The sequence below is a fragment of the Diabrotica undecimpunctata genome, chromosome 1 (genome assembly GCF_040954645.1).
Source record: "Diabrotica undecimpunctata isolate CICGRU chromosome 1, icDiaUnde3, whole genome shotgun sequence".
NCBI classification, from domain to species: domain Eukaryota; kingdom Metazoa; phylum Arthropoda; class Insecta; order Coleoptera; family Chrysomelidae; genus Diabrotica; species Diabrotica undecimpunctata.
Genome location: NC_092803.1, coordinates 34,637,328 through 34,847,869, shown reverse-complemented (window position 1 = coordinate 34,847,869; position 210,542 = coordinate 34,637,328). Strand labels below are relative to the sequence as shown.

The 210,542-nt window shown below is 33.1% G+C and overlaps 3 protein-coding genes across 9 annotated transcripts; 1 reads left to right on the top strand and 2 right to left on the bottom strand.

Moving 5' to 3' along the window:
• Positions 1 to 19,650: 19,650 nt before the first annotated feature.
• Positions 19,651 to 30,110, bottom strand: Idh3a (isocitrate dehydrogenase [NAD] subunit alpha, mitochondrial). 2 transcript variants are annotated; one of them, XM_072540475.1, is made up of 6 exons: positions 29,989 to 30,110; positions 29,507 to 29,674; positions 22,757 to 22,935; positions 22,465 to 22,680; positions 21,800 to 22,049; positions 19,651 to 20,224 (listed from the first exon to the last, which is right to left on the bottom strand). In XM_072540475.1, exons 1-6 carry the CDS (start codon positions 30,010 to 30,012, stop codon positions 19,997 to 19,999), a joined length of 1,065 nt encoding a protein of 354 aa, XP_072396576.1. In that variant the 5' UTR covers positions 30,013 to 30,110; the 3' UTR covers positions 19,651 to 19,996. The 2 variants fall into 2 exon arrangements, with proteins under 2 accessions (XP_072396576.1, XP_072396567.1); XM_072540466.1 differs by lacking the exon at positions 29,989 to 30,110 and adding an exon at positions 29,760 to 29,971.
• Positions 30,111 to 31,067: 957 nt separating this feature from the next.
• Positions 31,068 to 83,768, top strand: ClpX (Caseinolytic protease chaperone subunit). Of its 5 annotated transcripts, none has more exons than XM_072540437.1 (10): positions 31,068 to 31,485; positions 59,049 to 59,277; positions 66,088 to 66,262; positions 71,467 to 71,587; positions 76,000 to 76,155; positions 76,349 to 76,585; positions 78,896 to 79,080; positions 79,202 to 79,369; positions 79,428 to 79,649; positions 81,878 to 83,768. In XM_072540437.1, the coding sequence occupies exons 1-10, from the start codon at positions 31,410 to 31,412 to the stop codon at positions 82,040 to 82,042; spliced, it is 1,734 nt and encodes a 577-aa protein (XP_072396538.1). In that variant the 5' UTR covers positions 31,068 to 31,409; the 3' UTR covers positions 82,043 to 83,768. The 5 variants fall into 5 exon arrangements, with proteins under 5 accessions (XP_072396538.1, XP_072396529.1, XP_072396547.1 ...); XM_072540428.1 differs by having other exon boundaries at positions 75,994 to 76,155; XM_072540446.1 differs by having other exon boundaries at positions 31,069 to 31,485; positions 76,015 to 76,155.
• Positions 83,769 to 95,953: 12,185 nt separating this feature from the next.
• Positions 95,954 to 193,656, bottom strand: LOC140447634 (tumor necrosis factor alpha-induced protein 8-like protein). 2 transcript variants are annotated; one of them, XM_072540397.1, is made up of 4 exons: positions 193,439 to 193,656; positions 141,343 to 141,461; positions 132,558 to 132,712; positions 95,954 to 106,086 (listed from the first exon to the last, which is right to left on the bottom strand). In XM_072540397.1, the coding sequence occupies exons 2-4, from the start codon at positions 141,413 to 141,415 to the stop codon at positions 105,673 to 105,675; spliced, it is 642 nt and encodes a 213-aa protein (XP_072396498.1). In that variant the 5' UTR covers positions 141,416 to 141,461; positions 193,439 to 193,656; the 3' UTR covers positions 95,954 to 105,672. The 2 variants fall into 2 exon arrangements, with proteins under 2 accessions (XP_072396498.1, XP_072396505.1); XM_072540404.1 differs by lacking the exon at positions 193,439 to 193,656 and adding an exon at positions 136,213 to 136,269.
• Between the last annotated feature and the right edge of the window lie 16,886 nt (positions 193,657 to 210,542).

The window sequence follows — 210,542 nt, the reverse complement described above, 5'->3', positions numbered from 1 at the left end:
ATTAATAACCAGCCACTGAATTATGTTTCTTTAATTCGGGATTTGGGTGTAATTTTTGATGAGAAGCTTACTTTCTGTGACCACATAAATTCTATTTCAATAAAGGCATCTAAACATCTTGTTTCGTTACTAGGAATTGCAAGTATTTTTTTATTGATTCAATAAGATTAGTGTATTGTTGCTCAGTTCGAACTATTTTGGAATACTGTTCAGTTATTTGGTCACCCTATTTTCAGAACAATATTGATACCATAGAAAGAGTCCAGCATAAATTTTTGATATATTGTGCTCACGTGAGGAACGTAGACATTAGGAGAGAAATGGAAATTGACCTAGACATAATAGATACTATCGAAGCTTAAAGACTAAACTCGTATGGACACCTGCAGAGAATGCCTGAAAATAGATGGCTAAAAAAGATAGAAAAATGGACTCCGCCCACCAGAAGAAAACGAAGTAGACCAAAACTAATTTCCAGCGTTTTTTTATCTTAACTTTGTCTGCCGATATGAAACGCAGAAAATTGAATCTCTCCTCGTAAATATGTCATAGGACATACGGACCACTTATTATACACACTAATTTTAATAATGCTTAGAAGTTCTCTAGCGATATTTGTAACACATTTTTATTCGATTTGCGTTATTCGCGAGATTTTGTCATTCTTTGGAATATAACTTTTCATAGGCTTACAATTATTTCATATTATTTACTTCTATATACTTCTCTATTATAGAGTCCACTTTACGACTCCATATTTTGATTCTGATTCTGAATAAATACACGAAACAGCGACAGGAGCCCCGCGAAAGGCCGAAATGCAATCCCACCTCTAGCAACTTTCGAGGGTTGGCAAATGCGATAATAATAAAGGGGGAGGGGCGTCGATACACGTGGGGGGTGGAGAGTTTCACAGGTGAACTGCCGAGAAGATATTATGGGTTTACGACATGAGGGTGTCAAAGATTACAATGAGCACTATGAGTAGAAATGATATTGTATGGGGGTAGCAAATTATATCTATCGGCTTTTATGGTTCTTGCACATCAATGGTGTGAAGTGAGTATAATCAGACAAGTAATGACTGGGTAAAATAAAGCCATTGCACTTCAGGTGGCTTTTGCGGTTGAACTCATATAATATGTTATATTAATTGGGATTTTAAAAAGATCGGATTTAAATGAAGTAGATGAGTCATTTGCAAATATGACATCGAACATCGAATTTGGTATAGTTTCTTGTTTGTTTAATTCTAATTTTATTATACATTTTAAACAACAAGAAATATAAATTGTTAGGTGTTTCAGATTTATTTGATGACATAAAAGAGACTTAAACATGAAATGTTAATTAAAGTTACTATGATATATTTAACATACATTAAAAACAACTAATTTCATAGATATTAGATACATAAACAAGCATGGAACAATGAACAAAGTTCAAGATAAAACCTCATTGACATATACAGGGTGTTTCATTAATTATTGGAAATATTTTAACTGTATATTCCTGGTCTCAAAATATTAAGCTTTAGCCCAAATCACTTAAATGACTCCTTACTGAGTTACAGGGTGTTTTATTAAAAAATTTAAAAACTATTTGTACCCAGTACTTAAAAAAAAGTATTTGATATACTTAGCAGAACGTGTAGGTACTGTATATCCTACTAAATTATGTTAAATAAACTTTTTTGGCTACTACCAGAGGCGTACGACAGGCGAAAGTGAATGGTTGACCCTTCCCAAATTCTACAACACTGGTGGAATTGCTATTTTAGCGCAATTTTTCTATTCTCTAATACTTTCTTTGTAAAAAAACTCGTTATTTGTAACGATAAAGTCAGTATTTTTCAAGATATTTGAAGTTAAAAATGAAGCGTTAACAATTATTTTGATTAATGTATGTCTGTTTTTGGGTCATAGGATTGCATTTATTACGCAAATGAAATTTTAATCTCTATTAACAAAAAAACATAATGTCATTTATTTAAATTTTTTAAAACGAACAGATGCATTCAAAATTTAAAAACAAATTGTGGCTCTACAAAGAACCATTTTGTTATAATCTAAATAAAAGAACAATTGTAGTAACAAGAAAAGATTACAAAACATATTTTAACTAAACCTTTTATAACAAATGTTCAATTTGAAGCTCATTTACCACAATAAGCTATTTAGTTGAAGAGCTCAGGTCTAAAAGGATTAGGGCCGAAAAAGGAAGTTTTAAGAAATTAGGTTTTTAAGTTTTAAAACTAGATATAATAATAATTAACAGAAAGGGCACTTCATTTTGGTTACTAATTCATGCAGTAACCATGCTTGAGACTTTACAGAGCAATTTTTTTTTTTTCAAATACTGAATATCGTCGTCGAATATCGAAATAAACATTTCTCCACATCATTTAGATAAATGTTTTTTCTTTCATGATATTTAAGTGCTTACGACATAAATATTGAAAATAAGTTTTGTAGTTGGCTCTGGCTTGAATTAATCGTTTCGATCTAGTAGGATACTGCCATTGCTGTTATTTGTTGTTACTGTTACTATATATTCTGATTGTTGTAAAAATTAAAAAGCTGATTACGTGAAAATGCCACGTCATAACAATTTTACCAATCTTGAAATGCGAGATATACTGTGTTTATGTACAAAAAATTATTCCTATCTTGCCGCTGTACGAAGATATCGAGAAATGTATCCAGACAGATTTCAACCCAATCGTCAAACTTTCAGTAATATTGTTAGTCGATTAGGAGATACTGGGCAGTTTAACCCTAAAAGTGATGTGGGATATGGGTCAACCTAAAATTTTAACAGCAGATCAGTAGGATGATTTTTAGTGCGAATGGCTAATAATCCTGAACTATTCAGTCGGCGTGTATCAGCAATGACTGGAGTAAGCCACTGTTCAGTTTTTCGAGTACTGAAAAAAAAATACGACCTAACCACTTTACAGCCGTACAAAATGTAGTATCTAGAGAATAACCTTTACATTGTTACAGGTTGGTAGAATTGAAAATTCAAGTGAACAGGAAAGTTCACAGGCAGGACCTAAAAATGATTGATTGTTTGTGTGCAAGACGACCAATCGAATAATATACTAAAGATGCAGCAGGCCCATCACAAGAAAAAAACATAAAGCCAGTTTACCAACCAATCGAGAGGGAACTGAGTAGGGAACATGATGAAACAACCCTTCTAAATCTCAAAAGAGCAGCAAAAGATCTCTTATGCGTAAAATACATCCTGTTGTTAAAGATATGAAATTAATATGAAAACTGAATCACCTTGGTCACTATCTCAGGGAGATTATTTGGCCCAGGAACATGAAACCAACATCGAACTTTTTACGTAAGCGAATTTACAAAACTAAGATGCGATAACGGTCCAAAATCCTAGCCAAAATGTAGATCGCCAAACCATTGATATAAAAAATGTAGCATTGCAGATTTTATTAATGACCAAATTTTTTATTTATTTATTTTCATTATAACTTAAAAATATTAGCAATAAATAATTAATAATTCATATTTACCTTTATTTGATTCCCTAGAGCCTTAGAGATAGCCCACATACTTCTGGGATCATATTAGAGATAGCTGGCATTATTATTCTAAAACATTTTTGTAAAAGCCTGAAGCTGCATCCACAGACCAAATATGGGATTGTTAGTTCTAATTTTACTCGAGCAGGTATAGAATCACGCATCATAATATTTGATTTTTGTATAGTAGGACAAACTACTATTTCAAAGAGAGTTTCATATATCTGTGGCAACATTTTCATGCACACTCTGTATTCTTCGGGATCATCGGTTTTCCATTCTCTTAAAATAAGAGTTGATTGACCCAGTGAATATCTCCTGGCTAGCCATGTTTTATTCACCATCTTCTTTAACAGTTGATTCTTCCTCTATTATTTCTAGGATTTCCTGTTCCACTAAAACTAACCTTTATTAAATTTGCTCTCAAAGCTATATGTCTATCCATTTTAACAACAATCTGTACTTGAACAGACAACGTGTAAACCCTCGGAATTTTACTTATTGCAATGTCTTCAATTTTTTTCATTGGATTGGTTTGTTGGAATGTCTTCATAATTGGCCTTGTGTAAATGACCCATAAGATTGCACTGTGCTTCATTAAGAAGGCTCACAGAAAAGACAGAGCATTTAATTTAATTTTAGAATTTACGTTAATAATGATCCAATTTTCACAAAGCAGCCTAAATGTCTCGTATACAGATATATTCCTAAAGAACTCAAATCACATAAAAACAAAACAAGAAATAACCGATTAAGTTATCAGTTCACCCTAACGCATTTTCGTAATATGAAAAATGCATCTCGACAGCATCATCTAATTTTTCATCACATAATACACCACATTATTCCTTCGGGACGATTGGTAAAGAAATTTAAATGGATCGTTGTCCCAGCGGGATTTAGCTTGCCCCGCGATGGATCGCCAACTCGGTCATCTAGGGGTGAAATGCTAGTTAATTTTTATTACCATATGTGATTATTTCAATTATTCTCTCGATTTATAATACACCGATGTTCAAAATTTATATGATTAGTAAATAATTTCTTTATATCGTTATAAAACATATTAAATGGAGATAGTTAACAATACGATTAACATTTTCCAACAGTCTTAACACGTTAAACGCCACAATACATGGGGAAAAAGTTGAGTGAGCCAAAATATTAAACACTTACCTCATTAGTTTATGCGTTTTAAAATTTTCAGAGAGAGCAAAATCCTTCATTAAAAAAAAATCAGCAACACAGGAGTTGCATTAAATGGTTTAGGGAAACGCTAAAGTGCTTTAACTATTCGGTGATCTATACCTTACCAAAGTAATTACTAATGGGGCATCATTTTTCATTAAATGGACGGCGATCCACTTACACGCAGACATAAACATTGGTAGAAAATAAATCTCAGTTGCACTAGAAACTTATATCATGGTTGTGGTTTTTTCTCTTTACAACTGGTTAAATAACCAACCCTTTTGAACTCTTTTCGGCATAAATTTTATTTAGACGCTGGACTATCATGATTTCAGTTTCATCATTGTTAAATATTGTAACGGAATAGCCCATATCCGATGCGTGGTACCTACGTGTCACAGTTCTTAGAAGTATGGATCTAGAATATTCTAATAATAGGGATAGAGGTGGACTACTCCAGAATATTATAGTACATAATAACTTGTATATATTAGCAGGCCTTTTATGAGTTAAAGTTTAGTTGATAAGATATAATCGTGCTGTAAACTTATAAATAAATATATTTATATAAATTAGAACCGCTCGTTTTATTTAAACACGGTACAATATTTTCGCTGGGGTGAACTTATATCTTTCCATTAATGTAAATAAAAATATGCTTAAATCTTCTCTGTTAACCTAGATATTACTCGACTTACGCTATTAGATCGTTTTGCGTAAGGTAATTGGATGATTGCGTCCTAAAAAGCCTTTGAATCAATCTTGATTCGCCAATTCGTTAATTTTAGTAAAAAGATTTTTAGTGGAAACTATAAAATAATAATAAGTTGCCAATTTTGTGGCGATCTGAACAAATTTTCGTCCTTTTCTCCGGAAACTTAACCGGTACTCCAGATGCACTGATTTCGCAGTGATTTGTTGATTAAAAATGTTTACGGTTTAAATGACGCAATTCGACAATATTGGGACTTTTGACCCCAAAGGCGCATCTTGTATTTATGCCCTAAAAGAACTATGTATCAAGTTTCAAGGCTTTAGCTTTAAGTCTTCTTTATCCAAAGTCATCTGCAACGTTGGTGACTTTTAACCTATTGCATCCATATCCGCACCCCAACTGATTCATCATATAGTGAAATTTGTACTATGACTACTACATTCCTGATTCTAGGCACAGGGACAAACACGTAGAAGAAGAATATTTGTATTTTATTTGTCTTGTATAACTTTTTCATAATTTTGATATTTGGCTATTTTATTACGTCATTATGTTATTTTTAATTTAAGTATTTTCACCTATAATACAAGGATTAGTATCTTACCTTAACACGTTCACGACGGCATTAAATTTGTCAGTAACATTTATTGACGTTACCAGATCCCTGTATCTGGTAACACAATCTACTGTTCGGACGATACCAGACCTATGGGTCTGGTAAACATATCTATAAATAAATGGTTTCTGTGACTTTGTATCTAATCTACAGATTGATGACAACGTAACAATCAAAGGAAAGGATAAATTCAAATACCTGGGGTTCATAATCACGAAAAAGGCAACAACAGAGGAAGAAATTACACAAAGATTAGGACAAACAAGAACAGCAATCCGACAACTTAACTCAGTATGGTGGGATAGACACCTAAATATGAAGACAAAAACGCAGATTTATAAAACATTAGTGCGAAGTATTATGACATATGGGGCCGAAAATTGGATCATAAACAAGAAAAACAGCAGTAAGACAATAGCAACAGAGATGGAATGCCTGCGAAGATGCTGCAGAGTAACAAGAATGGATAGGAGAAGTAATGACGAAATAAAGCAAAGAACATCAATAGAAACAGACATACTAACATATATAGAACAAAAAAGCCTAAAGTGGTATGGACATGTAAGAAGAGCTAGCGACAGCAGATGGATAAAAAGAATATCCGAATGGAGCCCCATAGGAAGGAGGAAAAGAGGACGACCCCGAAAATCCTGGAGGAACGAAGTAAACGACGCCATGAGTAAGAGAGGACTAAACGATGGAGAATGGAACAACAGAGAGAGATGGAAACGGTTGAGCGAGGGAAGGCAGTGAATACTGTAGAATCCCTAAATATATATGTTTTTTATATATTGCCACATACTCAAACGACCACGCCATGGTACCATACTTTCGTCTATGACTACATTCCGTCCTGGAGTCATGATTTTCATAAATCTGTCATTAAGTAAGTCTAAAACATGTCTGATTTTGTATAATTTATCGTTGCTTTCTAGTATACCGTCGTTATTTTGAAAATGTAGATACCCTAGAATTAACAAAAATCTGTCCCTAGTCATAACTGAGGAGATAAACTTATTGTTATAAAGGTCATTTTTGGACCAATATAATCGAATATTAGGGACCTTCACGAATCCCATGCAGATCACGATACTAAAGAATTTTTAAATTTCTTCTTTATTAGTCGGAACCCACTTACTGTTAGATTTTTGTTTGATACTATGTACACTAATTTCTTGTTCTGCATATCTATTGGTTTCTTGAACAATTAATTCCAAAATTTCATCTGTGACAAATAGACAAAAAATATCCAACGGGCTTATATTTTCACATTGAATATTTATTTTAGAATCTGTACATACATCTTCCTCAGCATCACCTAAAAATAAAGATAATGAGAATCATATTATAAGATTCATTTTTCTTCTTACCAATTTCTTTTTCCGATTCATAATTATCAGTTTCTATATCACTGGATACTTCTTCGTTCAAATATATGGATTTGTCCTCATCAGAATTGTCGCTATCTTCACTAGGAATATATTCAGGATCTTCATCAGACAAGTTTTCAAATGGATCACTATCAGATTCACTTTCAGTTTGTATCCAAGCATTTTGGTGCTTGTTTAGCACCATTTTAACCATTTTTTCGCCTCTAGACGACATTTTTATGAATTTTAATAAAAAAACAACAGACTTGTACAATGTTTACTATAACACTAATAACCAGATACGGAGTTCTGGTAAATCCCATAGCGTAAAAAATTTCTTTGTGGGACGTTACCAGGTGCTGGCATCTGGTAACTTAAAACAGAACTAAATTATAAAGCACATCATGACGATTCCGTAGGTACCTATATCATAATATTTAGTTCATAATTAGCCATTTTATCGCTGTCGGCGCTAGCGCAAGATCTCCAAATTTCAGTGCCGGTTGAACGTAAAGTTTATACCAGACCCATGTATCTGGTAGCGGCGTGAACGTGTTAATTTTTTACCGCTTGATCTATAACTCTATTGAAGTGAGTTTCTATCACCTTCAATTTGAATACCATATAAATTCTATTGTCATTATCCAGCAAAGTACATTTTATACGTACTATTGCCAACTGGTTCTAATCTTTACGGCTGAAAAGTTAAACGCAATAAATAATGCCTCCCTCTCACGTTTTAAGTCGTAAATAGATTTTAATAATCTTGCAACTTCTGAAAATAAAACCGCCCTTGTAAAGTCTCTTGGAGGCTTCTCATTTAATTAAATTCATTTAGAACACCTGTCACTAGAATCTAACTAATCCTTTTTAATGTTCCAGATAACTGAAGTTATCTTTTGTGTAAGTATTAGAAGAGGAAATGCATATTGTCGATTATAATTTCCAAAAACTTTTAAAATAACTTAAACTGGACAGTAAAGTTTTAAATTGAGATCATAAATAGTCCAGTCGTCAACAAGCTGAATTTTGCCAATAATATAAATTTTGGGACTCCGAAAAAAATGTTTTACCACTTTAACCCCCGGGCTTCCCTTAAAACTCCTCTCGTGGTGGGATAAAAACACAAAAAAATTCGATTTACCAAGAATCTGTATGTCGTAGAAAAAATATTTTAAATAAAAAATGTAGCTAAGATAATTTTGAACAAAAATATTTATTAGCACTTTTCGCGTAGAATAAACGGTTCTTTCAGAAACAACACTTGAAGCGACCGGTGATTTTGAATGTCAGTTGCGAGCGAAATCAATGTTAAATAAAATTTGTATCAACTCGACGGTAAAAAATCGACATCTTTTGATCAAAGTGTCCTATCGACAAAACTCAAAATGCGTTTTAAAGGAGAAGAGTGCAGCTTTAGTATGCAATTTTGTATTTTGCCACAAATGAAGTCAGTTTCTATAAAGTTGTTCAATAAATAAACTTTGCGCGATTTTTGCCATTTTTTGCGATTCTCATGAGATCAATAAAATGTATTACTTTTGTTGACCGGTCGTAGATTTTTTGAGACCAGTCTTCAAAACCTGAAACTTCGATTTTTATTTTTAGCAACAAATATGAAATATGACTAAAAACACTTCGCAAATCTATTTTTTCCGTTTTTCCCCCTCTACATGATGGGCTTTAAGGGAAAGCACAGTGGTAAAAGTGGGTAACCTTTTTGCATCTTTCTTAGCGTCCTAAAATTGACATTTTCGGCAAAAGTCAACTTGTTCGTATGATCTTAAGAGGTTGAGTGGCATTTTCGTCTCTGACGACTTTAGTAAAAGTTGACGGTACACAAAGGCTTCTAGGTATATTTAATAGAGTGGTATTCTTCTTTTATTTTTGTTTTTATTGCACATTTTCAGGCTGATTCTTTTTGCTAGAAAAAATTTCTTTAAGTTCCATCTTCTATCGAACGGTGGAAATCATCATGGCTATGCGAACTCTGTTGACTGCCGCTCTAAATAGTTCTACACTACTGCATTCAAACCACTCCCTTAAGTTCTTAAGCCAGGATATTCTTCGTCTTCCCACATTTCGCTTTTCTCGGATTTTGCCTTGCATAATAAGTTGTAATAATGCGTATTTTTGCCCTCTCATCACATGTCCTAAGTACTCAAGTTTTCGTCTTTTGATAGTGAATATTATTTCTGCCTCATTTCCTATCCTTCTAGTTACTTCCACGTTTGACAGCTACGCAAATGAATTTCACTAATTAATTAATTCACCTCTACTTGTGTTACTCGTCCTTTTTTGACAATACTTTCTCTTTAGTAGCTTTTCGTTCGTCTTTCTCTTTCATCTGTCTCTTTCTCTTTGTGCTATTTTCTTTACAATTATGTTTGAATTCATTCTGAAAATTGTTTGTATGCAATATTTGATCTCGTTCTTTTTCGAGTTTGAACTGGAAACATTTTATATTCGGACAATCATAAAAAATGTAACGTTATAAACGACACATGTTTGTTATTATTTTTTTTTTTTTTAATAATTATTTTATTTATTTTTTTGATATTATTCATTTAACTTTTTTATTTCTCTCTTCCCCATTTTTCTCTTTTATTTCACTATTTTTTTTATTTATTTAAATAAATATACCCGTATCAACCACTAAGGGTTATTAGCGGGGAGACATACACAAACAGTAAGATACATATTATTAGATAAATGAAAAACATATTTTTTTTACAATCTGGTATATAGTTTAGTCATTTTAAGATAACTTAATAAAGACTGTAAGTTTGACGTTAGTACACTTTTTAAATTTTCACTAAGGGCACACGTGATTCTTTCGTTCTGGTACACTGGACACTCGACAATTATAATATGTTTCACTGACAACTGAGTGTTGCACTTGGTACAAATCGGAGCAGCCTCCTGGTTGAAGATATGCTTGCGGGTAAGGAAAGTATGTCCTATTCGGAGTCGGTTGATGATGAATTGGTCTTTTCTATTACTTGATAAGATGAGTTTGGTTCCTACTTAACTTAGACATTACTTGAGTTTGTTGGCAGTGTGATCCCAAGTAGTTTACCACGCTCTGTACATGTGGGCTTTGGTATTTACTTTGTGATCAGTCCAAGGCATTTGATTTATGATAGCAATACTTTGGTCAGTTGTTGCATTGCTTGCCAGAGAGTCAACTTCCTCATTACCACTTATTCCCATATGGGAAGGTACCCAGATGAAAGAAATATCTTGTTAAGTCTGTAGATAAGATAACTCTTCTTTGATCTTGAGAAGTATGGCGTGAGTTGTATATAGCTGTTTTATTCCAAGTAATGCGCTCATTGAATCGGTGATGATTCATTGATAGAACCACATTTTTTCATAGCCTGGTGAATTGTCGTAAGTTCTCCGGTATATATACAATTTGTTGGGATTCGCATGGTAGACTTGACGTTTTCGTAGATGTAGGCTGCAGCATGTCCTTCATCACATTTGGAAGCATCAGTGAAGATTTGATGGGTTGTTGGTTTTTTGGATATTACCTTTTTATAAGCTTGCTGTATAAGGAAAGGATGTGTGGAATGTTTCGGGAGTTCTTTTAGAGACGTATCTATTTTTGGAGGTTTAATTATCCAAGGACGAAAATTTACATGAATAGGCATAGTAAGACTGAACTGTTCTAAATTAAGACCAATACGTTTTATTCGCTCAGGAAATGGTAGTTTTTTTGTTGCAATGATTCTGTAAAGATCGAACGATATATTTGTTCTGCAAAGTATTGTTGTGTAGGTTACGTTGCTGTTGTTTGCTGAAATTCTGGCAACGTAATTTAGTGATAGGAGTTGCCTTCGTTGGCTTAAGGGCAGTTCAGTAGCCACAGCTTGTAAGCTTCTTTAGAGTAAGTAATGTTGTTGTATCTGCCCCCAAGAGGTATTTGACAGCATTTTTAGTAGATTAAATCTGGATTGGCGAGAACATTGCAGATTGGTTATGTGGCTTTCCCAGTTTAAGTTACGTTCAAAAGAAAGTCCTAAGAAATTTATTTCTTCTGCGTGTTTCAGGACAACTCCATTTAGTGTTAATTGAACATTAGGATATTTTTTTCTTTTGCTAAAAATTAAATAACGTCTCTTTTCACTAGAGAATATAAAATCCGTATTTTGCGACCAGCTTTTAATTGTGTGTAAGGTAGTTTGCAGTATATGTGTTCCCAGAGTTACATTGTTTGTTTTTAGATAAATGACTAAGTCATCTGCATATAGGCTAGCAAATACAGGTAGTTTTATTTGATTTATAATACTATTTATTGCAATTAGAAAGAGAGTAGGACTTTGAGTAGATCCTTGTGGAGTGCCGTTTTGAAGTACTCGTCTGGAAGATGTAAATCCATTGGTTCTAACTCGAAAAGTTCGTGTTTCTAGAAAATTTTTAATAAAGGACAACATATGCCCTTGAACATCCCATTCTTAAAGTGTTTTTAGTATAAGATGTCTCCCTGTTGTATCAAACACTTTTCTTATGTCAAAAAATACGGCAAAGTTTTTGGTTGTGCAGAAAGGATTCATGTATACTTGATTCAATTGTTATTAGATTGTCTGTTGTGGATCTACCCGTACGAAATTCACTTTGTCTGGTACTTATTAGGTTATTGTTTTCAAGGTGCCATTTAAGAAGATAATTAAGGATTTTTTCTAAAAGTTTGCAGGTACAACACGTAAGTGATATTGGACGATAGGAATTTGGATCGTCTTTTGGTTTATTATATTTAACGATTGGAATTAAAGTTGCTTGCGACCATAGATCAGAAAAGTCATGGCGAATAAAAATATTGTTAAAAATATCAACTAATATTAGTTTTGCATTCAGAGGAAGATTTCGTAAGAAAAGAGGGTGGATATCATTTCACTATTTTTATTCTAAAAATAGTTGGCGCTAACTCTTCTATCAAATAAATATCCTATTTAATGTTTAGTTTTCAATGTTAATCTTTTACTTTATTTTACTACATTCTATTTCCCGTAATCAGACCCCATATCTACTTCATTCTATTCTATGCTATAGACACATATAAAATGTCTATACACTACTTCAAGCGACAAAATATATTTGTCAGTTGGCAACTCCATTCTGGCATGTCAGTTTAACTACAGAATGGAAGGGTAATGTGTTTTTATAATACCTTTCATTTACTTAAAGACATGTTTCTTGTCTAAGTAAAAATCCTCGTATCCACTCCCTCCCAGCTTAGTTATCTTCTAACCAAGGATTTGGAATTTTCTTATTATTTTCGTTAGCAAATTCGAATGCTAATTTTTGCTAATCTACCAGAAGATGTTCTTTATCGTCTGTGAAAATTCGCTTATGTGCAATTTTACTTTTACAATTAAAAGTTTTCTCTTGTGAAGTTTGATGAAAATTATAAATATTATTTTCTTTTGCTGCTTCAATATGGAAAGTTGCCGTACAAGAACATCTTCTACAGCGGCTTTAAGGTTTTCTAGATTAACTGCAGGACGTTTGATTTTCATCTTGCTTTGAGGCATTTTCTAGAAACAAAAAAATATTTTATTTTTAGAGCAGTATTTTGTCTAACAATGAGAGCAGATACCTTGGACCAGTCCAAGGTACATTTCTTTCATTGGACCAAGGTCAAGGTACATTAAAAGCAGATACCATTTCCCAAGTTCATATTGTCTTTTAGGTTATGTTTAAAAATTCGGTCAGGACTGCATTTAAAAAAAGAATATACAACATACTTACCTACACAGGAACTGTTACCCAAATTAACAGAAAATCCAATACCACTTAAAAATTTAAAATCAAAATTTTTACTTTCACACCGAATGAAAAAATATCAAGACCTACAGTCAAAGAATATAGACGCGTATTCGTCTGTAAAAATTATTCCATTTATATATTCTTTGCTACAGTGAAACAGAATGATCTTATTCCAACAACAGGATGTGGCGACATCTCTTGAAACCACTACGAAATTGAAATAATGCGAGATCACACAGATTTCTACAAATATGCAAAATGTCAATTGGTTCAAGATACAACACTTTCCCATACTTTATCTTTATAAATTAAATTCTTAAATTCGATATTTTAGAATACATTGTATAAAAGGTTGATGGTAAATAGAACGTCTTGCCTGTTGAGCGTGTTGGCAAGTGCAGTCAAAAGCTATGGTGTAGATGTGGAATTCTTCTTCTTCTAATTCCATGACCATCCATGGATCGTTGGATATCAGCACTAATATATTATCGTCGGCATATCTAATATCGTTCACGATTACACCATTTACAATAATACCTTATGTTGTCTCCATTAAGGATTCTTTAAATATTTCCTCTGAATACAGTTCTTTTTAACTTTTATTCTTGCCACTTGATGCCAGTATAGATTTCTAATTATTAATTAATCTTTATCCTTCAATCCAGCTGTTTTCAATATTTCTCGCATTTTGTTATGCTGTATCAATATTTCGGTTATGAACATGGCTTCTCTCGTACCCAAGCCACTCCTAAATCTGAATTAAGTATTGCTAATTATCTCCTCTAATATCGTGTATAAGTATTCTGTTATCTATTACTCGCAGGAAGATCTTCAAAATGTGAATCATCAGACTTATTGTCCGATAATACTCACTGCACGTCTTTGGTATTGTGACAAATATCGACTTTAGCCAATCAGTTGATAATATCTCAGTTTCATAATTTTTGTTAAAGAGACCAAGCAATGTTTTAATTCCATTTTCTCCTAAAAGCTTTAGTATTTCAGCACTCACTTCATCGGGGCCAAGTACTTTTCCATTTTTTGCCATTTGTATTGCCCGTGTAACCTCACTTTCTATAATAGATGAACCTGTTATGGTGAACCAGGTAATCACAACCTCGTTTGTGATAACCTGGTTTACCAAAATAAACGTGGGGTTGACATTTAGGCAGGAGAGGTTATTTGAGATGCAAAATTACCCCATTAGAACCTCTAAAGTCACTTTTTTTCAGTTGTTTTACTTATTATTAATGGTTTTGTTACGTTTTGTTTTATATCATTTACGTGTATCTTCTTCTTCTTCAGCCTGTATTCGTCCACTGCTGGACATAGGCCTCTTTCATTTACTTCCATTGATTTATACTCTTGGCAATTCTCATCCACTGCTTGTCTGCGACTTGTTTGATATCATCTGCCCACCTCTTCTGTGGTCTGCTTACTCCTCGCCTGTTCCCTCTTGGTCTCCAGTTTGTTAATCTCTGTGTCCATTTCTCGGGATTATCTCGGGCAATATGTCCGACCCATTGCCACGTGAGCCTTGCTATACATTCTGCGACATTAGTAATCTTTGTTCTATCACGAACTAATCCCTAGCATGGCCCTCTCCATCGCTCTTTGGGTTGTACTGAGCTGCTCTAAGGTTTTCTTTGTAAAGGCCATGGTCTCCAGTCCATATGTAGTTACAGGCAAGATACATTTGTCATAAACTCTACGTTTTAGACACATTGGTATATCTTTATTCTTCAGGATAAAGCTTAACTTGCCGAAAGCTATACTTACGTGTATATTTACATAATTTTGGGAAAAACCAGCTTTATTCGAACAAACCAATCCTCAAAGCATTCTCTTTGCCCGTCTATTTCATATTTTATTTTGACTTTTTCCTTTCTTATTTGTAGATTTTTGTAGTATATCTTCTCTTAATAGCTTCTTTGCAATCGATATCAAACCACCCCGATTTATTTTTAACTTATTTCCTTTTGACAACTCATTTCTGCATTCGTTGACATATTTCTGATATTTTTTTTATTTGTTGGGAAATTTTGTTTTTCCAATTATTATATGTATTTTCTCTCTTTTCCATTTCTTTCAGCTCTGTTTTCGGTAATTTTAAGTTTAGGTACTTTTCATTTGGCTAGTCAGGTGCCTCTGTGGATGATTAATAGTGATAGTTTCCAGATTAATCAATATTTGTACATTATCGTTACTATTTTTATGTTTACTGTAATTACATATTATTGGTCTGTATGTTTCCTCTCCTTCTATCTCTATCTTTACACTAAAGTCAGCGACTATAAACTGTATATCCTGTTTTGACAATCGTTTTTTAAATACTTTTCTACTTTTTTAGGAAACACTACTTTTTCTTTATCTTCACTAAGTGCGTGCACGTAAAATACTTACTTCTCCCCCGCTGTTAAGATATTCGTCTACTTCAATGTATGAACCCCATATTTACTTACATATTTTAACAGTTGTTTTAGCACTCCATTGTACGCACTTCTTACATTCCATGATCCTACCTTTAAGTTTTCTTTGTTTATAACCTTAAGATCAGGTTTTCTCGTTTCAACTTACATGGTTCTAGCATTTATTTGTTGTTGTTCCACTCCCATACTCCCATAATTTTCCTGAATCCCATTTTGACCTCTTTTCCTTTTTGTGTCTCCTCTTTTGCTATTCTTCTTAAATTCTTTTATATTCTTGCTCTTGTTTGATTAAATCATTATTCATTAAATGTTTTCATTTGGTAATCTTTTAATTTGTTTATTTTACATAATCAATTGTTAAATTTGTATTTGTAAATGTTTATTGAAGATTTCCCATTTTTTCGCTTAATAATTAATATAGTTTGTATCGATTATTAGACAGTGTAACTACTATGACGTTCTCTTCCTTATTTCTTTGAGGCACAGAAGTCTGTTAATATTCTAGACCCTAGTTGCACACAAAATAATTTTTTGTGTTTAAGTTGGAATTGGTAATCAACAGAAATAAAAAATTTCATTTAAAAAACCTGTCACTTTGACATATAGAGGGTGGTACAACAGTTGTACCACTGTGCAGCACCAGTATTTTCTTTGAGTATTAGAAATAATGAACATTTTATTATGAACCTTACAAATTGTACAAGTCCATTAAGTACGGATTTGCTGAGCTTTAGTATTACATCGGGCACATCTTCTTCTTATTGACCGTATTGGCTGGTGGTCTGAAGATGTAAATCTTATTTCTTCAGGCAACCTTCTTTGTCGTTTATTTATTCGTACCCCACTACTTTCTTCCGAATTAGCTGCAGTTAATTCCACATATTTCTCCGCCAATAATACATCTATTACTCTTCTTCGAAAGTCTTTTAGAGATATTTTTTGTAGATCGCGTATCTTATGTAATATGAAGGCGTTTACAACACAACATTCTAGAAAATGGAAAAAAATTCTCATCCACCATTTTTGCTTTTCCTATCCAACTCGTATGAAGACTTTATTTGGTCAAACCTGTCTACAAAATTCATGTTAAGATTATAATCAACCAAAGCCGTAGGACATGGAACAGACATTCTCGATCCATCTTTTTGCCTTCTTTGTACAGAAGTTATCTGGGTGGGATCGTGAAAATTAGAAAGAATATGAACAGACCTCCTATTTTTCCATTTAATAAAAGTTATTCCATCGCTACTTGCAAGATAATCGTACTCACCCTACTTTAGTTGCTTATCTTCACGTAATTTTGGCAAATGCTTTCTGTTTGACATAATTGTTCCACATGAATAAAATCCGAGATCTTTTAGTTTTATTTGTATATGAATTAAAGAAATTATCAAGAATAAAACATGGTTTTTTTACTTCAAGTTCTCTGTCAACCTTAGAAATACTTTTTCGCCTAAAGAGTGTTCTACATAGTTGTCTGTTTTGCGTGTATAAACATCAAAATTTATGCATGTATAAACATCATGTTAAGATTATAATCAACCAAAGCCGTAGGACATGGAACAGACATTTTCGATCTATCTTTTTACCTTCTTTGTACAGAAGTTGTCTGGGTAGGATCGTGAAAATTAGAAAGAATATGAACAGACCTCCTATTTTTCCATTTAATAAAAGTTATTCCATCGCTACTTGCAAGATAATCGTACTCACCCTGCTTTAGTTGCTTATCTTCACGTAATTTTGGCAAATGTTTTCTGTTTCACATAACTGTTCCACATTAATAAAATCCGAGATCTTTTAGTTTTATTTGTAAGTCATAGGAATTAAAGAAATTATCAAAGAATAAAACATGTTTTTTTTGCTTCAAGTTCTCTGTCAACCTTAGAACTACTTTTTCGCCTAAAGAGTGTTCCACATAGTCGTCTGTTTTGCCTGTATAAACATCAAAATTATATAAATAGCGATTTTTATCAGCGAGTCTCAAAATCTTGTAGCCCCTTTTTATTGGTTTCTTGGGCATATACTGTTTCAATACACTTCCACCTTTGTACTTTATCATAGACTCATCAGAAAGTTATTCTTCACTTCATTGAGGAAAGGCCGGACTTTATAAGCTTATCATCTTCATTCTCTCCTTTTTTGGCATTAGGTTGTGTCATTTAAATGAATATGACCAACCAAATCTATTTACAGGCATGAATTTACAGATATAGTCATCATGAAGATCTTTATTTACACTCCAATAATCCCTACAACTTGACAGTGGTTTTAAACCCATTAGCAGATTTAGACTACTAAATACTTTTATTTCCTTCACGGTTGTTGGAGTATATTTCTTTTGATTTTTTTGAAATTCCTTCTCCGCATACAGGTTGGTTTGAAAAGTAATTTTATCTAAAATATCATCAGATATAAACAGATTGCAAAAACTGTAAGGGGTAAGCAAGATGTCTTCTTTTTGTAACAATTTCTGACATAATTCTTGTTCGTCAGTAGAATATTTTACTGGTAGTAATTTTTTAATATTCTGTGTAGACCATGAAATTATCTTTTTTTAATTAGGAACTTTCGCAAAATTCGTCGGCAAAGGAACATCCTCATCACTCAACACATCTTCTTCACTATACACATCGTCATTATTTAGTACAAACTCATCACTCGGTGGTTCAAACGTCTTGTCTTCACCTGAATCATCATAAATTTCTGATTGTTGATCACTAAGAATTTCCTCAACCTCCCGTTACAATTCTTATTCTGTCATCCCTACTAACCTGAAAGGTAACGGCTCCCTCCTATTATTACTGTGCGCCATTTATTCTTACAAAAGAAAAACGTTAGCTGCACGTTGGTTCATGTTTTTATTGCCGTATATATTCAAAAATATAAAGTTTGTATAAAAAATAGTATTGTTTTATGTTCCAGTGATTAAATAAATACACTAATAATCTAAAATAATAAAATAAACAATACACAATACTTACTTTTTAATAAAAAATCACGATGTAAAAATTTGTTTTACAGACACGTGCACTAGAAGTTGTTAGAATTGCAACCATATATATTATTTATCTATGATTGCAACTGATATCTAAAGACAAATTTATGGAAAATATTTCTGGCACGTGTTTTAAACATGTTTATTAGGCGGTTCAGTATAGTGGTACATTTTAGCCGTCGCTGTGCCGAACGATAAATCTATTTTGTTAGGTGGTACGTTTTATGGACCGTTGTGCAACATGGGGCTAATTTTTAGTGGTACAAAAAATTTACCAGTGTACTTCAGAGTTATGTGAGTTTTCCATATTCTAGTTTTTCCTGGATTCTATCGTTTTCTACTGTATGTGTAACATCGAAGATTGCAAATCTTTGAAGGTAGACCGATATAGAGACTACATCGTACAATTTTCATTCTTATAAAAGCGGCTCGACTTTGTTCTAGTCAGAATCTTAGCTTTTGTGTGCAGTCCAATTTTTCAATAAGTCTGCAGCTCTAATATTTGTACTTCTGAACGCGTTCTATGGAATTTCCGTTACATTCCAGAAAACCTAGCAGGTTCTTGTTTACTATTGCACACTTGATCTTCATGACTGAACTCTAGTTTTTTTCTAATATATGAAGTAACGTGAAGATGTGGTCTATTGTAGACATATTTGAACATACTTTTGTGCCCACCTAGCAGTTCTTTCACGTATGCATTTAGACGAATATACGGGTATAAGCCGTCGGAGAATATCTTGCAGATGTCATTCGTAGTTAAAAAATTCTAAAAAAATCGTCTTATGCTGTTGATTAAAATCCAAATTGCATATTACTGGGTGTATAGAGCAGGTAAACAGATTCCTTAACTTTTAAAGACGGAAACTGGTATGCTCTATTATCCTCCGTATTTCAAGCTTCTCGACATCTTTTTTTACTTGTTGTTTACGTGTTGGCATGTAGATTGTTTTAAGGAATACCTTAATTATTTACTGCTTTTCCTAATGATCGGGAGGTTAAAGAAACTATTCAATGAACAGGTAAATCTTTAATTTAGCAACGAAACGTTTTAAATAAATATTATATAAATATGTTTACAACGGACGCAAAAATAAATAAAAATACATCCTATTGAATATAAAAAATATCCAGGGGGTAACTAAGTTTCACAGTAATAAAGAAATACTAGGTAGGGCCTAAACGTAATGAGAAACTTTATTTTGATGATGAATACTGAGCATGTTACAAAAAAGACACCCTCGCTCGCTAGCCTACTACAAAAAAATGTTTTGCTTATTATGTACAAATATTATTAAAATCAACACACTAACGTCTATCTTCTTTAACGAGGGTTACTGCGACGTTTTTCCTTTAGGAACTTATGCTATTTTCTCGCAAATGCTGTTTGTGAACTCTGAACATTTGGCTTTGCCTCCCAAATCGCCTGTTAGGTATTTGGCTTCCTTGATGGTCTCGAAGCAGGCGTTTTCGATCTTGGACGCATGGCTGTTAAGGCCCATATACCTCAGCATCATGACGGCTGAAAGGAGCAGGGCGGTGGGGTTGGCTTTGTCTTGGCCAGCAATGTCTGGAGCTGTTCCATGTACCTAAAGAAAGCAACAAAAAATTACAAAAAAAAGTAACTACAATATCTGCATAAATTATTAGAATAACCCTATGAATTTCAGTTTTTTTTAAATTTCAAGCTCCTTAAAAATATCTTCACAATGATACAGGGCTGCTGAATGGGTTAGATAAAAATTAGTGAATAATAATGCTTATGCTACATAATTAAGTTAAAAATGGTGAGACTTTTTGATTGAATTGTCAAAATTTTACAGATGGTAATAAAACGTGCTAAAAGTGTGCAGTAACTCGACTTTTTCCAACTTTTTTTTTTAACTTAAATTAGTGGTGTTTTCTAGTCAATTTGCAGTAATGAGTGCTGATATTATTCTATAGTAATGTTAGTTTTTAGTCAGAACTACGAATGAAGAAGTACTGAGAGCAATGAACACATGCCCTCATCTGGCCAATACTATCAAAATTAGAAAGACGTCATATCTAGACACATAATGCGCCATAGGGAATTTGAGCAGCTCCAGGTAATATTAGAAGGCAAGATTGAAGGTAAAAGGGGCATAGGACGAAAGAAAAAATCTTGGCTACGAAACATCAGAGATTGGACCCACACAAGAGGAAATGAATTAATTCATCAAGCCCAGAACAGAGAGAAATTTGCCATATTGATCGCCAACCTCAACAGAGAAGGCACTTAGGAGAAGGAAGAATGTTAGTTTTGAATATTTCTCATCATTAAACAAGACGATTAATTTCAGATTGGAATTTTTTCAGATGGGTAAATATAAAGATCTTTCTATTGAGCAAATCTATTCTCTTACTGCGCTATTAGAAAATACCGAATACATTCAAAGAGAAGTAACAAGAAAATGTGTACCTCAATCGTCAGTTTGAAGATTGAAACAAAAACTTAAAGAGAAACGTCCTGTTACGTCAGTTCCATGCGACAGGACCAGTTTATAAATAGTCTTGCAGATAAGATTGGTTCTACCAACGAACGAATTGTTTGGTACTGGTAGCACGGTCTTTATGCAGGATGGAGCACCGTGCCATACAACTAAAAGCATTAAGTTTTTTCATGGGACAATAAATTCCTCTATTACCATGGCCCGGCAACTCACCAGACATAAACCCCATCGAAAATGTCTGGGAGTGCCTAAAAAGGAAATTGGTCGAGCAAGTAATAGCAAACAAGGTTCAGTTGATAGAAAGAATAATTTTTATTGGAACCATAATGATTATTTAAAAGAAATAGCAGCAGGATGCATAAATAACATGTCTCGAAGAGTAGCTGCATTTCTTAAAGCCAATGGTGGATTGAGAAAATATTGGTATTGTAGTAATTTTTGTCCAATAAATATACAAAAAGGTTAATACTATCATTTATGAAATCCTCTTATATATTGCTAATATAATTATCATTATAATTGATTATGAATCAAAGAAAACCAAAATTTGCTAAGGGAGTCTAATAATATGAGCAGCGACTGTACTTAATGAATATACACCTATGTTTGTGGATAGTTATGTGTATGGTACACGTATATAAATGACACTTGACATATGATTACATTATTTTTACAAAACAATCTAAATCTTACCGACTCAAATAGAGCACCGTTAAGGCCGATGTTACCAGAAGGAGTAAGACCTAATCCTCCAACAAGACCTGCACACATATCAGACAAGATATCACCATATAGATTAGGCATTACCAATACATCATATTGAGTGGGATCTTGCACCATATTCAAACATACTGTGTCCAAATATTTCTCTTCAAACTTGACTTCGGGATGTTTTTTCGCCATTTCTCTACAGCATCTTAAGAAAAGACCGTCAGACATACGCCTAAAAAATAAAAAAAAGTAATATGATAAATACATAGTTCAAATTTGGAACATAAATAATGTCTACATAACTTTAGACATTGATGTGTCCGAAGGTTATGCCCGTAATATAGAAAAGATAAAGAAGTAACATTAATTTCCACTGTTTATTAAATCTTGAGGCTTCTTTAATGAGCCACGTTAATACAATAACAATAGATATTGTAAATAAAAAAGGTTACGCTCTTCTTTCTTACTTTTATCAAAAATGAAGTACTCTCGATAAATCGCAGTTTGTTAGTTCTGGAACTTTGATACAGAATACTAATAATATGAGTGAAGCACTTATATCACATCTACTGGGCATGTCAGAAGATTTTTTGATAATAAACAAGCATTTGAAAAGTTAAGTGTGCTAATATACTCGTGAGACTTACATAATATTAGCTTTGTGTACTGCAGTAACTTTCTTTCTATTATTCTCTTTGGCATATTGGAAAGCGAATTCAGCTACCCTCCTGGAGGCGTCCTCTGTTATCAATTTGATACTCTGTACGACCCCGTCAACAATTTCGTGTTCAATACCAGAATATTCACCTTCAGTGTTTTCACGAATGGTCACAACATCTACATGGTCATACAAAGTTTTATATCTAAAATATAAATATTTCGTTATTACAAATCAATGTATAATAATTTAATATTTTTCTGTGGTTAAAATATCCGTACCCCTCTAAACTCCTGCAGGGCCTAACGTTGGCATAAAGATTGAATTCTTTTCTGAGAGCAAGATTTAAAGATCTGTGTCCTTTTCCTACGGGGGTCATGAGAGGACCTTTCAGACCGATTTTATTTTTGTTGACTGAGTCAATAGCAGCTTGAGGAATACCAAACTTTCCATCGGGGCCCTACAACAATAAAAACACTTAATAATCACTAATAATTTGGGAAAAATATTAATTATATTTCGATTGAAAATTATTTATAGCACAGTTTTAATGACACGACTGATAATCTCCAAAGTAATATGGTAAACCAGTGACGAAGAATTTCAAAATTATTTGAAATTTTCTTTTCTCAAATATTACAGTAATGCAGTAATGTTGAATAATTTTAATAAACCAATAATGTGGGTATACATACAGAGAAAAAAGGAAGGAAAGTGAGTGTAAAATATTTTATATACACTGCTCTTAATACACAAAAAATACCCATATGTAGAAAGGCCTTCATAGGCCTCCTTGGTATTTCCAAACACCGAGCTTTAGGTGTAATGAAGAAATTTCATAAATTAGGAACAATGCCTACCGATCGAAGGGGCAGTGACAGAGCGTACCATTTAAAAAATACTAACAGAATAAAAATTAAAGAATTTATAATCACTTAATGTAACGAACCACATTATTGCAGGTCATCCTCAAGAGTAAGAGTGTACTTAGATCCAGAACTTAATATTAAAAAACTGTGTCGTAAGAGTTGAAAGTAAGAGATTGTATTTTTCGTAATATATTTAACACAAAATATAATATTGGGTTTGGTTCACCTGATACAGATGTCTGCTTCATCTGTCTTTGTTTGAGAGAAACTATAAAATGATGCGAGAATGAACAAGAAAAAGTTAACAAAATTACTGAGTTTCGGCTAAATAAATTAAGAGCTAAAAGTTTGTTTGATATACCTAATAAAAAATGAAAGTCCTTATGTTTACACTTCTAGTCTTGACTGTCAGAAAAATATGCCCTTACCAATAATACCCAATCAAGCGGAATATTTTTCGAGAGAACTCTACGTATATAATTTTGCAATAGTATAAGGTTCTTCAAAAACAAAACTTACTAAGATAATGTGTTTACATACACATGGACCGAACTGATCGACCAAAAGGTCCATGCGAAATTGCTACAGCAATATATCATATGCTAAAACACACAAATTTCCCCTCTGAAATAGATACAGTGCATCTAATATATGAGGGGGACAAAATAAAAATTCGACACTTGTATTTATGTGTCAAACCTGGCTTGCTAATGATGCTCCTATTAATATTAATAAAATTCAACTTGTGTATTCAATTACATGCCATAGCTTTTTAGCTGCTGATCGAGTTTTTGGCAATATTGAAAAAAATGGTAGGAAGAAAAACGACAATACTTTAACCCCAAGAATATTTTGATATATTTGGTGAATGTACATCTGTAATTAAACATCCAGAATTTAAAGTATTGAGAAGAATTGGAAAACTGAAAAAATGGACAGATTGAAAGGGTTCCCAAGTTGGCATTTTCAAATCAGCAAATCGTCTAGAATTATATTACGAGAGAAGAGTTTACAAGGATACAGAATTCTTGTTCAAGGAGAGATGTTCTACAAATCTGATACTAGAACTTCGTTGTCAATAACCAGGAAAGGTAAAGCATTGACTGGTATAAATCATACAATTTTACCACCAAGTGCAAAGGTCAAAGAAACAAAACTTAAAGATGTAAATGAGCTATTAAACAAACATTTCGGTACAAACTGGAAGCAAATGTGGGAGCCTCAATTTTAGGCGAAAGCTTTAAACAAGAAATAGCAGCATATGCAGAATTTTAATAATCCAATCTGTAAACATATTGAGTGTATTCCTAATCTTCGTGTATAATATACTTAATATAACATACAATCTTTCTTTATTTAGTTATTTAGAAGACTGGCAGAATAGACAGGCTTGGAGAACGGGAACCCAAAGGCGGATTACGCTATGAACGGGACATTTTATATATATATATATATATATATATATATATATATATATATATATATATTATTTTTGTTGTTTTTGTGGGATTTATTGCATCATCTGGCCGCCAACCCTCCCAACCCTAACACCAGCTAGATAAACACCTCACTTGGAAGTCAAACAGGGAAGAATCGTGGATTTAAGTTGGACTATTTTTTGGGTATCATTTCCACCAAGGATTAGTCTTTAGTTCATCAGAGTAGGAGTTCTCCTATGTTGTACACCTCCAGGCTTAACCGAAACTGGCAGGGAAAACTCCATTTTTTTTTATGAATTACTTGTTATGGATTTGATAATTTTAATTTATTCAGTGGATACATCTTTTGAATTATATTTACTATTTTATATTATGTAATCTCCTCAAGGTTTCAAATTCGATATTTATTTTTAATCATTACAAGTAACTTTATGTAATAATAATTAGCAGTCATTTTGATTATTAATAATAAATTTATATATCAGGGGATGGTGTAATACCCCTATTATCTCTGGTCTGTCAGTTAACTGTATACACAACTAACCGTAGATAGTATTATACTGTTTTGTCTTCAAATATTAATATACTAGGAATTTACCCCATCAGGGTAAATCTCCATTTTACTTGCTGATATTTCTTGGATCGAACATAGACGTTACAAAAATACTCTTTCTAGTAGGTTAGTAGACTATCTATTCATTGTATTTTCACTCTTTTCATTGGCATAATCATTACAATTTAAAGTTAGGGTATTTATTATTGGGGGGCTAATTTTACTTTGTACCCGTAAATATTAATAAAGTTAAGTAGGGATTCAATTGGGTTGTACATACTAGATGTTTTATTAGTTACTCTTTTTGCTTTCAGCAATTGAACAACCCTAGAAGTATAATATACTTTGGGAAGTATCTGTTGATACTTTCCTGGCGCCCACACATTTATTATAGCAACTTCCTGACTTCATTATTCATATTCTGTTCAATTTAAACATTTTTATCTACTTTGCACATATATTCTCATTTAACTGTCTCTGAATGGCATGCAAATTGGCTGAATCCTCCCTTGAATGTGTATTGGTCATTCTCTGACATAGCTTTCTAGCCATCCTTCAATTTTGTTACATTTCTATAATCCTATTGTTTTATATTTACATATTTTTATTACATTGCTCCATTACATAACGTTCATAGTTCTACTTTTTGTTATCTTGGTGCCTCAAAGTACATTTCAGAGTTTGCTATATTGGTACACCAATGGTCCATTCCAATTCAATATCACATTGCTTTTTATAGTCAAATATGAGATTTTCCATATCAAATTCAATCGAGTCTTCAGCTTAATATTCCTCAAATTTTTTATTCCCAATAATAAATTAATATTAAAATTATCCAAAACAGAAACAAATTTCTAGACATAACTAAATACAATTTATGTCAGCAAAGATTGTTTTTATAAATCATATCTTTATTCTACATCTATTAAATATTAAAGTTGATATGTGCATTAATGAACCACTATACATCCATCATATGAATGTATGCAAGAATAAAATATTTTAAGATGCATAGAAATTATTATTGTTTTCATTTAATAGCAGTTGCGTAGACATAAACATTGAAAATTAACCTTTTAATATGAAAATATAAACATGTGGAATTGATAAGATTTTTTTAATTTCTAACATCAGAGGCCAATTTCAAGGTTTTTTTTTGTCAACAAATGTACATGATCATTTAATGTTTTCCTAGTAATTGCGATATTATTGGATATTAGTAAGAATGCTTTTGAAGGTTATTATTTTTATTTTCTCTATTTTTGTGGTATGATCCTATTAGCAGATTGCAAAACTGAGAGAATACAGAAAACAACTTGAAACAGTGTAAAAAATTTTCATTTGTTGGAAAAAAACAATATTAAAATCTGCTTCACCCACATGCTCCCCCTCTTCACTCACAAGCCAGATCATATATATCTTTGCTTATGTATCTTTTTAATCCCCTTTTTGTTCTTATTCCTCTTTTGTCATATAGTGTTTTTCTCAGTCCATCTTTGGACATCCCCTCCTCCTTCCTAAACTTCATGTGACACCAAAGTGACCATTTTTAGCTAAAACTAATAATTATGTTGCGAAAAGTACCAGAAACTCAGTAAAATAACTTTGTTATTGTTTAATTACATTTGCGGTAATAATAAACAAAACAAGAGATTTCTAACTCTTGTTTTATTTATTATTGCAGTATATACTGTAATAACAAACTTTTACTGCTAATCTTACAATTTTTTACATCTTCCTCACTTGGTCCCATCCTTACATACAAATCGCATTCTTAAGAAAAATTAAAAATAAAATTATGAGGTAAATATCTTCTTCTTTCGGTACCATTTTAAGTCCCCACAACGTTGGCAATTACATTGGTGAATTGTTTGTGGTCTTCGCTAATCGAAATAGTCGTTCTGCACTGTGTATTCCTGTCCAACCACGAATATTCTTGAGTCATGGCTTCTGCTTCCTTCCAGATCCTCTGCGCCCTTTATGTTACCTTTCATGATAAGCTGAAGGATTCTGTACCGGTCTCCTCTAAGAACATGGCCTAGGTATTAAATCATTCTTTTTTCAATATGTTGGAAAGTCCAAAGTATTTGGAGCACTCTTTTATGCAATCACAACTCAAAGACGTCTAGGCAATTGATCGTATCAGCCTTTGACCAAATATAGCATTTGATCATTCTTTGACCTAATTTTAGCTGTAGTCACAGAAGAATGATTTCATTTTTGGAAACGCTGTGCGAGCTGCTTAATTCTGCACTTGATCCCTTTACTTAGGTCTAATTGGTCATCTGTAATGTAGCATACCAGATATTTAAAGTGAGTAACTCTCTATATTTTGTTTACCTACCTGTAATGATGGGGGAGAACTGTCGTCTGTAATGTAGAGAAACATTGTCATGAGGTTGTCCACTGAATATCATAAATTTTGTGTTAGAAATATTCATTTCTAACTTCTCTCCTCTGACTTCCTCTCGTGTTTACTCAATGTAACAACTCTTGAAGGCTCTGGAGACTATCACATAAGATAACAATGTCGTCTGCGTATCTAATAAGATTATTAATAACAGCAAGGCAAAGCCTGTTTGAAAATTATATCTGAGTTGATATTAACTAACAGCAGGAGTAGAATTCATCCCTGTCTAACACCTCTTTAAATGTAACAATCGTTGGTTAATCTCCCATCGATTCATACAACAGCTTCCAATATAAGTTTTCTATGATAAGTAAATATCTACCATCAATGCCTTTGGTTCGTAATAGTTCAAAAGCGTTCCTGGCTTTATCCCATTGAAACCCTTTTCGTAATTGATGAAAGCGACATAAATATAAAATTTAAAAGGGAGATTCCCAGTGGTTGGCAACTTACAATGAAGTCAAAACTTCCTTTGTAAAATGGTATAAAATTTTTATTAAAGTTTTAAAATTATCCAAAATAGATTTATAAGTTTTTAAAACATTTTCGATCCTGTCTAATGTACATTAGCTATGCTCTTTGATCATGTGTGCTCTCAGGTATCTGAATGATGATACTTGTTCAACAATGCTATTGGGAAAAAAGCTTATGTTGGCACTGTTGAGAAAAACATAAGTTTAGTTTTGATAGTGTTCATGTATAAGTAGGACATAACACTCACCACATTTGACAATTATATCTGTAATTTGGTGGAGTTCACTGTATTGTTGGTATGTCTTAAATTATTAATTGTATTGCTGTTGATTTTGATTACAGCATTAGTATCATTCAGAGCTTTTGTGAAGATGTTTTCAGAATACAAATTAAAGAGGAGTGAGGATAATTAATATACATTATAAGTTACAATCTTGTAGGAACAAAAAACTTATTTTTTATTACTTAAAACAACAACTTCCTCTTACCTTTTGTTATAAACCATAACCTTATTTCTGATCCATTGTATATGTATATGTATAAGGTGTTCCAATAGGGACTTCCAAACTTTGAGAGTTGGTAGTGGCCATATTGTTAAAGCTACATCTGTCAAAGTCGAGGTCATTTATTCAGTCTGTTTTGACTAATTACTATGGATAGATATAGCTTACAACACATGCAAATGATAAAATGTTCAACATTGCACATCTACAATTCCAGACATTTTTGTAACTTAAATTTTTAGAAAAAAGAAAGGAGAGTAATTTTCATTTACAGGTGAGAAAATATATAGGGATACAAGCACTAATAAAGAGATTGCATAGATGTCATTATATTATGAAAATTGTGAAAAAGTGAAATTAAACAGAGGAGTGTAGGCCTGGTAGCTCAAATAACTAGCATGTTTACAAAAATGTACAGTTTCTCTATTTATGAGAGAAGTGGCAATATCGAAGTGTCAATCACCAGTAATGACTAAAAATCTATCAGTTTCTTTACTTAACCTTTTGAAATGATGTTAATATTTTCTTGGAGTTGAAAAATGTTCATATTATCTTTATTTTGAATTCATTTAATTTATTTTAATATAATTTGATAGTATAAGTAGTTTTTTAACTCATATAACTACTCTGCTTTATTTATCTATCTATTTATTTATTAAACAATGTTGTACTTTAAAGTGTCCTATGTACTGCTTGGATTCTCGGAAGACTAGCTGTAGGTACTGAATAATGTCTATGAATATTAAAAATATAATTAACATTTTTAACTGAGAAATTACTTACCCTAACTGGTGTCACATCTACACTTTCCCATTCAATAGGCACACTGGCAGCTTGGAAGATTTTCTGCACAGCAGCTGAAATTTCAGGACCAATCCCATCTCCAGGTATAAGTGTACATTTTTTAACTTCACTACTAAATAATCTGCTACCCAAAGCTTGTGATGTAGTCTAAAATAAAAACAAGTTTAAGTGTACAGAGGCATTAGGGCTTCTTGAAATGTTTTTCTACCAATTTGGTTATATAATCACTTACTAAATCAATTTCATTTGGCTGCCGATTTGACGGAGTTCTATTAAAATAGTTTATTAGTTTTGTCCATATCGAGGTTTCGGTTTTAATGTTAGATAAATTTGTAAAAAGTCTCATGGTGAAGGGGTACCAAAAAATCACATGCAGATAGATTTTTTTAATAAGGCAAACTTAATTTACTGCTATTATTACCAAAAAACAAAAACGTTCATTTATATTATTAAATACTCACAATTTTCCTCAAAATATTTGCCATTTTAATTTATTTTAAATATTATTAGAATTATAGGCCCGTCCCGTGTCCCCCTTGACAAGTGAAGAAACGCGAAGTTAGTAACGCTAGTCTAAAGTCAAGAAAAATGTCTTCTTTTTTTTAACCTATCATTTGAGATTTACAGCTCCCTATATAAAGCTTTATAAATAAAATATTAATTATTTATATTACTTCTATTATACTATTTTAAATAGCAATGAAATAATTTTTGGCAAATTATTTTATCACTCACAGTTCAAGAACCCTTTTATTCAAAGTTCCTAAAATAAAAAGACATCCCTTCCACCCTTCCAGTCTTTAGAAATGATTTTGTCCAAAATTTAAGGTGTTATCGAAATCAAAGAATATAGATAAGCGTCTATATTCTTTGGAGTTATTCATTAGTATGAATACTTTTATAAAATATAGTATTTATAAAAGTAATTTTATATTATTAAATATTCTTAAAATTCTTTATGGTGCAATATTTTAATACCCGATCTGCAAGATTTGCAGGCATTTCCTGCAAGTTAATAATAGGTTTAAATTCTTTAAATAAATATGAAAAAATATACGAAATTCGATATAATTCACAATACTAATTTTTAGCAAACCAAATATTAAATTTAATTTTATGTCAATAATTAATTCACTCAGTATTGCTAATAATACATAGTTACATATTTTTTATATTTATTAGGAATTTGAGACCTAAGTTAGTTCTTTATGTTTTTAATTATTTTAATCTATATGATAGATATGATAGTACAAGTATATAAATATTATATTTTTTACTTAAAGTTTGACTTAAAGACAAGCAATTATGCAAATCTATTTTAATATTTATCAGTTTTTCAAATAAAGTATGAAGAGACGAGCTGCTAAAAATACATTTCTATAAAAGCTTAAAAATATTCTGTTTGCAAATTTCTGTTTTTTACTGATGTCTAATGTAAATAATTCATATTTGTAAACCAGACTTGAATATTTTTGGCAATTGCGCAAATAAAAACAAACCAATAAAATATCCAACAAGGTTGCCAAGGTTATACGTCAGCAGCAGATAGTCTGTGGTGCTGTCGGAGGAAAGTGGTTTCGTTCGGGTTGTTATGGCTGTTTGACTTGTTTGACAGTCATCAGAATTTCAGTGACTTTTTCCAGTTTAAATTTTAAATCATTTCATTTACGTTTTCAATTAAAACTCTACAGTCGTTAGTGCTTAAGGATACTTTGAAATTTTTGTAAAATTTGTCTTTTATCTACAAATTACGTCCTGTCATTCAAGTTGACTTAGTGGTATTTTTATAAATGCTAATCCAAAATATTTTGATGATTTCATGTAACTGGTAGAGTTAACTAAAAAGAAGTGAACCAAAAGAAAATATTTGAAAAGTTTAGAAATGGGCAGTGTTAGACGCAGCCTTGTCACAGCTGGAAGATATGCTGTAGCTGCTAGGATTTCAAAATTACAACATGGTGAGTTATCTCTTAACTTTATTTCAATTTATCACATCACAAATGTAAACATATTGCTTTATATAAGTGTTTTCAGATAAACTTATTATAATAATATATGTTTGAATCTATTGTTTTGTATTCATTCTTCAATTTTTTGCTTCTTAAATAGATTTTCAGGAATAATCAATTAAGGAGACATTTCTATCTATTTTCCATAGGAGTGAGTTTGTTATAATATTTTTCTCTTAATTGCTATTCATGGTAACCTCTTTTTATCTGTACTTATTTCATTGTTTTCTCTTTACTCAACTTTGACTGCACCACCTGCATACATTTAGTTACATCCATTGTTCTCTTATGCCTTTTTTTCCTACTTACCTTTACCATAATTTTGATATCAGTGTCTCTATTCTATATTGTTTCTTGGCTGTAACTTAACATTTTAAGAGTTTTGTTTATTGAGGGTCATGTTTCTTTTCCAGTAAATATCCATTGTCTTATCAACATTTAAAAATTTTACTGCTCAAGTGTTTTTTTTCGATGCCATTCTTTTTACCATATTAACATTGAGGATTGATATCAAACCATGATTTTTATGGGATATTTTATGAACGTGATATTTTAATATATATAAAGAACACCAGTTTAAAAATATCCAGTTATTTGACAAGCATAATTAATTAATATTGTGTTTATTTTCCAAAGCTATCTTTCACCATTATAAATGTACTGATTACTTACTGAAGACATAAAAAACAATTATTATTCTTATGATATTTCAATATATATGTATTGCTATTTAAAGAAGATGGCATATTACTCACTAGAAAGCATAAATAATTATCTGTCTTTTCTATCAGTTTTTTTAATGGCATAGACATTCAGCCTGTTACAATAGATTCTCCAATCAGACAAATGCACAACCCTATCCCTAATAGAAAACTAGCGGATAATTAATATAAGAAAATATGATCAGGAAACATATGGGGTCACTTGCTTCTTGTCTAGGGGGCCATCATATATCCCACTGTGCTGGAGTGGAAATGATACATAAGTTCCATCTACTTTTAATAGCAGAAAATAGAGAGCATTGTGTATCTACATTCAACAGGTTGACTGCCAGCCTCCCTTTTTGTAAATTACCAGTCACTTGATTACCATATATGGTACTCAGTCCAGAAGATAAATTCAAATATTGAAGGCCAAATTTGGTACTCAGTACTTATACCTTACTAAAATAAATGCCTTGCACCTCAGCAGTTGCTCAGCTTGTAAGTATATTTTATAGAATATATATATATATATATATATATATATATATATATATATATATATATATATATATATATATATATATATATATAAGTAGAATAGTTTGAATACACACAGGGAATCTCCTTTTGTGCTGTTTTTCTTCCATACCTGGTAGTAATGTCCTTATAACATTGATTGCAGAGGTTTCTTTTTGGACATTTGATTAAATTGTTTACCTTAATAGCTGGCATTACACAATCATGTTTAGTAAGCATATCTTTAATAATAGCCTCTCTAAATTATGTTATTTTTATGTTTTTATTTGTTACTTTGAAATAAAGTGAAAAGACCTTGAAAATTAATTATAAGAATTGATTTGATCCAATACATCTATGAAGGGTTTTCCTAGATTATACACTGCTATAACCTGTGGTTTAATTTGGTCTCCTCTTCTTTGTGTCACATAAATATTAGAATTGAGAGTATTTTATTGAGTGTGCCAGAGGTGGTGCTCATGGCCCCCGAGGGAAACGGCATAGGTACTCAGGTTAAAAATGGTGTGAAATACTTAAAAAGATCTTAATTAACCCTCAAAAGGTTCTCACAAAAGTCAGTCGTGCCCTCATGGGTCAACATGCTTTAGAAGAGCTGCAGCATAAAAGGCAAGTTAACATTGTACCACATTTGGTACTCATAGCAGTCAACCTGTTAAACATGATTACAATATTGATTCAGACCAACTGAAAGATCCAGGGGTCACATAAATAGGACAAATACTCAAGTAGGATCTTCAGTGAGTTATTGATGGTTACAACCATATATCGTGTCTGCTATAGTTGCAGATAAAATATCAGAAACAAACAATTCCAGACCATCACCTATAAAACTGGAAAACAATATACCATTATAAACCACAACCTGCAAAGGTCTAGATTCCCTGATAGGACAGTTATACCTAACTTAAAATAGTTTAATATTCATATTTCTTTGTGATGTCATTTGAATTTATGTAGCTATTCCATTCTATTGTTTTATTACATCAAATCACAGTGCTCATGAAATATATATGGCTCAGTGGAAGGTTAAGTTAAAAAATAATTACTGGTTTATCACTTGAATGATTTTTGATTTATTTAAACAAAAGATTTTTTTACATTACTTAACTTTATATTTATCTTATTTCAAATTTTATATAAGTATCATATTTTTATAAATTATAAATGTTTAAAACTGTAACATGAAATAATAAGTGTTAGAGAATCAATGCAGTTAATTTTCTTCTATATAAAAAAGTAATACATTTACTTAATAAATCATTTAAGCAAAAATATATCAAAATGGGGCTATATATTGTGAATTTTTCTTATACTGAGAGGAAAAGCACTCAAACTTCTTTTCAAATTGAAATAAATAGCACCAATGTGATTCATACTGTTCATCAACAGTCTTTTCATAAATCAAATTAAAATTTACATTCTTTTGCCATCAAACATATGGTTATTCTGTCATCATGCTATCTATCAGTTGAAATTGATGGCTAACCTGAACATGGTTATTTTGCTGAAGACATCCGGGAAACTACTGCACCACTGGGCCACACTTCTCTATTCCAAACCTTTCTGAAATTATTTGGGTTAACAGTGACCTTCATTGAGGAATAAATGTCTGGTTGTTTCGACTCGACAAGCTCACAGGTCACTTCTGGAAACTTGTCCTAAGGCTGTTTCTTAAGTCTTCGGGTTTAGTGTTAGGAGCCAATCTTGTAACATACAGAGATGTTAATTCAGGAATCGTCTGAATGTTGATAGATTCAAACCCACATCCAACCACAAATCTCCTACGACGATTAGAGTTGGGGCTCACAGACACCCATTCCCGGCCACGTTGCCTGTATATGTGTATGTCGTATAAGTCAAAACATGGCATTCGTGAGCTTCAAATACAAGGATAAAAACTGTACTGATTCGTCAGAAACATATTAATTTTAAATTAAATTAAGGGAGTTACTAAAGAAAAAAAATTACGCCTTCCAAAACGTTTATAATGCAGACGAAACTGGGCTCAATTGGAAAGTTTTACCACGAAAAACTCTTGCATCACGTTGTGAATTAGCAGCACCTGGACCTAAAATAAGCAGATCTTATCACTGCCTTAGCTTGGGCTAATGTGACTGGCAGCCACTGATTGCCCATGCTTGTCATTGGTAAATGCAAGAAAACACATTGTTTTAAACACATTAATATGTCTGCCATGCATATCGTTTACACTTCGCAAAAGAGTGCTTGGATGGATATTAAATGTCCATGGAATGGTTTATAGAAACTTTATACCCTCTGTTAAAGTTATCAATTAAAAAATGGCAAAAGAGAGAAAACATTATTTCTTTTTGATAACCCCCCAACTCATCGATGTTGGAGTGAAAAAAAACCTGTTCTTAAAAAATTACGTGACCTAGCCGTAGCCGTTCGTAAACGGGTAGACTTGCTTCGGCAAACGAGAATTAAAGATTTTTTAATCGTTAGTAATTAAAGCCTTGAAAAATCTTAAATTTTGGCCCACGTTAATGGGCAGATGGGCAGACGACATAAAAAATTTGCAGACTCATAGTAAATACTAAGAAATAGAGAAGAAGGGAAGACGTTAGGAAAGGCTTATCCGATATTTGGTGAATCAAGTTGACATAAATAGATATAGTCCATCTAATTTACAAACCGTTTCACGTCATTATCTACGTTAGAGATCGAAGTTGACATAGTTGCCAAAGTATAAAAAATTCCTGAATCCATTTTAAATCAAATAGATCACATAATTATTGCAAAAGTGTACAACAATGGTAGACAACAAAATAAATTAATATTTAATGTAAATAAATAGAAACAAAACAAGAGTTAAAAAATAATCTTGTTAAAAACAATTTAAGCCGCTTGTTTAAAAAACAACATAGTTTAATTAATAGTAAATAATAAAAACAAAACTAAAGTGTCAACACCGCAACTGTCAAATAAGTGTTACCAATTTATGCCAAAATTTCACCTTCGTTCGATTACAGTTACAGTGTGTTTTGAACAAATGTTCTTCATAAAAACGCTTTATAATGCATTTTTACAAATTAAATGAAACATATTATTCTGCATTTCTTTAAGTTAACGTTAATAGAAATCTTTAAATATTAGTTCTACGCGTATATAATAAAATATGTCTAGTGGCTGTAATGCCAGTGTACTCGGCAAAGTGATTCTAAAAAAGAACACACCTACCGCCTAAATATTTCGTGTTGGTATCATGTGACGTCACGGGCTATGACGCCGATGACGTGCAACGGTTTGTAAATTAGATGGACTGTAAGTCATTTATATTTTCTTACCACATCAACATTCTTTCATAAATCCAAATTTGGTTTCATGGAAATCAATTTTAAATTACAAATCTCTACATTTTTCAATTCAATATCAAATTATACTTTATGATTTAGATCACACTTCTTCTTTATCCTATTTTTAAGTTGTTTAATTTTACACTAAATATTGTGTGTCAAAGACCATGTATAAATCAACATCGCACATAATTTGCACTACATTTCATATATTCTAGACCTGTGCAATTTAAAAATGTATCAATGTTTATTTAGTTATCAAATCAATTGCAGACATATCATTTGGTATGCATGATTTCTGAAGATAAAGTTAACAGGCTGGTGGAATTTTTATGGTATTTTTGTAACTTTTCTCTTTTTGGGAAATTAGCCACAAGTTTCCAAATATTTATTTAACATTTAAGTAATTGATCTTTTAATGGACTTGGTGATAACAATAAAATTTTAGTTCGCAAATAACACTATTAATCTATATATTTTCACTCATCAAATAACTGATATATTTCCATTTTTTGGTAAGACTTTTAGTAATTAGACAATGAAAACATTTTATAAATATATAAACCTGTAATTTGAGATAATATCTGACAGCAGCAGGTATATATTTTATATAGAAACTATTTACTTAAGAAAAGTCAAGATGGAGACAAGGTCGGTTTTAGAATGACGTTAATAGCAGATCTCGTGTAGCAATCGTGCAACAAATCTTTATACGAAACAAATATGTTAATATGTATCATATATCTACAAACAGCTAAAAATGAGAAACGGGATGCATACTTAGAAATCTTACAGAAAAACCCTCAAGCTAAAGACATTTACAATCAAAAGAGAAGTTATACTAGACATTTATTTTATTTATTGTATGGCATACAAGAAGAACACATAATTAAAAATCAATATAAAACGTTACAGGGACTATTACAAATGAACATCTAATGTATTATTAATATAATGTAAAACATTTTCGGTCGCATTGAGGAACTCATCGAAAACTCCAGGGAATCGCCTTCGGGGACATTCTTCAACAATGTGACGGACGGTCTGTCATTGCGCACCACAGTTACACTTAGGAGTAAGGGCTTTTCCACATCTATATAAGCTGTCAGTACATCTAGCGATGTTTGTTCTTATTCTGTTTAGCGTTGTCTATATATTGCGAGTCATTTCAAAACCTCGCGGTTTCTGATCGATACAGACTATTTGGCGTGTTTCCTGTGGTGAGTCGTTCTCCCATTGTCTTCTCCAAGCGTTGGTGAGGTTGAAATGTTCCTGATGTAAGGAGTTGGCTCTTAACAATGGAGGATATCTGGAGCGCAGTCTGTTTAGTTCAATATCAAGCTTATCATGGTCGATGGGTAGCTGATGGTTAGCCTCGATTTTTCGATATTCTCCGAGAAGAGAATGACTTCTTCGCAATTTCGGCTGTGGAATGTGACTCAGAATCCAAAGCCAATAGTTCAGTGTGGGTCCAATTGTACCTGAGATCATTCGCATTGTCTGGTTTCATTGGGTGTTGATAATCTTCGCGTTTTCAGTTTTGCTGCCGTTCTTTGTAGGTGTTACTATTTAAATGGGAATAAGCCACAATTAAAGGTTAAAGTACGTTTATTGACGTTTCAATTTCCACTTCGGAAATCGTTCTCAAAAAACAAACATTAGTAAATTAAACAAATTTTGTTTTTTGTTACTTAGTGAAAAATTCTTCTAATAATTTAATTTTATCTGACTCATCTATATTGACAATTCAGACAATTTTAAAGTAGACGACTTTAAAATAATATTGCCAATATTGTTGAGTTGCGTTCCTGGGACGACTTTACTTATAAGATAGTTCATTCGATTACATGAAATCAACTGTAACTTGAGAATATCCGCCAGAAAAGATCATAGCATGTAATTCGTCTTTAAAAAGACAAACACATGCCATGATGACAGTAAAATTCTCCCGTTAGTGATTTCATAAAATGGAATTCACTCATAATCCCCAAAAGAGATTATTCTAAAATATTCAAATATTTGTCCGTGTTTACAATCCCATCGATAAAATGTAACTTTCCCATACCTTTAGACGACGTGCTGTTCCAGATCATGACAGATGCAGGAAATTTGACTTTTCTCTTCAGACAGTCGGGATGAAAAGCTTCATTTTTCCTGCGAATGACGCGCCTCCTACTGTCTCCAACGCACACTTCAAATCTGGACTCATCACTCCATTGTATTGAATCCCATTGCGACTGGGTCCAATTTTCATGCTCTTTTGAGCATCTTAGTCTATGTTTCTTTTGTTGTAATGTTAAAAGTGGCTTTTCCTTAGCCTAAAATAAAATGAAATTTATTAAAAACAATTCGTACTAACTTTTTCAACTATAAAACTTACTTTGTAAGTACCAAATCCTAATTTTTGGGCCTCTCGGTGACATGTTGATCTAGAAACGTGTCTTCCAATAACGTTACTCCATAAAAAGCCTAACTCCATATAATTCGCTCGTCGATTTTTCACTATAATGCGTCTTAATGCACTTTGACCTGCTTCGGTTATTTTAATTTTTGGTACATTTTTAGGTTTTGTGACGACCGAACCTGTAGTTTTTTATCTTCTGACTATATTCCTTACACTAGAGCGTGACAATTGCGATTTTCAACATATTCGCGATTTCCGAATTGGATTTTCCAGAATTAAAAAATCTAATAAGGATTGAACAAATTTTCTCATCGATAACTTTACCTCGACCCATTGTATAATCCACAAACGGCAAAAAGCTTTACAATACTACAAAATACATTTGACATTAACTGACAGTATTATTGTTATGTCATTTTCCATAGCTACCTCTGGATTTAACGTAATTATGAAAAAATCAACGTATGTTGACATAAGTGAATGCATAGCCAGTTTAGTGAAATTTTTTTTATTGTTGAAAATAAATAAAAAACCATAAGGGTAATGTTTTTAATAAATATTAATAAAATACCATATTAATTAATATGGGAACTTATAAAAATCATGCAGAGTATAATTTATTTATGGTAATCGACTTAAGTGCAAATTCCATAGGTGGGCCAAGTGATACGGGAAGGGGCTCGTAAATACAAATACGAAATATATAATAAATTTCCTAAATAAAAATCTATTTCATGTATGTTTGTATGTGAAAGTACTGCATATAAACTCTTATAAAACAATATTAATAAATTAATGTTGAAAGAATAAACAACCACAAATGTTTCAAAAATGACTTAAACATACTATATAAAAAATTCTCTTAAAACAAATGCAACCTTCGCACCGATATACACGCGAGAGTCAGACCAATTGGTTTTCCAGCTTAATTGACATAACTTAAGGTCAAATTTAAATCATTGTTAATAACCTCTGGTTTGTTAACATCCTTGACCACGTTCATATATACCTTTTGGCAATGATTTTAATATATTTCAACTCGTTTAATTTTTAATAAAAAATAAATAAAACAATGTAATGGATTCTTCAGTTTAATAAGGAGCTTGACAACATTGAGAAATTGGACAATGTGTGGCATTTTTAATATTTCCTCTGGGAAAAATATCGCATAAATTGAAAATTTTATTACCAGTTTTATGTTTTCACTTACGTGTATTTTTTCTCAGGTGGTATTAAAAAAAAGTGTGAATGTATTTTATGATACACTCGAATTCATACAGTGCTAACCAAAAGTCCCCTCCTCCCTCGTATCTTTTCAACGGTTATAGTTACAATAGTGAAATTTGGAGGAATGAAATAAACGGACATAGGCTTCTCAACTAGTCATAGGTGACGTACTAGTCACTGTGACCGATAATTTTAAATGGGACCTTATGGCAAATGATATTTCGTTTGAAGGCTATTGAAAATATCTAATTAATTTCAATTAATTAATAATTAATATTATATTTAATTATAATTAATGAATATACTAATTAATATAATAATTTTGTTTTGGTTTAACCAGATTTTGATGAATAAATTAAATAAATACTAAAATTGTAGTTTCGCGGTTAATAATTAATAAAGCTTTAAGAATCAGTTCTTATATTAAGTTTTCAAAATGTGTTCCATCTACTTCCCGATAGTAATCCATCCTATTGGTAAACTCTTGTCGCACTCGTTCAAATGTGTCGAAGGAAATTGCCCTACATTCTTTAACAATTCTTTGTTTTACATTGTCAATACTGTCGGGTGCTGTAGCATATTCCTCTATTCCTATATCAAGTACTCCCACAGAAAAAATCTAATGGTGTGAGCTCCAGTGACCGAGCTGGCCATTCTATCGAACCTCGTCGTCCAATCCATCTACCACGATATTCCTCATTTAGGTAACGTTTTACTGCACCAGAATAGTGTGCACAAGCACCATCTTGTTGAAACGTTACGTCCAAGATGCTGAATTCATCTGGATTATCTTACAGAATTTCAAAAATTAACGGTTTAACCGCGTTTTGTAGCATCTCCAGATACAGTTTACCGGTTAAGTTAACATTGAGAAAAACAGGTCCAATTATGTGGTTTCCCAAAATACCTGCCCAAGCATTTACTTTTTCTGGAAATTGAGTTTTTCACGAAAGTAATTTGATTAGACATATTTTCACAGAATTCTGGACTTCGGTCGGGGTCATCATCCTAAAGTTGCTGTACAATTTTTAATTTGTGGATGAAATTTGTTTTAACCACTCGGTGTTCTGGTTTTTGACTGATTCCATTTCTGCAGTTATGTCAATTTTTTTGTAATCACTAATTGTTGGTCGACCAGATCGTTAGGCATATTGAACACTACCTGTTCCTTCAAACTTCCGAAGAAGCTCCCTCAAATAAGTCGTCGATATAGGGCGATCGGGGTACCTATCATTAAAAAGACATTCCTCTACGTGGAAATTGTTTTTACATTCACCGATTATTAAGACAGCTGCTACTTTGTCGGCTATAGTACGTATCATTCTGCCTATGTAAACATTTAAACGTCTCGCTTAACAATCATCAAAAGAAAAGAAAAATGCATTTCCGAAGTGCATAAAAAATTAAAAATTTGCAACTAAGAAGATATCGACAGCAATGAGTTTAATTTTATTATTCGGGGGTTTTCACCCCTGAACACTGAAGGTTTTCAGATCACTGAACACTAATGTTATGACGGCGATGATCATCGAGCTACCTGGTATCCAGGGTGAACCTTGTCTTCTGAAGTTTTATGTAGTTTTTATTAGCAATCAATCAAAACTCATTACTCGGTGGTTTTCGAGGTCGGTGGATACGAATATTATGACAGTGATGATTCTCCTGCTGCCTGGAACCCACTGTGGACCTCGTCTCCTGGAGTTTTATGTTGTTTTTATTCAAAATCAGTCAAAATCATTACTCGGCGTTTTTTTGGGTTGCTGTACACGTCTATGATCTCCAAGGTATCTGGTGCCCACCGTGGACCACGTCTCCTGAAGTTGTTTGTTAATTTGTTATTAAATTTTTTCTGTAAGTGTTGTATCAAAAAGAATTAAGATATAATTTCTTGAATATCAATAAAAATAATTTTACTAAGTAAAAAAGATGATTAAGCACAAATTTTTACGTGCCAAATTGCAAACCAAGCAATTCTTTCTACATCCACATTTTCATATAAAAGCAGAAAAAAACGCACTTTAACTATGCAATTTGGAGGATATCTGTGTACAAATACGTGTTAGAGATTAAGTATAAGAGCACATGTTAAAGTAAAAGGCGGGAGCTGCTACAGGGGAGATTATAATATGTATCACCTAGCACTTCATTAGTGCTACCAACTGTTTAAAAGCGCCAAATTTAAGAAATAAGGTTTTGGATAATTTTTAGAAGTTTTATATAAAGTTGCATGAGGTATTCTGAGGTGATTTATCCAAAAAATATTCGTGTTCAGCGACCTCGGAAACCCCCCTGTGTAATTACTGTCGACTGATTTAGAATAAAATTAAAATGAAGCTCCAGGAGAAAGATCACTCTGGATACCAGATACCATGGAGACCATCGCCGTCGTAATATTGATGTACAACATCCCCAAAAACCCCCCGAGTAATGACTTTTGACTTAAATGAAAATAACAAAACTTCAGGAGACGAGGACCACAAAAAAACTGTTGAATGCAAGAATGCAGGAAAAGTTACAGCCCTTTGAAGTTAGAAAATGAAAATCAATTTTTTCCAATATATCGAAAACTAATAATCGAGATTTTATATTGAAAAAATATCTTTAAAAAAAATAACAGTGAAATTTCTACACCCCTTAAAAATTTTATGGGGGTTTTGTTCCCTTAAAACCCCCAAATATTTGCATACGTTCCAATTAAATTATTCTTGTGATACCATTAGTTAAACACAATATTTTTAAAACTTTTTTGCCTCTTAGTACTTTTTTATCGAGATGCGGCTTATTTTTTAATGTGTTTCAAAATTTCTGAGTACCTAACAACATGTAAAATATAAATAAATTTTCATATTATTAGCAGTTCTCTATAATCTTACATAACCATTTACAAATATGTGGTGGATTTTACAAATGTTCAAAATGACCTGCATTTTCTTGAATAAACATTCGACATCGTTTTAAAAAGGTAAATCGAATATTTTGGAAAATCATGAGCTTCTGACGAAATCGATTTGCAGCTTCTATGATTCTATTCGTTAGTTGTTGTTTATTCATAATTGGTACGGAATATACGTACTTCTTCTTCTTCAGTGCCTTATCCGGTCCGGATGTTGGCGATCATCAAGGCTATCATGGTTTTGTTGACTGCTCTGCGAAACAGCTCCGCTGAGGTCATCCCAAACCATTGTCGGAGATTTTTCAACCACGAGATACGACGGCGTCCCGGTCCTCTTCTGCCAAATACTTTACCCTGCATAACAAGTTGAAGAATTTGATATTTACGTACCCTTTTATAAAATCCCAGAAGCAAAAATCAATTGGGTTAAGATCTACACCTCTGGGCGGCCAAGAAATAGGCGCATCAGGGCCCCTTTCAATCCAACGTTCAGGATACTGATCTAATAGATATTCTCTTATTTCATTATGGTAATGCGCTGGAGCGTCATCCTGTAAAAACCACATATTTTTCCTCTGGTAACAAGTTTTGTAGAAAGTGTAAATAATTTTCACCGTTTAAATTGTTTGGAAGAAATACTGGCTCTATTAGGTTATTATCCACAATCCTTGCCCAAACATTGACTAAAATTTCTTTGGTGATGAGATACTTTTTTTGTTTCAAGAGTTTTCTTCGGCCCAGATGTGCCTGTTATGATGGTTCCTAATGCCATTTCTGTTAAAGGTAGCTTCATCGATAAACAAAACATGATTAATAAAATAGACATTTTGTGTGTTTTCCGTTAAAAACCAATCGCAAAACCCCACTCTTTTAGGATAATCTTCATCCAGTAATTCCTGAACGGGTGTTAATTAATAAGGATGAAACTTCTGTTCCTTGAAACTTCTCCAAATTATCATGTGAGGCACGTCTAATTGAGCCGCTACTACTCTTGTACTGCTTCCAGGAATTTCTTCAATTGCTTCCAAAATCTTTTCATTGTTTGTATGTACTTTTGGTCGACCATTATTACCAACAATTGCGGTCGCAATGTGCCTGTCTCTCGTAAACGACGATCAATCAAAAGAAATAATCGTTTGCCTGGTGTATTTCGATTAGGATATTTTTCTGCGTAATGCCTTGCAGCTGCTGCACTATTCACTTGATATTCCCCTGTAATTACCAAATTTCCAACAATTATCTAAAACCCCAATTTAGCCTGCTCAAACTTACCCAGAATTAAATGCATATCTGCCATTTCTGAATACGTGTACACCATTGTAATAGAAAATTTAGTTTTGCTTAATAATCTTAAATGCACAATAATTGGAATATTTGTTACTGACAATATGTATTGTTGATGCTACTATTTAATACATAGTAACCAGATCAACAAGTATTATACAGTCGACTAGAGAATTTTTAAAACAAAATAAAAAAGTAGCCTCATTTTTATAAAAACTGGCTTATCGAAAAAGTACTAAGAGGCAAAAAAGTTTTAAAAACATTGTGTTTAACTAATGGTAAGTACCACAATACCACATAATAATTTAATTCGAACATATACAAACATTTGGTGGGGTTTAAGGGAACAAAACCCCTATAAAATTTTTATGGGCTTTACAGATTTCACTGTTATTTTTTTTTTAAAGATATTCCTGCCATCTCTAACAGTTTTCGATATATTGGAAAAAATCGATTTTCATTTTGTAACTTCAAAGGGCTGTAACTTTGTTTATGTGCACATTTGTACTAAGGTAAGTTAGGTTCAATCGAACTATTTTTGGTCCCGTAATGCGTGATTTAATTTGTGACCTACCTTTTCGTTACACCCTGTATAGACATCATGATTTTTGTATATCGGTCACCAACTCTATTGTTGCTTAAGGCATTAAGGATTGCCCAAATTTCTATCGACTCAAATGCCTTCTCGTCAAATCTACCAAAGCTATCCAGAGTGTTATATTGTATTTGTTTGATTTTTCAGTTAATGTTCTTATTGCCTACTTGTATATGATCTACGGTGCTATAACGTTTTTTAAATGCTGCCTGTTCGCGAGGCTAATAACTTAGTCTGCTGGTAATTTAGTAATTAGTTTAAATTTTTTATATTTAGTTTTTTAATTAAAATGTAATACTGTGTATTATTTACATAGTCTGTAGAAAGTTTTGGAATTGCAGTACTCGTCTGCTGGCTCTTGCTGTCAACTTTTTCATTCGTAGAAAAATCTATGTTATGCATTTATTGCATAAATTACTATTTTTTTCCAAGATGCCTTAGCCTGTCACATCCTTGCCTTGCTGTGGACCGCATGCCGTGAATTGCCCATGCCTGCTCTACAAGTACATGATAGTTCTGATTGATTAACTTTATTATCTTGAATTGTATATGTCATCATCTGTATTGCCCAGTTTTGTTTATTTTTGGAAAAGCTTCTTATGTATTTCTATTTCTATGCCAAAAACTGTTTATTGTATTCCGAGAATCTAGAATTGTCAACGAAGTAACAAAACTATTGTTATCTGGAAGAAACAAAAAAGATATATTTACCTCTTCATTTGGATGTTACTTTCTCTTTTCGATTTAAAGTTAAATATCTACAATGATTTTGTTTTCTTGTATTAAATAAATAATTGATGATTTGCATTACAAGGATAGGTAGGTACCTGATTCCTTGAAGGAAACTATTGTTTGTGTCCGGAGTAGTTATTCTTTTTAAATGCAGGTAGTAACTTTTCAAATCTTTTCATTGGCAGTTAGAGATAGTTTATGCTCGTAATATTTCAGTCGATAAGCAGACTTGACAGTAAAGTGAAATTTGTGTTTTCTTCTTGGATTATTCGAAGTGTCCTCCTGGATTACGAGTAAAAAATAGCGATTGAAAAATATGGCTTTCAAAGCTAAAGGTATGTTTTAAAAATTATCATATTTTTATTCTTAATATGCAATTCTTTTGGAGATCGTGTAGATATCCATAATACCAATGAATATAGACGCACATGCGTTTGTATTCGTTGATAATACCAAATAATACTATCAACGAATATAGACATACATGCGTCTACATTCGTTGATACTATATTTAGGCTAGTAAATAAACGTGAAATACAGCGATATCCTGTAATTTAGGTAATACTTACCCTCCACTTCACTTTTGGTTGGAAACATTGTATAATTGTAAATTAAAGCTGGTAATTGATTCAAATCATCTTTTAATGAAGTAAATGAGTATCAATTAACAGTAAACAATATATATTTAAAATTTTATCACAGTTTAACACCTAAATCTCACTCCCTAGATTAGTTATAATTAAAACAATGTCATTGAATACCTTGTCTCCACTGATTTGCATGGAAATTTGGATTTATGTTAGAGTTAACCTTTACTTTAAAATTGGTCTTGTGCTGTTGGTTGCGTTTTATTTTTTAGAGGTGAAAACGACCCCTATTAGAAAAAAATCATATAATTGTAAATTCAAGCAATTTGGAATTATTAAACAGTAACATTAAATTTAGATTTATTTACTGTTTTAATTTTTTAGCACATAATTTCTACCCATATAAAAACCACCCCTTGCGAAAAATTCAAATAGTTGTAGTATTTTTTTTTTTCATTGGACCTATAAATACAATAGTTTAATTTTTTTTATTCAAAATGTAAGTTTATTTTATTTCAACTTCAATCCTTATTAGTTTCTAAGGATGGGTAAAAGTATGTCTGTACGTTAATAGCACATTATGTGTATCTTACATTACAATGCTCCAGTATAAACGCGTTCTGATTTCTCCTACAATATGTGATTGGTTTTTTTACTCAGACCCAGAGTATTTTTTTAAATATTTTAAAACTATTTTGGGTTTTTACCCTTTTATTTGATTGCTACTTGGAGCAAAATTGACAAAAAAATATGCAATGGAAAATCTGGCTTTTTTTAATAATACAAGACATTAATAGATACTGACATAAGAAAGAAACAGTACAATAAAGAACTTAGTCTTTGGTATGAAACTGTAAAAAACAATTTCGTTTCCGTGTACTACATAAAAATATCTTAAGGTGGGTACACATATGCTCCGAATAACCGAATATCGTCTCGAACCCCGTCGCGTACAGCGACGCGATCAACATAAGTTCGCGACGTTGTTACAGGGAACAGTACAGATGTTTAAACATCATATAATATTATTAACATCATGTACAATCTTTGGTAACACATTACATTTTAAAGGGTTTTTACCCAAATATTTTGGTGGCTCAGGCATGGTAACCTGTAAGTATAACCATTTTATTGTTTCTTTAACCTTAGTCAAAATTTTAAACCACGTTTGCTGTAATTAAATGGTTTATATTTATTTTAGGTATTTTAACCTGATGATGGAACAGTTGTTCCGAAAACGTTCGTGCTTTTAATGTTGCCCTTTTAAGGGTTTTTATAAAATAAAATATACCCACATACAAAGACTAACCTCTTTTTGTTATACGTGGTATACAGCCAGCTGCAGGAATTATTTTCCTTGTGGATTTCATTAGGTAGTTGTCGTAGACGTTTGCCTATGATGTCCCAAATATGTTCTATTGGGTTGAGGTCAGGACTTCTCGCAGGCCAATCCATGGCAGGAATTCCAACCTCCCGACGATACTGCGGCACAATTCTTGCTGTGTGTGGCCTGGCATTATCTTGCATAAACATGAAATTATCCCCAATAAATGGTGCAAATGGCACGACGCGCTCTTCTAAAATGTCTGTTATATACCTCTGCGATATAAGCCGTCCGCGATCTATTCTTATTAATTCCGTACGGGCCTCTAAATTAATCCCACCCCACACCATTACCGAGCCGTCGCCATACTGTACAGTCCCTACGGTGTTACACTGTGCGTAGCGTTTCCCAGGGCTTCTATACACTCGGTTTCTCCTGTCATCAGAAAAAAGACAGTACCTGGATTTATCGGTGAACAATATTCTTCCCCAATCGTCATTATTCCAATCAACATGTTCACGAGCAAAATGCAATCTTTGCCTTCTATGGTCTCTGGTCAATAATGGGCCAATTTGTGCCCTTCCAGGGTGTAGGTTGTTTTCGACAAGTCTTCTAATCGCATTTTGGCTGATTCTAAAGTTACTGATCCAAAAATTCATTTGTTACGATAAGTACTGGTAACAAACCTTTGTCTCAGTGTACGAAGTGTCAAAAACCGGTCTTGATTAGAAGTTGTAACCCTTCTACGGAGTTGACCGGGTCTTCTCGAGTTACTTCCAATAACAGAAAAACGTGGTAACACTCTTGAAATGGTTGACTGGGTGACGTCAAAACGTTCAGCGAGTTTTACTTGAGTGTATCCTTCTTCGCGAGTAGTACCAATATTAAAACAGTCACTTTCTGACAAATTTCGATTTTCTTGCTTCTGGTGGTTCATTTCAAAGAAAAAACACTTATTAAACTTGAAAAACCTCTTTAAACGTTCAGCACAACATAATCCATCCCAACTAAATTCGAAATAAAATGAAACACAATTAGCATTTTTTTAATTTTTTTGCAAAAAATGGTAAAAACATCAGCGTTTTTTACCGTTCTTTCGATAAATTTTACAATATACCGGGGGTAACAAAAATATATTAGCACAAAAATCGAAACATTAAAATTATTTGATTTACCAGTGTTTTTAAAATTATGCGTTAATTTTGGAGCGCAGTGGATATTATATTTTCCATCTTGCAACTCAAAATATTGTTATTGTATGAATCGTGCAGCCAGTTTAACAAAGTATTCAGCAAACTCACACTGCTTTCTTATAATATATTCCTAGGTCGTTCAACTGAAGCTATTAGTTCAATAATGAATATTTAAATTTGTTTATTATGGTTTTTAGATTCGACATTGATTATTTTAAAATCTTTTACTAATCAAGAACGTGTTAGATGCTGATGGAATTTTAATTGTTTATAATCATATGCGTATGTGTACTAGTTTTTTCCATTGTTAAGTTCCATTCGTCTTCAATCGATGTAGGTACCTGTATTATGTACTCAGTTAAATTGTTATTTATATTTTTACGTTGACACTTTTAGTCTTTTTGGTCTCTTTAGTATTTTTTAGTCTCTTTTGTATTTGCGATATAATAATGTTTTATTTGAATTTTTGAGATCTTCCTTTTATGTGTGTTGTTCATATGCATTCTGAACTTTTGTAAACATTCATTCTTGGAAAAGTGTGTTTTTTTACTTCAAGAGATTGGTTACATCGATACTTTCCAAAACAATATACACTTACCGCCCCGAAAAACGGAGCACGAAAAAAATTGTTTTAAGTAATATCTAATAAAACTTAAATGCTTATCCAAAAAAATGCATAAAAAATCAGAAATAAAGTATGTAGACTATTCTTTTCACTTTTAAAAGTGCAAAGGTAGCTGTTGGTATTTTATTGTTATTCTTTTGTTCTTGTTGATGTGAGTAAACTATCAGTCAAGTATCAAACACAATTTGAAGTTAAATTGCGTTGATTTAATCTCAAGAATTATGGCTGTAAATCCCGAAACAGCGGCTGCTATTTTTGCGTTGCTTTAAGACGGAAGAAGTGAGCGATATGTTGCTCAAAAGTGTCAAATATCCAAGAGTACTGTGCACCGTATTTTTACACGTTTCTTGGCAACCGAAGCTTATACTAGACGACCTGGAACCGGTATCCAACGAAGAACTGGTGCCCGTGATGATCGCTTCATCCTCTTACAAAATCTAAGAGATCGTCATGCCACGGTTGTGGCATGACAAATCCGAAATCAACTTCGTATATTCAGACGTACGTCCGAAATACTAACGTACGTGAACGAACAATTAGATGAAGGCTTGGAGAAGCAAATTTAAGCAGTCGCAGGCCTACAACTTCTCAGGCGCCATCGAGTTTGCCACAAACCACATGCTCATTTTACTGTAAATAATTATTGGAGGCACGTTTTATTTACCGATGAGTCCAGGTTTACCTTGGGACCTCCAGATGGCCGTGAGAGAGTATGACGAAGACCACATGAGCGTTTTTCAGAATGTATCTTCAGTCCTAGGATAGGCTATTAAGGGGGCTTAATTATGATGTGGGCTGGAATTTCTCTTGAGGCACGTAGAGAATTGTACATCGTTCCGAGAGGCTCCATAACAGCTGTCATGTACATTGATGACAAATGACTTTGTTCTGATGCATGATAATGCCAAGCCTCACAGTACGAGAAACACTCAACAGTTTTTAATTGAAGTAAACATTCCTGTAATGGATTAGCCAGCATTGAGTCCAAAGGGGTTAAAAGAACCCCTTTGAATTGAGCGTCATTTTGTTACAACATTTACTTAAGTTTTTTTCTTCATTTTTGAATTGTTATATACTGAAACAATTCTTTGTTCAAAAGTTCAATTTTTATTAGAAATTACTTAAAACAGTTTGTTTCGTTTGTTTACGTTATTATAGTGATGAAAGTTTAAAGAAAAATAAAATTCTAAGTTTTTGTTTTAAAAATACAAGTGCTCCGTTTTTCCTGCCGGTAATTGTATTTTGCTCCAAAATTGTTCAGCGTAATCAAAGAAAACCAATGTTTTATAGTATATCAGTTGGCATTTTTATGTTCTGCATTATTTATTAATACAGAACATCATTTTATAATTTTATCGTTAATCTCTATTTGATGAAAAAAGTGAATTTTATCGTCTTATGTTCGTCGGTGTTGTTCTTGACCGGTTTCTGATTTGGAATTACCGCTTACTCGGAAAGTCCCTGACGTAATTAATACGAAAACAACTTTGATCTTATTTATCAATATAATCTTATTTTAGGACGGTACACTGGTACCCAGTCAATATTTGAAAAATTCATCGATTTCACATAAAAATATTATACACAGGTTTTTGAAGGTTCTAAAAGGTATATGAGGGATAGCTGATGACAAATCTTTGAAGACGTACAGCTTTGTTATGCTTTGTTTTTTAAACAATTATAAAAAGTGAAAATTTTTTTTTTGTCTATAAAACGTTTCTTATGCATTTTGGAGAAAAATTGTTCAAATAATAGTTATAGATCTTAAAAATTTCTTTAATTTGCCAGTTTCAGAAGTAAAATGCATAAACAATTGACCGAGATAATTGCAAAAAACCCTTAACCTATTTTTGCAGTAATTTATAAATGTTAATGTTAACTTTGTTGTTTGAATAATGACATGTAATATAACTACTTGAAATTATGGCAATTAATAACTGTATTGTTATTGAACTGTACTAAATCTCAGCTAGGTGGGCCAAATAGTTTGTAAGGTATTCAATTTGTTTATCTCTGAGAGCCAATATTTAAACAAGTTTACTGTACTTGTCCAAACAGTGATTCTAGAAATAGTTAGCAGATCGCAATCGATTCTTTGAGACTTCAATTTTGAGATACATTTAAAAAAAATTTACATTTTATCAAAATTATTATTAAAATAAAAAGTGGTACAGTAAGCGTTACTGTAGGCTAGCGTGGAGCTTCATCTTCTTCTTTCAGTGCCTATTCGTTCCGAATATTGGCAATCATTCTGGCTATAATTATTTTATTGACTGATGCTTTAAATAGATTCGTTGTTGTTGTGGAGAACCATTTCCTCAGGTTCTTCAACCATGATATTCTCCTTCTCCCAATTCCTCGCTTTCCGAATACTTTACCCTGTAGGATTACCTTCAGTAATCTGTATTTAGTGCTGTTTCTCATTATATGTCCGAGATATTCCAACTTTCTCCTTTTAATGGTATACATCACCTCTCTTTCATTGCCCACTCTTCGTAATACGGTCTCGTTGGTTATCTTGTCTGTCCATGATATCCTTAGAATTCGCCTGTACAGCCACATCTCGAAGGCTTCAAGTTTTTTCTTCATTGCTTCAGTTAGTGTCCAGGATTCAACTCCGTAATACAACATTGAGAAGATATAACATCGTAGGAGCCTTACTTTTATCTCCAGATTAAGATTGTGGCTTTTAAAGAGTTTGGCCATGTTATTGAATGCACTCCTAGCCTTCTCTATTCTACATTTTATTTCCTGTGAGTGATCCCATTGTTCATTTACTGTTGTTCCAAGATAGTTATACTGTTTTACTCGGTCCACTGGTGTATTATTGATAAGTAGTTGAGCGTCTCTAACTTTATTTTTGCTGATGATCATAAAGCATCCATAATGATGGAGCTTCATACTACATATGTTTTCCGCATTTTTAAAATTTAAATAATATTTTTAAAATTAAATAGAGTAATTTTATTATTTATTTACTTTTTATATTTTAAACAAATTCAATAAATTATTATGTTTGCTTCTAACGCCACCTGTTAACGCATTAACAAAGCATAGAAGAATACGTTGTTTACTTATGACAAACCTGTGAAATTCAGACCAAATATTAATAATAAAATATAAATAAATATCATTTGACAGTGAATTTAATTAATATATACACTACACATGTTAAAAAATAATAATTGTATTTATATTTTTATTAAATTATTTTAAAATGAGAATTATTATAAACAGATGATTCAATGTTGTTATTAATCGGATGACATCTATGACTCTTATTAAATTTTGACAATCGTTGAGAATCTAATCTTTTAGTGAAAGATATTCTCATTTAATGTCTACCTTTTCTTAATAATCTTTCATGCAGTTTTTAATTTATACCTGCTTAGAGTAAATATATGATAACTAGAAACGAACTGATCGAGAGTGGTGAATTGATGTCAAGAACCGCTATTATATGACCCTACTCGTGACGATGCCTTCTCGTGGCGCTAGTTCTGTGACGCTCGCCTCAACATTTTACTGTAGAGAAAAAAAATATTACAACGTCTGTATAGAAATTTCGCTTCAACTTTTTACCTTATAAACATTTAATAATTACCTACTATGTTTTTGATAATAACTTTTATGTCTGTAATAACTAATATTTTTTATGTCACACGCTTGTAAAAAGGTTTACTGAAAGGATGGTGAAAAACACAATCTTTACAAAATAAAAACCTTTTATGGCCAATAAGTACGAAGGTTGCATTTTTTTCTTAAGAGCGTAGGCGCAAAATTTCGGGTCAATGCTTTTTAAATACAATCATTTTTTTCGAATCCTGAGAAAACTAACAAATATTTTTGAAAAATTTAAACACAGAATGAAAGATTACATTATTACCGAGGGCCGAAAGTCCCTTAGAATAAACAAAAAGTTTTTTTGAATGAGATATTTGAAATTAAAAATCACACTAAATTTTCTCTTTTTTTTTTCACCCCTGCAACTTATTAAAATAAACAGTATAGAAGTTTTCAGGGACTTTCGGCCCTCAGTAATAATGTAGTCTTTCATTCTGCGTTTAAATTTTTCAAAAATACTTATTAGTTTTTTCAGGATTCGAAAAAAATGAATACATTTAAAAAACATTGGCCCGAAATTTTGCGCCTACGCTCTTAAATCACATTTCCGATTAATTTATAGATGGCATATATAGATGAAAAGATTCCTTCTTGTTCTTCAAGTGCCTGTCCGTTGCGAACGTTGGCTATTAACATGGCAATTCTGATCTTGTTTGCGGCGCTTCTGAATAGTTCGACCGATGTGAGCCCGAACCACTTCCTCAGATTTTTGAGCCACGAGTGTCTTCTCCTGCCTGGCCCTCGCTTACTGTCTATTTTTCCTTGGACAATCAATTGCAGTAGACGGTACTTATCGTGTCTCGATATGTGGCCTAGATATTCAAGCTTTCTTTGTTTAATTGTATTCACGATTAAACGATCACGATTAATTAAAAGATTCCTAGCGACTCGAAAACCGGGATTATGTGCCCAATCTATAAAAAGAGGATAATTATCGCGACATAACCCTATTGTGCACAGGTTACAAAGTTTTTACTTAGATCATTACAACAAACGACTCTAACAACTAACTGAAAAAATTGTTGGGGAATATTCAAACGGTTTCCAAGGAAGATCTACAACTGATCAGCTATTCATAGTGAAACAAATTCTAAGCAAATCGTTAGAATATGACATTTAATAGACAAAAGTTACATCATATATATATATATATATATATATATATATATATATATATATATATATATATATATATACTGCGTACCAAGGTATAACACCTTGGTACGCAGTATAATGACCTATGGAGCAGAGAATTGGGTAATAAATAAACGAAACAGGTCCAAAATCACAGCAACTGAAAAGGAGTTCATGAGAAGAAACTGCAGAGTGACAAAAATGGATCGCATCAGAAATGAGGAGATTAAACGAAGAATGGCAATAGAACAAGACATACTCAGCTACATCGAAGAAAAACGTTTAATTTGGTATGGACATGTGAGAAGAACAGATCATACAAGGTGAATAGCAAAGATTTCGGATTGGAGCCAAATAGGAAGGAGGAAAAGAGGTAGACCCCGAAGATCATGGAGGGATGAAGTGGACGAAGCCATGGAAAGACGAGACCTTAGAGATGGAGAATGGCAGAACAGAAAGGACTGGAGACGTTGGCTGAAAGAAGGAAGGCTGCGACAGCTGTAAAAATCCTTATATAGATAGATAGTTACATCAAATATTGCATAACTTAACATCCCCCCAAAAATAAATCTGACTAATAAAAGCAGCAACTCCGCCTGTGGTGATCGAGTAGCTCTGGAGTCACCACTGCCGGTCCTAAGTCCGGGTAAAGGTGGAAGGTTGAGCAGTGGGCTGACAACCCACTCCCGGAAAAAACATACTGTTACGAAACCTGAACAATTGCCTCAAAATACAGGACGGAACTATCGGAAACAACTCAAGCTATGAAACATGGACTATATATTTGGAAACTGGAATGTGAGAACACTAAATAAACCAGGAGCTCAAACCGCACTTCTGCAAGAACTAAAAAGATATCAACTCATGATTACTGCTCTTCAGGAGACAAGAAGGCGGAGAAAAGGTGTCAGGGACATTGTGGTGGATAATGATTTCAAGTCAAAAATCATAGACTTCCAGGCAGTCAGTGAAAGGATATGCAAGTTAAGAATTTGCACCTACTTCAACCTAACAATGATAAACATTCACTGCCCAACAGAAAAACAAGAACAACATTTGGGCGACAAAGCGCCCAAAAATTACATCAAGATTATAATGGGTGATATGAATGCTAAAATAGGCAAGGAGCCGCAGTTCTATGGCACAATAGGAAAACACCCACTGGACAATGAAACAAGCGAGAATGGGGAGTTTTTGATAAATTTTGACAAATTTTGACACCAGTAAAAACATGGTTATCTGCTTCCCACATAAAAACATACACAAAATGACATGGATTTCACCAGATGGAACCACAACCAATCAAATCGACCACGTGCTGATAGACAAAAAGGCAACCAGTAGTACCTCAGATGTGAGAACACGGCGAGGAGCATGCTGTAAATCAGACCATCTTTTATTCCAAACCAAATTTAGATGCAGAGTTAACAAAGAACGAAACGAAATCTGCACTCCATAGAGGACAAATGGAATAATATCAAAACAACAGTACTGACAGTGGCAGCGTCCACAATGGGAAACAAGAAAAAGGCAAGAAGAGGAGCATGGTTCAATGACGAGTGCAGACAAGCAATAGAGGAAAGAAATGAAGCACACAAAATGTATATAACAAGAAGAACACGGGAAAGACGAACGTCATTTGAAGTCGCAAGACGGATTGAGCAGACAAGATATGTAGAAATAAAAAAAGAGCCTATGAAAATGGACAAATAGAAAAAATGGAAGAAAATTTACGAATACCTAAAAAAGATAAAAAGTGGGTATAAACCTCAAACAAGTCTATGAAAGTGGCCAAATAATCAGTGACCAACAGAAAGTCACAGAAATCCGGATGTATTATTTTCAGACCCTACTTGGCATACAACTAGACATGGTTAGAATCTCAAACCATAGAGGAAGTTCTCGAAGTTATTAAATCCCAGAAAAACAATAAAGCCCCGGGAGTTGACGAAATACCAGCAGAATTGAATAAGGTAGGTGGCGACCATCTAGCAAGTCACATCCACGCGCTCATCAAAGACATATGGAAAGAAGAGAAAATACCCGACGACTGGAAGAAAAGTATAGTATGCCCGATCTATAAAAAAGGAGACAAACTTCAGACAACAACCGTGGAATTTCTCCACTATGTACAGCATATACAGTCTTCACGTATATTTTAAACCAGCGGCTCCAACCACTAGCAGAAAATATTATTGGAGAGTATCAGACGGGCTCCCGACGGGGAAGATCGACACTGGTTCAAATATTTACAGTCAAACAGATCTTAAAAAAAAAATGACTTTTAATGTACACAAAAAGATTAAAGAAATGACAGGAAGGAGAAGAACAACACAGACAGGACAGATCAAAGATACAGATGGTTTACTCAGATTTACAACAAAAAATGAATCGATGGACAGAATACATATCACAACTTTTTGATGACAAAGATAGATAAGAAATCTCAAACGAATATACAGATGATACAGGGCCTGATATAATCAGAGAAGAAATAGATTATGCAATCAAACAAGCGAAAAGTGGTAAGGCCCCCGGTCCTGATGAAATTCCCGTAGAACTGCTCAAACTTATGGACGATGAATCTATTAAAATACTCCTAGATCTATTTAACACAATATAGAACTGGAATAATACCTAGGGAATGGCTCCGTTCGACCTTTATACTACTGCCAAAAAAGGCAAATACAAGGGAATGCTGCGAATATCGTACGATAGCTTTGATGAGTCATGCTCTAAAACTGTTCCTGAAAATAATCCATAATAGGATCTATAGGAAATTAGACGTAGACATCAGTAACACAGATGGGATTCAGAAAAGGGCTGGGTACAAGGGAGGCTCTGTTTGCAATGAACGTTCTCTCACAGAGATGCTTAGACATGAACCAAGAAATTTACACCTGCTTTATTGATTTCGAAAAGGCCTTTGACAAAGTACAACATGAACCACTAAGACAAATTCTAATAAAGAAAAATATAGACAGCCGAGATATTCGAATTATATGCAACCTATATTGGAATCAAACAGCAAATGTGAAGGTTGAGGGTAGGCTAACAGAAGAAATTCAAATCCGTCGAGGAGTCCGGCAGGGATGCATCTTGTCGCCACTTTTATTTAATCTGTATAGTGAAGCTATTTGTGAACAAGCACTCGAGGAAGAAGATCTTGGTCTGATAATAAATGGTGAGACGATCAACAATATAAGGTATGCTGACGATACGGTTCTCCTAACGGGAACGCTAGTAGAACTACAACATCTCGTTCAAAGTCTCAATATATACTGTAACAGTTACGTCTTGAAAATTAATTTGAAAAAAACTAAATTTATGGTAATCACGAAATCAAAGAACATCAGAGCTAATCTTGTAATAGACAATACAACGATTGAGCGTGTGTCCTGTTATAAATATCTAGGTGCTTGGATCACAGACGATACTGATCAAACAAAAGAGATTAGATGTAGAATAGAAATCGCTAGATCAGTCTTTAATAGAATGCGCAAACTCTTTTGCAATCGTGATATCAATATAAAGTTACGAATACGAATGCTGCGGTGTTATGTCTTTTCTACCCTGTTGTATGGAGTAGAGGCTTGGACACTAAAACAGTTGACCACAAAAAACATCGAAGCTTTCGAGATGTGGTGCTATAGGCGCATTCTCAGAATATCATGGATGGACCGCGTCACTAACACGCAAGTACTCCAAACTTTAGACAAAAGATGCGAAATTCTAAATGAGATAAAAACTAGAAAGATGGAATACTTGGGGCACATTGTGAGAGGTGAAAAGTACGAACTTTTAAGAAATATCATGCAGGGCAAAATTAAGGGCAAAAGAAGTGTGGGAAGAAGAAAAATATCGTGGCTTCGTAATCTACGTGAATGGTTCGGGTGTAGTTCGATTGAACTTTTTAGGCGCGCTGCTAACAAAGTCGCAGTGGCCATGATGATTTCCAATCTCCGCTAGGAGTGGCACGAGAAGAAGAAGAAGAAGATCTTGAGTAAATCATTGATGTTCACAATGTGTTTGTAGACTTCAAACAGGCACACGACTCAGTCAAAAGAAACAAACTCTACAATATATTGGATGAATTGGCAATACCACACAAGTTAATTATACTCATTAAAGCCACAATGGATGAAACTCAGGCATGTGTATGAATACAAAATCACGGGACAGACTTTTTCAAAATTTCGCAGGGACTAAAGCAGGGAGATGGACTGGCCCCAACTTTGTTTAACCTGGCACTGGAGTATGCGGTTATGCAAATGCAAACTGGACGAGGAAACCTACTAACCAACCGAACGGTTCAACTGGCCGCTTATGCCGATGACATTAATATTATGAGTATAACGTCAACAGGAGCACTAGCATATAATATATACTATTGATAGTTCTTAAATCATTTCCGCATCCTAAAATACGGAAACCAAAACCTTGCCAGCGGGTTTTTTATTAAAATAAAATAAAGAAGTAATAAAAAATAATATGATATTTACATAACATAAGTCTTGCCAACATTAAGCCCAAGGTGAGTGGTAGACCATGACCTTGTCTGCGTATCTTGAATTGTAACAAGGAATATTTCAAATTCATGTTTTTAAGTTTTTGTTACAGGGTGTTCGATAAGATAGTGGCAGACCAAACTTATATTTTTTTAAACGAAACGCCCTGCCCTGTATTCTATTTTATATACGAAATCTTGTTCACTTCCCAATCACAACAATATAAAATTTTGATATTTTATATAGAGTAGAGTATTTACAAGGTTATAACCAATTTTCTATGAAAATCGTAACATGTTCGTCCATGTATAATTAAAAAGAAGCATAATAATAATGGTCTATTGCTGCCATATTTTTTATTGATTGTCAAAATTTTTAAAAATGATCGATATTGCTAATTTATTTATATCGAATACAGGGTGAGTCAAAACGCAAGTACACTATTTTCTCAGTAATTTTAAATAGAACACCCTGTATTTTATGTCACTATCGAAAAGTCTCATTACCATACTTAAATTTTTATTTAATATTTAATTATATAATTTAAATGTGTAAATTTATTATTTTTTGAGATATTTTCATTTTCCGAAGGAAATTCTTAATTAGGTGTCTAAATTTTTACAAATTTTAAGTAAGCCACGACAAGCCAATTTTCTAAAACTGACAGTTCGCCATAATTGTGTATAAATTTACAAAATAGTTAAGATTAATTTTACTGTTTACTGTAAATTAGTATATATTTACTTAATTTTGATGATTATTAACTTTTTGTAATAGTACAAATTACATTTTCGGTTTCATTATAAATTGTTGTATGTTTGTAGGAGTACTGTCTACGATCTACACCCCTGGTGTGCCACACAGTAAAGGAATATCCACTAGTATTATAGTTTTAAAAACCGCTGGTTCCGGAGACCCACCATCTGGCTACAACCCACCATCTCCTCCGTCCAAAGATGGCAGCGGCGGTAGCGGCAAAAATAAAAACACTTTGTCGTGTCCTAAATGCGGAGATCCATGCACTCATGTAGAGACTTTTGTCAGTTCTACGAGGTATGTCATTTTTATTCATGTTTATTAATCAGCGGCGGCTCGCCAGGTGAAGTAGGTAAAGTTGGTGAAGTGAGGTTCACCAAAAAAATATAATTAAATTGAGACAAATAAATAAAAAATAAAAGCAACATTAATATATCTAAATTCTGAAATCAATTATTTATTCTCTTTTAATTAATCTAAAAATTAAAAAAGGCAGCTAACTTTATTATCGGTGCGGTAGGTACTTGACGGTCAAGTCCTGACCTGTGTCACTTGCTGTGTAGTGCGTATGATTCAGGAATAGGACGGTGAAGATTATTTTAGAAATGCGAAATTCATCTGCATTAGCGTTCACGGTTGCCATGGCAACGTGACGTCAGCTTGTCCATAGTGATAGTTGAGAAAAATAGCAAGTGCAGTGCCGTTGAAAAATATCTTATTCGTCTTCACGCACTGGCCACTAGTTGCGTGGATACCTATTTAGTATTTGCAGCGACAATATTTTGAAATTTAGTCTATTATATAGATATTTTTTATATAGTATAGTGTATAGTATAGTATTTATAAGTTTAGTTTAGTCACAGTATTAAGTTTATTTGTTTAGTGCACTTTATTAATACATTTCTCTGTGGTTTGTTTCGGATTTCGGATATAAAGTGTTCTCGTGGATTTCGTTTGGACAAAAATAATTTTAGACAGACATGAATCCCATTAATGACTTAGTGTGTAATATATTAGAGACTCCGTTTAGCAGGCGAGGTGTTTTAATCGCCAAAAAACCCCCAATGAAATGTCAAGGTTCAGAACTAAAATACCCCAAGCAAGTAGAACATATCGTATCTAGTATAAGTGCCCTAAAAAACTGTTTTCAAGTTATTAGGGCCCTAAACTCTATTTTTTTAACGAATTTTTAATGAGATTTGGACGCGACTTAGGTACCAAAACTCCTTTTGGCTCCGGCAAGGTTTCCTCATCTTCACCACTTTTTTAGGCCACGAGCCGCCGCTGTTATTAATATAGATATACATATTTATAAAACATACACAATTCTATTTCATGATAGTTAATAGATTCTACTGATACTATATGTACAAAGTGTAATTATCTCGATTCATCCGTAAAATATTATCAGGTAAATCGGTAATATTGTCGTACAGGTCTAAAAAAAACCGTTTAATGTTATTTCAACTGGTTAAGGATATAACAACAACCGCCTTGTCGAAAAACAAACGTAATTAAAGCAGACCTTGGCATTTCTTCTTTTGGATGGTTAGTTAGTCCCGCACAAGAAATTCAAAATATAACCTGTCAAGTGGCTGTTGACAATTTTCGACTTACTTTTTCTTTTTGGTTTAAGTCCTTTTTCATAACCTGTCAACTTGTTGACAATTTTCGACTTTCTTAAAAACACAAAGTTAAAGAAAATAAGATAGTGTAAAAATGTTTAAGCCCTTTTTGTTACTCTTGTAAAATATATAGAATAGTTATTTGTCAGTAATGTAATAATATTTATAAACAAGGTCATTCAAAGTCAAACCTCATTTGACTGAATATGGTACATTTTAAGTATTTTTAAAAGTTCTGAAGCATAATGGAAATCCTGCCAAATGAAATAAGATAAGAAACCGACTTCTTCAGAATTGAGAATTTCAGTGATGTCATTGATGTTTATGAAGCACTAACTTGGACAATGAATTTACTTAAGTTACTTTTAATATAGCTTAGATCAACTCTTAAATCCAAGAGCTTAAAGACTTCCTTTTCAAGTACATGGGAATATCTGATTTAGACTTCCCCCATGTTAGTCCTATTCTCTCGGGATTAACTCTGTTGTTTGGTTCTTCTTCTTAGAGTGCCGTCTCCCTACTGAGGGTGGCAATCATAATGGCTATTTTTATTTTTGAACTTGCTGCTCTAAACAAATCAATAGATCTGCATTGATACCAATCACGTAGATTCTTTAAACGATGAGTTCTGCCTTCGGCCAACAGAACTTCTTCCTTGAATCTTTCCCTGTATTATGAGTCTCAAAATTTCATATTTTGGTCCCCTCATCACGTAGGTATTTCAGTTTTATGGTTTGTATAGTGGTGATTAGTTCTGTTTCTCTACCAACCCTGTCCAGTACTTCTTTATTTGTAATTCTATCAGTCCATGATATTTTTAATACTCTACGGTATAACCAGAGTTCGAAAGCCTCGATTCCTTTTAAATTGTATTTTGTCAAGTCTCAACTCCATATAATAATATTGAAAATATATAACAGCGAATGGTACGTAGTCTGATCTCCAAATTTAGATTTTTGTACGTTAGGAGTGGCTTCATTCGTATAAATGCTGATCTGACAATCTCTATTCGTCTGTTTATTTCTGCAGTATGATCATTGGTTTCATTGATCAAAGTTCCCAAGTACTCATATTTTTCTACTTGTTCTATCAAGGTACCATTGATTGTCAATAGGTGATGTATATTTTCTGGTCTTTTTGTAATTAGCATGTACTTCGTTTTTTTAGCGTTTGTAGTAATTCCCATCTCAGTACTATTCATACTTAAGCTTTCGATAAGATGTTGTAGATCTTCTATACTCGTTGCTATGATCATAGTGTCTGCATATCGTAAGTTGTTAATTAATTTTCCGTTAACAGTAACTCCTGCTTTGATATTATTGAGCGTATTTTGGAAAATTTCTTCAGGATATAAGTTAAACAAAAGTGGCGATAAAACACATCTCTGTCCAACTCCTGTACAGATCTTCATTTCTTCTGAGTGTTGCCCATCAATTTGCACTATGGCAGTTTGGTTCCAATATAATTTTTGCACTATATTTATGATTTTACTGTCAATGCGGTTGTTCATAAGTATTGATATTAGTTTTTCAAGTCTTACTTTATCGAAAGCTTTTTCGTAGTCAACAAAGCACAAGTGTAGATCAACGTTTACATCCCGACATCGGTAAATCAATATGTTGATGGCAAATAGTCCTTCTCGAGTACCCATTCCATTTCGGAACCCGAACTGCGTCTCGCTAATATCCTCCTCTAGCCTTTCGTATATTCTCTTATGTATTACTTTCAGCAGTACTTTTAAAGTATGACTCATGAGGCTTAGTGTTCGATAATCAGAGCACTCTTTTGCTGCTTGTTTTTTAGGGATGGTTATAAATGCTGACTTCAGTTGTTTGGTTGCCTCTTCCTTATTTAATCACGTGACCCAGATAATTCTAGGTTTACTTTGCGTGCCACACGTTGAGATGATTTTAGCCAGTACAAGGTTGGTCATGTATTGTGTTTTAGACTTTAGGCATAATAACTCTGAAGGTCGGCATTGGCAGGCTTGATATACCCGGTCTGTAATAAGGACAATGTCGTCTGCAAACCTCAAGTTATTCAGAAACTCCCCATTTTTGTTTACTCCAATATTTTCCCAATTATTGTTTTTCATAGCACTCTGCAACAAAGTGGCGAATAGTGTAGAAGAGATGGTGTCTCCTTGTCTAATATCCTTCTCCAAGGCTGTGTTTGTGTCGGCATAACTACTAGTACTGTTACATCTATCTATCTATCTCTCTATAGCATAAAAACTATTCATGTGTTGAATATAGGCCTCTCCCATTTGTCTCTGTCTTCTGTTTGTCTTTTCCACATTGGACCTGCGCTTTGCTCAATGTCATCTTTCCATCTCATTTGCGGTCGACCTCTTGACCTTTTTGCAGTATATGGTCTCCAGCGGCCAATTTCTTTATTCCATCTTCCATCCTGATATCTTTCGTTATGCCCAGCCCATTTCCATTTTAATTTCAATGCATGTTCGACAGCGTCTGTTGTTTCGGTTTTGCATCTTATCCACTCGTTCCTCTTTTTATCTCTCAACGATATTCCCATCACTTGTCTTTCCATAGCTCTATGAGTTTTCTTTATTCTATCTAAGTTGCTCTTGGTACACGTCCGCGCCTGGGCACCATATGTCAGAACAGGTAGGACGCATGCATTAAATACCTTCGTTCTTAATTTTAAAGGTATTTTTTGGTTTTGGATAGTATATGAGAGTTTTCCGAATGCAGCCCACCCCATTTTTATTCTTCTGGTTATTTCTTTAGTCTGGTTACTTTTGTCTGCTCTGTACTGTTACATAATTAAACATAAATAATTATGTAACACTTCCTTATTATTATGGCGCTAACTCTGAGCATAGTCACTGACATAGTCATATGACATACACCACAGAGTATAAAAACTGTTTATCGTGGCTTAAGTACTTGTGGTTATCAGTTAGTGAACAATTAATGAACAAACGAAGAGAATCCAAAGGAAAAAATGACAAGGACGGAGAATACAAAAGACTAAATAGATTAATTCGAAAAAAAAAAAATAACCGAAGCAAAAGAGAAATGGCTGGAAACAAAATGCGTGGAAATAGAAGAACTACAACAAAGGCACAATTTTTTTAATTTACATAAAAAGGTAAAAGAGTTTACATCGACTACCAAGAGAACGACTTTTCACACCATGCTGAACACGGATGGCAAACTGCTAGAATCAACGGAAGACAAAACTATATTAAAATTCTTTTTCACGACATACGAGAAGAACCAAGATTGGAAAATAACAACGAAGGGCCAACAATTCTGAAATCATAAATGCAATCAATCATCTTAAAACAAATAAAAGCCCAGGTCCAGACGGAATATACCCAGAAACGTTAAAATTAATCAGCGAAGAAAATATCGAAATATTTGTCCTTTTATTCAATCGCATTTATGATACAGGTAAAATACCCCAAGATTGGCTGGAGTCAATATTCATCCCACTACCAAAAAAGCCAAAGCCACAACACTGCAATGAGTTCCGTCTGATAAGCCTTATGAGTCATGCAGTAAAAGTCCTACTAAAAATCGTACATAATCGTATCTATAGAAAGTGCGAAACAATCATCGGAGACGATCAGTTTGGATTCAGAGCAGGCATGGGAACGAGAGAAGCCCTGTTCAGTTTACTAGTTCTCGCCCAAAGATGCTACGACCAACAGAAAGATATATTTATATGCTTTATAGACTTCGAAAAAGCATTTGATAGAGTAAGACACGACCTACTATTAGAACGTTTGCAAGAAGTCGGTTTAGATGGAAAAGACATCAAATTCTTAAAAAACTTGTACTGGAACCAAAACGCCAGAGTTAGGATCGAAGGTTCCACATTCGCAGAAGTAGAAATTAGGAGGGGAGTTAGACAAGGATGTGTTCTGTCGCCTCTGCTGTTTAATCTTTACTCCGAGTTTCTATTTAAAGAAGCATTGGAGGATTCCAAGGATGGAGTCAAGGTGAATGGCGTAAATATCAACAGTATCAGATACGCCGATGATACAGTGTTAATTGCGGATTCCGACGTAGGTCTACAATGACTCATCGACAAGACCAACTCGACCTGTGAGCAATTTGGTATGAAAATAAACATTAAAAAAACCAAAGTGATGTCAATCCGAAAAAACCAAAACGTACCTCAACCTTGCACAATAAATGGGCACATTTTAGAACAGGTCAATAGATTTAAGTACCTGGGATGTTGGATCGATAGCAGCCTAAATCCTGATCTAGAAATAAGATCGAGAATAGAACAGGCCAGAAAATCTTTCGAAAAAATAAAAAAACTGCTTTGTGATTCTCGAATAAAACTCGAAATTCGACTACGTTTATCAAAATGCTACGTCTGGTCGACTCTTCTATATGCAGTTGAAACGTGGACCCTAAAAACATCAACCGTAAATAAATTGGAGGCCTTTGAAATGTGGATCTACCGGAGAATGCTCAAAATTTCATGGACATCGTATACCTCAAACGAAGAAGTGCTGCATAGAATAGGCAAGGAAAGAGAACTTTTTAACACAGTAAAAGTTAGAAAAACATCATACCTAGGCCACATACTGAGAAATAATAAGTACCAATATGCCCAACTTATAGTGAAACGAAAAATCGAGGGAAAGAGAGGCCTAGGAAGGAAAAGACTATCGTGGCTCAGAAACATCCGACAATGGACAGGGCTAAATTTTGAACAGCTAATAAGAACAGCTGAAGATAGAGAAGATTTTAAAATTGTAGTAGCCAACCTCCATTGAGGAGAGGGCACTTTAAGAAGAAGAAGGTTATCAGTAAAACGATAAATAAAATTATTGAAACACTAGACATAATCTACTGCGCATGTCACAAAATGAAAGGAAAGTGAATATACTTGGATGTATACTGTAAGGTAAAAGGCCATAGGAAAATACAAAAGAAGAAGACTCGACATGCAATGAATAGACGAATAGACATGTTAAAGAGAGATAAAGAATAAATTTAAACATAAGCTATTCTTTATTTTAAAATAATTAGTGAAATGACTATTTTTGCGTAATATTTTAAATTTAGCCTTACTCTATATTACTTCGAAAATAAACCAAGACTTATTTTGGTAGTATACGTACAAAACATTGAGTATTTGTTAACCTCAAAATTTTTTCCTATTACTGGCAACATGGTGTACCAGATTTGGACACCAAAATTTACAAATATATTATTAGGCATTATAGCCAGTAGGCAAATGTCAAAATCTTTTTCAACAATAGCAACACCATGTAAGCAATAATTTCTACTTTACTTTTTTCAAAACTTTAAAATTAGTTATAAAAATATTTTAGTAATTAACTTTGGGTACTGTCGTATAAAAAATGAAACCCCAACTTACATTTCAAATTATATATAGTATATAAGCACAATATTTTGTTTTTAATTTCGGGGTTTCCCCTTCGTGTCAGTACTATATTTTTGAATGTTATAATTGGAAATTCTTATTGCAGGTTCGTTAAATGCGAGAAATGCCATCATTTCTTCGTCGTTTTAAGCGAAGTAGATAGCAAAAAGAAGGAAGGGGTCGACGCCAAAAGTGGTCAGTACAAGAAACCTCCGCCTCATCCAAAGAAGATATACGATTACTTAAACAAGCACGTTGTAGGGCAAGAACATGCTAAAAAGGTATATAGTTTTTGTAGAAAAGATGTGTTCTTTATGTTGTTTGGATTAAAAGTTCGTAACGTAAGAAATTCGCCAGTGTCGTCTTGAAGTTACGTTTAGTCTTCTTTTCCTTTTTAAATTTAGGGGCCCTAAAGATCCTTTATAGTTTATTGATAAAAATGAACAATCTTCACCAAGAGATGAGACACTATTTAGCATATTACCACTTATCTGCGAATTCTAATTCCAATTTAGGTTTAATGTTAGGACGTTTGAATAATTTCGGAATGCAATGTGGCTCGAATGAAAACCACTATATCACTTCCATTGAAAAGATCACTCGAAGTCGGATTACCAATGCACTGATCTACAGAGTAGACATAAAAATCTGTTTCTTACTGCTTATTTAGTGGTTTTCTTCGCTCTGTGTTGTTGTTTTTTTTTTAATGTATTATTACTGAATTATGGCTAAAATTTAGTGGACATGGTTAGCCCCTAATAAGTTTAAGGCATTATCTTTTCTTACTAACCCAATTTAGAAAAATATATAAGTAGGTATAAAAAATATTACAGGTATCTGATTGTTTTAAGTCATAGGGGGAACGTATTTAATGAAAAATACGCATTGAGGTACTGTCAGATCGGCCCTATTTTTAATAACAAAGTCCAAAAATGTGTTTTTTTTATAATATGTAGTATTTTTGATTATATTACGAGCAATCTTTGTATTAAAAAACTATTGTGTTATGAAGAAACGGTTAATTTGAATTTTCACGAGATCAAATTTATTAATAATTTGCCGAAATAGTTGTAGAAACCCATTGTTTTGCACTATTTAATAAATCTTAATAAGTTTTGTAATAATGACCATAAGTAACATGTAGGGTGTGCAAAACATCCCACACCGACCCCTGAGGTGGGGCGGGCGGTAACTTTAATCTAACTAAATCTTAAATTGCAACCTCCATTTTTTATTGGAAATTTTGATGCAATAAATAAATTTTTTTATTCGAGAGATTTTTATTTGAATTGAATACTTCTTGTCTCTCTTCCCGAAATTCTGTTTAACGTGACTCGAAAAATCGAGACGGGTGTAGTAACCTTGCGGTATACCGTAATATACATAATATACATACATATACTTATTATAATTTATATAATACAGTTCATATAATAACAACTCGAGAACGACTGGATCGATTTGACTAATTTTTATTTTAAAATATTTGTATGAAATAAAAAAAAATTTAACAAAATTAAATAAAATTCAGTAAAATTCAATAAAATTAAATACAATTAAATAAAATAAATAAAAAATTAAATAAATTTAAACGCAATTAACTAAAAATAAATAAAATTAAATACAATTATAAAAAATTTTAAAACAAAAATATAAAAATTATAAAATTATATAAAATTAATGAAAATTAAATAAAATTATATAAAAAATTAAATAGAATTGAATAAAATTAAATAAAATTAAAAAAAAAATTAAATAAAATAAACAAAAGTCTATAAACTTAAAAAAACAATAAAAAATTTAAAAAAATATAAAAAGTTCCAAAAAAGGGATCCAAATCTGCAATAAAAAATCTGGGGTTTCGCATTTAAGATTTTAAGGTTGTTCCTTCCTCCCACCTACAGAGGGTGGGGCTGGAAGGTCTTGTTTGGTGTCATTTAATAAATTTTTGGAAAATATTGAACACGTTTTTTTATGTTTTCGGCCGGAGGTAAATTTCGCGAAATATTCAAGTGTCTCTCTTCTTTTCGCACACTCTGTATAATACCTTAATAATAAGGCCATTTTGTGACTATATGAGTGTTATGAGTGTATGTCAAATAAATAGGTTTTTTTAGTAAAGGAGTTATTGTTAAATGTTTATAACCAATATAAATCTACAAAGAATACAAAAACCAACTGCTTTTCCAAAACTGATGTTTTTTGCTAATAAACAAATATACTTATATTTACTTAAATATACTATAATTTTGTAATTTTTTATAGTACATCTTCCTAATAAGGTGGGCCAAAAAAACACACATTTAACAAAAAAAACCTTCTACGAACCTTCATCATATGTAAATATTAAGGGTTGAAATTTTCGCAGATTAATGAACACCTACCTATATTTTATTAAGGAGTATGCAATTTATGTATTTGAAGTAAGTATTAGGTTTTTAAAATGAAGGTTCTCGCGCTGACTCTGTCAAGGGAGTGGTGCTGTGGGAAGAAGCTTGGAGTCAATCAGATTTTTAGATTGGGGCTTCAAATTGGAGCGCCCGAAAATTTTGCAATATCTCGGGTTCTAAAAATCGTAGAACCTTCATTCTTTTTTTTTTAACCAGGGTAAATTGATGAAGTATTACCAACTGGATAATTTTCATTCCTCTAAAAAATCATAAATTACCGAAAAATTTACAATTTCTATTTTTTTTAATTTTTGGGCAATATAAATACTCAATTATTTTAATAAATTCGTATCTCTACATTAAATTCGTCGTACGTAAGCAATGTATTTAAATTCGTCGTAAGCAATGTATTTATATAAATTTTCGCAAAATTATGAAGCATTCAATTGTTTATCCATAGTATTTATCATTATACGAATACTTTACAGTCGTTTTAATGAATTTTTTTTATTTATCTTTCAAGATACATTTATAAACTTAATACCTATTTATTAAAAAAAATTGTTTATTACATACATCCTTTTGTAGAATATTTGCAAGTGATTATATTTCATCGACGTCGGTAATTGAGCCTTACTGTTAGTTTCGGCCTAGGAAGGAAAAGACTATCGTGGCTCAGAAACATCCGACAATGGACAGGGCTAAATTTTGAACAGCTAATAAGAACAGGTGAAGATAGAGAAGAGTTTAAAATTGTAGTAGCCAACCTCCATTGAGGAGAGGGCACTTTAAGAAGAAGAAGAAGTTAGTTTCGGTCTCCTCATCACTATTAATAATTTCTAAGAGCACATCTACTTCTACTTCATGAAAGGAAATGAAAATTTTCCAGTTTTTAATATTTCGTTTACCCAGTTACCCCAGTTTAAAAGAAGAATTAAGGTTGTACGGTTAGAACGGGAGATACTGCAAATTAATCAGGCGCCCCAATTTCAATCTCAAAATCTGGCGAATTCTAAGCTTCTTCTCCCAGCGTATATAAGCGACAATTAAAGTTTAAAATAAGTTTATTGACGTTTCAATTTCCACTTCGGAAATCGTTCTTAAAACACAAACATTAATGAATAATTTTTTGTTCATTAATGTTTGTATTTTGAGAAGGATTCCGAAGTGGAAATTGAAACGTCAATAAACTTATTTTAAACTTTAATTCTGGCTTATTCCCATTAAAATAGAACTTACTTTAAGATGCCATAAGAAAATAGCTATAGTAAAGCTGGGCATTCACATTCCGACTTGTGGTCCCACTTAGTAGGACTACTAGTTGGATATTCGTCTCCTCCGACTTGCTATCCAACTATCGGTCCAACTTCAGTTCTATTTTTTTTCACGACGGTGTACATCGCTTAAAAAAAATGTATCGAGTAAACACTACGCAAAATATATTTAGGAGGAGGAAAATGGTAGCATTGTGCTTGTTATCCTTATCATTTGAAAAAAAAGAAGAAAAAAACTTCACTTTTTCGCTGTTGCTGGAAAAAATTGGTCTACTCATTTCCAAAAAACATACCGTCATGCGTGAATGTGTCAATACTGAACAACGCCTTGTAGCAACTTTACCCTTTCTGGCCACTGGAAGGTCATTTGAGGATCTGAAGTTCAGCTGTAAAATATTTTCATAACTATTGGGAAAGGTGATACCAGAAACTTGCAGGGCTATAATAATTTTTCGTGCAATTGAAACTTATTTTCTATTATTTATTTGCGAACTAGGGATCTTTGCTCAGCGATGTCGGACAGACAGCACCAATTGAGATTTTGTTCGGAGCTGATGTTGTAAGCAAATTGTATACAGGGAGGAAATATCAGTTACAAAGTGATCTTGTTGTAAATTTACTATTTTAATTGGGAATAAGCCACAATATGAGTTAGAAATTAAATGTATTTGACGTTTGGACTTCCACTTCGGAAATCGTTATCAAAATATTACGAAGTTGAAGTCGAAACGTCAAATAAATTTAATTTCTAAACTAATTCCAATTAAAGTAGTAAATTTGCATAAGATGCCACAAGAAAATAACTTCAGAACAATATAAAGAAACAGTTATTTCTAATTTCAGTACAACTATTATGATTTAATTTTCGTTGTTTGTTGATAATTCTTCTGTAGCCAATCCGAAGTGTTCTAAATTGTACCTGTGTGTGAGTGTCCGAAATAGATCTACGAAAGGACAATGATTTGCCGAACAAAACATAGATGATGATGAAGAATCGTGTATTTTAATAGGGGTAATATTCGTGCAATTGTAAATTTATTTTCTATTAAATATTTGCGAACTAGGGATCTCTGCGTAAAGTAATTCATAGAAATCTCATACGTAACAGGTGCCGAAGGTTAACTGACAGGAAATTTTCCATCCGACCTGTGATCCGACTTCCAACTCCACCATTCACGCTCAAACTTCGTCGGAAGTCGGACCATCAAGTCGTCCCTCCAGATGTTCCGACTCGTACCACTAGTTGTCCAACTAATCCAACCAGCTCACTTATGGTCCGATTCCAGATCCAACTGCGGCAGTTGGTCCACTAGTCGAACTAAAAATCGGAACGTGAATGGCCTGTTTAATATTAAATCTAGGTATTCGTTGATAATCTTAAAAAAATTCAACTCTTAATATTTATAAACATAAGAGATATGATTAAAAAAATAACTTGGCTTTTATTGGTCGTTAAAAACATTTTTTCCAAAAAGATTTTATTTTTTTTTCACGTTTCTTTGTAGTTTTAATATACAATAATCCATTGCTGATTTACGAACAGATATAAATTTTCCCGTGAAATCGATCATTCCTTCATTTCTAGACTGGATTATTACGAGATACACTTCACTTTACGAATGCTAATATATGTTTAAAACTCTTCAGAGCATTATACTGGTTCATGAAGTTTTCAAAACAATCTTGTATAATATGTAAACAACTTATAGATTCCCATTCTGTTTTTTCACTGACGCCTAATATATTTTCAAAATATTTATTTTTGTGTTTGTGTTTAACTGTATTACGAATAAACCATTATAGAATTTTTTAATATTTCAGATATTATCCGTAGCAGTGTACAACCACTATAAAAGAATATACAATAATAGTCCTACACAATCAAATATCAGGCAAGACATGGCTGTAATGGAGCAAGGACCCCACAGCGTTACGCATAGAGGTTTGTCCAAATATATTAAAAATAGTATATTTGTATTTGTTAGTGATTTTAGTTTACACCCTGGGAACGCGAAGAACTGAACATATAAAGTTTAACCTGATATTTAATGGAATAGTGAAAAAGATATTTTATATCGGCAACACCGATATATTTTCTCGTTAGGCGAGATGGGGACGGGATGCCACACAATACATCGGTTGAGCGGAGCCAGTTTTTTTTCCAGTTGAATTTTGTCGTTCGGTCCAAAAAATAAGTTATATCCTCGATTATCTGTGAAGCAGGGAGTATTTGTCGTCAAAACTACTATTCTGGTTATTTTAACCCTTATCCGGAAAAGGTGTGTCCATCGGACACACTTATAGATACGTTACTGTATATTTAAAAAATCGCAGTATATTATTACCTCAAAAATTAGGACTTTGTTGGCTTTAAAGTAAACTTATTGGAAACAACAACTAAATATCTTAAGCTAATCAAAATAAAATATAAAAAAAAATAAAATTATTTTTACTGACGTAATCGGACAGTGCGTGTCCGTCGGACACAATTTGCTATTCGATGCGGTTACGCCACTGGTTATCAATATTTATTGACGGTCGGTCAAGTGAAGTACTAAACAAGCTAGGACTAGTTTGACTAATAGTAATTCATAAGTAAGTATAAAATAAAACGTAGATTGAGACTAGTATACTTCATGATAAAATTTCAGCTCTTGAACAACACATCAGAAACAGTCAACCAGAAATGTGTGTTGCTAAAGATAAAACTGAGCAGTGATTACAACCTTTTTCGACTGGACGAACACGAGTTCATAATTTAGTAAAAGAACCACTACACAAAGTTTAACTTCCACATGGAACACGCATTGAAGACGCACTAGACACATTTCGCCACACTTATATTTGACTGAAAATTTTGTGGATGACATTGTCCCTTACACCAATCTAGAGGCTCATCCTGTATTGCAAAATAAACCATGTAAGTCCTACGATAGAATTGAAATGTATGCTTTCTTTGGTCTCCTGTTTACCGCCGGGCATCTGAAATCAAACTGTGCAAGTTATGAAGCTTTGTGGAATTCAATTTGTGGACCACAGATTTTTCGAGCCACTATGGGTATAAATCGGTTCAAAGAGCTTTTGCATTTTATTCGTTTTGAAGGCAAAACGACAAGATCCAAAAGACGTAAAAAAGATAAACTACCTGCTATACGGGATATATGGGATCAAGTACTAGGAAATTTGAAAAATCATTATTTGCGAGGACGAAATATAACAATCGACGAGCAGTTGATTCCTTATTGTGGAAGATGTCTATTTAAACAATATATTCCTTCAAAACCCGACAAGTATGGAATGAAAATATGGTGGGCATGTGACTCAGAAACTTTTTATCCTCTAAATGCGATTCCATCTCTCGGCAAAGAAGCTAATCATGTGGCTACTGGTTTGGGACGTAAAACCAACAGAAACGTAACATGTGAGAACTATTTTACGGACTTAGATATTGCTTATAATATGTTATCTAATAGTTTAACAATTGCTAGCACAGTTAGAAAACATAAAAAGTTTATTCCTTCTGCTTTTCAACCATGTAAGAACAAGGAGCCATTGTCTTGTACATTTGGTTTTAGAAAATAGGCAACATTGGTATCATACGTGCTTAAGCCTATGAAAACTGTCATAGTGTTGTCAACAATGCATTACTCAAATAAGATTAGAGAGATGAACCATAACCCAGAGATTATAATTCTCGACTATAATAAAACAAAAGATGGAGTTGACTTACTCGACCAGATAGTGGATCAATATATGTGCAAACGTAAAACAAAGCGTTGAATTTTCGCATATTTTATGAATATGTTAGCTGTTTAGCATCTTATGTTATTTGGATCAACCCGCATCCAAACTGGAACATAAAAAGACACGAAAAAAAATGTCTATTCATAATTGAAACAGCAGAATAACTTATAAAGCCCTATATTATCCGCAAATCTAACGTAGGACTGTCAAAATCAACTAGATTCCTTATGGCGAACTTTGCAGGAGAAGCAACTGCCACAAGTGCCACACCTCAGTCAAGACAGAAAAGAAGATATTACTTATGTCCATTACAAAAAATCAAGAACAGAAAAAAAAAACTTGTAATAGTTGCAGCAAGAACGTTTGCAATGACTACAGCAGTGTAAAACATGAGTGTATTAGTTGCCTAAGAAAGTAATAAAATGTCATATCATTGTAGATACTTTAGAATTATAGATTAAGATTTGCGTTGTTTTTTATGTTTTATAGACCGAGCACTCACTAATTATTACTGTATTAGATAAAAATAAAAATTCAAATGAATTGTCAAATATTTTAATAATTGTAACATGAAATACCATAATATTGTTACCCTGTGTCCGACGGACACACTCTGTCCTACTACGTCAGAAAAAATAAGTGTCCGGATGAGGGTTAATATCCCGGATATTGTAATTTATGTCTATTTTGAAATGCATCAATCATTCGACATCAAAATTTAGAGCCACCTTCATAAAAGAGCTCATCCTTGGAATTGAAACTTAAGAATATACTATATTATAAGAAAATATAAGAAATATTTGGTAAATTAAATCGATCTAATATATTATGTCTTACGTCACACTAAACTTTCTCCCTTCTAATGTTCAGAGTATTGCAAAAGTTATCAAACCTATTAAAACAACGGGTGGAATGGCTATAGTATGCATCCTTGCGAAGTGTATCTTTTTATGTTCATTTCTTCGACTTCTAACCTGTATATAATATATCAAGGCTTTAGTAACTGAATTGCCATAAAAAAGGTTAAATTATTGGGGAAAGTGATCATTGGGAACTAATTAATAACGAAAAACTGAAGTGAAGTAATAATATCATTATTAAAGTTAGTTTTTAGACATCTTTCTTTCTCCTTTGAAGTTAGTTTTAAGAGAAGACAAATCTTCGTTTTATACTGGGTTGAGAATTTTATAAATGTACCATAAAAAGATTAGAGTAGAGTATTTTTTAAGGATGTATGATAACCAACTGATATATGATCAATGATAAATGTGAGTCAAATACTGATAGATCGCAGTTTGGCTTTCAGAAAGCACTTGGAAATAGAGAAACAGTTTACTCTGTCCAGGTGCTTATGCAGCGGTATAGATATATTAATAATCATTTGTATTTGTACTTTGACAACCAGGATATTTGGATTGGCAAACCTCTACTGGGTTTAAACAGCAGGAGTAAAAAGAGTCAGTGAACTTACTAAAAGTCTGGTGATCAAGAGAGGTGTCGGAAACAAGTGTATCTTATACCCACTTCTCTTTCGTATAAAAAGGCAATAAGTGCATGAAAATAAACGGTGAGTTAAAAAACAACATAAGATGTACCGATGACACGGTGATCCTTGCCAGTAACATATATAAATTACAACAGGTAGTAGATAAGGTTAATGCAATCAATAAGGAGTAACGACTACGGCCTGAGCGGAACTTCAAGAAGACAAAATAATTGCTGATAAAGGTAATCAGGAAATAAGGCAGCACCCTATCGATTATGTGATTTAAGGCACTGAAAAAATATAACTCTCAGAGACCACTAATACGCAAAATATCCTTGAAGATCAACGATATACTTATTGTAGTGCATAAGAAGATGTATTACACATATCTGGTGTTGTATTCCTTCAAGGTGGCTTCAGGAATCATTCTAATCTACATGTGGAATAGTGTCTTGGAAATATGTCCCGTAAAATACGGCATGAACTTGGTAACTACTCAAAATATGCCTGCAGTAACACTCAAATTTATGCTCAAGTTCTATAACATAAGTGCATTTCGATATCCTCAACGAGGTGATCTATATAAAACCAATTGTCGTTCCAAAACCGTTCCACTTCGAACCAAATACCAGAAAGACTGTCAAGATGACGTACCGGAAGACAACCCTTGCCTGATTCAAAGGCTACTACCCATATATCACTAATAGGGGAGAACTTGGAGCAACAATCTGTTTTCTACAAAAACCTTACTGACTTTTGCATATTATGGGAGAGTGGAAGAATCTTATTAACAGAAATAATATTTTAATATTTTATTTAGATGGTTGAATTTTTAAAACGTAAAAAGTGGATGAGATAGTGTGAGAGACACATAAAAAAATTAGTCCGGGAGAAAAAGAGAGGGAAAGTGTGCAAGAGAATGGGAGTAAAGTTTTCCGTAAATACTTATATAATAAATGATGATTTTTGTATACTCTAGAGAGCAAGTTCGGAGGTTTTATTTAATAATTATTTGACTGCTTACCCCAAAAATTTACCGTAAATATTAAATCAGTCCCTTTTGCTTGATCCTTTGTTTGTCAAAAAGTAAAATATTGCAGATCAACCCCACATAACAGGTTTAGGTAATGCTTCACTAGGTCTGAACTTGGGAGGTACCTTTGAATCAACTCCACCGGCAGGAGCAAAAGCGGGACAGGGCTCGGATATTCTGGAAAGGACGACACATGAACTGAAGTTAGAGAAAAGCAATATACTCTTGTTGGGACCAACAGGATCAGGTAAGTCCAAATTATTACTTATACCGTATTTTATATTGTCTTTGAATGTCTTCTTCGGATTTTTTGTTTTAAATTATATAACATCCGGTAACCCTGACTTATCTACAGTGCATCTTTATCTCCTATCGATCTTAAGTCGACAATCGACAATGTTGTCGCCGTTCTTAGAGCTGACTAATATGTGTTTCTCTAGGTAAAACACTTCTTGCTCAAACCATAGCTCAGTGCCTAGATGTGCCTTTTGCCATATGTGATTGTACTACCTTAACACAAGCCGGATACGTAGGCGAAGACATCGAAAGCGTCATTGGGAAGTTGCTGCAAGATGCCGGATACAGCGTGGAAAGGGCACAAGTCGGCATTGTGTTCCTCGACGAAGTTGATAAGATTGGAGCAGTACCTGGCATTCACCAACTTAGGGATGTAGGAGGTAAGATTAACTTGCATATATTACCTACTAAACTAAAAGTACTACTATTATTAGAAGGTTGGTTTGATAGTAAAAACGACAATTTACGCTTTCAAAGAAGTTTTATTTTTAATCATAATCTCTAATATCATTACGTTTGATTTACCGAGTCCCCAATAACTTCCTAATTGAACAAAAGCTCTGACTAGATGGGGAGCTCTTGAGTTTTCAAAATAGAAAGAAATTAGAGGTCTAGCACTTATCAGTGTAGGTATTTTAATTTCCCCTTGCCAATACACTTTTGTAAGTACGTGCAGGGTTATGATCTTCTTCATGTGCTATGTCTTTTCAGAACGTTGGTTACCATCATAGCTATCTTAATTTTATCACTTATTCACTGCTACCCTAAATAGCATGCTTGTATCAATACCATACCAAGTTCTTCAAACATGAAATCTGTCTTCGTCCTGGACTGCGTTTGCCTGCTATTTTCCCTTGCATAATATTGTGAAGCAACTTCAGACCTGCTTCCTTACAACTCTCAACGAAACTATCAAGTAATGTTTGCAGATTTTCTTGTGTAGGAGCTAGGAATACTGTGTCGTCCGCATATCGCAAATTATTGATAACTTTACCGTTCACAATTATTCCTTCTAGTTTATTAGAAAGTGCTCTTCTGAAAATTCTTTCGGAGTAAAGGTTGAAAAGCAGGAACGACAAGAGGCATCCCTGCCGTACTCATCTTTTAATATTAAGAGCCTGTGATTCCAAATCGTATACTAAAACTGATGTTTCATTCCAATACAAATTTCTAATCATGCGAACGTCTCTGCCATTCAAGCCAATGTTTCTTAGAACTTCGATCAACACGATCAAATGCCTTTTGTAAGTCAATAAAATAACAGTATATGTCTACAGATATATTAAGAGCAAGTACATTCATTCCAAACAATGCCTCTCTCGTTCCAAACTTGTTACGGAAACCAAAGTGTGTGCCACTTAGGTACTTAGGTCGCATTTATTATAGATACGGCCATGTATTACCTTTAGAAAAATTTTCAATTAATGGTTTAACAAACTGATGATTCCATAATCCGCACAGGTTTTTGCTGTTGTCTTCTTAGGTAGAGCTATGAAAAATTAATTCCAATCATTAGGTAGGTGTTCCCGGGTATAAATGGTATTGAAAAACGAAGTTATAGCCTCTAAAACATTGCTATCATTTATAAGCTTGTATATTTCACTTGGAATTTCATCAGGACATGCGCTTTGCCATTATTTGATGATTGTATGGCTTGTATTACCTCGTTCGTAATGTAATTTTCCCATTCTTTAAGTTTGCCCTCTACTTCAAATATTACTTTACTATGTTCGTCATATAGTAGTGCATTTAAGATACCAGCCGCTTCTTTAACTTTTTTTATACATGTTAAACGTGACATATCTGTTTTCGACTTCTTCAATTTCATGACACTGTTTGGCTAGATGTTGATTATTTGCCTCTCGTATTTTATGTCGAGTTTCTTTTTGAATACTTTTATAAACTTTTTCGCTGTTCGACATTGTTCCATTAAATCCAGTCTGTTTTCTGTCATCCTTTCTGTCATTCTTTTTTAGTTTTAAGCTGCCTTTTAAATTCTTTTCAAAGATTTCCTTTACTGTTATGATGTTTAAGCCCCCATCGACATTCTCACCGATATTTTCCCAAACAAAATTTTCGTTCAGTTTTCTTTGAACCGTTTCCTTAACTTTCTCGTCTTTTAGTTGGGTTATATCAATACTTAGATCGTGATGGAAAAAGTTTTTTTTCTCTTTTATCTCTAATACTTGCACCCAGTTAGTTTAGAAGTTGATAGTAGTATTCTTCAGTTATAGTTTTACTTATTCAATACAGTACCTACTATTTAGTTGCACCCATGCTTTAATGACTTGTATATTGCTTCATACCAATTTTAGGTATGTTCTTGTATCATTATATCAATTTCATCAAAATTATAAGTTCCTGTTAATTACGCAATCATGTTGCTACAATACACTGCGGTCAGTTAAACACCAGATTTTAACGTATCATCTGATTGTACTCCGTTGCAACTACACATATACATATGTTAAGTCCTCCATGAATAAACTAAAAATAAATTTGGTGTATACATTTAATAACAACGATGAAAGAATCTCTGTCTCACTTGTCTTAAAATACTTTATCAAACTTTATCAAATACAAATTAGCGATTATTCAAGTATCTTCTCCATCGCTGATCCCCTTGTCTTGAATTCCATAAGCTCTATAAGATTGGATTGTATTCATTAAGTTACTAAAATTGATTTTAGGTGAAGGAGTTCAACAAGGTATGCTTAAAATGCTCGAAGGTACCATAGTTAATGTCCCCGAACGCAATTCACCCAGGAAATTAAGAGGAGAAACTATTCAAGTTGACACAACCAATATATTATTTGTAGCCAGTGGTGCCTACAACGGTTTGGAAAGAGTAATCCAAAGGAGAAATAATGAGAATGTAAGTAAATTTTTTTGCCCCAAAATTTTCACAAAATTATTAAAACCCGATATTTGTTTCAATATGCTTGAACCACACATGAATTTTAAAACACAATTGACATATATAACTCCTTTTTTAGTACTTAGGATTTGGAGCACCAATTTCTTCCAGTAAAGGTAGGAGAGCTGTAGCTCAAGAAGCGACAATGCATCAGTCTTCCCAGTCAGCTGCAGAAGAAAATAGCGAAAAAGATGTAGCCTTAAGACAAGTACAAGCAAGAGATCTCATGGATTTTGGAATGATACCTGTAAGTCGTTGATCATCGCTCAGTTATATTTTTAGTTCATATATTGTATTTCTTTCAGGAATTTGTAGGAAGATTTCCCGTCTTAGTTCCTTTCCACTCCTTAGACCAGACTATGTTGGTAAGGATATTGACTGAGCCAAAGAATGCTCTGCTTCTACAGTACAAACGATTGCTATCGATGGACAGTTGTGACTTGATATTTACACCAGAAGCTTTGAACGCAATTGCCCATTTGGCAATGGAAAGAAAAACGGGAGCTAGAGGATTGAGGGCAATAATGGTAAGTTTCTTGAACAAGGTGTTCTAAATTAGTGTTGTGTATCACACGACTGTGATATTAGGGCTGTTTTAAAGAATTTTCTGTTCAGTTTCTTAGGAATATTTGTGTCATATAACAAATTATTTGCTTCAAAATAATTTCATTATTCAGATTTATCATCTTTTCGTAGACTGCATTGCAAATTATAAGAAATGGGATTCCCTAATGTTATAACTTTTTAAAGGTTTAATTGTAACAAAAACAGAGAGATAATGGACGAATCCATCTAACCATCGGATAATACGCGAAATCGTAATCCATAATTCGAAGAAATTGAACGGCGACGATGATGATGATGATGTGAATTTACCTCGTCGGTGTAGACATTCCTATATGTTTTGACAAATTGTTATTTACACGACTCTTTTGTAAACACCAGTTTGAATATTCCATACATAGCGGAAAATTCTGGGTTCTCCTGCCTAAACACTAATAAATTTGTTGGGACAAGGTATACTGATTGAAATTAATTTATGCTTCAACAAAGCCACATATTATTCTTCCAATCTATTTATTCCACGTGTTCCCAGTATCCATAATGTTGTCCATTTAGCAAACCGAATATACCTAAGTATTAATAAATCGGTATCATAAGTACAGAGAAGAGGAAAACAGTGAGAAGTGTTTGTTAATAAATTTTTCATCCCAATGAAGGCTGATCTTGCACTCTGCTTCGATTTTCTATTTCTATTTAAATTTCTATTTCCATTTAAATTTTCTGATTATCCAACAACCAAAAGATCTAAAAATATCAACGTGTGTTTCAGGTATTTTGGATTTCAACCAACATTGATTTTTCAGATGTGGATAATTTTTAGTTTGACTAATAAAGTTTTCCCATGATTGCTGATGAGTTTGCCTTGAAATCCTTTTTGCTTAATTTGGAGCTTTTCTCTATATTTCTTTGTGTTTTGCAAGTACTTGTGATATGCTTGTTTCTTTTTAAATAATACATTTTTCACTTTTTGATTCTATTGTCGTTATCCTAATGCCTCATAAACTGCTTTTTCAATGCATGCTATGTTACGATGTACCTAATGTATTATGTTCTTAAGTAAGTTTATAATCGTTTGTTCTTTTAATGATTAAAATTTTGGGTTTTTCCATCTCTTAGAATTTACAACGCACTCTAACTATGAGTAACTATACCTACAATGATAAACATATTATAAATAATATAAAACAAAGTATACAGTAGTAAGAATATGTTACACCCTTATTAACATTAAATAGGAGAATATAGCCAAGGATAATTTATATAAAAAATGGACTAAACAATACAAATATTTCTGTTTGAGAAAATGCACAAGATACACATTGCTAGAACCCGGCGGCATTCGAAAAAACGACTGGTTTTTAAATTACAACTATCCAAGAAGTTCCATATCAACTATATCCCGGATGAAGTTTGGTCATGCTTGCTGTCTGGCCCATTTATACAAAATTAATATAATTGACAACAATCTTTGTGATATTTGCAAACAAAAGGCAGATATCGAGCACAGTTTTTTATTAAAACTTGCCCAAGTACTTTCGCTCCCATAAAAACGTTAAATAAATACATTTACACAACACTAGACAAAGGACAAACAGTTTAAAAATTTTTTTTTAAATTTAAGAAGCTACATAGTGGCTGACAGTAGGGGAGAATGATATTTTTAAATTGTAGGAAGTATACACATTAGTCAGTCATCCTTAGGAAAAATCTAGGAAGTTTAAAGTTTTGAAACTAAATGATAACCGTGTTTTAAGATTTCATTTTATTTTTCATATTTCAGTCTAAAATGTAGTTAACATAACTAGATTAGGCTTGTAACCCTAAATGTCTTTCCCCTTGTTTATATAACTACCTTACGGTGGTTTACCCAGTATTTTTTTAATGTTCAGAACGACCCATGCACGAGAAAAGTGTGACCATTGTCCTAATTCCAAAATGCATACTATGATCAATCTTCCAAAAAAAATACCTTGAAAAAGATGTTTGTTCTAATCATAACAAATTGGTCTGAGATAACCTTACTCATATCCTTACTCAGAATTGACCAGTCTGAGATAACCTTACACTAAAAATTAAAAACAACCAAGCTAGACTTAATACTTACTTGGTTTTTGGCTACATGGACTAATCCTAATCCCAAAACAAACAAAAAATAATATAAAACAAGCCCATATAAATTTCTTTCTTTTAGGAATCTCTTCTTTTGGAACCGATGTTCGAAATACCTGGTTCTAACATCTCAGAAGTCCACATCACAGAAGACTATGTGAAAGGAAAGGGCAAACCATCCTATATTAAAAATCAAGTACAAACCGAAGAAGGCGAGTTCAATACGTCTATCAGAGTAAAACAATGAGATTGACTTTACTGTAATTAACTGATTGGGTAATTGTCGCACTAGAGATGGTCTACGAAAGTTCGTTATTTATAGTATATTGTTTTATTTGTATATTCAATGGTTTTGACCGTATCTTTAGTTGAATTATTAAAAAATGTATAGATTAACAGTCGAGGAAAGTACTTTTTGGCGACATCGGCAACTATATTTTCCTCTGTATCTTTCGTAGATTAGCTAGTAATGTTTGTTTTTAAGATTAGAAGAATTGTTATTCAATAAAAACTAGATTATATTTTTAAAAGCAAAGTGAGTCCAAAAGATTTAAATGTCTAAATATGTATATTTTAAATTTGCATAGTTTAGTCAATTTAGATTCTATTTAAAACCGATTTAAAATCGGTTGAAAGTTTTATCTTTCGAGAATTATAATATTTGAATTACCTTTCTTTCCAAAATAGAAGAGTTTACAATAAAAATTTTAAATTACTGCTAATTTTTGAATTACCTTTTTTTCCAAAATCAAAGAATTCACAACTAATATTGAGCAATATTCCAGGATGTCTTTTAATATCTCGTTTGATACAGTTGGATCTATGCCACGAAATTGTATTTATTGTGTGGAACGCATATATCGTTTTGATACTTTGTTCAATCACACTCTTGTTTTCTTTGTCTTTATACCTTTATATAAGAACATAAGTTTCTTTATTGTTAGGAAAGACTTTTATTAAAAGGCGCCATATACAAAGTTGGTTTTATTTAACCAAAATTAAATTATACATCTTCAGACTAACCTATTAGATTTTGTTACCAAATTATAACGGTGAAACCAATTCCGTGATTGAAACACCGCCTGATCTTTCCGAAGGCCTATTCATTTTTCGAAGGATTGTGAAATAGTGGTAGAGAGAGTGGGAGGTGGGTCGTACCTCCTCGTAGGTTTGTTCGCGTTTGTAGTTCGAAATCAGGGTATGTTTACCTGTAATTGTTTAGGAGCGCTATTTCTTTGCAGGAAATACATTCTAATGGTAGCCAGTTTGCAGCTAATCTGCGCTTTAAAGCGGGTTGATATATGTCAATGGCAGTGTTCTGTGTTACTTGCAACAATAACCTAACAATATTTTTCAGTGACACTGAAAAATATTGATTTTGAAAAATCTTTCACACTTTTCATCCTTTCTACACATCTGAACTTATCTTTCGGACGCGGTATGAACGAATTTCATGACCTTGGCATTTATATATTGTGCAGAGTTTACTTTTTCAGATCTGATTTGATGATTTCAGTTCCAAGTTCTTTATTGATGTCCAGTGTCATTCGTTGTAGAATTTTGAAAATTACTTTCAGTTATCACATTTCACCAAAAAATAACAAGACTTTCCCATAATGTTAAATTATGTGTGTAAATTAAAAATTATTTCTTATTTATTTTCTATATTTATCCTTTCTAAATTGTAAACAAACTGCGATAGACATAGACATTTAATAACTATGTCAAAGGTCTTGTTTTCTTCAACACTATTGACAATAAAGCAGAGCTGTATTGTTTATACAATAGAACTATTGATTATGGAAAATCCATTGATTCACTTTGCAGTACAGACTATCATTGAAATTTGTGATTTTATAGATTAGTTCCTGTTTTGACGATTTGATGTAAAATAAAATATATGCCGGTTCGATGTAAATAGACAAACCTTATATATTTATTGATGAAAAATGTTAATAAAAAATTGAAACTTTGTGGGGACTTTTGATTTTTATTTTTAGAAGATATTACCCCGATAAATTACTACAAGAGTCTCCAGTACAAATATAACGAAATCGTGCGAACGCCGATCGTCTATTGCCTCAGTATTCGTCCGAACTCTATGATGTAATGATGGCTATACGGAACGATTTTTCTAATTCTGATGAAGAATTGTCTTTACAGGTACCTAGCAACTGGAGCGTCATTCAAAGCTTTTTGCTATTCTTTCCGAATGTCACAGTTGGCAGAATTATTCACGAAACTTGTGCAGTCATATGGGAATCATTAAGCAATGTACATATCGCATTCCCTTCTGACAAAGTATTTGTTGAAATCTCAAAAGAATTTTGGAGGAAATGGAAATTTCCAAATTTTGTGGTATGCATTGATGGATTCGTATCAGAGGCCCGTCAAATTCTGGTACAATGTTTTGTAATTGAATTGCTTATTATATAAAGGGAATAAGTCCACATCAGTACGAATTTAAAGTGATATATACATTTTGTTAAACCAAAGTCGACGGATCAATAATTCTAAGGGAAATTTGTATCTCACCATACGCGAAATATCACACGATAAAATTATTGTCGAGCGTAGAAAGGAAACTAGTCCGGGACTGGTTACCTTTATACAATAATTCTTCTGGCACCACCATCGTTTCTGTCAGTTGGTATAAAGAGTCGTTTATTTTATTATTTCGGTTAGCTCTAACACGTGTGTGCATTAGTAGTGATTCCTTCTTTAACCGTAAAAAAGATGTACGAAATGTTTTGCTCTGAAAATAAAGATTTGACGAAACTTGTTAAATATGAGTTCTACTTGAAACATTTCAATGCAACGAGTAGCAGCTGCAGAATTACTTGTGCATAAGAGGAGGGAAGCTAAGTTTTACAAAAAAAGTTAAATATGCAAAAGAGATGTGTAATAAAACGATAATGTACCAGCCATCGTTTTTGATTTTATGCAAAGTTTGGCATTACCATTTATGACAGTGAATGGTATGTTTTATCTACGAAAAATATGGCAATATGTTTTTGGGATACATGACATAAAAACGAATGTTGCAAAATTTTATACGTACCATGAGGCACTGCCAAACGCGGAGCGAATGAGGTAGCTAGCTTCCTGCAGGATTATATAAAACAAATCCCAGAAACTATCACTGAATTACACGTGTTTAGTGATACTTGTTTGGGCCAAAATAGAAATCATACTCTAGTTCGATTTTTCTTAAATCTTCTCATGAATGAAAGATTTAAAATAATTTATCAATATTTCCCGGTTCGTGGGCATTCATTTCTACCGTGTAGAGATTTTGGACTTATAAAAAGGGTTCTCAGTCGCCATCACCGGTTTTATACTCTAATGCAGTACGTGACAATAGTAGCAAACGCAAAATCACCGAGTACATTTTACTGTTAAAGTGGTAGACGCGCATGAAATTGTAGACTTTAAAATGTGGTGGCTAGCCTATTTAAAAAAAGTACAAAGTAACTCGTCATGGGTACAAATAAAATTAAAGAAAATTTTGCCATATCAAAACATACACTTATTCAAGTTAGAACCCCGGAGTTATAACAGCATTAGAGTTCATAGATGGATTTGTTTCATCCATGGACGTATAAACACAGAATAAATATATTAATATAACTAATAAATTATTATTTTGGTTTTATAGCACCTGTAGAGTATAAAATACGGAGTAATATTTTCAGCGATACTCGAATAAGAAATTTTAATAAAAAAACGTGACAACAATTGAAGGTGCTGAGAATGTGACCTATTCAAATAATTTTGGCTTCAAAATTTTATGTAAATAACTGAGTCCATCTGTGTTTATACGTCCATGGTTTCATCCAAATTTAATTTGTCAAAAAAAAAATGATGCAGCTACTTCGTGTCCAAATAAAAGGCTTACGAAGGAAAAGTGCCAATCAAGGCCAAAAAACTGGGTGATCTTATGAAAGTCTTTAGTTTTTTTAAGTACTTTAGGTCTTGTTTGTAAAAATAAACGTATTTTTATAAATAAATTAATAATTAATAAATAATTACCTGTAGAGCAGCACATCATTTCGTCTTTTATTCATTGATTTTATAAAGGAAACAAGTCCCAGCCCTTAAACATGTCCTTTTGGCCTTAATAATTTTCAAAGCCAAATTTGCTGTATCACACGTTGTGTCACTTTAATATTTTCCTTCTACATTTCATGAGTAGAACAAAATAAGATCATCAAGTTTCTAAACAAGATAGTTTTTTTCGTTTTTCTCAAAACTAAGTATTGTGGACTTATACCCTTTATACAATAAGCGATCCAATTATAAACAATTCTTTTCTATAGTTCTGTAAGGAGTACTTGGTCCTAACTACGAATTCATTTGCATCGATGTTGGAGCCTATGGGAAACAAAGTGACGGTGGGATACTTGATATTTTCAATTTAAACAAACACCTTTAGCGTGGTGCCGTCAGTGTGCACCATAAAAAGCAATTACCCGACAGCGCATACATGCACCTCACGTGTTAATAGGTGACTGAGGTTATATACTTAAACCATTTCATATGTATCCTCAAAGAACTGCTGGGCCAGAAGAACACACTTTCAACAAACGTTTGTCTCTTGCGAGGCAAACTGTGGAATGTGCATTTGGTATCATGAGCAATAAATGGCGCCTACTACTTAAGGCAATAGAGGTAACTACAGAGCGAACAGATGTATTTGCTTGTTACATAATATAATTATTGATAGGGAAGGGCTTGCACCATTTCAGTCCCAAGTAAGTGATAATGTTTCGGGAAGTAATAGGAACAACAGATTCTGTAGGTCACAATAGACGCACTTTGAGAGCGTGTGAAGTAAGAGACACTTTTAAAACTTATTTTGCAAACAACAGTGCACATTAGAAATGGGCGGTCAAAATTATAACCTCTCAAACTCAAACAATAGGTTGATGTCTAACAATAATAATTAAATTATACATGATGTAATCATACCTACATAATAATATGCAATGACGTTTTGTCGATAAATTGTAATAAATGATAGGAAATAAACTCGAATATTCATCTACCTGGAAATTTCATATCAGTAGAAACCTTCCATAACTGTTTTTGTACATTTTGCATGTAGTACTTCGATTCACGTTGATCCCACAGAAATTAACCGTTCACAGTCCATTGTGTTAATCTCGCGTGATTCAAGTTTCGCACTATTTGGCAATTAGATCCCAAGAGGCTGGCATCGGACGAAAACGTGCGAACGGTACAGGCACAGTGGCTCCTCTTCGAGCCACGTGTTTGCATTTTTCTATCGAATTCGGACGAATTAATTTCGTAGCTTTCCGGATCCAGTGAAATCGGGAAATTGTTTAAACAAAATTATAAATAATAAATTATTATGTTTATATTGTAAATGTTCATCAATTGGTGCTTTGTGCCTACCAATTTGAAAGTTGACTTACTTGATCTTGATCTTGTAGGCAAATGACCATATTTTAAATGCAATTCTGAGGTTGATGTACCCTCGAATTGATATCAAATTCCCATTTTGGATTTTCTCCCGGTATTAAATTTTTTCATGATTACAGTTGTGTTATCCTTGTTTGCTGGTAAGGTTATTATGGGCTCATCTTCTTTTATAGCTTTAATTTACTCTTGGGACCCTAACTTCGATTTTGTGCTCATCATTTAATTGGCCTTATAGACCAGAACCGCTGAATAAAGTTTGATGAACATCAGCTGTAAAGAAGAATTAATACAATTCACAATGGGAAAAGAAAACGACTCACTATCATCTCTGAATGTGTTAATCATAAAGGAGGATCCTGGATATACATTTTTTTTAATATTCCGCAAATGCCTTTGCCTTCTCCCGATTATTTCTAACCTGGAATCCAGAGTTGTTTCTTATCGGTGGTATTTGTTGCGGATGTTGCTTGATTTTTCATGTTTCACAACATAAAAAATAATCTGTTGCTTCTGTAGATTTTCCAAGTATGTTTTTATAGTTTGGTTTTTGTAAAAGTTTTTTAGTTCTGATGTGGCTTTATTATAGTTTCTTTTATTTGATGTAGTTCTGCAATTCTGTCATTTTTGTCTCCTTTTTTCTGCGATTTTTTCTCTAACTGCAATTGGGTTTTCATCTTTATATGTATTGTTATTCATATATGGAATTGGATACCAAGCAGCAGTTTGGATTTTGAATATAATGTTTTCTAGTGCATTTCTATCATATTGTGATTTGAGAGAAACATTTAGTTCGATTTTTTCGTCTAGTTTTTCTCTAAAAGCAACCCAATTTTTATTTTTGTTGCATAGATGCGGATCTTTTGGTTTTTGTACTACCTCAGCAAAGTAGGTTAACAGAATAGGAGAATGATCGGATGGAAGATCAAAGTTGGATTCTATTTTTAGTTGTTTAGTATTAATACCCTTGGTGATTAAAGATGTCAATGGAATCTGGAAGTTTTTGAGGATTTGAAGGCCATTATGTAGGTTCGCCTTTTGCTATCGAGTTAAGGCTATTGTCAGTGATAGTGAGCATCAGTTTTCTGCTTTTTGTGTTTGTCAACCGGGATCCCCATAGTGCATTCTTGGCGTTAAAGTGTTCGCCACTTATGAATTTATTTCCAAACGTTTGGATATAGCTTTTATATTCATTTTTTTATTGTTAAATTTAGGTGGACAATACACTGCGGAAATTATCAGTGTGCCTGCCTATATTACTTTCCAGTGCTAATGATGTGGCTTGTATATGTTTCTTCTTATAACCTTTCAGTTCATGTTTTATAGAATTTCATATTATAATTATTGCTGTTCCCCGTGGGCTGTATTATCTGGGTAGTTAGTGTGATAGATATTATATTTTGGTATTTTTAATTAATTTTTACTACATTCCATTCTACTATCTTCAACAGCTGTCGTCATTTCGATATTTTAGCTACAAGTGTGATCAGGTTTATCATTGTCCAAATAAGATCTCTCATCATTACTTTGAACTCGGCGAGATCAGAGTGCTGGGTACTGACCGATTGATTTGGCTGATTTATATTATTAGCAGCATGTGTTTGCTTAGATGTGGCTTGTGCGTAAGTGAACCTTGGATTTGTAGTTTGTTGTGCTTCTCTGTTTACGTTTGTTGGAGTTTTGTTTCTTAATCTGCGGTATGTGTTTTGTTGCAATTCCTTATGAAGTTTGTAGCCTGTGGTTTGCTAGATGGTTTCCCGAACAATTTAGTCATTTTACAATGTTATCTTTTACGTTTCTTGTCTTGTCTATTTCTTCATATGTCATCTTCAATGGTCTGTGCCCACCGTTGCCTTTTTAACCGTTCTAAATATTTCCTCCTCTAGCATATACGTAAAGAAGATACTAGTAATACATATGTATATGTTTAGTAAAGGTAACAAAATTTTATGAAGAGAGATTCCAAGATTCCTGTTTCCTCCTATTTCGCCAAATGATTGTTCAATAAATTTCAAGACTAGTTTTCACTGTTTTATATTAATATTTTTATCTTCGCTTATGTTCACCATTTTCCAATGTTATTTCATTGATTTAACAATACGTTGAGAAGTATGTCAAAAAATAATACTCAAAAAGTAGTTCTTGAACTTTTAATAACATATTTGTAAACAATGATACATGAAAACACCAAAATATATCTAAACACATTCCGAGATCTACAAACATACAAATAATGTCATGGTTTAAAATAATAAATAAATATTGGACATTTATATTTATATGTCGATTAAAATTATTCATACACCATTTCAAACTTCATAATATCAATTAACTTTTAGGAAAAGAACTAGAATGAAAGAGAAATAGTTATTTTTAAGAATACGCCCCCTATCATTATTTTAAGTAAACACAAACATAGGCTATTTCTACAGTAGTTCATTTTAAACTTATCAGGATTGCTATTACTCCCTATAACAATATAAAACAAGATGAGATTTTTTATATACCGTTCCAAACAAGTAGGTATATTACAGAGAAAAAAGATGTTTATTGTCCATATAATATCCCAGATATATTCACAAAAAGAGTAAATAAACTTATACAAAAATCCGTTAGCATCGGGTTAGATCCTGTAGAAATAACATATATTTAGATATGATAGGTTTAGAATCAAGATTGCCACAAAACGTGACGTCATCATTCATGAGACGTATAACAACAGCCAAACGTTGTGGTTATTGCCAAAAAGGCCAACAAATGTTAAAACTAACGACATTTTAAATTGCCCACGCTAGCGTTTGACGACTAAATATAAAACAAACTTATCAATACATTTTTGGTTCAAGTGCCTTGCAAATATAGTAATAAAATATTGCTACAATTAATAAAAAGGATGATTTTTAGTCAGTTTCTATGAATTTATTAGAATCTATCTGAAAGCATAAGGGGGCACAAACAGATCACATGCAAATAATTTATTAATAGATAATGGCTTGCCTTTTGCCAATGTTTTTGATCTCAACGACAACCATAATACATGCCATTCGATGCATTAACTATTTTTCTTTAGATACTCTACGACTCGTCCAGTTATTAAATTCTAATTTATAAGATTCTGTTATTTATCCTTTCCCCATCAGGTTTCAGCACCCATAGTTATAGTTTTCACAAATATGAGATAATCACTACATTTTTCACACTTCTGGTCCCCTTTATGATATACCATTTCCCATATTTATAGAGAAACTTTTAATATATATATATATATATATATATATATATATATATATATATATATATATATTATAAGGTATAAAAGTTATGCGAAACTATTGAAAATAATTAGAAAGACTATAGCAGTGGAGCAAAAAATTTTGAACGATAGTAGTTTATGTAGATGTATGAATTAAGAGTTAAATCAGAGAGAGTGAAATGAAAGGAGACGAATTCGGTGTTACGTTTCAGAAAAATCAATGAAGATAAAAAATAAATTATGTAAGACTACCCGATAGGAAGTAAATGTTGAGCACTTTTAAACAAATAATCTAGAATTTCTGTTTCAGAACTGAGTTCACCTTGATAGATGTAGTAAAAAAGTATAGCTACAGCTAAAAATTAGACGGTAGTCCTACATAATTCAGTTTTGAATCGTGATATTGTGAATGGATATTTTTTTAGAAAGAACTTGGAGTATATGTGCTTTAAGAAGTAAAGGTTATTATATTATTTGTTATAGTCTTTATAAAAATATTTCATCTGTTATTCGCTTTGGGGAAACTAATAATTTTTATAATTCCTTGTATTTTGCAGTTAACGTTGCTATTGCAAGTAGCATCTTTAGCTCGAGATCGACTATTTTGTTATGACTTACAGTCAATGATAATTTATTGAACTTGAAGCAGCCATACTTCTACAGGATTCTATAAAAAATGTTTATAATAACTCACTAAACATCATCCCCTGTGATATATTATTTAAATAAATATTGTTTTAAGTACCCCTAAATTATGTTATATCACTTTTTTGAACAAAAGCTGTAATACAATTAAAATAAATATAAATATGATTATAGACTAGGAATAAAGTGTAAATATTTACAGTTGTAAACAATATATTAGGAATTTTACAAAACCGTTCTAAAAGGTTCATTTTAATTATTTTTATATAAAGACTTTAGTTTATAGGCAAATACAAAACAGATCCAATAAAAGTTATTATCTATCAATTGTTTAAAAAATATATACTATGTTGATATTACTAAAAGTTATCTTTTATATTTAGTTATTCTTAAATAATTCGACAGATAATAATCATTTATATCTCTTAAATTCCATCGCTTATTTCCACCAATCGATCAAGAGAGCTGCAGGCCGAAATGATAGCAAGTGAGATACAAAAAACTTCGAATTATGTAATTTATTTCATTATTATAGTCAGACTATTCTACTTATTAGCTATTTTCGACAAAAGCAAGATATCTTAATAAAAGAAAGTGTTAAAGAATGAAAGTAGAGCACAAATAGATGGCAGCACCTCATAAAAATTTATAGTAAGTCCAAAATAAAATCCACTGATATTCATATAGTTCGAATGAGTTATTTTGGTCATTAATAGTGGCTGTGAATGGTTTTTATTTTGTATTTACTTTACAAAGCTTCAACATCGATATAAACTTTGGCAAATATATCAACAGTCATTGCCCGATCTATCATACAAATGCGCCATTTTAACATTAAAAATAAAGTGCTCGTCTTAAGTCTCCCCTTGCTATTTTCTATACCTAAAAGCTAAATTAATGAGTTTTTGGGTAACGACATTAAAGCACCCATTCATAGTTTTCATGAAGTTAATAATTAAAAATCGCTTTTTGTAAAATTGCTTGAAATAGGATAATTTGGCAAGTTATACATGATTTGAAAATGCAACTAATACTTCACTCAGTAGGGGAAGAGGGGGCACAGTGTTACACGGGGTACAATGTTAAATTCTCCGCCATCTTCTTAAAGTTGAACTTAAAACCGTACCGTCGTCGTCGTAGTTACTTTCCGTTATTTGTTAACAGTAGGTGTGTTTGTAGACCGTCACTGTACATTTGAGTGAAAATATAAGTGTTTTTCTGTTTTTGTACCACCAAAGTAAGTAAATGATACGTATTAAAAACTGTTTTAACTCTTAGTAAATAAATATTACACATTGTATTGATATATATTACTATAAATGCGTCTTGTAGCTACACACTCGTAGGACTAACATAACCCCAAAAATTCGTGACTCGGCAAAAATATTATTTGAATGTAAAAACGTCGTTCGGGGCACAGAGTTACAACTTATGAAGGGGTACAGTGTTACACTACTTAGGCGTGGGGAACAGTGTGATATTTCATTTTTTGCTAGAAAAACAATGAAAATATGCATGATGTACAATACTAATTTTGTACTAAATTGCATATGGTAGTAGTAAGATGTTTTATTTACTTTTGTATTTTTATTTCAGAATCAAAATGGTTCGTAACAGATAATCCATCAGAAAAATAGCCTCATTTACCCATGATACAATGAAAACGGCCGTTCATAATGTAGTTAATAACGGATGGTCAGTAAGGGCAGCAGCCATTCAAGCTAATATAATTCATATGACTCTAAAAAGATATGTTGATAAATACAAAGCTTTGTCTGAAGAAGAGCGAGTAAATTTCAGATTTACGCCAAACTATGAAATAAATCAAGTTTTCTCGAAAGAGCTAGAAGATCAACTAAGAGATTATTTGATTATAGCTTGTAAAATGCACCATGGCTTAACCAGAAAGAATGTAATGCAGTTTGCATATGAATTGGCTGTGAAAAATAATCTTAAGTTTTCAAATTTATGGAACGAAAATAAACAGGCTGGAGTAGACTGGTTGTACGGTTATATGAAACGATACTCCCAGCTATCCATAAGAAAACCTGAGGCGACTAGTCTGAGTCGTGCAACCAGTTTCAACAAAACAAATATTAACGAATTTTTTGACAATTTGGTAAGTGCTTTTAAAAAATTTCGCAATGGTCCAAGTCCAGAAAATATCTACAATTTGGATGAGACAGCACTTACCACTGTTCACAATCCTCCAAATGTAGTAGGTCCGAAAGGCTTAAAACAAATTGGACAAGTAACTTCAGGTGAAAGAGGGGTATTGGTGACGGTATGCTGTTTTATTAATGCAATAGGTAATTCTGTACCGCCCTTCCTTGTATTTCCCAGAGTTCATTTTAAGGACAGAATGTTGAAGGGAGCACCTCCTGGATCTGCAGGAGCAGCAGTAAAAACAGGTTGGGTCAACGGAGAAGTCTTCATCGACATATTGAGACATCTCCATCATTTTACAAAATCATCTTCAGAATCTCCCATACTACTAATTTTGGATAACCATGAGTCGCACATTACAATTGCTTCATTGGAATTTTGTAAGTCTAACGGAATTATACTTTTAACTTTACCCCCACACACAAGCGGAAAACTTCAACCTTTAGATAAAGCATTATATAAGTCATTAAAAACTCACTTTAATAAAGCCTGCAATGATTGGATGATAACTAATCCTGGCAAAACAATAACTATCTATGAAATAGCTGAACTCTTGGGCAAAGCATATCCACTTGCGTTTATTCCAAACAACATTATTAGTGGATTTAAGTCAACTGGAATTTGGCCATTGAATCGGCAGATCTTCTCTGAAGACGATTTTCTAGCATCTGCAGTAACTGACCGACCGTTTCCCGTAGAGCAGATGACAAATGAAACAGCTACGTTACCAATAAAACAAGTCGTTACTGAAACGCCTGATATGGCACCACAGCTAGTCAATAATGAAACTGCTGAGATAAAAACACATCAAATACCTGAGATAATGCCTGTGGCAACTGCATCATTTCAGCTGCCTTCATGTTCGGCAATATCCTCAGAAGTTCCGTCAACTTCATCATGGTTGTCATCGCTAGTCTCTCCAGAACAAGTTCGCCCTTTTCCTCGAGCAGAAGATAGAAAAGAAGGAAGAGGAAAGAACCGAAAACGTAAAAGTCAAATATTAACAAATACACCTATTAAAGACGCACTAATTGCTGATCTAAACGTAAGGCATGAGAAGAACGCAACTAGAAAACGCGGTGAAATAAACACGTCAAAAAAATGTGGTAAAACAAAAATGTCTGTCTTACATAAAAGGATTCAGAAACAGACATCAGCGTCAGAAGACGAAGAGTCGCCTAATAAAGATGAAAATGACAGAAAGCGAAAAGAAGTTGTAAAAAGAAACGTTTTTCAATCAAATACACGTAAACTTCAAGATATGGAAGATTCTTCTGACTCAGAGAAATCGGAAGAATCTTTCTCTTGTGCTGATAGTGAATCAAGTATGGGATCGTTTATAAGTCATGACGAAGAGATATCCCAAATGGATTACGACGATAATAAAGAAATAAACGTTGGCGATTATGTTCTCATTAAAGAAGGTATCTCAAAAGGCATAGAAATATTGTCTATAGGACATATTATTGGCAAAACTGAAACTACAGTGAAAGTTACCTATATCCGTCGTTTATTTCCCAAGTTCACATTTATTTCCTCCAATGAAAACTACGTATTTAATGTCTCCCAAGTTGTTTTAAAATTACCAACTCCCAAACCTTCAGGCCAGACAGCACGCAGAAGTGAAATGCTGGTGTTTCCCGTAGATTTTCAAAATTATTATAATGTATTAAAATAAATTTTATATTATTTGTATGTAGAGTTACGACAAATAAATGGTATTTAATATAAAATTCTCATTAATCACTTCAGTATTCCTTGTGTAACAGTGTACCCCATAGTATATAACACTGTTCCCCACTAGTGGGGCACAATGTTACAATTGTATTTTCTCTACAAAATCGTTTTTACCGACTAGTCATGTAAGTTTTTCCTATAGTTGATTATATAATAGTATGCGTCAAATCCAAACGAGTTCTAAATTATTAAAAATTTTATTTTTAATGAAATCCTGTCAAAATGACATCAAATAAAAACATTTATGTAACACTGTGCCCCCTCTTCCCCTATGTTACAAGATTTTTGTGTAGTTGTAATTTGTGTGGAAAACGTTTAGACTGTGAAATATTGAAAAAATAAATTGAGCTGTTCAAGAGTTTTCCATATTATCTGAATACTACTGAATTATTTGGAGTAGTTCATCCTTTTTTCCACGCTGTCGCCATTAAACATTGAATAGTCGCCATATTGAAATTATGTATTACCAACTGTATGATCATAATTAAAATTTTCTTTCAAAATGGCGCCTGGGCACCATTTTTAATGGTTACGTTATTGAAACATAAAAACTATGAACAGACGTTTTAGTTCAGATACTCAAAAACTTATTAACAATTTTCAGAAAAAATAGTTGGTTGAAGACTTTAGACCCGTACTGTATAAGTTCAATCGTATAAGACATAATATCTCTTAATATCTAATTTCAAAAACGTTTCGGTAAGTATCCTTCTTTAGCAAAAATAAACGCTTTTAAAAATAACACTAATAAGACAAAACAGCAAAACTAAAAATCGAAAGTCTAGCAATGAGCGGATCAAATCGATCCGATTCAGTGAGTTGAATCTTGAGAAAACGGTTGATGTAAACGACCACCAAATTTATTTCATAAAATCCTTTGATCTCCGGGTTTATAGGCCGTGATCTGGAATTATTTCTATCTGACGTTTCTTTTCTAGCTATAGCTTCTTGTATTTATTATGGTTCTGTATACCTTTACATTGTACTGTGTTGTCATAGCAATACATTTCTGCGCAGGCATCCACCGTTTACTGTCTTGTCAGGTAAGGTAAGGTAGACAGTCAGGATTCAATTGTTCGATTTTTAGCAGAATTGCGAAGCATCTCATAACTATGTATTCACGCCCATTGAAAAAAGTTACGCAGTCCCGACGGCTACTAGAGATTGTCACCTGAGATGAGGCTACTTCGGAGCTGTTTGCCAAATGGCGGCTGTTCTCGTGAGTAACTGCACTGCCTATTAATCACAATAATTGATTAAAGTATTGGGTTAGGTTAAATTCCGCAATCGATCTTGAATCTTCAGTTCAGTAAGCCGGAGAATTGAAATTAGTTTTCGTGGTGATCAGGATCTGTGTCCCAAACTTATGAGTTTCTAAATTAAACTTAAACTTCTTAATAAATAATAAGAAGAATGAATAGTAGACAATAATTCATCAGGAGATAGAAAAGAAACTACGAAGACAAATAGCTTTCCTATTATTACCTTATCAAAATTTATTTTATTTTTTTATTACTTATACGTATTAATTAAAAAGCAATTTTGTAAAATAAAATATTAAAATGGCGAGTCTTAGTACATTCTTTATCAAAATTAATAATAGTAGTGTAAGTCATTAATGTGCTTTTTCTTCAATCAACAAGCCTAGTCCTTTTAAACAATGAATCAATAAATAAAAGGCAATTTTTAATAAATATACTTTTTAATGTGATCTGCCAAATAGTTTGAATGGAGCACCATTGTGGAAGATGTTCTTAAATATATCGATGCGGAACCAATGTATTCCGAGATAAAAAAAAGTTTGTGGAAATAGCTACATACATTGCATGGTGTCCTTCTCAGAAAGTTTAAGATATGCTTCGTGTTTTTCAGAAAGACTATGTCTGAATTAGTTTTAGTTCACAATTTTTAGTTTTTGTCTATGCCACCAATGAATCCGATCTATAAAATGAAGGATTATATATATATATATATATATATATATATATATATATATATATATATATATATATATATATATATATATATATTCAAAAATAACACTTTACTGACTTTACTACTTAATATTATATAATTATTTAAAATAACAAGTTCTAGATCAAATAATCCAGTCGTAAGTCCTGAAGGATATGTAAATTTAAGATCTGTATAGATTAAATTTGAGAAAAAATTAAACGTGAGGAAAGAAATATGGCACACATAAGTGGTACTGAAACAACCTTAGATACAAAAAAATAAAGATAAAGGTAAAGACAATCTTTCTTAAAGAGTATTTTTGTTGTTCTATATATTTTTCATATATAGATATTTTTTAGTGGTTCTCAGTGCAAAAATACTCTGTATCTAAATTTTCATGCAACAAGAATATCATTAGAGATATGTAATATCTGTTATATGTACAAATGTTCACAACACTGATTCTTGTTTCAACATTAAACTAACAAAAAAGTATATTATTGGGTTCAATATAATATTATATTAATATCGCTTTGTGAAATTATTTTGATATTTTTCGACTATATATAGTGAACACAGCTAAATAGTTGATGCAAGGTTATAGTTTTGATGACATAAGTATTAATTAAGTCATCAAAATCATAATAATATGGTTTTAAAGAGTGTAAAAAATTTAAATGTTCTAATAGTACAAGATCCCTTTGCAGGATCACTATAGTCGGTTCGCTATATTTACGCGGGTTTCGGATTAACAAAATTATGCTAATGACTCATTGATTACCAGTTGCAGTAAACGACTTCCTAGAAAATTAGGTAAAAACTGCATTAATGGTCATATTTTAAAATACATTAAAATAACATTAGGGTAGGTATAAATTTGTTACAATATTGCAGTTGAATTGATTCTTTGCCAGTGTTGACATTGTATGTTTGGTGGAAATATTTAAAAATGCCTAGACGTGTGTTAGATGTAGATAGTCTAATTTGTAGTGTACATAAATATTTTACGGATGAAAAAGAAAATGGCGGTCCTTTAAAATCGGTAATGTCTGTTCAATAACGCGTATGTGATGCTCTAGGAATTAGTGAAACCAAACTAAGAGGAGTATTACAAAATCGCAATAATGAACGGCCGAAAGAAGATCATCGAAAAACTCGCCTATCATTGAAAACGAAAGATATTCCAGATGGAAAAAAATTTGAAATTCGTGATACCATTTATCGAATGCGAGCCAACAAGGAACATGTGACCTTAAATACAATTCTCTCGGAATTAAAAGATAGAAAATTTGACGAAATTGGCAGAACAAGTCTGTGGCAAGTGATACATAATTTGGGTTTCAAATTTCAAAAGGAGGATAACAGAAAAGCCCTTTGTGAAAGAAGTTCTGTTGCGCATAAAAGAATTAACTTTCTAAGAAAATATTCTAAATTAAAAGAAGAAACGGCAAATTTTATATATTTAGACCAAACATGGATATTTTCTAGGGGTGCAACCAAGAGAATATGGCAAGATGATAACGTAGAGTCTATCAAACATACTGATGGAGAAGGGAAGCGACAAATAATAATACATGCAGGAGGGAAATCGGGTTTTATAGAAGGTGCTAATTTAATATTTTCATCTAAATCAAAATCAAGTGACTATCACGATAATATGAACACAGAAATGTTTGTAAAATGGTTACATGAAAAACTTCTCCCAGGTTTAAGTGAGCCCAGCGTAATTATTTTAGACAATGCACCTTACCATTCTGAAGTATTAAACAAAAGTCCAACGAATTCTTGGACTGTTAATAAAATTAAAGAATGGTTGACAAAGGAACATAAACCATTTACACAACATATTTTAAAATCAGAATTATTACGCTCGGCAAATATCCACGCAAAACCAAAAACCTTTGTTGTGGATCAGATTATTGAAAGTTACGGTCATCAAGTTTTACGTCTGCCACCGTATCATTGCCAGTTTAATCCCATCGAATATATATGGGGAATAGCAAAACAATATTATGACAACCATATTGGGCCTAACGGTTATAGCGACGACGCAGTTCGGGAAACTTGGCGAAAGGCACTTTCAATTGTAACTCCAGAAGTGTGATGCATTTGTATATTCAAGTGCGAGAAACTAATAGAAGATTGGTGGACTCGTGAAAATAAAATACACGAAATAAGTCCAATCATAATAACAATTAATGGTGATGACAGTGATGATGATGACGATTATGATATTTTTGATGATAATGACTGATTTTCATTTTTGTTGGCAAGTTAAATTTTTTTATTTTTCATTAGAAATTCTCTCCATGGAACAAATATACATAGACCATATTTTCTGTGTGAAGTGTAATATAAAATTATTATTAGGTTTATATTAGCCACATTAGACTCCATTAATGAAGTAATTCTCCTTATTATACTGTCAATTATATAAAAGATTTTCCATTATTATTTAATTAAAATAAGTTATGGATTATTTTTCATTTCATTTGACCAGTTGATATTTCCCCAAAGAGCAGGTAATTAAAACTGAGTACTTATAATAAAATTTTTAATCCGAAACCCGCGTAAATATAGCGAACCGACTTTACATTCATAACTTAGTCCATCAAACACACATTTTTACATACATTTAAAATTAGGACAATACATTTGATAATAGGCTGCCAGTCAAAAAAGGGCTGCAAATATTTTTAATTCAATTAATAGTAATTAATTTTTGACAAATATTTTATTTCGTTCATGCTGCGCATGACGTATATGCATGTTTTTTTGCTTTATGATGGTTTATTATGCAATGCATATGCTTTAAAAACTCACACAAACTGACACTTCAAACCAGTAACGTTGCGCGCTAGCTGTATTTTATTGTATCTTTGATAACTCGCGTTTTTAACAGCTGACAATCCTAATTTTCGACCATTTTTTTTCAGGCAAACTTATATCATCCTATTAAGAAAAAATTATCTCGATAAAAAACATGCATATACGTGGTGTTTTATTTAAAAAATAAATGAACGAAATCAATTTTTTGTCAAAAATTACTTGCTATTATTTAAATTTAAAATATTTGCGGCCACTTTTTACTGGCAATCTATCATGAATGTATTCTCCTAATTTTAAATGTATGTACAAATGTGCGTTTGATTAACTACGTTATGAAAGTAGTGACCATGCAGTGGGATCTTAGGGTTTAACGAATTGACAGTTAAGACATAGTTGCCAATTAAAAAGTATATAAAGGGTGATTCATTTAGAGGTACTTTTTTCAACAAGAAAAAACAATGAAAAAAATAAATTTTATTTGAAAATATTTATTATCATACAAAAGAACCATTCTTTACAATTACTTCTTAAAGATAATTTCTTTTAAATGTTGGTCATGACTACGATTAAGTTGGTTTATTCTGAAGTTCAAATTTTCGATGACTCGTTCCAGCATTTCGATTGTTACTTCACCAATGACTAGAGTAATATTGACATCCAATGCCTCAATCGTATCTGGTTTATTCATGTAGACTTTGGACTTTAGGTAGCCCCAAAACAAAGAGTCTAGAGGTGAGATGTCACAGGATCTAGGCGGCCAATTCACTGGTCCAAAGCATAAAATAATTTGTTCACCGAATCGTTCTCGCAGTAAAGCCATACTTCCACGGGCTGTATGGCAAGTGGCGCCATCTTGTTGGAACCAAATGCCGGCGAGACCACGAGCTTCAATTTGAGGTACCAAATAGTCCGTTATTATGGCACGATAACGGTCTCCATTCACAGTAACATTCTGGCCGGCCTCTGTTTTAAAGAAATATGGACCAACGATTCCACCAGCCCATAAACCACACCAAACAATTGTTTTTTCAGGGTGTAATGGCAACTATTGAACTTCTTTGGGTTGTTCGTCACCACAAAATCGGGCATTTTGTTTATTAACGTACTCATTAAGCCAAAAATGGGCCTCATCTGAAAACAAAATTTTTCTCGAAAACAGTGGATCTTCTGAAAGCTTATCAAGAGCCCATCGACTGAAACGATGACGACTCGGAAGGTCGTTCGGCTTCAGCTCTTGCACTAATTGAAATTTGTATGATTTTAAACCAAGATCCTTACGTAAAATATTCCAAATGGTTGCCATATGACAAGCCAAGAGGTTGAGAACGGCGACAAATCGATTCCTCATTATTTTCGATTACACTATCCGTTATCGCCGCTATATTTTCTTCAGTACGTGCTGAATGTGGTCTATTTGGTCGCGTGTTATCCAATAATGAAAACTAGGTTTCAAACTTACTAATTGTAAAGCGAATTGTACGTTCGGTAGGCCGATTATGTGGACCATAAATTGCTCTAAGCGCACGAAAAACATTCCTCACAGAACTCCCATTTTCAAAATACAACTTAATAATTTCTAGACGCTGTGTCGGGCTAAGTCTTTCCATCATGAAATGTCAAACAATACTGAACAAAAGCGAAATGTCAGTTTGACAGTATTCATGCACGATCTCCAATCAAATCCCCACCAAAAAAAGTACCTCTAAATGAGTCACCCTTTATAAATATACCATTAAACTTAGCATAGAGTTCAATGAAATATAATGACGTTAGAGAATGATTTGTCATTTTGTTGATTCCAAAAAAATCAAATCCATGATTAAGATGAACATTAATCTTCAGTTGTCAAAATAACTAGAGTGTAAATAGAGCCCCGTTTCAACTAATTACAAGCAAGTAGCAGGGCAATATGTTTTAATTTAATTTTCCCTTTAGTAGAAATAATAATTTACAATATGATGGAAATACAGAAAAGATGATGAAGACTCATGTTTAATCTGCGTTCACTATACTATAATTATCCACAACCAACACCAGATTAACAGAGTCGTGTGGTATTAAAGCTGTTGTGTTCTAACCTACTTTATTTATTGTGTAACACCGATAATTCTGGCTTACGTGTAATCACTTTTTGAAGATCTTGTTACAAGATTTTTTGTACTTTTAGCACCATGTGTAAAATTAAAATCTTTTGTGGCAATTTAAACAATGAGTGCCAATTAAATCCGCATAAAAAATATAGAAACAATAACAGTCTATATTTAATACATATCTAAAATTTTTTGAAAGAAGCATTGAAAAACCATTTTTATACTTAAACCGTCTATTAATAGGTTACCTGCTTTACCGCAATTTTATCCAATATATTAATTTGATTCAAAGCGAGTTTTTCTGTTATTTTCTGTCTATATGTAAGAATAGACATCGAGAATAGGGCCAATCTTTGACTATCATTTAGACAGCCTTCCTTTGGTTAATTTTACAATTTCTATCTACAGTTGCTGCTGTTGTTTTTGAAGCTGACAATCTTGGATCTTCAATAAGTGTCTGGTTTGGATAATTATCCCGTTATAAACAAAATCTATACTATGTAATAGTCGCCGAAAAATATAAATAACAGTGTGCTTTTAACTTCTACTTTGATAAAGCAACGTCTAAAGAAACATTCGTAGATGTTACCAAACTTGAACAATAACTGTTCGATTTACATTAAAAAAGCGGTATTATCTTTATCTAAATCCGGAAAAATGTTCAAATTTGGCAACATGTACACTTCGAGTTCAAGAGTAAATCATTATAGCGGAATATACGGTTCTTTCAACAAGTTTTCTTTTATCTTTTAGAAGTATAGATATTTATGTTTTATATATGATTTTACATTTATTTTAAACATTGTACTGCATATAAAATATTTATACTAATAAACACCAAAAATTTGGATTTAGATTGTAAGACTCGTGTGTGTAAACCATTAGTGTGATATGTACAAAAGCTGTGGTTTTCTGATAACGTTTAAAAAATACAGATTATACACTCTTGGGAACAACTTTATCACTTATAAGTGGTAAAATCTCATACAATATAAGTTATATATTGTATTATATAATACAATATATATTGTATTATTGTTATATAAGTAAAGTGACATTATGAATAAGTACCCTGAGGTTAGAAGTTTTGCAAAGCTGTAACTTATAAAAAGCAACTCCACGGAAATAAAAAGCATTATACGAAAAAGTAACGTAACCTTTCCATAATATAAGATGAAGAAAATTCGGACAGGCGCTTATTGCTTTTTTCTCAGATTGCCAAGGCACTAAAATCGTAATCGTTCCGAGCATTCTTAAATCCAAGATCCAACCTACAAAAAACTATACGTGGAGTTTAAACAAGTAGAGGGCATTAAAAAAATCGAGGAATTGTAAATCAAAGAAGTAATAAAATATTTTTACAGAGTATATTAAGCAGATTTTTCTTCCGAGCTCCTAATGCAATGGACTTATTCAACAAGATAAATTTTTTGTTATTGCATCCTGAAAGAAATCTCATTGATCTTAGTACATAAATGTACCTATTCTTTAACTGGAAAGTGATGAAAGTTTATCGTTTTAGCAAATTTTTCTACCAAACTTGGAACGCATAAATTAGGAATAACAACGGATTTTAAAATCTGCAAAAATATACAGGGTGTCCCATTCAAATTAAATAAGTTGAGGGTATATCCCGTGACACCGGAAGTAACGTAGTAACAAAAAATATGGCACTAGAGGTCATTGTACGTGTAAGCAAAGTTTCATGAATATTATTGTATTCGTTTCAAAGATATGTACTTGGTTTCTTCTTGATTCCATACTTTATCCCAACTCTGTATGTTTATCTGTATACGAGCATGTGTAAACAAGTATACGGGGTCTACAAGTAACGTTATATATACATCACATAACTAACATAACTATTTTCCAGAGGCCAATGTTATATATGAATCCGGCAGCGGAATAAGAGACACTGTGGAAAAGACTAGGGGTCGATAGTGAGGTTAGGTGAAGGCCGTGGGTCTACGGATCCATCCATAATGTATGTTTGTAACCACTGTATCTTTTAATAAATAGTTTTGTACAATAGTCGGTGCCTCATTAAATACATAACAGCCAAGAAAAGAAATTATTAACACCCTAAAGAACAGAAAATTGGTTTACTTCGTTGGCTTATTACATTATGCGTAATAATTAATACAGACTTCTACAGTTAATTCTTCAAGGCAAGATTGAGGGCAAGAGAGTCCCTGAACGCAGACCTATATCCTGGCTGGCCAATCTTAGGAAGTGGACTGGTCTAACGTGAACTGATATATTTCGAGCTGCTGTAATTAGAATAAGATGGGTCAATGTGGTCGCCAACATCACTAGAAGATAGGCACCTTTAGAAGAAGATAGTTAACGTTAATTACTAACTACTTGTATATAGATTTCCGCTTTCTATAATTGATTCTCTTTTTTTAATATGCCATTTAAGCGTAGGTAACTCTGTGCTGTCTATGATTAAATATACACAGATATAGGGGACCTACAGTTTAATCTCGAATCCAAAGACTAAGTGACATGACTATGACAGTTGAAGTTTGATGTATGACGTATGACGGCTGACATGACGTTTGAAAGTTTTGACGACACAAATGAAAATAAGATAATCAAGACCAAGTTATTAAAGGGCTACCCCCAAAAGATCAAAGAATGACGCTTTTATCCACGGTCTTCAAAATTTTCTCAGACAAAACTGGAACAACCTGTGCTGTACCGCCAGATGAGACAGAGGGCATCTGTCATATCGTCTTCTTTTCATATGTCTCGTCAAAACATAGAGTACAAAGAACTGTACTGATATGTCAAGATCTTTGAAGCGACGAAATAAGCAATAACTTCTAATTTTTATAGAGGGGATTTTTGTAACGGATATGCTCACCTCTGAGCTACCTAGACCTACCTACCTTTACCTTTGGCTGAGAAAATATATTAAAATGTAGACATAAAATGAGTTGGTACCACATTGGGATAAACATAGTCAAAAGTAAATCAGATAAACAAACCTGACTCATCTACGTCAAAGGAGCAAAAGAAGGCCCGGAAAATTACGGTGAGGTGTAATAGCTATACACGAAAAATGTGAAAAAGGAAAACAAAGTGTAAAATTATAAAATTGTACAAGAAAAAGAAATATAGGACTAGGAAGAACAACCCAGTACAACGAAAAATTGAAAAATACAATAAACACATTAATAATGTGTCATAATCCTCAAATATTAACAGCGTTTATCATGATAATGATTTGTACGAACTCATAATAGTCAGCTTAAAATTTTTTTTCTATTTTGATATGTAATATTTCAAACATTATTATTTGTACTTATTTTCTAAAATGTAAAGTGCGTATTTTATACATCCTTTATTTTATGTCCCAGATGTTCCAAGAGGTTAATACTTACGAAAAATAATTTATCTAGATCACAACATTTAACACTAACGTTGGTTTTATTTATAAACGAATTTTCATCTAATCTCAGCTAAATCCATTAAAATGCTGTAACATTCAGATCAACTAGTTATTAGAATTATTCTTTTATTATTTAAAAACCCTTGTTAGGTTTATCTATTTTTGTAACTATTTTGATCCCAGATAAAGGCTAGCCATAGCAAAACTATAAAGTGTACAACTAATGAAAGAACACGTATTTATTTAGTATAAATATCATATATTCCGCGATGATTGATCACCTTTTACGAGAAAAGAAATAATATACAATACGGGCTTAACGTAAAAATAAATCACAATGATAAAATCACAAAATAGAGAGACTAAAGATCGCCATTGTCTATGGCTTGATTTAAATCGGCAACCACCCTTCCGAGAGCCTCCCTGTACTCGGAGTTGCTCTTGAACACCGAATCCAGAAACTGATCGTTCCCGAAGAAGGAAAAAACGCTGTCTATTCGAGATAGAGATTTGTCTGTGAGATGTTTAGAGACGATGGTTTCAAGGCACTTTTGGCTTTCAGTAAAAGCTTGGACGATATAGTTTCTGTCGTAGCTGAAATCGACTTCGTAGAATGAGATTATAGCCATGCCGGCCAATCGGAACTTGGTCTTGAATTTTTCGGCCAGTTTTAGTTCTTCTTCGGTGAACATGTTGTTGCGGTGTAATACTCCAAGTTTTATGACGATCTTGATGATGTTCTTTATGAGTTTTTCGGCTTCTTTTTTGTTGTCTGACTGAAACACAAAAAAAAATAAACTTTTAAAATACAAAATAAAAGCATACGATATCACGTTCAGGGAAGTATGAAACGAAACAAATACAACTGCTGCTTTTATGTTACAAACAATAAACGTTAAAACATAATTAGTTTACAGTCCATCTACCTAAGGAGTCAGTAATGTAACTAGCAATGACGTGGCGGACAAATTTTTTATGGTTGAAATAATCTGAACCTAGAGAATTTCCTTTGAGACACTGTGAAAAACGTCAATTTGGCAATACTATTATGAACAACATTATATTTTAACGTGTGATTGGAAGACAACAAGGTAGAAAACATAAAGAAAACGTAGATGGATAAAAACATCATATTTTGCAGTTGAACACTGAGATAGATAGATTCAATGAGGTGGCTTTTGGCCTATTCCACTGCGACCTTTTCAGATCTATTGCAGCCCTCTAATCCTAAATTACATTTTCTAGCCTGGCCCATATTAAAAGGTCTAATAGCTTCGAAACTGAACCTTCCATGTAACTCTTTGCCGGTGGTTTTTCTTTGCCTAGTGTAAAGAATAACACATTTGCAAGCTGCCGCACGACACAAAATGTGCTGTGCTCTTTCTTGCTCTAGTTGACAGAATTTACAAAGATCATCATATGCCAATCCCATCAGATAAAACTGCCTATTCAGCTTACAGTGCCCTGTTAACAGACCTACTATGGTTTTGACTGTTTTCCTGTCTTTGTTATCAGTGCTGTAAATTTGGACGAATGTTCTATTATAAACTGTTTCGCCTGTCTTTGTCCTGGTGAATTCCTCCACTATTCCAGAGATTTGTGTGCTACCCACTTTCTTATAACCGTTCTTGTTACTGCGTTAGAAAGGCCGCAGAAGGGTTCTGGGCCAATGAATGGCATTAATGAGCCTTGTTTGGCCATTTCACGTGCTTTTTCATTTCCTTCATTACCCTATTACCCTGGTACCCAGACAATTGAGCCACCAGTGTACCAAGTAGCTTCCGCTTGTATAGTTACACCTTCTTTCCAGTCTTCTCTGCCTGGTATATTAATTTTGGATTTATTGTCACAGTTATATCTCTTAGCTGTTGCATCGATGGGTTGTCCCATTACGATATCTGCTTTTAGCTCATCGATTAGCTTTCTATAGTGTCAGCACTATGCGACTGGCTTATGTATTGCTGACTATGTATTCATATGTGCATCACAAATCTGGCTTCGCCCTATATAAAGCTATGAAATGCTGGAAGAATCAGCAGGACTTCCAACGCAGCTTTAAGAGCATGCAAGCCTTTGTGTATTACGCCCAGATACAACCTGGGTGAATTTGTCCCTGACGACGATTGCAATATCGTCAGCGTATCCTACACAGTAAAGGCCTTTTGTGGACAGATTATTGAGAAGATCATCAACCAAGGTTGTCCAAAGTAGAGGTGACAGAACTCCTTTTTGGGCACAGCCTTCACCTGTTCTTGCTTTGATGGTTCCTTTACCCAGAGTGGATGGAGACTTGTATGGTTGAAATTTATTTATAGCCGATATAATGCTTAGTTTTGTGATTACTGTGACGGACACTGCAAGGTAGAGAATATTATTGCAAATCTACAAATTTCCAGTGTCCAACTATGAAAATTTTGGTTCAGATTTATATCATCTTCAACAGTTACATTTTATATCAGGAAAAACTTAACATACCATTTCAAGCGAAACCTGAAGATTTAGATTTTGTTAAGAATCAAAAATATACATAAAATATGTAAAAATATAATTATTTTGAAAAATTGCCAGTTAAACGAATATCGAAATTGCATTATTTCGTATTCATTTCTGGCAAAGTTATTAACGCAAAACTTTATAAACAAATTGGGCCATTATTTAATGGCCCAATTTGTTTAACTAGCCTAAAGTTAACTTAACTTTAGGTGGTTGTAATTTTGATAATGGTATTTCAACTTACATTCCAGGCGGCTATATATATAATATATATATATATATATATATATATATATATATATATATATATATATATAGCCTGGAATCGTTTTCGGAGGAGATTATTGGTGAATACCAATGTGGCTTCAGACCAAAGAGGTCAACTATAGACCAAATACATATGTTAAGAGGTATACATGAAAAATGTGTTGAATATAACATACCTATTTACAACTTGTATATCGATTTCAAACAGGCGTTTGATGGAGTAGATCGACAAAAGATGTGAAAGCAACTATCTATGTTAGGGATACCCAATAAGTTGGTTAAACTTATACGAATGACTCTGGAGGGTTCCAAAGCTATGGTGAGAATAGATGGAGATATGACGCAGGCCTTTGATATTGAAAATGGAGTTAGACAAGGGGATGCCTTATCAACAACACTTTTTAATCTAACTTTAGAAGCTGTTGTTAGAAAACTGGATATAAACGGCTGTATTAATACAAGATCTATGCAAATATGCGCATATGCGGATGATGTTGCCATAATAAGCCGCAACAAAAGGGTATTAAGCGAAAAAGTTATAGAACTGAAACGAGAAGCTGCTACATTTGGTCTATATATAAATGAAAGCAAAACAAAATATATGGAGTGCACAAAATCGAATGAACATGAGAATCTGAAGGTAGACAACCATACCTACAAATATGCCTCCACTTTTCCCTACCTAGGCTCAATAATAAATGACAACAACAACATCAGTCAAGAAATACAAGCACGGATTCTTAGCGGTAATAAGTGCTTTTATGCATACAAAGACTTAATGAAAAGTAAGTTACTGAATCGTGAGTCTAAGCTGAGAATCTACAAAACAGTAATTAGACCAGTGGTCACATATGGATGTGAAACGTGGACCCTCTCAACCACTGATGAAAATCAACTGAGAATATTTGAGCGCAAAATACTAAGGAAGATATTTGGACCAACCCAATGCAGCGATAGTTCGTGGAGAATTAAAATGAACCACGAGCTGGATGAACTAATGCAGATCGCAGATATTGTCAGATTTGTAAAGTCACAAAGACTAAACTGGCTTGGTCACCTAGAAAGAATGCCAGATAATCGAGCTGTAAAAGTAGTCCAGAGATGGAAGCCCCAAGGAAACAGAACAAGAGGAAGGCCCCGTAAAAGATGGATAGACGACGTAGAGAGGGATCTTAAAACCATGAACATCAGGCAGTGGCGAAGGAAAGTATCCGACAGGGCAGAATGGAAGAACATTGTTAAGCAGGCCAAGACTCACAAAGGGTTGTAGCGCCATTAGAAGAAGAAGAAGAAGATTTCAACTTACATACAGTCCATCTAATTTACAAACCGTTGCACGTCATCATCATTGACATAGTTGCCAAAGTATAAAAAAATCCTGAATCCATTTTAAATCAAATAGGTCACATAATTATTGCAAAAGTGGATTATACAACAAAATAAATTAATATTTAATGTAAATAAATAGAAACAAAACAACACTTAAAAAAATCTTGTTAAAAACAATTTGAGCCGCTTGTTTAAAAAACAACATAGTTTAATTAATAGTAAATAATAAAAACAAAACTAAAGTGTCAACACCGCAACTGTCAAATAAGTGTTACCAATTTATGCCAAAATATCACCTTCGTTCGATTATAGTTACAGTGTGTTCCGAACAAATGTTCTTCATAAAAACGCTTTATAATGCATTTATACAAATTAAATGAAACATTTTATTGGGTATTTTTTTAAGTTAACATTAATAGAAATCTTTAAATATTATTTCCACGCGTATATAATAAAATATGTCTAGTGGCTGTAATGCCAGTGTACTCGGCAAAGTGATTCTAAAAAAGAACACACCTACCGCCTAAATATTTCGTGTTGGTATCATGTGATGTCACGGACTATGACGCCGATGACGTGCAACGGTTTGTAAATTAGATGGACTGTATCTTGAAAATAGAGATAAAAACGAACAGAATGAGATTTTATAAGGTATTCTAAGATGACGGAAACCGCGTTTTTCATTAGCAAATAAACAACTTTCTAATAAACATTGAAATAACTTTTAAATAAATAAATATTTTTTAAACAAAAATGTATGTGTACCTTAAGGGTGTTAAAAGACATATTTTTATGTAACTTTTGTAATTATTTGTGCCTTTTTTATGTTTATTGCCCCTAAAAGTTTTTGCAGTTTTTCGCAATTATTTGAATAAATTATCAACCAAATTTAATTTAGAAGGTTAATGCCTGATAAAATGCCTGATATAATGCGTGATAACTGCCAATAAACTGATTAATAGAAGCTTATCACGTCTTTTTGCACTTCCCTTGTCTACTATTGTGTTGAAGTCTCATAGGCTAAAAGTGGTTTCATTCTTTTTGGTTTGAGATAGCAATTGTTTTATTTCCCCGTAGAAATATTTAATATCTGATTCTGTTTTAACAGCTGTTCGAGCATACACTTGAAATAACACTCAGATTCTTCTGTGCTGGTAGTTGTAGTGATACGAAGTTGCTTCTTCTATTCTTTTAAGAGTCCATGTTTCAGTTGGGTACATAGGAATGGAAAAAATAAGGGGAATTGACCAACCTGAGCATAGTATTCTTTGTTATTGTTCGGTCTTTCCATATTTTAATTAATCATTTCGTGGGCCTGTTTGAGAGTAGAACGACATTAGGGAATATATCCAAAACAACGCGATGTATTTAAACACGATATTGTAAATGAATGTTGCTATGTTACCCTTATAATTGAAAATCTGAGAGTACGGAACTGTGAAGAACTACGGCCAAGATATAAAATATTGATGTAAAATTATTGAACAGACCAAAACACAGAGAGAGTTGTAGCAATAAATGAAGAAAAGATGTGTTCAATATGATAATTTTTTGTAAGTAGACCCCATCGGTTTTCTGTTTAATAACGTTCGTCATAATTTTTATTGAACTTTGCCGTAAATTTTGCATTCTCTTTTTAAAATAAAAGTTTTATCGATACGATTTTGTTTCATACAAATGGCCGTAACTTTAAAACAGTATTAAACTTTCAAACATCCCTGAATACAAAAAATTCCATTATATATACCCTAAAAATAACTAAATTATAGAAAAATCTTAACTATACCGAATCAATGAATCACAGATTGGATACTTATAATTTTCTAGTCAACCTTGAAAACAACAAAACCACTTTTTCTTTTAGAAGTCTCAACCAATATTAAAACATATGTCAATGCCCATAAAATGCGTGATTCTTTATCGTCTAGAAAAAAAAAATATTTAAAAAAATATTACATTCCTAATCATCATAAACGTAAGTTTTTATTATTAATTTTTAAATGTTTGAAATTTTAGATCATTAAATATTTTATATATTGGTGTACAAATTGTGTTTAGTTTCTAATTAATAAAAATAGTTGCCTTATAATAATAAACATTTTAACAGTTATTTCAACATAGTTAAAGACGTTTTTAATAGGCAATAAATTCAATTTTATTGTAGATTTTTTGACTTTAATGTCATTGTCTTACTGAAACCTCTTATTCAGTAAATTATAAAAAATCCTTTATGCAAATAGTCTTCTAAAATATTGGAATCAAGATAAATGATTGGATATCAAGAATATGGTTGTGATCTCAATGAAGGGAAATTCCAACCCTCACCTCCACTGGTAGGCGAGGCAATGAAGCAGTAAACAGCCCAAAACCTACCAAATTTTTCTAGTAGGATGTATCTCAACCAAACTTTTTGCATTCGAAACGTATGAGTGTCAGAAAATTTTGTGAATAAAAATGATGATGTGGAACTAAAAATTGCAAAATTGAAGAAGGAAAATTGGGAAATAATAGACGGAAATGAGTTTAATCTTCCCACTCGGGAGTTTTTGGGTCACTGAACACGAATATCATGACGGCGATGGTTTCCGAGGTACCTGGTGCATCTGGTCTCCGTCTCCTGAGTTTTGTGGTAATTCGATATAAAATCAGTGCAAATTCGTTATTCAGGAGTTTTTGGGATCGCCGATCAAGAATATCATGAGGGTGATGGTCTCCGATACCATTTGCGTCCAGGAAGGACCTCGTCTCCAGGAGTTTTGTCGAAATTCGTTACAAAATCAGTGCCAACTCGTTACTCGATGATTTTTGGAGTCTGTAAACACTAATATCATGTCGGCCATTATCTGCGCGGAACCTGGTGCCCAGGACGGCCTCTACTCCTGGAGTTTTTTTTTTATATTCAATACAAAATCAGTGCAAACATATTACTCATGGCTTTTTGGGGTCGCTAAACACTAATATCATGTCGCCGATTATCAGTGGCGGCGCAAGATCATAATTTTATGTAAGCGAGATATATTTTGCGAGACCCTCTCTACTCGCGCATAAAGACAGATTTTTTAAAATAAAAACAGGTGTCATTTCATGATTAACTTTTATTCATGCAAATCTAGTCAAACTTATAACTAACCTAAAAATATTTAGATTATTAAAAAAAGATATTAAGACCTACCAACGTTAAAAAAGAATTTAATTTAAATATTCCAGGAAATTTTTTACACTGCTGAATTGTTTAATTACGTGCTCGTAATCTAGCTTGGAGGAGAAAAGAGGAATGGATGAATGACGAGATACTCAATATGATGGAACAACGGAGACAATTTAAAAACAAGGATAACAATAAATACAGAGAGATAAACCACGAGATTAGAAAGACGATAAAGCAGGCAAAAGAAAAATACTTTGAAGAACAATGCAAAGAGATCGAAGACCTTCAAAATAAATACGATCTGTTTAACCTACACAAGAAAGTCAAAGAACTGGCAGGACTAAGAAAACAAAATCCCACTTGTGCAATTCTGGATAGACACGGTACTGCTATAACACATACGGACGAGAAAATACAAAGATGGGCAGAATATATCGATGAATTGTTCGATGATGAAAGAGGAGATCTGGAGCACATAGAACTTACGTCAGAAGAAATAGGTCCATATATTACAAAAGAAGAAATATTGCACGCATTAAAAACAATGAAGAGCGGGAAAAGCCCTGGACCTGATATGCTTCCTATAGAAATCCTAAAAATTCTAGATGAGAAGCACATTGATGTTTTAGTGACACTCTTGAACCAAATTTATAGTTCAGGCGTATTACCCAAAGAGTGGTTAACATCTATTTTTATTTATTTGTCTCCCTAAAAAGAAAAACGCAAGAGAATGCAGCGATTACCGCACTATTAGCTTAATGTCTCATACGCTAAAGTTACTACTTAAAGTCATCCATAACCGAATATATCCCAAACTGGACATAGACGTTAATAATACACAATTTGGTTTTCGCAAAGACCTAAGAACACGTGAAGCTCTTTTTTCACTTAATATACTAATACAAAGATGCCTGGACGTCAATCAAGATATATACGCATGTTTTATTGACTATAATAAAGCATTCGATAAAGTACGACATAAACATTTAATGAATGTCCTGAAATCAAAGAAGATTGACTACAACGACCTCAGGATCATATCAAATTTATACTATAAACAGCGAGCAAAAGTACGTGTTAACGAACAGCTGTCAGAAGAAATTGAAATTAGATGTGGAGTAAGACAGGGATGCGTATTGTCGCCAATTCTTTTCAATGCCTACTCCGAAGAGGTCCTGAAAAAAGCTCTTGAGGGTGAAACAGCTGGAATAAAGGTAAATGGAGTTCCCATTAACAACATTAGATATGCGGACGACACTGTGATATTAGCCGAAAACATTGAAGATCTTCAGAGACTGGTGACCAGAATAGCAGAGTATGGAAAAGAGTATGGTCTAACAATGAATGTCAAGAAGACGTAATTTATGAGAATATCGAAAACTCAAAGAAATAACGGGAATCTTCTAATAAACGAAACCAACGTCGAACAAGTGGACAAATATGCATACCTGGGAACAATGATTAACTCCACAAATGATTACAATCAGGAGATAAAAATAAGAATAGAAAAGGCTAGAGCAAATTTCAACAAAATGAGAAGAGTTCTATGTACCAGGGATTTAAAACTGGAACTAAGAGTTAGGTTGGCGAGGTGCTATGTTTTTTCGACTTTATTTTATGGAATGGAATCTTGGACCTTGAATGCGACATCAATGAAAAAACTGGAATCATTTGAGCTGTGGGTGTACAGAAGAATTCTGAAAATATCATGGACAGAACACGTCACAAACAAAGAGGTTCTGGGAAGGATGAACAAAGAAATGGAAATTTTAAATTCAATAAAAACAAGAAAATTAGAATATCTCGGACATCTTACACGTTGAGAGAAATACACCTTGCTCCAACTGATTATGCAGGGAAAGATCCAAGGAAAGAGAAGCATAGGGAGGCGTAGAATGTCATGGCTGCGAAACCTGAGAGAGTGGTACGGATGTACATCAAATGAACTTTTCAGAGCAGCCGTCTCAAAAGTCCGAATAGCTATGATGATTGCCGACCTCCGCCGCGGAGATGGCACTTGAAGAAGAAGAACAATCTAGCTTGAATGGTATATCAGTCTCGATAGACAAAATTGCGACCGCAGAAAGTCTTTTCTGTGACATCGTACTTCTTAAATGTTTCTTAATGAGTTCTTTCGGCGGAGGCTGTACTAATTGGTATTTTTAATAATATTCTAATGACGATGTAAATGTTTGTGTATATTTCTTTTAAGTTATTATAATATGTAATGTATTGAAGCTATTTTTCAACTTCAGTTTACCGATATTCTTTGATTCAGTCACAAAATGTATGCAAATGTTTAAGGGCAATGCTCAAATGGACTTGTAGAGATTGTCGTATTTTGTTTATCACATTAAGACGCGATAACAATTTATACCATACATGTATAAATTGTTATACAAATTTTAAACTAAGCATTTCGTTTAATACTGAATCACAATCAATGAGAGTGTCTGATTAATCCGTTTGATTTTTTAAACTTACTATGCATCCCTCATCAAATTGAAATGGTATGAACTTAACTGCCTCGATTCTGCTTGCCCATTATGTGTCCGACAAAGGCTTCATGACAAGTTTTAATTTATCTTTGACAAATTTCCAGCGTTTGCTGAAACCTGAAAACTGTTTTTCTTCTGCTAACTACTATAGTAGTTAGCAAAACTACTGTAGTAGTACTGTAGTAGTTCAGTGACTAGTGAGTGTAGTAGTGTCTGGGGGCTCGGGAGACTGAGACCTCGGAAGCCCTGAAGAAGACATCAGAGAGGATGTCGAAAGCTCGGCAAAATGGATATCGACGCGGTTCAACCCGGAAGACTGGTGAGTTTATTATTAATTTTTATAATAGTATTAATCTTAGCTCTAGGTTTTATTGTACTAACAGCGGAAATCTTTCCGAACACACATATATATATATATATATATATATATATATATATATATATATATATATATATATATATATATATATATATATTTATTAGTTTTGAGTTTCTTGAACCGTACTATATTTAATATAAAATTAGTATTTCTTGGGTTTATGTTAAATAAAATATTATATTACATGTGGAACTAGATTTTATTTTCCATAGCAATTAACGTTTCAGCAGGAAACCCTTGCCTTTTTCAAGATTAATTATATTAATTATAATTATGTTGATTTTCTGGGATTTTCCGAGATTTTAGGGGGGTGAAAATTATGTCATCATTATTAATACTGTGACAGACTATTCCAGCCAAATTTTTCTAAAAAAAAAGTACGTTTTTACGGTGAATTTCAAATGGACTCAATTTCCGAGGTTTCCCATATTTCACGGCCAGTGAAAACTATGTAGATATTCATATTTCGACGAGCTACCCCAGATTAAAAAAAAGTGGGTTCTAGCTGCAATGGAAGACTAGATAATGTAAATTTTTCCTACGTGTTTCAGTTTGGAGCTGAAACAGTTATCCCCTCCACTTTCCTATGTCGATCTTTCGAAATTGGATGAATTATAATAAGTTTCAATATAAAGTTTCGATTTTCATTCAAAATTTGTGTAAATTTTACTTCTTTATGTTTATAAACAATGGAGATATGATTTTTTAAAAATAGTCCCTAATTTCGTTCTTATTGGTCATAGCAGGTTTTTTTTTATGTAAGTTTTTTTTACCAGCTATCCAATGGTTGTACGTACAAGTCTGTAGCTTGAAAAATATAGAAGTTATTACAATTGTTTATAAGTAAAAAAACTACTGCTTTTTCAAGAATTTATTTGTAAATAATTTCGATGAAAACGCAATATGCATTTAACTTCTGACCTAGTTTAAGTCTTAAAGAATCCTTTGAAATTTGTTAAATGTGTCTAGCATCATTAATAGAGCAAGTTCAATAGTTTTTAAAATTTACAAACTAGTGCAAAAAGCTGCTTTTTTGCAAATATCTCCGTAAATTATTTATCAATTTTAATTTAAAAAACCCGAAAATAAAGATATTTTTGATATAAAAAAATGATATAAATATTGTTTTCCATCTATGATCCATTTATGATCAATTTTAACACCCTCAAAATCATTGATTAATGACCCCTATTAATGAATGATTTTCTATTAATGACCGATTTCATTATAGGCAATACAACATACATTGCTTGCATAAATTAATGAAACGCTCTGTGATTGGCAGTGACTTGTGGTGTAGGCAACCAAACATATACCTATTTATATTCCCACTAAAAAATTAATTTCAAATGAAGTAGCCGCTGTTAGTACTATCTGTCATTGTATGTCATTATTTACTTTATTGTTTAAAAGGAAAAATCAAAGGATGGATATTGACGGAGAGTTTAATTTAACTCCACCAGAATTTAACTTCTTCTACAGAGGTCCAAGAAGACTTAAATATAAATTTGTTAAAATGCTATACAGCAGATAATCATCTATCAATATCTTCCTTTAATTTCAGTAATTGTACCATTTCGAATATTAATGTTTACTATAATAAAAGTAAAACTAAGGAAACTTTGAATAAAGTCAATGTAAGCTGAAAAAATTGTTGTTTATCGTTAAGTAAATAAATATTTAAACTAAGATATCTTCATTTCTGAAAAGTACGGTCGACGGAAAAGTTTTGTAACGAACTCGTGAATTAAAATGGCGATTAACAATCTCGAACATTAACGCGCTGGCTTCGCTCACGCGTTAAAATATCTCAATTGTTAATCGCCCTTATTAATACACTTGTTGGTTAAATAACTATTATGTAAAATATAAGAGAAAAAACTTATAGACAAAAAATCAAATTGTGACCATAAATTATTGTTAAAAAAAAACGCAAGGCAAAAATACGAGTACTTTTTCATCTATTCGTCATCTAGTAACCCCCACCTATGTCTATGACTGGGCTATATATGATATATGATAATATAATATGACTATAAAGGTTCTGAAACTGTTTTCCCGTGTAATGTCTTAGTTAAATATTATGTTTATTATATGGGACGAAGCCACAGTTGATTATAATAAAAATTTCAGTTTTTAACTAATGTTTGACGTTTCGATTTCCACTCCGGAAATCGTTCTGAAAAGATTATTAATAGTTGTTATAAAAGTTATAAAAAACCACATTTCACTTTTTTGAAATAACATTTTCAGAACGATTTCCGGAGTGGAAATCGAAACGTCAAACATTAGTTAAAAAGTGAAATTTTTATTATAATCAACTGTGGCTTCGTCCCATATAAACATAATATTTATGATTCATGACTGTTTTATTGTTAAATCGTTATCTTTTAGATGTAAATAACTACGATATTTTTACTTACCATACTACATTGTATCTGGTGATAGTATTTTACTGTTATTGGATGTTCTATTTTCAGCAATTTTAATCATTTGTAATTTAAACTATTTACAATAGCAAAGAACATTTAAAACGCATGAAAAAAACTAAGTACATAAAATCATTCACCAAAGAACAAAAATCATTTTGACGGAGAGTAGTGACGAAAAATAGAAAATTTGGGACATACTAATTAAGAACGTTAGTTTTTTATTAGATCTTTAAGATGTCAAATGTGGCCAACATCAAGCGACAGAAAGAAAAACAAAATGAAATATACAAAAAAAAGGTTTTGTATAATATTATTTTTTGTTTTTCTTTTTTGGCGCTTTATGTCGACCATATTTGACTCCTCTAAACTGTTCTTGTCTATCATAAAATAAGAGAAGAGAGAAAGAGTCACTAACAACATTTGAAAGAAAGATAACCAAAGTTATTAAATGGAGATTGATAAATAAAAAAGAAAAGTAGTTTGCCCAGTTGCTCAACACACTTAGAAAAAAAAACATAATTAAAGCAGATTTTAACACTAAAAACATCATTTGGTATAAGACTAACCAAAACAAAAGGTAGAGAACACGTAAAACACAAATATTGGCCAACTGACAAAAATAGAACACCAGATTTAATTGACTTTTTTATTTCAAGAAAAATTGCAATAAATTTTATGAACATAGAAGACGCTGATGGTTTCAATTATGATCGCTTTCTAATACTACTAACAATTAATTGGCAAATTATTATATTCCAGTCGTCAGAAATTTGACCCCTAAAAATCATACGAATAAGATAAATTTTGCCGAGAACATCAATTTTGGAACCTCACAAAAAATGCACAAAAGTTTACCACTTTTACCCCCGGGCTTCCTCCTAAATTCCCCCTCGCAGGGGGGTAAAAACGCAAAAAAATCGATAAACCAAGAATCTGTACACCATAGAAAAAATGTTTCACACAAAAAATGTAGCTGAGATAATTTTATAGAAAAATGTATAAGCATTCTTTTTGTAGAATGCACCGTTCTTTTAGAAACAACGCATTTTAAGAATCTGTACGGCGTAAAAACATCAAAATCAACAAAAATCAAAATGCGTTTTAAATGTGAAGAGTGCAGATTTCGTATGAAATTTTTGTATTTTGTCGCAAATGAAGTCAGTTTCTATAAAGCTATTCAATATATAAAATTTGCGCAAATTTTGCCATTTTTTACGATTCTCGAAAGATCAATAAAATGTATAACATTCATTGACCGGTCGTAGTGAAATTTCCATTGTTGAAGACCAGTTTTCAAAACCTATACCATAAAAATACGATTTTGATTTTTGACAACAAATATTAGGCAACATTTGAAATATGACTAAACATGAAGAAATTAAACTTTTACATTTCAAACGATCGCTCGTCGCGGGAAATGTCTCCAAGAAGACTGTTTTGGATGTAGTTTATAGCCAGGGCCGCCGCTAAGGTATTGGCCGCCCATGTGCAACTTAATATTTGCCGCCCCCCTTCCAACACTTTAGACATACATACTATTATTTAAAGAAATGCGCAGAAGATGCATAATATAACAATAATAATTTGTAAATAGATAAATACTGAATTGAACATTTAGACTAATCTCCATGATCCAACGTCCATATATTATCCTAATGTATATCCTAATATCCCATCCTAATATCCTAATTTAAACGTCCATTTAATTAAAATAAACCGTGAATAGAAACATAAACACATAAAAAACTAAAAACGCACTTTTCGGGCTTTCGTCTCGGAAAACTTTTTGACAATATCTTTAATGTCCAATGTCGCACACACTTCATGTTCTATAGATAACATTGCTAAAGCAGAAAGTCTATCTTGCTTCATTGACAATCGCAAATAGTTTTTAATAATCTTAAGTTTTGAAAACGACCCCTCACCCGTAGCTACAGTAACAGTTAGAGTCAGGAATATACGTACAATTATAATTAAGTTGGGAAATGTTGATACAAGATTATTTTCGTAAATATATTCAAGAATATCACTAGGACTTTTTTCTGCAAAAAAAATGGTTGAATAGCTTTAATTTCTTCATATAAATCGGTTGCACTAATCTCAGTCTCTGAGCTGTTTATGTCTGTAAGGGCTTGATCCACTTTCTTACAATTGGTTTTAAGTTCATCATCGTTTTTAACTTTGGTTATGCCATATATTACACTAAAAATGTCTGTGTGTTGTTGAAGTAATTGAAACCGTTCTTCAATTGCTGTTATGACAGCATCCAAAATCTTAAAATAAAAATTTATTTTAAATGACAATTCCTGAGATACTATAGGTTCATCAGCTCCTTCATACTCAAAATGTACTTTTCTTCTTCTAATTCGTTTGGTAGAGGAGCTAGGGAAATCTTCTTCTATGTTAGCTTTTGTAAATAGCTTTTTTTTCCTCAGTTTTTGCCTCTTTTATTTTTCTATGTTGAAAGCCTGAAAGTCGTTTTCTTTTTCTTTCGGACATTTTGAAATTATCACTTAAGAACGAAGCCGGGCTAATTTAACAAAATAAATCCAAAAACACTTCAAATAAGTTATCCAAATAATGTTTCTCCAAATAATATGTAGCCGTAACGCGTATACGAATAAAATTGCCCTGATCTCGACGTTACTTCGTACAGTGCCTACTGTGCAAAAGAATCAGGTACACTACTATATTTTACAAACAAAATCGTTTATCAAAAGCGTGTTTAAATTCATCGAATTCTGAACTAAGACTGAACATAAGACATAATAACCCATCTATAAACATAACCATATTAACAATATTATAACAGAAACTTTTCAACCACTTGCCTAAATTCTTGTAAAGTATCTACGTGTGAAATTCCAAATAACTGAAGTCCGAAAGTCGTCAGCCGCTTTGAATTAAAAAGTATTCCCGAAACTGCTTTATGACTGTACCTGCAAAAGGGCGTCAGTTCATACAATAAATAATATTTTCTGACATTTTTTAGCTTAGGATGAAAAAAAGGAGGACTTATACATGAAACGCATTAGAGTATTATCACGTACTAAATAATTATTATTGTTTGGAATATTAGAGTTCACAGAATTATCTGAATCATTACTATTTAATTATTTGAATTTATTTTCGTTTTAAAAAAGTATTATTATCAGTAGACTGCTTTTGGCCGCCCCTATTGTTGGCCGCCCGTGTGCGATGCACACTTGGCACACATGGTAGCGGCGGCTCTGTTTATAGCAAAAGTTTTGAAAAACGTACTAACGTAAGTAAAAAAGTGCAGTTTGAAAGATTTTAAATCGTTTGTAATGTGAAAGTTTAAATTCAGCGTTTTTTAAGCATATTTCATATGCCTCACATTTGTTATCACATTTAAAACTAAAATTTCATGCTATAGGTTTTGAAGATTAGCTTCTAGTTATAGAAACTCCATAGTGACCAGTCAATGAAAGGGGTACATTGTATTGATCTCATGAGAATCGTAAAAAATGGCAAAAATCTCGTTTATTTATTCAACAGCTCTATAAATACTGAATTCATTTGCGGCAAAATACAAAAATTGCATACGAAAGCTGCACTCTTTACCTTTAAAACGCATATTGATTTTTGTCGATAGGACACTACCGTCGAGCTGATACAAATTTTAATTGACTTGGCGCGTGTAACTGATATTCAAAATCTCCGATCGTTTCAATCGTTGTTTCTGAGAAAACGGTCCATTCTACGCAAAAAAATGTGTTTTTACTCATACGTTTTTGTTCAAAATGATCTCAGCTACATTGTTAAATTAAAACATTTTTTTTCTACGGCGTACAGATTCTTGGTAAATCAATTTTTTTGCGTTTTCCCCCTCTGCAAGTGGGGTTTTAGGGAGAAGCCCGGGGGTAAAAGTAGTAAACTTTTTCTCACCTTTTTTGGGGTCCCAAAATTAATATTCCCTGCAAAATTCAGCTTGTTCGTATGATTTTTAGAGGTTCAGTCGCATTTTCGTCTCTGATGACTGGAGTATTACGGAATATTAATAGTTAATAATAACGGAACGGTTTGGAATAGTTTTAAACAGGAGTTAAGTGACACAACTTGACGAAGAAGTAGAGGAATTAATTGTAAACATACAAAAAGCAGCATGGAACAATGCCAAGCAAGTTACAAGCAAAATCATAGGTCAAAACTATCCAAAGAAATTTGAGAAGCAGTGCAAAGAAAAAGGAAAGGCAGAAAAACATGGCAAAAAGCTAGAAATACAGAAAATAAAAACGTATTAAACAACCTCAGTCAAAGAAGACAAATAGAAAAAATTAAAGATGAATCAATAAAACAACACCTAATCGACCTGACTATAAGTTATGGAAATGTACAAAAAGAATAAATAGACTAATAGATCCCGTCAAGTCGAAAAGAAAAATGGACAAAAACATCGCGTGGGAAAAAGTGGGAGTGCCGACAGAAGTGAGTACTTTTTAAAGCACGTTATTACTATATGTAGGTTAGGTTAGGTTATTAAAACACAAATCCTTTCGCTTCATACTCATAGCATATATGTATTCCAAAATAACGATATGGAAAATAATGATCAAGCTGAAAACGACGATAATGAGGATACAGAACGTGAAATGAACAGTACTAATAAATCAAGGACTAATAAAGGCTACCTACCATCTCCAACAAAGTATCCAAATGAGTCAAAAATAATATCGATCTCAAAAAGGACATTTAACTAAATAAGAGAAAAATACTTTAATAATTACCCTAATCATGATCTCTAAACCAGCAAAAGTGATAAATTATGCCGAATGATACAGACCAATATCATTACTAAATTAATATCATTACCAAACTAATTGAGCACATAGTGTTAATCAGAATACAATCTATACGTGGAAAAAAGAAATTATTCTACCTCACCAATTAGGATTCCATAATAAACATTCAACAATAGATCAAGTACACCGTATTTCAAATATTATTGAGAGATCTAAGGAAAATAAAATATGCTCAGCTATTTTCTTAGATATAGCAAAATCATTTGATAAAATATAACTCCAAGATTTATGACTTAAACTCAAAAGATACCTACCCACATACCACGTCCAGCTGATACGCTCATACTTGAACGACAGAGAGTCAGAGAGTCAAACAAGAACGCAAATATTTAGACATCTATGTTACATAAAACGCTAAATTAGCCACATTTTCAGACGATACTGCAATACAAACGGTTGGAGAGCAATTCGAAGAGATGGCCAGATATATTGATTGAACGGGCAATTAAACCAGATACTGAGATTTCGGAGCCGTAATATGTTTATCGTTTATTTAGAATCTCTTCCTGCAAAATAACTTACGGAAGTTGAAATTTTATCCTGTCCGAACTTGCTTATTCCCATTTTTTTGTACATGCGGTTTTTATTTATTTATTTATTCGTGTCAGAAGTATCATATGTTTTAAAGTAGACATATATACATCTATATAAACAACAATAGCACATAAATAACAGGTAAAAGGTGTATAAAATATAAAATCGGGGAAAGACAAAAATAAAAATAGGATTCCTACAGACTTATTAGCAAAAAATTGACAATGTCAATGTAATTTGGTATAGCGCAAACCAGGTTCTCCATTGAACGTATGGTTGGGCATAAAAGACAAACCAGAAGATGTTCTGTATTTTGCTCTTCTATATAGACGCATAGAGACGACTCACAGGGGAAGCTCCATTTTATTCGGTTAGCTCTGGATCTTGTCACCCCAGCTCTAAGTCTACTGAGAAGTGAATACTGTCGCTCATCCTACTTTGTGTGTAGGTGGGACGTTCTCGGAAGGCATTATCTATTCATTACTGTTGTCACTTCGATCTCTCAAAAAGCTCAGTCTAGTATATAGGGCTGGCTCAGTCAGATCTTCGGTGGTATGCAGAAAAATTTTCCTGGATTTAAGGCGTTGGCGGACGGGTTGTAGATGAAACGCACACCCATAGAGAGGATATGAGTGTGAATTAGATGCTTTATGTTTTCCCTTCCGAGCTGCTAGTTTACGTCTAATGTTGGGTAATCATGATACTATAACTAACAAGATAAGTCAACGCGCATGTTCCTGCATCTCTCGCACACCTGTGACGTAAGCGCGAGACAACTTTAATGATGCCAAGTTAAATGCTCTATCTGTTGCTATCCTGTGTGCTTCAAAACGTAGTGAATGATATTTTTATTTATTTATTGATGTAGTAAAGACTTTGTATATTATATTGTTATATAAATTTTGTGGTGAAAACATTCAGTTTACTGTGTTAATATCACCTAATTTATTTATCGTACGCAATTTCCTCTCGACTACCTATAGCTACTTTATAAAGAAGACTAATTATTTGGTTGCCATAATGTATTGTGCAGTGGTAGGTTGTTTAAACAATTATAATAAAAAAAGTAAAACTTTTTCGAAGTGTCGTTTTTTGTGTTTCCTAGAGATAAACAAATGCGTAAAGTATGGGTCTTCAAGTGTTTTCAGCGAGACAAATTTAATGTGAAAACCGTGAGAATATGATCAAAACATTTGACAGAAGCTGACTATTGTTTAAAAGAAAAACTATTGAGATTGCCTGGCAAACAATGGAATATTACTACTAATAGTATAATTAATTATGAAATTGTCACTGAAGCTTTCCTCGCTAAACCTTGTTAGTGGTAATACAGAAATTAACTCTGAAGATTTAATTGACAGTCATCAAGATTTTATTAATTCGAATATAAAAGACTTGGAATGGGATAGATTGGAAAATTTAGCTGGTTTCGTTGCATTTAAGTTACAAAAAAAAGAAATACTTGGATATATTCCGGACGATAACGATAAATCGTTTACTTGGGTAAACCACGTTTCTGAGGGTGGTTTACTCAAACCAACACTGGAATTTGTAACTAAATGTAGTGAACTGGAACATATTTTTCGTAGTTATAATGGCAACACATTAAAAATAACAAAAAATTATTAAAAAACTTAATAGAATGCAAAATATGTGAATGTTAGCGAAGATGTAAAATTACTTTTTTAGATGTAAAATGTATTTTAAAATACGAATTCTAAATAAAAATATTAAAGATAATTACAATATCCGCAAGAGAAAAATCACAAAGATTGTAAAATAAATGTCTAAATGATATTCATAAAGTTTCAAGTATGACCCGCTTTTCCTTTAGAGTTCAAATTCTTTACATTTTACCGGCCTTTTATATTTATGTTTTGTAGCAATATTTATTTTGTTTGTAATCTTCTTCCTCTCGTGCCACTCCTAGCGGAGATTGGAAATCATCATGGCCACTGCGACTTTGTTAGCAGCGCGCCTAAAAAGTTCAATCGAACTACACCCGAACCATTCACGTAGATTGTTTGTAATACACACAATCAAATCGTAGATTCATATATTTCTTTAATTAATTTTACAAATTACTTATTAATTTTCAAACCACGGTTTCACAGAAAGTAACTAGCTATGACTTCTTAGTGCAAGATATGGCATCGAGGTATACTTACCGTTAACAATTTAAGTTTTGAAGTTGTTCATTACAGTAATGGAACAACGTTGCCATATGATGCATCGTTAAAATAAGATACACACAAGTCTCCTGGCTTTGTCTCGCTATGACGTCATGCACAAAGTCGATTAAAATTAGGACGGCAAGTGAGCATATCTTGTTTGTTATAGCATAGTATAAAAAAGAAGTTTGTGGTTAAACTGTGGTTATAGTATCATGTTGGGTAATACTATGCGGCCAAACAGTACACATTATAGATGGGTCGGTCTCAGCAGCCTCAGCGTTGTTTTTCTTCAGAATTATAGTAAAAGTGAAAGTCATCCAGCCATCTGTTATTCTCCTGTTTCAGCACATGCTTATTGTCTTTGTTTAGCAATTTTGATATTTCAAAAGGGATTCCGTCCAGACCCGAAGGTCCTCTGATTTTTTGAGTAAATATATCACCCCTACATTTTTTATCTTTAAAAGAACTGCTCTACACATTCTTTTAGTTTTTGAAGTTTTGTCTTAGGTTCTGTAAAAAGATCTTTCTTCTTGTAGAAAATATAATTTAAACACTTTTTGATTGTACTTAAAAATATTTACATAAAAATATTCACAGAATATGAACAGAATACTATTTTCATTACATGTTTCTGTTTTGATGTGATCATGCAATCAAGGGAAAAACGAAATCTGGACAATCTGTATTTACATTACCGAGCTATTTGAAAATTACTTACGAACTCTTACACAAACATCAACAGTATTAATTAGTTACTAAATACACTGTATTCAATAACATACGATGAAATGTTTCAGGCTAATTGAAAATTTTAATACACATTTCCCAAAACATGCATCTACTAGTTAACTCCGGCTTAGATTTTAATTGGAAGTTAAAATGCACTGTACCGGGATATGGTGCAGGATCAAAATAGCACACGGGAGAAAATTGGATATGCGATTACCAGAAAAGTTATTTAGTGAGAGGTAAAAATAAAAAATAGGACAGGTAGACAAGGACGAAACAACTAAATGATAATTACTAGTAAAGGTACTTGTTGTTTAGTTCGTCTCGATGAAAAAAAAAAAAATAGAGACCCGGACATTATGCTTACGAATTTAGTTTTATACCAAAAACATATACAAAAAAACAATATACTAGAAGATGAGGTCAGATAGCCAAGCAGTTCAGGCAGCAAAATGATCTAGTGTAAGGGCGTTCTTGAAAACGCACCCGGTCATCCGTCTAAAGGAAAATTAACAACAGAGGATGAATGTTGTCTATAGAAAAAGCGTTAAAAGAACTCAACATGAAAGATTTGGTTTTTGCTCCTTGTCAATCTTTGAGTGCGTTGCGTCTATCAACTATTACATCGTCATATAATATCAATCCTATGGCTATACAGCCTACTATGTTAAAAGTTCCCGTAATGCATTGAGGTTGTCTACTGGAATCAAAACTGGCTTCAAAAAAAGGTGGTAGGTACAGTAGCTGTCACTGTAGACCAGCGCGAAGCTTTATACTATGTTTTCTATATTTTTAAAATTTAAATAATATTTTTAAAATTTATTAAAGTAATTTTATTATTTATTTATTATTTATATTTTAAACAAATTATATTATATTAAAATAATTCAACAAATTATTATGTTTACTAGTAGCGCCACCTGCTAACGTATCAAGAAAGCATACGTTGTTTACTTCTGACAGACCCGTCAAAGTCAGACTAAATATTAAATTATTAATAAAATATAAATTTGATAGTTGATCAATAATTTGATAGCTAATTTAACTATTATATAAAATAAATAAGATGTTTAAAAATAAAATGTGATTATAGTTTGAAAGGAATTTATTAACAACTAACGTTAAAAAATATATGATGACTAGAATCGAATTGATGGAGAGTAGTAAATCGATGTAAAGACCGGTATTTTGTGACGCTGCTTGTGACGCCATCTCGTGGTGCTTCTTCCGTGACGCTCGCCTCAGAATTTTACTATACAGAAAAAATAATACAACGCCGGTATAGAAGCTTATTAAAGCGATAGAGATTTTGTTTCAGAAAATTGTAAACATGATGACGGCCAACGTCTGAATATGGACACGGCTCCTAAATAAGGAGATAGAAGCTTCGTTCCAATAAGATATTATTAGGAGCCATAAGAAAGTATGTTGTGATGTTACATAACCATATTTGAGTTGTTTTTATAACAATAAACTATTAATTATGCTTATCCACAGGTATTCAGTGCTTTAGCACACAAATATCAAAACTAAAAATTAAAATGCAGCTGATTTATAAAATGCGATTATCTCAAAAACTATTGAGTTTTGAAGTTATTAAGAGGTATACCTTTTTTTTATAATAATGTGTATTTAATATTTTTTTACAAAAATAGCGCTAATTTGAAGAGCAAAAAAGTTAAACGCAAATTTATGCCACATATGTAGCATATGTGTGTGGCGCTCTATATCAGCTACATCAAAGTATGCATCAAATTATAATTTCTCAACCTCAAGAGCATCCATTTGTAAATTTTTATACATAAATGTTCATAAAGTTATAACGAAAAATAAAATTTAAAATTTCCACTTTAACACCCTCTATCTTTCTTAATATCAACATTTTATTGAGCAAGTTGGCTTAAATCGTAATATTTAAAAGTGTAGAATCTACTAATAGTGAAAGGAAAGATCGAGGGAAACAGAGGATTAGGAAAGAAAAGACTATCGTGACGAAACATCCGACAAAGGATAGGGCTAAATTTTGAACAGCTAATAAGAACATCTGAAGACAGAGAAGAGTATACATTTGTAGTAGCCAACCTTCATTGAAGAGATGGCATTACAAAAAGAAGTAGTTCCATAAAGTTAGGTCATAGAAGTCAAAATACACTGGGGTGCAAAATTAACCGGACGCACAGATTTTTTCTAAAACATGCGTTTAAAAAAGTTTGAGATGTAGTTTGAGTATTTAATTTTGGTTTTTAAATAAACATTTTTTATGGAAAATGATATTTAGTAGAGTGTATTACCTCCTTCTTCTTCTTCATGTGCCTTGTCCGTTCCGAACGTTGGCAATCAACATGGCTATTCTGACTTTGTTTACGGCAGATCTGAATAGTTCAGCAGATGACAATCCGAACCATTGCCGCAAGTTTTGGAGCCACGAGTGTCTTCTCCTCCCTGGACCCCTTCCGCTGTCTATTTTCCCTTGAACGATCAGCTGTAGTGCTCTATATTTATTATGTCTCATAACGTGACCCAAGTATTCCAACTTTCTTTTCTTTATACTTATTCCTACCTCTCTCTCTTTACCCATCCGGCGCAGTACCTCTTCGTTGGTCACGTGCTCAGTCCAGGATATACGTAATATACGTCGGTAAGCCCACATTTTGAAGGCCTCTACTTTTTTCATCAATGTTGCGGTCATTGTCCACGCCTCCATTCCATATAACAAAACCGGGAATACATAACATTTCAGAAGTCGAATTTTGAGAGGTAGGTTAGGCTTTTAGAGGTGAAAATTTGCTTCATGCTAGTGAACGATGCTCTTGCCTTTTCTACTCTTATACGTATTTCCTTCGCTTGATCCCAATTTGAGTTAACTGTTCAATTCTTTCATTGTCTAATATCAGTTGCTGGGTTTTGCTTACTAACATCCATTTGGTTTTTGTGATATTTAGTCTGAGTCCGTATTGTGCACTTGTTTTTTGTATCTTACTCATTAGGCAACTCAGTTCCTCCATGCTACTTGCTAGAATCACAGTGTCATCAGCATACCTCATGTTATTAATTATTTCTCCATTTATCTTTTTGCCTTCTGTGCTTTCCTCCAGCGCTGTCTTAAATACTTCTTCTGAGTATATATTAAAGAGAATAGGAGACAAGATACAGCCCTGTCGTACCCCTTTCTTGATCTCAATTTTATTGGTCAATGTAGATCCTACTTTCACTTTAGCTGTTTGACCCCAATAGAGACTCGCTATTGTTCGAATGTCTCTGTAGTCGACTCCGATCTTATGGAGAACTTCAATTATCTTTTCGTGCTTTACGTTATCGAATGCTTTTGCGTAGTCTATAAAGCATATGTACACGTCTTTGTTCATATCTCTGCAGCGCTGGATGAGTACCTGTAGGCTAAAAAGTGCTTCTCTTGTCCCAAGAGAATTCCGAAACCCAAACTGCGAATCTCCAATGTTATCCTCACGTATTACCTCCACGAGCCCTAATTACAGCTCTCATTCGATCAGGCATACTTCGGATTCGGGCAGCAAAGTCTGCCTGAGGGATTTGCTTCCATTCGTCACGAACTGCTTGCTCCAAATCATTCATGGTTTCAAACTCACCATGGTTACGTCGAATACGTTGTCCCAGAATATCCCATGCATGCTCTATTGGATTCAAGTCTGCACTCTTTAGGGGCCATGGTAATAAATGAATCCCAACTTCATCCAAGTAATACCGTGTTATTCTTGCGATGTGTGGACGAGCATTATCTTGCATCAGATGAAAGTTTTCTCCAACAAATGCGACAAATGATGTTCCATGATCTTCCAAACATTAATGAATATACCGTTGAGCGTTCAAATTGCCTCCTTGAATTGTAACAAGTTATGTATGAGCCTCTAGGAAAATGCTTGCCCACACCATTATACCACCTCCACCAAATTGAACTCTCGGAGTAAAACAACATTGATGATAACGTTCACCAACTCTTCTCCATATCCTAGGCCGCCCATCTGATGAGTATCTGTTAAATCTTGATTAATCCGTAAAAAGCACAGCACTCCAATCGTCAAAACCCCAATTAAAATGTTCGCGAGCGAAGTGTAAACGTTGCCTCCGATGATCTGCTGTTACTAGAGGTCCCATGACAGGTATTCTGGACCTTAATCCATATTCATTTAAGCGTCTTCGAATGGTATAAACGGAAACTGTGTTTCTATGGACATCATTTAATCGTTCAACAAGTACTGGTGCTGATAATGTACGATCGCGTAACGCTTGTAACCTAAGAAAGCGATCTTCAACTTGACTTGCGGTTATTCGTCTACCTTGACCTGGCCTCCTGGTGTATTGCCCTGTTTCCCGAAATCTTTGTATTGCATCAAACACTGTACTTCGAGAAATTCCTAAAGAATTTGCGATGTAACGAATGCTCCGCTCATCAACCTATAAAGCAACAGTTTGGGCTACTTCTTCTGGTGTCATAATTTTTTTAATGCAAGTTTTAAACAGGAGACAATACAAAAACCTACAGCAGAACTTATAATCAGTTACAGTACCACAATAAACTTAAATTAATACTAAGCCACTATTTCACATTAATAGCAAAACGTATGTGTAAAAATGTTGCTGTTCGCACAAAACATCTAAACAGGTTCAAACAACAAAAAACGTTATCGCTAATAAGGCATAAAATACAATTCAAACAAATTAAATAAGTTTCGATCTAAACACCAACAAAAAACAAAAAAATCTGAGTGTCCGGTTAATTTTGCACCCCAGTGTATTTAACGTAGTCAACAAAACATGTATGAATCTGTTTGTTTATGAAGTATTAGTATCACTGAGAATTCATTGAGAAAATAGCAAAGAAAGATTGGCATACTGTGTACTTCGCTATTGGCAATTTTGCCAAGTGGAAGCCAATTTACTTATAGTTCCTTCTCAAAAAAAAAACTACATAATACTGATATGCCAGAAATAAATGGTTTAAGAAAAATATTAAGATTAATTTTTTTATTTAGAAACAATATTCCGATCCTCAGAGAGTTGACCCATAAAAATCATACGAACAAGCTGAATTTTGCAGAGAATATTAATTTTGGGACTCCAAAAAAGATGCAAAAAAGTTTACCACTTTTACCCCCCGGCTTCCTCCTAAATTCCCCCTCGCAGGGGGGTAAAAACGCAAAAAAATCGATAAACCAAGAATCTGTACACCATAGAAAAAATGTTTCACACAAAAAATGTAGCTGAGATAATTTTATACAAAAATGTTTATAAGCATTCTTTTTGTAGAATGCACCGTTCTTTTAGAAACAACGCTTGAAGCGACCGTCGATTTTGCGTGTCAGTTACGCGCGCAAAATCAATGTTCAATAAAACTTGTATTAGCTCGATGGTGAAAATTCGATATCTTTTGATCCAAACGTTCTATCAACAAAAATCAAGATCCGTTTTAAAGACAAAGAGTGAATCTTTCAGCATATGGAGTTTTTGTTTTTTCCAGAGAATAAAATCAGTTTTTATAAAGGTGTTAGATAAATTAAGGTGGCGCGATTTTTGCCATTTTTTTCGATTTTCGTGAGATCAATAAAATTGATCACCAGTTGCAGTACAATTTCTATTTTTAGAAATCAATCTTTAATGATATGAAATTTTATTTTAAATATGAATAAAAAACGCAGAATTTAATGTTTTAAAAAGTTTTAAATGATTTAGATCGTTTGTTGTGTGAAAGTTTAAATCCAGCGTTTTTTAAGCATATATCAAATGCCTCGCATTTGTTACCAAAATGATCAATGAAAGGGATACATTGTATTGACCTCGTAAAAATCGCGCAACGTTTACTTATTTAACACCTGTATACAATCTGAGTTTATTTGCGACAAAATACAAAAACTGCATATGAAAGCTTTACTTTTTATCTTTAAAACGCATCTTGATTTTTGTCGATGGGTCACTTGAATCAAAAGATATCGAATTTTTACCGTCGAGCTGATACAAATTTTATTGAACATTGATTTCGCGCACCTAACTGACATGCAATATCGACGGTCACTTCAAGCGTTGTTTCTAAGAGAACGGTTCATTCTACACAAAAAAAGCTTATAAACATTTTTGTTTAAAATTATCTCAGCTACATTTTTTATGTGAAACAATTTTTTCTACGGTGTACAAATTCTTGGTAAATCGATTTTATTGCGTTTTCCCCACTGCGGGGGTAGGTTTAGGGGGAAGCCCACGGGTAAAAAAGGTAAACTTTTTTGCCTCTTTTTTGGGGTCCCAAAATTAATATTCTCGAAAAAAATTCAGCTTGTTCGTATGATTTTTAGAGGTTTAGTGGCATTTTCGTCTCTGGCGACTGGAGTAAAAACAAAAGGAGTATAGAAAAATAGAGAATAAATAATTTATACAATTGTAAGCCCTTAAACATATATAATAAAAATTACTTACGTATTGTTTGGCCAGTCGGTATAAATTATCCAAAAGTGAAGCTGTCGTATCGTCTATGAAGGCTTTGGCTATGTTTTTCCCCGCCATTCGAGAAAGTATCTTCTTTTGGGCCCTCAACCCTATGTCTCTGGCCTTAAAAGCACTTTCAGTCATAACTACAATAAAAAATTTACGTTTTGTCTCTGTGTTAGTTGTTAAGTGATGGTTAGTGAGCCCGATGAATCAGTTAATGACAAATCTAAACGATTTCTAGATCTGTAGTCATTACTTATTTTCGTTAAGTGATACCAATACAAGTTTGTTTACGTTTGTTAAGATAAGATAAAATATAATATTTAAATTGATTGTATGTAAATGTACAATAAGGTAAGGATAACGCATATCTCAAGTATTTATCTAATAATAATAGAACTATTGTAGTAATTTTATCAAAAATAGTTTAGTAAAATTTATTTATTTGACATATATCTAGTTTGTTCAGACCTAAATACGTTTGTAATGCCCATTTTTTTTTTAAATTTCAAAATAGATCATGATTATTAGACTATATATTATTATTATTATTATATGGCAAATAAGGAAAATGCTTATATTGCATATTTGGCATATTTTATGCAAATATTTGAGAATTTTGCATATTTATTCAAAAAATTGCATAAACGTCAATTTATTTCGAATTGCGGATTTTAAATAATATTTATCTAACCGCAGTATATCATATCTAATGATATGAAATAGTAACTGGAATCCAATGTTCCTGACGAACAACTAGAATAAACAACCCAACAAGTAAACCAAGGCGATAGACTAATAGTGATGGGCGATATGAACGCTAAAGTTGGAGAAGACAATATTAACTAGGTAAAAAAGAGAAACAGAAAATAATGTATGTCAGATGAAACTTGGAATCTTATCGAGGAAAGAAAACAACAAAAGAAAGCAAGAACTGTAGAAGAAATAGCGAACCGACAACAAGAATATGGAACAATAAATAAAGCAGTTAAAAGAAATGCAAGAAGGGACAAAAGAAGGTGGGCTGAAGAACTAGCAAAACAAGCTGAAATAGCTGCACAACACAACAGAACTAGAGAGCTACACCAAATTACTAGACGACTAACAAAAAATGGGCCCAACTGTTCAAACATTGTAAGATCCAAGACAGGCGAATTACTTACTACAACAAATGACCAAGTAGAGAGATGGAAAGAGAATTTTCAGGAGATGCTAGGCATGCCCAGGGAAAACGCAGATGAAATTGTCAAAAACCCGCAGAATGTAGACTTGCGTATATCTTGCGAGGACCCTTCCAAAACGGAGATAATAACAGCTATCGAATCTCTGAGAAATAACAAGTCTCCGGGAATCGATAACATTGCTGCCGAAATACTTAAAACTGATCCACATCTAACTGCTGAACATTTGCTCCCCATAATCCGAGAGGTGTGGGAAACAAACCGCATCCCAGAGGGCTGGAAAAGGGGTAACATTATTAAGCTTCCAAAAACGGACAACCTCACATTGTGCAAAAATTGTAGAGGAATAACCTTGCTTACCGCAATAAATAAGATCTTCACGACCATTATACTTAAAAGATTAACAAACAAGATTGAATTTCGAGCTGGTCAAGCAGGCAACAAAAAAAGGTAGAACATCAAATTTAATAAAGTCCAGAAAGTGGGGTGGGATTGGTCACACACTCAGAACAAATAATTTCAGTATTGCAAAGATTTTCCTAGAGTGGAATCCCCAAGAAAAAGAGGTCGCTTAGTACAAACCTGGAGAAGATCCATCATGGACGAGATAAGAGGTCAAGGAAAGTCTTGGAATGAGGTGAAGGCCTTGGCGCAAAATAGAAAACCCTATGGCGCGTTTTCACTGAAACTCTATGCTCCACCTAGGAGTTTAAGAACCGTATATATATATATATATATATATATATATATATATATATATATATATGGAAGCAGTTAGTTGGCTATTAAAAGTCAACCAAGTTGACAGGACAGCTTTAGATTCTCAATATTGGTTACAGTTTAATGAGTTGTTTTGGCCTGGACAATATTTCGAGAAATCTGAGTCGAAATAAATGTGTTCAGGCAATTACTTTAGCTCATGTAGGGTTAAGTTATCATTAAACAGGTCTGAGGTTAAGACGATGTCATACTACGATATCACGAGTCATTCAACGTTTTCGAGAAACAAACGACCATACGAGACGTGCTTGGGACCATACTTGTTTCGTGCTGTAAGAGAACGTTTTGTCACAATGAGGCAGGGATTACCTGTAACAAATATTGTTTGATTATGTTACGAATACAAGTGAAGATATTCATAATATTCAAATTAGTAGAAACACTATACAAAGGTGTCTCGCTGAACAAGATCTGCATGTAAGGATGATAACAGTCAGAGCACCAACTTTAAACGTAAAGCATCGTAGAAATAGATTACACTTTGCCAGAGAGCACCTTGACTAGAATGTTGATGACTGTGAGCACCTGTTGTTCACAGTGCAACATACGACCTATTACTTTTTTCAATGAAGGATCTGTAATGATTTAAAGAGGAATATCTCTTACAGTGCGAACGGACCTTGTTGCTTTACGAAGAGCTTCCTTAACAAGTGAAAGGTATATTACAGACATTTTGTCAAACCATGTAGTTCTGTTTACTCCTTACATGGGAAATATTTTTTTTATTGCATAACTCTCGACCACACGTGTGGTCCATGATTATTTGGACGAGGCTGGAACACAATCATGAACTGGCCACCCTGCAGCCCTGATCTAAATCCCATAGAGAATGTGTGGTATTGATGTAATTGATCGATATTTCAGAAGTCAACAACCAGCACATGTCTCTCTTGACGGCATAGGAGTTATGGTGAAAGAAGTAATACTAAAAACTTGTTACATTTAAAGTTCTGTATAATCTTTGATAATAGAAATATCGACATAATTTGTTTATGGAAATTTTGAGAAAGGATGACACTATTTCAAAATATTAATAAGATGTATTCTTTCTAATAAATTCCACAGGGTGTTGCAAAATACGATAAAAAAACACAACTCTATTTTTACACCCCGTTATAAGAGTAAAACGTTGATATTTTTAGAAAACATTGACACCGTGATTTATTAGAAATAGATCTATAATGTGGGAAAAAATCATCAAAAGCCAATCATCCGTTTACATTTAAGTTAATTTTGGACAGTAGTGTATATATCCATCTTTCCAGTCCTATTTTCAATTATTTTTTAACCAATCGTCAGTCTAGATTTTTTATTAAAAGTGAAACAGCTAGAATATATTGCAATTTTTGACAACTAATAAAAAATAAGAAAAAAGAGTAGGTATGTATTCAGATTTTATTTAAATTTTGATATTTCGTTGATTAAGCGTGTTACCGTAAAATATACGTTTCTGATGTTATATATACTTGTTTTCCCCAAGTGCAGATAATTATAGCATCGTAATACTAAATACTTTCTGCATGTTTATCCGGAGAAACAACCTCGTAAAATCCTAATTGTATATTCCAACTGCCTTTAACGTTATGTATCACTCAACGAAAATAAAACTAAACACTTCGCGTACAAACGAAATAAAAGAAATCCCGACAGTTTCCGGTGAAAAAAGGAAAACAAACACTTACTTGTATCCAACATCTAGAACAGTGGCTCAATGACAAAATCAGCGAAAATAAACATTCCTATAAAAATAAAAAGAAAAGTAAAACATAAATAAATCATAAAACTCAAAATTGATGGTTAAAAAATAAAAATAAAACCATGTTGGTAGTAAAAATAAAAATAAATCAGGTTAAAAGCTTGATGAGAAATACATTTTAGCCGTCCTAGCAGTAAAACCACGATAGTGCCGATAAGTGCTCTGGAAAATGACTTTTAGGCCAGTTTTCTATTAAGTAGATGTATGGCGGAAGGTATTTTATCGTGAGTTTCCCCTGTCTGGAACGGAAAAGACGATAAGGCAAAATTCGATTTCACCCCGGTATTGCCTAAGGTGAAAAAGCCCCTAGAGCGTTTAGGTTCTAAATTTACACCTCCTACGTAACGATTAGATCAAACGATATAAGGTAAGTGGAGTTTAACATTACACTTTGTGGGTGGAATGTAAAGTTTACTGAGATTCTCAAGTTAATTCGTACTCGAGTTTCATGCTATATAGGTTAACAAGTTAGATTTGTTGTATTAAGTATTTTCAGCAATAATTTTCCTGTCTGATTCTTCCATGTGTTGTCTGGCAAATTCGTTTTTACTTTAATTTGTTACATTCTTATATAACTATCATATATATCATAACTCATGTCTCCATTACTATAATATTTTAATTTTTTATTAATCTGACTGTAAAAACTTGTTTTTCTTATTAAACTTGGGTGTTTTTTTAGATGTATAGAACTTTAAAATGGAATAAAATAAAGATGACTTTTTTTTAAATTGGCATGAAATTGACTTTATTCAAAAGATACTCTTTTGGCATTATAATTGAAATATGATTTCTGCCATATGACCGGCATGGCTAGGTCTGACGTAGTCTAATCTATAGGTCAAATTTTCGATATCGGCAATAACGCGGCGAATGATTGTCTCCAAGTGGTCAAACGTTTCAGGCTTATCGGTGTAGACTAGCGACTAGCGACTTAATACATCCCCACAGAAAATAGTCTGGCGGTGTTAAATCGCACGATCTTGGAGGCCAATTCACGGGTCCGAAACGTGAAACTTTGCAGCAGGGTTGGCAGGTTTAAACCAACTGGTTTTTTTCTTAAAAAAAAAAGGTGGTTTAAACCACGGTTTTTTATTGATTTTTTTTCTCTATGTTGTTGATATTATGATAATAATGAAAAATACAGCTCAACAAACTACAAATACAAATTTGATGGTAAAATTTTTAAATTAATATATTTTAAATTATTCTAATAACTAAAACAACTGTAATTTTACACTAGTAATATGTATTTAAATTTTTCTTCATTTTGTTGTTTCAACAAAAATATAATCATTCAAGACCGGTCCTGCTGGAGATCCCTTTTGAATATCTCTATTGTATTTTATTATTATTCAACAAGGTGATTCCCCCATAGCATCGTTCACTGTACTGTGAGTGATGGTGCGGCGATCAGGTGGCTCAGGGGATTCCCAAGTTGATCTTGTGTGATTCCAGCATACGGGGCTTCTTCTTTCTCGTCTCTGCATCCTGTGTTTCAACGGAGCGGAACGATAGTGCAGGCAGTGAAGACAGAGATGCAATGATGTCCAGACCAAGTACTTCTTCTAATCCCCAATCATCTCAACTAGTAGCTTAAAATCGAAAAAGACGCAAAACTGAAAGTTCTGTGGAATCCTTTCTTATCAAAACAAGTACAAACCAAAAGGGGGCTATAGACAGGAAAATAGCAGGTTATAAATTTACTACAAATTCGGCGTTTAAACATGTTGATCATCGACAGTTTATTCGTCTCATAGAAGAACTTCGACCTGGTTACAAGCCACCTAGTCGAAGAGATATAAGCGGACACTTGCTTGACAATATTTATGATAAGGAAATGCAAAAATTTCGCGATTTTATACAAAATTAAGTTGTTTGCTTAGGTTTTGATGGTTAGTTGAATATCCCTAATGATCCCATAGTATGTGTTAGAGTTACAACAAAGTCTGGTGAAGTTTATTTATGGGAAACTTTTTATACGTCAGGCCTGATTAATTTGATTCAATTTCATATGATAGCATTAAGAAGTGTGAGGGCGAATTGAAATGCAAAGTTCGCTCAATAGTTATAGATATGTATGAAATACAATGTGCGATTGTCTGGAATCTTATATTAAAGCTTGGCCAACATTGCTTAAAATTTGTGAAGAACCATAGACAAAGATATGCAGGCTAAAGTAGGGAATGTAGGAATTAAAAGAAGTCTGTCCATTTCTGTAGCACTTGATACAGTACAAAATAATAAATGTACAATCAGTGACTCTGTACGTGTATGGAAGGAGCTTGAAAACAAGTTCAGAAATATTGGCAATGAGGAGTGTATAAGAAAATTCGAAAGTCGGTATGAAATGGAAATGACAGAAGCACATTTTTTATCGTATCTGCTTGACCCAAGGGAAAAATCTCCTAACTTAGATTTAACACAGGAAGAGACATCAAAAGTACTAGACTTCGCAAAAGAAAAGTATCCCGAAATTGACGTTTTACCAATAATTATGAAGTTTCAGGCAAAAAGTGTACCTTTTCAGAAACATTTTTTTGAAAACAATGTCACTTCAAAAGTGACACCGATTAAGTGATGGAAAAACCACAAAAATATTGACACTAACACCATTAATGTTATTGAACAACTTCACACAGCCCATGCGTCTTCATCTGGTGCTCAAAAGAATTTTTTCTTCCTTTGGGCTAGTGCAGTCGAAACTTTGAAACAGGTTGGGTTCAGAAAATCCTCCAAATTGGTTTTTTTATTTAAAGTGTTTAATACATCTGCTTAAAATGAAGATAAATTATATTTTTGTGTTTTCAATCTTAATTATTTTGAATATTTTTACGTTTGATGTTTTTATTGTAAATAAAAATAAAAGTTGTCTTGATCATTGTTTCCATTGTTTACTATTATTTTATAAATATTTCATTCATTTAGTCAAGAATTTAGACTTATATTACTTTGTATCAAATAAACCTGGTTTAAACCAAATAAACCTGATTTAAACCAAAAAACCTGTTTTTTTGTTATTTTTTAAACCTTGGTTTCCTTGAAGAGGCCCAGGCCTAAACAAGGTTCAAACGTTCTTGTCATGTCAACCTTGGTTTTTGCCAACCCTGCTATGCGGTTACCAAACGTTTCTTTCAATAAATCAATTGTAGCATGATATGTGTGACATGTTGAGCCGTCTTATTGAAACCCAAGCTCCTACACATCATGGTTGTTCAATTGAGGGAAAAAAAAGTCAGTAATCATGGCTCTATAGCGGTCATCACTGACTAACATTCTGGCCAGCGTCGTTTTTGAAAAAGTACGGGCCAATGATTCTCAGCCCACAAAACACATCAAACAGTCAGCTTTTCTAGATGTAAGGTTTTCTCAAAATACACTTGAGGATTATCTTCACACCAAATACGGCAGTTTTGTTTGTTGACATAGCCATTCAACCAAAACTGAGCTTCATCGCTAAACAAAAGTCGCTTATGAAAATCTCATTTTGGACCCACTCACAGAATCTACGCCTTGTTAGGTGAACGTGTAGCTTCAACTCTTGCACGAGTTGGATTTTGTAATCACGCAAACCAAGATCTTTTCGCAAAATCTTCCATAAAGTGGATGGCCACACATGATAACTGCTGGGCATGATGGCGGATAGACTTATTCGGGTCGTCCTCCTTGCTACGCTCTACATCAGCAACAATTTCTTCTGTACGCACTGTACGACGTGGTGCGAAAACGTCCAGGGTTAATCGAATTAATTGCTCTGATGGACGATTATGTTGACCATAAAATGGACGTACTGCGCGATACGTATTTCGAACAGAATAATGATTTTCAAAAATAAATTTGCACAATTTGGAAGCGTTGTTCAGGCGTCAGTCTATTCATGCTGAAATGCCAAACCAAACTTGATAAAAATGATAAAAAAACAGAAGATGCAAGGTGAAGAAAGAAAATTAAATTTTATAAGATAATGGCAGCACCGGTTTAACATATGGTAATCAAACTTGGACGGTGCAAAAACACGAAAGTAGTCAGCCGAAATGAAATTTTTAACTTGACTAACATCTTAGTTAGACTCCCAGCATTATTAATACCTTTAGTCATTCTTTTTATGTTAAAAACGTTACAATAGTTACAATTTCTTCCTTGATAGATGCTTCTTCATTATCGTTTTGTTTTACGCTACTTCATCTGGTAGTTATATTTGTTGGCTTTGATTTTGATGTTCCAAGTTTAATATATTTTCGAAATGTTTGGCTGACCTTTCTAATTTTTAATCAATTCCGCATAATTCATTCCAAAGTCTTAAATACACAAGGAGAAAAGCCATATCATCACCCAATGGGGTACTATGACGTAGAAATATCAATCGATAAAATAAGAGAAAGAATCGAAAGGACCGTAGTCAAAAGTATTATTAAGTATAGCTCAAAGGTATAAATATGCTAGACGATACTAAAATATACTATTGGAGGGCAGCAGCAGGAAGGTAAAGAAGGTACAATTTACAAACATCACAGTACGAGAAATTATGAAAATAAAGCATGCTATAAATAGATGCTATAATGCTTATATGGTTTGGTCATGTACAAAAAATGGAAAATAAAAGAATGCCCAAAAAAGTTATTGAGTTAAAGCCAGGGGGAAGTAGGGACAAGTACGAAGACAAAGAAATAAAAGACAAAAGCCTGATTGGAATGGCGATCGGCAGTCGCAAGATGTCGTTGTGTCCAATTTATCTGGTGAGTTGGTGGAATAAAATCCGTTAGTGGTATGTAAAAGTAATAAACGCCAAAGGCTGAATTTGCTAATTTAAAACAGTCTACAAATAGATACGCCTCTGTTTAAGTTTTTTGTTCTATATTGAAAGGAAACTCACAATAAAACATTCTGTACATTAACGTTTTTTTTGAAGATGTTGATTCGCGTTGACCGGCGTCACTAGTCGAGATCAGAGACACTGCCGATGACTGTCGTTAAAACGGTCTTTAACTTAATAACCAGAGTTCAAAGATAACACGCCACGAAACTACTCTCAGCGATAGCCATATATAATACTTACATAGACAATTACTACATTCTGTTGCGACGTATTGATAAATTATCCAACTTTCCAGCTCCAGCATGGTGGTCATTTTTAGGCAAGAATATCGGCAGTGAGGTAATTTAGTTTTAGACCATCTGAAACAAAAAAAAACGTTTATTAATGCAAAAAAATACTTTTTATGACAAATATCATAATCTTTAAAATTAAAGATTATCATAAAATCATAAAACTTTAATTGTCAGAAGCCAAGATTTTGTTTTAATAAATGCCTTCATTTACTTTCTGATATTATAGTTGACCTATTCTACATCGAGTTTTGGTTTGTAATATATACATTCTGAAGGAAAGTTTGCTGGAACCTATGAGATTCTGTCTTTCCTTGCTACTGTAATATAACATGTAAATATTTCTTCTAAATGGAATATTAGCCGCATTCTTACGTTTCTTACTGCAAGTGATTTATTGGCTATTTCGCGACACACTGTATGGTTCGGCGGCTCTAAATTTAGTTCTTAAACTTAATCTTTTTATTTTATTTTATTATTTTTTCGTTCACCTTTATATGTAGTTAGTTTTAATTTGGTTTACAGTCAAACAATATATTCTAGCTGATCCTATTGTAAATATTGCAATAGGATTAGCTAAAATATTAATTTTACTATATTTTATAGAGACAGAGGTCCTCGTCGAGGGGGACGAGTATGCATCTATTTAGCAAATTACTAATACTTTTTCCATCAGTGACAAAACAATTGACGTACCAAGTATAGAAATTATTCACTTACTTATTATTTTATTATCAATAATTTTTTTATATTTAATATAGTTTGCATATACCTGACCTCCGGATACAGTACTTACTCAGGACGATATACTTATTGGCAAACTCCATTGTTATTGGAGACTTTTTAATTTTCCAGAGATTAGCTGGCCCATTATTTAAAAAACTGATACTATCAATTCCCAACAGTTGTTTAAAAACTTTATTAGGAACTAAAATTTAATACAACTGATAACTGAAACTACAAGGTTTAGAGCCAACAATAATCCTTCAATTTTAGACTTATTTTCCCAAATAATCAATTAATTTCTACACTTAACTGTCCTTTGCTGTGGGTCTTTCTCACCACTCGCTTATTACTGTTCACATTCAATTTAGTTTAACACCGCTTTGCAAAAATAATTTCGTAACGTATGCCAGACTGATTTCTTCAGTTCTCTCCCATATACACTGGCAATTTAATTTTTTTAATCACTCAGATCCATCGTCAATGTGGGACTTTTTTTCTCATACAGTTATTACAACAATTTCTGATCATACAACCGAATGGCAACTATACAGAAATCGACTAAAACCTTGGATTAACCTCTCAGCTACCCGCTTAGTTCGACATAAGCGAAAGCTTTGGCGAACATATAAACTCACTGGTTCCCTTGATGATTTTCTCGCTCACCGTAATTTTTCTAGCCGAGTCCAACAATCGTTGCTAAGGTTAAGAACAGAATTTGAAGAATCTATCATTGCAAGTGATAATAATAAAAAGTTTATCGGTACTTTCGCAGATCTTTATCTTTTAGAAAAGTCTCCATACCATTACTTCAAAAAGCTGACGAGTCTGTATTTTACCATTCCTTTAACAAAGTATCCACGTTTCCCTAAAACTCTTGACAATATTTCCTTCACCACCGGATGCAATTAAACATCATTTGTGGAAACTAAGCAATAATTCATCACCTGGATTAGACGGACCATATCCATTACAATTAATGTTTCTTTTAATTTAAGGTTCTCTCCCATCGTCCTGGAAATTGGCTTCGGTTAGTCCTATATTCAAGAAGGGAAATAAACTTGATTGCAATAATTATCGTGCAATTAGCCTGGTTCTTATTGTCAGCAAGGTCATGGAATCAATTATTTCGGAAGCCATCTCTGAGTTTCTCCTTCAAGAAAATGTCATCCCTCACCAACAGCATGGTTTTATCAACGGTCGTTCAACGATCACAAACTTTCTTCATTGTGTAAACGATTGGTCATCATCTTTAATTAATTGAAATCTTGTTGATGTAGTCTACTTAGACTTCTCCAAAGCTTTCGACCGCGTTCCCAAGCATCGATTACTAGTTAAATTGGATCACTATGGTATCCGTGGAAAGCTAAACATTTAGATTCAAAATTTTGTATCCGACTGTATTGTTTTTTGATGACTGGAAACAAGTCTTGCTTTCGGAGAAACTGCGAGTCAGTGTGAATCCATCATATGAAGGTAAAAGTTTGGAGAAGAGAAGGTTTGTTGATTTTAAGATCTCTACAAGAGTTTTGTAGATTATAAGATGATCGCCTAATCGATTCCTTCAATCTGATGATTAATTTTTTACGGATCGCACAAACGTGTCATATATCATTTTTTTCACTTAATTTCATTCTTCTGTTTCAAAATATTATATAGAGTGTTCAAAAATGTCCTCCGTTGTTAATTTAACAGTATTCTAAACGATGGTAGAATGCGTCTATTATATTTTTCCATATTTCTCTAGGAGTTAATATGGATTCAGCGATAATTCTTAGCCTTGAGTCTGCAAAACTTGTTGGTTTAGTTTTATAAATTCTCCTTTTAAAGTCATCATCATTAACATCTTTGGCTCGACAATCCTTTGTAGGTCCTGGCCTGCTCTAAGATTTGTCGACACTTTGCTTCTTCTTTCTATAGGTGTTCCTGTCGTTAGATTTTTAGCAATCATATTGTCAATCATTCGTATTATGTGTCCGACCCATCTAAGTCGCTGAATTTTAATGAACGTGACGACATATGGTTCATTAAAGAGTTGGTATAATTCGAAATTATATCTTTTGCGCCACTGCCCTTGATCGTTTACAGCTCCAAATATTTTGCAAAGCATCTTACGCTGGAATATTCCTAAAAGCCTTTCATCTTTCTTCGTTCGAATCTATGTTTCCGCCCTATGTGTAAGAACCGGCCTCAGCAGTGTTTTGTATAAAATAATTTTAGTTTTTCTTTAGATATTTCTTGAGTGGAATTGTTTTTGGAGTCCATAGTATGCCCTATTTGTAAGATTTATTCATCTTTTAAATCTTTCGCTTGTTTTGTCAGTAGTAGTCACTAGCAAACCAAGGTATGTGAAGCTGTAGCCACGTTCAAAGATATGACTTTTCTGTTCTCTTTTCCTTTTCAAGTATCTTGATAGAAATAATCTTCAGGATTCAAATTGGGTAAACGAGGAGGCCATCCAATACTACCTAATCTACCAATCCACCGTCCGAGAAATGTCTGATTTAAATAACGCTAAATATTTACACCAAAATTAGCTAGAGCTAAGCTCGAGCTAAAACCATATCTCTATAAAAAAAACAGCCCAATTAACTGAGTACATACTATACCCGATCATAGATTTAGCTTTGTAGTATTTGAGTAAGGTTTTCACGTATCCAGTGTGGATTTAGCTCACTTCAATACCCTAAATTTTGGCGATTTTATGCCCACACAGTGTAAATATTGCTTCGTCGAAAAAACATATCTTGTTAACGAAGTTCTCGTCAATTACAATTTTATTCATCATTGCCTCACTAAACTGTAATTTAAGGTCGTAGTCATCTTCATTTAATTCTTGCAACAACTGAATTTTGTAGGGCTTAAATGAATTCCACGTGAAATGTAATATACGCAAGACTAAAGAATGACCTGACATGGAATGAATGAATCAGGCATATAGAAGACTCCAAGGACGAAGCACGAGACAAACAGAGGAAGAGTATAGGCAGCTCAGAGAACTAGAGAACTATAAGGCACAAGCAGAAACGCGAAAGTTCTACAAGAGGATTAACTAGAACAGGAAAGAATTCAAACCTAGATTATCAATCGTTAGAAATAGAACAGGGGAGATCCTTGGTGATCAGGACCAGATACTAGAAAGATGGGCAGAAACTTCGACGAAAGGCTAAATATAAGAGGTGAGACAGGGCTCCACGAATTTGAAATCCAACTTGAGGTCCTTGACGAAGAAAGAGAGAAAGATAACATCCCAACAGGGGTAGAAGTCATCCAAGCTATACAAAAATTGAAAGAAAACAAAGTTCCTGGGGCAGATGGCATTCCTTCAGAACTTTTAAAGCATGACAAAAAACCTGACATACTGTATATGTAGATTGGTAGAACTGATCTGGAAGCAAATAAAGTTGCCGGAAGACTAGAATGTAGGTATAATTGTACCTATCCATAAGAAAGGAGATCAAACAGTATGTGACAACTACAGAGGAATAACTCTCCTAAACGTACCATACAAAATATTGGCATATATTCTTTACGACCGACTATCGGGATATTGTGAAGACATAATAAGTAAATATCAGTGTGGGTTTCGTAAAGAAAGATCAACGACCGATCAAATATTCTTTCTAAGGCAAGCTCTTGAAAAAACATATGGGTATGACATTGATACTCATCACCTTTTTGTCGATTTTAGATGGGCCTATGAAAGTGTTGAAATAGACGCACTGTACAAGGCCATGATAGAATTCAACATACCAGTACACTTGATAAAATTGGTGAAAGCGACCCTCTCAACAGTCGAGTGTAAAGTTAGAATGCAGCACGGAGTTTCCAGAACGTTCCAGTCTCAGATAGGACTTAGACCAGGAGACAGCCTATCATGCCTTCTATTCAATATTGCACTAGAGAAAGCGATAAGAGAATCTGGAATAACGACCAGAGGAACTACTATTAATTGCAGCGTACAATTATGCGATGACATCGACATTATTGCAAGAAGAAATGCGGACGTGGTCGAATCATTCAAGGCGCTTGAAGCAGCAACAAAAAAGAATGGGACTAGAGGTTAACACTAGTAGGACAAAGAATATGAAAGTATCAAATTATATACAAGCAGCATAATCCGAAGATCTAACGATCGGAACATATACTTTCGAAGGAGTAAGAGAGTTTATATACCTAGGCTCACAAATTAATCAGAATAATGCAGTAAGTGCAGAAATTAAGGCTGTTTTATCGGTGCATCAAAACCTAGGGACAGTGTTTTCTCTGTTATTTAATGACAAAATGTCTCGAAATTTGGACACGTTATTCGAAATTATGTTGCCTTTAAACTGATGGTTTTACTTTTTTTATTTTTTTGAAACTTCTGTTGAAAAATTGGAATATACTGTTTAACGTTCTATTATAACCAAACTTTTTACGCCCATCACTCAAAAGAGTTTTTTTTTCTGTAATCGCTGATTTTTGTTTCACCTTTCTGTGTCCAGTAATAATCGAGAAAAGCGTGTTCCAACTTTAAAGAAAATTGCTAAAAAATACTGAAATCTAATAGTGAAACGTGTTACTCATCATTGGGCTTAGTTTCATCGTTATCGCCTTCATGGCGTCAAATCTCATGAACGTACGGTCAGTTAGTTCGTGTTAAAACTAATTTGAATGGAGAATAATGTATTTGTTGTCATTAAACTACCCGTCGGCCGGCGGCACTGAGTAAAGATGGTCTCGCGTAAGCAGTGTAGAAAAGTAAGTGATACGCTCATTTCAAATCACAGTTGGCTTGAACTGCTAAAACAGCCTTAACAGACGGAAATATCTGGCAAATAGAGCCTATTATAAATTAAAAAAAAATTTACAACAACCCTAGTTACAAAAAGAACGAAACTAGTGATATACAGAACTCTTATCAAGCCCATCCTCACCTACGCGTCGGAAACATGGACGATGACAAAGAGCGATGAAGAACGTTTAAGATGCTTTGAACGTAAAATCCTCCGCCATATCTATGGAGGAGCACAAGAGGGCGGATTATGGCGTAGACGCTATAATTTCGAACTTTACCGCCTGTACGACAAAGCTGATATTATTACGTCCATCAAAATAAACCGGCTGCGGTGGTTAGGTTACAGAGAGAGAATGAATGAGATGGAGCCGCCAAAACATATTTATAACCAAAGAATAGATGGAGTGAGTAGGAGAGGCAGACCCCGAGCACGATTTAAGGATTAGGTTGAGGAAGACTTGAGAATGTTGGGAGTACGAAACTGGAAAGCCAAGGCGAAGAATAGGAGAGAATGGAGACTTATCCTTGAGCAGGCCAAGACTCACCATGGGTTGTGGACCCAATGATGATGATGATGAAAGAATGGCCTACATCATGTAATTGTACAGCTCTGAGTGAGGTTGTTTGTGGATCTTCAATGAATCTCTGCATTAAATTTAAAGTTTTATTGTAAGTTATAACACTTTTTGGTCTACTTGTTCGAATGCCATCTTGTACTCAAGTTCTTTCAAAGCGCTTTAAAATTTTTTGTACCGTCGCGTCGCATATGGATAGGAAAATGGTTTGGAAAAGTATCATTGACCAAGTTAGCTACTACACTAAAAGATCTTTTTCTATCTTCGTAGACCATTATCATTAAAACAGTAACTCTCCCTTTTTCGCTAAAAACTGTCTTTATTGTAGAGGTTTAAAAAACACATAAAACAACTGAGCTTTAGTTATTAATATAATTTGTTTTACAAAACTTTTCAATAAACGTCAAGCTATTATTAGTTCTTTCAATTAATGTCAAAATCACAGCATTCTACATTATTACTGAATTATTGCAAAACTACTTGGCACTGAGAAGTTTTATTTATCTAAGATCTTCCTGACTAGATAAAATACTACGTGTTACATATCGTCGGTGCAATGCGACACCCACGAATGTGCAAAATTTTCATTTTTCACCTAAGTACACCACTAATAATGTCCCATTCATTCCTACACTCCGCCGCAACCACGAATGTAATTGAAGACTAGGAGATGGCGGGAATGAAATGCGCACTTTCACGAAAGTCAGTCTGTATTGATCATTTGCAATGCGCGCATCGCGTATGTACCACTTCGTGCTTGTGGCAGAGTAGTGATGAAGTTAAACTACGACGTGCGTATCGCGAAAGTGACACTTACGTGTTTGTGGCGGTGTGAATTTTGGATTTAGTTTACATTCGTTGTATTGTTTCTACTAGACATTTCTCAGTTTTGTGTGTAAAAATAAACGCCCACACGGCTAAAATATTTGAAAACTTGAGACAGTCACGTCTGGATTCAGCAAAAGAAAATGAACATAAGGTAGGTAGATGTTAACATGCCCTTATGGAAATAACATTTTGGTGATTGGCTGGTAGAAATAAGAATTTCGGAGGCAAGATTGCAGAATAACGTATCATTAAAAAAAAATTGCAGTTAACGCAAAAGCTAAATTTTTTCGAGGGCAATCGCATAAAAAAAATAGTTTTTACAAGTTCCGCTTGCAAAAGAAATGTAATACGGAAAAAAATAATTTCTTATTTTTTTTGCAAAATTTTCCAAAAAAATATAGGAGGTACTGCACTTTAGCCGTCCATTTGGAAACTAGTTTTACTGTAAAGTTTGCTCTTTTTTTAGTATTTGAAAGGCCAGATTGATTTGACTAATGTAGGTTTTTTTTCTACTAGATACCAAAGAAAATTAATGAAGAATGCAATACTAAACAAAAAAATGGACCCGGAACATCAGACGTTTCTGCTTCTATACCAAATAATGAAAAAATACTGTGTCCATCGATTTCAGAGAACCAACTAGAAGGTACTGCCATTTTATCATACATTTTTACATTACTGATAAGTACAACAAAGAATTTGTTTTAGCGCAATCTTTAGTAGAGACTATTGGTAGCTCCAGTAGGGAACCGACCTTCGATTGCGAACTGGCTTCAAACAAGAGAAGCCTTTCTGACTCTTCATCAGATAACTATAATCCCGAAGAGGACTCAACTTCTAGCAGTTCTTCCTGCTCTTCTTGTTCGAGCTCTAGCGATTCAACATCAGAATCAGAGGATCAAAATGAAATAACGGACAATAAATTTAGTAAGTTATTTAGAAAGGTGTGACGCTAACTTACAATTATTCTAAACCTATTTTTCTTTCTTTTAAGGTGGGGGCCCTAAGAGGAAGAAGAAAAACATAAACGCTTGGAAGAAAAACATAAGGAAACAAAAAAGATTAAAAGGAGAGTCTTATGTTTGTTCTAGAAGTAAAGAGAGACCAGCACGTCCCATGTTGCCATCCCCGTGTTCTAGTAAAGCAAACCACAAATGTGATACTTTAATCAACGAGGAACACCGACGCAAAATTTATAATGAATTCCGCCAAATGATTTCGGTGGATGATCAACGAGTTTTCTTAAATAGTCATATTGATAAACAAAAGAAAAAGAGAATCACTAGAAACATTGAAAATTCAAGAAGAACGTATACCATGAATTACTCGTTTACTGTCAATGGGGAAAAAAGGCAAGTATGCCGGGCCTTTTTTATGGCTACACTGAATGTAACAGATGCATTTATGCGCGGAGCTGTCGCAAAGCTTTCTTCTAGCGGCATAGTTGAAAAAGAAAATCGCGGAAAACATGTCCCACATAATAAATTGAAAGATGATGATGAACTGCTGATTCGTGAGCACATTCTATCATTTCCAGTGGTGGAGTCGCATTACTGTAGGACCTCTAGTACCAAAAGGTATTTGGATTCTGCACTAAACGTCTCTATTATGCACAAATTGTATAAATTAAAGTGCTCAGAATTAAATGTCCATCCAGTTTCTTTCGAAAAATATCGACGAGTGTTAAGAACTTGGGGGTTCCATAAACCCAAAAAAGACCACTGTAAAAAGTGCTTAAAATATACGAATTTGACAGAGGAGGAAAAAATAACACACCTACAGGCTCATCACGAACACATGCTAAGGAAGCAATTAGCTCGTGAGGCTAGAGACGAAGACAAAGAAATTTCAAAGAATAATCCAGAGGTACTATCGTTTAACTTTGACCTCGAAGCAGTGCTTACGACTCCAAGGGGTCCAACAGGACAAATATTTTACCTACGAAAATTGGCTATTTACAACCTGACTCTCTACAACTTAGGGAATCAGGACGGAATCTGTTACCTTTGGGACGAAACCCAAGGAAAAAGGGGGTCAAACGAGATATCCTCGTGTATTTACAATTACATTATCAATCAATCAACCATTACTGAGGTTCGAATGATGTCGGACGGGTGTGACGGGCAACAAAGAAATTCACATTTTGCTGCTATGTGCTTGAAACTTCTTACGGATCATACTAATTTAAAAACGATTGATCACAAGTTTTTTGAAACAGGGCATACCGAGATGGAGTGTGATTCACTCCACTCGAAAATCGAACAAAAATCAAAATATGTCCCTGTTTATTCACCAGAAGGTTGGGCTCAGATAATAAGAAATGCTCGAAAACATCCACGTTCCATTTGAAGTCAGATTCATAATGTTTGATGACGTCTTTGATTTCAAGTCCTTTGGAATACAGAACTATAAATTGAACCAAATTCCTTGGCAACAAGTTTGCTGGTTACGATACATTAAAACCGATGCCATGGTGACAATGTCCTATAAAAAAAATTTTGGAGATGAATTTCAACAAGTAAACTGCATGAAAAATCGTGGTCGACCCAACAACGTTGACTTGAAGAAAGTTTATGATAAGTAGTTGCCAATTGCGATTGCTAAATATAAAGATCTGCAGAAAATGTGTAATGATTTAACAATTCCAAAGAACTATCATAACTTTTATAATGCTATAAATGCCGATAAAAATATAAAGGACAATTTACCGGAGCCAAATGAAAGCGATGATTCAGACGAGAATTAAATTATTCTAAAAAAATATGAAGTCTTTTACTAAGTATGTTATTACTTCTATCTTTTTTATTGTTATTATTTTTCATTATTAGAAGGTACTTTTTGTTCCACTTTTACCATAATAAAGGTTGATATAATTTCACGTATATGCATTTTATTACAAAAACTACAATGCCGCAATCACGAATGTAACTTTTTCCGAAAAATAATGGATATTTTCGAAAATCTCTGATAATATTTCTAAAATATAACCATAACATCTGATATTAAAAGTACAAAAAAAGTGTCGCATTAAATCCTGAATTTTGTCAACTAATTGAAAGTGTAAAAGTTGAATATCTCCCAACGCTCATTTTGCACATTAGTGGGTGTGGCATTGCACCGACGATATGGTTTAACTTGTATTAAAGTGAGGAGTAAAATAATAATACAATATACAGAGTATTGTATTTAAAAAACTGGTAAAGTGGTAAATTTGGCAACATTTCTAGCATAATATATGAAATCTCCATATTATTGCGGAATAGACGTATCCCGGTTTTTGTACAATTCGGACCATCATTTTAAGAGATAACCACGCGTTTCCAGACATTCGGTCAACTCTGTATAATGATTTTAATATGATGATCTAAAGTGACACATTATAAATGTAATATTGTAAAATAATGTATAAATTAATAAACGATTAGAATAATTCACGATAAAACAATTGTCAATGCATTATTATTAAATTCCTGTTCACAACTTTTTTAAATATCCATAATAAAATTCTTCTTTTTAGTACATAATGAAAATTATTTGTATATTTTTTAATCGTTTAAAGCTGTTAAAGCCAACTCTGTTCGATGATAAAATGTGCATAATAGCAGAACATATAAACGGAAACGCCGGCACTGTTTCAATCAATCAAAACATGATGTGAAAGAACTCACTGTGCCATAGCACCAGGCACAAGCCACACCAAAATAGTACAGTCATTTACCAATCTTTCGTGTAATGACATACTAAAATATTAAAATAGAAAGGAAAGATAAAATAACATGTGTTTTCATTTTCAGACATGTATTTGTACTGAAGAAGCCCTCTTCAGTTTGGATATAATTTTATAAAATGTCTGAATGAAAATCAGAAAGAAATGCTTGTTTTGGAGATTTTGACAAAGTGTTTGACAGTGTACGTCATGATAAGTTGGGAGAAGTTTTTCAGAGTAAAAATATAAAAATATAATTCTTCTCAGAGACTTTTTTAATGTGTAACCTACTGTTTTGTTTTAGGCACGTCGAGAATTATTGCATGTAATTCGAGACAAACCTGACAGTCTGAAGTGATATTTTATTGCAATTATATTAGAAAAGAAGACTTTTGTTTTTACTTACTGTTTTATAAACTATTTTAAACTGGTTTATTTAAAAATAAATAATAGTCATTCAAATTGTAATTGAATGAACAGAACAGTACTTGATGACAAAACTGTTGTTTTCATAACATTGTAATGTATGGGATCATATGAATGTTTTCAATGAATGAATCAAAATGAATCATTTTGAGTTCGATAGTCAACAGAAGACAAAAAAAGTGTTAGAAACAGGAAGATACCAGCAGCCATCTTCTTCTTCCTTTGCCCTATCCGTTTCGGACGTTGGCTATTAACAAGGCTATTTTGACTTTGTTTACGGCACCTCTGAACAGTTCGGTCGATGTTAGTCCGAACCCTTGTCGCAGGTTATGCATCCATGAGTGTCGTCTTCTTCTCGGTCCCCTCCAACTGTCTTCCTTGGACTATTAACTGTAGCAGCCGGTACTTAGTATGCCTCATGACATGTCCGAAGTACTCAAGCTTCCGTTTCTTTACGGTGAAGATTATTTCTTTGCTTTTGCCCAGCAGCCATACGGCATGTATTTACTTTATTCGTTTACTCATTTAAAAAGGTTTTAATACTGTATTTATAGTTTTTCATAAAAAACAATAAAAAAAGTAATTTTCAATCAGAAAAACACTAATATATAAGCAATAATCAAGGTGGAAAGTCAGAGCTACAGTAAATTTTTTGTTGTTCCGATATTCTCACAACTACTATTTTCAAAATATTTTCTCGGCGGAATCATTGGCCATAATCGTAGCGTAAAAATATTTTAAAAACTATTATATTAAAAAAACGTTAATTCTTTCAGACTTTTAAACATTAAAGAATAAGTTAAAGCATTTAGCAGACTCTGGCTTTACTATAAAATTTATTTGGGTTAAGGCACATATTGGACTTAAAAATAATGAATACGTAGACTACTTAGCTAAAACCAGTGTATCAGGCACTTTATTGTCATATTCTTTATGTGTATCAGATGCCATTACAATTTAAAAAACCGCTATCGACATGGAAAGAGTAATGGAATATTTAATGCTTTATAAACAATACCAGATACACCACTTTGCAACCAGTTATTCCTCAAACTACTTGATTTAAGAGTTTTAAAGTCCACGTAGAAAATATATAACCACCATAAATTGACAACGCTTTGGAGATGCGTGCTATTCAAATCATGTCTGTAAAATAAATGTGATTGAAGGATGATCTTGATCACATCTTTTTTGAATGTACTAAGTTTCAACAGCATTCAAACTCTCTCCACAAAAATGTAATCAAATTTAATATGTATGCACCATTCAATATCCAGTCTCTGCTGGCTACAGGTTCACAACAAATATACAATATCATTATAGATTTCTTGTCAGACACATGCACGGCTCTATAAGATTTGTACGCGAGCATGAAATTTTTCATGATCGTGTGGAAGTTTAGATTTACATCCTTCGTTTATCTTAAATATTAAAACACCTTATCCGTGGCCCACTATTGTTTATCTACTAAAAATGTCTTGATGAGCCCTAAACGAGAAGCAAGTTACCCCGTATGTTTCCATATTGTATGGTCTATTGTTATCAGTTAATTTTGTATTTGCTACAGGATTGTGTATTTGTCTGATTGGAGAATCTATTGCAATTGGCTGAAAGACTAATGTCTATGCTATTACAAAAATCTTCAAAATACTCAGTAATAAATTGAAACAAACTATGTATTTCCAAAACATATGACAGTAAACAAAATAGAAGACATATTTTACTACCTCCAGATTGGTAATAGTTAATTAGTAAAAAAAAGACTAAAAATACAAGGTAAAGTGAAATAAAATTCTCGTACATATGTAGTAGTTAGATTATTCTTTTGAAGTAATTCGGTACTAATTGCCGCCTATTGCCGATGATATCAGCATCATATCTCGCAGAACAGAAGAGGCGGCAGAAATATATTCACAATTAAAATCAAAGGCAAAAGAGACCGGACTAGAAATAAATATTCAAAAGACAAAAAAGTTAACACAGGCAAGAGCTAGGGGAAACAGACGCACAGTTGAATTAGAGGACGATATTGAAACGGTAGAAAGTTTCACATATTTAGGAGTTACATTAAACACGGATGGAACAGAAGAACCAGAAATCTAAAGAAGAATAGTAAAGGGAAACAAAGCTTATTTTTCACTCGATCATGTGTTTCGCTCCAAAAACACACACTGGAGATCGAAAATCAGGGTCTACAAAACCATTATCAGACCAATACTACGTTATGGATGCGAGACATGGGTTATGGTGATGACAGAAGAGACCAAAAGAAAACTGGAAGTCTTCGAAAGAAAAGTCCTAAGAAAGATATTTGGACCTATTAACGAAAACGGAATATGGAGATCCAGGTATAACCATGAACTCTACCAACTGTTCAAAGAGACACCGATCTCGAATTCGTTAAACTTCAGAGACTTCGCTGGGCTGGTTATGTAGTAAGAATGGAGACAGAAAGATTGCCGAAAAGAGCCCTAGATAGTAAAATGCAGGGCCCAAGACCAAAAGGAAGGCCACGGAAAAGATGGGAGGATGAAGTGGCAGCGGACGCGCAAAATTTGCTAGACGTGAGAACCTGGAGAAGATCGGCGCGGGACCGACAAGGTTGGAGGCATAGTTTGGAGGAGACCAAGGCCCGACTTGGGCTGTAGCGCCATTGGAGAGAGAGAGAGAGAGAGAGAGAGAGAGAGAGAGAGAGAGAGTTCGGTACTAATTACTATAGAACTTTGGAAAGTACCCATTGAAAGAACCAGCTATGTTGGGCTGAAACTCTATTCGGGACACAACATGTATCCCCACTGGCTATAACTTACCCAATTGTTGACTTATGTAAATTTTATATACCTACAAATACCGCATCATTACTTTATTTAAAATATTCATCAGTGTCATCTTCTTTATGTTCCTCTCCTATACTCTAGTCGTCAGAGATGAAAATGCCACTGAACCTCTAAAAATCATACGAAAATTTTTGCGATTTTTGCCATTTTTTATGATTTTTATGATAAAATTTATCATTTCCATTGACCGGTCCCAATAGAATTTCTATTGTTAGAGTCTAATCTTCAAAACCTATAAATGAAATTTCGATTTTGAGTTTTGGAAACAAAGATGAGACATTTGAAATATGCCTAAAAAAATTAATTTAAATTTTCACATTACAAATTATCTAAAAGATTTAAAACTCCTTTTTTTTCGATTACACAAGTACGTTATTGAAAACTACATAACTTCAGCTACAATTTTCATCTAATGCCGTATTCGTGGAAGCATTTCCTCTGACGTGAGATCATTTGTAATGTGAAAGTTTAAATTCACCGTTTTTAGACATAGTTCAAATGACTCATATCTGTTGCCAAAACTCAGAATCGAAATTTTATGTTATAAGTTTTGAAGATTATGCTCTAGCAATGGAAATTTCCCAGGGACCGATTAATGGAAATGTTTATTTATTTAACAGCTTTAGAAACTGACTTCATTTGAGGCAAAATGCAAAAATTGTATACTAAAGCTGCACTCTCCACCTTTAAAACAAATTTTAATTGTTGTCAATAGCTCACTCTGATCAAAAGATATTAAATTTTTATAGTCGAGTTGATAAAAATTTTTAAACATTTTTTTTTACAACGACGGCGTACAAATTCTTGGTAAATCGATGTGTTCCGTTTTTCCGTTCCTACGAAGGGAGTTTTAGAGGGAAGCCCGGGGGTATGAGTGGCAAACTTATTTGCATATTTTTGGGGCCCCAAAATTGCCATTATACGCAATATTAAGCTTGTTCGTATGATTTATAGAGGTCAAATCTCTGACAACTGGACTACTATCGGCGATTAGATATCATCAATATTTTGATCATATGGTTCTGTTTTACACAGCAGAAACTTAAAAACCAAATATGACCTACTTAAGAAGAGTTCAAACATACATGAATAAATGTTTTAGTACTTAATCTTCCGCTAAATTAAACACAATTGCTGTTTTTTTCTCAACTGAGCACATTTCATTAACTTTCTAACTTCATTGTGACCGAACGCAACCCGTTATACACATTCTGCACTACGTGTGGACCAACTTTTACACCAAAACTCTGGCAAATGTATTATATTTTTGTAAAATTTTGTAATGTGTTTAATTCGTAGAACAATTTTAACATTTTCCGTCGACTATCCATTTATGATTAATTTTAACACCCTCAAAATCATTGATTAATGACCCCTATTAATGAATGATTTTCTATTAATAAACGATTTTATTATAGGCAACACAACATACATTGCTTGTATAATAATTTAACCACATTTAGCGCTCTGTGATTGGCAGTGACCTGTGGTGTAGGCAACCAAACATATAGGTACCTATTTATATTCCCACTAAAAAATTTTTTAAAATGACATAGCCGCTGTAAGTACTATCTGTCATTGTATGTCATTATTTATCGTTAAGTAAATAAAAATTTAAACTAAGATATTTTTATTTCTGAAAAGTTCGGTCGACAGAAAAGTTTTGTAACGAACTCGTGAATTAAAATGGCGATTAACAATCTCGAACATTAACGCACTCGCTTCGCTCGCGCGTTAATATATCTCAATTGTTATTCGCCCTTATTAATACACTTGTTGGTTAAATAACTATTTCAATAGAGATTTCAGTCCTCTACCAATACTATCTCATGAATTTTGATGTAAAATATTTAGGGTAGTAGGAATTGTATAGTTTAGAATTTACCATTGAGTTTCCTATGGCCCGTTTGACGATTCACAACCCGGTATAGAACTTTCTAACAATGCGGGTAAAAAAACCACGTCATAATTATCAAATTCGGGAGAATAATTTTGCCACAGCACAAATAACGAGTTCTCTGGATTAGCAGTAGGTAAACAAAAAATAAATGTATAAAAAAACATAGGAATTAAAACAGTAACATTCTTAAAAATATATAGTGTCAAAAGTAATGATGATTAAGATAAAGCTAACAATATTTCGATCAAATGGTTCTGTTTTACGAAGCGAAAACTAATATAACCCACGTCAGAAGAGTTCAAAGATACATAAAGAAATGTTTTCGTATTATATATGTAACATGGCTGGCCAAAGAGAATCAGAAATGTTGGTCAGTGGGCTTTAATAGAGAAAAAAACTATAAAAAACTAAAAAAATTGAAAAGAATATTGTTACGAAAGAAGTCATAAATATGTCCACATGCCACGGAAAAGAAAAGAATAGAAAGGAAGTAGTATGCAGAAAGAGATAAAGAAAACGAAAAATTAAGAATATTACAGGTCTTAGCAGAATAGTTGATATGGATATAATTAGGATACAGAATTTAATTAAAAGCGAAAGAGAGAAAGAAAGTAAGAGAGACAGAGAGAGAGAGAGAGAGAGTGAGAGTAAGACAGAGAAAGAGTAAGAGAGATAGTTTACAGAAGATAGGAAACAAAATTAGAATAAAAAATGGCATCGTAAAAAATAATGAAGTAGTGAACAAATCCAAACGCAAAAAACATGAAATGGATCACAACAATTGTCTCTGTTCAATAGTATAATATTAATTATCTCAATTATTGTTTAATTACTGTCATTTATAAAGCATCAAACATGTCCTTCTTGAAATTGTGTAGTTTTCTGTCTGTCGGTCTGCCTCTTTGTGTGATAACCCTTAAGAAACAGAGTCTTGGAACGCGGTGCAAAGGTTTTCTTGTTCCAACGAAAAATTGGAGTCGATAGATTAAAGGTAACCAAATGTACAGCTAGCTCCGAAAAGAAAGGAAGTGAGTCTTGGGACTTGAAATAAATGTGTGATGTGTCAAATTTGGGTTTTGTATTCAAATTCTGCCGTATTCTTCGACAGAAGAAATACTCTGGTGACTGTATGCCACAATTTTCAATTTTGCTGCTATTTACTAGCCTTCCTACTCGAAAAATTTTAATGTGATTGTTTAGACACTCCGTATTTCTTAAAACTTTTTATATTACACTTTAACCGGCCTATTAAGAGAGTCACTCGGGTCGACCCACGACCGTTAGCTGTTATAACTAGAGGGGTTCTTGTAAACGTCTCACCTGGCCGGCCAGATGTAACGTCCTCTACCTCTTCTTTGCAATCTATAATACAAGGTCCCCAGACGTACCGAAAGGAACTTGTAACCGTCTTGACGTTTTTCATAACGATTGCAACAGCTGTTTCGATCGAGCGGTTGATCTAATATTTTTGAAGGTGTTTTGTTTCCATTCTCTGACAGTAATTTTTATATAATTTCAAAATTCGAAAGATATAAAAGGATTGTAAAAAGGAGATGTAAAAAGATAGAAAATGCAAGTTTTTTAAATACAATACATTTTGTTAATAAAGTTTCTCCCTCAACACATGTTTTTCAATAATATTGAAAATTGTCAATACCTTTATTTTAGATTATTGAATTAAATTCATCAGAACATGCTTAGACGAAAGTCTTACTGTTTCTTTTTCATTATCTTGCGTTTTTTTTTCAGGTTAGGCAGCAGATGGTAATCGCTTGGAGCGAAATGTGGGTAATAAGTCGAATAAGGTACTAAATCAAAATCCAATTAATGAACTTTGGTCGTTGAAAAACCAACCTTCTTTGGCAGGTGCGTTAACTAATAGAAAAATACTATCTTCCTTACCGAACGGGACCATAAATTTTTTTCATTTTTAAAACGTTTCCCTGTGTCTTCCCACACTCAGTCGCCATTCATCTAGATCTAGATAGTTGTTTCTCATATCTCGATTTATGTCTTTTCTTCTACTAAGGCGAAGTCTTGTTTTTCTCTTTTACTCACAAATTTTAAGGCCTCAAAATGGAGGTAGCATAAAAAAATAGCATAAAAAAATTTCGGCTCCCAACCAAAACCCTACCCCCCTCCCCCAAGGAAATTCTAGGTGCGCTACTGGTAAAGGTCCACATTATGATTTGTTTTGGGTTTTGGGAATCGTTCTTCGGGATTCTTTTGGATATGGTTGTCAAATATATTCTACTAATATGCTTCTATTTTCATAGTTTCTCTTGTTATGTCGTTTATTGCTTTCTCCATACTGGATTTCCCTACCTAACGTATCAGGAAATACATTTTTGTTGCCTTAAGTTTTTCTAGCATATTTCCTTTGTATGCCATATTTAAATCGTCTATCCGATTCATGTGATATCATCATGATTCATCATTTCATTGGTCATTTCACTTCACTGTGAAATAATCTAGTGCCTGATGGTTCAGGCTCTGGCCATAAGCAAAAAAACAAAAAGGCTAACGTAGTAGATTAAAATTTTAAACGAATCTGCCGCAAGCCTTCATAGCCCAGGAATTAAATACACTAAACTATGTATCAACCAAACTAGGTTTAAAAATTAACCTTAAAACGACCCAGTATAACACAAACTAGCACCTAGCAAAGACATATACATAAACGATGCAGAAATTGAATACACATCTCATAAATAAACACATAAAAATGTCTAAGGAACAAAAAGTTTTTTTCTCATATATACATCAATTTCGATTGGATTTTTACAAGTGATATACCGTTGTAATGCCTAATTAGCATAAGTTCATCTTAACTTCAGAGTAATATGATTTCTCTATGACGATATAATCAAACAAAAGTTAAGAAATTCACTAATTTAGTGGAAATTAAAGTCAATATAATATATAACAATATAAAAAAAAACAACAAATGTGTGTTTAATAATCTGTGTCTCCTCCAGCAGCATTAATATTACAGCTTAATACTGAATTGGCATGCTTAAAATTCAATTATCAATTTCGTTTTGAGGCAAGAAGATGTTGAAGATCTTGTCTAGTATGAACATTATACAGATGATGGACAATCCGTCTCTGAAGCATATCCCATACATGCTCGATGGAATTAAGATCTGGCGATTGTGTTGGCTATAGTCAAAGTGGAATATCCTGCATGTAATACAAATAAGGACCTGCAGCAGTTGCAAATGGAAGAACAACAGGTTCTAAGATATAATCAATCTACTGATAATGATTTAAAATGAATTCCACAAGAACGGGAACAGATTGATGATGAAAAATTATTCCAGCCCACATAATGCCTTATAAATAACTGTATGGACGAACACCCTGTACATGCCTGAGTCTCTCTAGTCGACCAGGTCTTATCTAAACTCTTGCTCTTTTTGAATTAGGGTAGATACAAAACCTAGCTTCATCTGTGAATAACCTAGAACTTAATTCTTGTAAGCCCCAATGCGCATGTTGTTTTGCCTATCTTAATCTGAGTCCACGATTTCAATGACGTAACATGGGAATCCTCAATCTATTTCTCAAAGTTTTATCACATACAGAAATATTGTAAGTATTTTGTAAGGTGTCATAGAGTTCATGTGCAGTTATATGCACATTTAGACAAGCTAATCCTCCCACATATCGATCCTATCGAAGAGTATTCCATCAGTATATGAGCAATATTAGTGTGTAAAAGACCAGCCTCAATCATATTTACATCACTTATCATTTGAATATGTTTTAAATGACAACGCTCTGCTAGTATCTTCTCTTGCAAGTCAACATTACTTCGATAGTGGAGCTACAGTGGAGCAGTGGAAGGAATACTCTTTTGTGAATCAAAATAGATCCTCGTTAATTTAACCAGATATTTCACAAATATTTGGTACTTGTAGAGCTTATAGGAGGCACATAACTTCAATTATTAGAGTATGATTCGGGCACGCATGTTATTCAAAACACTTATTTAAAATACAGGTTTTGGATGATAATAAATGTGGAGCGAACAGTGATTTAGGTCATATATTTTTTGGTTGTACTAAAAATACAGCCTACTCATCTAAACTAATAAACAATTTATAAAGAAGTAGCAGCTCCTTGGAATATACTGTATTTTTATCACTTGGCTCTGTAGATGTATACAACTCTTTGATTAACTTTTTAAAAGACAGCACATTATCATTCTTATTCTCTAAAAAAATTTTAGTTAATCTCGTTCCTTTGTTTTAAACCATTTGTATAACTTCCTCCTCTCCGTAACCTAGTGTTCTTGTGTCTTATATAAATCTAATGCCTTGATAGGTCCCTAGGCGAGAATAGTGTGTCCCTGTTCTCCTAATGTTGATGTAATCTTAACTTTGTGTTAGGGCATTTAGGTAAATTATGATGATGGATACTGTCTTATTACTGTCTTTTGTATGATGGTAAGTCTAAGTAAAAAAAAATATTTTAAACTTTTATCACAGTTCTCTAACATTCTATCTTTAAAATTAGAAGCACTTTTTTTTATACCATTTGAAGCAATTAATCGTATGAATTTGAGGTTCTGCCACTTTTGACTTAATAAAACAGTGCAATTAATAGATTAATTAGCATGGCATAACTTGAATTGTAGAGAACAAGTTTTCAAATGGAATGGTATGTATATAAAAAAAGTATTTACATTTTTATTGAAAGAAGTGGAATAGTGTGGTTGCTTTGACATTTTTGAAGTGTGTATTTAGGCCACGAACTTAGAATAGATCGAGACAACCATACCTGCTTAATTAAAAGATGAATAAAATTAGCATAGACGGCAAACTATTTAAGATAAGTACGGTATTTAAAACCAATATACCTATGAAGATTACTACGTTTTTAATGTAGTTAATCAAACTCACATTTTTACATACATTTAAATTTAGGAGGATTGATAATAGGTTGTCAGTCAAAAAGTGGCCGCAAATATTTTTAATTCGGTTAATACTAATTAATTTTTGACAAAATTTTTATTTCGTTCATTTATTTTTTAAATAAAATACGCTGCTCATGAAGTACATGCATGTTATTTTTTTTTAATAATATGATATAAGGTGGCCTGAGAAACAATGGTCGCAAATTAGGGTTGCCAGCTGTTAAAAACTCGAGGTATCAAAGATAAAAAGTAAAAGAGCGCTAGCGCGCAACGCCACTGGTTTGAAGTGTCCGTTATGTGAGTTTTTAACGCATTCGTCAATAGATAGTGTTAATATTATACATATTATCACTTGTCAAAACTGTATCGTTGCGCGCTAACTCTATTTTTCTTTATCTTTGATATCTCGCGTTTTTAACAGCTGGCTAACCTAATTTAGATATACCAAGTTCTCAATGCTTAGTTATATCTCTTAGTTATACCTCGGAGGTTGGCTACCATCACAGCAATCTTTACTTTGTTGGCTGCAGCTCTGAACAACTGTATTGAACTGCACCCATACCACTCCCTTAACACATTTCTCTTTCCCGAGATTTTTCCTTGGATTATGAGTCTAAGCAGAGAGTACTTTTCTCCTCTCATTATGTGGCCCAGATATTCCAGTTTTTTCGTTTGTATGGTTTTTATGACTTCGCATTCCTTCCCCATCTTCAGCAGAACATCTTGATTTGTTACTCTTTCTGTCCATGGTATTTTCCACATTCTCCTGTAACACCACATTTCAAATGCCTCAATGTTTTTGATGTTTATCTTTTTCAGTATCCAGGCTTCCATGCCGTACAGCAGAACGGAGAAAACATAGCACCTTAACATTCTCGTTCTTAAGTTTATATTTATGTCCCGGCTGCATAGGAACTTTTTCATTTTGACAAACGATTGTCTCGCTATCTCTATTCGCCTCTTGATTTCTCTTGTCTGGTCATTAGTATCAGTGAAGCAAACCCCTAAATATTTGTAGGACGTAACTCTTTCAACTGACTGATTATTTATGGTTAAATTCACATCGGTGTATAGCTTCTTTCTTACAATCATAAATTTAGTCTTTTTGATGTTCAGTTTTAGACCATACTTTTTGGTATAGGTGTTTATGTTTTCCATCAAAAACTGTAAATTTGCTAGGTTATCTGTTACTATTAGCGTGTCATCAACGTATCGTATATTGTTAATTAACTCTCCGTTAATGTTCATACCAATGTTTTGCTCTAGGAGCGCTTCCTGACATATTGTTTCGCTATGTATATTGAATAATAGTGGAAAAAGCACACAATCCTGACGCACACCTCGACGAATCTCAATTTCTTCAGTTAACTCATTATCAACTTTGATTTTTGCTGTTTGTCCCCAGTACAACCTGGATATGATGTTAATGTCGCGACTGTCGATGTTTTTGCTTCTGAGGATTTCATACAGCTTTTGGTGTCTGACTTTATCGAAGGCCTTCTCAAAATCTATGAAACCTACGTAGAGGTCTTGGTTTACATCCAAACATCTTTGCATTAACATACTCAGACCAAAAAAAGCTTCCCGTGTTGCCAGTCCACCTCTGAATCCAAACTGTGTGGCGCTTATGTCCTCTTCTAATTTATTAAATATTCTTTTGTGAATTATTTTTAAAAATACTTTTAGTGTGTGGCTCATCAATGCTATAGTTCTGTGGTCTGAACACTCTCTGGCATTATTCGTCTTCGGGATTGTGACAAAAGTAGAGGAGAGCCATTTCTTTGGTATGATGCCTGTTCTATAAATTGTGATTGTAAATTTAAACGTAAGAAGTGTCATTTATAGCCAAGTTTAAAATGTACTGCTTTATCCATTTGGCATTGGATATATTTAGAACGGTCCAGATAAATCAAGAAGTTTTTAACCTCCTTTGCCCTTTATCCGGCCAATTTGGATAATACGCAAATTATACGGGTAAAACTAGTTTTATCCAATTTCGGGGTTTATCTGGGCGAGTAAGGTTCGTTTACGTAAGAGTTTTGAAAAGACGGCAAAGTTTCCTTAATTCCATGTGTGTGGTCATATGAAGGTTGTTTGAGCTTAAAATGCAGTATGACAATTGTTGTAATGTGAGTTAATCACCGTTTGTTGTAATCTGTATCCTGTTTCAAGGTATTTGATAACAGCGTCCTGAGGGCTAACTAAGTCGACATGGTATGAAGTGAAAAATAAGTAGCCGAGTTTGAAGGATCACATATAGTTATCATCCAGGATAATCTGAAGCCCAGTTTTGGTATTTAATTTCTTCCAGGGTTTGTCTAGGATTAATTTTGTGTCTCCCAAGGGTCGGATCTAGATTGTTTAAAGTTTGTGGGACAATGTTTTTTTGTTCAAATTTAAGTTAACAACTTTTTTAATAATTTAAAAAGAAATAACTAGCCAGTGAAGCGAGTGATTTTGTTAAATTTTTCTAAATAAACATTTATCTTTAATACACTAAGATTTGTCTCATAAAAATTTAAAAAGTTTATAAATAAATATAAGTTTTATGTACCAGCTAATTGACATATTCTAGTTTTTTTTTTTAAATAAAACTAACCTTTGATAATTAATTAATAATTCGAAAAAGATGGGTAGTTACATTTCGACATATGACAGTTAGTACATTTTTTTCTGCCATTTGGTACATAACCATAGTTATAAATTTTGTTTCGTTGTTAGAAGGTTCAATGTAATGTTTTTTGATACATTTAGATATTTTTTTGTAGTAATGTTTATATAAAATAAAAATAAACATGTTCACCTTAAAAATGTTAGGACATGAAAGAAAAACCCTAAACCTTTTTTTCTAAACAGCGAGAGGATTTTTTTAAACGGCGTCCTAATTTTAAATAATTTAGAAATCTTCTTGTTAGTATTTGCCCAGGAGATTTCTGTAAGTATTTCTTGATTTCTTTTTCGTAGTAAGTTCTCCCAGTCTCCCCAAGAAGAGGAATCCTTATCCACGACCTTGCTCTCCAACCAAAACGCAAGTAGCAAAACGTTTCAATTTTTTGGCTTACCCTATCTCCAAGCCCATTAATTGTTCAGTCACCCTTTATAGCCCCCTATAAGCAAATAATATTGTTACAATGTTTCCAGGGAAAATTAATTCGTTTAAGTGAAATGGGAAGCAGACATTTAGTTTTGGCAAGTCTTCATAAAAGCATGCAATATTTTCTTGTTATTTTTCACATTCACAATATGATTTGTGTTAAATCTCCATATTTTCCACAGGTACAGTTTGGAATGTCTGATAGATTCATTTGTAGTTTCTTCAAGGTGTTAGAGCATGGGTTGACCTTATTCTATTAATAGTTTTTATAAAAAATGTGTTGGAGACTGAATAAAACCATCTTTTTTGAAGAATTTTGGGTTGTCATTTTTTTAAGGATTCCATATAATTTTCTTTCCATTTTAATCTGAGCCGATGTTTACTACCTGTAAAATATTGTTGTTTATATATTCTCTGCTTAAATATTGACTTATAGTGCACTAAAAAATTTGTGGAAAAAATCAGAGTGACTCAGCAATCCATGGATCGGTCGATCTCGGATTTAAAGCTAAGACAGAGTTCCAAATATAATTATAAGATCCAGAATGGGAATTACAGATGCTCTGGAAATGATAGCAAATATGATGTGGATGTGGGGGGACACGTTTCGAGAATATTGCACTAAGTGGAATAAACGCATAATGGAGGGTGCCAATAGCCCTGTAAGTATTTGCGAATATCAATTTTATTATACAATAAATGCCAGATATTAAAAATAAATCCAAAAAATAAATAGTACTGATATCCAAAACAATGACTTTAGATAAAAAAATACTACCTAATTGATAAAATAAAAACAGAAAAACTCTCTATCATAAAAAATAGAAAGGATGAGTCACCTAGACAATATTATGTTGTTAAATCATTCGCAATGCACAAATTTTCTTGCTAGACCATTACTCACCTTATAGTGAATTGACCATTGCCTGAATGACCCAACACTCATACCCATTCCGTGACTCTTGATGCTTTTTAACATATTCCAGCTATGCGTCACTGCTAAGGGTTTAAGAAACACGAAAACTTTTTCAACTCTCGAGACCTTTGTAGTCTGGCAATCCCTTAGCGTGCTTGTTTCCATCGATTTTTCATAATTAAACGACAATCTACGTGGAAATAGATGTTTTTTTCTTCGTAATGCCTGCACGTGTAAAAAAATGATTACGTTCGTACACAGCCATCTCGACAAAATATAATATTCAAAGTAGTAGGGAAATACGAAGTGGGAGCTAATCAATATGGGTTTACGTAAAAGAATGAATTCAGGACTTTATAAGGAATTTTTTTTTGCGTAGGAGATGATGAAAGATCAGAGTGGTTTAAAAAATACCTTGTAACAATAATTTAATTGAGCGGGACAACAAAATTAACTTTTACAAAGTTGGAGGATCGAAATAATTAGCTCATCCAACATAGAGCTATCGGAAGTAAATGTTTTTTCATGTTGATGAAACACATTTTGGGTTGAAAATAAACACAGAAAGAAATAAAACCAATGGGTTAATTCCAAAAACAGAAATGTGAATACTAACATCGAAGTGGAAGACACCCTTTCTTTATCAGATAGAAAACTTGATAAGATATTCCATCTTTTAATACTATATCAAAAAAAATATATAAATTTGTGGAACCGTTTCAAAAAATGTAACATATCAATAACCTCTTTTACTCAATCATTAAATACTCATCATTAAATACTAAATTTAAGTTATGAGCAGCACAGTGAATATATACCACATTAGGTTCGATATCTTTTAAGAGATTTTGAACTTTACCATATGTGAATTTGATTGAGTTAAAACCATCATATCCTTGTCCTCGGCACTTATTTAGAGGTACATATATTTTTGACATTTATGGATTTAATAATTTGATTCGACATTGCTAAGGCTGTTTGGTCTTTAACTTCATAAAATCTTAAAAATAACTCTTTCATGACGAGAGCCTTTGAAATTGTGTTTTCGTCATACAATATCAGTAAAATTCGCACATTTGATCTGTTTTTGAAACTCTTCTTCTTCTTTAAGTTCACCTACTGCATTCAAACCATTCCCTCAAGTTATTAAGCCACGATATTCTTCGTCTTCCCACATTTTCCTTGCATACTTCCCACATCCTTCCCTTCTCGAATTTTGCCTTGCATAATACGCTGCAATAATGAGTATCTTTTCCCTCTCATAACATGGCCTAAATACTCAAGTTTTCTGATAGTCAATATTATTTCAGCTTCATTTCCTATTAGGAACTTCTGCGTTTGATATTATTTGAGTCCATGATATGCGTAGGATTCTTCTATAACACCAAAATTCAAAGGCGGCCAACTTATTTAGATGCCCTTGTTTTAATGTCCACGTTTTCAAGCCATAAAGAATAGTAGTGAATACGTAACACCGAAGCATACTTAGGCGTAGTCCTAACATTATATCCCGACAACAAAGAAGCTTTTTAAGTTTAACGAGTTTGGTTTACATTTGATGTTATGCATGTACCTATTTGTGGTTATCCACACTCTTAATTACAGTATCCTCAACAATCAATTGTATGTTTGCACCTGCTGATTTAGTCATGATCATGCCTTTAGTTTTTTTTCAAATTCATCCTTAGTCCGTATTCATGACAGCATTCATTAAGTCGATGCATTATGTTCTGTAAATCATTGTTGATATCCGTCATTATCACTGTATCGTCTGCAAAACGCAAGTTATTCAAAACTTCTCCATTTATAGATACCTTCTATTGAATCTGAGAGCGCTTCTTTAAATACCGCTTCACTGTAGACATTGAAGAGTAGTGGTGACAGCATGCAACTCTCGCAGACTCCTCTCTGTATTTTGATATCTCGGGTGTTCTGGTTGTCAACTCTTACCTTGGCAGTTTGTTGATTCCAATATAGATTAGATATAATTTTCATATCACGACTGTCAATATTTTTGCTTTTTAATATATCTACAATCTGTTTTTTATGTTGAACCTTATCAAATGCCTTTTCAAAATCCTCTTGTGCCCATACCATTTCTAAAGCCAAATTGTGTGTCACTAATTTCATATTCAAGAGTTTTAAGAATTCTGCTGTGTATTATTTTCAAAAATGTTTTAAGTGTGACTGATTAAAGCTATTGTTCTGTGATCTGAGCAGGATATTGCACTTGACTTTTTGAGTAATGCTACAAAGGTCGATTGCTGCCATTGTATGGGGATTGTGGCAGTCTGATATATTAGATTAAAAAGTTCAACCATTACATCAATGACATCTTCATCAATAAGTTTTAATAATTCGATGGGCATATCATCTGGTCTGGTAGCTTTGCAATCTTTTGTGTTTTTTGATGGCATAGTTGACTTCTTCCCGTAATATTGGTGGTCTGGTATCCTCTGTGGTTTCTAATGATAGTTCTTCTCTTTCATTATTAAATAGCTTCTGTATATAATTGGTCCAGTGACACAATATTTCCTTTATAACAGTAATAATATCTCCTTTATCATTTTTAAGGATATTTGTTCTTGTGTTTTTTCTAGAACCTGTCAGTTCTTTGACTTTTTTTGTGTAAATTAAAGATCTTCTATTTCCTTGCGTCTTTCTTTCTGATGTTTTTCTGAATTTCTTTGTATTTATTTAGGTCTTTTGGTTTATGTTTTCTTTGTTCTTCCATAAGTTCAAAAATTTCTACTGTCTTCACCCTTGTCTGAAGTGGGTGCATATACTTGGATTATATTTATTTTACGTTTTAAATAAGAGTTGAGAGACAGCATCAATACTTGATCAGAGTAGGGAACAAAGTTACAAACAGCATTTTGAGAATTCTTATCAACTGTAATGCCAACTCCCTGCCTGTGATTGGAGGTGTTGTTGCCGGAACAATACATTGTTCCATTTCTGGTGTTACATTTTCCTGATTCAGGCCATTGTATATCGCTAAGCCCCAGTATGTTAATCTTCATTCTACACATTTCCGACACAGTGTTATCTAGTTTCCCAGTTTGGTATAATCTTCTTACGTTCAATGTTCGAATTTTCAAGGCTATAGAATTATTCTTATTTGTTTGACAGGGTGACAGGGATCTTGATGACGTCAGTCGTCTAAATCTTATTGTCCTCCCCTGCCGTATCTTGGATTCCTAGCTCCACGATCATTAAGTAAATTATCGACTAGTGGATCCATGATGATTTTAACTAAGGATATCCATGCGGATCTTTAATGTGGTAGTCATGCCGTGGCTTTCCACATCTCAATGCAGCTGACTAATTTAGCTCTTTCGCTTTCTGAGTTAATTTCTCAGCTCCGGAGCAAATAAGTGCCCTGCCACGTGTCGGTTCTTCCACTCCTGGTAGCTGTTGACCAACAAGTGAGGATTACTTATACCAGTAATCGTTCGGTTAATTTAAAACTTGTATCCAATAATAGATCGATCCAAGACTAGGACAGGCTAATAACTCAACAATACTCAAAAAATTTCGTCAAAAACTTAGATCAATGATGTCTGCCTTTCTGTGTCCGCAAAAGGCTAAATTACACGTTGAAAACGTTAGAGTAACATCAAGGAGTCTAAGTGGTGCCAACAAGATTTTTTTTCTTGATCATGGACTCTTGCTCTTCATCTAGTGTTCCATGTATCCGGCATAGTTGTTACGTAAGACAAGAATCCAGGTGAATTGTTAATGTCTCGTCTTTCTATGGCGTCGATTTCTTTCTAGTCATCATAGCCTTCCATCCAAACATTTTGTATTATTTTAGATTCCCGTTTTGCTAATAACTAACATGGTTTACTATACGCTCTCACTTATTTAAATTAAAAATTGTAAATTCCCCAAACTGCGACTGTGGAGAATATGGCACACTAGAACATATGATATTAAATTGTAGTAAAAATAGAATAAAGACCAAAATTTTTATGGAAGCCATTATGAAAATTAAAATCTTAGTAAAACCCATCAACCTTTATGGGTTAATAGTTTCTAACAATTTGGAAGTTTATAAGTTGCTATATCAATACATAAGCAGTTTAAAAATAAGAATATGAAATTATAGTTTATAAAGACCAATGTATACCAAAACTTGTACATAAAAAAAATATTAAACAATATTAATAAAAAAAAAGATCCACAAAAAATATTGAAAATAAAAAAAAATAAAAAAAAGATACATAAAAAATATTGAAAATAAAAAAAGTAAAAATAAAAAAAAATATTATACAATATTAATAAAAAAAAAGATACACAAAAAATATTGAAAATAAAAAAAATAAATAAATAAAATAAATAAATCACTGCTTGCGGATCTGGATAACACTGGAAAAAACATAACCACTGGAAACTGGATGCATGGATACGAGACTGGATACTTACTACTAGAAAATTGTATACAAAATTGTATAAAATTAAAATTGTAAAAAAAAATATATGATTTTTGTAAGTTTACCAATTGTATAATGTAGAATTTTTACAGTAGTTATATTGTTTTTAAAATATTAATAATGTCAATTTTAAATATTAATAGATTTTATTTTAATCATTGTCAAGAATCAAAGTCAAACGTGATTAGGCGAATGAAACCATAGGTTTCGCAGTCAATATCCCAAGCACACACACATACTATACGTTCTCTGAAGTATTAAGCAATAAGATAGCTATGTAAGTTTCACACCAGACTTGGAACAATATAGTAATGTATTTCTAGGAAAGATCTATTATCACTGTAGTTTAAAAAGGACCGTTAGGTTTACAATGTCCGTTTTCGATCACGAACCGTTTCGCTTGATCATTTAGTTGTTTAAAATTACGCTTATCAGTAGTATATGGTGAGTATTGTTCATACTAAAATAAGATTCACTTTGATTTTTACTAGTAATTTGTTGTGGTTGTTATGGGTATACACTGGCGTCGGGTGTTACATCTGTCATACTGTTATGTTTACTATTATTCACTTTCAGAGCATTATTCACTTATTTTTGAAGTTATACTTCTATACGCGCGCTCCTCGTTGGAAATTTGTACGGGAGTGAATCGGTGAAATCATTACATATGTAAGATAATGAGTAAGAGAGAGACAGAAGACATATTTTCTCTCTCTTCATCTCTCGAGAATAAAAATGTTCCTTTTATATATATATATATATATATATATATATATATATATATATATTTAATATTATATATTATATATATATATATATATATATATATATATATATAATATAATATTTATTAATATTATTATTTATGTGATATGTTTTGTATTATTTATTAAAAGTTCATAATCATTTTAGTCTTTTGTATTTCAAAATAATAATCTCAATAAATCACTGTATGACCGAGAACTGTCAATTTTGAAATACGTTTGTGTCATGTCTAATTGGCAAGTATTTTACATGTTTGGTTCATACGCTGGTGTATGTGAGTTCGAATCCCAATATGAATTCCCTTTTTTATTTATTATTTTTTATTTATCCCTTTTAAAAAAAAACCCACGTTATTTTTATTAAATATATGTAATATACGCAAAAATGCTAAATTTTAAAATAAAATGAAAATTTACAACATAATCCGAGCACTTTTATACGCGCGTTCGACGTTGGAAATTTGTGTGAATTCGTATATATTGAGTGAATCGGCAAAATCATTACATATATGTAAGATATAGATAAGAGAGAGGCAGAAGATATATTTTCTCTCTCTTTCTCTTTCGAGAATAAAAATGTTCCTTTTGTAAATATATTTAATATTTATTAATATTATTATTTTTTTATTAATATTATTATCATGGTAAATTAAACATATGCGTAAGTTATGAATATTGCATTTTAATTTGTATTGTATTATAATATTGACTTATGTAGCAGTGTATTGTATTGTATTATTATATTAATAACAAAATTAACAATGAATTTTACTGCAGAGTATGTGTAAAAAAATTTTTTTGCATTCAACTCCTTTTATACATATATGAAAATAAAAATATATATTTTCCTTAAAATATTGATTCAATCCTTCATTTACTTACTATACTCCTTTTACAGGCCAAATGTTTATATACAGCAAACGATGCACTATATAGCTGTATACCTAATTCTTTTTCTCTTTCTGCTCTCTCTTACCTATAGCATTACATATGTAATGATTGTGCAGATTGACTCCCATATAAATTTGTAACGACGAACGCGTGTATAGAAGTATAACTTCTACCGGCAGTCCCACTGGACTGCCACACCCGTTTTGGTTTTATCATTATTCTGTTATAAATACTCACTCATTATTCTTAAGGTACTGACAAATTTTGGTTAACTTTTTTATTTTTCTTCACACTCCCTTTTTCTCTCTTGTTTTTCGCTCCACTCAAATATTTTCTAACTTTCACAATTAACTTCTTTAATTTGCCTTTACTTGTAAGTTCAATAAAAATAAAACTAAGAAAAATCAAAGACAAAAACTGACCCATTGTCAATCAAACAAAGAATGCGTAGTACAGCCATTCGTACTTTTTCTCGGTTAAGAAAATGTTACGTACCTCGCCAAAAAAAGCAACCAATGGATGCGTTTAAAAATTGATTCTTTTCTTATGAATGCGTTTAAATCTTAATTATTTATTTTAATTTGTATATGGTCTTTAGTTGTGTCCAGCTTTAATTGATTTTAAGGACTTATACAACATTTATATTTTTTACTAAATTTTGTTAAAAATTATAGGTCACTTCTGACTCGCAGCCTCTCGGGCCGGGGGCCCAATCGGGGCATTTTTGCTAGTCCTGCCACCCCATAGTTACGCCACTGTTTATACTATCCTTATAATACAATATAATAATGGATTGATAATACTTATCACTGAAATACATATTCCCAGTGAGGACGAATCTCTGAAACAAGTTGTAAACAATGGTTTGAACTAATTCTGCGGCTCAGATAATCAAAGCAAAAATATTTTTAGATAAGTGATTCATCCCAATTAACTTTACTCATTATTTATGACCCCTGATAAAACGCTATTTCCGAACCAACAATTTTCAACAAACGCTTTTTAAAACGCACTCGATTCGGAATACCGGTGATTTCACTACCTGTGTTTATACAAGCGAGAAATTTACAGAAATAATGAGTGGTAGATAACACTTTTAGACAAATTTTTATACACAGAAACGTAACTTTAAGAATTTTCTAGGAATTCGAATTATTGACAAGGTAAAGCGCGAAGGTTATATGCCTTTACTCACGTACACTCTTTACTTGAATTATCATCAAATAATTATTTACTACCTTTTAATTGGAATTAATGAAAACTTACCTAACACTACCCCGATTAGTACTAATTGACACTCCAATAACTGGTTCGAGCTCTAGAGGTATAGTGGACAAGCCCTGTGTAGCAAGGATATCAGTCGATCATTTATCATCTTCACGCCGAGAGTGTCCTGATACCCTGATTATAGCTCTTTTTCAGTCTGATATTAACTTGGAGCCAATTATGGGTGCCCACAGTCTACGTAATTCCGAGTGCAAATATGTAGTAATGGTCTTGACAAAGAAGCCACTATACACTATCCTCTAAGCACTGACCAAGGTCACGAAGATCGTCTAGAAGACGGATACATAGGAAGTGAATAAAACTGGATGTCACACTTTATACGGGCCTTTCGGCATATTATCTTGTGATGTCACATCTAATTGGGTTAGATGTTGTGTGTCCTTAAGTCTACATAGATATATGGCACCTGCAATTTAATGTAGATTCCGAACGACTAAATGTAAAGCAGGTGTAGATACGAGGAAAATTACTGTTACTACGTATACGTTTGAATTTGTTGAACCGATCTTGGCAATACTTTTTGTGGGAATCGAACCCACATCAGTCGGTACCTCGTGTGGACATACTTATCAATGAGCTAAAAAGGCCGCAGCCTCCATATTATTAAAGTAACAAAACTGTAATATTTAGGTTATGTAATAAGTTAGATATTACAGCTCATTCATTGGAATATAATCTGAATGAAAAAAAAACGAGTTTTGAAGATCGACTTCTTATAAAAAAGAATGGACCACCTCGGCCGGAGACAAATTTGGTACAAGAACGTGCCATAAGAAACAAAAAGTTTAAACGTTGTTTAAAAGTTGAACAATATAGAAAAATGAACTTTGATCAGATAAAAGGCATATATCGAGCACAGTTTAATTAAATCTTGCCCAAGTACTTTCGATCCCTAGATCATCTTCAGGGGCATTTCGTCAATTGTGGCCTATCCGGCAAGAACAAGATGTCATAAACATATAAATGTACATTACACTACAATACAAATGGACAAACAAACACTTTAAAATAATTTAAGGAAGCCTACATTACTTGAAGAAGCCGGAGACGGAATGGCTCCTATATAATATAGAAAAACTTCGTGATTATGCGGGTGTGATAAACTACATTCTTTGTTTTGTTTTCCATGTTTAGTGTTTTCAAAGAATGAAACTATTTCTTCAGAGTGGACGAAAAGGAGCGTTAGGAATTTATCTCACTTATCAACAAAAATTAAAAAACACGGCTCTTCCCAAATTCATTTAAAAAATGAATTGCAACTCTCGGATATAGGCAAGATTGATGTGCGCCAGTTATTAGATTCTGGCTTTCGAAAATCAATAAAAGACTTTAACGACCAAGTTAAAAACAATCATTACATTTTGTCCCATCTTATGGATTGTGTAAAATTTTGTGGCGTATTCGAAATAGCCCAGTCTGGTTATGCAAAAATCATCGATTTCACGGCACAATTTTTCGCAGATCCCTGAGGCTAAATATTTAAACTATTGAACTTGCTCTATTAATGATGCTGGACACATTTAGCAAATTTTATAGGATTCTTTAAGACTTAAACTATCTCAGAAGTTAAATGCATATGGCTTTTTAACCGAAATTATTTACAAAATAAACGTTTGAAAAAGAGGTATGTTTACTTATAAACAATTGTAATAACTTCTATCTTTTTCAAGCCACAGACTTGTACATATAACCATTGGATAGATGGTAAAAAAACTCACATTAAAAAAAACCTTCTATGACCAATAAGAACGAAGTTAGGGACTATTTTTTAAAAAATCATATCTCCATTGTTTATAAACATTAAGTAGTAAACTTTGCACAAATTTTGAATGAAAATGTAAACTTTATATTGAAACTTATAGCTATAAAATGCATCCAATTTTTCGAAACTTACAGCCCTTCGAAACGAAGGTACTTTCGAAAGATCGACATAGGAAAGTGGAGGGGATAACTGTTTCAGCTCCTTTTTTTTTCGAGATCGCAACTTCAAATTGAAACACGTAGGAAAAATTTACATTATCTCGGTTTCCATTGCAGCTAGAAGTCGCTTTTTTTTAATCTGGAGTAGCTCGTCGAAATATGAATAACTACATAGTTTTCACTGGCCGGGAAACATGGAAAACCTCGGAAAAATTATTAAGTCCATTTCAAATTATGTTGGTTTTCCGGGATTTTCCGACATTTCTGGGGTAGGGGGGGGCTAAAAATTATGTCATCATTATTAATACTGCGACAGACGATTCCAGCCAAATTAAAAAAAGTAAGTTTTTACAGTGAATTTCAAACAGAGGCACGGTTTGTATCCATTCAGTGTAATAAAACTACTGATGTTTCTACCCATCAGCAACGTGTTATTATTTTAAAACATGAGCGGAATGGCCAAATTACGTTTTTGGAAATTTTTAGAACCTGTTTCACATAGTGCTAGTGACATAGCCTCAGCAATTAGAAAAGAGTTGGAACTGCTTAAAATTTTCTGTATATTAGCTAGTAGATCAAGGCTATGATGAAGCGGCTGTAATGTCAGGAAGGGAAGTGACGTTCAAAGTATTATAAGAAAAGATCTTCCTTACGCATTTTATGTAAATTATTATGCATATCAATTTAATTTAATATTGCCGAAAAATGTTTGTGTAGCCAACTTTTTTTGCCAATTTACATGCATTTGTTCTGTATTCTGACAGCACTAGCAACAAGATGGAATTTTAACACACGAACTGTCAGAAAAAATTTTGAAAACAAAGAGTTTTTAAAAAATTGTCTAGAGAGAATATTAGAGAAGAAGAAACGAAAAAAAAAATAGAAAGAAAGGCTTTATAGTCAAACAATGTATTTTTTCACTTTTTATGATTGTTTAAAAAAACAAAGCTAAATCAGTCCTGTACGTCTTCAAGGATTTACCATCAGCTATCTCTCATACACCTTTTAGAACCTTTAAACACCTATAAAAGATTTTTTCAGTTTTTTTTTCTTTACTGGCCTCAGTAAAGTGAAAATTATTTTTTTTTTCAAATATCTTGATATGTCTGTGTAATAAAAACGGTTTGTTTCCCACGAAATCGTGAGATTGATATACTAAACTCAGTACAGAAATTTTTCTTGCATCTGTGCCAGTAACATTATGATTTTGGCGTATTGGAATTCGGTCTGGATAATTGCTAACATATATAATTTTATTATACATGGCCCAAAAATATTCAGTTTATGTGCAGTTACTTAGTACAAAATTTATTTTGACCGAAAACACAACTTGTGAAACGCAGGGTTTCGATTATTATTCTTGAATATTTCGAAGAGGCCTATTTTGAAAATTTTAAAGAGGTTGATCCGCTGCCACACTATCAGTATTTAAAGCATTAGCACTGGAATATACGCGGACACAATTGCCTACGGTTGTATAAAAGACTATCATTATTGTTTCAACTAAAGAATGATTCAATCATCGATGTATAAATAAGAGAGTAAAATTGTCGAACTAAACAATACCATGAAAAAGAATGCTATAAAAAAAGTAAAATATATCAAAAACTCCTTGTCGATAGCTTATCTATATTTATTAATTTTCAATAGCTTCCATTGTAAACACATTCTTTGGGAAATAAAGATCATTATAAAGTCAGTCAGAAGCGAATCAGTTTTAATCCCTATTGTACACGCAAAGCCAACATGTTTCTTTGTCGATTTGGGTACTGGGCATTAGATCAAAAACTTGTTGGCAAAAACTATGATAGCTCAGTTCTATTTTATTTTCGCAAGTAAGTGTTCGCAAAATTTGTGACATTAGCGAAAAGGCTCAGCAAGGCGAACAGAAACCTGTGCAAAAAACGAAAAAATCAGTTTCCAATCCAATTCACGTGAGTATACTTACGATGAAGGAGTGAAATTTCGAATAAGGAAAATTGTCCATAATTTTTTTTTTTTTTTTTTTGAAAACATACCACTAACCGTCGACAGCATAATAAACAGAGTTTATGGAAGAAGGAAATAAAGATTAAGGAAAATGAGGCCCTACCAGCTTTTTCAAAAAAGACATTTCGTAGGCTGTAACATTTTTTTATATAATTAAAATATTAATTATTTTTATTCCTTTTACCCCCGTGATGATACGCTTATGTTCGGTTTACCGTCTTCAAAATTTTATTGAATGCCCGGAATTTCCTTGCGTCCGAAAGGTTTTTAATCCTTTCCGTCTTAATCCGGGTCTTTTATGATAGATTTGTAAATATTCCGAAGGCTCGTATAGTAATTTTTCTGTAAAGACCCAATCTCGAGATTTCATATTTTATCACGTGCCAAATTATCTCGAACTTTCCGATAGCCGTTATAACCTTATCTTCTCAGAAATACATACAACTGGCCTATGATTTTTGAGGGGAGATATCCCTTCTTTTTCTTGGGTAATTTGGTAAAATTTTAGAGGAACCAAGTTACTTACCGGTGGGCATTCGTCGAGTTAAGACGCTTAACTCACATTATCGTATCTGCTACCTTACCGTCTCTGTGCATTTTCTTTATAAGTGTGTATACACTTGTTTATTAGAGTTTTTTTTATCTTACACTATATTAGATTAAGTATAGTTGTAAAGCACCTTTAAGGGTAATTAAATTCAGTGTTTAATACCAGTATAGTATTAACTTCAGTGACTTAATGCAGCAGTCGTCAGGAATTACTGTAAGTTAGCATAATCTTTGTTCTCCACTTATCTTGGCGAGTAACATGGTATGGCATCATATCATCTTCCATTATCTGGACGTATATGACGAGCATACATGTCTTCAAATGTAGTTGAGAATAACTACTGAATTTTGCATTAAATTTAAAGAACAGTCAGTATTTTGTTACGAATCAAATAATCGACTTAACCAAGTGCGGTTTGGTTAAATTTTTATGTTTTCATTTCAGTAACCTTTCTGTATTTCTGTAAACGTAGATTTTATTAATTTTTGTTATCTTTTGTGTTTGTTATAATTTGTATTCAATTTTTTTGCTGTAATATCTCGAGATACGCCAAAACTTTATTTGTGCATGATTGTGTTATACTTATATCTTTGTAAAGGTATCTTCTAATTATATTTCTGCTTATTTTTATATGTATACCACCATTTCATAGTTGTCGGTGTATTTTTATTACTTGTGTTGCATTCAGCAGCGTCATAATTTTGTTGTTGAATATATTGTTATTGTTTTATGTATGTATTTTATTTGTCGACTCCTAACAAAGTTCCCTGATATAACCATAACTCTGAATATTTGCTTTTTACCTTTAAATATAACTATACCTTTGACCAGTAGAAAGATCAGGCTGATTAAGTTTCGTAGGTGAGTAAGTGTAATACCTTATATATTTATTTTTTGTTTATGTAGAGTGTTAACCAAATTTACTTAATAATTAACAGTTGATATTTCTTCTTGGGTTTGATCTCTGAACCTAAATATCTTTCCTTATCTCTTTTGTTTTCTAAGGTTTCTTAATTTTCTCCTTAAACCCCAAAAAATTAAGTGGCGCCCTGTTCCCTATCTTATCTTATCTTTGGTAATTTTACCCATCTATCTTTTTGTTTATTTCTGTATCTTTTTCTAATATCTCCTATCGTATCTTTACTTATTTCGTCCGTTGGACCCATTCCTGGTTCCAAAAGCTAGTTTCGAACCCACGACTCGCTCTCCACCAACCATCTGGCTGCCGTCCGCAGTGTCTCCATTGGTGACCTTTCTAGCACCATCCAAAAAAGGTTTCCGAGGTTACAAGGCTACTAAGTGATATGAGTTTTGAATATATTGAAAGAGGCCGAGATTCGATAATGATGGAAAGAAAGGATATATTTTGGAGACACAAGTACCTCTTCTTCTTCTTCTCATTGCGCCGTCTCCTTTCGAAGGTTGGCGATCCAAATGGCAATTGTAGTTTTGGAAACTGCTGCGCGAAAGATCTCTGCGGATGAGCGGTCGAACCATCTCCTCAGGTCTTTCAGCCACGAGTTCTGGCGTCTTCCTACTGATCTTTTGCCCTGTACTTTTCCTTCCAGTATAACTTGAAGTAATTCATATCTTTCGCCTCTCAGCACATGACCCAAGTATTGCATTTTCCTCTCTTTGATTATTCTTAGTAATTTTTTTTGTTTACACATGCGACGAAGTACCTCAACATTAGTAACTCTTTGTACCCATGGAATCCTCAACATTCGTCTGTATATATACATCTCAAAGGCATCTATTCTTTTTTCTACTTCGGAGTCCATTGTCCAACAAGTACCTCAGATAAATAAAAATATTGAGGAAGAAGGATAATGTAAACATTGTTTATACCGATGAGTCTTGGACTAACACCGGTGTTTCAGTCAAAAAGGAATGGAGGGACACAACGATCAAGAATCTACGAGATGCCTTCATAAAAGGGCTCTCTACTGAACTGAGCTCTAACCCAAAGAGGTTTTCGGTTTGTTCTTCTTCATGCAGGAAGCAAAACTGGTTTTGGAACATGAGTCGAATTAACCTTCTTGCCCAAGAAGGGAACCGGTGATTACCACGACGAAGTGGACGGGGATCTATATGAAGAATGGTTTGAGAAGACGTTAATTCTAAACTTGCCGAAAAAGGCAAAAAAACGTTGTCCTTTTGGATAACGCGTCATACCACTCCCGCAAATTTGATTTCCCGACAAAATTGTGGAACAAAAGGCGAATCAAAGATTGGCTAATCCAAAAGAATATTTTCTTCGATGAAGATTACCTAAAAAGTGAATTACTGGATACTACGAGTATTTGGAGACGAGTACGACAAGTACAAAAATAAAACAATTGCGGAAAAATACGGCGTTAAGATTTTGAGACTGCCGTCATAACATTGCGAGCTGAACCCGATTGAGATGGTGTGGAGTCAAGTGAACAGGTATATGGCTTCAAACAACGTCGATTTTAAAGAAAAAACGATAGAACGGTTGATAAAAGAAGCTTACCAACGCGTATCTAAAGAGCAGTAGCATAATTATGTGAACCACGTCAAGAAAGTAGAAGAAAAAATGTTTGTGGACAATTTGCAGGAAGATATTGAACCGGTGATAATTAATATAGGATATGATACAGAGGATAAGAAATATTTAGACATGGATTGCAATTAGTATTAATTAACGAGAAATATGTCAGATTTAATCTTCTTGTGTATTTTATGTATATATATTTATCATGTCCTATAGGGTAAACTACTTTTAATACTTATAGGGTATTCTTTTTGTATGTATCTATATAAGTAATTACGAGGTATTAGATATTTTATGTATACAGGCATTTTTTATAGAAATAATTTGTTTTTTTTTTGTTAAACTTATTTAACACAGTTAAATGAATCAGTAAAGATTTTTGAAACGAAGCGCGTACAATCCTGATTTCTCAGTCTATCGCCAATCTACCACACATCTACCACTATGCCGACATGAGCAGCATCTCTGAGTAACACGGTAAGACCAACACTGCATTCTAACTATGGATTCTACTATAGGCATTGATTTGTTAAACTGTTGCTGATATTTTTCTGAAACATTTTTAAACGCGCTTTTGTTATTCCGTTCTATTCCGTATGACCTGCAATCATGCTCTACTAAATAAACTTTCCTTCAATAGCGAGAACCATAATGACGAAGATCTTAACCGTAAAGTAACATCAAGGTGAGGACTAATGACAAGACATCAAATATGCATGCACCTTGCGTGAACGATTTCTTAACGAGGTAGATCTCTACTATTAATTTGGTGAATACCGTACTTCTATTCCTGTTGTAGTCCTATGTCAACACTATGAGTTTTTTACAATCAGTTATTTGCATATACTAATGAAATAATCTGTATATTGTTTCAATGTTTATGTATAAAACAGTCGGTTTTGTAACTTCCCGGTGACAGCAAACAACTATACGATCATACATCACTAATTTACGACTGGTTTCCCCATTATTTGGATTAACCAATAAACCTTACGCCTAATTTATGTTGTTCAGTTTTATAATGTACCTACATAAATAAAAAACATATTTATTCCATTTTATATCAGAATCAATAACCATAAATTGGCGTAAAAGCCGTGTTGAAATCAGAACGCCAAAACATTACCGAGATAACAATTTGGTTAAATATATTTAAGAAATCGACCTATAAATATGCTATTTTTATTACACAAATTATTCTATTCACAACTAGCCCTCAATTGGTGACGTGATATAATCTTGACATAAACCGTGACGTGAGTCTAACCGTACCCCCACCTTTTAAAATCATAAAAAACCAATGAAAATATTAATGAAAAGTAAAACAGTATTTTGAAATAATTTTAACTTTAAACAAAAATAAGAGTATTTTTAGTTATAGGTGAAATATGATCAATAAATTTGCATTCAGTGCAAAACAATCGACTCAAAAGCGATATTTGAGATTACACCCTCTGTTTCAATGTAAGAAGTATGTAAATAAAAAGATGTAATGTGCAAACAATAACTTTATTATTGACCTTACAAGAACTGCTATTGCATTATTTGGAAGACGCATTATAAAAACAATATGCAATACAAACAGAGTTTCGCAAATATTCATCATTGGAACTAACGAAACAAAGACGTTATGAACAGAGAAATCATCAATTACAAAATGAATTTCTTTATTTTTCAGTATTTGATATCACCCCCTACTCCTAATTACACTTTCCAATCGATTTTGTATGGTTCGGATGGCTTTTCTAATAAATTCTTGAGGCATTGCTTCCCATTCATCATTAAGCGCAGCTCTTAATTCCATTATATCCTTGGTGCATGATTTCTGTCCCAGACCCTTTGTTTAATCTCATCCCAAACATGCTCTATTAGATTTATGTCCGGGCTCAACACAGGCCAATTCATTGTAGGTATACCTATCTCAGTCAGATAGGTGGTGGTGATTCGTGCAGTGTGGCATCGGGCATTAAAATAAAGGCATCACAAATAAATCTCGCGTATGGAACCACATGTTCGTCCAAAATGTCTCTGATGTAACGATCTGCCGTTAAACCTCATCAGCGTCTTCAACCAGGCACGAAAGCCAACTCGGTTTTCCCATCCATGAAAATGCCTGTCCAAAACATACAAAAATCGCCTCCATATAACAAAATTTCTCGTATACAACATTGAGCAAATCGCTTTTCTGGCCTTCTATAGAATCGACGCCTCTTGTCGTTGCCATGTAATAAAATCTTACTTTCATCGGAGAATAATACCTGACTCCCTTGATAGTCGTCCCAATCTATTGTTCGCGAGCAAATTCTAATCGCCTTTGCTTCTGAGCTGCAGTTAGCTTGCGACCCGTAGCTGCCCTTTTTGGTGTCAGTTTGGCTGTCTTCAGTCTCCTTCTGACTGACCAAACGCTGGTAACCATACTTCGGACCTCTCTAAGCTCTTCTTTGAGATTAGCACCAGTCAAATGTGGATTTCTCAGGGACTCACCAGTATCTTGGTACCGACGATACACTCGGAACACAGCAGATTGGCTTAAATTTAGTCAATTTGCCACGACCCTCTAACTCAGGCCTTCTCTCAATAATGCTACTGCTTGAGCTGCTTTGACGAATGTGGTATCCATTTGTAATGCAGTTGCGAATTTAAGTGACTGATGTATTAGTGGGTTACTATGGAAATTTATGCGTACGATGTTAACCAAAACAAGTCGATTTGAATGAGTCAAATTCTGACCCCCTCTCTACGTGTTGTCAAAAAACAAAACTTTTTTAAAACTCAATAATGAGGTTAATGATTGTACACTAAATATTTTTAAATTTACACTTTTTAGATTGAAACAGGAGAGGTACTTTCGCAAGTTAACGGGAAAACTCTTGGAATGGAGGCGTGGACCCTGAACGCAGCGACAATTAAGAAGTCATGAAAAAAATAGATAAGAATAGTTAAGGAAATAATAGATACCGTCAAAACCAAAAAGCTACAGTATCAAACAAAGCTATGAGAAGAATCTCATAGCTGCGCAATTTGCAGGGATGGTATGAATACTCATCTATCCACCACCGCCGAAGAGATGGTACGTAAAGAAGAAAGGATAATTTTTAAACCTAGATGAAACCTCATGAGAAAATAACACCATTTCACGACGTATTAGCGCGGAAAACAGGGTATCATTACAGAACACCGACCGCTAAATCCTACACTTGTTCGTATTATAAATTGATTTTATGTCAAATTTAATGTTTAATAATCATTACTAATGATAATTACTGTGATTTAATATGAAACGTAAAATAAATTCTCCATAAATTTGATTTTATTATTAATATTTAAAAGAAGAATCGTATTTGTCAACATAGTAGAAATGATTCTGATATTATCAAGATAGCCTCGATACCATCTTTTGTTTTGCAGAAATGTATTTACATAATTATATGAATGCTCGAAAGATTTGTGTGGGATTCGGATTATTAGCTTAGTTAGGAAAATTATAACGAGTTGGTTGTTTTACAACGATATGGCCTTGTCATTGACGATATGCAGCTGAATAAATAGGAAAAAATCAATTACGCGTACAATTGAAATGACACACTCTATAACTCTGACAATTTCGATAAAACAATATCAAAATAATGATATCAGAGGCAACTAAAAACTAAAAAATATCGGTTAAAAGAATAAACTAAACATAAAATCTGGTTCTTCAGGTTAGACGACCCTGATTAATTTACTCTTTATAGGTGGGAAAATGGAAATGTTTGATAATGGACTACTTAACCTCTGACGTCACAATGAGCGGGGCTTTTAAAAACAGTTCCAAAAATTTCCAATTTGTGTGTATTTGTCCCATAAGAAGTTGGAAAGATTGGTTTTTTTAATTGTTTGAAAAACAAATACGAACTTTTGGTTATGAACATTCATTTTGTGCGATTGGTATTATTTGTTGTACGTAAATTTGTGAATATGTGTAAGAATATCAAAGTATTAAGATATTATTTACTATGAATGTTTATATTTTAAGGTTATGTTATTTTTTTATTTAAACTTTAATTATTTTTTACTGTATTTCAAGGTATTTTGTTGTTGTTTTTATTGGACTTATTTCAAAATTAATCAATTAATCAATAAATCATTGAATTTATTTACAAAGTTTAAAAATATTTAAATTAATGTTTTGTCCTTTTTAAGTACTTGTGATTTTATCCCCTAAAAGACTAAATATATTCGTTTTCTCGTAGTTTAAATAGTTAATAGTAGTTTTATTGTCATTACTGGAAAATTCAGTGATACTAGATATCTTTAACATACGTTTACTAGCCATTATACGCCTAAATAAAAAAAAAATAAACTCAAAAAATATTACAACATTCAAAAAACATTTTTTTTAAACACTCATTATGGCAAAGGTTTCCACAGAATGTTATATTACAACTTAAACTACGAAAAAACGAACATCTTTGGTCTTTTAGAGGATAAAATCACTGGCAACGAAAAAAGAATAAAACATTAATTTAAATATTTTCAACTTCGTAAATAAATTTAATAATATATAGATTTATTTTGAAATAACCGTCATAAAAACAAAAACAAAATATCTTGAAATACATTTAATAAATAACTAAAGTTTTAACCAAAAAATAACAACCTTAAAATATGAACATTCATAGTAAATATCTTAATACTTTGACATTCTTACCTCACAAATTCACGAAAAACAAATAATTCCAATCGCACAGAATGAATGTTCATAACCAAATGTCCTTATTTATTTTTCAAACAATTAAAAAACCAATATTTCCAACTTCTTATGGGACAAATAGACACCGCCCATTTTGACGTCAGACTTAGCTAGTCCATTTCTTTTTTAAACTTTGGTACAACGGTAAATTATTAATTGTTTATTTATTTATTTAAATTATAATTATATTTAATATATGTTAGTTATAAATATTATTAAATTGTTATTTATAAACAATTTTCCCTATACTCTCATTAAATTTGAACAAATTGCTTTTTAATATTAAAAAATTATTTTTACAACAAAAAATCGTCTATATATAATATTATATTACACATGGACAAAAATGTCGAATATTTTGGAATTTTACAATTTTTTTTTGTAGTCACTATTATTTCAAAATAATTTTATATCACTGATGTTACTCATATACTTAGTAGGCTGATGTACTTAATTAGTTTGAAATATTTTAACGTTTATTAAGCGTTTAGTGTAATTCGTGCATTTTATCACAAAAAAACCTTCACGTAAAGGAAAAACCATAGTAAATTCGGTAATTATTAGTTTAATTTATAAAGTTTAATTAAATATGGTTTTGATTTACCAATTCTACACTGCGATGAAGTCCAAGCAGCACTTATACGAGGAAGGATATACACAAAAAGATATACCACGATGTCTCAGGAGAAGTCAATCTACCGTTTTGAATACTTTAAAAAGGTACCACGAGAGAGGAAATTTGGTACGAAGGCCTGGTCAGGGACACCCCAGGTGCACAACCGCAATTGATTACCGTTTTTTTTTGTTCTTAATTTTACAAGAAATTGCTCATTGACATCGATGCACCTCAGAAATGAGCTACTAAATGTTAGACAAGTTAATGTAAGTTCAAAAACAGTTAGACGAAGATTAAAAGAAGCAAACTTAAAGCAATAAAGAATTTGTAAATATACATATTCAGTGAAATTTAACTGGAAAATGTTCTTTTCACTGCTGAGACTAGAATCCTATTATGGAAGCCACATGGTCGAAACCACGTATACATAAGAGTTAGAGAATGATTCGCCACCTACAATCTCGTCCAGACCGTCAGTTATGAAGGTGGTGGCATAATGCTTGTAGAAGGTATTAGTTGGGAGGGATGCACCGCAGCTGTGGAAATGATTGGACGGATAAATGGTGACACTTACGTTCAAAACATCTTGCAAAATCATGTTTTGCCATACTTTGGTTACATTGGATATGACAGATTCATGTTAATGCACGATAATGTAGCTGCCATACTAAGAAATGATCTTGATGGGGTTCAAATTCGAAGAGTGGATTGGCTACCATTAAGCCCGGATTTAAATCCAACATAGCACATGGAATTAGCTAAAAATCTTTGTACCGCATACGACAAAGAAATCTCGTTCCAAATACGATAGAACAGGTTCGTCTTGCTGCACAGGATGAGTAGAATGCAATTCCCATGGATATCTCCAAAATTTACTTGCAAGCGTGCCGAGAAAATAATAAGAGCTAGAGGGGGAAGAGGGGGAATACTCGTTACTGATCATGCATTTGTTTCAGTTAAAAAGACTTGTTTAAGCAATTTAAATTTAGAGTAAAATAACTTTATTTAGCGTTATTTTTTTCGCAATTTTTCCGCACAAAAACCCAGGCAAGTGAAATTCTCTATTGGTTCTAATGCTAATGGATTTCCTGGATGATCCTTAATCTCTTAGATTTCCTGTTCTCCTAATCTAACTTGTGGTGCCATTAGCTTCATATGCATGTATGCTTTTCTTTCTGTTGATGACAATTTAGTTCATACATTAGAAAAGGTTAAAACACTAGAAAAATTATCCAAATTCATCCATGAGAGAAGCATTGGCGCAATCATCGAATAAAAGGACTGAAGTGGTTAGATGTGATAAATATCTAAGGGATTATCATCAATGAGCACTTGCCAAATTACAAAAAACATAATTAGAGCTAACGTGTCGTATGTTGATGTTGATCTCACGAACTTGGCCTTTGTCCAAACCTCTCGATGCTTGACCTGTGGCACGATTTTATTGAAACACATTTGCAGTTGTTCACTTTTCTTTCTATTATGAGTTTTTCCATAATTATTGTTCTCTCGGAGGACGTGGTCTAACAAATTCATCAAATAATATATACCTAATGTAATTCATTTGATTTCATCGAATGCAATTTTGTGCGTAGAGTACGGATGCATTTTCACGTCTTGTCACCCATAATATTCGAAGAATGCGGCAATTATGCAGATTCGAACGCATCAATACGTGTTTTATCATCTTTTTTCAGTGCTGACCTCTCCGCTGCGTATGATCCGTGCTTTGTCGTGGCCTTAATAGACCTGCAATAACTTTGTAAGCATCTGTTCTCATTTTTTTTAAAACTTTTGTTCCTGATGTTATTAAACTCTTTTGACACTAGAAAATATGCGTTTAATTTTATAAAGTGAAGAGGAACATATAATATTAATCACTAAGAACTCTATAAAACGTCGTTATTGCTGGTTTAACTGTGGCATTTATATGTACTCAGATTCCAAACCATTCAGCTCAACAACACTTACTCCAAACACTTAAAAATTGAAAATCTCGTTAAATTTTATTTCCTCCTACATAAATGAAGTCTACTCAGGTCGTTATGTTCCTTCAGAAATAATCTCGGGTATCACTTACGTCTTACTACGCTGAATTTCATTTGGATGGGAAAAGTAAACAGGATTCTGGAAGGACTCTCCGAGAAGTTTATCACAACGGCAGAAAGGAAATGTTAGTGTGTGGTGTAATGTTACCAGAGGTGTAAAGTTAATGGAACTCTTTTTCCGCAGAGCGATTATTTCTTTAATTAAGCTCAGGCAATGCGGGTATTCGCAGTTAACAGAAATTTTCTCGGTTATACAGGGTTAGAAGTCGAAGAAATGAACATCCAAGAGATAAATTCGCGTTGTTTTGATAAGTACCTACTATGTATTCATATTTTCTTTTAACATCTTAATACAATATATTATTTTTACCATGAATTAACCACAATTTTGAGTTTACAATATATTTATTTTGACATTTAAAGAATATAAAAACAGCGACCAAAACACCTAGAATTTATCTAAGAAGACTAAAAAACCTGATCCCTGACAACAGATCAACGAACAAATACACAAACAAGTCCAGAAAATAGAAAGACAAGGATAACTTAATGCTACAGAAAAATGGAGAGTTAGAGAAGATCATGAGGAACATTATACAACAACAACTGGACGGCGATACATCCCCTAAAAGCAAACAATGGGTTACAGAAGAAATGAAGCCATTGATATCGGAAAGGAGGAAATACAAGAATAAAAACGAACAATACAAGAACGCAATTAAAACGAAATGAAATTAAAACAATTCTATTTTTTTCATATTTCTTCACTTCTCATATTTCTCCAACTGATTGTTGGCTTTGAATTGCACTAGAAATTTATTAAAACAAAGAGATAAACAACATTAAGATAAAACTACATAAATATTTAATCACAGAGGCAGAAATGTTCACAAAAAAATAAGACATACAATTGTTTTACACTTTTCCAATTAGACTGACAATTTTAAAAAAGTTAAATTACACATAAAACAACAAAAAGTGTATAGTGGGATAGACGAGTTTCTATGTATTACGTATTACTATACAGGGTGGCGCACCGAAAACGAAACAGATGCATTTACTGGCAGATGATTCCTTTTAAAAAAAACGCTTGGACCCGTCGATTTTGTTATCGAGGGGGAAACACAATTGGCATAAAATCACATTAACATTTGCAGCCCCCTAAGCGGGGGTGGCACCATCCCTAAAATCTTAAATGGAAAGGGGGGTCGAATGATCCATCATTTAAAAGGTCTTTCAACTCCCTTTACAATGATGTAAAATTCATGTACTTCAATTCAGTAGTTTTGGAGATTTATTGATTTAAAGTTTAAATACATCATCGTAAGAGGAGATCAATACATAGCAGCAAAGTTGTTAAAAAATAAAGAATGAACTGACCTGTCAGCCGAGTAAATGTTGAAAATGACCACCATTACTTTCCATGCAATAATAAAGATTTTGCTGAAAACGTTGCCGGACATTTTGCAATATTTGAGGAGTAATTTGATGGCACTCATTCACAATTCTTTGTCGTAAATCTTCTAAGGATGTTGGCTGAGTAGCATAGATTTTGCTTTTTAAGTAACCCCACAAAAAGAAATCCAAAGGTGATAAATCTGGCGATCTTGGGGGCCATTCAACGGCACCTCTTCTACCAATCCATTGACCTGGAAAGGTCTGATCTAAATAATGCCGAACTCTTAATGCGTAATGTGGTGGGGCACCATCCTGTTGGAACATCAACATATTCTCAACGTATCGACCATCATTCTGATTTTCAATTATATCTGTTAGCGCAGGATCTATGGCATTTTGCAGTAATTCCAAATACATTTCACCAGTCAAATTTACAGGTAAGAAAAAAGGACCAACCAAATGATCGCCAAAAATGCCAGCCCAAACATTTAATTTTTGTGGCTGCTGTGTGTGTACCTCATGGTAAATTCTGGGATTAGAGTCCGACCAATATCGACAATTATGACGATTTACTTCGCCATTTAAAAAAGGGGAACATTCGTCGGAAAAGCAAATGTTAAATAAAAATTGTTCATCGTTTGTAATTCGTTCACTCATAACTTCACAAAATTCTAATCGCTTATCAAAATCGTCTTCATTAAGTTCTTGTACAAGGTGACTTTTATACGGATGAAAATTATGGGCCTTTAGAATCCGTTGGATAGTACGTCGACTAACACCACACGAAGTTTGCAATTTGCGGGTACTTAATGTAGGATCTACAATAACTTGCCCTAAAACCCCCACTTCTGTTGCTTCGTTCCTTATAGGATTTTCAATATTACGTTTTTTATTGGCGACTGATCCAGTTTCTCGAAATTTAGCTACAAGTTCTAGAACATATTTTCGGTGCACATTATTGTTCTCATGTCGCTCATTAAAAATTTGTGTTGTTCTATTAGCGCACTGATTATTTCCGAAAAATATTTCAATAATTTCAACCCTTTCTGCTGTGGAATATACCATGGTTACTTTATGTATAAAGCAATAAATGATATTTTAACAACAAAGATTGGTCAAATCAATCGCAAACTAATGTACTATTTCCTATTTAAAATAAGTACGTGGCATTCTCTTTTTATCTTTCTTCAAGAAACAACTTTTTTTGTCACAAAGGACACTTCAATTGCTATTTTTATTATTAATAAACCATGGGCGTAGTAAATAAAATCATTTACTTATTAAGAAAATGCTTTTACTCAAATTTCTTCTGAAAGAAGTACAAACTAATTTGATGTACCTATTAAAGTCTACTTTAAACTTTAAATCAATAAATCTCCAAAACTACTGAATTGAATACATGAATTTTACATCATTATAAAGGGAGTTGAAAGACCTTTCAAATAATGGATCATTCGACCCCCCTTTTCATTTAAGATTTTAGGGATGATGCCACCCCCGCTTAAGGGGCTGCAAATGTTAAAGTGATTTTATGCCAATTTTGTGTCCCCCTCGAAAACAAAATCGACGGGTCCGAGCGTTTTTTCAAAAAAGGAATCATCTGCCAGTAAATGCCTCTGTTTCGTTTTCGGTGCGCCACACTGTAGATAAAATATAGTAGCAGGTACATGGTAAATTAAGTTTGAATTAAATGGATTGCAGAATATTGCTGTAGATTCTGCTTAACTGATTCGTATCCGCTATGTAATTTATTACATTTCATGTGTTGGTAATATAACATATTTCGAGAAACAGCCTGTTATTATAATTAGTTACTGTTTGTAGTATTTCAACATTAGTATAGTCAAACTTGTGACCTGTGTTGATGACGTGTTTGACAAAAGCGCATGTTTTTTTACTTTTATGTCAGTCGCCGTTGTGCTGGGTAATACGTTGTTTTAACCATTGGCTTGTCTGTCCAATATAGCAACCTTCGCAGCCTAAACACGGAATTTTGTAGATTGTATTGGTAGTGTACATTACTGGTGACTTATCTTTAACACGAGAAAACAAACTTTTGTTATTAATACCGCTGTACTTACCAATTCTGATGTTAGTGTATCGTTTGAAGAGGGCTGTAATCTTATTTGTTAGATTATCAAAGAAGGACAATCTTTATATTTAAAGTTTTGTGGAGCATCTCTATGAAATGGCCCATTATAATAGTGGGAGTTGCAAATTAATTGTTTAAGGAGTGTCTTCGGATAACCGTTGTTAATAAATATTTCAAGTAATTTGCTCTGACTGTTAGGTACTTAGAAACTTGTCGTCGCTTATATTTAGTATTCTATTTTTCATAGCAAGAACTGTATCTAGGTACTGTATTTCTGGTTTTTTGAGTGGTTGGAAGAAAAGTTTAGAAATCTGCCTGATGCAGGTTTTTGATACCAATCTAGTATTATATGATTGTCTTCCGTGCGGATTACTTTATTCCACTCGAATAAAGGGGAGAGAGAAACAAAAATAGATATTTGTCACATTTAAATGAGGTTGTGCTTAAAACATGGGAAAAAATATCAAAAAATGGGTTTTTTCGAATTTCGAGGATTTTCTGGAGCGAAAATGAAAAATTTAACCTCGTCATTCAAAAGACCGGAGAAAAAATACACGAAAATAAGCTAGACACAAATTATCTACATATTCTAAAAAAATTTTGAAAAATTCCTATTTTTCCTTAGCTCAATTTTGAAAAAGAGCAGTGGGGAGACGACGCACGCCCTGGTTGAAAAATTTAAAGCAGTGGAGTGGAAAAACAACAATAGAACTCTTCAGAACTGCGGCAGACAGAGTAAAATGGACTGTAATGATAGCCAATGTCCTTAAATGATGAGGCACACGAATAGGAAGAAGAATACAAAATGTGGTAACCAAATTTATTAAAGGATATAAAGATAATCCTACAAAAATAAAGATATTCAGAAATTGAAAGAAAAAGTGTTCAATTACAAAAAACTATAGATCTACAAGCAAATATTGGCAGTATGGACCTACGATGAAGATTTGAGAATACGGCACAAAGAAAAACGTGAAAATGTACAATTATACATCAACATACAGAAAAGATGTCAGATAATAGTCCGACTAACTCCCTAATTTAACGCATTTGGAATAAAAACTGAAAAACAATCACTTTAAAAAAAAAACAGACTAATATCTCGTACCTCAATGAAAGAATTAAAGAGTTAAAGAGAAAAAATAGCAGATTCATTAACGAATTGATGAAAAATAAGACCGTCGGATTTCAGTAGAATTTCAGCCACTCCTAGGAAAATCTTCGTGAAAATTGTATTTTCTTTTGTAAAGAAAATCGCATATGCTGCGACAGTTTTCTCCTTTATGCCATTTTACTGTTCCATAGAGGAGTATTGATTCTATTTTTAAAAAAGTTGGCATAAGGACTACGTTAATAGGCACTGTCATAGGTAAAAAAAACTCATAATGACAGGTCGTGCAAGCGAAAAATTTTACCTTGGTTTCGGAAAATTATATTTTCAGAAAAACGAACCCGGTTCAACTCTGAATTTCCTTTCCTTTTTGCTTATCTGATATAACATTTTCAGGAGACAAAAAGGCATAAGGGATCCAATCGTAGTCGAACTTTGTATAGTCTTATTCAAGGGAACTGCGATTAGAAAATATTTTACGTTTATTGAGGTAGACTATTGTAGACTAAGACCAGAAAACGATAGAAAAGTAACAGGACTTCTTACTGGATACTGTTGATTCGAACTACATTAAAGAAGGTCAATAAAATTGCATACATATATTGTAAAGTACAAGAGGAAACATTTATACGGATGCTGTTTATCTTATACCACACAGTATCAAAATTTTCTGAAAAAAAACAGCACTAAAGGAGATAATATTGTTCATCAAAAAAGTAACACTCATCATTAACTACTTTATAGATTGAGACTTATTCACTTCATATATTCTCGTATAATAGGTTAATACAATTATTATTATTATAATATCGTGGCAAACGTATTAACGAGTTTTCGCAAAGTACCTAAATATTACTCTAGCTAGTAATTCTTTACTAAAGTCTTTAAAATTCAACATATTTCTGTTTATCGTTTTACGTACGTAATAAAATATTTCCCGAAACATCAAAAATTATAAATATCTTTTTCAAGAACGTTAATTACCTACCGACAGAGAGTCAAAAGTTTTCTCTTCCAACAAACCAATATTCAGGATACCAACAAATTCCTAGAAGATAAGCAATCACTTTTATATACACAGTTTTTATCACAACAAACGTTAAAAACCACAGAAAGATTCAATTTCCCGCAACAAGAAAAATTTGAAACTAGCGGTTTACTATCGGGACAGAGCCTCGGGAACACACAACACTCAACCGTGCTTCGAGCGGCAATGAAAAATAAGATTATCATAACACACAAGAACTCATGTGGATTCCGCTCCCTTCCATATAAAAGCAGAACCGGACTCATGTTTGTGCTCGCGGATTTTAAAAATAAAAACGAACCAGATAAAATAAAAAAGAGACGTAAACGTCCAACATACGTTTTCCTAAAAAAAAATCAAGACAAAAACATAAATTACAAAGTAGAAGGGAAAAATACCATAGTTTAAAAAAACTTACATAGAAGTAAGAACTACTTGTGTGCAATGGTATATTTTTTATTAAAAATAATTTAAAAATTTGTCCAAAAAGGATTGCAAATTTTCAAAATGTTTTCGGTCCAGTCGGACCATCGTTAGTAAAAAACATTAAAAGTAGTTGAAACTACCATACATAAAAAGGGAGCGAAAGATTTATGTAGCAACTATCGCACAATTGCTCTAATTGCGCATTGCAGTAAGATACTCTTAAACATAATTCTCGAGAGGATAAAGCCCTTTTTACTACCTAACATTGCGGAGGAACAAGCAGGTTTCGTCCCCGGACGTGGTACTAGAGAACAAATTTTAAACGTACGGCAGATTGTAGAAAAATCCAGAGAATTCAACATCACAACATATTTTTTTTATAAAAAGCGCCCCATAGAGTTATTGAAAGCAAAAAACTAAAAACGGCAGAGGTCACTGAAAATAGAAGTTACAGCGATGTAACAAAAAATGCAAGGAGACATGCATCATCGCAAGAAGAAAAAGAAACTGACATTACATTAAAAATGATATTGGAAAAGCTCACCAAGATTGATGACAAAATAACTCAAATCGATATCAGAGTTACCCGACTAGAGCATAGCGCTAAAGGAGCTATTCCGAAAATCAGAAATGGCTAAAGACCTCCGAATAATGGCGTGGAACGCAAATGGACTGTTACAACATCAGATCGAGTTGCAAGCAGTACTAGATATTGAGAAAATTGATCTGTGTCTCGTTTCTGAAACACACTTCACTAAACAGTCATATGTAAAATTTAGGGGGTATAGAGTATATTCTACTGTACACCCAGATAATGCAGCTAAAGGAGGAAGCGCTATTATAATTAAAGATAACATCTTGCATCATGAGGAATTAAAATATGCAACTGAGCACATACAAGCTACAACAGTCTGTGTGAAGATGAAAACACATACCTTAAATATAAGTTCAATATATTGTCCTCCTAGACACTCCATTAAAAGAGAGCAATATAAAGAGTTTATGAACACTTTAGGAAAAAGATACATCATCGGTGGCGACTTTAATGCAAAAAATACCCACTGGGGCTCTAGGCTAACTACAACTAAAGGAAAAGAATTATTGTCAGCTATTAAGGAACAAAAGGGTGAAGTAATCTCTACTGGTAGACCAACATACTGGCCTACCGATAGGAACAAAATTCCAGACCTGATAGATTTCTTTATTTACAAGAATATCTCAGCTAACTATCTGGATATCAATGACGGCTGGGACATGAACTCTGATCACTCACCGATAATTTTAACTATGAGTGATACAGTGATTAAAAAAGAGTTTAATCCAATATTGACTAATAAAAAAACTGACTGGGAGAGCTTCAAAATAAACCTAGAACACAAAATTAATCTTGCTGTGCCATTGAGAAACACGAGGCAACTTGATGACGAATTAGAAGTCTTTATAAAAAATATCCAACAGGCAGCTTGGGAAAATACTCCCACAATAACTTCTAGAACAAAAGGGAACAACTATCCAAAAGAAATCCGAGAACTCATAGTAGAAAAAAGGAAGTTAAGGAAAAAATGGCAGCAATATAGAGCTCCACGAGACAAAACTAGTCTAAATAATGCTACACAAAAACTAAAAAGGGAGATAAATAATATAAAAAATTCAACAATTAATTCTTTTTTAAGTAATTTAACAGCTGACCAAAACACAGATTATTCTTTATGGAAGGCAACAAAAAGAATGAAGAGACCAATTATTCATTCTCCTCCTATCAAGTTGGAAAACGGCAACTGGGCTAGAAGTAACGAACAGAAAGCAGAACGATTTGCAGATCATTTAGAAAGTACGTTCAAACCCAACCACAATGATGGCGAAATACTGAGATGGGAAGAACCATTCCAAACTGAAGAAAGAATAACGTTAACATCACTTAGAGAAGTATCAACAGAGATAAAAGAGAATATAAATCCTAAGAAAGCTCCAGGATATGATCTCATAACAGGCGAATTATTAAAAAATTTACCAAGAAAAGCCATCGTTAAGCTGACACACCTAATAAATGCTGCTTTTAGATTGAGATATGTTCCCAGACTCTGGAAAGTAGCCGAAGTAATTATGATCGCCAAACCAGGTAAATCTCCTAATGAAGTGACATCCTATCGACCAATATCACTCCTTCCGGTGATGTCAAAACTATTTGAAAAACTTCTATTGAAAAGATTAAAACTAATAATAGAAAGAAAAAATCTTATACCAAATCATCAATTTGGTTTCAGAAATCAACATTCCACTATAGATCAAGTTCACAGAATAACGAATATAATAGAAAAAACATTAGAAGAAAATAAAGTCTGCTCTACAATCTTCTTGGATGTAGCACAGGCGTTTGATAAAGTCTGGCATGACGGTTTAAACTATAAACTAAGAACGTCCATGCCTAAACAGTATTCAGAAATCTTGAAATCATACATTACGAATAGATATTTCAGAGTAAAAGAAGAAGAAGTTTACACCGACTTAAGGGAGATCAAAGCTGGCGTGCCACAAGGGAGTGTCTTAGGTCCGGTCCTGTACCTATTGTATACGTGTGACATTCCAGAGCTAGAACAAAATACTATTGCCACCTTCGCGGATGATACAGCCATACTGGCGATAGGAGACACTAGTGAAGAAGCGACTGATAAGCTGCAACTATCAGTAAATAAAATACATAACTGGACCAGAAAATGGCGAATAAAATTAAATGAGACTAAATCTGCACACGTTAACTTTACAAATAAAAAAATAGAAAATTTGCCAGTTAGAATAACTGATACCCGAATTCCTTATGCAACATCAGCAAAATACTTGGGCATCACCCTAGACGCGAAGCTGCGCTGGAAAGTCCATGTCAAAAAGAAAAGAGGGGAGCTTGATATTAGATATAAGAAATTGTATTGGCTGATTGGAAAAAATTCAACATTATCAATTCATAATAAATTATCCATCTACAAGCAAGTACTGAGGCCAGTATGGGTATATGGGTGCCAACTCTGGGGCTGTACCAAAGCTAGTAATATACATATTATCCAGAGATTTCAAAACAAAGTACTGAGAAACATTGTTGATGCTCCTTGGTATATCCGTAACAGCAACCTCCACCAGGACCTGGGTATGGAAACTGTGATCGAAATAATCAAGAGAACAGCAGCAAGTCACGAGCAGAGGCTGCATAGTCATGTGAATGTCGAGGCAATCCAGCTTCTTGACAACACTGAACTAAAGAGAAGACTCATAAGGACAAAACCATTTGAGCTAGTGTAAATGTGTAACAGTTTAGTGTAAAAAGCAGAGTATAGTGCTGTGAAATTATTGCATGTTAGTTGTAGTGCATTAGTTAATAGATAAAATAAGAGTAAGCCATAGGGTAAGCCTTAGATTTAATCATTTGCTGTTATTATGTTAGGTCAGAAAATAACTGATAATTGGTCATTTGTGACCAGATAGCAGTATACAAACACAGCACAGGTGTTAATAAATAAAAAAAAAAAAAAAAAAAAAAAAAAAAAAAAAAAAAAAAAAAAAAACAACATATTTGTGCTTTATAGATTATAGTAAAGCTTTCGATTTGGTCAACTGGAGTAAAATGTGGCAGGTTTTGTCTGAAATGGGAGTCCCCAATCATCTGATACTGCTAATTAAAAGCCTGTACAATAACAATTATGACAGAGTTAGAATAAATGGGGAACTAACCGATAGTTTCAGGGTCACAAAGGGCGTGAGACAAGGCTGCATACTAAGCCCAATTCTATTTAACATCTATGGAGAATGGATAATGCGGAAAGCTACTGAGGACTGGAACGGTGACATCACCATTGGCGGGAAGAAGATTTGCAACTTGAGATATGCAGATGATACTACTATCCTCGCTACCTGCTACAATGGATAGAAGACGTAAGCTTAACGATGGGCCTTAAAATAAACAGAGATAAAACGGGAATCATGATAATTGACAGAGCTAACAACAATCAAAATCATCTGGTCATGATAAACAATATCGCTGTTGTAGATAAATTTGTGTATCTGGGCTCATTAATAACCAACAAAGGAGGCTGTACTGAAGAAATAAAGCGGCGGTCAGCAATCGCAAAAAGCGCTATGGCAAAATTAACAAAAATTTGGAAAAGCCATGAAATAACTACCGATACAAAAATGAGACTAGTAAGAAGTCTAGTTTTTCCAGTTTTTACTTATGCATCGAAATGTTGGACCCTTCACTGAGAAAGACCAAAAAAACATAGATGTATTTGAGATGTACTGCTGGAGACGAATGCTGAGAATACCATGGGTGGCCCGAAGAACAAATGAATCCATACTGGATCAGCTAAACATAAAGAAAAGACTAAGAACACAAATATCAGAACAAATAATACGCTATTTTGGACATGTGCTTCAAAGAAATCGTCTTGAAAAACTTACCATCCAAGGAAAAGTAGAAGGCAAAAGAAATAGAGGTAGGATCTCCCACACGATACACGGACCATATTGTTGCTACCATTGGCGCTCCATTGTCAGAATGTGCTAGAATGGCAGAAGATAGAAAAACGTGGAGGAACATTGGGAAATTTAGCTAATAGCTTTAAATATCACGATACCTGCATCAGGTTAATGACTAAGAAAAAGAAGTGCCGTGCATTATTCTCTTCAAATATACCGCTTTCAAAATTATCCAATGAAAACTTAACTTCTTTTTTTAAAAAAATATTGTAAATTGAATATTTCAAGTGAAAGGACTCTAGAGAAACAATGTCAACTCGTTGTATTCGTCAGTAATAGATAATATAAAAACTAACATTAGTGACAATTGCTTCTACGTGTGTGTTGACGAAACCACTGATTCGTCAGGAAGATATATCGGTCATTTAATGATTGGTGTTCTAAGCGATCAGATCTTACCAAAATCCTATTTAACATTATGCAAGCAATTGGAAAAAACGAACTCTTCAACAATATCACGTTTTGTACAAGAAGAAATATTAAATTTTTTTCTTCCTACAGTTGTTTCTAGCCATAAATTATTGCTTTTTATCCGATGCTGCACCATGGTCAAGGCATGACAAAATTTAAAAATATTTTATACCAACTTATAGGTACAAGTTATTCCTTTACCACATGAAATGAACAGAGTTGCGGAAGAAATTAGAAAAAAGGTTCCTTTTGTAAACTCCCTATTATCATGAATAAAAAAGTATTCCTCAAATTTCCTATACGAATTCAACTTTATAAAGAAATGATTCCAAATATTCCATTTCCACCAGAACCTGTTCTAACACGATAGGCAACATGGTTGGAAGCCCCTTTTTCTATTCAGACTATTTCGTAGATTTAAAAAGTATAATTGACGATTTAACAGATGAAAGTTCCCATTCTCTGCGAGATGCTAAACAGATTTTTAAAAACAACGTTCTTCAGCAGCAACTTTCATTCATTAAATCAAATTTAAGTTTGCTTCAAAAAACTGTTACTCGATTAGAATCATCAAAGGTGTCCATGGTAGAAAGCATAGCCTTAACAAAAGAAATTAGATCAGCTTGTCAAAATGTTAAAGGTGACACTGAAAAAGACATTTTTCAAAAATTTGAAACAATTATTATTTAAAAAAAAAAATGGTTTTCAGAAACATACTGAGGTAGTTGACGTTCTTGTTGGTAATTTTTGCAAAGAAATAGATTTAGAACCAAATATTTTTTAGAATTTTCTAGAAGAAAGAAGTTTTTCAATTTACAAATATCTGTACACAGATAGAAGCCATAAGTTTTTAGTGAAAAATTTTGAAAAACATTTGCTCATTTATTGTCTCCATAATTCTAAGGAATATTATTTTAGTTTTTAACTACTTTCATTACAATTAATTAGTACAGTACAATTACCTAATTGTTTTTAAATTTATTTATATTGTTTTCTTATTATGAAAATAAAGTTAATTAATATACCATTATTAAATATATGTTTCCATTGACAGTTTGCATATTTTCTAAAAGAAATGCATATTTATTACATATTTTTGGGTAAATTAGTGCATATTTATGCGTATATTTTTCACTTTTTTGCATATGCTATCTATGACTTTGACTTTTAAATCTTTTTATAATTATAAACCCACTTCAATTACTTAAATGCTATTCAAACAAATCAATAGTTTAGCATGCTATCTTCTTCTTCTTCTTTTGGCATCATAACCCTGGATGGGTCTTTGCCTGTCTGGCTATGTCCTTCCATTCAGATCTCTCTTGTGCCCTTCTTCTCCATTGTCTTATGTTCATTGTTTTCAGGTCGTCTTCCACGTCATCCAACCATCTCGTTCTGGGCCTTCCTTTTTTTCGCCTTCCTATGGGCTTCCATTGTAACATTTTCTTTGTTGTTTTTGCATCGTTTTGTCTCTGCACATGTCCCAGCCATGACAGTCTTTGACTTTTCACAAATCTTACAATGTCATAACCTTCATTTAACTCATTAACCTCGTCGTTTCTCCTGATTCTCCATGTACCATCTTCCTCTTGTACCGGGCCATATACTTTCCTCAGTATTTTTCTCTCGAATGTCCTGAGTTGGGCTTCATCTTTTTTCGTCATTACCCAAGTTTCACATCCATAGGTTACTATGGGTCTAATCAGTGTTCTGTAGATAGTCATTTTGGTTCTTTTGTCTAATAATTTCGATGTCATCAATCTTTTATTAGCATAGTATGTACGAGTTCTTCTGATTGATTTCTGTGCCGAGATATGTAAAGGCATCCACTCGTTCGATAGTATAGTTGTCTATTGTGATATTATTTTCATTGTCAGTTATTCTTTTGACTGTCATATACTTCGTTTTTGCTTTGTTTATTTTGAGACCTCTTTTTCTTGCTTCAGGATCAATTTGTTTGAACACTTCCATTAGTCGTGGCTTATTCCTACTAATGATGGCTACATCGTCTGCATATGCAGTAATTTGTACTGATTTGGTGTTTATATGGCCGGTTATATTGGTTTTAATAATAGACGGTTGAAGCGTAGCACTGGCCATGTTACCTTCCTTGTATACCGTAGGCCCTAGATATAGCAGACTACCCTGCTATACTCCCAAAGCCGCGACAGCGGTATAAAACGGGAGACTATTATTATATTATATTGGTTTTTCTGATGACTGCCTCAAGAACTAGGTTGAATAGCATGGTTGATAGGGCATCTCTCTGTCTTACTCCCATGTTGATGTTAAACAGGGGAGACAGTTCTCCATCTACTCTGACTGCGGCTTTTGAACCCTGCAACGTCATTTTTATGAGGCTGATGTATTTCTTAGTTATACCTAGATTACAAAGGTCTTCCAGCATTCTGTCTCTTTTCACACTATCAAAAGCTTGTTTAAAGTCTATATACATATTATATAGGTCTATGTCGTATTCATAAGCTTTTTCTTGTATCGTTCTTAGTATGAATATGTTATCTGTAGTGGCTCTATTTGGTCTGAATCCATTTTGATAATCACCAATTATATTTTCGGAGTATTCTAATAATCTATTGTAGATTTACCAGAAAGAATTTTGTATATTACATTTATCAATGTAATTGGCCTATAATTCTGGCATTCCCTCTTATCTCCTTTTTTATATATTGGCTGTATGAGGCCAACTGTCCATTCCTCTGGCATTTGCTCCTTCGTCCATGTTAATGTTATTAGGTAATGGATTCTTTCCCAGAGTTCGGATCCTCCATGCTTTAATAATTCTGCCGAAATTCCGTCCGTTCCTGGTGCTTTATTGTTTTTTAGTTTATTTATTATCTGAACTACTTCTTCATAACTCGGATTCTCAATGTGCAGCTCCGCCGTATAATATATTGTCTCGTTCTGATCATTTTCGTTGTCTGCATTTAGATTTTCTTCGAAATATTGTTTCCATCTCATTATAATTTTTTGCTTCTCTGTTAGTAGTTCTCCGTCCTTGTCTTTGCATATCGTTAGTTTTGGTCTAAATGACTGTGTGCTTTATTTTATGCATTTATAGCATTTTCTGCTTTCGCGTCTGTTGTTATGCTTTACGATTTCTTGTACTTGTTTTTTCATAGCCTCTCTTTTTCTTTCTTCTGCATATTCTAGTCGGTTGTATTCTTTTTTCGTTATAAATCTCACTGCTATTTCTTGTGTTTCTTTGAAGTTGGTTAATCCTAGCTTGCCTTTTTTCCTCTACTGCAGTTCTGCATTCATCATCATACCATTCCGCATTTCTTTACCTTTTGGCTTTTCCGACAGTTTCCTCTGCTGACTCCGTTATAACTGTTTTTAATTGTCTCCATTCCTCCTCTACAGTATCTTCCTCTCTAGTTCGGTTAAGTTTTATTTGGAGAGCATTTCTGTAATCTTGTCTCTTTGTTGCGCTTTTGAATCCTTCGACATTCCATTTTTTGATTTGAATATTTTTCCCTTTTGCTACTGTCGCTATTTTCTGCCGTAATTTTGCCCCTACAAGATAGTGATCTGAGTCAGAGTTCGCCCCGCGATACGTTCTGACATTAGTTATGTCTGTTGCCCATCTTTTTGAGATGAGTATATGGTCAATTTGATTGGCTTCGTTAGTTCCTGGTATTTTCCATGTTCCTTTATGGATATCTTTTCTCTGGAAGTTAGTACTGACAACTACGTAATTATTTGCTGCTGCGAACTGTGCCACCCTGAGTCCATTTTGACTGGTTTCAGTGTGCAAACTGTGTTTCCCAAATGTATTTGCAAACGTTTCTTCTTTCCCCAGTTTAGCATTGAAATCGCCTAACGTTATAACAGCATCGTGTCTTTGGATTTTATCACATACATCCTGTAGTTCTCCGTAGAATCTTTCAACGTATTCTTCATCAGCCTCTTCCGTCGGTGCATATACATTAACCATTGTCACGTTATGAAATTTACCTTTAAATCTTATGGTGCAAATTCTAGCAAAGTTTAGCATGCTATAGCTACACCAATTGCATATATTGTGTTTTTAAAAATAACTTGGTAACCACAAAAAAATATTTGCCGTCAAGTTTGATAAAGTCAGGCATGATCAACTAATGAAGATATTAGCGAACAAGAACACCGATTGCAATGAAACAAGAATAATAAAGGAACTTTACTGGAACTAAAGAGCAGCTATTAATGAAGATTATAAATTCCCTTCAAAAATAAAAATCTAACGAAAAGTATGCATACTATCTCCATTACTATTTAATCTCTAATTCTGGTATATTGTCAACGAAGCTTTAATCGTATGTAATGGGGGAATTTCTGTAAATAGGAGATTAATTGATAATATACGGATGCCGAAGATTTGAGTGGTGCCAAACCATAACATTGTAGGCCACTCGAGCTGGAAAACATTTTACACTTAAGTATGATTATTACATGGCTCATTTCAGTTCCGCTATGCATTCCACAACATCAGCAATACTCATTCTTCTTAACAGATCTTCGTTTCTTATTAAGTCCCGCAACGTCACTCCCGTCATAGATCGTCATACTCTTGAAAGAGTCATAGTTTCCGCTCCATAGGTCATGACCGATAACACGCATTGGTCAAATACTTTTCTTTTGAGGCTAATTGGTATGTTGGCCCTAAGTGCGCCTCGTTTGAAAACCAAACCCTCGAACATGCAAAATCAGCTGATCATGCAGGGCAAAATAAAGAGAAAGAGATCGAGAGGAAGACGAATAATGTTAAGCAGCCTTTGTGAATGGCTTGGCTGCACTTAAGTTTGTCAGGGCAACAACATCAAAAATAAGAATAGCTTTGTTGATTTCTAACAAGGAGATGGCATGGTAACAAGAAGAAGGTATCTATGCTCTAAAGTGGTTGGTTTATTTTTACCTATCTTTTTGCCCTCTTTAAGTTGTTCACATTTCCAATGATATTTTATCATCCTTAACAATAATTATTTATTGTATAAACTTCTTGAGATTTTATTTTTCAGTCCAAACACTGCAACGATTTCTCAGTGATTGTCTTTGGCAATTTTCGATTTTCTTACGGATTTTTTATTTATTTGTTCGCTGCAACCACAGAGGTTATTAACGACATAAAATATAAGTAATGTTACAATAACTTATATAAAACAGTGTCTTTTAAATAACCTATCGTATTTTTACATGTTTTCTAATAAGGCTTCTTTTATATTCATTGAGATGGTGGTAGGCTTCTTTCTTGTAGCTGTATATTTATATAGTTTACACTGAGTTAATATATGTTTCACCAAACAGGTTGTTTTTCAATTTTCATACATTAGTGACAAACGCGTTATTCTCACTTAGAAATTGTTTCTGTACCGTATTGTTTATGGAAGTGAATATTAATTTAGGTCAATCTTACCTACGTATCGTAAGTTTTATGACCAAGAAAAATTCTTTTCCTTGTTTTTTCTCACTCCCATTTTCTTTTTTCTTCAGTATTTGCTTCTATTTAAGATGTAAAAATTAGTTTTTTTTCTTTTTGATAAATATATATGATTCCACTAGATTATATATACATTTATATATTTTATATAGATTTTTTCAAATTTGAACTTCTTTCTACTCGTGTATAATTTTAGTTATCTTTTCCGGACACAATCTTGGGTTTGTCGCTAGGAAACGATTAAGTTTTTGTGTCTTCCAATTAGATATATATTGGTGGTAATGTATGCATTAGTGGTAAGTGTTGGGGATTTCCAAGTGTATAGACTGACTGCGTTCGGGAGAAAAAACGTACTGTCACAGATTGTGTTTTATTAGTGCATTATAACTAGCTATAAAACGTGGAAATAAAAAGCATAATATTAAAATAAAAATACTAGAATGTTGATACTTTCAGAATTATAGCATCCATATCTATCTCTATCTAACTATCTAGAAAATGTTCAATATATATATATATATATATATATATATATATATATATATATATATATATATCTTCTTCTCACGGCACGGATCTCCTCCATTCTGCTTATTTTTTTTATATTTTGTGTCCATTCATTTATACACTGTACGTTACATTTTCTTCTAATATCTTCGCGTCTCTTTCGATCTCTCAACGTATTTGCTGTAATTCTTCTCAGTACTTCCATCTCTGCTGTTTCCAGTAGCCTTTGTCTTGTGGCTGTGTCGGGTCTTATTTCTGAGGCATATCTCATTTTTGTTCTTACACTGGCTTTATAAATTCTTGACTTCATCTCAGTGTTACTGTGTCACACCAGAGAGAAAACAAAACACCAGAGAGAAAATACTTCAAAAAACAACAACAATGCACAACGAAGACAGTTCGTAGCTCAAAAACACCCATGGACTATCGCCAAATACAAAGTGGGTCCGGTTGTCTTAAAGAGGACAAGCTTCATATTATTACATTGTCTTATATTTTATATATTTTTCAGTGTCATAGTATAGATTTTGCACTAAGTTTGATTTTTGTTTCAGGGCTTCCTACAAAAAAAAAAACAAAAAACCGGCCTCGGTCACCAAAAAAAATTAAAAAATACTAACAAAACCGGCGCAAGCCAACAAAAAAAAACTAACAAATACCCCAAAACCCGGTGAGTTTTTGCATTCGGTTAGGAAACGATGTTGGGGTTCTATTACCCAGGACCTCCACATGAAGAGCATTTGGCTGATCGTTGTATCTCTATCGCGCATCAGAGTGCTATAGGGGGGAAAGGGATGTTCTGGGACATTGGAGTGCGCTGGAGTGACTCCTGTTTTTACTCTAGTTAACACACCTCGCTCCAATGAATTGTTACAACCGAACGTAATTCTTAGGGATGAACATTTCTCACAGGCTGGGTTTAATTAAATTGCTTGCTTGCAGTGTTACTGTGTATGTTTCGCCATATACTGTTATTAAGGCATCCTGCAAGTCTATTTGCTTTTCGTACTTGATTTCTCACTTCTTTGTTCAAGTCTCCATAGCTGGACCGTGTAATTCCAAGGTATTTTATTTCCATTACTTGTTCAATACTGATGCCAAAAAGTTCTATTTTACATCTGGTTGGTTCTTTGCTGATTACTATTGTTTTAGTTTTCTGAGATAAGATTTTGATATTAAATTCTTTTGCTCTTATGTTAAATTTGTGGACCAGTCTTTGTAGACTATCCTCATCTTGGGCTATCAATATTGCATCGTCTGCATAACAGAGTATTTTTATTTCTTTGTTTCCCATTCTGTATTCTGTTCCTTTGTCAACGCTTTTGATGATTTCATTCATGATTAAATTGAAGAGCATAGGGCTCAATGAGTCCCCTTGTCTTACTCCGCTCCCTATTTCTATAGGCTCTGTAAGTTGTCCATCTATTCTGACTTTAATTTTGTTGTTTTGGTAGATGTTTTCGATAGTTTTTATTATAATATTTAGGGGAACAAGATGGATTACATCTTTGAGTCTTACTCTGTCAAACGCTTTCTTTAAGTCAATCGGACACAAAAATGCTGGTCTATTATACTCTAGTGATTTCTTAGTAATTTGCTTTATAACGAATATTGCATCTGTACACAATCTTTCACTACGAAAACCCTGTTGTTGATCTGCTAAACTTATCCTCTGATTTATTAGTACTTGTAAAATTTTAGTAGTATTTAATAAGTTTATACCTCTGTAGTTGTCTGGATGTTTTTATCTCCTTTTTGGAATAGTAGAATTATTTCGCTCGTTCTCCATCCTTCTGGTATTTTATTGTGTTTTATAATTTTATTAATTAATGTTGTTAATTGTTTTGTCATTGCTGCTCCACAATATTTCAGTAATTCGTTTGGTATCCTGTCTTTACTTGATGCGTTTGTGTATATAATAGTTTTGTATCATTTCTCGAAATTCGAATATTGTAACTTACATATTTCTAATTTCATTGTATTTTCTAGGAATTTAAGTATTTGAGTGTTAATAGTTTAAAATATGGTGCAGTAGGTGGTCAATCTACAAAGGTAAAGTTATTTAAAATTGGAAAAAACCAATGGTTATTGTATAACATAGATAACATAAAGATGGCTAAATTCTTAGATTTCTCTTTACTCAATAAATTTTATGTTAAAAACCAAAAAATATATTTATTTTTTTTTAATTGTTGTTCAAGATGCATTTATTTATAGTACATTTGAAAATGATTGATAGCACAAATTGAATTGCACGTGAGATAAAACCCAATATAACATCATAAAACAGTGAAAGAGATTTTTCTGAAAATGTTTAGGTTTTACCTAAAATTTTTAAACATACCAATTTATTTCAATTCTTGTCTTAAATTTTGTAGTCATTTTAATCAACAAATGATATAAGTACGTAATCTTTACAGGTTCAAAATATTTATAATTTGCAAAAAGGAGAGGGTCAATTTATAAGCCTTCAACTTTCTTAGAAAGGATTAAAATTTCCAAGCAGCAGAACGTGCTTTGAAGATTGTTAATCATTTTAGTTAAGATTAACAGGTTGTGTTTCTATTTTACTCCTGTGAAATTAAATAAAGTGTCATTTAACCGCGCCAATCAAATATTCAGTGTTAAATGTACATGATGCTATTGAGTAAGTACTGTTCGAAGTATAGTTTCTAAGTGTTGAGATATGACCGGAATTGGAGAAACAACTATTTATAGAATGTTAAAGCGATGAAAGAGTGGAAGTATTACAGAAGCACCTAAAGCGTCAACAGGGAGAAAACCCATTCATACAGACGATACTGTGTAACAATCGATTCGAAAAAAAAGGTCATTCATTTTATTTACAAAAAAAGATTCCTACTTTAGATAAACTTCTAGTAGACATTAATGAAGACGAAACAGGACGCCAAACATTAAAAAAGATAAATTGTGGAAAACTTTACGTGAATTAGGATTCGTTTATGAGAATAACAATAGAAAATCTGCGCTCATAGAGAAAGAAGAAGTCATTTGTTGGAGGAGGCAATATTTAAGGGAGATTCAAAAATTAAGGAAAGAAGGCAAAAATATTTTTTATTTGGATGAAACATGGATAAATTAAGGGAATTTTGTAAAACAAGTTTGGCAAGATAAAATGGTTACGCTCATCAGGCATTTATAGAAGGTTTGTCTACGGACTTAAAATTTCCAAATGGTAAAGGTCGCCATTTAATTAACACTCATACTGGAGGAGATAAAGGATTTGTTCATTGAAGCTTGCTAGATTTTATTTCAAATTCTACGAACGACTACCATGAAGAAATGACTGGTGACATTTTTGAGGAATATTTCAGTCAAATGATAGATTTTATTACCGACCAATTCTGTAATAGTCATGGACAATACCAGTTACCATTCAAGGTTAAAGGAACCGTTACCTAACACTAAATAGAGAAAGCAAGAACTCTTGGATTGGCTAATAACCAAAGAAATAGTATTGCCAGCAGAAGGTTTACTTAAAAAAGAGTTATTGCAGCTATGCAAGCAATATTCACCAAAATTTCAGAAGTATAGTGTAGATGAAATAGCAAAAGAATATAGAGTTAAAGTGTTGCGATTAGCACCTTATCACTGTGAACTTAACTCATAGAACTAATCTGGGAACAAATGAAGGGATATGTCGCGAGAAATTATACAACATTCAAACTTCAAGATGTTCGTCAACTAGTATCTGACTCTATATCAAAAATTTCATCTGACAATTGGCAAAAATTAAACAACGCAAGCTTGAGTACCTCGGCCACGTGATGCGGAACGAAGAAAAATATCGAATTCTTCAACTTGTTATGCAGGGTAAAGTATTTGGCAGAAGAGGACCGGGACGCCGTCGTATCTCGTGGTTGAAAAATCTCCGACAATGGTTTGGGATGACCTCAGCGGAGCTGTTTCGCAGAGCAGTCAACAAAACCATGATAGCCTTGATGATCGCCAACATCCGGACCGGATAAGGCACTGAAGAAGAAGAAGAATTGGCAAAAAGTTATAAGACGTGTCATAGTAGAGGAAGAAACATTCTGTAAACTCGATTTAATGGAGGAAACAATAGAACCAATTATTAGTTTTGTGGGAAATAAAGAAACTGATGATGATGATCATGCCACCTTATTGAGAGAAGACAACTTATGTATTTAGGCACGTAATTATATATTTATATTACTAATTATAAGTTTATATGACGCTAGTATCCGAAATATATTTATTACTAAATTGTAAGAAAATATCCTAAACCAATATTTAGTACTTTTATAAAAATTAATATGGGTGCCTACGTAATATTGACATTCTTCTTCTTCTTTTTCTAATGGCGCTACAACCCTTTGCGAGTCTTGGCCTGCTTAACAATGTTCCTCCATTCTGTCCTGTCGTATACTCTCCTTCGCCTCTACCTGGTGTTCATGGTTTTAAGATCCCTCTCTACGTCGTCTATCCATCTTTTACGGGGCCTTCCTCTTGTTCTGTTTCCTTGGGGCTTCCATCTCTGAACTACTTTTACAGCTCGATTATCTGGCATTCTTTCTAGGTGACCAAGCCAGTTTAGTCTTTGTGACTTTACAAATCTTACAATATCTGCGCTCTGCATTAGTTCATCCAGCTCGTGGTTCATTTTAATTCTCCACGAACCATCGCTGCATTGGGTTGGTCCAAATATCTTTCTTAGTATTTTGCGCTCAAATATTGTCAGTTGATTTTCATCAGTGGTTGTGAGGGTCCACGTTTTACATCCATATGTGACCACTGGTCTAATTACTGTTTTGTAGATTCTAAGGTTAGACTCACGATTCAGTAACTTACTTTTTATTAACAATTAAAATTGGCATTCCCTTAGAGTTTGCTCATTTGCATTTTATGATGTATTGTATTTGAGGTTTGTCTGGGTGGTCATATTAAAGTCGAGTGAAAATTCAGATAAGAAGGTATCGATTATTACGTTTTTCTCTGCATTGACCAACCCTGTATTTAGACCTTTGCTATAAAATTTGTGATATCAATCATTTTCAAATGTACTACATAAAAGTTATCAAAATGTGCAAATGGATATGCAAGTATGTAAATGCATAATTATTCAAACCCTAATCATAACCAACGTGACATTACCTATACATCGAACTAAAAAGCATGACTTCTATTGTGTTGTAACAAATCTGTAAATATTGATATTTGTTTTGTACAAACATGACACCTCAGGTACAATACAATTACGGAAAATACGAAAAAGAAATAATAAATTAACTCTCCTTTTAAATGCAAATTAAGTTGACAATCTAAATATTTTACTTGCAAATTCAGCGACATAAAAACATTCCGTGGGTTTTACTAGTATTGTCGCATTCATCCATATTAACATTGTCTTCCTTGTATTTATTCGGATTTTTAAATACAATAATTGTTACTTTTATGTTGCTTTGTTTTCGAAAGGGATATTAGATGTGTATTTATTCTGATTTTTTACATTATCTCCTAAACTACTTGATATTTTGTAATAAAAATGAACACGTTACTTTCTTGTTCTGAAATCATTTTTCATAAAAAAGAAACAACAAAATCTAAGCACACAGAAAAATTTTAAGGGGGGTGTGCAGCTTTAAATCCCCCCAAACTTTTGAGTACGTTCAAATCAAATGAATTTTGTGGCATCATTAGTTTAACACATTATTTTTAAAACTTTTTTGCCTCTTATCACTTTTTCGAAAAACTAGTTTTTTTCCCAGTTGGCCATAAAAT

Bases quoted from the DNA above. Each gene is read 5' to 3' on its own strand.
- Idh3a (XM_072540466.1), bottom strand. From the start codon at position 29,873: ATGAGACTTTTTACAAATTTATCTAACATTAAAACCGAAACCTCGATA. The intron at 22,936-29,506 runs GTAAGTAATTTC...TTATTGTTGTAG, and splicing joins TAGATGTGACACCAGTTAGG to GGCCCCGATGGAAAGTTTGG. The intron at 22,050-22,464 runs GTAAGTCTCACG...TTTATTTTTTAG, and splicing joins GTACACAAAGCTAATATTAT to GCGTATGTCTGACGGTCTTT.
- ClpX (XM_072540419.1), top strand. From the start codon at position 31,410: ATGGGCAGTGTTAGACGCAGCCTTGTCACAGCTGGAAGATATGCTGTA. The intron at 66,263-71,466 runs GTATATAGTTTT...TTAATATTTCAG, and splicing joins GGCAAGAACATGCTAAAAAG to ATATTATCCGTAGCAGTGTA. The intron at 79,081-79,201 runs GTAAGTAAATTT...CTCCTTTTTTAG, and splicing joins AAAGGAGAAATAATGAGAAT to TACTTAGGATTTGGAGCACC.
- LOC140447634 (XM_072540397.1), bottom strand. From the start codon at position 141,415: ATGACCACCATGCTGGAGCTGGAAAGTTGGATAATTTATCAATACGTC. The intron at 132,713-141,342 runs GTAAGTATTATA...TTTTTATTGTAG, and splicing joins AGAATGTAGTAATTGTCTAT to TTATGACTGAAAGTGCTTTT. The intron at 106,087-132,557 runs GTAAGTAATTTT...TTTGTGTTTCAG, and splicing joins ACCGACTGGCCAAACAATAC to TCAGACAACAAAAAAGAAGC.